The sequence below is a fragment of the Oryzias latipes genome, chromosome 24 (assembly GCF_002234675.1).
Source record: "Oryzias latipes chromosome 24, ASM223467v1".
NCBI lineage: Eukaryota > Metazoa > Chordata > Actinopteri > Beloniformes > Adrianichthyidae > Oryzias > Oryzias latipes.
In genome coordinates, this window is record NC_019882.2 from 4,797,714 (window position 1) to 5,086,071 (window position 288,358).

The window sequence follows — 288,358 nt, forward strand, 5'->3', positions numbered from 1 at the left end:
TTGTTTTAATGATTGACCCATATCACCCTCAGACAGCCTTTCACCATGGAAGTCAAATGATCCATACGTTGCTGCAGGACTCCAAGGATTAAACCAAAACACCTGCTATTACAAGATATAGGTGTGTGTGTTTGTGTTCATGTATTCAAATCGTTTGCACGGTGAGGCAGTGTTCACAGCCCTTAATCTTTAAGGCGTTCCACACTCACCCTGGTCAGCGCAGGAGTTCTCCAGCAGAGGAAGCTTTTTTTGTAACGTCAGGCTGAGATAAGTGAATACAAAACTTTCCATCCAACTGTTTTTACCGGCTGAGCCAAACTAAACATGTCACTTTTATTTTTTATATCTTCATTTATATATTAGTTATCGTTATTATTGATTGGTTACTCAGCTTTTTGGTAATAATTGAGTTTGAGTGCTAAACATAAAAAAATGTTTCTCACTCTGCAATAATGCCCAGCACTTTCTCTAAATAATAATAAAAAAAAAACTGCCGACATCAACATCAATTCATGTGAACAGAAAATGTTGGGGGGAAAAAAGCTGCAAACCCACTGAAAAGCTGCAGTAAATGTGTGTTTGGCAGCTCCAAATGCAGAACTAACGAACACAGCCAGATGTGGAAAATGAAATGAATACATATATTTACAGACACAACCAAAAAAGCCCCTGACAGGCAGGATTTTGTTTAGAACAAAAGAAGAATTTTGAGTCACCAATACATAAACAACAAACATGCCGGAGCATGAAATAAAGTCGACCCTTGTGCGGTCCTGTTTACTGCCCTTGTCCTGCAGGTCAAAAATTGCCCACCTTACTAAAGCCCCAAAATAAATCAGATTAATTGAATTTTTATTCTAAAATATTTAGTACTTAGTGGGAAAAAAACCTGTTACTTTTGCATTCCTATCAGTGTAGCTAATTTTTCTGTCATATTTTTTGTCAAACAAGGCCAAAAGATAATCACCAGTGAACATTATTTCACTGTTTTTTAAACAAAAATCAACTGTCATACAATTTCCTTTTATACTGCAACATAAATATGTTATTACTTCTGAATTAATTATTGCAATGGGAAAAAAGAAAAAATGTTTTGTCAACAGTTTATTCTTATGAGTTTGATCCTTTGTGTAACAGTTTGATAGTACTTGTGTAAGAGTATAGTAGAGTTCATGTGATAAAGTGTGCTTTTTTTTGTGTGTATTTCTCAATTAGACAGCTTGTGTGGCCTTTGAACTTTTTTTCTAATGTTCTAATGCTTTTATAATTTGTGGGTCAAAATGACCCATAAGACAATCTCTGTACCCTAGTAGTGTATAGCCCACGTGGAAACATAAACATCAAGTATTACTTTTTCTGATGATGGAGTCCTTTTAGTCATAGTTGGAAAAGGATCGTTTCAGGAAGCTTTTCCACAAATAAACATGGTAGTGGGTCACTTTCTACCCACAAGGGTTGAAAAAGAATAGAAGATCAGCAAAATACAAGGAACAACAGCAGCATTATCCAGATGAAAGTGGAGATTAATAAAACAAAAAAAAACATTTTTAATGAATTTTTGTAATTGTCATAAATAAAACTACATTTTTTGCACTTTTGTTACTCATTTATTGTCTTTTTTAATTGAAATGAGCTTGAACAGAATGATCTCCTAAAACGTAGCATTGTGTTACAAAGGGAATGATTACACAAACAAACACGCAGGACCTGCATTCATTTGAAGCTACACAAAAGTGTGTTGCTGTTTTAAAAAAAACAAATTTCACAAGGCAGTTTATTTTATAGTTCTGGTGTCCATCAAGGTCGGAGCTTCAATCAAGGTCACGGCAGCAATGTTTAAATCTACCATGAAATATATCACTTCCCCATAAAGGTCAAATAAATTAGATTGGATTCCAAAATTTCCGTAATGCCGCAGCTTTTAATCAATTTTTAGGGATGCTCTGAGAGACTTATGAGTAACATCATCCATCCGTGCAGCTTTATCAGCACAAAGCCTTTACAGCCAGAGGCATGGCGAGCTTTTCCAAGACATCTTTACCTGCTCTCAGATGCAGCATGAGTGCTGGGTCTGAAAGCAGCAAAGGGGAAAGGAGCAGAACAAAAGGGTTAGGAAGAGATGTAGACAGATATGAAAGAAAAGATCAAAAATGAAAGAGAGAGCAGGAGAATGGGCAGAGAAGGGGGATCACAGGGTGAAGATGGAGCCGCAGATTGTCGTGGACAAAAGGCAATGAAGCAAGCGATGGTGCAGGAAAGTGAATTAGCTCCAGTGGATAAGAGCCTCTATGCTGTCTGCCAGTTTGGCTAATCCAACTCTCATCTGTTTAGGAAAGGCGGTGTGAGTATGTGCATGTGGGAGTGCCATTGTGGGGCAGCATACACACACGTATCGGTTCTGCTCTGCTCACATGTCAGTGCAGGAGCAGGAGTGCATGTGTGCGTTGATATGTTGTGCGTTCGCCTGCAGCACAGAGCTGCTTTCACAGCGATAAAATTGTTACATTACAAACAAGCCAACCCACAGCTTCTCTGGCTTTATTGGATTAGTTTGGGGAATTGTCTGTGTGGGATAATGACCTCCTATACTCTTTAGGATTTCATTTCTACCAGCTGCAAGAAAAAATAAAAATGTCTTTGTTTTTGGGAAGAAAAAAAAAAGATTTTTGTTTTTTTCTCACAGTTATTGAAGCAAATGCAAACAGGCCAGAATGGGGATAAAAATATTTTTTCTCTGTTTAAATGCTTTTATTTCATAAATTGTCACTGACAAAACCATCACTTCTCATTGTCCAAACTTAGGATCAGACTATTTACTGTATATGAGAACTAGACTGACATCTTGTTGCTAATCCGATGATTAGCAAGAGCAATAATGATTTTCTTCCTTTATTGCAAGTTATTCAGATCATTAAGTCATCATTCGGATGCCTCAATAAAAGTAGCCAATGTTCAGAACATTTGATTGACAGATTCTCCAGAGCCAACTTTCAAGTGGCAGAGGTGTTGACTTCCAACAAGCTCTGTCCTGATTGGCTATGAATCATATTCGGCCCCATCACTGCTTACTGATGTTGTCCGGCTCCAACATTGCAAAAACATGGCGCCTAATGTGTCTTAATTTCAGTGTAGCTGAAAGTAAGCCATTAAGACCATTTTTAAATCCAGAAAGAGTTTAAATTGAAATAATTTGTTTCTCTGGACTCAAATTACTTTTAGATGAACGTGAGACAAAGCTATCAAACTGCAGATACTTTTTTTAAGACTGCCTTTTTTATGTTGATTGAGTGTGAGTGTAAATGAGAAATATGTGTTTTTGTTGTGCTGCTGCCTCTTGGCCAGGACACTCTTGCAAAATAGATTTTTAATCTCAATGAGTTTTTTTTTCCTGGTTAAATAAAGGTTAAATAAAAAAAATTAAAAAGGAATGCCTCTTGTCATTCCTGTCCTTTCCAGGTCGTAAACGTATGCAGTATGGTCATCCCCGGGGGGTAAATTTCCAGCTTGTAAAATTCTTATCCTACATTTTTCTCACAATTATGGAAAACCTGCTGATTTGGAAGGAAGCTATTAAACGATCCGGTTGCAGTGGAGCATGTGAGGTGGGTCTGTGAGCACCCAACTTGGCCTGTACATTTTTAATGCAATAAGTTAAGCCAGCTGGCACTGTCATAAATATTCTGGAGTTATGGGCAGTCCTGCAAGTCTATCAGCGCTGTACTCATTCATTCATCACAACAACTCATCTGTAAATCCATCCCTGGCAAGACTCTGCTTTATCTGAGCTCACCAGTCCAAGTCTCCCCCAGCTCTTCTCCCTCGCTCCTCTCCATGAAGCACGTACCTCCTTTAGCTGTTAGTAACTCCACCATGCAGCTGCCAGAAACTTCAGTCAAAAATCTTAGAACTTCCTGGTTCCTCCAGAAGTCGTTCATTTGATCCAAATCTGAAACATCTTTGTTGTTTTTCTCTATGTTTGATCTTTGCAGCTCTTCACTTGAATCAACAAAACTTTTAGAATGCATTTTATAAAGATTTAAAAAAAATTAAGAATGTGAAATGACTGGTTGCAGCATAATGAGAGCATTAAAAGGATTAAACTCCTAACAAGCCTGGCTCATTTTTAATCTCCATGAATTTGGGGTCAGCAGATGTGGAAGATGCTTCATTATATAAATGGAACCAGTCAAAACGGTTTGGCTTTTTTAGGCATTTTTCATCCTGCTCAAAACAACGCATTAGAAGTCATTTTTCTTTTTTTAATAAAGCAGGATAATGCGTCATTTTTTATTCATGTTTACTTCCGATTCTGATTTTCCTCGTATGGTTTTCAGCTGTGATTGAATGTTATCTTAATTGAACGTCGTCAATCAAGGTTGCAATTTCCTGCATTGTCTTATTTTCCCCTAAATGTTGGCAATAAGATAAAACTTTGCTTTAATAATGTGTCTTTTTAGACAAAGTCAGAGATTTGTTTGAGAATCAGGGCTGCAGAAAATGCAGATGCAAGAAAGAATTCTAAATGATAAATTCATAAACTAATGATGCTCATTTAAGTATATTAATGAGCTTTATCCATTCTTAATTGTTAAAAAAATTAAAGTAATAACACATTTTAAGGGGGAAAGATAAAAGAACACACTAAAAAAAGAAAAGAGAAACAAAAAAACAGAAATTCTATTGTAAATATGAATTAAAGCTGAAAGCGGCGTTGTATGGTCCACAGGCACTACCCGCCGCCGCCCCTGCCCCAGCCCCTGCCCCTGTCCTTGCCCCTGCCCCTGCCCTTGGTACCCCACTTTGACTCGCCCTCACTGGCTAATCAGCTGCTACACGCCCGTCTCTCTCCTCTTCTGCACCTGTCACCCAGATCAGAGTTGCATGTGATAAAGTCATTAAAGTCTCCATAGAAACCATTTTATGCTTTAGTCGCCTGGTGGTGACGAACAGAACAATGTAAATTTTACATGTACATTTTTGGATTGACATGGCAATGGAACTTTTTCAATAACCACACCCACATGCCTAATATGGAGATCAAAGCCAAAATGTCAAAACCAAACCTAAAAAAAACACAAAAGAACACTAACTGACCATTGAAGGTTAAGAAAAATTAAACAAACCTGGGAATTGACATGAAATTTCATCTTTTAGTTCACACATTCAAAAAAATTAATCTCATTGGTCACTAAATATAAAAAATTGGATGTAGCACATTTCTTTGGATTGCTTTACCTCTTAACATTAGACAAGCGTCTTCATTAAAATGAGCTCCTTAATGACTATTTTTATTTTATTTTATAATGTATATTTGATTAAGTTAATGAGCTTTTTTTCACTGTGTGGCAGCTGCAGTGTTGACAGACAGATGATGATTAAAATAAATATAATCTGACACAGATCATACACACTCCATGACCCACATCTGACACATGTACTGCGTAATACATGTCCTAATACACATGTTTCATCCTCTGCTAGCACAGTCTGCCTCGTCAGAATTGTTGGTTTACTTTGGGGTCAGTCATTAGTGATATTGGTTCCCAGCAGCTGTTAATATGCATTTTTTTTAACAAGAGATGAATAGATGGATGTGTTTGTACATCTGGTTTATAAAATCATGAAAAAATTTAACACATTTAGGGTGTGATGCTTTTATGTACCATTACTTCTACACTTGATTTTTTTTCTAGGTTTTAGTACAGACAATTGGCTTTAGTAACCAAATTTTTTATTTTTTAATAACATCAGGTCTTTATAAATCCCTCGTGATGCCAGCTTTGTGGTTAGACAATAAAAAAACCCAAAACAGGTTTGCCTCTCCCGCTGGGCACAAACACATCTATTAGAGATCTGAATCATGGCTACTTCGGCATTTACAGCTTTAGATATACATTATGCATCAGATAGACATCGATTCATGGAGGCCTATTGCACATATGGATTTCTAGAAGATGGCTTTGCCACAGCTAACAGTCCCATCATGCCTTGCGCGTTGTAAACAAGCCACCATTTCTCCTGAGGAGGGTTAGGGTTAACTAAATAGAGTAACTAAAGAACATAAAGAGTAATTAAGAAGGTGCATTGATGATTGTTTTTTGTGCTTTCGAGGTCACCTTCCAAACTTTCGGTAATCCAGCAGAGGACGGAATTATTAGACCTACACAACAAGATCTGCAGTACTGAAGAATAATCTGATGGCATCGGGATCACTTTGGTGAAAGTGAATGCTCAAAAACACTTGTTTGAGTATATATACATTATATATTAAGCAGAGGTTACTGCACCCTGTTTGTTTTTCTATCTGCACGGTTATTTTAGTGGATTTGTATGTTTTGAAAGTTGGGTTTTGATTGTTAAAAAGTTAAGATGCTGGATTGTTGTTTTGATGCACGTTTCTCAGACCTTTAGCTCCAGGTAGACTACAGTAGAAATGTTTTCTACTTTTTGAAATTATAATTTTGTGATTGGTATTTGTCTATGAACAATAACACAAATAAAATTGCAGGCTCCATGGTTGTGTACTGGTTAGCGCTCTCGCCTCCCAACAAGAAGGGCCTGGTTCAAATCCTGACGAGGATGTATGGAGTTTGCATGTTCTCCTTGTGCAATTCTTTGGTTTTCCAGTTTCCTCCCACAGTGCAAAAATACAATTCATAGGTCCATTGGTGACTCTAAATTGCACCTGTGTGTGACCCCACAACAGACTGGTGACTTGTTCAGGGTGTACCCTGCCTTTGCCCAACAGTAGCTGGGATAGGCTCCAGCAAACCCATGACCCTGAAAGGGATTCAGTGAATTCTGAAGATGGATGGGTGTACAATTGCAGTATTTATCTTTTTAACAGGTAAATAAAAAAGCTCTAATAAACATCTAAAAATATCCCAAGGTTAGATGGCTACAAGTAAATGTGCAGACGACCTCCAGAGATCCTTAAGACCACTGTAGGTAGACCTTTAACCCTTGTGCTATCCTAGGGACTTTAACATTGGGAGATGGGTCATCTAGACCCACTAGACAGTTCTCTAAACCTTTTTTCTTCAATGATTTGTGATCTTCACTGGTGTCCATGGATTACGTGAAATCCTCTTCACCTTTTTCCACCTTTGTCATGGTAGGGAGAACACGTCAATGTAAGGATGGGGTCATCTGGACCCCATAGGATAGCACAAGGGATAATGGAGTGGCAACATAGAGGTGTCCAGTAGAAATATCCAATTGACATTTATCTAATGGACATCAGTGTCCGGTGGCCCGTGTTACATTTTTGCCAAAACATGTTTTCCCCGGTTAGAAGGTAACCGATTCCATAATTAGATGGTAAATGTCTAACGTAATCATCACATAAAGGCAATAAAAATTTAATTTTCCAGAAATGAAATGGCACAATGGAAATAGAAAGTCTACATCTGACTTGATGATTGGAAATACTTCCACATATTGTCATTTTTCTACTGGAGGTAAGGCTAATGTGGTCATTCTCCGGGGAAGTTAGAGCTCTATGGTAATTTCCTGTAGAAAAGCAGTTTCCACAGGCTGCAGCAGTTAGCAAGATAGATGGTCCAGAAGAGAGATGGTAAAACTACAATTCAGCATTTCTCCTTTTATCTATGCGAGCGGTAATATGGCATGATCAAGTGTGAAAGACATTCACTCGCACTCATTAACTCTCTGTGTGTGTGTCCTCTTCCCCTTCTCTCTGTCTGGCCATTATCTTGAGTAATGAGTGCGGTGTTTCCAGTCTGATCTAAAGGGACAAACCCAGCTGACAGAAATGACTGCCACAAAAGCCTCTAAAGTGCAGCAATGGCTGCACTTCCATCACTTTCTTGGAGCACGTTTACACTGGTGGGTTGGATTCTCACCAGGGTTTGTTTCTTGTTAGTAGGAAAAGTCACCTGAACTCTGGTGTGAAACTGAGTGGTAATCACATAAAAGTTTCAAGGAGAGAGGTGAAGCTTTGACACAATTTCAATAAGACAGACCTACTTCATTTCCAGGTTCGCTGGGTTGTTACATCACTCCATACATCATTATCAATCAGCCTTTCACTTTGAACCAATAGTTAAATAGCCCATCTTCTTCTCAGCCAATTAAAATCCCATCTTCCCGTTCACATTTATGAATGGTTCTCTCTGCATTCTAGACATTTCATTGGCCCTCTTCCACCCCGTTATGATGGAGTCTAGCTCATAGTTTGTCATGGTCTGGCCTCCAGCGTCTAGACAAAAGTTTGTTTCAAAGGAGCCAGCGCAGTGATATAGAAATTTGGGCTATGTCACTGGAACTTCTTTTTTAGGTGTGCTTTATCTCTGTCCATTATAATTGTTTAATCCACACCCAGCAGTCAATCAGAATCGAGTATTCACCCAGACCATGATATAATTTCTAATAATGAACACCTCATCGGTCATTAACTCTTACATACAAGTCAGAATGATTCCATCTGTGGTTCTTTTCTGGTCTAACTTTATGTTACACTACTTTATTATTATATAAACTTTATATAAACTTATTCATTTTCAATTACATAGTACTGACAAATGTTAAATAAAATCCATTAGTTTGAACCCAGTGTATTTTGCTGAATATTTTATCATTTGGATTGGTATTTTTGTGTGTTTGAACTTCTCAGTTTCTCTTTATTTGTTGGACTACCAGTATTTGGTTTTGCCAGGTTTTTTGTGCTTTTCTTGTCCACATATCTGCTTTGTTAAGTCCTGTTGATTCTAAAAAGCATTTCCTCTTTAATGAGCTCTTTGTGTTTCATGAGCTGGAGTTCCTGTTTGTGTCTCACACCTGAAGTACGACTGTCCTTTCAGTCACTGATTAGCAGTGACGTGCGGTGAGGTTAATGGCTGGTGAGGCACTGACGTCATCAGTCAGATTTACAAACATATGAACCATGAGTATAAATAACTGAGTAACTTATTCACCATTTGATTGACAACAGTTAACGTTTTGTTTAAAATATAATTTCAACATGTTTTTTTTCATATACAAACTGCAGCATAGAAAAAAGCACAAACGTTATTATCGTCTTACCTTTAGTTGTAAATAAAGTCCATACGCCGCTCCTTCTGAAGAAAATGACTTGCCGCTTGCTATCACTTCTTCTAGTATTTTTAGCGTCATAATCTCAGGGCTCACCGGCGCCCCCTAACATGAGGCACGAGAACTGCAACATGAGGCACGAGAATGTCTGGCCTCACCCAGCGGCTTTTTCGCCGTCGTTTAGCGCTCAGCACAAGAAACACGTCCCTCACATACAGTTATTTATAAAAACAAGCACTGTGCATCATATACATCTGCTAAATTATTTAAACTCAGCTCATATAGTACAAGTGATTGAACCGACATACAGAGAGACAGCAGTACCGTCTGACTGCATAGGTATTGCGCAATCCAAGGTGAGGCTCAGCGGGCTGGTGCCTCATCGCAGGTCACTTAGTATCTGAACGGCAAATGCGGGAATTCAGCGATTTTGAAAAGAAAAAACACCCAAAAATGGTACATTTAAATGGAAAATGACCGCAAAGCACAACTTACTGATTAAATATAATAATTGAATTTATTTTTTCTCTTTTCTTCCCATAATGACAGGTGAGGCTGTGCCTCACCTGCCTCTCCTGACTGCACGTCACTGCTGATTAGCTATCCTCCCTGAAGCCAGATTCTTGAAGTCTTTGTATCATCCAGTTTGTTTTCTGTTTAAAGGCCTGTTCACACCGGGACGAATTTCGCCGGCGATTTTCGCCGACGTTTAACGCCTCGTGACTAAACAAAGGGCACCAACGAGAGTGTGCACACCGACACGAAAAAACGCCAGGCGTTAAAGCGTCAAAAAAAAAAAAACGCCTCGGGTTCGTTTTTTTTTTTCGACGCGTCGCGTCGAAATCTACTCGACCAATGAGAACGGCGCTTTTGCTCACGTGTCTGGAGCTTCTGAAGTTACAGTAAAACACAACTTGGGGGCGCTCAAACACAAAACTGCCTTGCTGAGCACACATACCAGCGAAGAAGATAGACGCCAAGTAGCGTCTACACACAGCCGCGAAGCAATAATGACGGACATTCTAAAATATCCCCGAACCAAGCACCAGTTGGATCTACTGGTGCTTGAAATATTCATGTTTTCTTTGTTTGATTCTGACAAGCGTGTAAATACTTGCTCTCTTCTTCTGAGTGAAAAGCGACTTTCAGAAGCGTAAAGTTGCGCAGCGCCACCTTGTGTACAGGAGTATTTCTGTTTTACATTAAGCGCCATCTAATGTCAGGGAATGAAATTGCATGTTCACTCCACTCATCGTCAGCGAAAATCGCCTGGGTGTGAACACAAAAAACGTGGCGAAAAACGCTGGCGAATAACGCCTGGCGAATATTCGTCCCGGTGTGTACGGGCCTTTAGAGGTAAATTTAAAAGCACACCAGAAAGATCCAACAGAAATGTCCGAAACCTGATGATCAGTCAGGTGTTGTAAATGGCATTTGTGGTAAGAACAACTTTCTCTGAACATTGAAAACAGCCTGTGCTTCTTCTTTCTCCCACATTTGTCGTCATGTTTTTCTTCATATCTTGTCCATGTGGAGTCTTCTGCTTTGTCAACCTTTGTCCACCCAGTATTATGATCCAAAACCATTACAATCATCCCGACTCAATCAGGTTTTTTTTAAAACTGGTTTGACCAAGGACCAAGGAAAAAGGGGAGACATTTGGTACATAATTCATAACTTTAATGGGTTGGGGTCTAAATGTATTGTTTGTTTGTTTGTTTGTCCTCATCTTTTTGATTAATATTATTAAGAGTTTGTTGATGTTACATAACTCATTTTTAATCAAAGTGGAACTATAAAATAGATGGCCTGCCTTTTGAGTCAATGATAATGATCGGCCTGGTTGTTATTGTTAAAGAAGAACCCGACAAATTTGGGTGTAGGTCGATACTACATTACCTGAAAGAAACTGTTAGTCTGTTTGTTGCTACCACTTTATCCTGTAGTATACATACAGTGCGTGTTGGAATTATTATCTGGATATGAGACCTGGATTGAGTTTCTCTCACATTCCAAACGGGAGGTACCGGCCCCAAAAAGGCCAAAATGCCTTAGACTTCTATAGAGAAATAAACAGCTTTTATTCAGTCATTCCATGCATCAGAATGACCATTCTTGCTCTGATACCTTGTTTTTAAAGTGTTGTTGCTCATCCTTTTTTCCTTTTTGGTAGTTCAAGTTAGTCAGTTATAAACTGACCAATCGGATGCCTCAATAAAAGTGTTCTTGCGTTAAACATTCAAAACGTTTGATTGACTTTTGAGCGGGTTTGTTGGGAATGTGGACTTCCATAAAGCTGATTAGTGAGAGTGGTTGCCATAGAAATGTTGACTCAGACCGACTTGACCAAATTACAGACGATTTCGGCTTCCAACATGTCTGTACCACGAAATAATGGCGACTGAGCTGACTCAATTTGGCTGGAATGGATTCACATCATTTTCTATGGGCGACATCACACTTGCCCGCTCCAGTTCTCTTGTGCAGTCCATGGTTGGAATTTTCTCTAAAAAGGAGTCTTCACTTCATCTTGAAGTTGGAACACTTTGGTTTTGCTTTCTTTGTGCTTAACTCTGTGCTTTTTTTACGTAAAACATCCATTCTTGCTTAGGTGACGATAGAGGCCAGACTCTTTAAAGGAAGTTTGTGCCTCCATGTGTGTATTTGTGATCATTGTACCATTACCCTTCTATGTTGGTGTGTCCAACCCAACTCTCTTGGTTCTTCTCTGACTTCTGTTGAGCAACCTCCACTCCTTTATAACTTATTTTCTTCCCAGATCTGGCAGAAAGTGCTTATGTAGTATGAGAAAGTGGCACAGGGCGCAGTCCAGTGGTTATTAATCAGTAATTAGTGCTCTGCGATGTGTTGAGGATTAATTTGCTGATTTTTTTACTGCCCATCTGTTGTCCACACACACAGACACATGCACAGACACACAAGCCATATAAATGGTGAGAAAAGGAAAGCACACAAACGCACACACATCCCATCTATCTTTTGGTAATAGTCTTGTCTGATTCCACGGTGTGTTTTGCTGATCTGTGATCAGTCTAATCCAGCTGGACTCAGCATCCCCACGGCCGCGTAACAGAATCAGCCTAAACTCTTTTGCAGATGATAAGCGGTGTGTTGCCTGCAGACCCACGCCGCCTGGCTCTGACATCCTTGTTTCTCTGTGGGAGAAAAGGAGGAAGCAGGAGTTTCTGCCATGTCTCCACTTATGGCTGCTATCAGGAAATTGCCAGACAGAAATGTTCTAGACACAGCCCTCATCAGAGAACACATTAAATAAACATAGAAAGTCAGGAAATAATAAATGGAACATTTATTTTACATTTTATTTTTAATCAATCTAATATAAAGCATAATAAAGTTTCTTGTTAATTAAACTATGAAAGTCAAAACATGTTCATTGCGATTAGTGTCGTCAAAACAGTAGCAACTATAAATTTAAGGCTCTCTGGTGGAACAACAAAAACCTATTTTGATCAAATCCTTACCTTGCAAAGACAAAAATTACAACAAAGCAGCAATGATCATTTAAGCATTTAATTTGAGGAATTAAAAGATATTTTTTTAAAAAGTAAACAGCTACTTTAAAAGCAAAAATCAAACCTTGTTCCAAACTTTCATTTTAAAAACATTGGATCTTTAATCTTTTTTTCTTTTTGTTTTGTTTTACTTTGGATTGTTGGCTGTTCCAGCTCTCACACAACAATCTCGTACCATTGTGAATTTTTTATGAGCCAAACACAGAACAAAAAAAAATCTCCAAACTTCTCAGTTATCAAAGTTTTGGTTTTATTATTTATTTTGTTCAAACAAATTCAAGCTTGCATGTTGTCTAAAGTCATGTTAGATGTAAGGTTGTTTCCTCTTCAGGAGAAGTTGAATCATGACATTCGGTTCCTCAAGTGGCTAACACAGCTCAATCTTTCAGCACTCAAGATTCAGACACTTCTGGCAGCGTACTGACAGACTAAAGCAGTGCACTGCAGGAGCTACCTTTTCTTTCTCGACAGAGGAATAAAGCCTGTCATGTCACTGGTCAAGCACAGTGTTGAGCACCGATTGGCCAAAGACCTCAACACAATTCACCTGCAGATTCACAGCAGTTTCCCATAGAAGAACCCTCTTTCTTCCTCTGCCTGCCAGGCTACCTGCAGCTCTGTGTTCAACTTTCACTGAAAATGTCTGATTTAGCAGTAATAGCCTCAAAGATGACGAAGGTCTGATGTGGGACAAAACGGTGTCAAGAAATCACGTTTTTTGAAATTAGAGACATCCTATGAAAACGTTAGTTCATTAAAACATTTGGTGTTGTGGGCTGAGCTGCTCTCATGTCAACTCAAATAATGGTTACCATGGTTACCACTAAAGCTTCAGTCACAGCCATCCTTATGGGTGGATGCAGGGTGACGGCAGGTAAAGAAACAAGCAAACCTGAAGCAAACTTGCACAAACAAGGTTGTACACTACTAGGTGAGCCTGTAGAGCGGAGATTTTCATGCACATTTTTATCTACAGGCACGCAGCAAACGACAGGTTGTAACAAACACTTAACCCTTGTGTTATCACTTTAATGTTGGGAGTTGGGTCATCTAGACCCACTAGTCAGTGCGCTTTATCCACCTTTGTCCTGGTAAGGAGAACACGTCAAAGTAAGTGTGGGGTCATCTAAGACGGCACAAGGGTTAAACAACAGGTGAGACACAAATGTGTTGTCCAGTTTTTCCTTTTTCAACCCTACAAACCCTATACACAGTGCAAGGAGCACATTCGTGCCGCTCAAAGCAATGAATGCTCCTTAACAGTGTATCCTGACTGTTCAAAAATTAGGAAATTACACAATCAGAGTACAGTTTGTGTTGGCATCCTACAGGTACAATGGTACATTCCGTCTTTATGAAGTCACTTAAGGTGGTTGCGCCAACCTCAAGGGAACTACAAAACACATCTGCGCTCCCCTTAAGATGCCGCCGCTCGGACCGGGACAGCCCGATGACCAGCACCACCTCAACAGGTCATGTGACTGAGGCTTCATGTATCGTCCACTTGGTTCAAAACCAAAACAAGCATTGCTCTCCCAAATACCATCAATTGTTCAACTGCAAGCAGGAGAGATCTGTAGTTCAGAATCCAGTTTTTTTTAAGTAGTTTACTAAATAAAATCAACAAACAATCCTTTTGTTTATTTAGGTACTATATTCCTTTAAAATAAATTATTTCCTTCTTTGTCTTTTTCTAGTAGCACTGCTCTGCAGAAACAGAAGCTAAGATGGTTTGGGGATCTATACAAACACAGCATCAAGCAGCCAGAAGGCTTAGCTTGTATTTCTTGTTTTCCCCAAAAAAATCAGCAATATTTGAGCTAAAAATGTACTTTAGTGATTTTTTTTTTTATGTTTGACATACATGGGAAAAATCTGGAAAAAAATCAGCGATGAGCTCTTCCAACCATAAAAAAATGTCTCATTTTTTTGCTTTCAGGTAGAAGCTAAGTCTAGAAGTGGTTTGATGCATCAATGCATGTCAAGAAGTTAAATTATTTACATATTGCCAAACATTTCAATTTTCTAAAAAAATCTTTTCAACACACTTTCTTTAGCGTATATGCCAGAAATAGCCTGCAAAAAAGCTTATTATTTGAGAGATATGGGCTGCATTGAAAGGGTTTAGAATTCAGTGCTTCAGCAGTTAAAAGTTCAATTTAATAACCTAATTGATAAGTTAATACGTAGAATAATATAGACACATTTTTTCCAGAACAAGAAAATGCAGTCATAGATAATTGTCTCACTCAAAAACATCTAAACAGCGTCTTTACAGTTTTATTTTCATTCAAATCATGTATGATCCCCCCAACAAAGGGAGGCTACGTGAGGGCTTCTGCAGAGTTATGAAAGATGTGGGACAAAAAAAAGCAGTTTTAATGTTTAACTGGGTTCTATTATCATAATAACTGTCACTTTATCGGTGCTGGGGAGGAACTTGTCCTCACCTGAAGCTAAATCCTTCATCTATTGTCCTGCTGTCTGCCGAGCAGCACAAGCTGAAGTAATGTGGTGCAAACAAAGGGGGAAACTAGGAGCAGGGAATGTGGTGTCGAGTGGTGGAGGACATGCCTGGAAAAAGGAAAAAGTAAAAAAATCCAAGTAACAAGAAGAAAGTGGTGCTGTAAGGGAGGGAAAAAAAGATAGACTGGATAGTGAGGAGGAGGAAGAAAAATGTCAGGATTTAAGGAAAAGGCAGAAACGAGGAATGGAGGGAGGGAAGTGTGGAGATGTTTCAACAAAAGGTTTCATGTTGAGAAACACTCACTTTCTCCCATTCCCCCTCATTATCCCTCCACAGGACCCAGGGACGGGTGGCAGAAACGGGCAAGGAAAGAAATGACATTTTCATTTGTTCTCTTAAGAACTCCTTATTATCACCTTTCAGGAGAAACCTCCTCGTCCTCCATCCGTCTCTTCTGCTCTTTCTTTTTTTTTCTCGCACTCAACCACAATGGACTCGCTCACAAGTTTTTCTCTTTCCGTGTCTGCCGTACCTCTCTTCCTCGCCGTTTTCTTTCTTTTCAGTCTTTCTCCCACCCTCCCTGCTCTGCAGGATAATTACACGGCTGATTAATTATAAGGGAATCAGTAAGAGTGAAGACAGGTGTTGACATTTCAGCTTACATGGGAAAAAAATCAGCGCTGCTCTTACATGTACATGCGCAAACTAACAACAGACTTCCACTCCTGCATTCTCTTGTGAGATGGCTTTTGTCTCCCAATCAAGCTACCACCCCTCCTTTTGAAAGGCCAGTCCAAAGAGAAAGTACTAAAGTACAAATCCTCATGTCAGTCAGTTTCTACTGACTTCCACAGAATCGTCTATGCAGCTCATGTAAACATACTTAGCCCACTTCCACTGGCGGTTTTAGTGTTATTGACTGGAACAGGGTTTTTTTTTTTGTTGTAAACCTCAGTCATTACATAAGAAGTATTATTGTGGGTTTAATTTTGAGTGACAGCTGCATTACGGTCAACCAGCTATTTTGTCGTGGACCACATCCCACTTTGAAGCTGTGAATCAGCTCAATCGGATTTTTTCCACAGATATTGTGAATGCTGCTAAAGACCCACTCTGTTGGTGTTTCAACATGTTTATGTTGCCCTTTTCTGATGTTGGAGGACATATTTATAGAAAATTAAACATAAAATTGCATTTCTGTGTATTCCTTTATTCAAAACATTGTGAATCAGGAGCAGACGGGAAAAGAAATCCTGCTGAGTGGGCCACAAGCTCCCTGCTCTGCTCCACTTTTAGACGACTAGATCCATGAACGTCTTCATCTTCCTCTTCTGGCATCTGGATAACTGTTTGCCATTTTTGTTGCACCAGTAATGTTTGGTTTGGGGTGTTAGAGGCTGTAAGCTAGTGGAAGAAACCAGAGTTCTCAGTGACAGTTATGGGAAAGGGGGCAGAGTTTTTTAATGAACTATTGATACTCTGCAGACACAGATTTATTTATTTCAGCTAAAAAGAGTGTAGTAGTAATTGAAAGACCACTGAGAATGCTTTTAAAAATATGATTGGAGCAGGACTTTAACTCATTTTACGTGGAAAATTATCATTTTCCATCAGAATGTGGTGCTCTGTGCTTGTATAATGTTATATTATCCTTGGGATAGTCGTTAGCATGTGATAGATTTGTTTCTTGGGGAAGCAAATCACCTGAAAAAGGTAAAACAGCCACTTTTTTAGAGGCCATATTGCCAAAAAGAAAAAAGAATAAAACCAGGAAACAAAAAACAGAAACATAAAAAGGAAACCTAACCTTTACAATGAGACATTATCCGACCATTAAATCAATCATTCTGATTTGAGTTTTTTCCCCCATAAATCCCCTCACTCTCATTGGTTTATTTTCCTCCTTAAATACTGAGGGCTTTCAGTACAAAACAGTAAAGTGCCAAATAGTGACTCTTCATCAAATGTCAGTTTTAAAGCTGTATTTAACACAAAAACATGTTTTTGTGACATTCACTTTTTAGCTGACACTGCTTCTTTTTATTTTAATCTTTATTTGTGAGTTGGGTTTAGGGTTGAAAACCCCCTGAGACAGAATAAAACTTAAGTAAAAATAAAAAGATGCAGGAAGGAAGGAAGCAGTTCTCTTTTTTGCAAAGAAACAAATTTTCATGTTTGCAAACATGCAAATGAAAGATTTAGAGAATCTGTCTCACATGCCAATAAAAAAGAAGCAAACCGTGCATTAATTCAAGCTTTTCCTTGTTTACCGTTTTGCATATTTGCTGGTATTTTGCAGGTTAACAGTGGACCAGAAGCCAAAACAGACTGAAGATTTTCTAAGGCGAAGTTTAGCCGGTTCCTTTCTCTGAACATTAAGTCTGACTCCATGCAGTTCACTGCTCTTTTCATGAATATCCATTTATCAGATCTTAGCCAGTTGGCTGGGTTGTGATGAGCTCTGCTCCATTTGCCAAGGCAGTCATCAAAACCGGTGCTTAATGATCATACAGCAGGACCGCTCTAGGAGAATCAGTCTGTATAATAAATAGAAATTTGTCAAAATGTTGGAAAATGTCTCTATTTTTATATTCTGTCATTTATTGAATACAAGAATGACTGTGTTTTTATTGTGCTTTACTTTGCTTTTTATTGATTGGCAATTTACATTTTACAGAAAGTTTTCAGTCTGAATCATACCTTTTTGACATTAAAGTCTGTTTACAAAGTTTTAAAGTAAATGTTGAAGCAACATAAAATGAGTCAGACAATATTTTTGGCACATCTTATGTTTATTGGTGGCAGCACATGTTTTAGTGTGTATGTCCAGCTGTTTTAAGTGTATGTATTTGTGTGCGCACACACATCTCTGATGTGATTTGATCAGACACCAATATGAGCAAATCTCATCATCATCAAAATGCTTTACCTCTAATCAGGTTACCAAGCAACCAGGCAGCCAATCGCGGCTCCTAATGGCATTAAGTGCAGCTGGGATTGGATTGGGATCTTATTTCAACTTCCTAAAGGCTGCCAGCGTTTTAATCAATAAACACAACAGCAGTGATGTCACAGTCCGTTAAAACAGTGAGGCGGGGATGTCACAGATCGTTAGGACTGTAAAAGTGGGGTGTTTGGATGTACACCGTGTTGTCCGGGAAACTTCATTTAATTCTTCGGTAAAACCTATGATCCAATGGAAATAAAACATAAAAATATATTTGTACATAATCTTTATAAAAGGCAGAAAAGTGCATTTTTGTTGGAGTGGTATGAAATAACCAACCTTTATCTTTTTGATTTTGTCACTATGCTGCCATTTAGTTTCTCAAAAAAGTCAATTTTACTTTTGTTGCTTAAAAAACCCCAATCAAATACATATTTATGTCCTATTTTTGCCTTAACTTTGTTTGAGCTGTTGGTATGTTTTTTTTATCCAATCATATTTGAGCTAATTCGTGTCGTCAGGGTCTGTGGAATGCAAGGTTAACAGCAGGCCCGGTGCATGATGGGAGTTTAGGATGTGTTGCATTCTTGAGCATGTGTCAAGATTTTACTGCTGGTGCTTTTGTTAGTTTGATTTGTTCAGCTTTTAGAGTTGTGTTACAGAATTGTTGTTATTGTATTGTGAGGAAGGACTTTACATAGAAGAAATGGGGTTTTGTGAGAAATCTGTAGGCATAGTTATATGTTTATGATAAGGATTTTAAATTATAAGGATGTAAAGACCCTTTACTTGTTTCGCCAAAATAAAGAAAAACAAAATCTTTTCCTTTTCAATTTTTACAACAATGCAAACTTAGACTAGGCCCAAACATCTGAATCTTAAGCAATATCTCAGAAACAGTTTATAGAAATCTGCACAGTATTATAAACGATTGTGGATTGAATATCCTCTGTATAATCTGAATTCCTCCAGAATTTTGTGAAATCTTTCTGTTTAGTAATGTATAAGTTTACTTCCTGTTTTATTTTCCATGCCTCTTGTGCAATTCATCCTTTTTTACTTTTTGTCTGTGATGTCAGTTTCTGCTAATTGCCCCAGCTGCTGCTACCACTTAGCAAACGTGCCCCTCCGCAGGTTCACCTGGGTTCATATTTGGTCTTGCCCTCCCTTAGGGTTATTTTTCAATCACTTATAGTTCAGAGTAAGATTTTTCCATCTAAAAGGCTGTTTTGTTTGGGTTTTCTTCTACTTCCTTTAGGTGAAGCCAAAGCTTCAGCTCAACACCATCCATACAACTGGACGCTCCAGGTAACAGAATTGTTTTTAATGTGGAAAACCCTCAAATATGAGTCCCAATCTGTGCAAAAACCTGAAGAAAGAAGATGCATGGAGACATTTCTGCAGAATCATATTCAACTCTGTAAGTTGTGCTTTTTTTAAATTAAAAGTCAACATTATAAATTACAGATTTAACCCAGGCCTAAATTTGTGTGTAAAAAGGCATAACTGATTGCCTGACTGTCTTAAATTACGACTTAAGGGTTAAAAAAAAGTTTTTGACTCTCTGCACTTTTAAACAACCCCTGGTGAAAAGAGGCTGCCTTATCACCTCCACTTACTTAACCTGTGATATAAAGTTAAAACAAAGCATTGTGGACATTTTAATCCATTTATCCTGACCAATGCTGTTGCAGTCACTCCATTCCGTGTTTCATTCTCTCCAATTGTCTCAATTTAAAGGCCCGGCCACGCTCCTGTCTCTCTCCTGCTCTGTCTATCGCCTGCTTTATCCCCGGTCTCTTCTGCCTCCGATCGATGGCAGGGGCGAAAAAGCTAATGACCCTTCTCAACAACCAATTCACTCAGCTCTGCCACACTCAGTACCTGTCGAAAACCATGAGGAAGGGAGACGAGAGAAGAGGAGGCTGGTTTATTTATCTAAAAAGCTTTTATCTTTGGTGCATGGGTAGAAAAATTGGAGAAATAAAAGGAACACACATGAAACTCTGGTTCAAGACAAATCTATAGAAGTGCAGAGCAACAAGCTCCCATTACATCATTATACTTGACAAAAAATGGGCTTTCGCAGCATTTAGTGGGAGGGATATCATTTTTTTATCGTACACCATATTGCAGGCCTTAGGTCTTAGTTGGTACAGGTCATAAAGAGTGGAGGCCGCATCTTAAGGGGAGCGCAGATGTGTCCAGTAGCTTCTGTGAGGCTCGAGGGACCACCTTTAGGAGTGTTTCATTAAGATGGAATGTGCCATTGTCATGTGTGTGGTAAGTGTATAATAGACTATTTGTAAGGATGATGCGAGTTGCACACACTTATGACCTACAGGTGATGCTGCCTGGCGTTGCAAGTTGTTTGTAAGACTGCCGCATGCATGGGGTGTGCATGTGATGCGTAAGTGACTTTTGGACGCACATCACTCTGTCTAATTTCCTCCTTTCTCACAGCGAGGCTGCGCATAAGGAGGCTGTTTTTATCAGATGAAGAGCACTAACGGCCTTGAAGGGGCTGGAAAAATTGAAAAATGTGTGCAACACGCTTAAATCTCACCTACTTCATCCTTACTTACCCATGTGTGTTTGCTACGACCTGTCCCCTGCAGCATGACTGAAGAAAAATATAAAACTAATGTGCATGAACATTTTCACTGTACGGGCTAAAAGAGCGGTCTACGATCTTGATGGACAACCTGCGTACAGGTTTGCCCATTTTTCAGTCACAGACACCCACATCCACTCGTTAGGGCAGATGTGATTAGGACTAATTGGCACTGATAATGCCATATTATAACAGTTTTATGAAAAAACAAATGGCCGTCATTTTCAAAAACATTTGCCGTTCTCTCCATGCGTCCTGGATTTATTCTGTCATTGTTGCAAAAGAAATCTAGTTTTTATTCATCTATTTGTATTATTTTGGCATTAAAAAAGTGATCCATCATGACTTTTAAGGTTTTTGTCAACCTGATCAGTTCGGCAGATACAATTTCCTTCTAATTTTATCAGGCAGGACTAAAAGAATGAATAAAAGATACAAATGTGCATAAAAAACACTTTTGGGGTTGCATTTCAAAAATGATTTTGGACATCTCTGGCAAGCTGATTCGCTGTCAAAAGCGAAACAATAAGGTGCTTTTGCAATCTGCGCTTGATTTATGACATTTGATCTCTTTTTCAGTTGATTGCCAATCTTTGCACTCCTGATTGAAATTAGTTCTGCTTTGAGAAAAATGAAATTGGAATCTGAAGGTCAATTTGGGATGTTTTTTTTAATTTTCTGATTGTTAAATGATTCTATTTAAGTCACAACAGCGCTGAAGACTGTTTAGTTTTTGAGTTTTGGTTAAAGACATGTGGTTTCTGGCTGTTCTGTAAACCAAATTTCCTTCATTCATCTCTTCCTCCTTTTCCTCTTCCTTCTTCTCATTCCTGAAGTTCAGCTTCAGGGACCATCACATCTAGATTCATTTTTGCCTCGAGAGGATTTTATTTTTTTGCATTGTTGTGTGTGTGTTTTCCCATTTGTTTGCATGCTGTGCTAAATTATTATAAATCACTGTTATTAAAAATTGTCATAAACACAATCCCCGTGGCAAAAACACTCTGACATGCATTTACCTCTTCTGTTCTTCAGGCAAAGACACCAAGACCACAGAGATACTTAAATCTCTGGTGTCAGCACACACAGATATGGCGACACACTGAGAGGCGCACGGGCTTCAGGAGAAGTAATGGGACAAGCATGCATCTCCTCTGGCAAGAACAAACTCCCTGACTGCTTTCATTTGCTTTATTTTCAAGCTCCTTTCTGAAATGCTGAAAGAATTTTTTGTAAATCAAATCATGCTACAAGGGTTGGCCTGTTACATTCTTTGTTTCTCCTTTAATCCAACATTAAATGCAACAACTTCATAAATGTCTGTTCTAGGGTCCCATTTCAATGGCTAATAAATGCATTTATTAACCAAAAAATATGTCATTTTAGAATGCACTATCATGCCGCTTCAAAGCTATCATACATCTTGTGAACTTTTGCATCAGCGTAAAGTCCAACAATCATATTTATTGATGACCTGTCCTTTTGGGATCCTCCCAATGCCTCCTTACTGACCATGTTAACCAGTTTCACCTGCTGACACTGGCCATATGGTTGCTGTAGTAGTAGTAGTCTTTTTTATTTTGGACAAGTGAAAACAAGTGTAAAATAATAAAATAAGACAAAAATGAGACAAAACTTATAAAAAACAACAACAACAACAAAAAAGGCAAATAAATTATATAAAACAAAACAAGACAAAATTATATAAACACAAGTTCAAAAGGGAGTGAGAAGAAGAAAAATCTTTTAAACTCTTACCCCTTTACCTCAAATCCTTACTTTCCCAACTAAACCCAGTACTCCCACCATCAAAGTCCAGTGCCCTACCCAAGTGTATATCTAAATATTTACATGCAATTTCATTTCCAAACATGCAAATGAATAACAAAACGTATTGTCAAAGTATGCAGATTTATAAATGCTGACATTCTGTATTTTTTTGTATTTGTACATATTTATGCATGATCATATTTCTGTATCTATATTTAAATTCTTTTATGTTTGGACATTGTTTCAAGCATTTACTGGTTCTGTTCCACAACTTCACTCCACAAATTTTATTTGTACGTGCTTTATGTATGACAAATTTATCTTTTTCCCTAAAATTGTATTGTTCTTCTTTTTTAATAAATAACCTTTGGATATTTGTCTGTAATAAATTGTTTTCGGCTTTGAATATTATTTGAGCGGTACAATACTCTACTAGATCGTAAAATTTGAGTTATGGTTGCTGTCTGTTGATTGGTACACTGTTGAGAGGTTGAACAGTCATTGTCAGTAATTAATCCAAAAAGTCTTGATTTAATATTGATTTAATTCTATATGCCAGTCCAACATAGTCTGATTTAAGTGTGCTGGGCAGAACTTTACGATTATTATTAACGGGTACGTCACCAGAATCCAGGGCACTGATTGGCCGGAAAGCCACATCAGAAGATGGACCTTATTTGGAAACAGAAGCTGCAGATATTTCCCCTTCTGTGGTTCCTGTTGACTCTAAGAACACTGGACCCCTCATCCCTGGCATTCCAAACAGGAAGTACTAGCAGAGTCCACAAAGCCAAAATCCCATAGTCTTCTACAGAGAAATACCATCTTTTTTTAGAATTTTCCTGGCCAATCCTATTTTTTGTCTTTAGTATTTTCTTTGGTGCATGTTATTCAAGTAATAAACTGACTAATCAGATGGCTCCATATGTCTGCTAGCCTCCATGTCAAACATTCAAAACATTTGACAGATTTTTTGTTGCCCACATTCAAGTGGAAGAGGTGTAGACTTCTGACTTCTAACGAGCTCATTCCTGCTTGGTGAGAGTGGTAACCATATGGTAACCATAGAAACATTGACTCAGACCAACAAAAAAGGCGACTGAAGTGACTTTATTTTGGGAATAAGTCATTTTTCATGGGTGGCGTCACTCACTCGTTCCAGTTCTGGTATACAGTCATTGCCGGTTCCCCCTTTTTAAAATTAGTCTATAGATGAAGCAGAAGAACTTCTTTTGCATTGGTGCTCTCCATTGTGGGGACAAAAACATCCAGGAGTAAGAAAACATCCTGAGTTTTGGGCACTCACTCACTAAAACCAAGCCTGCCCACTATGAGGCTGGATTCTAGGGTAAACGAAATTCAACTCAAATCCAGGTGGACTGCGGCGTGATGAGCGAAACTTTCTAATGAAAATGTGGCTTTAGAGATCAGATTAAGGAAATCAACCTGGCTGCATGCTGTTTCACCAGCTTAAGGCTAAGATAATCAAACCTGTTGGTTTGGAAGGCTGGAGCAGCTGCTGGAAAATAATTGAAAACTAATTTATATATTTTGTAACAATTGTATATCACATCACACAGCTGAAATGAAAAGATAAAATGGATCTTTACAAATTGTGCCATGAAAGGGATAAAAACGCTGCAAAACATTAAATTACTGCAAAAGTTTGCATGCTAGTTTTCTAATTCCAAACCAAATCATCAAGAGAGGATATCATAAGTCTTTTTTTGAAAACTCCTTGGTGTTGCCATTCATAAAAAGCAAGTCTACTTTCTACAAACCCTGTGGGCAAGGTCTTGTGAAATCCAGGATTAACACCTGGAGGAAGTCTTTCTAGTGAAACCACATAAGCTTATGACTCCTGCATATTTAACAAGTAAAAGCTTGTTTCTCTTTACCGGAATGACATCATTGCTGAACTCCAATCCACACCTTACAGTTCCTGTTTCACCCCCAAGCAAAGCTGGTTAAACATTTAGCTTGAGCCACAAATTACATAGAAATACTTCAGCAATGCAGATGTGTTTCATTCTGTTGACCCTGGCAGCAGAGACTTTGGACTGCATGTGCTGATCCAGCCCCCATTAAAATCTTGGTGCAGAATTTGCTGCCAGCCTGTGATGCAAACACAGAGTGTTTACCAAGTAATGGTGGCCTCTGGAATTTCTGTTCAGCCGGCAGGAGAGGGATCCAACAGTCACTGTTGCTCATGGTGATGCAGTTCCATATAGTGTCATGTTTTGCCATGCACAACATATTAAGCCTGTTATTCTCTAAGAGAATTAACAGTCAGATATAAGTGGGTGAGGCAGAACTAAAAGGATGACTAAGATGTGTTGCAAGAAGCCGATGGACTGCTCCTTCTTTTACCAAACTTAGAGCCCCACTCCAATGAAAATGGTGACATTTGGCGAAAGTTTTCTGATGATGGAGGACGTATGTAAAGAAAATTAAGCTCAAAATTGCATTTCTGAGTTTTTCTTACAATTGTTGTGAATCAGAAAAACTGTGTTTTTGACACTGAAAACACGCTGGGCAGTTCCCCCGCCCTTCCCAACGATGATGGGAAGGGCGGGTGGGGTTGTTCAGCACCAGTGGTCCCACTCACAAAAAAGACAAAGATTTCTAACGAATCACTGCCACTCTGCAGAAACTACGTCTGAGGAAACAACAGTTTTTGTTTTTAATTGTGGCTAAAAACAGTATGATCTTAACTAAGAAACCAACTAAAAATGGCTTGAAAAGGGCTTGAAAGATGATTGGAGTGGATTTTTAAGCATCTTTATTTTTCTCATTTGGTTCTGTTGATGGATGAGAAGTGGTAGGTAACTTGCCAGAACCTCATGGCTTTACCAAAAAAGCAATGAGAATAATTTTGACAGGAACAAAAGGTCTAACAAAACCAAAATATTCTTGGTGTGAGACATTTTCGTGTTTCAGTCTCATATTCATGTAGAAAATGTACGAGGCGGAAGCTGTGCAGAGGTACAGTGGTCAACCTTGGAAAAAAGCCAGTTTGGTTCTTCCTCCACATGCCTATGTGTTCTGTTGGGAAAGACACTGAACCCCACTTTGGTCCTGAGGGTCTGGGTACTGGTGGTGCACGGCAACTCTGCCACCACCAGTGTTTGGATGTGTGTAAATGGGACTGTGACTGCAAAGCGCTTTAGGCCTTGAAGAAGGTAAAAAAAACTGCTATGTAAATGTAAATTTATGCCATTTATCTTCTTTTTGTTCATGGGGAGAGGAAATACTTCACTGCCAGGCAACACTGTGTTGAAGCGAGTTATTTGGCATGATACTGAAAAAAGTGATAGATATCTTTAAATGCATCTACATGACATGAAAATGTGCTGTTTTGTAATTATTATATTATTATTATGTTTGTTTTTTACTGATGAAATTTCACAGCAAATTGACGACAATGTGGTTGTGTCTTGTAATTTTTCTGACTGTATAGTTGCCAACTACACCAAAAATGGCTCGTCTGGGTATGTTTTTAGAAACATACCCTGTAGTACCAGAGATGTCGCTGATGACACCGAAATAACATGCTCATTGAAATACCGTAACTCTTTGACCTTTGACGTGAACAATGGGAATCCGCTGACTCTGACACAGAGAAAAGCGGCAATTCATATCAACTTGGCACTTATCTGCAACACTTTACATTACCGATGTTTAAGTTAGTTGCATAACGGCACAAGGCTGGAGTTGTGTTAATTGTGTAAAAGGTTGAAGAGTTATGGTAGTCGAAAGAATGACAGAAGCTCCAGTGTTGAAGGGTTAAACCACAGGCATAGAGTCAATAGTCTAGTATTCTGTGGTTTTAACAGAAATGTCTATTGTAAATGGTATTGGATTCATTTCTGAAGCAGCAGTGAACCCTTTTTGGATTTGAGTCCCCTTGTTTTCTCATTTTTGTGGAGTTGTAGCCCGATGAAGTGAGTGAAGACACAAATGATACAGTCAACAAGACAGGCGCTGAAGTCTTTTGTTTATGGGATTCGAGCACACAGATCGGATCAGGACAGTTTAGCTAAATTTAATTAAATAGAATCAGAGATGTTTCTCCTTCTGTTGTTTTACCTCCTGTGTGTTATTCAAAATCCATCGTCTGCAACATAACACGGACTACAGCTGAATAGAAAACATTAAAGCATGAAGAAAAGGAGGGCTTACTGGTCAATTGTACAGTAAGTACCTATAATTTAGTTAATATTTGCAGACACACTTTTATTCCCATTTTGTGGGGTTTGCTAAGTTCACACAATGCTTGCATTACTTTGTTTCTTCAAATGACGTAATGTAGTGTTTGTTAGACGGTCGGTTTGTGTTTATAGTTACTGGAGTTCATTTACAAGTGTATCAAACCTTGTTCTCAGGTGGACCAAGGTTTTCTTTAGTTCACACATCATGAACTTTCATATCTACCAAAAGAAACACGGGTAACAGAGGTTTGAATGTGCCCATGCAGCAGTGACGTGCGGTGAGGTTAATGGCTGGTGAGGCACTGACGACATCAGTCAGATTTACAAACATATGAACCATACTGAGTAACTTATTCACCATTTGATTGACAACAGTTAACGTGTTTTGTTTAAAATATCATTTCAACATGTTTTTTTCCCTATACAAACTGCAGCATAGAAAAAAGCACAAACCTTATTATCGTCTTACCTTTACTTGTAAATAAAGTCCATACGCCGCTCCTTCTGAAGAAAATGACTTGCCGCTTGCTATCACTTCTTCTATTATTTTTTAGCGTCATAATCTCAGGGCTCACCGGCGCCCCCTGACATGAGGCACAAGAACTACTGGCCTCACCCAGCGGCTTTTTTGCAGGCGTTTAGCGCTCAGCACAAGAAACACGTCCCTCACATACAGTTATTTATAAAAACAAACACTGTACATCATATACATCTGCTAAATCATGTAAACTCAGCTCATACAGTACAAGTGATTGAACCGACATGCAGAGAGACAGCAGTACCGTCTGACTGCATAGGTATTGCGCAATCCAAGGTGAGGCTCAGTGGTCTGGTGCCTCAACGCACGTCACTTCTTAGGATCTGAACGGTAAATGCGGAAATTCAGCGATTTTGAAAAGAAAAAACATCCAAAAATGGTACATTTAAATGGAAAATGACTGCAAAGCACAAATTACTGATTAAAAATAATAATTGAATTTATTTTTTCTCTTTTCATCCCATAATGACAGGTGAGGCTGTGCCTCACCTGCCTCTCCTGACTGCACGTCACTGCCATGCAGGCTCATTTGATAGGTAATAAAGTAAATGTGATTAAATGGGAGATATGTTGAAAATGGTACTTTAAATAGTCCTATTTTTTCCCCTCCAACATCAGCTTTTGGAAGAACAAATGTAGCACTGTTTTAGGTCCCTGTTAGCTTTATCTGCTTTATTCAGTCTCCTGGAGGATGTGTCTTTGTAGGTTTGTCTACTCTATAGCAGAAACTCACATTCACACACTCCCACACCCTCCACCTGTCATTACCAGCTGGCGGATACACCTGGCTTACCAGCGTTAGCCAAAAGACAAAATAAAGAAACGTTACCATAGCAACCATATGGTGTTGTCCTGGCATAGTTGGAACTGTCATGGCAACCATAGAGGCCACACAAAAATACTGTTTGATGCAGCAACACTTCTAAATAACAGGTGTTAGTCACTCTAAGCGTAGCTTTTTATTCTAATGATTCCAAAATACAAAGAAAGTGCACTAAACACATGTTTATGCAGATTGTTGTTTTATACTTTACTAATATTCTTCATAGCCGCATATTTATAGAGGGCTGTGGCAGATTAAAACGTTATATCTTATCTCGTCTTTTATCAAAGCAGGGAATCAAACGGCAGCCTACTATCCTTACCAAAGCTCGACTTGTTAGACCCAAGAGGGCCAAAACGGGTTTAGAAAATGGATGATTTTTAAAACTTTGGAGGCCATGGCTGACGGAATCAATTTTGAATCTCAGGTTGACATAAACAGCTGATACAAGTTATTTCCTTTGTTAGTGTACTGCGTCATCTGCTCTCAAGGAGAAACAATGCAAAGTATAATGCTTTGCTGAAAGATGAGCAGAAAAACTGGTTTGACCTGCATAACATTTCTGGCTTTTATGGTTTATTATTTTTATGTTTTTACCTTGTCTATCTTTTAATCTGTGTGGTCGCTTCTCAAATTCTAGTCAGTGTTTCCTTTATTTTCTATTTTTATGTCTGTTATGCTGTTGTTGCATTTACCTGATGTGTCTCATAATGATTGATAATTTTTATGTAAGTGTTAGTGCGTGTGGGAAGTATGCAAAATATGTAGCTCTGCTTATTTCTGCATTCTTCCACAACAGGTTACGTAAATACCTGTGATTTAAGTATTCATGAGAAAACTCAACTATGCACCTTTCCCCCCTAAATTCGTATACACAGTTGCAAACACAAACACAGAACTAAGAAATGCACATAGGCAAGAAACTTCATAATAAATGCAGCATACCAGTTCTGTTTTTGCATTTAATGTCTGTTTCATCAGAAGTTCTCGTGAGGACTGAATCGGCTCAATTGCTAATGTTGTTTACGTTTTCTTGCATTTATGTTAATTCCACCAAATATTTCAAACTCAATACCAACGAGTTTCTGTTTGGAAGAGAACTTGCAGGCCCACACATGCATTTGGGTGGTGAGCATTGTTGGACCTCCTGACTCGTGTTGATGTGTCTCCTTTGCAATGGTGAAAATATAAAAATGAAGAAGCTGGTCAGATCCTAGCCCCTAAGGGCAAAACAAACACAAATGGGTGTAAAACAGTGACTCGAGGTTCACGGCTGGTGAGGCACTGACGTCATCAGTCAGATTTAAAAACATACAGTATTAACCCAACAGAGTAGCTTCATCACCGTTTGATTGGCAACAGTTAAAAGTTTGTTGTTTACATTTTAATTTTAACCTTTTTTCTCAAATATACAAATTGTAGTATAAAGCACCAAAAAAAAGCACCAAAATTATTACTACTGACTTATTTTACTTATTATTAAAGTCTGTGTGCTGCTCCTTCTGAGTCACGTCTCCCTAAATCCTGAGTTTTGACACGTAATCCTCCATTTAGAAAATTATGCTAAACAATATTAAAAGATAACTGGACAGCTCCACTTGACATGCTACCACTAATGCTATTGTTCTGTAACTTCCGTGTCACATTCTCTGGGATCACCAGTGCGCTCTGCCTCTAGGCACATGTACTGCGTGCCTCATCTAGTGTATTTCTGATGCCTATTTTCAGCGGATAAAAAAGACTGAATGGGTCACAAACTTGCACCAGTGTCATGAGACTGTTGGTGAGAAATAGACAAATGAATTAATTAAAAAACATGTTTTATGACAATAGAAAGACCAAAACAGTAAACGTCATTCAGGCAGGTGAGGCAAGGGCAGTAGTAGTGGCACTAGTGGAAGTAGTGCCTCACTTGCAGCTTTCTTGTGTATTTGAACATGAAATTGGTAAATTCACTACTTTTTAATACCAAAGGGACATTGAAAACCCACACCGAAAAAAGTTGTCATAAAGTAGACATGGGTAAAAATATTTTTTTTATTTTAAGTTATTTTTAACTAAAACAATTGTAAACATTTTATTTTATTTTATTCATATATTTTTAAAATTTTATTTTGCCTCCCATGACTGCACATCACTTGTGTAAAATAATGCGTTCATTGTATTTTTAAAACTCATTTAAGAGGATTTAAGAGGCAATGGGTTTAAAGGGCCTCTATCATGCTTTATAAAGTCTTTCAGAGTAAATTTATATCCATAAATATCATAGTATATTACCTTTGCCACACAAAATATTTTATTAAATATTAGTTAATTTCCTGAGTTCTATTTCCACCCGGAGGTAAGAAGACTCGATCTCTGAGGCCCTTTGTCAACCTAGAGCCAGCCTCTGGAGTGTGTCTGCGTCACCCACGGAAACAAATAACATCCAAACTTTTGCAAAGATGGATGTGCATATTGTGTGTATAAACTAAAAGCATTTTGCTGATCTCTGCTAGCTCTGTGGAGAAAGTTGGTGTGTGTGTCTGTGCTAGCCTGGGGGCGATGCTGGCAGCGCATCCTCTTCCTGGAAGGGGCTGGTCCTCACTTTGTGACATCACAATGTGCCGCCTTGTGCTTTTTTTCTGTAAGGAATTGCATTATAATGCACTTGAACCCTCAAAAAGTTTATGTTGCATGACATAGGCCCTTTAAATCTCTAGGAAGAGTTTGCATTTGTAGCTGGTACTAAATGGTTTTTGTTTTGTTTTTTTAGTCAAGATAGTGGTCTCTTCCTGAGGTCGAAGGTCAACCACACTTCGGCTTTGTTGAGATTTTGGCCCCATTCATTTTTCTGACATTTTTTTCCTCGTTGTCATGTCATCATTTTTCTTTTTTGAGGGGGAGGGATGTCATTACTAGGTGTGTTCAAATTGTGGTGAGTTTTTGAGTGTGTGGCGGGTGGGAAATTTTCCCCCAAACGCGCAGTAAGAAACAATTTGGTTTATTCAGTGCAGGACTGCTGCTGGAGATAAAAAAAAACGAAATGGACTTAAATAACTAAAGAATATCTGGGCTCACCTTTCCTAACAGGAGTATCTTTATAGCCTCCTGCTCTATATGAGGGAGTGGATGCTGTTCAAGGATCTGGTCATTGTGCCTTTAAACACATTCCAGTTGAGGTATTTCAGACATGTCTCACAGGAAAAAGATGAGCTTTAGAGAATAAGTGGATGGATGGAACATTTCATAGCTATATAGCTGTAGGCATATCCTATTTATCTCTGACAAAAAGCCAGTTGACATTGAATGAATGAACTCCCCATTATTTCATCTTTTTTTATTATTCTAAACTCGTTTTTAAAATGTAAAAAGGACTTGACACTGAAAGGACTTTTGTGTTCATCAACACAAACTGAAGGTTGCAAAACTGTTTTTAAAAATGAATTAAAATGTTCTCTGAATGAATAAAAGCAAAAAATCAAATGATCTGACCTCCATTCCAGCGAGCCTTTTACTAATTATTGCAGCACTTTCATGGATCTTTGTCAAAATCAAATCTGTACTGTTTTCCATGTATTTCGGCTTTTGTCTCAATCACAGAAAATATTTGAAATTTGCACATCACTTTAATTTGCAAAACATAAATTCAAAAGGGATAATTGAGTGACGATTATGAAGATGATAAAAAGAAATAACCTCCTTTCAGAGGTGAGTTCCTTAAAAATTCTAAACTCTTAAATTAGTAATACTAAGACAGACAGATGTGTTTCTTAAACGTGTCTAAGTGGTAAAAAAAAATCCAAAACCCCTTTTGTAATCGAGACCAAACTTTATTTATTTTAATCGTATTTGAAAATACTTTGTGTTGGACTGGATGGAAAAGAAAAGGAGGGAAGAAGAGAGAGGGATATTAGAGAGGGGGGTTAGGAAGGTGATTGGGGGGGGTAAACCTTGAAGTTGCTGGGTGTCGATCATTAAGGTCAGGTTCAGATGTAATACCAATCTAGAAGGGGCGGGGCCTGTCCACACACACACTCAAATGTTATAAACATACCTGTTGGCTCCAAAAATGTCCACAGAGAGCATGGGGGGAAAGAGAGTGCTGCTCCAGCTCAACCAGGAGAGCAGTCCCCCCGCCGTGCAGGGGGGGCCCAATGCAGGGCCCCGCCCCAGAAGAGTGCCCACAGCCCCAGACGAGCACCTCATTACCACCCAGGAGTTCTGGTCATCCCTCCACCCCAACCTCAGGTACGAGCCAGGAACCCCCCAAGGGAGACCCACCCCCGTGCTCCAGGCAGCCATACATCCGGCCCACGGTTGGTCCAGGAGAGAGCATGGCAGGGGCCAGGTTTAGTTCATTTATGGCAGTACACAATATTAAAAATATTATTTTTTATTATACTTAAGATAGAAGTTATTTCTAAATTGTTGGGTTCATAAAAAAAATCAATTTAAATAGTTTTATGCTCATTTATTTATAGTAGAACTGACCATAGTTCACATTGTTAAATGTAAAACACAAACAATTAAAAATTAATATCTAATAACATTTTGGAATGTCAGCACCATTTTCAAAAACATTCCTGATTTAATTTGAATTTTGTTTAACATAACTGAGATTTCTGTTCAAAAAAAACTTCCTTGAAACAAACTTTGAGAACAAGGCTTCTGATATTAGAACGATGAGTAAATGCTGTTTTTCCCCCCAAAGCTTGATATAACATTCAGCAAGCCAGCATCTTTTATGTGAGGCGTAAAAAGACAACGATGGGAGAGGCGCTAATGTCTTAAAAACATCAAATCAGTATTGATGCTCTAAATGTTTTGCACAAAAGCCTTCTGAAAAACACAGTTTCATCCAATTACTGAGCCTTTACGCAGGCTCTTGGAACACAAGTGTCAGTATTTTACATGGCAGTGAGTACAAATGTTTTACAGGTTTTAAAATAAACATGTGGTGTCACTTCTGTGGATTTTGTGTGAAAAATGAGCTTACATTGCATGTGTAGATGAGTTCAGCTTAATGTAAAAAAAGAAAAAAACATGCATTGGCAGAGCTGCTTGCATCAGGATATACAAAAGTGTGTCATGATAGCTCTGTTTACTTGAGATTGTCTGCAAATGACAGGCTGCAACCTGCAACTTCAGCACACAAAACAGCAAGGATGCGCCGCAATCTGCCTCCGCTGTGCATCTCTGCTCGAACAAAAAATAAAAAACTCCCTTTCTGGTGCATCAGTTATGCTTCATGATAAGCAAAATTGGTTTAAAGCACACAAAGATAGACTTAATTAAAGTTGGGAAACCCTGTAATTATTAAAACAACAACCAGCAGCAAACTCTTGCTAGGGTATATATTTGCATGTTCTTTTCTCCCATCAACAGGCTTGGAGGAGGAGATTCTTCACACTTTGTATTTTTTTGTTTTTTGTTGGACAGGTGGCACTAAGAAACAAAACACATTGCAAGCACACAGGCTTGTTTCTTGCTTGTATATTTCCATCCACACCACATATTTTTAGCACAGCTGTATCCTAAATCAAAACATCTATTTTGTCTATTTGGCAGGCTTGTCAAATGTTATCCCGCCGCTCTCTGACATGCTGTCACCAATGTTGGCAGATGGTGAAATGTGTGCAAATGATTTGTTTTTAAGTCAAACTGTTGCTCACAGAAACTGGTTTGCAAGTCTGCTCTGCGACTTTAATGCGAACATTAAACTTGTAGCCAGTTTGAATGTGCTGATTTAAATGTTCATCTGGTGGATTTATATGGTAGTGATTAGCAATTGAAGGTAATGTATACCTGTGAATTTCTTTTCTTTTCTTCCCTACATTTTTACCTTTTAGAGATGCAGACAGAAGAATTTTAGCATGTCTGCTACCTTCGATCTGACCTCTAATCTAAATAAATATCATAGACTCATTTTTGTGTAAAGTGTACTCACAGAAATTGGATTTCATGCACCAAATACTTTCAATTGTAGATAGCTGTTGGAAGAAAGTTCAGATTTAATGTCTCACTTTAGTGTTTTGTAAGTAAACCAAGAACATTTCTAATCTAAACCAATAAATTCTTGGTTGGTTAAGGATCAAGGTCGACTAAAGAAATGGCAACAGAAAAAATGTGTCGTAGTTCTAATTAGTTCTTTATCGGGGGTAATTTTATGGTTTCCTTTGTAATGACTCATCTACAAATAAAGTTGTGTATGTTTCATTTTCTGCTAATCTATTTAAACCAACAGGAATACCAGGAGAAATTAAAAGTTGATTGGTTATCCCCTTATAATTACATTTAACAGGCTGCACACATAACTGCACTAAAAGATACATCCATCATGGTGACATCATCAATTTATGTTAAGGCACCTATTGGTTTCATTAAAAAATAGGTTAACGTGTCAAAAAGTTTCTCAAGACTTCTAGAGGCTGCAGTCACTAGTTCCCTTTGACTCCCAAGTCAAAATGTCTGATTTAGGATGGAAATGAATTGTACATCTTGATGTATAAAGCTTGATTAAGTCTTTTAGTTTATTTTTTACTCATAAAAAAAACTGTCAGAAGGCTAGTAATATAGGCGATGTCCTATCCCAAGCTTGATTTGAACCTTTAGACACCTATAGATTACATCATTGGTTATTTAATGTGGTCTCTCTGACCTGAACAATCAAATCCACCAAAGAGAGTCAACGGCAGAGTTGGATTAGTGACAGAAATGACCAGGAAAAGATTTTATGCTGATCATCCAACAAATGCAGAAATGTGGCACCACCAAAAAGATAAGAAAGTTCAATAGTTTGGCTTTTTTATAAGGATCACATATATTTTCAGTTTTTGAATTCTGTGTCCAAGTTTGTATCACTATTGTACATAAATTTATGTATTTTTATAACTCATTCATTCTTTTACTGTGTTTATTTTGCAATAAGAGACACAAAAAGTCATGATTAAATATTTAACTTAAAATAAATGTTTTCTTAGCCATATTTGTTACTTATGTTGTGTTTTAATTTCAGCGTCTGGGCTGTGACGTCACGACTTTCTCTTCGCCGCTCTCTCTCCCTCTCTCGCTCGCTCTCGTGCTCCCTGGCTCGCGCTCACTCCGTGCGAAACAAAGTGTAGTGTCCGCGAGCGCCTGTAGGAAGCGAAAACCGGGGAAAGGTGAGAATGGGGCGAATGAATACTGACCGAGAGCAGGATTAACAACCCCCAAAAATCCAGATTCCGTGGAGAGGAAGCGGCGGAAAAGTCGATCAAAGAAAACTTCACGGGTTGAACAGAACTCGCGGGACCATGGATTCACTTTGCTCGCTTTTCCTGGGACTTCTGTTTCTCTTCTCGTCGGCTGGGCATGTCTCCGGGCAGTTACCGACAGGTAAGGGCGAACAAACAAAACCTAGAGACTCATTTATGTGACAAAAAGAAAAGTTGAGATTACGCATTCCTCGTTGTTATCGGGCGGCTTTCAAATTTCTGACAGGTGTGGGAAAAGTTCAGGTCCGCTTTGTTTGAACAGGCGCCTGTTCGGTGGTTCACAGGATCTTTTTTAGATCATGGATTTCACACATGCACCTACTTTACATGGAGGTGGACACGGCGTTTTTTCCACTTTTGGAGTGCGCTCTGGCTTGGAGAAGGAGAGCTGTTCGGCACTTGTTTGAATGCAGCCTTTTTTCTGTCGGAGGGCTGGAAATCACGTGAAGTGAGCAACACTGAGTCACAGGTTGAATAATTATGACTCGTCTTTTTGTTTTCAAATCTGGCCAGAGTTGCTGCTTTGATTCAGTCTTGAATTATTGGCATCAAAGAAGTTCGGAGTCGCGGGTTTCTTCGCAAATGTCGGAACCGGTCCAGTCCCGGGATAAAGGTCGAAAGATATAACCCAAGCAGGAGAAAAACGGAACTACTTTTGCAGGTCAACCACCAGGTGACCTGTTATTATTATGATAGACGGTGAAGCTGGACACGGTTTATGAGACAGCAGAGAGCGCAGCCGCAGCCGCGCAGCGAACCAGGCTGTGCGTAAAATGGAGAAAAAGTTACTGTGTGCTTGTCGTTATCACTACCCCTAATGTCATTTGTAGTAATAGCTTCTGACAATAGGGTAGAGCCTCAATTCTATTACTACACTTTATTTGTTCTCTTCTTTAATGCATTTTATATTTTTGTCTCCCACGTTTCGCAGCATTTTACGCACCGGAGTTTTCGGGAATTCGTCTGTTCACGCGTTTTACTTGTAAATTTGTGTTGGCATTTTTTTAAACATTTATTTTATTTTATTTTTTTGCACAAAGCAATGATTTCCGGAGACCTGTGAGTTTCCAAAGCCTCAAAGATCTAGGTTGATGCGCGCATCGGAGGAGAATTCTGATTGCTTATTTACGAAAATAAAAAGATAAAAAGACAAACTTCACTTTGAAATGATCTGGGTTTTGTTTAGTTTAAGAACGGATGGGAAATGGTGGCATGTTCTGCTTCTAAAGATGAAGGCATCTCGGAAAAAAAGTGTTAAAATATCGATTTAATAGAGAATCTGCAAATAAGAAGTTGGAGCAGTTTTCCTCTATGATGATAGTCACGCGAAGCTGCAGAAAAACGTCTTTTCTGTCCTTTACGCAGCGAAGTTTCTTCCTCTCTGAGTCTCGCCTGAGTGCTCGAAAAACCTCCAGAGCGCACAGCCGAGGCTCCGTGAAGGACAGTTTTGCGTCCAGTTGCGCACGCAGCTTCCAGATTACAGAAGAGAAATAAAAGACAGGCTCTCAGCAGAGTGAAAGCTGACCTCCATGAATCTCACCGAAACCATGCAAGGCTATGCTAAATGACACGTCACGCTCCATTTAGGCGCTGGAAGTGACCACACGTTGTGCAAAAACTCATTTTCTGCTCCGGTATTCACTTGGCTCACTAATGGTTTGCATGGAAATTACAAATTAATCCCCAACTTCATCTGTGAATCTTGTATTGCCACCCCCTCCTCTTTCCCATCCTGTAAGTACCCTCCTCACCCCTCCTCCCTTAAGTCCATCTGGCCTCCTGGGTAACAAATGTGTGGAATTTCTTTGAGGCCTCTGTGGAAACGTGAGTGCTGTTAATTTGCAAGTAAATGCTAGAGACTGGACGTGGCTTTTGCAGAAACTGGGGCTGTTCCTGCAGAAGAGTCTGAATTGGTTTGAGATCCACGCACAAACACAGTTTGTTTCCACGCACAAACATTTATGTTGAAGTCACTGAACCTTTCAAACTATGCAGAGTTTACAAACTCCAGCAGGTACAGTCAACTCGTCCACATGGGTGAGTTCTTTCATTCGGAAAGATGTTTAACAGATGAGGCTGATAACATTTACAAGGAGACGATTCATACAGACAGTCTGCTCTCAGGATAAAACATTCACACATCAAAGTCACCCTGCATTAGTACCTTTTGTGCTCAGTTGACGCAACGGCAAGAAATTCCAGTTGCAAGAATTTATCAAATAAAAAAAGGTCCTTTTGAAAATGTAAAATTTTGAGTTAATGATACTTTAAAATAAACGTAATAGGATATTTGTGTAAAACTGCATCTGTTGTGACTGTTTGTGCCGTGTCCTCGCAGGGCTGACGGATTAAATTATCCTGGGTTGTGTGTCTGACTTTAACAAAGTTTTGTATTGAGTTTAGGTTAATTTGTCAACTTTTCTAAATCCGTCTCCTCTGTGATCAAGTTGTGGCTCAGACTCCAGACGTCTTTAATCTTCCTCAAGTGAAATAATTGTTTTCCATCAGCGACTCCAGATGAATTAGATGGCTGCTTCTCCCACTGAATGAATGCGACATCGGAGCTGCTTTAATTATAATTGTAAATTATTTTAGTATTTCAAACATTACAACCAAGTTGGTTTAATTATAATTACTTTTCCACTTCATTTAGAAGATGAAATAAAATTGGGAGTTTTAATGGAAAGGGGAGAGAAACAGTGTAATGGCGGGGGACGGGGGGAGAGTAGAAGGCGACGCCGTTTTGGCCGTGGGCATCTTCTTCACTCTAGAGACTGTGAAAGCTGCAGGAGGGGAGGAGTGTGTGCGGTGCAGATGAGTGTGTCAGCTTATGTGCATTTTTGTCAAGTGGGAAGGAGGATGCGTTCAAGCCCTCCAGAGAACAATGGCACAAAGACGAGCATCTGATAGACTCGCGTGAAAATCCCTTCATTCTAGTCGTGCCATGAAAAACGCCTCAAAATCAGAGACCTTTCTTTTTTTGTTTTCTCATTTTCTCTGCAAATCAAGTACCTATTTGCTCAGAGCCAGCCTTATTTCTATGGATCTCAGTTTACCGACATATTTAAAAGAAAAACTCATCTCTTTGGAGGTTTGTTTCTTCATCTGATTAGAGATGAAGTCTGTAAAATGGAGTTAATCTGTTGAGAGAATTCATTAACTAATCCCTCATTAAGCTGTGTGCATATGTGCGCTGTGGTATGAATGAATTTGAGGATTTGTGCTGTAAAATGGATTAACAGTAATGCAACCTTGCCTCCTGGGAGAACGGTGGGAACGGCAAAAGATTGACGGGTTTGGAATGAGCCGAACGGGCCAAAAAAGAACCAAAAGTGGGATCATCGGGATCTTCAGATACGTCGGATGTGATCAACCCAGATGAAGACCCCCCCCCCCCCAATAAATAAAAAAAATTGAGGAGTATTTGGGTCCAAAATTAGGTAAAACTGCAGTTTTCCATTTTAAAGCAAAACAAAAGTTTATTAGAGCGTCTTTTAATACTCAAAGTAGTTGAGCTTTGTTTTCATGTTATACAAATTTTTTAACTCAAGATCTTTGGAAGAATTCTGCATCATGAAACGATGACGATGAGAAAATCCTTTCAGCTAATTTGAGGTCATTTATGTTTGCATGAAGAGACTGAAATCCAGTTCCAGAAAAGACGATTGGCTTGTGCTTTGATGCAGTAATCCCAAACCCACGGCCACTGACCGCTGCTGGTCCGTGAGACAGAAAAACTGCCCCTTCATTTTCTCTGGTTTGTTTATAATCGGATTCTAAAGGAAGTTTGATTTTGAAAAACTACTGGATTCTCCACCACATCCGACTCAATGCTGATGCAAGTCGCGGGGTCACATGTCAAAAAACCATCCCATACTTACTTAAAGTGGCTGCAAACCGCTCAATTGAAACCCTCCAAGCTAGCAAAGTTGACCAAAAGGAAGTTTCTTTTTCGCAGAAAGCAGCCAATGAGGACAAAGAAGAAGAGCTTTCCACTTTAAAGTCAAAGAAATCTGCATTGAACAGACAAAGTCCAAAGTCTTTACACCAAATAGGGATTTATTACGACAGCTGTTCCTACCCAGCATAATAAAAATGCATGATATTCAGCATCCGGCTGTCTCATGTCACAAAGATGCTGCCAATAAAGTTGGATTCACATTTACGATTAGAAAATACCAGCTGCAGTGACCATTTTCTCTCAAGTCAGCTGATGCTGACGTTGGCGTCCAAGTTTTTAGCTTCCACTTTGCAAGTTGTGGGTTAAAGGAAAGCCTGTATCACAATTTAATGGTTTCTACACAAAATCAAGAGTACGAATAAAGTTTAAAGCAGCTGAAGATGTCTTACAGAGCGAAACCTTCAGAAGTTATGGGAGACTGGAGGCAAAAAAAAGGATGCTCATTTATTTATTTGTGACATTTTGTAGAGAATCAGTAACAGTTTCTAAGAAAAAAAAATGTAGAATCGAGACTTAAAACTCCAATATTTATAACTGATTTTAAGTTTTTTTACGATTACTGAAGCCCGTTGAGACAACTGTGTTGTAATTTTGGGCTATATAAACAAAACTGAATGAAATGAATGCTAAAGCAGTTTTTTAATGAGCTCAGACTCTGATCATCGGAGCAGTTAAAGACTGGAACATCTGGTTAGATTGTGCTGCACAATTCCTCCAAATCATCTGTCTGCGTGAAGTGAACTCAGGACGTGATGGAGTTCTTTGAAAATGAAGAAAAGCCGAGCTTCCCAAACAAATCCCCAATCCCCAAAACATCCCACCCACTGAAAAATGATGAAACCACTTCAGTGTCATCAATCTCTGCTCTGCCCTGTTAGGTTTTGGTCACAGCTGTCTGTCTGAGGCGGCTTCACGCTCACACACACACAGACACACACACACCCTCACACACACATGGTAACTAATGACGGATTAAGTAATCAACACTCATAGCTGATTGATTAATTTCAGAGCACGCACATTTTTTGCCTTTGCACAGAAAGATTTGAGGTGTGTGGTTGGTGCTGGTAATGACGTGTGGAGGAAATGTGTGAGTCTGTGGGGGTAACTGGAAGAAAAAAGGCCAGAGTTCGTTGAAACAGAGGTCACTGGATAAAGGTTAGTGACCCACTTTGATTAAAATCCTGTTGTTGGTGTTCTTAACATGTTTTTGTGGCATTTGACTGACAATGGAGGAAATTTATGAAGAAAATGAAGAATTAGTAGTTTCTTTTGTCAAATGGTTATGAATCAGGACCAGACGAAAACATGCCGTTTGCAAAACAGCCTATCGGTGACGAAGATTATGATGGGAAAGGTGGCGGTGTTGTTCCATGCTAACGGTCCCGCCATCAACTCAGAGGTGAATTTCTAATAAACTCCTGCAGGAACTATGTCCTAGTAAGCAATATGTTTTTTGGATTTTGGCTAAAAATGGCTAAATCATAATCAAAAGTCAGCTGGGAAGGCTTTTACAATAGATCAAGAGACGATCAGAGTGGGAAGGTTTGTGTTTTCATGGCGCAGTTGCCTTCTCTAACGTTCTTGCTTTGATATATATTTTTCAAAAATACGAATAGGTCTTTATAAATCCCTTAAGAGCAGACATGTCCAAAGTATGGCCTGTGGGCCAAATGTGGCCCATGTTTAAGTTTCCATTGACTCTTTTCCTAAAAAAAATCAATAATATCCAGCCTCCAGCACTTTTTAAAACTGTTTTTGACTTCTCAATTGTGATTGGCTAAATTGGGTTGTGAGCCATTGTAAACCTGGGGCAGCACTGTCTTGCGACCCTTCTGTGACACCTTTTAGCTCATTCCCAAAATGTCAACTGTGAATGAAAAAGGGAACGTCAACAGCGCAGACCACCGCTTCCAGGATCAGTGGAAATGTACAGAATTTTTTCAGTGAAGTACGAAACAACTGTCTGTCAAATATGCCAAGAGACTCCTCCAGACGAGCTGCATGTAAATGGGAATGAACGCTGGGAAAAATGGAGACATTTCTAATCATCTTGGTAGAAATATATTTGGAGACCCCTGCTTTAGAGACACAGTACCTGTGTGTAAATGTTGCATGTAAAGGAGGGACGGTCTTTGTTGCATTTGAGAACTTTTGCCTTCTCTCTTTCTTTCCAATCTAATTCTGTTTTGTTATTCTGTGCTCTGCTTCTATTGGATGCAGCTCACTTGGGCCGAGCCGAAAAGGGTGAGTTCTGAAGGGCTGACAGCTCCGTGTGTCACCCCCATCGTCATGAGAACATCCTCCCCCATCATCCCATCTTTTAGTTTCCAAACCATCCATGTAGAGATCATTAGCTCTGCTTGCAAACGTCTGCAGAAACACGTCATTTCCATCTTAAATCACAACTTTCACTGTTAGATTAGATCCAAAACGAAACTTGATGTTTTTTGCAAATTTGAGTTTGGCCCATGAAGAGGATTCACACAAGGACAAACTTGAATCGAACTGAATAAATATTTGAGGGACCCAGTCAGCAGTTTGCTGTTACTTCTCTTTGTGGCTCTTCCAGTCGGACTCTCGGTTAATCTGTGTGTTGTTTGTCTTCCTGTGTTGGCGCGTCTGCGTAGTCAGGCAGCTGTCGGCAGGTTTGAAGTTTCCAGGTGCTGTTTGTGGAGCTGAGCCCTTCCTGCATCAAAGCAGCTCGGGAAACTTTGTTCTTCTAGAAGATCTTTTTCATTTTTATTCTTTGCAATTAAAACCCTGGATTCATTTGACTAATGGTCCCATCCTGTGAGAAATAAAAAAAACTGCCCTGCAGTATGGAATCATCATCTCTGACACCTTCATGTTGCGGAAAAACTGAAAATGTTTGATTTGAAGATTAGGCCTCTGGTGACAAACTGAGTTCATACTTTGCTTTATGCAAAACCAATGAAACTCCAGGAAGTTGAAACGAAATAAATGCCACTGCTTGGAATTCTTTTTTTTTTTTTTTTTTTGGTCAGAGCTTAATGAGGCACCAAAGAAAGAGCTAAAAATGTTTTATCCCTAAACGAAATGATCACAAATGACCTTAAATTAACCGTAACAAACCAGCAGCAGAAGATTTTTAAAGCTGGTGAGACATTTGGGCTTTTTGAACAACAACAGGGTTTCGTTTTGTTTCGGTTTGGTTTCCTTGTTCATGAGAAGCTGAAAGTTAGAATTCCAGAAAAGACTTCAAATTCTTTGATCCGAATAAACATCCCAAAAATAAAACAATGCGACAGAAGAAGGATGACCCACAAAAAAGAACCATTCTGACGTTTTTGAGCTGATTGAAAAAGAGAAGTGCATTCAAAGGAGAGGAGGGACATTTCTTCCGAAAGCTCTACTTTCAAATTAAAGCACTTTTCTGGTAAAGAGTAGTGCAAAGTGCTAGAAAACAATTAAAAATGACATAATAAAATACACCAAATGCACTCCTGATCCCCAAATGTAATGAAACATGACTAAAACAAAAACTAAGAATAGAAACTGAAGTAGAAACTTGTAAAAACCTTCAGTGATTTATTTAAATACAAAGATTGGATGCAGGTTGGATCATGTCATTAAGTCCCTGTATTACATTTAACCTAATTTTTTTTTTCTTCTGAATTCCATTTTCATTTTTTCCCCAAAAAGTTGGAAATGTAAAGAAAAATGAGAAGGACTAAAAAAATGTGACTGTGATTAAGAAGAGCATAGCTGCCCACATTTACTGCCTGATTCTCTTCTAGAGTCCCATATAAACCCTTACAGGAAAACTTGCTGCTATAATAATCCAATACATGATATTAGTCCCCTGGGGACAATTTAAAAAGGTACAAGATCAGCATGCTAGTGCAGAGAACTAAACAAAAATGAGTCTAGTCAAAGAACTGTAAACAAAGTGAAAGTAAAATGTGTTCAAATGTGGCATCATACGTTTAACAGTAACATGGGCCAACATCCAACTGGGAGGTTTTGGACATTTAAACTACAGTAAGTCGTTCTGATTGGTTCTCATGAGTTTGACATCAGCTCTCAGACTCAGTAGCACAAATAATATTAAGGAAAATGAAAAAAAAAAACTAAGTGGAACAACATGAGTTATATTAACAAAATGTCCCACATAAGATATTTCCAGAGAAAAAGGTACTGAAGTGCGTCAGGTGATGGGTGCTTTAGAGGTGCATTGATTTTTATTTTTTCTGAAACCAGACGGGAACCATCAGGGTTCTAAAACCCTCAGCGGCCCTCCAGAAAAGGTTTGCCTCACAGTTTTGTGCTGTTTTCATGAATAGACAGAGCAGCGACGGCACATGAACGATGCATGAACATTTGTTAAAAACCATAAACATTGTGTCATGTATAAAAAAAAAACATGCATAAGTACTAGTCTGCCAGCAGAATAGAAGTATTTTATGTAAAAATGACACAAGTTAGTTTGTCTTTTCATGGCACTCATCATTTAGTTTGGGTTTTGTGATCAGGTCTAATAACACTGGCTGTGTTCACTGAATGTACATAATTGATTTACGTGTTCTTTGGGTGGTTTATTCCTACTTCTTCTGTGGTTTTAACGTGGTTCATTCGTGATACATCTGTGTAAATTTCACCCAAAGACCTCAAGTTTTCTCACTTTTCCCCTGTATGTTCATGGATGACCAATTTTTTTATCTGTGCGAAATGTACGTAGTGGCTGAGTGACACGGCCTTTAGTTACAACTGGCCTTGCAGGTGGGATGCGAGCTGTCTGCAGGAGAAAAACGGACAAATCTTAGCATCAAGGTGGTAGACCACTTGGGGAGTCCGTAGAGAGAAATAAGTCCATGCACATTCTTTCTATAGGCATTTTGCGAGCGACAGGAAAGAGGAGAAGTAGGTGAGATGCAAATGTGTTGAATGGATTTTTCATTTTTTCCACTGAGAAGAATTCTTGCTTTTACAGCATTTGCAGTTCCATCTCTACGCTGTTAGCACATTATAACAGCACAAAAATACACTAAGTTGTTTCAAAAAATGTGAAAAAAGTGATTTTCTTTGACTTTTCGTCATCTCTCTCTAAACTAAACCATGACTGAGGCAGAATAGTTTCATTTTTATATCAAAGTTACGACTCCTGCTTTTATTTTTTTTGTTAAATCTTAATTGCACTTGCACACTAAACCCACTAAAACAGTTTTTTAGGTACTTTTTTCACGAGTGTTGGCTCCATCAGTATGTAACCCCTGTATCAGCTGAGGACACTGGCTGAAGTATTTTCCATTAGTCTTGTTTTAAAGATATTTATCTCCAGACACGCATTACAGGGAAGCCCTAAACAACACATGCATACTCTATGAGGGAGAACTTTTTCCTGAGTGTTGTTTCACAATAAACTCCAGAAGAACCTTTCATTTTAGTCATAAAGCTGCTGTGTGGATATCTTCCCATTAAAAGAAACACTTTTTTTTCACAGTTCTTGAGTTCCTTTCCAATAACTCTCCCCATGCTTTGTAAGCTGATTTCAGATCAGAAAGCTGGCGAGATATTTATACACTCTGTTCTGCTTGTGTGTTTGTGCGTGTGGCGGGCATCTCTGCGCGAATCAGCAGCTTACAGATAGATGACCAGTCCATTAAGATTATCATCTCCATCCCCGACCATGTATCTCCAAATCGCCACACCGCTGGGTCTCCGCCTCTGTGTGAGCAGAGGTTTAAATCTTAGAGCAGATATTACTATGCTATCTTTTTGCTCTAAATGATGTTGCACCGAGGTATTTTACTTTTTTTCTTTTTTGTGTGAAAGCTGTCTGTCTGCCACCCTAATCTGTGGTTTAGTCGGCCTGCCAGCTTGTGCGAGTCCCTCCTTACTGCCAGTGACTGCAAACACATGGCTTGCCTGACAGTGATCGCACACATGCACCTACACTCACTCACCCTAATAGACAGGTGGTGTGTGGGTGTCTGCAGACAGACATTTACATGTTGTCTGTCTCTCTGTCAGTTTTCTGGCAGGTCCTGCTCAACCTTGAAGTCTGAAGTGTTCTCTGTAATAAAGTCATATCCTTGGATTTCTGATTCATCTGCTGCTTGTTCCCGGTGCTCTCTGGCTTCACCTGGGAATACTGGCATCTCACTTTTTGGGCCCCTTAAATTCCACCCACAATGTCACACCATGTGTGGAGGAAGTTAAGAGAGTGCTGCCCAATCCCACCATCCCAGATGGTTAATCATTTTAATAGGGCTTTTAATGTAGCTCTGTAAGAACTGCCTGCACATTTCCCTAATAAAGTAATTTTGCTTTTCAAACTATTTATTTTTATTTTTTTGGCTAAATCCAAATTCTTCCCCCACCTCTAAATTAAGCCCCCCCCAGAGAGTTATGGAAAAAACTAGTGTCTTCAAATGCAGATGACACTACCCCTCGATGATGTCATGAATAGTCGCCGGTGAGCTGCGTTAGCCAGCGCTCAGAAAATACATGACAACATCAAAAGTCATGGTAAAACAAAAATCCAGTACTTACATTTAAATGACAACTTCTGTGCGTCAGAGCACACCTACGTGAAGAAATGCATTTCTCCACCCTCGTGGCGGAGGGATACTAAGGCCCAAGTCACTATGGCTATCCCTTAAAAAAAAAAAACAAGTTCAGACTCTGCTACATTTCCAAATGCCCCTACAATTGGAGGGGTAGGAAGAAGCCAGAAGGGTAAGGGGTGAATTTGGATTCGGCCTTTGAGTCTAAAAGTCACCCCCCAAAAAATGGGGGGTGGGGGGCATGTCGAAGGTTTTTATCCTCCTAAACTATATTCATGTTTACTCCATACAACGAACAGTAAATATTAACAATCCGGATTAATAAATGCTAAACTGTTAAGAGAAGCAGGAAATGTTGTACTTTGTGAATATCTATTAAATCACATGTATTATTTAAGTAGTTTATGATGTAAGATTAAGGCAATAAGCTCTTAGGCGGGAATGGAAATGAAGTAATTAACCAAAAAATACCACAAAGAAGCCTTCTTCAATTTACCATTTTTAAATTGACTTTCAATTTTTGAAGTACAGTAATCTATAAACAATTGAAATTATTATAACAGTAATTGTAATTGTATTTTAGCAACTAATAAATATTAATAGGAAAAAAAGCAACCCCTAAAAGTGGAACTTGATTTATCTTGAAATGTGAATTTAAATGTTGCTAAAGAGGATGTTTTTTTATTGAGATTATATATTCTTCTAGTCTGTAGTTTTTAACAATAGATAAATAAATATAAGTCATTTACAGATGAAAGAGACGTATTTGTTTCTTGTTAGACGGCCATGTACATTTAAATATATTTACAGAAGTTTCCAGAAATTTCCGTCTGGTTCGGAAAGTCTGCCAACCCTGTGATGTGCTGACGAAAAGTAGCCACAAACGGCTGAGATTTGAGTCTTTCTCATCAAGTGGGCCTCTTAAAGAGTTAGTCTTTTAGCTTTCAAGTCTTCCGCTGTGATCCCTTCATTCCACAATAACAGATCTTGAAGGATGTTTTTCATCTTCAGCTAAACTCTCGATGGCAGAAAATTTTCTGTCCTTGGACTTTTCGCACTGTAGAGGATTTTCATGGCGTCTTATAAAGAGCGAAGCAGCCAAAAACTATTATTTGCTCAGGCTTGGCTTCGGAGTGTTATATCAAAGGTTTTTTTTTTCTTAAGTACTCCGCAAATGGAGTCAGTGTTTTAGTGGTTTAAGTCCAAATTGAACCAAAGTTTACCACTAACAGCTAAAGCTGAGAAGAACCTCATTCCCACCCTCATATATTTCTCCAGAGAGACGGCTAGGAAGATTTAAATCATTCCATTCATGAAGCTAAACAGTAGTTTTTCCATGGCCTCCATAGATGGTAGTGGTAGAACACCTACTGAGAGATGATGTCCTGGAGACACTCTCCTCAGGAGCACTAAATCTAGTCTTGAGAAACCCAGAACCTTTGTTTGACTGCTTGGGTAAAAGATGTTTGAGTTCTCTTTCCAGTAGAGCTGCACACACACATTGGAAATGTATTGTAATTGTGATTTCAGTCTGTGCAATACGTGTATCACAAAAGACGTAAACTATGATGTTGCCATAAATGTTTACACACTCAAAAAAAAAAGGTTCACACTTCCTACATTGTTCTTGTATATAGTCATGTTGCCTGTACAGTAGTGCTGCATGATATGAAGAAAACTCGCGATATGCGATATCAGTGATTAATATTGCGATAACGATATAATTTTTGCGGTATATAAAAAATTAGCAAAACAACCAAAAATATTATTCCCATTCCATTACAACAGCTTAAAAATTATACTACAAATGACCCTTGTTGACGCAGGAGGCAAACATACAACATAATAGGGCGCCATCCGAGTAGTTAACAACGTGAAGGGGTCCATCTGATTGGTCAAATGCAGAAAGGGATTCTTTCAATCCATTAAACACTTCAAGCTGCCATAAGATTGTTTGGCCTCATCTAAGGTAACCATTTATTGCAAATTTGCTGTCTTTTGCGATATGCATATTGCACAGCTTGATATTGCGATAACGATAAATTTGCGGTATATTGTGCAGGCCTACTGTACAGTGATTCCTTTGCTATAAAATGGTTCACCTTTTGCTGTTTTGCAGATTTTTTTCAGTGAAGTTTTGCATGCTTTTTTTTGTACGCCGCACCACATTCTGGGTCCGGATTGGCTCCTGACCTTGTCAGTCATTCTTGTCTGTGCCATGTCTCCTGTTCAGAATGTGTTTAGTTTTGCGATATTTACATAAATGTTCGATTGCTAGTAGATTTTTGTGTTCATTCTATAATACTGGACTTATTTTACTATCAGGGTTTGAACTTTGAAGCTACAGACACACACTGGCCAAGTTTAGCATGTTTAAGAACGATCTAAACGCAGGTTCTCGAACTCTCATTTAGACCATGGTGTTCACACAGGACAATCTTCTTTTTTCTCCACTGTACTGTAGGTCTGCCACCTACAGTAGAGAGAGGCTTGGTGCAGAATGACGTAGTGGTGCAAATCCCGTCAAATGGACAAACCTTGTGGTGTGTCCTCGAGAAAAATGTGAAAATGTTTGCGGATTCCACCTATCGTGGGTCATTTTTAGAACATTACCCCTGCAATAAACGAGGGAACACAGTACTACCAGAAATGTAGATAATTTGGTGTATTTCCCCTACAAACAAGTTCTTACATGTCTCCTATTTAAAATAACTTCCATATAATTGAAGTCGTGTTGACTTTTATTTAAATAAAGCTGTTGAAGTGACATGGAAATGACGCATTAGTTGGTTTTTGTTTTGCCATTTGTTCGATGTATCGCAAGTCATTTTGACAATATTAGTCACTAATATCGCACAAGACAAGTATTCCTTATTGCGCCACCCTACAGTCAGATAATGGTGACTGTCCGTCCTTACAGACACACAAGCATTGAACACCTAAAACAAGAACAATAGCAAAGGAGAACAGGCACAGTTTTAACTGACAAAGCCGCCAGATGGAATAGTACTTTTGTGTGAAGGTATGCACACTTGGAGACCGACATCTCACTCCTCTGTGATATTGACACTAAGTAAACTCCACATTGTCTACTGGAGCCGAGCACATTTAGCTAATTAAGATGAATTCCGAGTCCAAATAAAAAACCCTAACTCTCCTAACAGTTGGTTAGTTTACCCCCTCCACTTCAAATCGGTCCCTCTCTTGGAATTTATGACCCACTAACCTAAACACAGTAACACAACCCCTCCCCCCTTCCCATCTACCCCTCTGCTCCTGTCTTGTCCTCCTCCTGCCCCTCTGTGTTTAACTCTAAAGCCCCTTTTCCTCGGATCTCCCTTCCCCCCTTTTTCCCAACCCCGCAACAACAAAAGCTGGCATAGGATTTCTCCGTCCAGACTGGAAGTTTCCTATTACAGAGTAAAAGTGTGTAAAACGCAGATATTAAAAGTTGGAGTGACACAAAAGTGCAGCTCAAACAATAAAAACTGTTGAGTGTAACACGCCACTGTCAGACGTAAAGGCTAAAGATGCGATAAATTCAAGCCATCTGCTGCTTGTAAAAAGAAAAAAATCAGCAGGTTTCAGCACAAAACCTCTGTACAGATGTGTCTGTTCAGTAAATTGTTTGCCTGCTGCCTCAACCCCTCCACTCATCTGAAAGTCCCATTCGTTCTCGTTCCCTCTGTCTCACCATCCCTCCTTAACTTTCTAGAAAGCTTTTTTGTTGGCGTTCTGCGCCCCGCTCAGCCTGCATTCATTCATTTAGGTGCTGATGGGAGCGTCCTCGTCCACTTTCAGGCCAGGTTAGCCCTCGCTGCGTCCGTGTAGAGCCAAAGGTAAATGGAAAAAAGAGGTTTGGTGTGTTCCGAGTGTGCGAGCAAAGCGAGCTGTCTGCTTGGAGGACGCAGATACAGCGATACCTCCTCGTGACATAAACTGTCTCTTACACTCACAGTCAAGGACAGACTCGCACACATGCACACAATACCACCTTAACACACAGCAACACTTTGTCTAGTAGTGTTATTTCATATTTCAGAACAAACTGTGTGCTGTTAAATACAGGTTGGAAATCTTTTGAGCCAAGACTGTTTAGGTTAAAAAGTACACAACCTCTCAGAAGCTATTGTTTCTGTTTGCCAAATGCTTGTGCATCACAAATGATATATTATTTTTCATCTGCTCCTGATTCAGAACAATTTGATTAAAGAAATGCATATTTAAGCTAAGCTTAATTTTCTTTATGTATGTCCTCTATGGTCAAAAAAGAATGGCACAAGAACATGTTAAAAGCATCTAAAATGTGATTTTAAATAAAATAATAATTTTGAGTATTTAAGAGAAAACTATACAGTTCTCTTTCTCAGCAGCTAGATTTGCTGTTGGTGGTGATTTCCTGGTCAAACATTTGAACTTGTGCTGCGTGCCGTTAGCCTGCAAATGCAGGTCTGCTCTTGCAGCGACTTGTTGCGGCGGCGCTGTGATCGTCGGTAAGACCATAATCTCAGCGGGGGCCGCTCATGCATGTCTGCTCAACACAACTGCTCCCTGGATGAATCAGTGTTGCACTCCAGCCATGAGCTCGCCCTGCCTCTTCGTCTAAACTTTGCGATCTGTCACACCTCCCCCCCTTACACACACTCATTTACCCGCACTTAAGAGACCCGCATACCTCTGGATGGAGAGTGTGCGAGGCAGCCACATGTGGTTTCAGTTAGTCACACTTTCCCCTCACTTTGGCCTCACACTAACCACCTCCACTTTACCACGCTCGACTAGGTGCATATATCTTCCACTCGGTGTTCTGTTGTGTGTTTGCTTGCAAATCTACATCGGTGTACATGTGTGTACATGTGTGTGTGTGTGTGTTACAGCCTGAGGCACAGTCAAGTAACACCCTGAACAAACGTTAGCGGTCCAAAAAGTAGATAAAGAGGCTTAAGGGAAGACAAGAGATTAGGAGGAAGGTATTCTGATGTGGAAGGTTTAAAAAAACACAAGAAGGCTGCAAGTGTGCCTCTATTTAGGATTCTTTTCTTTGTCTACTCCATGAGAGGAATCTCTTTATGTCCTTGATCATTCTAGATTATTAAAGAGAAAAGTGAAGACAGTCAAAGCTGCAGGTGAGCAGAACCAAGCGTAAAGACAAGAACCTGAGCTTGTTCTGAGGAGAAAAACTTTACCATGTTGTAAAATCACAAAAACGGTAAATTTGATCAACTTCAACATGGTTTGGATAGATGTCAATCTATTCATTTCTAATGTGAAACTATTTTTGTTAAGTTATAAGAAACTTTTTTTTACCATAATAGGTGATTTAAAGTAAACAAAGGTCAAATTTATTTAGGAACTATAAATTCTTACATCAAAAACAAATACAAAATCTACTTTTTGCCCATAATGTCCCACTCTGATCCTCTTTTGTGCTAATTTAAAAGCGTTCTCAGTGTTTTTTTAATTACTGTTAAAACCAAAATTAATAAAAATTTAAAAACCCTCTAGGACTTAGTTTCTGCAGAGCGGCAAGACTTCATTAGAAATTCACCTCTGAGTTGTGGGTGAAACTGTTGGTGTGGAGCAACTCCGCCCCCTCTTCCCCTCCCAGTTGCAGGGAGCTTGTGATCCCTGCATATTTTTTACGTCACAAATAATTTTTCAAACGGCATTTTTTAAAATCTTCTCCTGATTCCAAAAATGTATAAAGAAATGCTGAGAAATGCAATTTTGAGCGTTATTTCTTTTGATTCATGTCGCCCATCATCAGAAAAATGCCATAAGAACACAATTTTCATCAGAGTGGGTCTGTAAGAAAACAATGATTAATAAATATGATAAATTTATACTGCATTTCTTTCAAATTCTTTTGTTTTGTTTGAAAGAAAATCTCTGCTTTAGTTCAGGATAGACTGGCGTTTTAATATTTTATTCAATTGTGCTGAAGTCTATTTCAGGTCCTGGCAGATAATCCGTCTGAGTTTTTGTTTAATTTGCCTAAAATAAAACATCTAAAGCTTTTTTTTTTTTTTTTAGAGGTACGTGGGACTGAATTTTCTGTGAGTTTAAACAAAAACTTGGAACCAGCAAATCTCCTGGGTTAACCTGATTTTTAATTATGCCCATCTCAATAAATAGATTCTCTATATTTAATATTTGTGGGTCAAGCTTACACAACACACGCTGCGCCGCGCAGAGCTTCTCCTGGAATTTCCCATAAGATGAGTCACGATGTTCATATTGCCTCGTTTGTCAGGGAAAAAAGAAAAAAAAATCCGCCTAATGCTGCTTTCAACCAACACATCTCAGAGGAGCGGAGAGCCTCCGCCCACTCGCAGTATCAACTTAGACGGCCAAATTCTGACAGAAAAGCGTGAAGAGTGGGCTTTAGCTTTTGGCTGACTTTGTCATTTAGTTAAACTGGCTTTTCTGATGAGGCTTTGCTTTGTTTTTACAACTTCTATAATTAAAAATCTGTTTTGCTTTGCCATTTGCAGTTTAGTTCCTCAATAGAGTAAGCATTTTAGATCTATTTTATACTTATTTAGGTCTCTTAAACCTTGTAAAAGTTACATTTGCTCTTTCTTTGAAGTTTATAGCAGAAAAAAGGAAAGGGTCATAAATAAATTTATATGATTAGTTAATCTGATTTAGTTGCCATGCACTGCAGAAAATGAATCACAAAATCACAGGGTTTTTCCATTTGACTAGAGTCCTGGCGTATACCAACTGTGAGACTGCTTTCTTTTAAGGCCCACAGAGCAGCTCATTGGTACAAAAATGATTATTGTGGGAACAATTGGTTGATTTTCAGTTGGGTTTTTGCTGTACATCAGTAATTATTCAAGCTTTTTAAATGCTCTCTATGTTAAAGGGAAGCTGTTCTTTGTTCTTTTTTTTAAAACCACCCTTTTCTCTGCAGCTTCTGATTGGCTGTATACACCTGACAAAGTTGTTGTTCCCTTTTGGCATCTCATTTTGGACGAAAAAGTCAATTCCATTCATTTTAATTCAATTTTATTTGTATAACCCAAAATCCCATTGAATCCGCTGGAATTATGTCAATTGCATTAATAGTTGAAGAGTTACAGTAGCGGAAAGAATGCAAACACTCCAGTATTAAAAGGTTAACCAGTGTTAAGTAATGAACTGATCTTTGTGACTCAATGTAAAGATGCTGGCTGGGACTAAATGATGTCATTAGGCGGTAAATGGAACCAAGTTTCTTCTGCAGACAGCTGTGTGTCCGTCAAAGTATAATCCTTCATGAAATGGAGCAGAACTGAACGGGAGTAAGCGATACGGAGCGGGGTGTGTGAGAAAAAGGCAAGAGCTGTTTGAAGTGTGATAAGAAACTGGAGAGCAGACTGACCCAACAAACTGTTGCAGCTGGAAAAGTTCATTCCCAACGTCTCCCATGTCTGCTGATAACAGGAGGAGACAGAGGAGGTGGGGGGCGGAGGCAGTGAAAGTTTGATACCATGCAGGTCTTGTGTCATTTTTTGTTTTAACTCCATAACCTGCTCTGCGTTGTTGTGTTTAATGAAGCTACTTCAACTTTAAAATGATGTCCATAAATGAAGCCATCCACTTTTGATCTAATAGTTGGGACATGAAACGATCACCTCCCCCAAACTGGACCTTTTGTTTTCCTTGTGCGTTTTTGTGCAGTTGCGCGTGTTTACATAGCTAAGTGGCTAGAACGTTGTGCACAGATTGTTGGGTTTCTTCTCTGAAATCAGCCTGTTTGTCTTTGGCATTCCTCGTCTTCAGGCCGAATCTGTTTCCCTTTAACCAAGACGATTAAATGGAGCATTCAGCTGCATCAAATCACACAGTTAGTCCACTTTGGAAAGCCCACATCTCTACTTTATAATTCATTTGGCCACTTATTTTAGAAAAAAACATTATTTTTATCATGCAGAACCAAAATTGAAATAATTAATTTAAAATATAAATATGTCTCTGGACTGCACTCTAAATCTTTAGACGAAAGGAATGTTTCTATGCTAGTTTTTCCCAAATATCTGAATTTTAACAGAAAATGGAGCTTGAGATTTCGAATACTAACTTATACTACGGTACTTGAAAAAGTTAAAGTCCTATTATCTGTCACACAGTTTTAGAGCCTTTGGTATGACTCGGCCTGGATTTGAACTCACGACCTTCCAGTCACAGGGCAGACACTCCACCACAAGGCCACTGAGCTGGTTACTTACATTATTAATAAAAAATGCTGCATTTTTAAGTGAATTTAGCTGCTACGAAAATAAAAAGTGGCTGCTCTCCTTATTTTTTACACTTCTCTTTAAAGTCTTTTTGGTTCTATATCCCGCTGCTCGTTACTCTGATTAGTCAACATTCACAAACAAAGTAGTCACACCTTATTACTGATTGTATAACCCCCCCCCCCCCCCCCCCCCCCTCACACACACACACACAGACTCTAGTTTTTACTTAGTGAACCTGCGGCACAGCCTAATGTGGTGACATAGAATGCAGAGACTCGTTGTTTCTGATGTGTGTGGAGAAAATAAACCACTACAATTGGATTTGATGGTGTTTAGGTTGTGTAAACTTATGACAAAGTAGGATGAATTTGATCAATTATAGTAATTAATAGGCGGTGATTATAAAAGATTGAGTGATTTTAGAAATTAATATGATCAATGTGATGGTTTTTAAACATTAAAGGGCACACGGCTTCATAATAAGCCGAAAAAAAACGTATTTAACCCTTTAACTCTGGAGCTTTAGGTAGTAATGTGTAGCTTATCAGGGAAAAGCTGATATGAAAACATGCTGTCAGAATCAGCTGATTCATGTTGATCGTGATTGAATAGTTACGATACGTCAAAGAGTTTATAATTCTAGGTGATGCTAGAAGGGTTGCTGGGACATGTAGTGTGTTAGAAGTCTTTAGATAGTTTCCGCCGACGACCAAAGGGGGAGACGGAGCTCTAACTTATGACATTAAAAATGGTCGTTACTATGTTCACTTGGAGGTTAATCGATAAAACTAAAACAAAACTGCAGAGAGAATTCATTTTAAAATCGACCTTTCAGCATTTTTTTTTCACTTTCAGTTATTTTATTCGTCAAAAATATTATTAATCTATGAAACACATTTTAAACAAAACCCCCTTTAATAATTTCCAGTTGAGACACTGATTGCGTTTACAAATTGATGTTACTTGACGCGCCGGCCTGGCCGTCGGTGAACCGCATTTCAATGTCAGAATAACCGAAGCCTTTCTTCAGAGAAAGCCTCAGCAGCAGCTGAATGATGGCTGTCCTTCAAACTGGATCAAGATGCATTCAATTACATTTTTAATTCCAGCGCTTCAATTGCCAGGCAGATAAATGCATTCTTTCAGTTCCAGCACTATATTGGGCTTTTGTCACTTAAGTTGTGCTGCTTTATAAGTTGTCTGGCATGCTTTTAAACATGTGCTTACCAGGAAATTAGTATTTTGTTTAAATGTTTTTGCACTTACAATGTTCTTTGTGACAGTGTTGGTTGAATCACAGCTATGGACTCTTTGTGGACGTTTTATATAATCACACTATTAAGGAAAGATCATGAAAATGTTCTAAAGAAGCATCAACTGAAGTGAGTAATTCTCTGACGGGATTCAACTTTGCGTGTGACTAATGACTGGTGAGTCCTCGTGAGTAACGCGCCGCACGCTGAAGCCTTCTGGCAGATACAGTAGCATTGATTTGGTGTGTTTGTGCTAGACTGTATTTATGACAGGTAGTTAATTACAGGAATGTGTTTGTCCGTTCGTATGTGTTTCCACGCCGTCCACAGGCCTGACAGGCAGGACTTAATTAGTTGCCACGGCCACTGATGATGCGTGCTGACATTTGCTGTGCTGCTGACAGAATCCCCTGCCTAGTAGCACCGATGCATGCTGGTACGCAGGGTCCACTCAGCCCCCCTGCGGTGTGTTTATTCTGTGTGTGTAAAGTTAGGATGGGAAAAAAATAATAATCCCGTCAGTTTGTTTCAGGCTTGTGAGTCTGTGAGAAAAGGCAATTAAAACACTTATCAACTAGCTTTGTGTTGTAAACATGGTCAGGTTTATTCTATATTTATCCTCCTGGCTTCTTCTCTGGATGGAATGCTGCAGAGATGCGGCCATCGTCGTCACTAAAGTAATAAAAGTAGTTCCTCCGCTAAAGGATTTTAATCTCCGCGTTCATTTAATATGCCGAGTGTTTCGATTGGTGTAATTGCTCCAGCAGAGCATCACACTCCCATGATTTTGTACATTTGTGCTTCAATTAAGGGATGAATTGAGTCGGCTTTAACCGTAGACTGTTGCCCGCAGACCTTCACTCAGTGAGTGATTTCACTAGATAACAGGGATGAGGGATGGATAAGGAGTTTGATCTGTTTGCTGTGTGATCTTAAGAGTGTGTGTCTACTTTTTTCTTTTTTTCTTGTAAGTGTTTCTGTGTGTTGAGAGGTTGGGTTCAACAGACACAATTTTCCCAGTCTAACAGGTCTGGGTTAACCCTGCTATGAAGCAGAGCTCCCCGCTGTTCTAAAGGCCAGTTGAATGTCTTCATCAATAATAAACTATGGAAGACGGATGAGCCACTGTTCGTTTATTTATCTTTCACTCCCAAGCAGATCCAGATCTGTCTTTAGTCTGCAGCGTTTTCATCCTAAGATGGTCACGCTCCACCACTGCAGATCAGCTCCAGTTTAAACAGAAAATTTTGACTTGCTCAAGAGCACTTAGAGAAGGCAGAAATGTCAGTGTTCTTATTAGCAAAGTGTCATTTAGAGGTATACCAGCATGACTCTGATTAGACTCTTGCTTTCAGCTCTAAAATGACATTTTGTTAGACAGGAAACAAAGAAAACTAACTTTTTTTTTTATTCCAACGTCATCAACTTGAAGACTGGAGTTAAATCTCCAGTCTTCACTTTTTTGAACAACCGTAACTTGTTTACGCAATTAATGTAATTCCAGCAGAATTATGAAGCGTTGCACCAAAACATGATACTTAACAGCAAAAAAAAGTGTTTCTGGAATCAACAAAAATTGATGTGAAGAAAAGTAACTTTGCACTGATATGCGACACTTTACAATAGTGAGTTGTTTGTGCGATCCATGTAAATCAATGCAAAAATAACATTTCTTTGCGCTGATAAGCAATACTTTACAGTAGTAAAGGGTTTACACAATTAACTTAAACTGACTTATTGTGACATGAACAAATGCAGGTTTTTTTTATTTATTTTATTTTATTTATTTATTTTTTATTTTTTCTCAGCTTTGCACTGAGATGCAGCACGATTGTGTCAGAATCTGTGGGAATTACATTAATTGCATAAATGGTCAGATCTGGTGTTAAAGGGTTAAAAAAATCATCTTTAAAATTCGAGATTAGTCTTTTTTTTTTCAGTTGAAAAACTACTTTTATGAAGAAAAAATACATTCTTCCTATGGTGAAGTCAAAAATTTTAGAACAAAAATGTTTTTTTTTTTTTTTTTGCTTTAGAAAAGTAATATTATATGAATATGAATTATATGAATGCAGGCAGGACAACTGCTGAACTCTGGTTACACCATGCTAGTGGGCGGAATCTGTCATTTGTGTGTGTCCATCTGGTATGACCCCCCCCCGCTCATCTCCTCCAGCATTAATGCGCATATGTAGCACGCACACACACACACACACACACACACACACACACGCCCATATGGCGGAACAGCTGAGAGAAAGTGCCCACCCTCGTACCCATCCACCCTCCTTGATTTCTCCGTCCTTCCTGCAGAGCCTCAGGACTCATCCAGGTGTCCACTTTTCTCTACAAGCTCCCTCACTTTCCCCGGTCGCCCCGGCCTGCTTCATGTTTGAAAATCAGCGGACCACTATGTGATTCCTCAAATTTCAAAGCACATTTCTGCGGTAAAGCACAGACCAGGTGATAAGCAGGATGTAAATATTGAAAACATATTTTTGTCAATCTAATTGGAGCACAATATTTAAGCTGAAATGATGTTCCTCTTCCCGGTTCTACCTGACTAATGAAGAGCAGCAATCTTTAAAAAGTGACATCAATTGTTTTTATTGATTTGCTGTTGATGGAACTTATTTAAAAATGTTTTGATTTTGCTCAGGTGTTGTTACCTCTCCTATTTATGCATCAGTAGACATAAGGTCGTTTTCATCCTGAGGTGAAGTCACCTTTGGGTTTACGGACTGGTTCAGTCCATTAAAGCAGTGGTCCCCAACGTGGGCCGTGGACCACTTTAATGTCCAAATATTTTCACAGACAAAGCCAAAATGAGCATCTGATGCATTTCTTTATTGCCTTCAGTTTCCCTTAACTTTTAAGGGGGAAGTTTATATCATAATCTGTAAAATATCTTCACCTGCTTTAAACTTTATTTGTACGCTAGATTTTGTGGTGGAACCAATAAAATGTCATCTAGATTTTCCTTTAAGTGGAAGCGAAAAAAGTCACATTTTAAGGTGCAACAATAAAAAAAAGTCCCTAAAACTTAATTTTTTAAATTTAATATTAAACATGAATCCACAATCTAAGCAACTTTAAAAGCTGCATCCTTGTAACACTAGACAGCTGTTGGTGTTTGGCAACAACTGACACATTGACTCCAGATTTAGAGTAAAGACGCCTGGTTTTTGACTGTTAAATGCAAATTTATTTTATTTTGAAGTGATTCTTCTGTTTCCTCAATTGGTCTTTTTAAATATGTTTTTTTTTTTTTTTGTCAACTTTGCTAGTTTTAGTGTTTCAATCGGCAGCCACTTTAAGAAAGTCAGGGGATGCATTTCTGACATGTTACTGCCCAACGTGACATACGTTGAGAATAAGTCGGATGTGGTGGAGAGAATCCAGTAGCTTTTCAAAATAAAACTTTCTTCAGAATAAGATTATAAATGAAATAGGCACCGGTCTGCGGCCTGGGGGCTGGTTACTGCTGCATTACACTCTTCATCTTCCTGAAGCCACTTCTGAGCAGCTTTAGCTGCAAATCAATACTGAAGGACACTTCCTCTGTCAGGTTCCCATGTGTGGGCGTGCTCACTTTCTGACCCTGTTTGGGTAAGAAATGGTTAAAATCCACAAGAAGGGCTGGACTTTGAAGATAAGATAAGTCTGTTGATTTTTTCTTTATAGCAGTTTAAGTTAGCAGCTAAATTGTAATTAATTTTTAGCTGAATAACACTCACCACTTCGAAAACACACACAATAGCAGAGAGAAAAGAAAAAGCTGAAAGGGGAGGAGAATAAAAAGAAGCGAGGAAGGGCAGAAGAAAAGTTGGAGAGGCTGGGGTTTTTGTGCAGGAGTGCAGTTTCAGCTTCTGTAAACCCAGGAGCTCTGAATAGCGCTTATTAAGCAGGGACGGTTTCTGTGTGCATGCGTGTGCATGTGACAGGGTGATATATTGAAACACACCTCTGCGGAACAGCTGCAATGATGAGACAGAGAGTAGGGAGTAAGAGGTGTCGTCTAGCCTCCAAACACACACACACACACATTCATGCATGCCGAGCTGAGCCAACTTCTTTATTGTATTACTGAGGCCGGCTTGTATCAAAGTGAGAGCTAGAGAGGAAAAAGAGAGAATGGAACCAACCAGAGATGAATTTGTTGTGACTGCTCGGGTAGACTCATCTTTTAAACAAAGCTTCTGTTTTTATTTTTTTGTTCGTACTCTCCCCTTTTGGCCTCCTGGTTTCTCTTCAGTACCTTCTCCTCCTTTCTTCCTTTCCCTCCTCCTCCTCCTCATCTGTGTGCATATTTATTATATTACACAGATGGCAAAGCTGATACAGGAAAAGATCGAAATGGAGAAAGTCAGAGTTTTTAAAAAAAAAAAAAAAGGAATTGGAAAGCTCCAAAAAAAAGTGGGGAAGAGAGATGGAAGAGTACAGACGGACAGAAAAAAGTGAGATTGAATAGATAAATCGGATTTATCTATAATGAAATCAGCCCCACTATTTATAGAGGAACGTACTCAATTCTGCCTTTCTGCTGTTAGTGACAGATTTACCCATTTAATATTCCAAAAATCAGTGTGAGAAGAAACACACCAACCATCTGGGTTGCAATGAAAGAGCAGCTAAATGCAAAGTGGACGTTTTTTGAGCATTCAAAAACTCTGCTGACGGTGGAAAGATAATTGATGAAACACTGCAAGGACCGGTTTATTTTAGCACGTGATGGTAAAATCACGCTCTGCAAAGCCAGGTAAAGAGAACGCTTTCTCATAGATCCACTCCGATCATCTTTTGTTTTATTTTGAAAACGTTCCCAGTGGTCTCTTAATTATGGTTATGATGTTTTTACCCAAACCGAAGAAAACGGGTCATTTCCTAGGCCATAGTTCTGGAGAGCAGCTGTAGTTTACTAGAAATTTAGCTCCAAGTTGTGGGTGGGACAATTGGCTCAGACCACCCCGACCAACCCTGACCCCCCTTCCCTTCCCCGTTGCAAACCTGAGCAGGGAGCTTGAGATACATTACAAATACGCTCTTTTTCAAACAGGATTTTTTTCCTCTCCTCTTGATTCACAACAATTTGAATAAAGAAATAGTCCAAAATGTCATTTTAAGCTTAATTTTCTTTATTTATGACCTTCATGATCTGAAGTATGGCACAAGACCATGTTCAAAACACCAAAACCATTATTTATAGGGCACTGGGTCTTTAAATTAATTATTGATAATAATAATTATTATTATTATTATGCAAATATTTGCATTGTACTATGGTTGCAATTTGTGTACATAGTGTTAACTAAATATTTAATATTTGTTTTAGTATTTAAACAAAACAAAAAACTAATAGCCCACAAAGATGGTTAAAAATCAATAATCTCTCTTTGCTATCTTTAAAATGATTGAACTCCCTGCTTCCACTTAATAAAATGCTGCCTTTGTGCATCTAAATCAGGTGAATTCAGGGAAGGATGATAAAGGTGCATTTTGTGGTATGCCTGTTTAGATATTTACAAGACTTTTCTTGCATTTTGTGTGTGTTTGTGGGCTGAGTGGTGGGGTCTCGTTCTCTTTCCCACTTTCATGTCCGTCCAGTAATGAAGCAATCCACTCTTGACACACACAGAAATGCACAGAAAGTCTAACAAAGTCCCCTCAGGGCAACACACAGAAACAATACAACGACGCTCGTAGCTACATCTTCAGTCCAATAACGCAGTTTTTTCCCCCTTCAAGTTGTTTTTTTGAGTGGATTTTACACAGTGCCGTTGGCATAGCACACATGAAAACACACACACACATTTAGGCCCAACTGTGTTGAACTCTGTCCCTGTCAAGAAGGCACAACTACACACTAAAACGTGTTTTCTAAGAGGCGGTCTGCCGTGGTCATGTGATCAAACTAGGGATATACTAATTGGGATTGGGAGACCCATCCCACACTTTTGTTACTTTGAAAAAAAAACAAATTGAATGTACAGATTCAGGTTTTCCCCCTATCTTTTATTTTAGGAGCCTTTTATCTTTTAACACAGAGCACGTCTGTAAAGTGTCTTGAACAGTCAAACTAGTAAAAATAGGTGATGAATATTTATGAGAAAGTTCAGAAATGCCTTAGTATCTTCAGAATTATTTAATAGTTATATTTTCATTAAAAATTCTTAAAAATGAATGCTATTTTTTAAATTATTGTTTTTGCATAAATTTGATGTAATTTATTAGTTTTATTATTTTGGAGAGAATATGGCTTTCTTCAATCACTTTTTCCCAGAGCTTGCATTTTGTAGACGGTCCCTTGGCAGCCACCTTTCAGTGGGCGGCATGGAGACCGCAATTCTTATTGAAAAGAAAAACATTTTCTTTCTATTGAAATGCCTTTATAGGTCGTTATATAAATTCAGACAAAACGCAAGAGACACCTGCTGTCAGTTAAAAACGTTTCTTAAGAGTTATTTAGCCTGCAGGTTTTGCTGACTTTACCGAACTGTTTTTGAGCCCCTTTTGCTTAAATTAGTGCCGTATTCTGCTACGTTTTACGTCAATAAAACATCGGAATCCGTTCATGATATGCACACTTCCAGAAGAGTATTTATCGCTAATCATAAGCTTGAAATATGTAGAGCTAATCATAAATATTAGATAATTGATCGAGATACAACATCTGATTCCGATCGAGTCGGAAACTACATGATCAAGCCTGATTTCCTGATCATGTTATCGGATCCAAACACACTTAGTTCAAACACCAGTTGATGCGTTTTCTGTCTCTATTACTTCTCTTATATCATTTCTAAATGACATGCCTGTGCTGAACTTTGTTCTTGGCTGCACTTATCCTGAATACATGCAAATTACATCAGCCCCACGTGGCTCAATGTAGCCACACTTAAAATATTTGCTGTGCCACTTGGTAACAATCCTATTTATTTCATTACTTTGCCTTGGTCGCACCTAAAACACATCTTGGCTGCCCGTATTACGTGTGGACAACATGAATTTCCAAACACCTTTGTGCTTGGTCACACTTAAAACCTGTGTGAATAACATCAGCCTTTACTTAACCAGGCCGTATTTTATGAGGATACAGTGATTTTTGGAACATTAATTCAATCTCATGAAGGACTGAAGAATTTGCTTACAGTGAGAGCAAACAAGGTCAGGGTGGGCTGTCCGTGCAGCAGAGATGTGTTCCTTTTTCTTTCCCCTCCGTGTCACCATCGGTCTCCCCAGCCAGTCCCTTTCTGTTTTTTCCCTCCCCCCTCGTCTGCAGGAATGGTCGTCAGAGATGAGTGGACAGTGAAAGGAGATGACCCAGTCGCTCGCCCACTGTCTCTTTCAGCATTACAAAGCCTCCTGTCCACTTCAATTACTTACATTAACATGAGCAAGAAAAAGACTGCACTCTGAGGCTGCCTGCATATTCGCTGAGGAGACAGAGTGATTGTCCGGGCATGTTTATGTTTGCCGGCTGCAATTGCGTCGTCTAACAACCAATGATTTCCTTGTGCGACAAACCAGAGAAAAACTAGCAATTTCTGCCTGGATGCTCCAAAGGGTGGCACTGACTTTGGGGGACTGTGAAATGAAATGTGACGTTTATTTGAGCATTTAGTGGTGGTTTTTAAGAGAGGACCTGTGATCAGAAGACAGGAAATGGATAGCTAGAAATGAAAGAGCGGCCAGTTTGCACTTGTTTTTCATTATCGAGCTTCCAGCTTGCCCATAGAACAAATACAAACAGTGCTAATTACTTGGCGCTCATGTTGGTTTATGTGTGAGAACGGGAGTGAGTGTGTGAATATATTAAAAGAGGAAGAAAAATCTGTATTTTTCAATTGGACAAGGGTTTGTCCTGGAAAGTTAAAAAGATCACTGGCAAATGCATGATCACAGTTAACCACCATCTAACAAGTTAGGTTTTCTCACTTATTAGTTCATATAATGAAGTTATCCGTCTTGGAAAAATAGTTTTAATAACAAGAAGGGTGGAATTACTTATGAGATGCTTTTTTTCAGCTTAACTGGTTCCAGTATTTCTGCATTGACTAATCAGTGAGGAGGTTACACCGAAAATGTCAGGTCAACTGAAGACTCAAAGCGTATAAAAAGACGGGCAAATATGAGTTAGGGGCCAAAATCCAGTTTTCACAAATGACGGACCGCCCGAGTAAATCCATTATAAAGGATGGAGCTAATGATGTGAGGGATTTGTTTTCCAAAACTTTGACTAGAAAAAATAAATACCTCCATTAATTAGGGAAATTTGATCCATTTGCACCAAATCTACTGGGGTCTTCTTCCTGAAAAGGCTAAAATGATGGTGAGTCTAATGGAGGCAGATTTTGTGACATTTTTGCAAACGAAAACAAAACTGTAATATTTATCCATAGAAGGTTAAAGTTCAGACAATTTTACTCACACATGAGTTTTAATTAAAGGTAATTTGGCACCATATTTCTAATGTTTTTTTGTTTTTTTTTAACGTGTTGGTTTTAGTGTTAAAGAGAAAATCTTTTAAATCAGACCTTGAAGATTCGTATGAAATAAATGAATAATTGTGGATCAGATTGTGGCACCAAGTTCTAACATCTTATCTCACCCAAAATGCTAAATGAAATTAGACCTTTAGGGCTGCTAAAATAAAATAATGTTTGATTGAAATGTTGCCCTCCTGTATGAAAAACTTCACAATTAAAGCTCAGATTTACAAGAAGAAATATACCGGGGGAGTTGCTTTTCTTTCAGTTCATTTCCACAAGGACTGAGCAGAACAGGAATCTGGTCTTTGCACAGACGTACTTTGATGTACAAATGTTTTGCATATTATTCCTCTAAAAAGGAAAAATAAAAAATCCTCACTTGTACCTTATATTTTCTGTGCTTATTTAAATAACAGTTTGGGATGTAGTTGTTTCTAGTGGTGCCCTTGTTTGTGTCTCGTCTATGACGGACACAAAGGAATTCTTAGAACGAGGCCATGCTTGATAACATGCCGTCTGATGCCCTCAAGCAATGGGCCTTTAAAACATATAAACAGATGCACATAATATGGACCTTTATTAGTGACATCCTTGCAAAATTCTTTTAAAATTTTTCATTTTTTCAAGATAAAAGCTAAAAATGTCTATTTTATCTTTCTTTGTATTGACAGCTAGACCTTTTGTATTTTAGGTAGATTTTATTCTAAATGTATTCTTTTCACAAATAATAAAAAAATATCTGTTTAAACATTTTTAAAAATGACCTTTGTATACTGAAAATGTTTTATTTATTCGCAAAAGAAAACAGAGGTATTGAGCAGTCAAGGTCAGGAAAGATTTTTCTGCTTACAAAGGACAGCGTCGCCTGTCAGATGCAGTAAAAGTGAAGTTGATTTCTATGCAACACTGACAGGAATCATGTGTGTCCACTAACTGTAGAAGTTGTCATTTTTTTGCTGGTTTAAGCTGGTTGTAGTACAGTCTGTTTCATTCATGTGGCTGAATACTGGAAGAATAGAATTTTCCTTAAAGGTCTTTAGCACCGCCCAAACACATGCATAACAAAGGTTAATTGGCAACTCTAAATTGTCCATAGGTGTGAGTGTTATTGGGTGTGTTGATTGTGCCCCTGCGACAGACTGGCGACCTGTCCAGGGTGTCCCCTGCCTTCGCCCATAAGTGGCCAGGATAGGCTCCAGCAGCCCCGTGCCCCCGAAAGGGAACAAACAGAAGAAGATGAATGTATTACTTTAGCAAAAATACTGCTTTTATTGGGCTAAAGGCTTCCAAAGGGATCACAAGAGGTCTCAGCATTCCCTTTAGGTACTCCCTGATATGGTGTGTTTGTTTATACTGGTATTCAAACTAGCAAACCACCAAGGATTTCTGACACAAACCACCCCATGTTTTTGTCTTTTGACCTCAAAAAAAGCAGAAAAACACAGTGAAACACAAGAAGGGACATATTTAACAATGGTTTCTGGTGTCTACCAATCTGCAAACAGGACTGTGTGCTTTTAAATGGGTTTGTTAGCCTAAAAAACCCCCAGGGAGGAGCGCCTTAACCTGAACGTGAGTCAGAAACCGGTCGGACTCATTTCCTGCTCTGAGCTTTGTCATTTAACTATGGACACACACAAACATGCACACACACACACCTGTTAAAGTAGGTAACTGGCTTGTTGTCCCATGAGCCACTCCTCAGCTCCAAGACACAGAAAATCACAAATACACTCAATCAGAGGACGTGTTTAACTTCACTTAGATGACATTCATTTTGCTAAACACCTTCCAATTTTGGCCATTTATTACACCAATGCAAGGACACAAGAACATAACGGTAAAGTACTTTTCTATAAACACACACTGGCTCATAGAGTGTTTCCGTGTCCCCGCTGTAAAGTGTAATAACAGCTGTCCTCAGGCCAGTTACAGCTATCATAAAGAGACGACAACTCCCCAAACTCATTTACCACACACATGCTGTGAACCTGGAGGAGGAGTTGAGGTGTGTGAGTCCAGTCTTTCTCTCTGTCATTGTTTTGTCCTTATTCATTCCGGCTTTCTCAACAGGGGAGTAGTCTTGTTTTTTTGTACTGATGTACAATTAGACCCCGTTTATACCTTTAATGGAACCCAAGCCTCCTCACCCACACTCTATATTTTGTTACTACCCTTTTGCACTTGATAAGATCTGATGCAGCATTCAGAGAAATGGGGCACATGCAATCCTTGCGTTTAAAGAAACAGATCTAGAAAATAAAGCCTTAAGGCCCGTACACACCGGGACGAATATTCGCCAGGCGTTATTCGCCAGCGTTTTTCGCCACGTTTTTTGTGTTCACACCCAGGCGATTTTCGCTGACGATGAGCCGAGCGAACATGCAATTTCATTCCCTGACATTAGATGGCGCTTAATGTAAACAGAAATACTCCTGTACACAAGGTGGCGCTGCGCAACTTTACGCTTCTTAAACTCGCTTTTCCCTCAGAAGAAGAGAGCAAGTATTTACGCGCTTGTCAGAATAATACAAAGAAAACATGAATATTTCAAGCACCAGTAGCTCCAACTGGTGCTTGGTTCGGGGATATTTTAGAATGTCCATCATTATTTCTTCGCGGCTGTGTAGATGCAACTCGGCGTCTATCTTCTTCGCTGGTATGTGTGCTCAGCAAGGCAGTTTTGTGTTTGAGCGCCCCCAAGTTGTGTTTTACTGTAACTTCAGAGGCTCCAGACACGTGTGCAAAAGCGCCATTCTCATTGGTCGAATAGATTTCGACGCGAGGCGTCAAAAAAAACAACGAACCCGAGGAGTTTTTTTTTTTTTTTGCCGCTTTGACGCGTGGCGTTTTTTCGCGTCGGTGTGCACACTCTCATTGGTGCCCTTTGTTTAGTCACGAGGCGTTAAACGTCGGCGAAAATCGCGCGCGAAATTCGTCCCGGTGTGTACGGGCCTTTAAGCCTCGTTTCCACCAAGCGGTATGGTATGATTCAGAATGGTCCAGGCAATTCAGGTGAGTGTTTCCACTCAGAGTTGGACTGCCATAGCACATTACTTTACCATAGTAGTGTGACAACAGCAAAAATGAATCTATCGACAGCAACAATGGAGGTCATCCAGCAGCTCATTTACTGGTACAAGTCATTTAATGTTGTTTGAGAGATGATTGGCGGTGGTGAAGGGGAATACAGCCGAAAAGAAGAGAAGAATTTTGGCTTGGAGTTTGCCAAGAGGCATCATTTCCTAACACATGACTGAAAGATAATTAAAAAAAATGAATGTTTGGAAATTTGGCGCTGGTTCGGCGCTTTCTTTTGTCATACTGACCTTCCGCCAATCAACGGGTTTCATTGTGTGATGACAGCAGCACCGCCTTAACCATTCTACACAACTACAACTAATGGGGGCTCAAAAATAGTACAGTTCAGTTACAATGGAAATGCTCCAAAAAATGTTCGGTACCACCCTGGACCGTACCGCTCAACGGAAACGAGGCTTTACTTACCCTTGCTTGTTGTAAAAATGTTCGTTTCAACTTGTCCCCTGCAGTTTGCCCACAAAAAATAATGTGCATGATCAATTTCGCTCCACGACCTTGATATTTCCTGCAGGCCACTTGCATGCCCTGGACAGGTTTGCCCATTTTTTTTGTCTGCAGACCGCCCGTATCCCCTCAAGAGGGCGATTTATATAAAGGCTTTAAGAACAAATTACAGAATAAAATAGCAGAGCTTTACCTTTTTTTTTTAACACACTTTATATTTCACCAAAAAGAAAGTGAATTAAGAGAACTGTACTGAACCATACTTAGCTGGTCCTCTAGTTCCTGGATAGATCTGTCATCTACTGGTTACAGATATTTACCCCCACACAATACCTGGAACATCACATACACACTTTGTATTAGTGCATGTGCCCCTATACCTGTAGGGGTGTGATGACATCTTTAAACAGGCAAGTCAAGAGGTTGAACAACAAGCAGAGTAATAGTATGCTGGATCACCTTTAAAAACAGAGGAAACAATGGAATGAGTCGAGTCTCTGGCCTGATTGTCAAGCATGAAGAAATGCTGATACAAATCAAAACTGGTTTTAGTTCAACTTGGGTAAACAAAACTGTGGTATAAGCTGTGTGGAGCACATGTTTTAAAATTTGATTAACGTTATTTTCTACATTTGAATAATGGCCTAATTGTTGAGTGGCTTTAAGTATTACAATTTTTGCATTCCGGAAGCCCCCATGCAACTGCCCTGCATCCAGCTGTGCTCTTTATTTATGTCTGCACACATACCAGCTCTTAGCCTTAGACAACTGACACACTAACAGAAATGTGTAATATGCTGGTGCCTCTGCTGAGTCTCAGAACTCTGTCCTTTGGTAGTTGTCTGGCTTGCACATTTGTTATTCCCACTTGCATGTAATTCTCTTTGTTTGTGTCTCTGTGGTTTTTTAGTGATGTGTTTGTGCTCTTTTTCGGCTCAGGCAGCGAACTGTAAATTTCCTTCAGGACTGTAAATGCGATCGTTAGGTATCTTTTGTTGTTCGACAGAACTGTGTCACAACTGCAGATAAAAGAGCTTCTTTGACACATTATCTTTTCCATTCGAGGTTTTTTTCTTTTTCTTATTTGATTTGTATTGGTTGCAGAAGTCCCAGAAACATTTTTCAATTGTTAGTTTAGGCATTTTTCCCTTTGAAGTAAGACATTTTTGACTTTTTTTTTAATTTAACATGTTTATTTGTGTCTTATTTCTCCTGCAGTAGTGCTGTTTCAGGTTGTTCTTTGTGTGTCAATAGGGGAAACTGCCTTTTTGTCCAACAGGCTGAACAACAGAACTGCTTTTGCTGCACAAACACAGGATAGACTTAATCCGGCTTGCTTGTCAGTCGGTTAGTAAATCAGTCAGCCAGCCTTTGAACCTGCTTTCTGGACAATTGGCGGAGTCCACCAGCCATTTCAGTTTGTCACCAGCGTCTTGCTGAACTAGCTGCTTCAGATTTAACCTGCATATATCTCCTGCTAGGGATTCTTTTAAAGGCGTCACAGTCGGGTTCCTTCTTTTTTCCCCCTTTTCAGTCTCTCCCTTGTCCTTCCTTTGCTTGTCATGGGCTTTACGTTTCTTGCTGGCCTTGCCGTGTACATCTGTTTTAGTGTGTACATGTGTTGATGCATGTCTGTGTGAGCTGTTGCTCAATGTGTGTTTGTTCAGCTCTTATCACATCCACACCAGACCTATTCTCCTGTCCAAAAACCTCAGCTGTGTCCTGATTGGCTCAGAAACAAACTGCCTCCTGACTGCTCTGTGGTTGGTCCATTCAAATCAAATACAATAGACAAAGCATTATTTGACTGTATGTGCGGCAGTTTGTTTCATTTAGCCATAGGGGACGGGGATAAATGGGCTTGTGTTTCAGTGTAGGGAAGCTTGTCTGGGTTTGTTGGCGTGTGACTTCGTCCAGGTGAGGAGCAGCTTGTTCTCCACCTAAATACAACTCCTTCACTGCCCGCCTGAAATCATTCTGAACTCATTTTGTCCAACATTGTTCCCTTTTCAAACCATGTTTCTTTTAAAGAGCTCTGTGGAAAACATCCATGTGGAGAACAAGGCGATATAACCGAAAAGCAATGTTGCCTACATATCAAGAAATACAGATCTGTTTAGATGCCCGGTGAGCAAAGCTACAATAAAATATTAATCGCCTGCTGGATTTTTTTCCTCATTCAGTCATAATGTGGTTTAAGTTTATGCAGGCTGAATGTCTGCGTTGAGTAAAGCAGTCAGCATTCTTGAGGTCAAGTGTGCAGTGAGGGGTGGGGGGAAGCAGCCAGTTCAGACTTGATGTTTGAGGAATTTTGTTAAAAAGAGAGATCTCCAACAGCACTCCTGGGTTTGAGATCAGTGCTGACTGAAACTCCAAAAATGACTCCCCATTGACTCATTCTCAGTGACACATCCTGATGTGGGATCTAATTGCAAAGGTGGTTTATGGGTAAGGTATATGACATTATGGGCCTCTGAACTCCAGAGTCATTTTGACACTTAATTACGAATCATAAACCTTTTTTTCTTCCTTTTTTCATTTTTTATTGCTGCAGAAAATGAAGGAACAGTTGACTAAAAGCTAAAGTGTGTCGGAGATCCTAAAGGATCACCTTATTTCACACCTTGTTTCACAATGGAGGGTTAAAAGTGCAACTTTGATGGTAAAACCTGTTTACCTGAAACATTGTAATAGACAAAAACATCTTGGCTGAATAGGGGGTCAGAGAGCAGAACGGTGGGCGTGTGTGTGTGAGTGTGTGTGTGGGGGGGTGGGGGGGGGATAATTGGGTGAATAGAAATGCAAAAAAGAGGTGGTTCAGCTTTCCTGGGAGCTGAAATCCAACTCCGTTGAAGGCTCATGGGTGAACTCATTCACAGATGGAGAGGTGTGAGGAGGGAGGGGGGCCTAAGAAGAAGTGAGGATTTCATAATATTCCTCATGAATTACAAGCCACCCTTTCCATCTATCATCTCCCTCCAAACCTTCCCACTCTTCTAGTGCCTTATCTGCCAGCCAGCCAGTTCGCCTGTGAAGTTGCTTTAAATGTCAGCATTTGAATAGTAATAGAGATTAATGATGGAGAGATAGACACAGAGCGTAAGGCCAAGAAAGCACAGGAGGGAGATGAATATCATAAAGATAGGGTCTATGAAAGGTTTCGACCTCTAACACTCTTCCCACTGAGATAGAGGGAAGAGGATTTTCCCATAGAGGACTCTTGGTGTCGCAGTGACTGTTAACAAATGATGGTGGGAGCTCAATGCATTGATGACATGAAAGGCTGACTTTTGGCGAGACAAGTGTGCCTTTAGTTGGGAACTGCAACAGCTATTTTCCGACCAGCTGTGATTAGGCAAACTCCCCTCTGGAGTGTGGTCATGTTTGTTCCTAAACAGCAGTCTTAAGGGCAGAAGGCTAAGATCCAAAGCCTCCCTTCCCCTTTATGCACTCAGACTCTTGGAATGAGCACCAACCTTAAGCCTTGGACACACTTACAAATAACGTTCACACCCTGTTTAGTAAGGGGCTAGTAGTCGCACCTTAATAATGACTAGAGTGTGAAATAAGGGCACCGTAAGACAGCTTCACCCATACGTCATTAGCCTCAAAAACACTTCGAGATAGACTTACCACATGCACAACAGTGGTAGGTTCCATTGTCGTGACGTCCCTTGAGGGGGCATGTGAGTTCCAGGCACACCTGTTGTCCCCTTAAGGCGGCCACTCTTCCCTGCGACCCTCCATGGACCAGAATCACCCAAAAACAGGCATGTGACTAAGGCTCAACATTTTCAGAGAGCTGTTGTTGGCCAAAATGGTGTTAGAAGAATTTTATCACAATGAGGGTTGTACCATTGTAGAACTGTTGTATTAAAGTGATGGACAGCAAAGGGAGTAGAGAAACATGATCGCTGCTGGTTGTACCAACAGCTGCATTGTAGGACCAGCGCTGAGGTTTTTTCGGTAATATTTTGAGCCCTGGGTAAAGTGATATAGCAATAATCCTGTGGTTTTAATGCATTTTGGTCTCTGTCTCACTTTGGTGCTCAATATTATATTCCACGTTTCTGATGTGCAAGTATCATCTAGGGAGTTGTTTGTCATGTAATCAAAACATAAATCTTGATCTAAAATGACACAATGGTCCTTCAAAGTAAGCCTGGAGTTAATTGAGTGAAAATAAGTTTTACCTGAATTGGGAAGTAGATATTTGCAGGTAATCTGTCTCAATATGAACACTTTGACTGTGGTTTAAGTGGAGAACGTGATAGAAAACTGACGGATAAATGAGATATGAATCAATCCTGGTTACACTTTGAGCTCTTTGCCATGAGATTCTGTGGATTTGTGTCAAGTGTCACATAAGGTGTAATGAAATTTGCACGGAAAGATAATAAACATAAAAAATCTCCATCAGCGCCACCAAGAAAAAAGTAAGATTAATCCCCAGATGAAAGGATTTACTTTGCTCCAGGTGCGAACATGTGATCATTCCTTTAAAATGTACTTTTAGGTCCTTGATTCATATTTTTTTGTGAATGACACCATAGCAAAAGCTACAAACATAAAGAATGTTCTACTTTGAACTGAAAATTTGAACTGACAAGCATGGTTTGTTAGTCTATATACCAGGGACGTAAGTCCAGTTTGCTCTTAAAAAAACAAAAAAACAAAAATCCAGACAATGTCAAATTTCTAAAGGAAATATTTGGACAATCATAAAGTACCGGTGTTTCAATTAATTAACCCCCAAGAAAGGACAACAGAGAGTGGAGATGGTCACTCAGGGATGGAAGGACAGCAGCCCGTCACAGAAAGAAGAGAGAGGAAAAAAAAACACATTTATGTTTTACTCAAACCCCTGATTCAGCCGAACATACACACATGCACACACACGTCTCAGATTCAATTACAGCATTGTGAGATGAAGGAGAAATTCTTCAGCCTTCAGCACTTCCAATTAAAGTACCTTTCTGAGTGTGCATGAATCCGTGCACGTGCCCGTGTGTTACCCTGCGTTTGGGTGTGTGATCACAGGCACAATCCTGTATGTTTAACAGGCGAGGTGTGTGTGTGTGTGTGTGTGTGTGTGTGTGGGTCTTGGCTTTGATGGCATTGCGCTGCGCTGCAAGCGACTGCTAAAGCGTGAAAGAAGAGTTCACGTGTGTGTGTGTGTGTGTGTGTGTGTGTGTGTGTGTGTGTGTGTGTGTGTGTGTGTGTGTGCGCGCGTACAAGGTGACTATTTGATGTCACCTATTGCACCTATTCTCATAGCTGCAGAGAGAAAACATGGTGCAGTAACAGAGTACAAAAAAGAGGGGATGACACACAGAGAGTCCATGATGAGGAACAACTTCATTAGTGTCCTTGAAACAAATTGAAGAAAGAATTTCTTAGAACAAAAAGAAGAAAAATGAAACGTAAAGCACCACAATGCACTGCCAAAAAGCAACGATAAGAGATTGGAAGTTTCTAAATGGCATAATTGAACTGTTAAAGCATTTGCAGTATATATTTTCTGGGTTTGCTGCTTTAATTTGGGCTGAATATTTGAAACGAGAGGGATTTACTGGTTTAAAATGTTTAATTCCAGGTCATCTAACTCAATTAATTAACATATGGAGAGACAAAAAATTCAATAACCGTTTAATTACTAATCCTTGAAAATAATTAAGTTCTAGAAACATTTGCAGTCTTCTTTTCTTTCAGGAACTTTGCTGGAATAAAACTAAAAACCAATGACACAAAAAAAAAAAAGAAAAAAAATGAAGTTTCTATCGTATAAGCTTGTTATGCTTTGTGTAAATTCCTCAATACGCATTTTTCAATTCATTTTCCATTTTCCTTATCTGCGCCTTTTTACGTTTTCTCTCAGTTTACATCTTCTCCACGCTCTGTGTCGTCTTATCTGCTCTCAGCTGATACCATCTCTGGCTTCAGTCTGAAACAGAGCTCTTCTGATAAATTCTAGACAGATATAGTGATGAGAGGGAGACTCAGATTTTTACTTAACATAGATTATAGGCAGAATTTGCTTGGGAATCAGATAGTGTCTCTGCTGCTTGGGCTTTAGGAATCCTGAACACATTCATCTCTTTTCACCTCAGCTCCCAATCAGGGCCAGAACGTGAAAATGTTCTTTACCCGCTCAACTCCTAACACAATGGAATAGTGTTGGAGAGGCTGAAAGATGGACAGATAGGAGGCCGTGTTGAATAAATGTCTTGAAATCGAAGGGAGTCCGACCAAAAGGTTATCCTGACAAGGTTATGATTTAGTGAACTTGCATATCTCTTATTCTGCACAATATGCACTTGAACATCTTTCATACTGAGCCGCATGACCTCATAGATATGCTGATATAAATCATATGTGCGTGTTACGCATACTGTAGAGGAGTTTTTTTCAGCTAAAGTCAAACTTGTAAAAGTTTAAAAAGTTTGTTCCTTTGGACAAAACTAAAGTTCCACTCCAAATATTTTATCCATTTTTAAAGTGTTCCTAGTGGTTTTTTGATTATGATTTAAGCCACACACAAAAACAGTGTTGATTCTTTTCCAATGGCAGTTTTTCATCTGCTCCTGATTCACAACAATTTTAATAAAGAAAGTTAAATTTCCTTAAAAAATGTCCTCCATCGTCAGAAAAAACACAATGTTCCTCTCCTCTGCTGCCACCTTTCAGGAGATTTGAATAGACAGTTCTTTGATTCTAACAATGAACTAACAAATGTTGATCACCACCATTTTGCTGCATATTTAACCGTCTCTTCACCTTTGGTAAATCTCTTAGAAAGGCAGCAGTAGGCAAAAACAAATTGTGTGAACAGCTGCTGTCGCTCAGCTGATCTGCTGTATATAAACAAAGCTGCGTAGCTTTTGTTTAGCAAGTTTGACGCTAATATGCTTTAGCCCCTGTAGTAAACCAGTACTTATGTTTTAGAGACAGTCTAAAATACTATGCCCCTGGCCCAGTCGGCTGGGGAAGACCGCCCTGAACAGGAGGAAGCAGCTGTAAAACTGGCATGCATGGACATGCAAGACTCTGAAGGAACTGCTATTTTGTATAATCTGTTGGAGTGTTTAACAGCCTCAAAGAAGAAGAAAGAATCCTCTTAATCTTGAAGCAATATTGTGTCTTGTTAAAGACTACACAGTTTAGAATTTGTATTGTGATGGTTAATCGGTTTCAATCTAAAACCCAGTTCCGGGTCAACAACACAACACCAGGGTTGCAACGAACTGCTGCCTTTCACAACTCACCATATTGGTGTAAAGCTAAACTATGGATGCAGTTGATGACATCAAGATATCCTTTGATTTTCTGGAGGAGGAAGGGAGAGCTATGAAGATCTATGGAGTCATATTTCTGCCACCACGATGCGCACAAAACCTTCCAAGTTGCAAATTAAAGTACTAAATATTTGCTTTTCAATTATTTTTTTATTTTGCTTTCAAATATTTTACTTGCTTTCCAAAACTTTTTTTTGCGTTCGGAAAACAAGTTTTCCCATGCCTTGTTATCAAATCTCGCTTTTTTCCTGTCTTTGATTTTGCTGACATTAGTTTCAGTTTAGCGTGACGAAGCCGCCATCAAACAGCTGCTGATTTGTCCAGATTTGCAAACGCAAAAAAAGTTTTTGAAACCAAAAAAAAATGTTTTGAAAGCAAAAATGAAATGAAAGCAAAATAAAAAATAATTGAAAAGCAAATATTTTATATTTTCATTTGCAACTTAGAAAGTTTTGTGTGCAACGTGGTGGCAGAAATATCACTCCATGAAGATCCAGCACAGGTTGGAAAAAGTGAGACAGCAGCAGGCTCTCAACGATCAGAATGTCAACAGAATGCTGCTCCTTCAAATACGACTGGATGACCAGGAGCAGAACTCCAGGATCAACGACGAATCCAAACAATCAAACACTGTCATACGCACACAGTGACTGCCGGGAGCGGAGATGAATCCAACAAGCAGGAGCCGAGCTCCTCAAATCCAAAGGGGGTTTCTCTGGATATAATTGAGTCCTGCAGCCTCCTCCCCAGGAGAAGTGAGTCTGATAAACCAAATCATCATAACCTCTGTGAATCAAAAACACAAAGTAGCTTTATTGAAGCGAGGAAGAAAACAGAAGGAAAAGGACGTTTTTTTGAGCAATAATCTCACAAAATGGATTGCCAGAAGTGGTAAAGGGCGTAAACTTATATGGTGCTTTACTACCTTCTTAGAAGAAGAAAAAAGCCCTTCACAGTCCCATTCATCCATAAACACACACATTTACACACTGATGGCGGCTTCACTGCCAAACTCTCACCAGAGGCGATGTGGGGTTCGAAGTCTTGCCCAAGGATACTTTGACACATGGCCAGGCAGGGCAGGAACCGAACCTTCTGATCATTCTACCTCTTCACCACTGCTGCCCCCAAAGAAACTTAAGACACAACAAAAAGCAGAGAGAAATTAAAAGCACTTTGAGAAGAAGCTGTTACATATCTGTTAGGCTAAATGGTCACCCTAGCAAGCCAAAAGTTGTGATTATCAGAAGCATTAGGAGCTGGAGGACTAAAAACATAAAAAGTACTAAAACGCAAGTCAAATTCACTGCAAATGTAATAAATATTGGCCCAGCATTAGTGTGCCTGACACAGAGAAATTATTTTTGGTTTATTTTCTTAGAAAAACCTTCAATAAAAATATTTAGCTTGACAGAAAAATTCTGTTCACCTTTTTCCAGATCACCTGGATTACTCTTTGGAATTCAAACTAATCTCAGCTAATGTGAATCTAACTGGTCCCTTCTTTGCGGGGAACCCAAGAGGCCTGTTTGGATCCACGCTCTTGTACAGTGTAGGTCAAAGCCCACATATTCCTCACATACATGGAGGTCAATGCAAATCACCACAAAATGATTGTGAATGCTGGTGGCAGATGTTGTGTCTGATGCCATTCAGCAACCTATTCAAAAACGGCTACAAGTCCTGTGTGATTGTGTGATGTTGTCTATGTGTGCGCGTGTGCCCTTGAGCCTTTTATCAAGCCATTCTAATTATTTTATTATGCAAATGATTAGCCATTATTTCATTAGAGAGGCAACCAATCACAGTAGCTGATTAGAAAGTGATTAGCATGCAGTTAGTTTCTCCCTCTCTGTGTGCCCTTGTGAATGGAGTGGAAGGTGGTGATAATCATCCATCTGGACACACACTCACGCATGTAGTTCACAGGACAAAGCTCAGAGCTTTTTGCATGACTAGGAAGTTTTGGTTTAAGAAAAGGGGGAAAAATAAAAACTAATAGATCTAAAAATGCTTTTTCCTATGCTTTAGCTGGAAGAACTCTATTTTCTTACTACAAAGGTTTTTTTTCTATCATGTGAAAACAGACTCACCAAACTGGAGAGACATTCATTTAAGGCCTTAGTCACAACTGTCTTTAAGGGTGGATACAGGCTGTCTGCAAGTGAAAAATGGCCAAACCTGTACGGGGGACGTGGGAAATGTCAAGGTCGTGGACCGCTTGGTGAACCCATAGAGCAAAAAAGTTCACACACATTTCTCTTTACGAGCATGGTGCGAGCGGACTTAAAGCGGACATGGTCGTAGCGGACTTAAACAAGGTAAGGGGGAAGTAGGGCAAATACAGGCACGGCGTACGCCTTTTTCATTTTTTAATACCCACCAAACCCTACGGAGTCTGCGAGTATGCTCTCTTTGTGCACCCTGACTCTTAGAAATGAAAAAATTAGCGTAGTTTGTGTGGACATCCTCCAGGCGCTTGCGTATCTTGTGCACACTCTGTGTGTGCAGCATTTGTCTACGGTCAGTTAGGAGCCGATACGCGCACCTTACTAACCAGGACACCATAAAGGCCCGTACACACCGGAAAGAATATTCGCCAGGCGTTATTCGCCAGCGTTTTTCGCCACGTTTTTTGTGTTCACACCCAGGCGATTTTCGCTGACGATGAGCCGAGCGAACATGCAATTTCATTCCCTGACATTAGATGGCGCTTAATGTAAACAGAAATACTCCTGTACACAAGGTGGCGCTGCGCAACTTTACGCTTCTTAAAGTCGCTTTTCACTCAGAAGAAGAGAGCAAGTATTTACGCGCTTGTCAGAATAATACAAAGAAAACATGAATATTTCAAGCACCAGTAGCTCCAACTGGTGCTTGGTTCGGGGATATTTTAAAATGTCCGTCATTATTTCTTCGCAGCAGTGTAGACGCTACTTGACGTCTATCTTCTTCGCTGGTATGTGTGCTCAGCAAGGCAGTTTTGTGTTTGAGCGCCCCCAAGTGGTGTTTTACTGTAACTTTAGAAGCTCCAGACACGTGTGCAAAAGCGCCATTCTCATTGGTCGAATAGATTTCGACGCGAGGCGTCAAAAAAAACAACGAACCCGAGGCGGGTTTTTTTTTTTTGACGCTTTGACGCGTGGCGTTTTTTCGCGTCGGTGTGCACACTCTCATTGGTGCCCTTTGTTTAGTCACGAGGCGTTAAACGTCGGCGAAAATCGCGCGCGAAATTCGTCCCGGTGTGAACGGGCCTTAAGACAGGATCACCTGTATGCCATAAGTGGGTGAAATTTACATTATTCCGATACATTTACCAGACGCTAGGGCTGCACGATATAAGGAAAACTCGCGATATGCGATATTGGTGATTAATATTGCGATAACGATATAATTTGCTGTATATAAACAAAGAGCAAAACAACCAAAACAATCATTCCCATTTCATTGCAACTGTTAAAAAATTATACTCCAAATGACCCTTGTCGACATAGGAGACAAACATCTAACATAATAGGGTTCCATCTGATTGGTCAACAACGTGAAGGGGTCTATCCGATTGGTCAAATGGATAAAGGGATTTATTTGATTCGTTAAATGCGTCTGCAAATGGGGTACGGAAAAGGGTTTTACCAAGAACTCCTTTTTTACAAAAATAATAGTCACATATTTCTCGAAATATAATTATTTGTTATTGAAAAACTTGAAAAACAAGCCAGAAAATAAGACAGTCTTTCTTGACATGAGGTTAATTTTACTTTAATATTAAGTTTTTGTGAGCTTTGAGACTGTAGAAGCAGTTCTTTGACTGATTTACGTTTTAAAACTTTCATCACAAAACCTTAAAAGAAACGATTTACAGCAGCTTCCAAATGAGTTTAATGCTTTAAATTCTGAGAATCTTGCTTTAAACTGTTAAGGAATAAAAGATGGCCTGATCTGCCGTCAAAGACGAACCACGCCTTTTCGGTCTGCAAAGCCTCCAAACAAGCTACATTGTGCTTTGAACCAAAGCTCCTTCTAACACCCACCATCAAGTGTGTTTAGACTCTAAACAGACTACAAACGGCACACATGCAAAAGTCTCGCCTGCAAATCTCCGATTACAGAGATAAACGTTAACCACAGCATGAAGTTTGTTGTTTTCTCACTGATGTTTTTTGTAGACTCCTGTGAACCGCTTTAACATCGCGCCGCTTTGAATCACGTCCTCTTGTTCCGTTTTTTTATTATTATTATGACATGCCGTGACAAAGGCTTAATTGAAGTGAATGGGAGTGAAGTGAAGTGCTCAAGAAGAGGCTAGTTGAAAGAAAAATGCTGCAAGGAATGTGATCCAGTCCCCCTCCGAGGCTGTAAGTCACAGCCAGCCGTGCAGCCGGCAGCCTAAGACAGTCGCTTAGTTTGATGTTAACTTGTTTCTCCTCTGGCGGCGTCTGTCACCTCTTGGTATGCCTTTGTAGTGGGAGCTCAGCAGGGTATCTGAGAGCCTGTCGTTCTGCTCTCCATCACAGCCACCACTATTTGCTCCAGGACACAGGTAGCAAAGCTGTACCACTAACTGAATGTCAGGAGATTTATATTGATGGCTCTGCTGGTTGATGATAGTGCTCGAAGGTGGTCTTCTTACTCACACCTTCTTTTATTTTTTTTGAACATCGCATTTGCATTTTGGCATTTATGGTTATTGCACGTCCGGCTCTGTCACTCAACGGAAGGTTTTCTTTGATCAACGTCATTTCATTCCTAAATGTCTGCACTTTAATGTGGTTTTGTCTACAAAAACAGATTTGGGATCCTTTCTTTTTCTAAAAATATATCACTGAAAAAGCAGTAAAATGGTCTGTCCATGCAGCAAGTCCTTTTTACTTAACAAGACACCTTATAACACGATATCGAAGGAGTTCCAAGCATTTAAAAAGGGAAAATAAGCTAAAAGAAGCTAACTGTTGGATAAAATTAATACAAATTGAAAGTTATACAGCCATTTCTTTGCTAGTTCTAAACAAATGGTTTGAATTTTTTTCATTTTTAGGTACCTAAATGTGTAAATTTTGATTACAGTGATAGGAAAACTAGTGCAATAAGTAGAAATGACTCATTTTTTTCATATTCTTTGTTTTATTTGAAAGTTTCTCTTCTTTCTAAAACTTAAACTTTAGGTAATGTCTCTAAGAACGACCTCTAAAAACACTGATGTCATTGTTGCTTCTCTTAGCAATTTTTTTACATCAACCATGCAGCACCGTGACTCAAATAGCTCAGAGTGGCCGACGTGTTTTTGCTATCAGCAACATTCCCAATATGAGCTACATTTCACTGCAGGTTAGTTGGATCAGCTTGCTGTCAGTGACAAATGACAGAGCGACTTCCTGCTAAGGCGGAGCCAGCGGCCGACAGTCGCACGTGCTTGTCCTGAGGTTGTGGCGATGGGCACAGATGATCCGCTGAAGGATCTGTTGGCGTGCTGGTTGAGTCAGAGGTGAAGCTCTCTGGCTGTGAGTGATGGATGGTTGCCATCAAACGTCACCTCTTTTTTTGTAGCCAGTAGGAATAAACAGTGCAAAGGGGGGGAAAAATCAAAAAGGGTTTGGAAAAATATGTGTTGTGCTTCAATAATTGTGTTTACACACACGTTTGGGTGGAATTCTATAAGTACATGAATGTTTTTTTTTTCCATTTTGCAGGAAGCTGTACCTTTGACGAAGGCTTCTCTCAGTGCGATTACCAACAAGATTCTTACGATGACTTTGACTGGACGCACATCAACACACAGGAAGTGCCATATATCTCACCAGACCTGCCGAAAGGTGAGGCGTCTTATCTTTGATGTCTACTTGTTGTTTCAGTTCTTTAAATTACAAATTAGTTTCTCAATAAAAAGTGTCTTTTTGGTCCATGTATGACTTACCTCATATTTGGAAGAATCCATTTTTGGAGCCTTCACACCCTAACCCTTCAGTCACACAGGTCTTGCTGTATTTGACAGCCTTTGTTTCTTAGGAATGCAATTAAAAATAAATAACTTTGAGAATGAAGTAGCTGTGGATCTTCACGCACAGAGAGCACCAAATGTGCTAAATATATTGTGAGCTGTATTCATAAAAACAGGCTACTTTCTTCTAAAAGTCCAGGTTTCCTTTTTCAATAGAAAGATATAATTGATTTTGTTTTTAAATTTTTCTCTTTGAAACTCCTCTACTATTGGGGCAATTAATGTAATTCCAACAGATTCTAAAACCAGAGAAAAGCAGCTAATATGCAACACTTTATAGTAGTAACGTTTAAAGCATAATAAAGCAAAGCTGCTTTTCTCAGCTTCAGAATCCATTGAAATTATGTTAATTGAGCAAATTGTCTGTAATTCAAGGAGCTTATAGAGTTAATTGCACACCTCCTGTTTATATTTCTTTCACTTGATTTGAACTTTATTAATCTTGCAGAGAAACTCACCCTTCATAGTAGCTCTCAAGGGAAAAACAAGTAACAATATACGTCATAAATCACCAAATTAGCCAAGCAAACAAATAAGTAGATTAAAAATATGGAGGAAAATTTTTGTAATTATTAATTATTGTACAGGGGGGGGGGTACTTTAAAAACACCCAAATGTAGACTAGATCAGTACATAATTGATAAACAAATAAAATGCTGATTTTTAGTGAGAAAAGTTCTACCTCCATACTGGCAGCGTTCCCTTGTTTATCGCAGGACTTAACGTTTGTAAAAATGAACCTAGATGGACAAAATCTGCAAATGAGTTTAATTTTTTAAGGCTGTAAAACCCTTTCACTACACACTTTATCTATTTTTTCCAGACAGACATGAACGTTTTCACACTTTCTCTCTTTTTTAAACTCTCAAAGTGAAACCTTAAAACAATGAAGACAAAGTTCTGCTGCCAACCAAAGATTAATGTAGATTTGACAAAGATGACGTCACAGAGGAGAATGACTGACAGTAGTCGACAGCCAATCAGGATTCAGAAAACAATGTGTTGTGAAGATGAACGAATAAAAGTAAAAAAATGCAAAATTGCACAACAAGTATCGGCAAAATAGACAGAACTGTGTTATAGTTGTATTTTAAATTTCAAAAATTAAGATATTTAGTCTGAAATGTACTATCAACAACATTTTTTTGTCTGGGAAATCACAAAGTTTATTATTTACAATTGTATATTCCAAAAGTACCCCTCTTCCCCTAATCTTAACCAATGTGGAAACTTCCTTCTACCTGGTTAAGAATCAGATTTAGAAATATGAAGGTTTTATTTGTAAACTCAATGTGTATTTTTCTGATAACTCTAAAAGGAAAAGTTGATCATTGGAGTCTTAACAATCCTCCTCTCCCTTCTTTTTTCCTTTTTAATCAGTTGGGCTTTTTTTGTCCTCACTGATGATGATGAAGGGGAAATTAAATCTTTCTGCCTTAGGGCTGAAGGTCTAATTAACAGAATATGAGGTCATTAATCAACAGCGGCGAACAGGGAAGGTTGCCTGCTTCAGTGTTAAAAGCAAAATGTTATAACAGCAACTGAAAGTGAATAACTTTTCTCCATCTTAAACCAGCTTTAGAGGGAAGATTGTACATCAGTACAAAGGATTTTACTCCTCGTCCTCCTCTCTTCCTCTCAGATTGTGGTATAAATAATGTTTTTATCGCATGCCTATTGTCAAGACGACCCTTCTTGTGTGACATTTCCAGAAAGGTTAATGTTAGCACCAGCATTCTACAGGTTCGACATAAGCACACTTCCATTTATTGGGTTATTTCTCTGTTGACGAACGTGCATGTGGCTTTGCGTATGTTTGAACGCTGAGTTGTAAAAAACCAACGTCTTCCATAAATACCAGATCTGCTGGGCAGAGCTGGCACTTTAGAGAGGTTAAATACCTTTGTCCAGGGGGGGTAGAGGTAATGCCTGGAATGAGAGTAGCGTTAATGTCTGTGGAAGCTAATGGGAAGAGGAGGCCTTAGTGGTGGCAAAGCAGGTTAACGGTTGGGCAAAGCCTGTTTGCTGAAGGGCAGGTTCACAGCCTTGCCTGAAGGTAGCGGAGCATAAACTGACATTTGATGTGTTCATAGCAGCAGCGGAGGGAGAAATAAAGTGGCTGGAGGGGATTAAAAGGGCTCCTTACATGTTAGGAAGGTTGTAGAGTGGGGTGCCTAGATATTTTGCCCAGGGACACCTTTGAAAATTTTGTATGAGTTGTTTGTCTCCCTGTTGGCAGGTTTTAATGTAACAGACCCAGCCGTTTAGTAACACTAATGCATTTTTTTTGGGAAAGGCATTTGAGAAACTTTACTAATCTGGCAGGTTTGTTGAGTCTTAGCCACATACACTCGAACGGGGGGGTTGACCCGAAGGGGTGCTGCAGGTTTTTTGGTTGTCGAGGCCCGTCGAGGCATTGTAGAAAGTAGCGGCCACATTTTAAAGGCCCACTCTGGTCATGTTTTGGGCTATTTTATAGGGGTATTTCAATTATCATTATGCCATCTTTAGCCAAAAACCTGTGTTGGACATAGTTTCTGCAGGGCGGCAGTAGTTCACTAGAAATTCATCTCGGAGTTGTAGCCAAGACTGTTAGCACGAAGTCCGCCCCTACTTCCCGTTATCCATCTGTTTACCCGCTCTTCCACTAGTTTACAGACTCACACCCCCAACCCAAAATTACCAGCCAGCTCATAGTATTTCCTTACTTTCATGGTACTTTTACTGGTGATTTTATTATATATGACTGTATTTTATGTTTCACCATATGGTTGCGATGTTTATAATTGGACCTCGAGTCTGTAAAAAAAAAAATATTACCAGTGAAACGAAAATGGCGAGCAATGTTGGAGCTATCTAGCTATACAGTTTTGATCCTAACAAGGAAAACTGCGTGAGTTGAGCAAAGCAGGGATCTTGTGGTTTGCTGTTTTAGCTTTGTCACAGCCACAAGCTTTTTTAACAACTTTATTTTTCGTCTGCTCCTTATTTACAACAATTTGAATAAAGAAACATGCAGAAATGCAATTTTGAGCTTTCTTTATATATGTTCTCCATCATATGAAAAATGCCACAAAAACACAATTTTCATCAGAGTGGGTGTTTTAAGGGGCGTCATTCAAACCATACGTACGATTATCGTGTGAGTGGTGAGTGTATCGTTAGGTATTTGTATGGATAATGGAAGTTGCACTCATGACGTTCGGGTGATGTAGCATGGTGTCCTTTCGCCACACTCTGGTCTTTGGTTAGCTGCAAGTACTGGCTGGTTTCTGATCACCCGCAAATGCTGCACGCACAGGTTTTGCAGGTGATGCACAAGTGTCGTAGGATGCCCACACAAACTACGCTCTGATTGTGTAATTTCTATATTTCTAACAGCAAGAGCACACATGTCACATGGACGGTTCTTTGCACACTGCACAAGATTTGGAGGGAGTCAAGGAGAATGAAAAACCAGTATGACACACCTACATCTCACCTAATTCAGTCTTACTTATAGTACCTTTGCATGTTTTATAAGCGCTCGCTATGACCTATTGCCCACAGCACGGCTGTATATAAAAAATACCTAGCGGTCTAAAGGCCCGTACACACCGGGACGAATATTCGCCAGGCGTTATTCGCCAGCGTTTTTCGCCACGTTTTTTGTGTTCACACCCAGGCGATTTTCGCTGACGATGAGTGGAGTGAACATGCAATTTCATTCCCTGACATTAGATGGCGCTTAATGTAAAACAGAAATACTCCTGTACACAAGGTGGCGCTGCGCAACTTTACGCTTCTTAAAGTCGCCTTTCACTCAGAAGAAGAGAGCAAGTATTTACGCGCTTGTCAGAATCATACAAAGAAAACATGAATATTTCAAGCACCAGTAGCTCCAACTGGTGCTTGGTTCGGGGATGTTTTAGAATGTCCGTCATTATTGCTTCGCGGCTGTGTAGACGCTACTTGGCGTCTATCTTCTTCGCTGGTATGTGTGCTCAGCAAGGCAGTTGTGTGTTTGAGCGCCCCCAAGTTGTGTTTTACTGTAACTTCAGAAACTCCAGACACGTGAGCAAAAGCGCCATTCTCATTGGTCGAGTAGATTTCGACGCGACGCGTCGAAAAAAAAAACGAACCCGAGGCGTTTTTTTTTTTTGACGCTTTAACGCATGGCGTTTTTTCGCGTCGGTGTGCACACTCTCGTTGGTGCCCTTTGTTTAGTCACGAGGCGTTAAACGTCGGCGAAAATCGCCGGCGAAATTCGTCCCGGTGTGAACAGGCCTTAAAACCTTGATATTTTGTGTAGGTCCTTTTCATACCCCATACAGGTCTGCCCACTTTTCAACCGCAGACAGCCTGTAGTCAGCTGTAAGGCTTTAAATTCAGCACCACTTATTGAGTCACTTCATTGTCAACAATTATATTTGAACCCTCATAACCCCGTGTTTAGCTTCAGATGGCATGGCATGAACGGTTTGGCAGTATTTGTAGTATTTGTTGCAGAGGGAAACCAAAAGTCATCTGTAATCTCACTGGTCCTCTGCGTTGGCTGTTCACCATGGCGGGGCATATAGTGTATCGTTGTTCCAGATGAACATTCATGGGCTGGGGCTCAGTGGCTCAGTGGACTAAAGCAGATACTCTTGACTCATAATGTTGTCAGCCAATAACACTCTAAAGCCATTTGGCATGCCATTCCCTGCACGTCTCCACTCTTGCTTGTTTTCAGCTGCGCTCTGTCTAATAAGGAAAAAGAAAGAAGACATTAAAGCTGCAACAGATCCACTGGCTGTTTTAATAATGGCAAACTAGTAATGAGCTTATAAACAAGTCAGAAAAAATGTTATTAGAGCAAAGCTCTAGAATCCAGCATGATGGATTCCATCACCTTCATGTTTGAGGTTAAAAACGACCATATTTTCCGCACTATTGGACACAACGAATTATAAGGTGCATCATCAATGATGGTTAATTTCTAACCTTTTTCATACACAAGCAACACAAACTATATGGCGAATTAATAAGGGTCAGAGACAAGTCTGTCGGTCAGACAGACTTTATTAACTGCACTCACAATACCTAGAACTCGTCTTTTGCTCGCTACATGTTAGCCATGGTCGTGTATTTGCAATACATGTTCCCCCAACCTTTGCAACAATTACAAAACCAGACTAATTCAGCCAAATAAAACGTTGCTGTCACTACGCTAACTCCCAATGTCATTATTAACATGTCAGAAAAAACACAGTCCAAAACCGCTACATGTTAGCCATGTTAGACACGTTAGTGTATCTACAAAACACCCAACCAAGTTTGCAACTTGTGAAGAAAACAGACTGTGTCAGGGTCCGCTCGGCAGAGATTGAGCCACAGGACAAAAAGATCTTCAAATCAGGGGTTTTTATTTTACCCAACACAACACGACAGGGGCTCAAATTAAAATGGGGTCAACTTAACAAAAATGTAACTGAGCGAATCAATAACAAAAGCTCAAACCAACTGAACTCAAACTGACCCCCCAACAGGAAACATTAGGGAGATTTTATACTGGCTGATCAGACCAATGACACAATAGGGAGGGGAGCACAAATACAAAATATTCAAAACCTAAATATTAATTAAAGTAGTAAATTACTAGTAATTTAACGCTTCAACAGAAACTGAACTTTTACCTCAAAGCAAGCTTAACATATTCCAAAAAATACAAACAATAGTCCAACATAAGAATACACTTCGTCTTTCCCCTCCATCTTCTCCAGATGGAAGTTGTCCATGCTCCTCCCTTTCCAAGTCATCAGGAGCTTCTTCAGCTCCTCCCACTGCCACATCATCAGGAAGTTTCCTGCTCCAGCCTCTGCCCCAGCATCAGGCCTCAAACAGAACTCAAAGAATAGAATTTCTCAAAACAATACAAAATTAACTTAATGTGTGCACAAGTCATTAAGTCAATTTTGTTATGAAATGTGTGAAATAAAATGAAATGGTTTATTCAAGAGAAAAATATAACAAATGAACTTAACTTAACTGTGGGGCAGTGGGTTCTGCCCTCACAGACTGATACAAGTAAAACAAATGTTATTTTGAATACACGAACTCCTAACGTCATTAGTAACACAATCCGACTCCACTACATGTTAGCCACGTTAGACATGTTAGCGTATTTACAAAATACCCAACTTTATTTAAAAAAAACACACTGGTATTTTGACAGTGTACCTCTCAAAACCACTTCGACATCAATAAACTCACAATAAATACAATTTTATTTTTTTACACAGAAGATAATAAGGCACTCTGTCATTTTTTGGAAAAAAGTTCAGGTTTTAAGTGCGCCTTATAGTTTGGACATTTTTATTACACTAAATTTCTTCTTTCGATGATCATTTTTCTTTGTTTGCTTCAATCAATCACAGAATTGATGAAGTTTTACTCAAAGGTTGTGATCATTTTCTACATCTGATTGTAGACACCATCATACCAGTGAAAGCGCGTATTAAAAGCACGTCTAATGTTCTCCCTGCTGGATGCATTGCATGTGTAACATCAGTGGCACCTTTTTAGATGCTTCAAATGAAACGACTCTGTCAGCTGTTATTCCACCTGCAAGCTGTTGTTATTGTGCCAAAGAAAATGCTGCTGCGCCGCTGCAGATGTTGTGACATATCTGGGTCTTAAGGCTGTCACAGCTTTATTTTTAGCCTTATCATTATCCTGCGACTTTGTAATAATCACAGCCATTTTAGACTTTGGCAGTTCAAAGACATCAGCCATTTTAGAAAGCGGCAGACTTAAGGTGTCAGATGTGTTTGGGATGATGAAGTTTGCATGAGTGCTGTGTCAGTTTCGTGGTCCGTCAAGACTCCGGCTGCTCATTTCTAGCAGTATTTTTCCGCTCGAATTGGGTGCTATGAACTCGGTCCCACAGGTAAACACTAGGACGACTGGACAATACCAAGAGCAGTGTTGTGTTAAATCATATTTAGGATCTTTACTTCTTATTAATCTGCTGGTATTAGTTTCATAATAGGCATACTTTCATAATAGCATACTTATTTTTGTCTTATCTTGTGTTGTTCGTTGACACATTTGGGTCTCAGGCTGATGGAAGTATTTTTAGCTGGTGCAGCACCTTGGCAGCCATCTTTAAGTCACTTTTTTCTCATTATCAATGCCAAAAATAAAGAAACGGCACTGATGTCCATCCCCTTTACATGTCAGATGGAAATAGATTACAGATCATTTACTGCCAGGATGTGAGGTTTTCCTGCAAACCTGTGAATTCTTTTTATGTTGAGAAATCAAAGTAATATTGTTGGCCATAAAGGAGATAACAGATGAATGGCAGAGCTAAAGCCTCCCTGAAAGGCTGACGTCTCTTTATCGTGGTCCTAATCCTGTTATGTTCTGCTCCGTCCCACAGAGGGATGGATTTTCTCACAGTAGATTAGCTAAACAATAACAGATAATCGCTATTGTTTCACATCTTATTGTGCAGCACACATTCTGAATGGTACAGTTTGCAAATAGAATTATCCATCTCCTGCACTTTCTTTATATGACATTTTATCATTAAGTAATACACTGAAATATAGTTGTCTCTGATTACCAACCGCCATGTTCTCTTTATCCTGTCAGCATTGTCTGCATTCCTCTGTTATTTCACTTTTAGGCAATCTGGAATTAAATGTCAAACGTGAAATCAACAGCGCCTGTAAACTTGTTTAAAATGTCAGAAAAGAGTCAAACAGTGAGCGCACACCGTTGAATTTAGCAGATTTACTGTTTGTTCAAAGAAATGATGACCTTTACATTTTAGCAGCCACTTTAATCACACAGGGACAAAACAAAATAGTTGGTACCCCTTTGGGGAGGAAAGAACAAGCTCACAATGACCAATAAAGTCACAAAAGTAATGGGAAAAAAAACACATGTTCTGAATATATCTTTGCTTTAAAATTGTTCAGGGAAAGGGGGGGGGCACAAATTCTGTAGGAATATCAATACACACCTGGAGAAGCTATCATTTGTACATTTTCTAACATTTTTTTGTTATTAATTCACAAAATAAATTAAGAAGCAATAAAACTATTTTTACATTTTTTTATGAACTTCAACACTAAAATAATGATAATTAGTTTTAATACTATGTATGTATTGTGCTATAGTACGGCCCTAATTATAATAATAATAATAATAATAATAATAATACATTTTATGTAGAATGCACTTTACATTTTAGATCAAATCTCAAAGCACTAAACCCTAAACTTTAGTGTTGAGGTTTGGACAACCACCTACAAAACCCACTAAAACTATGGAGATTTCAAAAACAAGCCAAAAGAATCATCTATAAAGTGGTATATTGAGAACACACCAGCATTTTCCCGTATAAATCAAAATGACTGAAGGTTACAGATGTAATATTATATTATACATATATTAAATGCAAAAAACTATTTCCACAGAGCATCCAAAAATGTAAAATAATAAGGAGAAAAGTATGAAAATTTGTAAAAAATGTTCCACAATATTACAAAAAGAATAAACTGAAATTTTTGGAGGCTTTATGACTTTCTGGTAGTTTAACTGTTTGTTTTTTCATTTTTCTTTAATTCTTTTAGATCTATCTGAATAATTATTGTATGTTTATTATGTAAAAATGTACAAAATATCTTAAGATTTGAGCCTTTTATCATCATATTTATCTTGATATTTAACTGTTTGAAGATAAAAGGGAACCTATGGAAGTTTATGACAAAATGGACACATTTAACATTTTTCTTAAACATTATTTTAAACTTAAATCAAACCAACTATTCCTACCTGAATTGCTTTAAGTTGTCTATTTGGTTCTAATTTTAATGAGCTAAAGGGAAATTTAAAAAAAGACGTCAAGATGAAAGGATCTTGTTTCATCATTTCAGTGCAGCAACATCTGGTTGGGGTCGGTGCTGATTACTGCAACATCTGGATGGGCAGCCTGTTAGTACATCCAGATTAAGTGTTATTTCAAGCACTATTTTTCACAGTCATTCAGTGCAGGAACAGGTCACTGCATCAGTCACAAGTGGCAGATGGTCAAAAAAAGCTTCCTAAAAATAACAGTGATTTTTGACAGAACTCATTATTATTCTTAAGTTTATCAATACTGAACGTGTTTAAAGGAGAAATGGAAGCAGAAAATAATCGGTGTGAAGGTGTGAAAGCCTTTGCAGAGCAGGAATTGTGTGCATTTAGGTTCATGTAACACCAGCTGTGTGCATAAAGTTTTGGCAAAGTAGTCCTATTACTCTATTACATCCTCAAAAGCATGACAGTTTAGCTTTCAAACTGGGCTAACTTTTTTCATTTTTCCAGGTTCCTACATGTACGTGGATGTCTCTCAGCATGACGTCGGGGAGAAGGCTAGGTTCCAGCTGCCAGTCATGAAGGAGAATGACACTCACTGCATCGACTTCAACTACCTCCTCACCAGCACTGACGGCTCCAGCCCCGGCACCCTCAACGTTCTGGTGAAGGTACGAAGCACCAGATAAGAAATGCAGCACTTCGTTCTTCTTTGGGTAGAAATGTTTAGGAAGTTTTTGCTATTTGAGCCCAGAATTATTTCTGCTGCTTTTCTAATGTGGATGTACCGTTTTGAGTCACGGTTTATGGTGTATTGTGTGCTTTTTATAGGTGAACAAGGGTCCATTGGCAAATCCCATTTGGAATGTGACCACATATACTGGTAAATTAGATTTTTCATTCACTTCTTCTGTATGGTGGCCCAGAAGTGCAAACAACACCTGCAATCACTCGACGCAAAAACATATGAGATATCACAAAGACAATAAAAAAAGCCAAACAAAATTTAGAAAAATCAGAATTATATTATAACAATTAAAACAGAATTGCAGAAACAAAAACACGATTCCCAAACAATTAAAGTAAAATGTATTTATTAAATATTTATTAAATAGGGACAAATACAAAAAATAGATCACTACAATGAAACAATGTGATGCCTGGTTATTTAGCCGTGGCTAATTCGCAAACACCCGTCCCTCGATTAGCTTTGACAGAAATTGTAAAAGAACAGTAGAAAGAGAATATTAACAATAAATAGAAAAAATGACTATACAATGCACTCAACTGTACTCATTTAGATGCGTCACCTGAACACAGGATATTTTATGCCATGTGGGTTCATTGTTGATGCTCTATAAAGCAAAGTTTTATTTATCTTTCCAATAAAAATGAAACATTTCAGAAAACAAATGCAACTTTAGGCAATCAAAAGCGCTTTACAGTCCCATTCACACACTCACACACTGATGGCGGCTCCACGGCTGAACACTGGCGCCAACCTTCCACCAGAGGCAAGGTGGAGTTCAGTGTCTTGCCCAAGGACACTTTAACACATGGGCGGACAAGGGAGGAATCGAACCTGGAGTGTTCCAATCAGGGGTCGGCCGCCCTACCTCCAACTGCACCACGGCCGCCCGAAATGAAACAGAAGAAGAACCTAGAAAAGGTACTTTGTGACATTACTGATTGGAAGATGATATCCAGTAGTGCTTCATACCAGAAATGATGGACAAACGTGATCACCTGATTAGCATGTCACATGGTATCTTCCTTTTCCGGAAAATTCACAAATCAAAAGTCCATCATTTAAACTGAAACTAATTTGATATAAAGAGATGCTGAATGTGCTTTGTACTGATCATAAAACTTTTTTTAGGACCTTGAAGACGCATTTGAAAACTCAAACATCAAAATTAAATATCATTATCCAATCAGCGATGTTCCATAATACCTGCCATTTCCTGTTTCTTACTTTCTTTTGTTTTTTAACAATTCTCCCACCTTTTTGCTATAGTGATAGGAGTCGCCACAGCCAATCAGCTTTGACGGATTTGCACAGGTGGTGGAAAGTTTTGACGGCGGATGCGCTTCCTGACACAACCCTGTGTTTTTTTTAAGGCACAGGTTGCTGCACAGCCGCTGTTTTGACTTATGTCTTTGTTTTCCGAAATGTTTCATTTTATTTTGTTGTCTTTTTCTTGGAATTGTGTTTTGGTTTCTGAACTGTCATTTTGATTTTTAACTATTTGTTTTGCTTTTTAATTGTCGTGATTTGTTGATGTGATTTGCACTTCAGGGCCACCGTAGTTCTCGTCTACCTGAATGTTTTTTTTGTTGTTTTTATGTTGAGTACGTTTTGCTTTTCAGGTAAAGACTGGCTCAAAGCTGAACTGGCTGTGTCCACCTTCTGGCCTAATGAATACCAGGTAAATAACCTGTACGCCACATGAAGTGTTCACTTACAGCTGTGGTGATCTGAGAACAGCAATGCAGACATGAGCGCATGCTGTGAGGCAAGCTGCTGATTTATTTGTGTTGACTGAGGCTCAGGAGGTGACGCTCGGGCTAGTGTGTATGTGAGTGTGTCCCCACTTGAGGCATTTCCGACAAATCTTTTAGAAATTAGGATTTTCCTTTTGTCTTTGGCATCGGATCTTTACAACATTTCCGATCAGAAATGACTGCCTTCTTTTTGTTGAGTTTATTCGTCAGTGTTCATCAGTAGTGTTGCTGTGGACGGATGTCTTTGTCCCAGCGTAGCTTGTCTGCGAGTGATGGAGCAGACGCACACACTGATTGTGTTAGCACACACTGCCTGGGGAGCATGTAAGACCTCTGGAAGGCTAAGTGTGAAAGCATCCTCCAAAAGGCCCATCTGCAAGCTCCGTCCACCACGGCGACTGTGGGCGGAGCCCACCGGCTTGGAGTGCGTGTGTCAACATGTTTTAATTGAACATAATCATCTTGGTTAGCAGAGGCGCATGTAGCTTTTTCAGGCTGGAGACAAGGTTATTGGATTTGAGGTTATGAAGCTATTTTGTCATGTTTGAACATGTTTCTGCGTTAGCACTTTAGGCTGAGACATAATGAGGCTTATTTCTCAAAGGGAACATCTTCCACATGTAGACATTTACACAGACAACAGCAAATGAACACAAAGTGCACACAAACATACACTAAAACTGTTTTGATGAAGACTTTTCTTTGACATTCTTTGCTTTTTTCCCCCTTTTTAAGTTGAAACTTTCACTGAAGATCATCACATTGCAAAGCTTTTTCTAGCTAAAGAAGTCAAAGAGATGGTTTGACTTTAAAGATGAGGAGGAAACCTTTTGGACAATCTTTGGACAAACATAACTTTAGTTTTCTACTCTTTTTTTTTGTTTTTGTTTTTCACTTGTTCTTCAAGAAGCCATGTTTAGTATGTTCTTGAATGTATCTCAAATGCCTGGAGTGTATGTAGCTTAAGTCTACAGTGGAGGAAATACGTATTTTAATGCTTGGCTCATTTGGACAATAAAAGAAAAATCAAGACATTACATTCATATAAATGTATTTGCATTTTACTGAGGGAAATAAATATTTGAACCCTGTTGCCGGAAAGACTTTGTTGAAAACCATTAATAGCAGGACAGAGGTCAGAAGTTTCTTGTAGTAGATAAGCAGGTTTCTGCTCATATCAGAAGGAATTTTGGTCCTCTCTTCTTAACAAATGATGTCTAAATCATTCAGAATTGGTGGCTGTTGCTTAGCAACTCTGAGCTTCAGTTTTCTCCATAGGTTTACTCTAGGATGGAGGTCTGGAGAATGGCTGGACCACTCCATGACCTCGATCTGCTTCATCTTCAGCCATTCCTTGGTTGCCTTGGTTGTTTGTTTCGGGTGATTATCCTTTCAGAAGACCCACCCACCACCCATTTTAAGCTTCCTGGTGGAGGGAAGGAGATTTTCCCAGGATTTAATGGTGCATGGCTCCGCCCATCCTCCCAAACACACATTGAAGTAATCTTTTGCAGCATAACACCTCCATAATGTTTCCACCTCCGTGCTTGACATTGGGGATGGTGTTCTTGGGGGGTTGGATGCCAAAGAGCTCCATGTTGGTCTGATCTGACCACAGCACCTTCTCCAGATCCCTCTCTAAATCATTAAGGTGTTCATTGACAAACCTCAGGCAGGTCTCCACATGTCCCTTCCTAAGCAGGGGGACTTTGCAAGGACTGCGAAATGTAAGCCATTGTGGTGAAAAGTATTTCCAATGGTGACTCTGATTTGAGATCATCAACTTATCCTGCTGTCTTGTTTTTGGCCAATTTCTCACTGTTCTCATGATCATGGAAACCCAACCAGGTGAGATCTGGTTTGGAGTCGCATACCTATAGGTGGATTGATGGTCATGCAATTGTATTTTGGCAAAATTGCACCAACAGTTGTCCCCTTAACCCTTCGCTTCTTGCTGATGGTTTTGTAATTCAGTACGGTCTTGTGGAGGTCTACCTTAAGTCCACTAGAAGCTCTTGAGTCTTTCTTATTTTGGAGATTTTGGAGTCTGATTGATGGACTGATTCTGTGGACAGGTGGCTTCTATACAGGTGATTAGTTCAAACAGTTGTCAAATGCATTTTTCTCTCAATGAAATAAATTTGTATTCTTTAAAGTGGATTTCTTGACGTTCTTTGTGATTTTCTATCTTATCACTGTTCAAATTAATCAACATTAAATACCATTAAGATGACAAACTGTCGATTTCTTTTTTTTTTTAAATCGCCAAAGGATTAAGTACTTATTTTCTCCACTGTAGGTTCCTGGTTTCAATCGGTGCATATGTGTCACCTGGTTTAATCTACATATATATTTATTTTTCCTGTTTTTTCTGCTGAAACACGTGTAGCATCACCTCCAGCTTTAGTTCATATTTGTGTATGTAAACAGGCAGCTGGTGCCTCAAAGAAAATTCCCATTTATCAGGGTTCAGACCATAATGTGAGATGAAAAATATCTTCTCCCTGCAGCTTTAAACATTTTGAGAGTCGGTGCATGCATACATCAAAATGATATATATGCAACTAGATGATAAAAGGATGTATGCTATTGCCCAGCTCTGCTCTGAAGTGGTGATACGTCACTGCTCTGCCTTCAGCGATCCAGACCAACTTTGCCTGAACAAACTTGTAAACATGCATGTCATCAATAATCCTGCTTTGCAGGGAAGCCATCAGGGTTTGACACCTGTGTGATCAGAGGTGTCCACCATCTGATCCATAAAAAACTGTCTCACAGCGATGATTAAAGCCATCATTCATCTTTATGATGAAAGGTGGTAAAATAATACATGACTTTTAATCCACGCTACAGGCGTTTGTGGAATTCATTTGAGCTCCGCACTGGAAAAGGATCAGATACCGACTAGACATTAAATTTGATTTTTCAGCAGCAATAAATTAAAACCATGGAGTCACTCTGATTGTACGTTGTCTTTTGTGCTAAAAAAGCTAGTTTGGTGGGTGTGAACGATCTAAACCGCCTTTTTTTTAGCCAACAGGAAAATGGGTCACAAAAACTATCTGCTGCTTGATTCGCTCCATATTTTTCTTTAATCGTCTTCATTGATATGAGTCCTTCAGCATTGATCATTTTTCAAGTTCTGTGAATCATCTGGAAGCTTTTATGGTGACTTAATTTATGCCACACTATGGAAATTAGACCAGGGGTGTCCCGATCGGGTTTTTATCCTAGAGTTATCTGAGTACCTGTACCAAGTCCAGATCTGATACTTTAGTGACACAAAAACAAAACATTTTTTAAATCAAGGTCGGGTCTGGTTTTTCATAGAAGACGTCGCACCTTTTATCCAAGAGGCCTTTTCAAACAGGTTTAATGAAACTGAACAAATTAAATGAACAGATCCAGGTTTTTCCCCTTTTCCTTTATTAACCTTCTTGCATCATTTAACATTTCTGTGATTCAGCTTGAACAATCAACTAAAAATATAAGGTGGAACATTCAGGTACAATCATCAACACACAACACCACAATTATAACATTTCAGATTATAATTAGTCTTGTTAGAAAGTTTGGTTAAAGTTTGGATCTTCAGAACTTTTCAACATTTTTGATCATTTGCGATTCATATCTCCATTAAAAACTTAAAAATGAATGATTGCTTTCTTTAAAATTTGTAGCTTAGTATTCATGACTACCTTAACTGTTTAAACATTTATTAGTTTTGGTTGTTTTTCCTTTAAAAGATTGTAAAAAAAAAAATGTAAATCATTTTTCCTAAAGCGTGCACTTTGCAGACGGTCCCTTGGCAGCCATCAAGGTTGTGATCCGTTTATAACATGCAGACTGCTAGACAGTAGATTGTTTATCTGTAATAATACGCTTCAAATACATTTTGGTTGCTTAAATATTTATAATAGGATTAACACACAGATCCATTCCCTGATGGGGAAGCAACGTCCCTTTTGGGGTCACGAGGTGGCTGGAGCCAGCCCAGCTACAGTTGGGCGAAGGCGGGGTACACCCTGGGCAGGTTACCAGTCTGATGCAGGGCCACACACACTTACAGGCACACCTAGGGGCAATTTAGAGACAAAAATCAACCTAGGAAGCATGTTTTTGGAAAACCGGAGTGTCAGGAACAAACCCACACATACACGGGGAGAACACTCAAACTCCACGCAGAAAGGTCCCAGCCGGGATTTGAACCGGGAACTTTTTTGCCGTCAGGCTAACCGCTACACCACTTTACAGCCCAGACATTTATACATTTGCTATTATTTTTTGTTTTTTTTTTATTAATATTCATACTTGAACAAAGACGTGGTTATATTTTAAAATGAAAATAACGTGTACAAAATGAAAGAAGGAGGTGTTAAAAGTCAGCTGATGTGTTTGTGCTGCTCCCGGCAGTAAAGCTATGAGTGAAGGATGATGGGACAGGGAGGAAGACCGAAAAGAGGAGTGTGACAAGCGGGAAATGATGAGCTATGGGTAAACAGCTCACAGAAGATTTTCTTTTGCTGGTGATGAATGACAACAACTGCTCACCCCTTGCTCTTTTTCTGGCTCTCTCTGACAGCCACCTTCTCTCCTCTCCATCGTCTCTTTATTACTGCGCTTCTTTGTGAGTAAACAGCGCAGGAGCTCAAGTGGAAAAAAAAAAACATTCAAGGAAGGAAGGAAATGGCTAAACGGGGATGTCGATGGAGCCCAGTGACAATAAGATGTTGATTTCTACCCTCAGATAATGAATTGAAGCACCTGATGCCTATTTGTCTGTAAATTTGCTAAAACTGTAAGATGTAAGTCATTTAGATTCTCAGCTGGTTGTTTCCTTCATGTCAGCTGACGGCCGCCATCATATTAGCTCATAATATGCTTTCATATATTGTTTTTCTGGAGTCCTACTCACAAAGACCATCCATCAGAGTGAGAGGCAGCCTAACAGGAGGATCAGAGCAGGAAGCCTTTGGGCGATTTAATCAGCTTAACATCATGGTGCTCTTGTAGAAAACACTGCATTTTCATGCCCCGATGGAACCAAAACAAGTATGACTCGAAGTCTGACTCCCAACAGGTCGCTTCTGATTTTTTTTTTTTTTCTGGGTGATTTTTGAGTCACATTAAGCAGCAGCAGGTTGATTTTCAATTACTGCCTTCAGGAGAAGGCTTGTTCATACAGACACATACCACGCTGCCATTTAAGGCAGCCAAGGCACATTCCTAAAAGAAAATCCAAACATGCCATTTAAAAAACTCATGTTGGAATTCTCCTCCGTACCACAATCTGTTATTCAAGCGTTTCATGTCATCCATTGAGAGTTTTGACATAAAGTACATTATTTTGGACTTAAATCTGCAAAGACCAAGTTTGATTCACATCAACAGAAGTTTTATATTCAGAACTAAATCCTTAAAGACTCACTCTGATAAAATCATTCTCCTATTTGTTTTTAAATGTCTCCATGGACTCGCCCCAAAATATTTGTCTGACCTGATTCAGGTGTACAATCCCCCCCGCTCCCTTAGGTCAACAAATCAGACACAGCTGGTCGTCTCGAAGACCAGGAGAAAACTGAGAGGTGACCGAGCCTTCTCAGTCTTCGGACCAAAAATCTGGAACGAATTGCCCCTGTACCTCAGACAGATAAACTCACTCAGTATTTTTAAATCTGCTCTTAAAACATATTTTTTCACTTTGGCTTTTAACTGAGTTGGGATCCGGACCTATTTTATGTGTTTTATGCTTTATATTTTTATGTGCTTTTATTAATTTTTGTATTGTTCAGCACTTTGGTGAACCTTGTTCTGTTTAAAGTGCTTTATAAATAAAGTTGAGTTGAGTTGAGTTGAGTTGATGATGGAGGACATATATTAAGAAAACTATGCTTAAAAATGCATTTCTGAGTATTTCTTTATTCAAACTTGTGAATCGGTAGCAGACAAATGAGCTCCTGCTGCTCTGCAGAAACTATATCCTGGAAAACAAAACAAAGTTTTGGCTAAAACCGCCACGATTAATGATTGAAGGTCCACAGGGAATGAAAACAGATGAAAAGATGATCAGAGTGACTCTTTAACATGTGTTGAGGTGTCTGAACAGTAACATCACCTCTCAAGGATTTTGCTCCACTCCACTGTGTTACTTTGAACTAAAATATTCTAGAAAGTTCCCCTAACATCATTCCTTTACAGCTTTCCGATGTGCTGGAGTGTTTGAATAAACAGATTATACATTTAGTTTTCCTCACATGGAAGAAAAAACTCCAAACTAAAGGGCACCCACTGCTCCAAAAGCATGAGAAGGCTGCAGAGCTGAGGTCATTTTTGCTTTAAAGTAAAGAAACAAAACGGAAACAGCAGCTTCTGCAGGAAAACTGGAAGGAACACCAAAGTAAAGGATTATTCCACCTTCCACCTAGTGACAACCCCAAAACGGTCTCTAAATCAGCAAGACATTGGCTTTAAAACCTCCTGAAAAGTCCCAACAGATGCCCCCAGTCACCCCAAGTACACACATCCATAAATTCAAGGAAATGTACAAAGAAACTGTTGTTTCACAATATATAGAGATGAAGGGACTTAATGAAGTAAGACACACTCTGATGATAATCAATATGCAATTCATTTTTTGTCACAAGTAACATATGGACATCGCGATATCAGCTTTTTATATCGCGAAAGACGGTGTACATAAATGATTACCTGATATGTTTAGACGTGCATAGACAGAAAAATCATCATGTTCTCCAAAAAAGCCAGAGGGCACACTATCTGTATTGTTCCTAATTGTTTTTTATTTTCGTTTTTCCAAGTTCTGACCTGCCTCCTGTTGAGATAGCTTTCAGTTTAATTATATTTAAATAAAACTGTTGCAGTATAATAGAAATAATGATTTTTACTTTAATAATTGTATCATTTTTCATTATTAATTTGATTTTATTTATTATATATTTTTGATAATGATTTGTACATTAGTTTGATATGTTTGTTTATATTTGTTCATGTATAGCCCGTCATAATATTGATCACTAATATTTTGTTTTCCTCGTATTGTGCAACTTTAATTTCTGTACCGTAATACTTTGAAAAATATTTTTTGAAAACCATTCCATTTTATAAAAATAATATATTTTTTAATCAATAAGCATTCCAACTTTGTCACATGATGTGATATAATGATTTCTGGCACTTGGAATGAAAAAGTATTCCCAGCTTTAAATAGAGAACCAGATTATGCGAAAAAAATGTCAAGTAAATCATTTTAGGGGTGGGATTATATAATATATTTGCATCCTCCCACTCTCTTTCAAGCAAATAATTATTATAATATCAATAACATGGCTTCACTCAATGTTCTAATAAGTTTATGAATTAATATCTCAAATGGATGTGATATATCTATGGATTTGTATTTTTAATGGGTTTTTTTTATACAAATTTGTTTTTAATTGCTTGAAATAAACCAACCAATCCATCAATCAATACCAGAAGAAACTGGAGGTCTTTAACCTTCAACACGAGAGCTAAAGCTCACCCAGAGTGCTGCTCCATAAAGTGTTTTCTTCTAAGATGTTTATCATAGAAATCCTGGAGAAATAACTGAAGTCACTTGTTTATTTGCCGAGGCCTTGGAATTTTCTCGTCAAATATTTGTGAGCACGTTTGATGTGAGGTCATGTGTCGGCATATTTTAAAATGAATGTAAATAATGATTGACTCATGTGGTATCATTTCAGGTCATATTTGAAGCAGAGGTCTCGGACAGCAAAACGGGCTTCATTGCCATTGATGACATTCAAGTCCTGAGCTACCCGTGTGGTGAGTCATTTTCATGCCAGCAATTAGTCCTAGCCCGCTGAACAAAGGCTGATGGCTTTGGCCACTAATTAGACTGTACCTGGGATGGTTTTTCTTGCAGCTGAGTGGGTAGATAAGCAGGAAGGTGACACAGGAGAGGACATAGACGAGACGTGAAGAAAGACTGGAAAATGGAGAGAGTGTGAGGAGGGAAAACAGAGGAGGAAGGAGCAGGAGTGAAGCGGGAAATGAGACAGTATTAGGGCAATCATGGGGAGAGGAGATTCTGACCACTCAGCGTTTTCTCTCTCCCCTTAACCCTCCAGCGCGCACAGTTGCTCAGACACACACCGAGTGAACAGTAGCTGTCTTGTCTCCTCACTCACAGGAAGAAAAAAAGAGGAGGGCCGCAATCCATTTTAAATTCCTGCTACATCTCATGTCTTCTTCTCTCTGTAACTCAAATCTTCCCCCCGTTGCTGGAGGCGAAAAAGATTTGTAACAAACTTTGTGTTCTTAACAGCAGGGTCTGCTAATCTAAAGCCACAGTCGTGCTGCTGGAGGCTCCTCGTGACTGCAAGGAAGCTGTCACAGATTTGTTGTAACAGTTTGGTCGCTGCGGCACCGAAATCCTTACAGATAATTCCGTTTTCTTAATGGACTCTATTGATTAAAAGTGTGAAAAATAAACCGTCTGATATGATTCTAACCCCTGCGGTGCGAGTTCTCCCTGTAGATGTTTTTCTGTCAAAGGTTATTAAAGGGGGAAGCACATTCCAAGACCGAAAATCTGAGAAAACATGTTTAAAAAGGATTCCCAGGGCCTTTAAAGAAGCAACCGTGTATTTGAAAAAGAATTGCTCTCCACAGTGGAAGCATTCATTCTCACAGCTGCCTTTCTGGACATGCTTGTGTGTGCGAGCGTGCAGAACCCAATGAACACCTACGGGAGTTTTCATTTATAACACAAGTGCTATTTATTATTTATAATTGCAATTACACAACCAACAAATAAAAAGGTAAATGCAGATATTCATCTTTTGGGTCTGACTGACCTAAGGATAGTTATAAAAATGTTAGAGAGACAACATTTAGGCTTGTGCTGCATTCCTCAGGATCATGTCTTTAATAATGTCTTTGCAATCATCACATATTGTGTCTCAAAACATTTGATTAATTCCAATTATTTTCTTCAGATAAATCCCCTCATTTCTTGCGCCTTGGAGACGTGGAGGTGAATGCTGGACAGAACGCCACATTTCAGTGCATCGCCACCGGGCGAGACACTTCAAGCAACAAACTCTGGCTTCAGGTACAATCATCAACACACAACACCACACAAACTGTTGTGTTGAGAGTCAGAATGTTTAAAAGGGTCTACAAAATAAAACAAAAGTTGAGGAAGTAAAAGACTCATTAATAGACACAAGATGCAAAATACCCATGCAAATGTTTTTGAAGGTTGCTAAAAGGGCAACGTGCACGTGAAGTTCTGCTGCTCTTTTGTCTGCAACCTGATGTTCTGGAGCCCCATGCAGGTCTTCTAACTCTCCATTGTGGCTGCTTGGCATTCAGAAATAACGATGTTAAGCAGATTATCTTGCCCAAAAAAGAAATAATTGTTTTCTTAAATTTTGTCATTGATTTCTTGATTTTTAAACTCGGCTGATATTACATAAGAAAAAAATAATTTATACATTTCTTACCACAGCTGACATCACATTAACCCTAGAGCACTATCGGTGGGTGATTCTTACCCAAGCAAAACTATTTACATGAATGTCAAAATGTCGTGTGTCAAGGAATATGTGCCTTCACCAGGAATGGGTGAACTAAAGACCAGGTTTCTAGTATCGTTTTCATATTTTTTAGGAATATTTTGTTCTCAAATTCCTAATTTTTGAGCATGTTTTTAGGAACTTCCTGTTTTTCTTTTTCTTTTTTTTTTCTATGGGGTAAATCAAGAGGCATTAAGGACTTTGCTGTTCTTCTGAAATTTCACATGACACAAAACCAAACAAAATAATGGTAAAAGGTTTGATCCATTGTAAGAGTGTTTTAGAATTAGAACAAGTTTTATTTCATATTCTTATCTTATGTCTAGTTGCTGTTCAGAGATTAAGTTCTTAAAATATGATTGCAAGACAAATGTCATTTGACATGCTTAGTATTTTATTTTGAAAGGAACTTGTATGTGCTGCTGTCAAAAGGGATATAATAGAAATTTAACACTGTTTTAATTCAGTTATTGTAAATATTTACGAGCTCTATTTTATCAAAGAATGCCACAAAAACATAAATAAAGTGGGATTTTCTAAACAGGGAGGTGTGACTTTGTGGTTATCGCTGGGTTCTGGCCTGTAAGAAACCGAACCAAATGGCTCATTCAAGACTCTTATACCTTCTTAAAATGCCCCAAAAGGCCATTTATATGTCTGCTATGATTTGTTGAGTCATGTGCGCAGTCACTGACCAAATATTTCAAATGTATAGTATGTAGATGTACAACAGGAGTATGTGACACACCAAGATGAAGCATTGTGCGATTTAAACGGCTGGAAAAAGCAATTATAAAGTGTAACATGTGCAATCATAGAGCCACTCCAGGCTGTACATCTTGCAGTTAACATGATTAAGGTTTTAATAGCTGTTGATTTCATTACTGCCCTATTGTAGTCATGACCTTCAAACCTTCTGACAGGAATGCAAATGGGGATTAAAGTTTACGACTTTGCGTTAACACTTGGGATGCTGAGGTCCAATTCTGCGTTCTGACCTTGAATAAAAGACAGTTAGCCATCTGCGGCCACCGCAGCAAATGATTAACCTGTGCCGCTTTTCTGCTCAGAGGAGAAACGGAGAAGACATCCCAGTGGCTCAGACCAAAACCATCAACCACAGACGGTTCGCTGCCAGCTTCCACCTGAAGGAAGTCACCGGTCAGGACCAGGATCTGTATCGTTGTGTTACCCAGTCGGAGCGCGGATCCGGGGTGTCAAACTTTGCAGGTCTTATCGTCAGAGGTACGATTTTGCTTTCCCCAATAATTGGCTACCATGGTTTACCAACTAAAGTCTTAGTCAAGGGGTGTCAGAATCCAGGCCTCAAGTCTCCATTTTCCAACCATCCTGCCAGTGAAGCTCCTTATTGACTAAACACACCTGATCCAGGTAATCAGCAGCAGATGAGGCAAGATTTCCGGAAAAAGAGCAGGAGGCCGACCCTCGTAGTCTGCAGTTTGGCACTGATGATCTAAAGAGTTTGAAGCCTCTTTGTGATCTATTAAGTCAGCGATCAACGTAATTCAAAAGTGTTTCTTGCGTTTGTCATTCGTCGATGTGCGCAGATGTCCGTCGAGGGTTTCGGGTCTTTACATGAATTCAGTTTTGAGATGTTCGAAATGTTTGATCGGTTGAGAATTACGCAGTCAGCGCATATTTTACGTAGTCTATACGCAATCATCACATAAATCTTATGCAATTGTGCGTGATTTTTTCGAGATATGCACATTTGTGGCTTTCCATGATTGTTCCACGTATGTCTAACTTTCATATTGCGTATACGGCGCACATATCACGCTAAAATTAGGCAATTGACACACAAATTATTAATGACTTGCATATAAACAATGCAATAATCAGGCACGGTTCATGCTCTCTGTTGATTGACGTGTTCTTAGCGTGGTTTAATCATACTTCTTCTGTGGTTTTAATGTGGTTCATTCATGATTTATCTGTGAAAATTCTACATAAAGACCACAACTTTTCTCAGCTTTTACCGTATATTCACCTATGACCAGTGTGCGTAGTGGCTGTGTGACAAGGCGTTTGTGGGTGGATACAGGCTGTCTGGGGGTGGAAAATGGGCAAACCTATCCGTCTATCAAACTTTAAGTTCATAGACAGTTTGGTAGAGTGAAAGTATTCACGCATATCTTTTTTCTACGGGCATGCAGCAGGCGATGTGTCCCCTGAACACCCTCTGTTCAGTATTTGCATATGCACGGTAAGGAGCCAGCACCTTACTAACGACTAGAGTGTGCGTAAGGGAACCGTATGACAGCATCACCTGTAAACTTACTTTATCCTTACAAATACTTCATGACAACGGTATGTTCCATGAAAACGTCAGCATACCATTGTAATGAAGCCCCCTGAGGTGGCCAACTGCAAGACACAGTCGCTCCTGTCCTGGGGTTGACCTGTACAGGTGTATGTGACTGAGGTGTAATTTCCAAACTCAGTTTTGTTTGTCAGATGACCTTGCTGCCCTTGTACCTAAAGTTTGAGTTATTACTTCCTCCTAGGGTTTCATATAACATCAATATTAAGCAGGGATTCTAATGTAGCGGACAGCTGGAAGGTCATCTAGATAATGATCAGCTGATCTTACTAGTTTTGGGCCCAGGCTATTTTCAGAGAAAAGGCAGGGAGGAGTCGAACCTGAACGCTTCCATTAAAAAAAAGCAGAATAAAGGCTCATCATTTGTATGGAAATGACATCCGATGTTTAATAAAGAACACTCAGAAGTTGGCATTTTGGATGCAGCCAAAAGAAAAAGTCAGACTAATGATTCAATTAAAGCTTTAATGAAAAAATTGGTCATTCCGAATTATTCAGGCTCTGTTGTCGTTTAGCACCCTTTTTAAAAATATTACTGGATTTACTTTCGGAGTAAAAGTCAAATCTGGGCAAGCTGAAGCACAAATGACTAAAGGTTTTATTAGAAATGTTTCCCTTTCAATAACAAAAGCTGGTAATGGCATTATGTCCCCATTGAGCAGCGTGTGTTTAAAAATGTAGCCTTCAAATTTCTGAATACATTTTGAAACCTTTTATTGTGCTCAATAAAGCTTTGTTTTGGAAAATCCTTTCATTTTTGCTGATAAATGGTTAGAAACCTTTACTTTTTTCTCCAATTTTGAGATCTTTTTTGCAACATTTGGTTTGTCAGCTTCAGTTTCCAATCAAATGCCCTTCCATTGTGCCTCACTGATTAAATGTACCCCCCCCCCCCATATAGAATAATGAGGAGAGCTCATGTGTGAATTTCTGCAGACGAGTGTGTGGCATTCTTCAGTTTAAATGTGTTTCTGCTTACGTGAGCCCACAGCATTGTTGTCTGCGCTGCATGCAGCTGAGAGCGAATGGAAACTGTGTGCTCCAGCTGTCATGTGCATCTGACATGTGGTTAATAAGGTGTCACCAATGTGTGTTTGAGATGGGGACGCTTTATTCATTCATATCCAATAGCTTACATATTCAATTCATCTCCCCGGGAGAGACAGAGCTTAGAGGGGGGGGGGGGGGGGGGGGTGAAGGAGAGGGAGATTTGGAGAGAATGTTATGGGAGTGACGGAAAGAAAAAGATGAGCAGAGATAGGAAAAAAAAACTTGAATGTAAATAGTCTGCTCATTATCTCAAAAAGTATCCGTATCAAAATTTAAGAATATGTCTGAATATGTAAACAGCACAGCAGAGTCATGTTTGTTATTCTGCGTAGAGATGACAGAAGAGAAGGGAATCAAAACAGAAGCAAGAGCCGTGAATATGAATATTAAAGGATTCGTATCTCTGATAATGGGGCTCTTACTCCGTCTGGTGACGGCGCTCAGTTGTCTGTCGCTTGACCTCAGCGCCGTTTGTGTCAAAAATACCTCCACAAGTAAATCAATTTGTTCTTTCTCTGGTCAAAAACATCCGTGCGTTTTGGAAAAACAAGCATTCTGCAGGAACTTGCTGATGTAGTAGGAATTAATAAGTAGCTAATGTTTATTTATCAGAAACATCTTTTTTGGGAAAAGGATGAGGAATCAGTATGTGGAAGCATGGACGGATGACCAATATTCAAACGTGAAATTAGATTTAAGAACAAACACCTTTTTGCATCCATAAATTGAAATTACAAATTTCAATAAAAAATATTTTAGAGCAATGAAAGAAATGTATGATTATTAAATGTGGAATTCTGTCATAAAAGAATGATTTGCATGCTAAATAAGAGCAGTCTCATCTTTATTTATTAGAAATGTCTGATGGGAGGCAGAAAAAAAATCAAAGAAGCAGGAAATATATTTATTTTTTGAAAAGTAAGCATGTCCGGCAGGACACGGATGTTTTACCCAGAATATGTTCACTTTTTTATATCAAGCAGGCATCAGAACAACAGCAAAATAGATGTAACACAGGCTGCAAAAACAAAGGAATGAAACAAAAAGTATGTGATGTGTACTTTAAAAACCAGGTTTCATCTTCAAAGCTGGAAAGTGGTCCTCTGGGAGGTGTGAGTGCATCTTGGTGCACATATACTATTGATATTTATAACATGCGGATGACAAAGATGTGCCATGGTGTTCTGAAGCTGCCAAGATCAGAGGACAGAGAAGTGGTCGTAAGGAGGAGAGTGCCAGATTTCCAGATCCTTCCCACAGGAAGACACTATGAAAATCTTATTACACATTTTTCTGGGCCATTTCTTATTATTTTGGGGCAACAAAATGTCTCAAAACTGCAAAAAATTAAACTGTTGTTCAGTTAACAAATTGATAGAACTTCAGAATAACTGTTTACCCTTTCATAGTTTTTTATTATTTGCTAAGGACTAATTCGTTTAAAAACCTGGAAGGCAGTTTGAGCTCCAAGTAGTTCCGTTTTGACTAAAGCGGTTCTGAGGTTCAGTTGCCCCAAGCTCTGAGTTTCCAGCCTGGATGGATGAAGGATGGCAAGCGGCGGCCCTGCCATTACAAGTTTTACCAAAGATAAGCAGCATGAGAGGTACAAGAGAGCCGGACTGAGCATGTGAGTGTGCGTCTGCAAGTGTGTCACTTTGAGTTTGGTCAGAGGACAGCTCCGATAAATCCGTGCCCTCTGGTTCCTATGGTGACAGAGTGCATCATCACGTCAGCTCTTATTTTACGTGCATGCGTGCATTACGCACAAACGATGGCCTAAAAATCTCACGCAATATTACCGTCACACACACAAAAAAGCGCAATGTCAGAGCTAGGAAGGTACAAGCTGGCTGGAATTTGTGTGTTTGTCTTTAACCAGCACAAATCCACTTCAGTCAGGGTGTGTGCAGACAAATGCAAATGTGAGTAATAGTGGCAGTTGGATCTTCAAAAACTTCTTCCTCACAGTTGCTTCCAGTGGGTCACATGTCCTGCAGCAGGTCTCCCGCTCGGGTAGCTTGGAAAGCTAAACCTTATTGACAAGGCTGCTTATGATGGTCAGCTAAGAAGAACATGCCTGGTGGCTTCAAACCGCACAATAACATTTCAGCACGGCCTCCTTTCCCCTCATTTTAACAGGCACCACATGATTGAAATCAGCAGAGATGTTGATTTTCTGCACGATAAAAAATAATGAGAATATTTACCAAAAGCGAGAAAAAAATCGAATTAATCATTCAGACGGGTTAGGTCAGAGTAGGAAAGCGTATTTCAAGTTTTCTCAATGTTGATTTGCTTTGTTATTATCATTAACATTTGACCCAAAAAATAAAACGAGAAGCCAAACACATCTTATTGATAAAAAGCAGAAAATTAATGACAAGAAGCCCACCACAAATGTGCAATAACGCCACTAATGATTTGTTTGTGCGTTCCCCTTTTTTTAGGCCATCTGTACATGACAAGTGACAAATGAAGGAAATCTAAACCGAACTCATTACAGCTCTTGTTTTTTCTCTGGAGTCCTATGATGACCCAGTTATAAACTCCACTGTTCTTTCCATTTTTGCTTTTTATCAGAGTTTGTAGTCATGTTTGGAGAACTGTAGTCAGTTTAAAACAAACTAGAAAGAGACAATAGTCTGGTTGCCTCTTTGTAAACGGAGTTGTTTACTTTGTTTGATAGATTAGTTAGATGACATGTTGTGCAGTTTTTCTGAAATAATTTGAGCAGTGAGGCCTTACACTGGACTTACACGGATCCGTCTGCGGTGCATCTTCGTTAAGTTGCGGAGTCCGTCTTACAACCATCAGCTATTTACATAGTCTCCGCTGCGTTTCCGGTCCGTTCCCCCTCCCTCATGGCTCCTGGAGGAGTGGTTTGTCCTGCCACCCCCGTGTTGAGTGTTTGTCCTGTTTTCTTAGCTCTTTCCAAACTTAAGCAATCAGGCCCCATGGCCTTTCCTTCCTCACTTGTAAAATGTTTTGTGTCATAAAGGATGTTGTTTTTGTACTGCCAAAATTAACTCAAAAGTACCTTAAAAGTTTTATTTTATAAGTAGAAAGAGTTTTTATTTTGAAACCCGTACCTGTTTCCATGTGTCAAAGGACTGGAAACAGAACTCCTGCGTAATCAAAGCAAATCAATTTTTATTCATATAGCACTTTTCATATAAAGCATGACACAAAGTGCTTGCATTGCAGGGTGCACAGAAACGGATGTCAGATGCAGACACGTAAACATTCAGATGGATTAACGGACGTTCAAATTTTTTATGTCCGCATTGGACCGCAGACGGACCAATGGAAATCAGCCTTGAGTCACAACTGCACTTACGGGTGGGTACAGGCTTTCTGCGGGCAAAAAAGGGTCAAACGTGTACAGTACATGCAGGAAGTATCAAGGTTTTAGACTCCTCAGCAATACCATAGAGTAAAAATTTTTGTTTACCTTGTTTCTAAGGGCAGAATGCGAGTGAAAGGTCTCAGGAAACACTAGAAAAACGAGTAGTAAGGGTGAGTATGGGTGAAGTAGGTGAGACGTAAGTGTGTTGCGCAGATTTTATAATTTTTTTCATATTTGTTTCCATAAAAAATTAGGAAATTAGACAATCAGTTTATGTGGGTATCTTTCCACTGGCCTACGGGTCCTAAGGGGCCAGTAGACGCATCTTACCAACGACTAGAGTATGGTGTAAGGGCACCGTATGACAACATCACCCATACGTCAAAAATGCAGGTAACTTCCATTAGCTTACAAATACTTTACGATACATTTACCACACGCTCAACAATTGTACATTTTATTTTCATGATGTTTCTTAAAGTGGCTGTTAAAGCTTTAAGGGAAGTGCAAACCACACCTGTGCTCCTCTCTATGACCCTCCCCAAACCCAGACTACCTTAAAACCCTTAGCACCCATATGGGGTAACCCCAATTTGGGTTTATGCGACTAAAGCTTTGGATCTTATTGAAGCCCCATTTGTGTTTTTTTGTGTTGTTTTCTTTGAACTATGACTTTTGTCGCATGACCTTTGACATGCTAGCTAGCGTTAGGGTTGGGCGATGTCCCCTAATTTGGCCGTTGACGATGTTTGCTGTCAACCATCGGGATGGACGATGACATCGTGGGGGGGGGGGTATTTTTACATTTTTCGTTCTTATATAACTGCTATTCGTTATTTTGCTTTTTTCATTTTATTTCCCAACTAATGGTTAATCTGCGATGATCCAGTATAAACTGAGGGAAGTGACTTTAACAGAAAAAGTAACAAGCAAAATAGAAAAGAAGTGGTCCGCTCCCGCACTTAGCGGAGTGGACCGGCGGAGGGCGGATTTACAGCTTTATGTTTGATGGGAAGGGGGCGGTACATGAGCGGTATGTGTGGGAGATTTAAGACTGCGATCCGTCCCGCAGCTCTAGGGGTACGAGCTATCAAACTCAGAACCGGGTCTAAACGTGTGTCTGAGCACAGTTCGGATTGTCAGCAGACACACAGCGGTTTGAGCTTCAAAGCAGAAATTTCACTCAGTCCTTAGAAAACATTCAAACAATCACGTGGATTTGTGTTTCCAGTCGTGTCCCGACTAAATAAAGGCTGATGTTATTCTTACACGTTTACGTGCAGCGCCACCCAAAGCTAATGTTGTTAGCCCGTGTTAGCATACTGCTAATCCTGGCTACGTTCAGAAAAAGCACTGACCACACGGATTAAAATTCAAATGATGAGCGAACAGGTGTTTGATAATAACCGTAACATTATTAAAAGCACGTTTAGAAGATCGTCTCGTATTTTACCGAGCTGACATGTCAATGTATATAGCTGCTCGCCGCTGTTATCGTTTTGTATTGAATTGTTACCTTCAATAAAGTTTGGAAAAAAAGCCGCTCGGCGGAAGTTGTATCCTCTTCCGGTTTTCAAACTGCGCATGTGCGAATACTGCGCGTGTGCGAATGATTTATTCCGACCGAAATTGTGACCTTAGTGAACGTTTTTATATTCTGAAAACATTTTTCTGGGCCCATGTACACGGTTGGATTCTAATCCGACCATTGATCCCATCAAGATATTTTGTACATCTAACCGCGGCTTATAATGTGGACGCGCAACGTGGCGGGGGCGTGGCATCACGATGGTGGTCTCTCCATCGGGATGTCAGTCACCCATCACGATGGACGATGATATCGTCCATCGGCACAACCCTAGCTAGCGTAAACTGCTTTTGGCTAACTTGGGGGTTAGTCCGGGACAAAATGGGTCCTTGCGAGGATAGCTGTGCAAATGTAGGTGTTTGTGCAGTGAATGGGGACCGTCAGAAGGGTTCATGCTGAGGAGATGCTTTTTGGTAACAGATGAAACAGGGAAGTCTGACAGCTCGTGCACCTGTCTCTGACAAACGCAACCCCACACTCACAAACACACTTGAATGGGGGCGTGGGGGGTGGGGGGTGATGGGAATGCAGATTCTCACTGTAATTGGGGTCCATGAATATCATTTCACAGGCGCATTAGATTGGGTTTGTACAGTACATCCCTTTGATATACAGTATGTGGTTTATATGATGGCAAAATAAGCTTGAAAAAGCACTTCTTTTATTTTTCTACAGAATGTAACGTTCCCTTGTGGCGTGTTGGAGTATCTGTCTAAGGGATGAGTGTAGTTTCCAGAGCAGATCAGAGTCCAGGCGTGTGCGCAGTGATTAATTCATGAGTTGATCTGTTTTTGCATGTGTCAAGTTTATGAATCTTTGATGCACAGGGGTTGAAGGGTCTGTCAGTCACAGGTGGGTCTCGGTTTGCCTTGGTCCAACTGGGCCTGAAGGATCAGACATCCATCACGCGCCTTTGTATTAACTGAGGGCTTGATTGGTGTAAAGCCCAGAGAAAAACATCATTGAATCGCTCATGACACACTGGCCTAGCATGAAAACCAATAAATCGTGCTTAGATAAAGTTTACTCTTAACCCCTCACACAAACCAAACTGCTGTGTTTCTTCATTTGAATAATCGTTGCTTGCTGTTTTGAAGTTGGAAGCTTTTGATCTGCTGCTTTGAAAGTTTCGATAAACGTACACATTAATGTGTGTCATCCGTCTTCCGAGGCACGTTTTAACTCATGTTTGCTGTCTTGCTTATTTTGTCTCTTTCTTCAGAACCTCCACACCCCATCGCTCCACCCCAGCTGCTGGGCGTCGGCCCGACGTACCTGCTGATCCAGCTCAATGCTAACTCAATATTTGGAGATGGACCAATTATACTTAAAGAGGTCTGTTTGGAATAAAAAAACAACGGACAAAAGCAATTTTTTTTAACCCTTGTGCTATCCTAGGCACTTTAACATTGGGAGTTGGGTCATCTAGACCCACTAGACAGTGCGCTGAACCTTTTGTCTTCAATGATTTGTGATCTTCACTGGTGTCCATGGATTACATGAAATCTTTCCACCTTTATCCACCTTTGTCATGGTAGGGAGAACACGTCAATGTAAGGGTGGGGTCATCTAAGATAGCACAAGGGTTAACAACGTTGCATCATCAGAAGAAAGGCTTTAAGGGATGTTTATAAAGCCCCAATAACTGTTAACCCGGGATTTTAGTCTTCATCCAGCGAGTTGCAAAACCCCGTTTGAAAAATGCATATTTTAAATTCCACGTTTATTTAAGTTGACGGCTAGCCAGAAGAGGATGGAGGGTGAAACAGGGAGCAGCATGGGGCAAACAGAACAGGAAAAAATCAAATTAATTGTGCTCAAATGATCATGATAGATTAATTGAATATCAAAAATTAACAATAGATCAAAAGAAAACCAAAATAATCCCTCATTGCATTTTTAATCACCACTGAAATGCTTTCTAAACTACAAGACTAAAAAACTGTGCTAAAAAACAGTTTTTGCTCTGTTCTTCTGCAGGTTGAGTACCGGATGACATCAGGCAGCTGGACGGAGACCCACGCTGTGAATTCTCCCAACTATAAGCTGTGGCACCTGGACCCAGACACAGAGTATGAAATCAGGGTGTTACTGACAAGACCGGGAGAGGGGGGGACCGGAAAGCCCGGACCGCCGCTTATCACTCGAACCAAATGTGCAGGTACTTGAAAAAAAAACAGCCCCATTCATTGGTTTTAAAGACCTACCCCGAGCATGTCATGTTCTATTTTCAAACCGTTCTCAGTGGTCTTTTAGCCCCGCCCCCTATTCCCTTTCCCGTTGCTGAGAGCTTGTAGCCCACCCATGTATTTTCTACATCACAAATATGCTCTTTTTCAAACAGGAAGTTCACAACAATTTGATTAAAGAAATACTCCAAAAGGCATTATTGAGCATCATTTTTCTTAAAATATCCTGGATCATCAGAAAAATGCCAAAGAACGTGTTTAAAACCCAATTTTGATCAGAGTGGGTTTTTAAAGCTGTGGTTGTTGATTAGCTGTTTGATCCCTTTACTGACTTGAATTGGTTTTGAACATTAATATTTATGTTTTCATACTGAAAAAGTCTGCAAAAGATGAAGCCAGGTTGATTCTTTTGCTACTTTTTGAATTCTTATCAGTCTTTATTTGATTTTTTTTTTACTTCTTTCACCTCTTCTCTTTTCTCTCATACCTTCTACTCCTCTCTCTGTATATATTTCTCTTAGCTTTACTCCCAGACGCTGGCTTTCCCCCCTTTTCCTCACCTCCCTCTCCCAGTCTCTTTGGTTCTCTGTGGATCAATAGATGGAGGGCAGGAACACTGTCTGACATTTGTAGAAATAAACGACTGAAATATAAACACTGATAGCCTCAGGGAGAGAGACGGTGCTCAGAAAAAAGAGAGAAGAAAAAGAAGCTTGACATGAAAGAAAAAGACAGAAATAAAAGCAATGAGCTTGAATGAAAAAGAGGAGAGAGCGATGGAGAAATGATGGAAAACAATAAGGCTGCAGCAGAAAAAGAGAAAAGGAGGGTTGGGAGCAGAGCAAGAGAGTGCAAGAGAATGATGAAACTGGAGAATGAAAATGAAAGAGATGAAAACTCATATCCAGCAGGTCTGAGTGATGTCTGCCAGGCTGCGCGCATGTATGTGTGCATGCGCGTGTGTTTGGGTGTTTATTGACAGGGAGGAAGTCATCGACTGGTTCAGGTGACTCATGCACTGAACAGTTTCCTGTTTGACAGGAAGAGGGAATTAATCTTCTTCTCGTCGTTTTGAGCTGGAAGGCACCGCTGCTCAGACGTCAAGCTGCTGTGATCCAAATGATGGAAGGAAGCGGGAAGAACGACTAGAATAAAAACCAATATTTACACCTCAGTTTGATGTTATTTCAAACCAAAACATTGATGAACAGACCTAAAAATAGATGCATGAAAATAATGCAACAGGTCAGGCTGTTAGTTTTATGTTTTGTTTTTAAATGAAGAAGGATTGCATCATTCTCTTTTGTTTTCTGCCTTTAAGCTCTTCTCACTGGAAATGTGAGCATATTTTACTAACCGTATTTGCTGCTCAGTCAACTTGCGTCTTACTTTAAAAGCCTGATCTCATTTCTTGTCAGCAGGACTTTAGTTGTTTTTCCTATAGAAACAAAGACATGCACAGATTTGTAAAGTTTTACATGTATGTCACAAGAATTACACAAGTTAGTTCTTCGTGTTGCATTTTTATCTCCAATATTATAGGTAAACATTGAAAAATTGCATTATCTTGTTCAGCGGACATCGCTCTGCCAAGGCACTCGTGCTCCTTCGCAGGTGGATGGGGGCGTGTTTGTTATAAGAGTGAGATGCACACAGGCGCGAGCAGAGATGTTATTTAAATGGTAATGATTTTTCTGTTTGGGTTGGTCTGGTCTGATCCCACCACCTGCAGTTTACCGAGCATTTGCTTTAATGTAACCTAATGGAGATGTGGACGTGTGCACAGACACTAGGCGGGAACTGAGCACGTCACCACATGAAACACAGTTTAATTAGAAACCAATAAAGTTAATGAAACCCTGGGTGGATATTCTTCTGAGCAGTTATGGCAACAGAACAGGCTTTTCTCTCCGTCTTGCTCTTGTCCTGATATTCATTTTTACCATCTTCTTTTCAATTTTTTGTGCTCTTCTCTCCAGCTCGTCTCGATTTTTCTCTCTGCGGTGATGTATTGCTCTTGTCTGAAGGGTGGAAAATAATCAACTTGAAGTGAAGAGTATTGTACTGTCTGTGTGTGTGTGTGTGTGTGTGTGTGTGTGTGTGTGTGTGTGTGTGTGTGTGTGGGTGGGTGTGTGTGCGTGTGTGTGCATGTGTGTGTGTAAGCGGAGAAAGTGATGAAGTAGCTTTTAATCCAAATCCTGAATTTTCTGCTGAAACGTCCCGGTCACGGCACCAAATAGTAAAACCGTGGTAAGACGGGATTGGACACACATGCACGTACACATACACACACACACACACACACAACTGCAGGAATGTGCCGGCTCACTACCACAGTTCAATAGAGGCACTGAATTTTCTTGTATGCTACACAAACTCAGCATCACCCAGATTTATGGGAGAATTGTGTCAGAAAACCACAAAAACAAACGTTGGAATTTCACACACAAACACTCGTCAGCACAACACATATAAAGAAACAGACACATGAAAAACATGTATTAAAAATAGTTTTCTTTTGTCTTTCTTAATAAGAAATCTGTTATAATAGGAATGTTTGTTAAGTAATCCTAAAAGAAAAACGCTCTTAATAAACTGTTCCAAGGCAGTTAAAGTTGAGTTAACACAATAAAAGTGTCATGGACCCCTCAATAAACAACTTTTTTTTTAAAATTAAACTCCAAATCCAATCAAAAGACATCATTAATTCCTTACATCGACATGATGTGACCTTGGTTCCTTTCAATCTGAGCTCTCACTTCATTTCTGGGCCACATTTGCTGATAATTATAGACAAAAACTTTGCTTTGAATTCACCTTTGGAATCAGTCCCTTATGTTTGCCTTAAAAAAACCTCCTCCTTTATGGACTATTTTTACCCAAAGAGATCAAGGGAGGAGTTCTGGTGTTAACTGTATGTTGGATCTTTTTTTTAAATAAATAATACAAACACACAGCAGTACACTACTGACTCTAAATGATCAAACTCTTTTATTTTCAGGCACCCCATTTGCATATATGTTTCAAAATTGACTATGGCATCTGTTTTAATTCTTAGCCTCCTTTGTACACACAGCAAAAGGAAGTAGCCTAAAATAGGAAAATAACACCAATCTTTCAATGAAAATCACTAGAAAGTGGAACAATTACTGGTCATGCAGCAAAGAATTTCACTGAAAGAAAGATATCAAAATCTAGAAGCAAGGAGTTTCACAGAAGCGTTTAAAAAAGGGAAAAAGTATTAAAAAGCTAAATGTTAAATAGAATTAATTAACGCTGAATGTTAAAGAGCCCAATAGTAGTTTTTTTCCAGTTTTAAGTAAATACCGGTAGTTTGAATTTTTTTTTGTTTTTTTTGAAACCAAGTGTAGTTGATAAAAGTGATTAAAAAAATAGTGTAATATTTGGAAATGACTCATGTTAGAACAAAATGTGAACAAAATCTTATTGCAATTTGGCCTAACTTAATAAATCTTCATAAAATCTAAAACTAGCACTTATTCTTAGAACATAAATCCAAATTTTGAAATCTAGAAATGATAATGTCTGAGATTTTATGTGCATGTTATGAAGTAGTTCTGTTTAATAATTTGATCATTTCCCTGATTCTACATCCGAGCTCTTAATGAGGCGAAAAACTCTCAAATGTGTACATTTAGAGAGAAAAGCTTGGAAAAGTGTAGAGCAAAGAGAAGTTAAGACAACATAGAATGTCATTTTTAGCCAAAGTCAAGAAATCTGTGTTGTTTTCTTGGACACATTTTCTGCAGAGTGGCAGCAGTTTGTTAGAAATTTTTCTACGTCACAATTACAATCTTTTTTAAACTGTATTTGAATAAAATACGTTTCTTTATATTTGTCCTCCATTACCAGAAATATGACTAAAGTTCACCCTGAACTGACTCAAAAGTCATTAGCATTGCTATTAATGTTAAAAATAAATGTGTGATGCCTGGAACCACAAAGAGAATAAAGACAACAGAACTTTTTTTCTTTCTTTATTTTTTGAAACACATGCAGAGAATAGAAGGATAATGGAAGGATAACCAGAACCTAATTGAACAGATTAACTTGGATTTCCCTAAAATCCCTGTAAACTTTCTTGTGTCACTGTCTTCTGTTCTCCTTCCTTTGCCGCCCTTTAATCTGCATTTCCCTAAGCGCTCTCTTCTCTCTTTGACTTTCCAGTCCAGCTGTATATGTGCCTGCTTCTTTTTGGGAAACACAGTTGTGTCGCTTTAAGCTTCTATTTCATTTATTTTCATTTCCTTTCCCTTTTGTTTTCGTCTTTTTAATTCCAACCTCTGGATTCTGCTGATATGGAGCTTTCCATCCTTGCAGTTATTGTTGGTGTTTATTGGTATTGTTGTTATTTTCAAAGCTCCATCTGTGAAGAACAAAGCCTTTTAGTTTCGACATGAATCCAGCTGTTCGTCAGTCTACCGGAGGAGGGGAAAGGGACAAGGCCAGCTCTGTGGTTTGTCTTTGGACTCGGTCCCATTTGACTCTGGCCATATTCCAAACTAGTTAGCGTGTCTCCCAGTTCCACCTCTCATTCACTCTGTTCCTCTCTTCTCGTGTTTTCTCTTTGGGTTCCCTTTATCTGTCCCCCGCTCCCTCCAGACCCACTTTCATTTTTTTCTCTGCACATTGCTCTGTTTTCACACTTTTATTGGATTTCTGTGCTGCTCTTTTTGCCCCTGTCTTTCTTCTTCTTATTCTTGCTTGGTTGCTTTACATATTCTATCCTTGTTTCCCCGCTCGGCTCTGCCGTTGCTTTCACTCTCTATAGTAAATGGAGATAAGCAGCAGTACATTATGGGTTAGGACCAGTTTGAAATAGCCGCTGGGTGCCTCAACTGATGCTATGTTCACACCAAACATACAAACATGCGTACTTGCGTGTTTCAGGCTTCTGCAATCAAAACAGAAGTTTTATTTTCAGGCTCTACGTACAAATCGCCATTGAATGCGCGTCAAACACTGAAATTGTTGAGATGCATTCACATTGGCCATGTGTTGGGAATTCAACAACACGCTACACAGTTTCATGAACATGCATGCAGCTAGGGGTGTTCACACCAGGCAAGCGGGGAGCGGCAGGAAGGGGCTTCTTCTTCTTTTGTTTATTTATCGTTTACTAGCGCTTGTCCACCACCTTCGATGTTAAAGCGGCGTAAATCCCGCAAATTTTGCTCCAGTCTTTTTCTTTCACAGCTCTATTCCGATACACAAACGACTTACTGCCATATAACTCGGACTGAACACAGACCGCAATTAATAATTTCTCCTTCGTGTTATTATTTACAACGGTTGGCACTTCTGGAAAAGGGCGGTACTCACACGTCACCAGATCCAAGCTCCTGATTGGTCAAAGTTTAGAGTTTTCATGATTTGGCAGTCAAAAGTTCAATTGTTTGAACTCCCAGCCGCGCGATCTATGCACGCCCTAAGTAGAGCCCGCCACCAGACTTAAAAACCTTCGTAGCAACGCGTGAACACGAGTGTTCTGAACGTGGAATTCAGGTTGACGTGCATTCACATAGACTTTTTATTGAAAGTGGCCGCCTAAACACAAGTCGACGCAGCCGGTGTGAGGGTTCTCATAGTGTTTCCTGGATGCGTAATTCTTTATAGACGGCCATGAGGTGCTGACCCACCTATTGTAAATTTAACTGCTACAGGTTAGGTCCGTGTGATCATAACGACGCTTTGAAATGTGTGCGTGTGACAGGCGCCAGGCCATATATTTACTTTTAATTTTGTGTTGAAGAGCATCTCTCCGTGGAGCAGTGTTGTCATCGAGAGGGCCCAAAATCAATACTTTTTATTACGTTGTCCGGTGTTTGTGTGTCTGCGTGTGTGTAGGTTGTAGTGGTGAGGGTTTATGAGGAGGATCACAGGTATCGATCTGAATAGGGAAAGTGATAGAAAGGTAAGGCTGAGACAAATGAGCAGAATGCAGAAATAGAGGGAGAAGCAGCAGAGGAAGCAGTAGGTCTCCCTCCTGCTCTATTTAAATGTCACCCATCCAATAATTGAAGCCAAAATGAAATGTTCTGACCCTTCAGCTATTAGCCCACAAATTCGCACAGCACACAGTACAGCAGTAATATTTGCTCAGCAGATAATTACCCAACAGCACCTTCATTACCTTTAGTCTTTCTTCTCTCTAGATGTCATTTTATTAGTCAGGTATTTGTCTATTTGCATAAGGCATATATTCAGATTAATGCTCAGTGAGTGTCTGTGTGTGGGTTTTTCCTAAAGTCGTTGTGAATATATATATATATATATATATATATATATATATATATATATATATATATATATATATATATATATATATATATATAAGTTTGATTAGATGAGGAAGCACACTCATGGTCCCCCCTGATTAAATTGATTAAATCTTTATTTTGTCACAACCTCAGGCGTATGTGTGCGCACTGTGGGGGTAATAATTGTGTGTGTGTGGGAGGTTTGGCACCCGCAAGATTCAGTGCAAGTGTGTCTGAGTGACAGGTAGATAATGGGTTGTCAGAGGAAGCGACCAGTTTGTGTGTCCTTGTGTTGTCTCCTGTGAGAGCAGAGGCCCAGGGAAAGAGACAAGCCAAAATAAGACGGGGTGGGTGTGAGACCTGTCTTTTTAAGGTGAGCTGTTTTTATTTTAAAACCCCGCAAACCGTTGAGGAAGATGGAGATACAGGAAATAGTGATGAAGGGAATTGATTTCCTCGCCTCACGAGGAACAACTTTTCATATCTTCAAATTCTTACATGCTAGTTTATGATAAGATGTTTTTTTGTAATCTCTAGTTGTGTCTTATCGGTATAAGAGTTGCAAATTTTGCCCTGAGGAAACTTTATTTATAAGATTATGGCATTGTACTGCAGTATAACCAAAACTTTGGTTTATTAGAATTGTTTTTCTCAAGCGATCAAAACAAAAGCAATATAGATCTATATCAAATTTAGGATGATAAATCATTATTTGATAAGAAAATTAAAAAATGAAAAAATTAAGCACTTCCAAATGTAAATGATACAATTATAATGGCTGTCAATTATAAATAGACATGTTTGCACTCATACACACAGTAAATAACACATAGATGCCATTATTTGTTAAGTTTGTCAGAAATTGCTTGAAAATAGTGTCAGAAGCTACGTTCACACCACCAAAGCATTCAAGCTGCCACTTCCAGTGGAAAGTCAATTTAAATGTGATTACATGTGTGTTTCACATTCATGCATAACTACGGACATTTTTAGGACCGTTTTAAGGCTCCACTTACAAATCGCAGCCACTGAACCTGTGTTGCACTTTCAAGCATGTTAAACTGTAATCGATCAGGCCCTCAGATTTGGTAGTTGCATATGGATGGCGTCTCTTTTAATTCATGGAAGTGCCAACCGTTTGAAAATTATCATGGAGAGGAATTTAAGGTTTGTACCCGGCTGGAATTATACAACACCACGTCTTTCATATATGGGAATCGAGTTGTGAAAAAAAAAAACTTGAAGCAAGATTCACTATATTCACACCGCTTTCACTTTTCTCCCCAAGCCTCTTCCAACTGTATAGGGCCGACATGCGTTACAACTTTTCTCTTTTATTCGTCTTTTGGGTCAGGTGTTAGGTTTTACACATATTGCAGACAAAAATATATTTTAGAATATTTTATATATACTAATTTTATGTATATATTTTTGGTATAGTGTAACACTAGGGCATGTGTGTCAAACTCCAGGCCTCGAGGGCCAGTGTCCAAGACGTTTTCCAACTAACCTGCCACTGTAGATTCTTATTGGCTAAACAGATCTAGGTGTAATAAGTAGCAGGTAGGGCAGGTTTCCTGAAAAAACCTGCAGGATGGTAGCCATCGAGGCTTGGTGTCCGACACCTCTGCACTAAGGAGAACAAACAGCGGCGTTAGCTTTTCTGGTTTAGAAACAGAAAAGTACGAATAAAAGAAGACCGTAAACGTTTTAAGCAGTTTAATTCATGACTTACTACTTAAGAACCAGCACATCTGGTGAAACTGGCAGAATGGTCAGTTCATGTCAAAAAAATTGGTCAAAAAGTGTCCTTAATTTGATTAAATTGCAAAATCAAATATTGCAAATATTGCACCAAAAAAAATGTCCAGTTTAATTCTTTCTTCATTTGGCAGGTATGGTAGAAAATGAACAGCATTCTAATAAATAGGTAATAATAAATTACTCTGGCACAAATAATTTACAAAAGATCTAGATTTGCGTGGATTAATCACTGTAGCTGCTACTGTAGCTACAGCTACAGTAAAAATATTGCCATCTAGTGTTAAGCAGTGTTTTTAGAGATTATCAGAATAACACAACAGTTCTAAACACTATTTTCAGCTAAACGGCACACTTAGCATTTGGCAAATCAATATAATGCAGCAACTTTATATAAAATAAAAATAACTGTGTATCTGACTGATAACAGTAGCTTTCTATGCACCTAAACGCAGGGAGTATACAGCGTCCGTTGTTAAGCTGTGTGGTGAAAAACACATTATTGTAATCTTTCTCTGCTGCTATCTCAATTAAGAATTACATTTTAAAAAAAGGGCAGTTTTTACGTTTCCCCATTCAGTAGAAGTCAGCTAAGAGAAAAAATAACTTCCCATTTCCCTGAAACATGCCCTCATGTGGAAACATTCATCGGGCCTGGTAGCACGGCTGTTTGCTGAGTAGCAGACGCTTTTCCAATAGGGTTATGCCCTCAGGACAAACAACATGCTTTTTAATGAATTATATGTTCTTTAGTTAGAGAAGTAGTTCCCGGACTTGGAGTCATACATCTTTGGGGGTGGTTAGTAGCTCTTAAAGATAATAGCTTTTGGAAAATGGTCAGACGATGTCTTGAAAGAGGATTTCTTCTGTGAGGTGATTTTTATGGCTGAATGACATGTGAAACAGAGGCTCCCAAACACTTATGGCCATAATCAGCATGTCATAACGAGAACTCGTATGAAGAGTCATAAAGAAGATGAGGGGCAGGTGGGATTTGTTGTTTTTTTTTATTGGGTTTGTGTGTATTAGAACTCGGGGGGTGATTGATCCAGTTAAATCAGCCAGTTAAGGTAATTAAAGCCCCGAGCGTCAGGAATGGAAAGTAGATTGTATTGGCAATAACAGCCTGGATCCACATAAAAGATGGAAACCAAAGCTTTCCTTTGGAGGTGTTATTGCATTTGAGAGACGGCTCAATGGCAGCACGGAGAAATGATTGTTTGTAAAACTCACTTGCTGGAACAAAATGTTGGTTCAGCACTCTGAGCTGTTTTGAATGCGTGACTCAGACTTGGAAAGTATTGAAGTTGAACTTCTCTCTGCATGTAAACAACATGATGACGATGATGGACCCACTGACGACAACTGACTTTTTCCTTCTTACTGCAAGTCGCTGGCACCTGTTCAAAAAGTGCTTGATCTAAAAATGGCGTGCAGCTACCAACTGTTCATTTTAGGTCCATTTGGAACATCTGCTACCATTCGAGCCTAGTTAGGAGTGTTTCATGTGCCTACTCTCAAATTTATATTAGAAATGAACCTAAACTGTATTGTATCAACCATCCATATGGAAAAAATGATGACAATTTGGACTTGTTTCTCTTTGCTTCTATTGTAGAACCCATGCGGACCCCTAAGAGGCTTAAGATCGCCGAGACCCGTTCTCGTTTGATCGCTGTAGACTGGGAGTCCTTGGGTTACAACATCACTCGCTGTCACACGTTTAACGTCACCATCTGTTACCACTACATGACTGCCAACAACCGCAGCAAAGCCGACTGCTTGGACATGGATCCTAAAGGTAATAAATCAATATTACTATTGCTCAGACTTCATTACGGTGGTACCATTGACAGCTGTTGGTTAGAACTCATAAATTAGCAGAAAAAAATAGTTTCAGGCTGTTTTAAAATACTATTTAAAAAGTTGATTGAGGTGCAGTGAAGGTAAACTTTTGATTGGGATTGATTGATACTTTTTACCTTAATTTTGTAGACTTTAAGTGTTTAGGTCTACTTTTACAGCCAGAAAAAATGTAATTTTGAGAATACAGCAGAATGTTAAAGCCTTTTTTTCACCATAAACATGAAAAAACATTTGCATGAAAAAATTCTGTATGTTCAACCTGCCCTTCAAAATCTTATTGGAAATCTTGTCCATGTTTACTCTAAATTACCCGGGACAGATTATTGATCTCTAGGTCAATTAATTTGCTTTCTTGCTGCGCAGGAATATCTCGGCCAAACGTGCTGATTAATCTGTCATTAAAGTTTATGTTTGATGCAAATGTCTGTTTAGTCACTAAAATAAATCTGTTGTTCGTTGGGCCTGCATTTTATAAGCAATTGTCCAACAAATTTAGGTTTATGTTTCCAATATATCATACATTGATAGATTGATGAAATCTTATTTTTTATATTTATACATATTTTTTTCACTTTTAGCACCACGTCACCTAGTGGGAAACCTACCACCCTACACTAACGTTAGTCTGAAAATGATCCTGACCAACCCTGAAGGACGCAAAGAGAGCGATGAGACCGTTATACAAACGGATGAAGACGGTAACGTTTTCCAAAGACTCTATTATTAAAATGCATTTTAGAAGAATTTGATTTGAAATCGTCTTAATTTAAGTTAGTCGTATCAGTTTCCTCAAGTCTCGTCTAATTGTTCCTCTGTTTGTGTTAACAGTTCCAGGTCCCGTTCCCGCTCAGTCGCTGAAAGCCACTCCATCAGAAGAGACAATAAACCTTCACTGGAAGGAGCCAGTGGAGCCCAATGGTGTCATCATTCAATATGAGGTGCTTTCAGCTGCAGGATTGTTTACAGAAGTCGAAGTAAAATGCTCCCTTGAATGAATATTAATCTCATTTGCGTCTCTCGTATTCTGAACAGATCAGTTACAGTGCCATTCGCTCCTTTGACCCGTCGGTGCCCCTGCAGAGGCCGGGGTTGACTGTGTCTCTTCCTTCAAACATCACCCACCACACCTTTTCTCAACTCCACCCAGGGGTCATGTACCTGTTCTCCATTCGAGCATCGACCTCCAAAGGATTTGGTCCAGCTGCTACACTTAATGTGACTACCAATATTTCAGGTAAAAAACGGAAATCTTTTTTTTTATTATTATAAGTTTTACCAAAATGAATGCTAATTATTTTATTTCTCCTTTAAGCTCCAACCATAGATGAATATGACATGACTGAAGCCTTTCTCAATGAAACTGCAACAACCATCACTGTCCTGCTCAAGCCTGCTCAAGCTAAAGGAGCACCTATCAGGTAGACCTTCGCTTATATCCAATATTTTTATCAGTTACGTAGCTTTTTTTGGTAGATAGTTGTGTATTTTTGTCTACAGTGCCTACCAGATTGTAGTGGAAGAAATAAATCATCAGCGGGAACGTCGCCATGCCTCCTCTGACTGTTATAAGGTGATTTTTATTCACATTTCACACTCAAATCAGCCAATATTAGAGGTTTCTGTCAAAGACAGAAAACATTAAGTTTGTATTTCAGGGATTTTAAACCACCCACTGCGCTTTTTTTCATATGTCAAATAATTGGATGACACATGTACAGAGAGATATTCCGATTCATAAATATATTATCTGATGTCCGCAGGTTCCAGTCTCTTACCACAGCGCATCCAGCAGCGGATCACCATATTATTATGCTGCACAGCTGTCCCCAAGCAACCTGCCCGAACCCATCCCCTTCACCGTGGGAGACAACAGAACGTATCAGGCAAGCTTTTTTTTAACTTCTGCTGACACCTTTCAATGAAAAGTCTTTTCAAATGAAAACGATGATTTAATGGAAATTATCCAAACCTTATAAATGAACTTAATAGGAAAAATAGAAAATGTTATTCTTTTTTTTTTAAACTGGATATTAAATTGTTCCTATACATTATATTTTCACAAGCAGTGTTAGTTGGACAAACATTGGGTTTCTCTAATGTAAAACAGTAATAAAGGCACAGATTTATATTTAGAAATAAGTTCAATATGTTTTCATTTGATTAAATAAAGAAAACTTAGATTTTATATCGAATCAATAACTTAAAATATTTTCAGCCTCATAATTTATTTTAATGATAAATGGCCTATAGGTAATAAAAAGCCAAAAATTACAGTTTAAAAAAATAAAATATGGTGGGTATAAATGTCACATCATAATCGATGCATAAAATTAAAATAGCCAAAGTTTACGGAGTTTTTAAAATGACTGTCAGTCTCTAGGCCTTGCTGCACAGCTTCTACTTACATTTTACGTATTTTCCACTTGTAAAATTTCGCTCTTTCATTATATATGCGTGATGTAATTCATAAGTGTCGATGTGCGCCGATATCCGTCGAAGGTTTCAGCCGATATACGTGTTCTTTGCGGTTTTTATTCGTACCTCTTCCGTGGTTTTAATGTGGTTCATTCATGATACTTCCATGAAAATTTCACTTAAAGACCACAAAATTTCTCACTTTTTCCACGTATATATCCACGTATGGCCAATTTTCACCTATGTAAAATGCCCAAAATGTACGTGGTGGCTGTGTGACACGGCCTTTAGTTGGAAGGTTCCACAATCACGAGGAAAAACTGCTGATGACATGAATCCAAAAGACATTCATCAACGCCTTTTCCAAGAAGGGAAAGCTACAAAAGGTCATTGTTAAACCAGCTGGTTGTTCAGAGTGCTGTATCTGAGAATCCTAAGAGAAAATGGAGGAGTGAAAGAATAAAGTGTGGTAGATAATGATGCACCAGCAACCAGGATAACAGCAGTTTTGAGAAGATTGCCAAGAGAAATCCAATCAAGAATTAAAGGAGCATCACAAGAACTAAATTTTGATGTGTTAATTATCTATAATGGCCATGATCATATCAAGACACAAGAAATTAGGCTTATTCTGTTGCTGTGTGATGATTCTGTTTAAAATGTGCTTTTAATTTTGTGATAAATATACCTTTTTCTGCTATTCAAATGTTCGAGATGAGCCTTATGTGATATTGATGAAAACACTACAGCCTGAAAATCCAAAGCTTCAGGTTTAGCAAATAACCATTTCATAGAGGGGGGTGGGGGTGGGGGTGGGGGTGTCAGGCAGGTTTGAGTCCATGGCGAGAAGCAGAGCTGAGCTGGAGAAACCGCGCTGGCTTGTTTTGATGGGATTTGAGATCCAGATCGCGGTCCAGACCTTGAGCAGAGACATCCAGCAAACAGTCAATACGGCAGCAGAATGATGGGGAGGAGGGCCGACTTAAATATGTATAGATCTTGAGTTGGCAGCTGTTTGCAGGAGCCGAGTTTCTGCCTGAATTCTCATCAGACCTGTTATTGTAAGCTGCAGAACACACAAATAAAGAAGGGATGGGTGCTTCTAGATGGAAGGTGCTCCGGTTTGTTTCTTTAGTACTTCAATAATCGTATAACTAATAAAGTTCCCACACATACAATCCTTACTTGCAGTGTGAACAGAATCTGTGTAATATTCTGGATGAGCGCAAATTAGCCCCTTTTAACAGAAATCTGTAGGTTTATTGCGATTTTCAACATAAAAATCATGTTTTTGTTTATTTTAACATATTTTTCTGATGATAGAGGACATATACCAGGAAAATTAAGCTTCAAACTGCATATCTGAGGTTTTTTTTTTTATTCAAATTGATGTGAATTGGAAGCAAATGAAAAAATGCAGTTTTGAAAAAGATTGTATTCGTTACATAGAAAACACTGGGCGGGGCATAAGATCCCTCTCAGCAACAGGGAGGGGAAGGGGGGGTTTGGGTTGCTCCACGCCAACAATCCCGCACACATCTAAGAGGCAAATTATTTAATAAACTACTGCCACACTGCTGAAACTGTCTCAGACAACGACAGTTTTTTTAAAATATTATTTTGGCCCAAAAAAAAAAGTATAATCATAATTAAAAGACCACTGGGAATGCTTTGAAAACAGATCAAAGGATGACCGCAGTGGGTTTTTAAATGACCAAACTTGCCTTGTTTTGAACTCTGATGGTAATTTTTTAAACTTTTTCAAATGATTTTAAAAACTCCTGCGAGTAATTGGCTCTCCTCAACCCCCTTCAAATATGTCCCTGAAAAACAAAGTATGGAATCAGAAGCTGAAAGTTTTCTCAAAGTGATTTTTCTCTGTGCCTTCCTCAGGGTTTTTGGAATCCCCCGCTGGCTCCAAGGAAAAACTACAACATCTACCTTCAAGCTGTTAGCAGCACAGAGAGGGTAATGTTATTTTCTTTAATGTAAAGTCATGCTAATTACACTATTAGCCCTTAAAACACTTTTTTCCCCTAAATTAAGAAAGGAAATTCATATTAACGCATGTTTATTCAAATCCTGTATAACTCTTGTTTCAATCACTGTATTTTTATGCATATATATAGATATATTTTATGGTTATTGATATTAAAATATTGCCACACTTTCTGTATTTCTTTGCAGGAAACTAAAACACAGTGTCTGAGATTGGCGGCAAAATGTAAGAAAATTCTTACTTTTTTAGATGATTTGCACTAAATGTTTTTGTATCTGCTCTACTGTGATCAGTTGTTCAGTTGATTGATGTGCAGAGGGTTTTATCTGGGTGCAATTCTTTTGGTGTTTTTCCAGATCACAATATGATATTAGTGCCCATCCGAACAACAAAAGCACATTCATGATGTGTGTGTGTGTTTGTGTGCACCTTTGACACATATGTAAGCACACACTCTCAATGTCAGGTTTTAACCAGCTGCCATATGCTGTTGGATTATCAGCCGGGTTTGAAATGGTTGGGAGATAATCGGAGAACAATCACGCACATGAAAGGCGTGTTTGTGCCCCTCGCTTTTCAAGGAACGCTGTGGCGGTGTGGAGTCCGAAAAAATAAGCGGAAAAGAAATTATTGGTGGTGAAATAAAGATGTTTACTCTGCTGTGTTGAAAGGTGGGATTTCAGAGGGTTCATTGACATTCTTTAGGTATCAGAGCAGAGAAAAATTTACGAGAAGCATGATTCCATAAATAAATAAAAAGAGGCCTGCATTTTTGATTTATTTGAAAAAGCGTTTCTTGTTAACAATTGTTGAATATTTTGGGTGTTAGCTAAGCTGCTTTGACCTTTCTGGGGACAGGGCTTATAAAACTTCACAATAAAAGTTACATCATTTAGAGCACAATCAGCTAAAACCATTATTACAGAATAGGTTATGATGATTAAATGTTTGCGTGGAGTTCAACGAAATTCCTCAGTAGACTCATAATATCCGTGCTGTGAAGTTTTCACTTTAAGGATTGCATTAGTCGTATTAAGTCGGATGCACAAACTTCATAAAAAGCAGACGAAGCCCCCCCTCCCTGAACAGGAAATGTAGAGTTGGATGAGGAGCTGATCCCTTTGATGTATCAAAGGTGGAGTGCAGTCCCTCCTATGCCTTTGAGGTGTCACATTTCCACGCTGTGATAACAGCAAATGTGGGACTTTCCGGGGTCATCGTATTTCTACTGTAGCTTATGGCTGTAGGTCCTGGTCAGGTGGCGGCTGATGCTCGTTCCTTTAAATGTAAGGAGGTCTGAGTGCAAACCTTAAACAGGAGTTTGAGGTTTTATTTTTTTATTAAAAAAGGAGACTGAAAGGTCAGACAGCCCTCTCCGTCTTTCAGCGTTCGCCTTTCTCCATGTGTGCTCTGAAGCGTGCGTATGAGAGAGATGATTAAGTGATGGTGGTCCTATTAGGTCGTCTGGAGTATTGTATATTGTCATTGCCGCCTCAGGGCTTTGTGCGTGTGTGGCGTGAGTGTGAGTGTTTGTGTAGTGACCTGGATCAGTTTTTACAGACATTAAGAGCTGCTGCAGACAGAAAGAGGTCAGCCAGAAAGCCTTAAAGACTTTTTTGGGATTTCATTTTTGCTATTTACCTTGAAAGTTTTATTAGAACTCTCACAAGATTCTTACACTGTAAAACAGGAACCCTAGATAGAAACAGGTCAGAAATTAATCACATTTTCTTTAAATAAGCAAATAACCCCTCCTATAGGGTAATAAAAATGACCTTACCAAGACAGAAAATAAATACATTTTCTTTTTTTTTACATGGTTGTTTTACTTTACTTACTTTTTGCAGTGTATAAGAAAACAGTCACTTTTTTCTTAACATTTTAACAACCATTGATTACATAAAATTTTTCTATATAAGATGGACATTTTTTGAGCCATTTGTATGATTCTGGAGAATTTATTCAGGTAGAAAGTATTTAAATGGACAAAATTGGGGTTATTTCTTGGAACTTCTTTCAGAAAGTGTCCTTTTTTTATGCAACAATAATGCTTATTTTGTAAAAATAACTTCATCAGGATTTGATTCAGCAGATTCTTTAGACAATAGTAAAGAAACAAAAGCATAAATTGATCATTTTACTTCACATCAAACAAACGCAATTCGATTTTCTATAAAATTTCTAAGCTTTATGGAATGTCACAAAGTGAAGAGGGGATTTTTGTTGTTATCTTGTTGACGTTCAGCGTTTAAAGTGGATTATTGTTTGATAGATGCATTGCATTCTCTTGGTTTTTTTTTGCCGTATGTCTTTGTGTGGGATTATTTGGATTATCGTAATCCATGATAATGTTCTTACATTGCAGCATGATGAATGTTGGCTTAATGAAATCAGATCGCAGAGTGGAGCCGTGGAGCTTGAAAACTGCTCTCTGACTTACTTTGTGTGTCTGATGAATGGGGTTTAAACTCCTGTAGAGCATGCACTCTACTCCAAGCATCATTGATGAACGACGTTCTTAGCGGTCCAAGCGAATGCACAAAAAATGACAGGACAGAAACACTAGACAATTACTGCCAAGCCTTTTTATCAAAAAACGAAAAGTATAATGTTGTTGTTTTTTTTAATTTATGCATTCATTTGCTTTAAATGTTTGTTTTGAGTGTTTTTCTTGTAAAGCCTTTTCTCACTGGAGTGTTTAATAGCTTTTTTTTGTCAGTAGTCCACAGACATTTCTCAGAAGAATCTTTACATTTTTTAGCAAATAGACTTGTTTTATCCTAACAAACATTCCGCAAAGTTGACAAACTAATAGATTATAAAAATGTCAATGTTTTTTCTTTGTAAATTATCGGTATTTTGTTAGAAACTACAGCTAGTATGTTGCAAAAATGTTTTAAAAAAGGAAAAAAAAGCATTAATGAGGGGATAATGGAGCATTGAGGGTTATATATCATTATTTGCAATGCTTGCAGGTATTCTTTGTTATAAAACTTTTTTAATTGTTTTTTTTTAAAACATTTTTCCAGTAATTAGATTGAAAATAACTCAGCTTTGCTTTTAAAAGCATTTACTATGGTTTTTAAAGCTGAGAGGATTAACCCTTTGAGACTAATCCATATGTTTACATTAAAGTAAAAAACTAGAATAAAAGTGTGAGATGATGTACAGCTGACATAAGGAGTCGTCTGAATTTTTGCAGATGCTTCAGAGGAGCCTGAGGTCATCCCTGACCCGAGCAAACAGACCGACCGCGTGGTGAAAATCGCCGGAATCAGTGCTGGTGTCCTTGTTTTTATTCTTCTGGTGCTGGTGGCCATCCTGTTGGTGAAGAAGAGGTGAGTGGCGACTCCCAACCACCGTCAGTCCAGCAGCTCTGACGTGAAATGAGCCGAAACGGCGACTCGTGCTGGGTGTTCCGCCCAGTAACAAACACAGACGCACATCTGCTCTGAAATCCATCCTGTCGTTTTGTGTCGGTCAAGTTCTCTGCTGTAGTTGCACCATTTTCCATCCATCCACCATTAATATTGATCTCCCCTCAGAACCAGTTCAATAATCATCCAGGACATTTAACGTCTGTCTTACCTACAGTTTATGTTAAATCACAAATTCTGGTCATTAATTTAATCATAGAAACAGAAAAACACTCAAGTGAGTGGGCGATCTTTTCAGTTATTTTGTCAGTTTTGGGTAATTTTTAATACTCTAAAAGTTTCTGATTCAAATGAGCACATTTAGTGAATTTTTACAATTTTTTTAATTGACCAGTCAAAAACGTGAAAATTAAAAGCAATCAAATTCTGATTAGCTTAGTGTAGGGAGAGAAAAACAGGAACAAAACTAATAACTTAATGAATTTTTAAACAATTAATATTAACTTTTTTGAGAGAAAGAATCAAATTCTTGTTTCTGTTTTTCTGTCTGATCTCATTTTCTTTTGCAGTAGGATGAGCTGTTTCTCAGCGGAAGCTCGGCTGCTGATTATTTAACGCACAGCTCCACCGTGTGGTGGCAAAACCACATGAGAAAAGACAGTAGTAATCATCCTAAATCGTCTTATGTTGCACTTCTGCAAGACCAACATTTCTAGGAGCGTCTCTGCATCTTCATTTAACCATAAAAGTCAAAAGTTTTAGGAGTAAAAACTGAATTTCTTGTTATTGGATATCATTCCTGCTGCAACATTGATCAAAATGTAGTGAAATGTAAAAAAGCGTTTACTTTTTTTTGTTAAATATAATTACAGTTTGGTCTTTTTGTAGAATTTGACACAGGACCTATTTAAAGCATGATTAGGAAAGAACAACATCAATTGGATTTTTGTTTATTTCTGCTATTTGATGAATTGACCTGTACTTGTTGCTTAAAGGTTTCTGGGGAGATCAAATGTCATTGCCATGAAACGTTCTCTTCTCAACAATACTGCATCTTTAAAATGGTGGGACATGATGCCACTGCAAAGGCATCATGCTTTCTTCACAGGAAGTGACCCTGGTGTTGCACTTTGGCTAGATTTTTGCATCACTTTTGACCTTAGAGAGATAGAGATAAATAGCGTATTGGCTGTTTAGGGTTCAATCTGTTGCATGCACAAACGTAAGAAGAAGAAGAAGAAGGATGCATTGGTCAATCCGGAGAATCCCTGCTGAAGTTAGTCGTGGCTTTTAGTGGTGAAGTAGCCTTAAATGTGAGGCGTTTCCTTTTTTTGTGACAGCGCCCCCCTTTGCATGAAACTGCGGTTTAGGGTGTTTTCTTCTGTTTTTGTTGTTACTGGTTGAGACAGGACAGTATTGTCCTAATTTGCATATTCCCTTGTGTCTTTTTTTTATTTTTTTTTTATTTTTTTGCTTTCTGATTGGCTCACAACCCCAGGAGGAGCTACTATTCATACTCTTATTACCTGTAAGTAAACAAACAACCAACGACCAGCTCAACCAGCTGCTGAAACCTTATTGGGTGAATTGTTAGTGGCTAGTTTTTTTTTTTTAATCTTTATTTTTAAAGATGCAGTATACTTTTTTCAAGACGAAACACATTTTCAGCTCTGACCAACCAGCCAAAGCCATCCTCATTGACGCCTTGCCAGGGTGGGGGTCAGTTTGCTTTCACGTCAGGACTTTATTTTGAAAATGACTTTTGCAACAGAATGTTGATGCTTATCTTCAGAAATTTTTTTTAAAAAAGGATTAGGAAACAAGTGAATGTTGAATTTTAAAGGACTGAACTGTTAGCGAATTGACCTTGGGCCCCCGTGTCTTCTACATGCTCCAAAGTTGCTCTGAAACCAGAACAAAGCAGGCCTTAGTGGGGCGACACTGGCCTGAGCGTGTTATTTGAAAAAAGAATGCTGCACTTGTGACTTGTAGCTCTTTGTATGCATGTAGTCATGTGATCATCCATCCGCTCATCAAGTCACAGGTACCGTGGTTTGCGATCTGAGGCTTTCTGTCAGTGGGTCTGAGCGAGTTGTTTGGGGCTGTTTGGGGCACACAGACTTTTATTTTGATGGTGCTGCTTCTTCCTTCCTGTGTTTTCATTTTCTTACTTGCTGCAACCTCAATGGACCCTGAATTCTATTTTTACTGTCTGTGAGGAATTGTTAATGCTGCAAAATCATCCCAACCAAACATAACCATATAGTTCTTCACATTTCTTAATTTTAATCATCCCTTTCAAAAGTTCTGTGAACATGTAGCCAGTTTTGTACTATTTCACAGATTTTCTAACCTTAACAAATTATTAATTATATATCTTTGTTCCTTAAGCTGCTTAAACTTCATGCATTGGAAAATATTTTTAACTAAGGGGTTTAAGGATGTTTTGAGGTGAAATAAATATGATAATAAAGAAATGGTATTTCTCTATCCTATAAAGCGATTAAACAATAACTCTTAACATTTTTATATCTCAAATCAGCTCATATCAGCTTTGTATTTATTTTGTAAAGTGTTCCCAGTGGTCCTTTAATTACGATAATGCAGTTTTTTTTAGCTCAAAACAACGGTGTCGTTTTCTAGGACTTAGTTTCTGTAGAGCGGCAGGAGTCCCTTAAAAATTCACCTCTGAGTCGTAAGCAGGACTGCTGGAGCGGAGCAACTCTGCTCCCTCTTCCTGTCCATGCTGCTGAGAGCTCTCTGTTTACACACTTTCCCGCTAGCTTACAGCCTCTCACACCTCCAACCTAACATTAACAGTGCAACTAAAACAGCCAGCAATCTCTGAGCCATGCCCCCGTACAGTTCCGATGTACATGAATCAAGTTGTCTGCAGCTTGTGGCCCACCCAGAGTATTTTCTATGTGATAAATTCAATCTTTTTCAAATGATAGTTTTTTAAAGGAATATTCAGAAATAGACTGTAAAGCTAAGTGTTTCTTTATACATCAGAAAAATGCCACAAGAATGGGTTAAAACAGCAAAAACACAATTTATAAGCCCAACTCTAATTTTTACTATGGTTCCATATGAAACAAGCAAGACTTTAACTGAATGCTATGAAATAAGGACAGTTAAGTCAAATCGAAATCCAGCTTTATTCCAATGTTTTCATAAAAACTATTCCATTCCAGGTTCTAGCAGCTCTTTCTCTGTTCTTCCCATGGATTCTTGTGTGTGCTCTTAATCCACCACAAATATACATCGTCTAATGTTTTTCTAAAACATAAACATCCTTCTTTCCTGTCTTGTTATCTCCGTAACAGAAAGTCAGTACAGAGTTGCACAAACTGGTGTTTCTGTAGAGCTTGTGTGTGTTTGGTCTCAGAGGTGGACTTGGTGTATTTTTGGGAGTCAGAAGGTAAACTGTTAACAAACAGCATGCTTTCTGTTTTCTGGGACCAGGTCAGAGCTGCAGTTTGGATCAGTTTAAAAACAATAACACTAATGAAATGGGATATTTTTTGGCAAGCTGCAGCCTTTTTTCCCTGCAGTAATAAAAAAGAATGGATTAACTGATGCACATCTGCAGCTCTGGGTCCAAAGCATTCCCGCATGCTCGGTCATGCTCATGTTAAGTCCTCTGATTTGGTTTTCCCTTAACGTTTAAGTTAACCTGTAACGGTTGAACGATATAAATAATTGAAGTTTAAGTGGTCATTTTAGTTCAGCAGACACCGATTTTCTAACAAATAAGGTACGTTTTTGTTTGCTCGGGCAATTCTAGTTATTTCTACTTTTAACAGCCTATAAAAAAATACCAGAATGAGAGAAAACAAGCAGAGATTTTTGAAAATATGCTTTTAGAAATGAAAAAAACTGTACCTTTTTTTAAAGAGACTTCTAAACACGGATAATCACCTGACCTTTACCCCAATCTCAACATATTTTTTTTTTCTATTTTTTATGTTTTATGCTATATACAGTTTAAATCAAATAAAGCTTTATTGCTCTCTGAGGTTAATGTTTTTCTTATGCCACAATCATTTTGCTTGGTTTTCCTTGTGCTCCTCTGTCTAAGCCTGCTTCTTGCTGCCAGTCTTGCCTGCTCACCTTTTCCTCTATCCTTCCTTCTTTAATATTTGACTCTTCGGTGCTCCTCCACTTCAAAATCTTGGGTCAGTAGCTAGTAGCCCCCAGCCTAAGGAGAATCTTTTTCTTTTTGTAAAATCGTAATCCTTAGAAGGCTGAGGTCTGCCGGCTCATTTGGGGCTTCTGCACATGGAGTGCTGTGCCACCTGAATGCATCTACTTCTACTCTTTGCAGAAAACTGGCTAAAAAACGTAAGGATGTCATTGGAACCACGCGGCAGGAAATGACGCACATGGTGAACGCCATGGACCGCAGTTACGCCGACCAGAGCACTTTGCATGGAGAGGACCCCATGGCTGTAACGTTCATGGATTCCCACAACTACGGCAACAGATGTAAGTTCAGAAGCTCTTTATCTTCCCACACAAAAAGCAAGAATTTTTTTAAATATTTTCCAGTGTAACACATTTGTTTCCTTTCTCTGCACCATTAATATGTTTTTTACTCAATAACAGATGGTAAACTAACAGCTATTTCCTCCTTTCACATATATTCCGATTTATTTTTTAAATTTTATTCACTTTTTTTATTTTTTATTGACCAGACAAATAAATTAATCTGCTGTTTCATTCATTTTTCAATAACCAAACACTTTAAAGACCCACTTACACTTAAAACTGTGTTTTATGTGTTTTTAACATGTTCTTTTGGCGTGATGGTGGACATGTATAGAGAGAGTTCAGTTAGAAAATTGCATTTCTGAGTATTGTTTGATTCAAATTGTAGTGACTCAGGAGGAGACGAAAAAATGCCATTGGAAAAAGCTTATTTGTGATGTAGGCGGGCCACAAGCCCCCTGCTCCGAGCTCTCAGCAACGGGGGAGGGGAAGGGGGGCGGGGTCATCAGTGCCACACCTTCATCCGTTCTGCAGAAACTACGTCCTAGAAAACCACACAGGTTTTTTGATTTTGTCAAATCATCATAATTTAAAAAAGACACTGGGAACGCTTTGAAAGTAGATCAAAAGATGAGCCGAGTGGGTTTGTACGTCTATAGATTTTGAAGACCAAACTCAAGAGTAACGGAAGAGTGAAATATAGAAACCCAGACTGTAGATTGATTGTTTGGAAAGACGTTCAAACATGTCCTCACCATGTTTCCTCCCACAGTGCCCAATGATCCTCTGGTTCCCACTGCTGTGTTAGGTGAGACGTCTGCTGTTGTCAGATGTATATTTATAACCCATCTCCATCATCATCCTCATCATCACCACAGCCAATGTGCTGTTGCCCTGCGTCTGTCCCCTGAGTCTTCAGAGTAAAAGCATTACTGCAGGAGAAGCACATCAACATCCTCATTGTTGTTGCTGATAAATGAGTGTGCTAGTTATGTTTGTCCCATAACGTTGTCCTTAAAACGGTAAAACCTCAAAGCAGAGATTACATTTGAAAGCGTGTCAGGATGACAGAACTGTGGAGTTATCATCTTTTGTGTTTGGACTTTTCTCACCTCCGTCTGGTAATAAAAACGACTTCGGCCGAGCTCTTCATCTGTCATCCTTTTGTACTGTTCGCTCACTCCCACTCCCAGCCTCGGCGCCCGCTTTCCCTGTTGGATGTTATTGATATTCACAGTGATTACAATCCCGCTCCCCTGAAAATTTCATTATTCCCGCAGTTTTGATCTGTTGCAAGTCATTCGCTTTTGCGTCCCAAAAATGACAGAAAATTGAGGCTTGGATGAGGAGGAACATTCGTCACGCTGACATCCCATAATGACTGGAGATTAAATCAGTGACAACACAGCGTTTCAGCTCTGAAAGTTTCCCCTTCAGAGCATCCAAGTCCGCATGGCTGTCAACCAGGCTGCGTTTTGGGGTGTAAACTAACTTTGTGTTATCATGAAAGCAGGAATTTTTCTCCAAATGACACGTCCCCCCAGCTTCTCGGAGTTCCAAGTTCCCCTCAGGGCTCAACAACACCACCAAACTGTGTTCATGGACAGTCCCGTGGCCTCTAATGCAGACTGAAGGCGGCAGTTACAAAGTGTCTCAGCCAATCATTTCATAGAGGAGGAAGGAGCAGCAAATTAAGAGGCACTGTCAGGTCAAGTTTGCTGTTAATTAGCCTGACCAGCACTAACAAACCTGCAACAGTCAGTAATGAGCTAACATGTCCTCAGAGCAGGAGGAGCTGGCTGAACCAGTGGAGATGAAGTGTCAATGAAAGGAGGTGACAAGAGAATTAAGGAAACTAAGCAAAGCTTTGGTGACAAAAGCATTCTATCTCATTTAGTTTTTTGATCTGAAAAGCATAGACCTGTCAGCAATCATATTTATTTTTGAAAATCATTTTTAGATTGACATTAAAGGTTTGAAGATATGATAAAACTGTTGGCTCATTGCAAACGTTGCCACTAGATGGCACTGTGCTGTGTTTTAGGTAGATGTTCGTTGGATTTTAAATAATTTGTGTTCCCCTCGTTCATCCCAGGTTTACGTTTAAAAAATAACACGCAAAAACAAGAGTTTTGTACAAAGAAGCCTGAAACACGCAGTTTCTATCGATTTTTTTATTAAAAGAGGCCGCTTGAACGCGCGTTGCCAAGGGTGATGTGAACGTAGCTTTCAAACCTTCAATGAAAGGTTCAGTGTTACGGAATGTAAACGAAGATCTGCTTGTGATGTTAGATTTATGTAAATTTGACAAACTGAGCACATTTCTGTCCAGGAAACGGGAGATATTGATTGATAAGGTCAACAGCCAATCAGGATGCAGAGCACAGCAAGCTGCCAAACATAAATAAATAAATAAATAAATAGTTATATAGAAGCAATTGCATAGGGAAAAAAAACTGCGAAAACAGCATGGCTGCAAAAGGTGAAACCACAAAATTGTGAGGGAACGTTTTAGTTTTACAACCATCCCATCATTTTTCTCATTCCGTGTTCTCACTGAAATATTGTGCGTTATGCTTTTATCTTTGACTCACTCAACTAACTGAAGTTTCACCAAACTGTGCTTCTGTTTCTCTTTATGCTGCATTAACATGTAGTACCGATCACAGGTGAGCACAAACGTAGAAAAATGAGATGTTCAGGGTTCTATTGTTGTAATTAAAGTTTGGCGTTGTTGCTTTGTGCTGCAGATGAGAACCACAGTGGCTCGGCAGCAGAGAACAGCAGGCTTCTGGACGTTCCTCGCTATCACTGCGAGGGAACAGAGTCCCCGTATCAGACTGGACAGCTGCACCCCGCCATCCGAGTGGCTGACCTCCTGCAGCACATAAACCTCATGAAAACGTCCGACAGCTACGGCTTTAAGGAGGAATATGAAGTGAGATTTTTGATATTGCTTCTTTGGTGAAACAAAGAACTGTTTTTGAGGATTGCAGATGTAAATAATGACAACTATTATGGTTTGCAGGAATGATTAAATGGTCCACGAACCAACACCTCTTTTAGGGTTCCTGGTTATATACTTTAAAATCTGCAAAGCAACCTCTTTGTTTTTTTAAATTTTCAGATATTTAACTCAGTAGTCCTAATGTCCCGGATCTATTTCATGTGGTTTTACTTTTCTTGTGATTTTCCCCTGCTGCTGGTGATGCAGAGCTTCTTCGAGGGCCAGTCAGCCTCCTGGGATGTGGCGAAGAAAGAGCAGAACCGAACCAAAAACCGCTACGGAAACATAATAGCATGTAAGCAAAAGCAAGGTGTACTTTTGAGACCCCTGTTCTGATATTCACGAGTTTAAAGACCCACTCTGATGAAATAGTTTTTTTTTGGGTGTTTTTAACATACTCTTGTAACATTTTTCTGATGATGGAGGACATTGATAAAGAAAATTAAGTTTAAAATTGCAATTTTGAGTATTTCCTTATTATTTGTTAATCAGCCGCGAACAACAAATGCTGTTTGAAAAAGAGCTCATTTGTGACTGAGACATTGCGCAATGTGGGTCATAAGCTCAAGCGAGGGCGTGGTTGCTCCACATTAGTGGTCCTGCCCACAACTCGGATGAATTTCTAATGAACTTCTGCCGCTCTACAGAAACTATGTCCTACAAAAAACGACACAGATTTTTTAAAGTTTACCTAAAACTGGCATAATTTGAATTAAAAGAACACTTTGAATGTTTTGAAAATAAATCAAAAGATAATCAGAGTGGATCTTTAACCATAAAAACAGACTTAGTTGGAAAAAAGTATTTAGGATTTATATATCATATTTTTTTAAAACTTTTTATTAGACTATTTATGTTTTAAATCATCTGCTTCTTCCTAAATGTCATTTTGTCTCTCTTCAGATGATCATTCAAGGGTTATTCTGCAGCCCACAGAAGACGACCCTTCCTCCGACTACATCAATGCTAACTACATCGATGTAAGTGGAAACGCATCGAATGCTACTATTGGCTCCCAACGAAACCAACGAAACCACACTCCCTCGCTCGTATGTCAGGCCTCTCTACCTTTATTGCGTCTACTAGTCATCCATGCAACTGTTTTATCCATCCAGCCACTCCACCAACACATCACACAAACGTCTCATGTGTCGCTCTCAGACAACGCATTTCCCTCCATCAATTCATCTGTCCGCCTTAAGTCAATTAGCCTAAAGGAATTACATTTCCCAGAGAGCAATTTGCTATCATCATTGCAGTTTGTGGTGTTAAGTTTAAAGGATAGAAAGAGTCCAAACAGTAAAAACTGAGAGTTTGAAGACATTTCTCTTCACACGTAAATTTCCGGCAGTGAATCCACAAAGAAAATCTTTCATCCAAAAAAAAAAAATGGACATTCTTTGTGCTGATTTGTAAACATTAGCTGTGTTGATTCTTTCGTTTATCTTTTTTTGATGAAATCTCCAGTTTAAGTCTAAGCAAAATATTTTTCACATGATCAATTCATCCATTCAAAGCTCATCACTTCATGTCATTCACTCGTTCTTTCTTTTACCGTATTTTTCAGACTATAAGTCGATCCGGAGGAGATTTCGCAACAGCTAATAAATGCATAAAAAAGAAATCTATGCAAGCCGCGCTTTTAGGAGAATTCTTTTTAAGCAAAATACTGTAACAAGAACAGACATTTCATCTTATAAGGCAAATTTCAATGAGGAAATAGATCATAAAAGACAGAATATATGCACACATTGATGCTTATTTAGCTTCATGAAACATCTTAGGACTCTGGTAAATTACCGCAACATAATAACTATTATTATAGTATAAAGATCATGCTAACAAGTCAACAAAACTCTTTATTTCACTTCAAATCACTAAATTCTTTATCATCTGTGTGGCTGTGGAACCACTCGGCCTAGATTGGTGTAAGACTGAGCGGCGCTCCTTCTTCTTCTGCGCTGCTGACGGTAGAGAAAACGGATACACACATCTGCAGCGCCCTCTAGCGGTTGTTGCTATTTATTATTTTACAAATCACATATTAGTCGCACCCCTGGCCAAACTTATATGCCGAAAAATACGGTACTTGCACCTGGTCTCTTGCTTCCAATCACCTGCCTGTCTCACTGCTTTGGTAATGTTTGTAATCTGTACTCATTCTAATCTATATCATCATTAGCCGTCACCATCTGCATGTCTCCACTCACAAAGAAAGCGAATAAACAGAACGGACTCTCCACCAGTAAAGCTGTGATTCTGTCAAGCACAGAAACTGGAAACAGCTGTTCGTTCCCCTTCTGTTTAGTCTAAGTTTGTCATTTCTTTTTTTCTGCATGTTTTTCATCACCCATTATTGTCTTTTTTTCTTTTCTTTTTTTCTGATTGACCCTCACTGACATTGTTGTGCTTTCTTTCCTCCTTCCGCTGGTTCTTTCTGCCTGTGACTTGCGCTGTAGATTTGGCTGTACAGGGATGTAAGTATCGCCGTAGAATCGACCAGTCATGCCCGTCACCTCTTACGTCCATTCATGTGCCTGTCCTCATGCATCAAGTAAAGATGCGCATCATTGAGTCGTGCATGAACGAGTTTCATGCATCATCCCCACCACCAGTGTTTATAACAATGTGTTACTTTTTGTCCCTTGTTAAAAAAATAAAAATAAAGATCTAACTTAAACAAGAACATTAAAAAAACAGCTACGGTACTTAAATGTTTGCCTTTTTAGGCTAAAGTTGAAGATAAAAATATTTTTCCTAATCTGTGTAGTCTGAATGAAAAAAAGTTAAAAACAAATCAAACTCTTTCTCCAACACAGAACCAAACGTGTTATTTTTTAAAGAAAATTGTGTAGCCGTCACCAAGATGAAAGATTCTGGATTTATTTAAAAAATAATTGTAAATCGGAACAGGTAGGGATACTAATATTAGTTTTACTCATGCATATTTATATGGAAAAATGACCATAATATAAAAAAATGATGAAAAATAGCACAAGAAATATAACCGCTATAGCAAGAAAAAGTGCATTACTATGGGAAAGCAATATATTATTGTGCTACCAAAAAAGGAGGCTTCTTTTAGGAGTAATCTGCAGACTAGAGAAGACATTTTTAGTCATACTATTTTTTTTAATTGATTTTAATAGAAGTTTAAAAACATTTCATTTTCTTTGCATTTTTATACTGAACTCATTTTTTCCTTGTTGCCAGGGTTACCAGAGACCAAGTCACTATATTGCCACTCAGGGTAAGAAAAAACAACACTGCTATTTACAGGCTAGCGTGCAGAATAATCTGCAGATGGTTTCAGAACCTCTCATGCATGATGTGTTCGAGTTTAGGTCCTGTTCACGAGACCGTCTATGACTTCTGGAGGATGGTTTGGCAGGAACAGTCAGCTTGCATCGTCATGGTTACCAATCTGGTAGAAGTCGGAAGGGTGAGTGGCTTTTTTCTCTTTATTTATTTATTTTTGTTGTCTTATGGTACATCAAAAGATATTTTCCAAACGTGTTTTTACTTTGAATTATGGGCTTAATGTATAGTTGTTTTTTTTCTAGGTTAAGTGTTACAAGTATTGGCCTGATGATGCTGAGCTGTATGGAGACTTTAAGGTGACTTTTGTGGAGGTTGAACCTCTGGCTGAATACGTGGTTCGTACATTTACTCTTGAGCGGGTGAGTGATTTTTAGTTTTCAATGGTTGATATTTTGATAATATTCTCAATGATTCCTTTTGTTCAAACTTTCACAAGCTATGATTCGATGTCAACGTCTCTTGCTATGTTTGTGTTAACTCAGCGTGGCTTCAATGAGGTTCGGGAGGTCAAACAGTTCCACTTCACTGGCTGGCCTGATCACGGAGTTCCATATCATGCCACCGGACTACTTTCCTTCATCCGCAGAGTAAAAATGTCCAACCCACCCACTGCTGGACCGATTGTGGTCCACTGCAGGTACTAACAGACGCTCATATTCAATGCAAATAGTAAAGCAGAATATTACATTTAGAAATTGTCGATCAAAAGGTGTTACATGAATTTATAATATCCTGCATAATTTTGGAGCAAACACAAGATTTAAATAAAAGCAGGAAAAGCGTTTGAAAATTGTAACTTTTACTGGTGGCTTTTTGTGAGCATGAATGAACTTTTTCTGTCCGTGCATCTTTTTAAACGTTGCCTCACCCCTCCTCAGTGCTGGGGCAGGTCGCACAGGCTGCTTCATCGTCATCGACATCATGCTGGACATGGCAGAGAGAGAAGGAGTGGTGGACATCTACAACTGCGTGAAAGCTCTTCGCTCCAGGAGGATCAACATGGTACAGACTGAGGTGACTGCATTACCCATCCTTCATCTGCATCTCAGCGTTAGATTAGACAGAGTTCACCCTCACTTTCTGCCTCAGGGGTTAGCATGCTGTCGGCAGAGGTGACCAGATCAAAAGGACTAAACCATCTATGCCTATTTATTTAGATTTCGTTTAAATTTCCACTCCAATCATCTTTTTCAAATCAATTTTCAAAGCCTTCCCGGTGGTCTTTTAATTATGATTTTACCAGACATAGCTTCCGCAGAGCGGCAGTATTTCATCGGAAATTCCCCTCTGAGTTCTGGGCAGGACTGTCGGGAAAATAAACTCTTTGTTAACGTAATTTTTTGTCTGATCTTGACTCACAACAGTTTGGATAAAGAAATATTTTTTTTCTAATTACTTAATTTTATTGATACATTTATGAAACCCAATTTTCACTGGAGTGGATCTTTAAGGCTTGAATCCAACTTATGCAACAAAAAAAGAATAAGTCTAAGCTTCCATTGCATGTTCCCTCCATAATTCAAGCTTCAAAGAAAAGCGTAGAAGCCATCGCTCATAGACTTATCATTGCCAGAACAAAATCACCACATTCAAGACCAAGTTTTCCATTTTTGTCATTCGTTAAATAATCAATCCCATTCATAATCATTCACAAAACCAGCCAATGCTCTTTGTGCTGCTTTTGTGCAAATCTTGCTGTTTATATTTAAAACGAAACTCTGTTGAGAACTTATGAACTAGTAAGATAAAGCTAATTATTCCATCTTATCCATGTTCCTATCTCCCATCAGTCCTTGCTCTGTCACAGTGTCTACACATCATTTCAGCTGTTTAAGTGGATGACTTGTTTTGGAGTGTTGTTTTTTTTCTTTTTTTTCCAAAATCCTAAAATAGAAGTGAACTTTGTGGGTAGGTTTGTGCATCAAATGCGTGTGTTACACCAAATACAGGAGCAGTATATTTTCATCCACGATGCCATCCTGGAGGCTTGTCTCTGCGGAGAAACGGCCATCCCCGTGTGCGAGTTCAAAGCCGCTTTTTACGAGCTGATCCGCATCGATTCCCAGACCAACTCCTCCCATCTGAAGGACGAGTTTCAGGTAAATCTCATGCCTTGCAGCTCAAATTAAGTTCCTTAACGTTTTTCCTCTTGACCTTTTACAAAAACAAACCCATAATTTATCAATTTTAATCCTATTAAAGACACATTTCTCATGGGCTTAATTCGATTCCACCAAAGTTTTGCCTGACTGTTATAGATAATTAAGTTAACTATACGTTCCACTGTTTTCTCTGTGCCCAGACGTTAAACTCAGTGACTCCTCAGCCACAGCCAGAAGACTGCAGCATCGCAATGTTGCCCCGAAACCAGGATAAGAACCGCTTTATGGATGGCCTTCCTCCTGATAGGTGCTTGCCTTTCCTCATCACCATAGATGGGGAAAGCAGCAACTACATTAATGCTGCGTTGATGGATGTAAGTCTACAGCACATTAAATGCACCAACAGCAAAGTTGTGTTATTTTCAACACATCAAACAGGAGCGGTTGGGGACAATTTACACAATGTGTGAGTTTTTTGGTTAAGAGTTTTATAAATGATCAGTTTTACACCATGCACATTAATATAGGTTCATGTCTTTGATGGAATTGGCATGTAAACTTACCAAATGAACTCCTTTAGAGATAGTATTTTTTTATGTTTTTGAATGAATTACCACAAACAATATAAAAAATGTTTGTCCCAAACTGCCTCTTTGTTGAAAATGATAAAGACTTTCAAGGGATTTAACTGATGAAAGAATAGAAATTGTTATTTAATAAGGGCTTTATGGTAGAGTGACAGTTAGCCCTGTTGTCTTACAGCAAGATAGCCCATGTTAGAATCATTGACTGTAAATGAAAACTGGACTGAGTGACCCCTACCCCCTCACATTCCAAACAGGAAGTGCCTGCTGGTTCCAAAAAGTCCATAGACTTCTACAGAGAAATGGCTATTAGAGCTATAGATTCCAAAGTAAACCATTTTCTATGGATGACTTCACACTCACTTAGTCCAGTTCTCATCTACAGTCAATGGTTCGAATCCTTGCTGGGCCCCACGCATTAGAACGACAGGGGTGTTGTCTGGGCACTCTGGCTTCCTCCCCAAGTCAAAAACATGCATCATAGGATGATTGGTGACTCAAAATTGTCCTTTGAGAGTGTGTCGCCCTGCAGTGACCCAGTGAACTGTACCCCACCTTTGCTCTGAAGTAGCTAGGATAGGCTCCAGCATCCCATGTGACCCTTCACAGGACAAAGCAGGAAAAGAAAATAAATGGATTGAGGGCTATATTTCATGCAGAAAACTTGTGTAAATACACCCGGACTCCTGTCTCTGTTTATGTGATGCTGTGTTTGTGGTTTTAGCTGCAAAAGGCTCGAGACAAATCCAGGTTATGAAACGAACACTCGCCTCTCTGGCCGCCTAAACACTGCTTCCAGCTGATACAGCAGAAAACAGAAGAAATGATCATAAGTTTCAGCCTTAAACAGAAAAACGCTGACGGTTCATCTTCAACAAAGTTTTGTGAAGACGAATTGATGTAGTTACTACATAGGAGTCTGCAGTTCTAGTTTAGTTACTTACCTCTGGCCTTTCTCTAACCAAGCTGTCAGAAGAGTTTCAGGTAATCTTACTTCCGATCTCTGATACTGGATTTGTTTCATGGCTTCAGTGTTTTTCATGTTTTAAAAGCCATTTTGAATTCTGAGCTTTACCCTGACTCCCATCAAACGTCTCCCCTTCACAGTCATTACACCTCCGTCAATGATTTCTACGCACATTTTCACCAAATAAGGCCTCAGCTTGTACTCAGTTCAGTCTTCATTTTTAAATTATTTATAGAAACATAAATCCTGAACTAACCAAACATAAAACCAACATCTCCGGTTTAGTTTAGATAAACATTGTCATTAGTGTATGCATGCTCATGCCCCTGGAAAAAAGAAACTCTGCATGATCCCCAGCTCTCATGTCTTACTAACCGCTCCACTCAGCTGCTTGTGTTTCAGTCTGTGAGCTCTAGAAACAAGAATTACAGCAGAACCAAAATCCTCACTCTGGATTGTTTTATTTTTTTCTGCAGAACTACAGGCAGCCAGCAGCATTCATCGTTACCCAGCATCCTTTGCCCAACACTGTCAAAGACTTTTGGCGTCTGGTTTATGACTATGGATGTACCAGTCTGGTGATGCTGAATGAGATTGACTTGACTCAGGTAATCTATCTAAACTGTTTAGTAATATTTTTGGGGTTTGGTACCCAGACTGACGAGATGTTGAAGTCAGAATTCAGAATTTTTTGTGTGGAAATCAAAGCACAAATATATGATAAAAACCTAAATACGAATGTTCTGCTCAGGGCTGCTCTCAGTACTGGTCAGAGGAAGGGGTGTTCCGCTATGGTCCAGTTCAGGTGGAGTGTATGTCATCTTTGAAGGACTGTGATGTCATCAGTAGACTCTTCAGAGTCTGCAACCTCACCCGGGTGAGTTCTCACCTCGCCGTGCTAAGTATTTCCTGCTTTTCCTGTCTCCTCGCTGACTTCCTGACTCTGTCTCTCAGCCTCAGGAAGGCTACCTAATGGTCCGTCAGTTCCAGTACCTGGGGTGGGCGGGGCATAGGGAGGTTCCCACCTCCAAACGCTCGTTCCTTAAACTGATCCTTCAGGTTGACCAATGGCAGCGCGAAGGAGAGGAGGGGGAGGGAAGAACTATTGTCCACTGTCTGTAAGTGCACGTTATTGCAGAATAAATGTATCACATCTGTTTTAAAAATACAGGCTTCCCAAATTATATCGCAGTTCATCTTTCACAGTCTCACTGTTTCACTTGGTGTTTTTATGCAATTTTTACATCCTATTTTTTAGTGTACTTTGATCTGAATCTTGATTGGCATGTCAATCAATCTCCTCTTGTCCTGTACAGATTGCAGTTTGTCACATTTACATAATACAAAGATTTGAATTTTAAGAGTTTAAACGAGAGAAAAGTGTCTGTTAAAAAAATGTCTATAAATGTGTAGTGAGGAGTTTCACAGTTTTAAAATGCCTGTTATTCTACTTTGTGGATTTATCCTGGAATTTGGGATTATTTTTAGAGGGTAACTTCCCAGGATAAACGAGGGACCATCATAGCATAATCAAATCATTTCAAGAAAACGTGATAAAATGTGCATTTGATGATTTTCTAATCCTTTCTTGTTTGTGTAGGAATGGAGGTGGTCGTAGTGGAGTTTTCTGTGCCTGCAGCATCGTTTGTGAAATGGCGAAGAGACAAAGTGTGGTCGATGTGTTTCATGCTGTGAAGACCTTGAGGAACAGCAAACCCAACATGGTGGACACTCCAGTGAGTAGTGAACGGAAGTTAATTCATGTGTCTGTTAAAGTCCTGAATGTGAGACGAAGGCTGACTTTTGTGTTTGTGTTTGCAGGAACAGTACCGGTTCTGCTACGATCTGGCCCTGGAGTTCATCGAATCATCCTAAACAACAAACAGAAATTTGTTTTTCCTCAGCTCAGACAGACCTGTCTGTGGCTTTCATTTTGCGTCCCCCTGCCCACTCTAAAAAAAGGGGGCAGACTCTGAGCTTATCGTCCAGTGTTGTTAAGCACAGACAAATGTGCAGACTATTTTTGTGATGGAGAGGACTGCAGCAGCAGAGAAGACTCCCTACACCGCCCATGATGCTTATTGTACAGCTTTTTGAGTGCCAGCGGGCCCCTGTAGGTCCAGATTAGATGTGACCACCCTCATGGCAGCCCCCCGCCGTGCTATTTCAGCTGCAGTACTCAGTGCGCACTCTAGATGTCGCCCTTGCCTTGCAGGCTGCACCCACAGCTTTGAATGCAAGCTGAGTTGCCAGTGGCCCCATGTTATCCCCCTCCATGCTAGTGTCTGTGTATTCTGTCTGTGTTGGATATGTCATCATGTTGATGTTTGAATATTTGTTTGTATTCACAGCTTTTATACTCAAAGAAGAAACCTAAAGTTCCAGCCAAAAACTTCTGTTTTGACTCCATTTTGTGTCATTTTTCTCAAGTGAACGCTCGTGTTAAGAATTATCGTTTTTAAAAGAGTTTTACTCTGTTTTAAATTAGTGATGCATAAAAAATCCGTCAGATAACTGCGGAGCAATGAAGAAAAGTGTGCAAAAACGTGTTTTTTATTTTTTTATTACACCAGTTCACTGGATTATTTGTCTGCTTTTGGCGTTTCATGTATCGATCTGCTGGAGAAATCTTTCTCTCTGTACCCTATTCAGTCAAAATCATGTTTTTTTTCCAGGGCTGGGCCCAACGCACTTTCACATCAGCCAACACTTTTACTTACATTAAAAAAAGAAAAACAATATATCAGCCTTATTCTGTTACAAAAGACTGACATTTTTCAGCAAAAAAAAAATGCAACAAAAAAAGTTTTATCAGTGACTGTAATGGAATTGGAAGTGAGCTGACCCCTGGCTTCATTTGTTCTGTGCACTGGTGGCCAACTCTTTTTCATTAAAATGATGTTACTTTGTAGCTGATGTTTAACCATAAGCCAAAGACTTTGTGTACATATGTCTATACAGATAAAGCACATTGTTTGTATTTATTGTTTGTTTACTTGCATTGCTTGTTAAGAACAATCCTGTTTGGTTCCATGTTTACTGCAGGCATTGCTTTAAACCGTGTTTTTAGGGAAATGGCTCATTTCCCCTCCGCCCCCCCCCCCCCCCCCCCTGCTCTAGAGTATTGTTGTGATTTAACGAACCCAAACTGGTTCTGGACTTTTGAGGTTTCACCTGCTCAATTTAGGTCCATGAAGAAGAGTTTAGTAACTCCTGACTGAAGCTGTATATTAAAGCTTTTGAAGTAGTTTTCAGTATTTAGGTGGAATCCAGTAGTATGTGTGTTTGCACCATTCATCTGATGTTTTTTTGTTGTGTAAAAACTCCATCATTGCGAATCCCGTTTCCCATTATCCCTGAATACACACTGTGTATTCAAACACATTAGTGAGAGATGCAGGCAGAGCAGGGATACAGTTATTGTGCCTAAAGGTTTGATTAAACAGAACCGGCGTTTTGACAGAACCTTTGCATTAGCTGTTCTGATGGACGATCCATGTTTTCAGCGTTTAATACCATTATTCATTGTGTTTCATTCATCTGAAGGCCTCTTTAGGAGGCTTTGTCAAATATCAGATGTTTGGAAGGAAAAAAAAACTTTATCAAAAAATGTTTTACGTTGTCGGAGCAGCTACAGATGTTGATGTAAGTAGACTATCATGAGGACACAAAAGGGCTCTATTGTTGGATGAACAGTAGAGGTGTAAATGATCAAATGTTAGTTACGCTGTAGATAAAGTCCCAGATTGTACTTCTGGAGAAAGAAAACAAATGTATAGTTTTTTGGGGGGAGTTTTTCTGTTGGTGGAACATCAGCTTTTTTTTTTTTACTTTCAGACTTTTGATGAGGAAGAGAGCTGAACTTAAGAAATCAGTTTTATTGCAGTCTATTTTGCAGCATGTCAAGTCTCTGTTGTCCCTCTCTGGAGAGAATTATGAACAGATTTTGCTCTTAATTCGTCCACCGGAAAGGTAGAATCCCTGAAATGCAGTGAATGGTGCTGATGTTGAAATGAGAGGCCAGTAAAGATTTATTATCTGTGGTTCATAAAATCTCTTGTCTGTAATGTTTGGCTTCTTTGCTGTAATAAACCACTTCTTTAAATAAAAGCTTTGCGCTTCATCATTTTCAGCATCCATGCAATGTGTTGTTTCACCTTCAGTCTATTAAAATATGCAAAAAAAATATTTACTATTCCTATTTCTATTGTATTTGTAGGAGAAACATATCCATAGAGAAAATAAAATCGGCAGCTTTAAAACTTCATATTTTTACATTTCAAAAAGTTTCAGAAAAAAAAATATTTTTTTGTTACCAACAGAAATACCAATGTTTGATTTAATTTACTTTAAAAAATGTAAGTTTAAAAATTTTTTATAGTATGTCAGTTGCATAAAATCTATTTTTTAACATCATTAAAGATATTTAAAGAAACAGCATGTTTTGTCTGGCAGCTTCACTAAAACATGCTCTGGAAAAACTGAATCTTAAGAAAGTAAAAAGTGGTCTAATGTATTTTATTTACAAAGTTTTTCAACAGCAAAATAATATTGGTTTAAGAAAATAATTCTTGGTAACTAGAGTTATTTTTTCTTAAAATGAGAATTTTTGGTAACCATTGACCCCCCCCCTTACATTGACGTGTTCTCCCTACCATGACAAAGGTGGATAAAAGTGGACAGATTTCATGTAATCCATGGACACCAGTGAAGATCACAAATCATTGAAGAAAAAGGTTCAGAGCACTGTCTAGTGGGTCTAGATGACCCAACTCCCAATGTTAAAGTGCCTAGGAGGATAGCACAAGGGTTACAGACAAATGGGTAAGAATATTTTACCTTTTCTACAAGGCCTGTTTTTGCAGTGGGAAAACCGGAAAGATTTGTTTCGACAACAAGACTGTTTTCATGAAAAAAGTTTAATTTGCATAAATATTTACAACAGATGCTTGATAACATTAGTGGCGGCAAAAATATTCATAGATTTTGGAACAAAAAGTAAAGTGATCAAAAACTGTCAAACTAATTGATTCGAAAGAAGAAGAAAAAACTTTATTTATAGATAAACAAATTGAAAACTGAAGTATTCTGTTAAAAAACAAAAACCCAAATTGATTGTAGACTTTTGTTCTAATGGTCAGCAATGAAAATACAAAAGAATACATTCATGTCCACTATCTTGCATGCTATCTGAGGATCTTACATAACAATGCTGACAAAAAAACATGAAACAATAGAAACATGAGCTAAAAATAGTTCCAATTAAATTAGGCATCTATATATTTGTGTATATACTTATATATGTATATTTCTGTACAAATGCTGGATATTTGGCATTATGTTCATCATCAGTATTGATATATTTGACAAATTTCAAATAGCTTTAAGGTAACTTCAAATGTTTCTTCACCTCTCGGGGCGCACGTTTGGCCCTTTAAGGTTTCATACCCACAACCATGACAGAAGACTTTTTTTTTCCTCCACCAAAGGAAAACAAAGCTGCACTTTTTTTCTCCTCATGAAAAACTAGTGATCCTGACAGTTTTACACAAGCAGGACATAAAAAAAACTGGTGGAAAAATGTCTGGAATCTATTTTGGAGGCAAAACGGCTTTCCAAGTGAAAGTACATTATGAAACTATTTTTATAACATGACAGAAAAAAGCTTCAATCTAACATTTTCTCTTTTGATAGTTTAACATTACTGCTGAGTTTTAATCATGTCAAGTTTGTTTATGTTGGTGAAGATTGCAATGAGGTGGAAATTTCAAAATAAAATTGCCATTAAAGCTTGTTATAATCTGAGCTCACAATGACAAGTTACGAGCGAAACAAATCAGGTTATCCGACACAAGCTTGGATACTCAAAGGTTTAAAATTCCCAGAATAAAAGAGATCATTTTAAAACTTAAAACGGGTGAGAAATCTTCAACACCATCCTCAAAGTCTAAGAATTTAAAGGAGTGTTTTACCTTTAAAGGGGAACTATGCAATGCGAAAACAAATATTTAGGAGTCTGAAGTTACAATTCCTTGGAAATCTTTTTGGCACAGCACGCATGAAAAATACGGTTACAAAACTGCAATAATCTGTGACATCAGAGACCCAGATCAGAGTTTTTTAGCCTGGTTTTCCATGTGCCAAACACTTCACCTAGATGAAGAGACCCTAAAGCAAGACTTCCAAAAAACAAATAGAAAATGGGAGTTTTGTGGAAATAAAGCTGAAAGTTTTTCCAAAACATGTCAGAGAGGTTTCATAAAAACGTCCAGAAACTGTGTCAACCAAAAACAAGACAGTGGATTTATTGCTTGAATCAGACACTCACTCAGAGCTTGTGTGAGGCTTGTAAAAACAGACTCCTAAAGGCATTTACAGACACATAATTCATGAAAAAGGACAGCAACAGGAATATAACTTTGCAACCAGAAAAAAAAGAATTACCAACACTAGTCCATGAAGTGAGCAGTAGCAAATATGACAATGAACATTTGTGTGTATGTGATTGTGCTGATTGTCAGAATTAAAATCAGTAAAGCTAAACAAAATAAAAAGTCTGGACATATTATTTTTTTCAGCACCAATACTCTTGTGAGTCTTGCTCTTTAGTGCAGCAGTTAAATTATATAAATAAACATTGTGAGCGATCAGCGTAGAATATGAGATGAAAGTTGTTCCCTCTTTACCCTGTTTTACAAGAAGCTAGCTGACACATTTTCTTGATGATGGCACTCTCAGGACTGCCCTGAACAGAAGCTGATCAGCAACCTAAAATACTGCTGCATAGTACACAGACATGACAATGAAATCTCCAAATCCAGAAAACAGCTGAACCGTATCTACGTAAACATTCAACCACGAGGTAAAAAGCTGTACATGACCCATTTCTCTTCCTTTTAAAACTATTGCAAGTCTTTTTTTTTTTTTTTTGCTGATCAAGTTTTTTTCCACAATATACACATTTCTGCAATTCACATCTTACCTTTATTCTGATCTTTTGAAAATGATGTAAGCACGCCATTAAAATACATGGAAGAATAAAGGTGTTGCCAAATATTTGTTTGATTTCAAGACTTTTAGATCATGTTGTGCTAAAGTTTCTTACAGTATAATGTTTTTGCCTGTAAAATGATGTAAATTCATTCAGCTCAATCTAACTTGTCCCCAGTTTCCAGCCCTTTGTGACGGTACAAACTTGCACTCTGAAAGGGGGTTGCAGCACTTCAGCACACCTCAACCCAGAAAGATATTCACACAGTTCTTTGACAATCAAACTGTAAGGCACCTGAGTATTTATAATGAACAAAGTTGCCCAACTTCAAGCCCCTTATAGCATGGAGACTCAAAAGAACTGTTTTCAACTATGATTATATGAAAAAAAAAGGTCTTGGTAAAGCAGCCCCGCATGATGCCACAGCAACATAATTCTACTGTACATCTGATGTCACCAGTTAGTTTTACATGCACAGTAATCTCCAAATAAAGATCATATTCCAAATAAATTGATATTCAGAATTTTTTTAATTTTTATGCTTTAAAACTAAAAACAAAAACAAAGCACCCTTTTGCTAAATCCTTAACGTGAATGTATTTGAAACATGCCTTAGTATTTTTATAAGGCATTATGTAAATTATTTGATTTAAATATTAGAAAGTTAAAAGAAAAATCGTCAGAATTGTGTGAATTCTCTTTGATACTCAAAGCATCAGACATCGTAACATTATTTTGGTAACTAGATTCCGGAAGTAGCCTAGGAAAATAGCTTTTCTTTGCTCTTTTATAAAGATTTTTCCCTAATAATAAACAATAATATGCTCCGAATTTTTAACGCTCTCTTTCACACTTATTTATTTAGTTTTCGCACAGTAGTTTGGTTTAAAAATAAATAAATAAAGCAATCAAGCGGGAGGATGTGACGTCATTACTATGCAATTTTTTTTTGTCACCGGCGGGAACATTCTCCAGATGACGAAGTTGTCTCCGTCCAGTTCGCCAAAAAACTACATTTTAGATAATAGGGATAAGTTAGGTTACGTTTTTAGTTAAAAGAGGTGTGTTTTTTGTTCTAAAAATCAAAGAGTTCGGGTTTGGTTTAAAAAAAAAAACAGACTGGAGATTAAGAAAAGCAAACGTGACTCACAATCTCCATCTTCGAGTGAGGAAGAAGATGATTTGCTTTACTAGCGACCCCTAAGGAGGCAGCTAAAAGACATAGCAGAAGGTAAGCTAACAGAAATGAACAGTAAGTATTCCAAGTGTTTATATTGTAAAATTCTGTTTAAATTCAACTTTTATTTCATACATTCTGAATATATATTTTCCTGAATATGATCTTTTTTTGGCTAAGCTATCTAGAAAATTGTGTTTTTCGTAGTGTAACCATAGCCACATATACATGTGTGTATGTATGTAAAATAATCAGTTTATCAGGATTATATAAAACACAACATCTGTGATGATGGACCTTCCCCTCAGACCAATGACAGTGAGCTTGTGAATCTGGTCTCTGATCATCCTTGCCACCCCCACTATTGACTGAATTTGAGGACTGATTCAGATTGACAGGATTGAATCACAGTTATTGGTCTGTGGAAAGTGTTCTTGTTCTGACTTTCAGTCAAGTGGAAGAGCAGTTGGTGATCAGATCATGTGTTGTCATTCATCCAACGCACTGAAAGCCCTGCTATGAGTAAAGAGGAATACATCCGAAACCTTTTAACATGACATAAAACGTAGTTTCTTCCTCTAAATACCATACGAGTTAAAAATGTGAATAAAAGGCTAAAGCTATAGGAAAACACCCAACCAAATTCAAGCCATTAAAGTATTCATCATCTGTTTGAGAGGAAAGAAAACTGGTTTTAGGTACTAAATTCCATGCAACAATTGCAAAATATTTAAATAGTTGAAATACGATTTCTTAACCTAGACAACAATATGAAGACCAACTTGTAATTGCACCAGGTAGAGCAGACATCTCCTTTACGCTTTTCTTACATCAACTTTCAAATTAAAAGTAGAGACACTTTTCTTGATGGAAAAGACATCTACAGCTTTCACAGTTTGCCATTTAAATCAAACCTCTCACCACATGTTGGGTTTTTTAATCTGTGTAAAATATGGTAAAATATTGTGGCAATACTGGAAATAATGCTATACAGCCTTAAGCCCTTAAGCTTTTTTTGTTTTTCTCTTTTGAAAAAATGGGAAAACTGGCAGTCCAAAAAGATCAAATGGAAAAAAAATGTGGAATTGACTTTTATACTTAAAACAAAGAAAAACACAAAAGATGTCAGGCTACACTGTTATCAGTATAGTTCAAAAAAATAGTTTGGAATCTTAACTTTTTATACATGTTTTATGCTGCCATATTGGGTGCAGTTTGTCATGCTCTTAAAGAAATATTTTAACAGCACAGTAATGAGGTATAAGCAGCAGGAGTTTTTTTGTACTATTAAATAAAAAAAGCTGTAACCTGTTCCTACTTAAAAAAAAAGAACTTTTCTGATTACAATTTTACGTTAAAAGAAAAACAAATCAATGTCAACTAGCATAAAAATTAAATTTTTACATTTCCTACCTTTGTTTTATTCAATAGCAGTTGTTCCTGTAATTTTTTCTGCATTCATCCCTAAATCCTCCTTTCCATCTGAAAAGAAAATAAATTGTTTTTTTTCATCATTATGCTGTACACATTTATAAATAAAAATATTTTAAGATATTTGCAATGTAATCCGTAATAGACAAAGCTAATTTGTTTTTAAATGTATAGTTTTAAATCAATATTTTGACTCTTAAAAATCTGCAGGTTACTAGAAATATAAATAAATTTATATTTTGTATGGTAAAATTCATTAAAAATGTTAGGAGAATTTTAGATTCAGAATTTAAGATTATAGTTTGGATTTCAGGGGAAAAGCATATATTTGACATAGAAAACTAATATTACTTTTATCGTTTATTTTATTTTTAAATGGATTAAATCAATAAAAAACTGATTGGATTCTTGCTAATTCAAAATAAAGAGCCTACTTTCAACATTTCAAAGCAGACTCTTGTCTAAATGAACAGAATCGTAGATTTAGTTTAGTTGAACCTTTTTCCTCTCTACATTCATGAGTGTTTGAGTAAGGCCATCAGGTAAGGTGAGTCTTTTACACCTGTCCCGAAGTAAAAAAGTCCTCCAGGTGAGCTGCTCTGTAACAAATCAAATCTCACTGAATATCCTCACAAAACAGGCCAAAGAGACAAGCTCTACATTGGGTTTCAGATTAACTATGTTGTCTTTATGTTTAGGTTAAGAAATGAGAAAAATTGAGCAAGTTTTGCACCAAACTGTAAAACGTGAGCAGGCACTATAATGTATTTTCAGCTAGCTGTAGCAATAAGCCTTTGGCCGAGGATGACATTTTAGATTTTCCTTTAAGGTGGATGGAATCTCACATCCTGTAATCTTTCCCATCTGATAAGCAAACGTCCTGGAACCCATTTTGTTCAAGAGAGGAAGCTGAACCATAAAACTCTTCTCGTTGGCAAGTCAATCGCTTGTAAAATCACCGTCTATCGTGAGTCGCTGGGGAACCGCGTGCACCATATAATTAGAACTCTGCTTAAAAAAGTCCTTGAGTGTCTGCGTGTGTGTTTGTGTGTGTGTGCGTGCGCGTAAGACTGGGTACAGGACAACAGTTTTAGAGTAAAAAGCAGCACCATTTACTATCATAAATGAACATTGTTAAAGTGTCAGTTGCACCTGTCTTTCCTATGTGAGCAGATCAAAACGAAGGTTGTAAAGGATGTTTGCAGAGAAACATCATCTTCATCACCAGAGCCGATGCACTTCAAAATAAACTTTTTTTTAAAAGTTATTTATTTATTTTTACTATAAATACTAAATAGTTTACTGCAGATTGTGATTTTGGTCACATGATAGATTATCTAAATAGAATTGAAGTTTTAGAATCACAATATAATTTACACAACGGAAAGCAACAAGGTGCAGTTTCTATGATCCATAAAGCAATATGAAATTCTGTAGTTGTTATTTTTTCCCCCATATCTGTTCTTGCATTTCAACTGCAACATCATCACATGAGCTTCATAAACTACATTTCCCTTGGAAATACAAACATGAATATTGTAAGGTGCAAAAATGCATTGTTCCACACAACCAGCCCTTGAAGGCTGTGCAAAACTCTATTCTGTTAATAATTCATATTTGTTCTGCAATTGAAATGCATCCAACTGTAAATAAATGATAGATTTTAATACATAAACAAAGTCCCAAAACCTTATAATTTGAAAATGACTAAAAATGATAGTCTGGGACCTTAAGCTGAACTTTGAAACCAGCAGCATTGGTCAACAGCACTATTTTCAAAGTGCTAAATCTACAAGGATCCATCTCTTTTGACCTTAAAAAAATCCTTCTATTATAATTTTTAAACATCTAGCAAAATCCAGTCTTTTCTTTTTTTCTTCATACAGTGTTTTTGGAGCTTTAGTACTTGATCCACGACTGTTGTTGCTGCTAAAAGAAAAGTTGCACTTTGTGTTTCAATTTGAATGTAACAACTGTCGTCAACTGCCTGAACAGCAAGACAGCCTCTGTGGAAATAGCAAATGCAAAGCGAAGATTCTGACCTCACTTCATTTGTATGAGTTGATGCTTGTTTGGGGTTGATTACTTTATCTTTTTCAGTGTAAAAAGTCCCCGGTGTTCTTTAGGATGGACATTTCAGTGTTCCGGGACGCAAAAGAGTATAATTAAAATCCCACTAATCATCTCTGTATAAAAAGGAGTGGGTTTACTAATGCACCCTGAAGCCGCTTTGTGACTGTAAAGCATCTCAGACTTCCTCAGCGTTTCTTTTGAAGCTGACAAAAACAGAGACTCTTTAGCATTCTGACTCTGAGAATGGCAGCAGTGGACAGGTGACGACAAGGAGCGCACACAGGCTGGATTTGGTGGTATGGGCTGGTGTCGGTTGGAGATGAGCATGAAAATGGGACCTCAAAGACGAGTCTGAGCTTCGGGGATGTAGATCTCGATACTGTCCGCTCTTTCTGTGGCTGAGTTCTGTCTGAAAGAAGCAGCTCGTTTGGCAGCCATGAGGCGTCTGCGGGCTTCCTGTCGCTGCCGGTCCTGCAGGTCCAGAGAGCGCTCGCGCATCACGCTGCCACGCCCCTTGGCTGATCTCTTTGGGAGAGGGGGTGGCCACTTTCGTTCCTATGGACACAAAAAAGGACTGACTAAATATTTGTTAGAATGAATAAATGTGAGTCTCTGTTTGCTTTTACTACATTTGATGAGCCTGGTCCAAAGAGGTGAATATTTTAGGACTTAGCAGTTTAGCTTACAGTCACAGAAAATAATAAAGAATATTTTTAAAATGCCTAAAAATATTTTCAAATAGCTTAAGATCTGTGACCCACAATATAATTTAAATACTTAAAAAAATATATATTTTGTTTATTGGGAAAATAAATTGTTTTTTTGCTTTATTTGAAAACTCTTAAAATAACCACCAGCTGACCTCTTGTAATATAAAATGAAATCCTTAAGGTTAATTCAACCCACCAATTAGCTTGATCTATTACTACATTTTTTTAAGAATAAAATGCTATCCTGACTTCTAAAATTATAATATAGTTATAGTTATAATAAAGTACAAAGCAGAAAATTCATGTTTAGCTTTATACTTTTCTACAAGACCAGATACCATAGCGTGTGCAACCCTATAGCCTACGTGCACGATGGAACTTCCGGTTAACTTCCGTGTTTCGAGTGTGAGGCCGACAACTTCCTGTTGGTCGTGTTATTGTTGTGGGGAGTTTTGTTGAGTTGCTAGTTTTGAGTAAATAGGAGCGGATTTCGGGTAAAAGAAAGGCGTTTGTTGTTTCAACGCGTGACAAAGACATCACAACATTGTTTTGTACCCGTGTGCGAATTTGTCAAAGTACAACAGTACTAATATAAGCTTTCATAGCTTTCCAGTATATGTGTCGGTGAGAGCCGAATGGATGGTGAACACGGCGGGAGGACTTCACCCCAAGCAAGACGAGTCGTGTTTCGTATTTGCAGCAATCGGAAAGAAAATGCGTCATGTAAACACGCCGTTCGTAATACTTTGCCCCGGTCAGATTCGTTCAGATCAAAATTTCTTTCCAATCGAGATAGCTGGGTATACCGATCGTTGTTCATGTAAACGGTCATTCCGATCGTGTGTCACTGCTGCTCTGGGTTACGTCATACATAGACGGTGTTTCGCTGAGAGAAAGCTAGTGAGCTCATACGGGACCGATCAGCTGCTCTGCGGACGCCCCGCGTAAAGCCCTGCTCCGCTCTCGCCCCGCTGGGTCTCCCCTCTCTTTCAACCCTCTCGAGGGAGATGCGGGGGGGATGCGTGTCCACTGAGGTCTGGACCCGGCATCCGAGCTCTGCGTTCGGGCTCCGGTGCCAGTGGACCGAGTGAACCTCTCTGAGCAGAGCAACCGGATTTATTAATGTGTTTGAGGGGAGGGTGCTTTGTTACGTGTGCGTTTGTTATGTGTGAGAATTCGGACTGCGAGCCGAACCGCCGCTCTGGGTTAGCGGCTGCCGGACTCGCGAGGACAGAGCAGAGCACACAGTGTGTGTGAGCTTTTCAGAGCAGAAATGCCGCTCAGTCCTTAGAAACTGTTCAAAAAAATCACGACACATGGAATTGTGTTTCTAATTGTGCCCCGACAAATAAAGGCTGATCATTTATGTGCAGCCAGGATGCAGATTGCAGCGTTTCCCACATGGTTTGTCCTGGATTTTGTCTCCATCAAAAGGCTAATGTTGTTAGCCTATCCTAACACTGGGTTGTTCTTCACTTCTGTTCTTCTTCCACAAAAAAAGCACTGACCACAAGGATTAAATATAAAATGATGAGAGAACAGGCAGTTCATAATATTCATAAAATTAATAAAAGCACGTTTGGAAGATCGCCTCGTATATTACCGAGCTGCTGCATAAATATGTGACAGCACAGGTTTGTTTACAACGGGACACATTTCCTTTCGGTATTTTCGACACTATATATTTTAGACACGATATTTTGCCCATGTAACCACGCTCTGGTCGACAATCCTGTAGATGTCGTTCACGTCGATTTTCGGGAGACCTTGTAGAAAACGGGTGAAATATGCCATCTTTCGCAATCAAAATCTGCCGTGTCGCTGCTATAGAAGTCGCAAACCGGAAATGGTCGGCCTCACACTCAAGGCGGCGGAAGTAGAACTCCTTACTTTCGTGCACGGAGCCTATTGTAACTCAACTGTTCATTCAGAACCAAATACCCACAGTCAGAGACGAGTCATCTTTTTTTTTTGCTCTGCAACTTCCTGCTGCTCCTCGGTCCAATAAAGGAACATTAATGTTCAGTTCCCTCAATGTAGAGAACGGTATAATAATACCTTCTCTGGGCTTTCTAACAGATTCCACTGGTTATTTTTGATCTCCTGCAGCTCGTCAAACTTGGCAGTAACATCATCGATGGTAAGCTGCAGAAGATCCCAGAATCCAGCCAAGTCCTGAGATGTGGGTCTGGGCATGGCGCTGGGGTCCTGAAAGATGGAGCAAATGTGTTTTTTTCATAGTACATGTTAAAAACAAAAATATTTTAATTTCAGACTTCGAAAAGAAAAAATCATTTTTTTTTAGTTTGGGGCGGGGGGTGAAATATGATTTTCGTCATTCAAACAAACAGGTCTGATTTCCCACTTTATGCTTTGGTGGGTATTACCGTTCTGACCACTGAGGGGCAGTACAGAGCTAAAATTAAGTCAAAGAAACTTTCAAAATGTCAGAGGCACCTTGACCTTGACAGTTACTTTATGTGTAATATTTTGAATACATTTGGATTTAAATCTGTGTTATTTAGTCATACTTGGTGATGGTAACTACTGATGTAGCCACAGCTCCCCTGGGGCAGACTGACAGGGGCGTGGGTGCCAGGACACGCCTACGGCCCCTCTGACCATCACATTCTTACACGTTCACACACTAGTGGAGCCACACTCGAGGGATGGTGAAGTGTCTTGCTCAAGGACACAACAACAGTTGACTGAGAGGAGTGGGGATTGAACCATCAACTTTTTGATCTTTGGCCTTTCTGCTCAAACTGAGCCACTGCTGCCCTGAATTTGCTCTTTTGTTTAAGATGGTCACCTTTTTGTAAGTGTGATAGCAAAAAAATTCTAAAATTTTTTTACAGTTACAAAGTGCAGTTCGTCCATCCACAAAGCAACACTCAACCCTTTAGTCTTTGAGAGATACCTAAGATCTTAAGACCAAGACTCTACTAATGGTCCTTCTATCTAATGAGGGGCAAAAAAACACACCGTGTTTCTATAAAGACTTAAAAAAATACAAACACACTCACAAAACCTAACAAACTTATCCTTGGTTTTTCTGTATATTATAATACTTTTTATGAACATCCTTCCATCCATCCTCTTCCGCTCATCCAGGGCCGGGTCGAGGGGGCAGCAGATTAAGCAAAGATGCCCAGACTTCCCTCTCCCCAGCCACTTCCTACAGCTCCTCGCAGGGGACCCCCAAATGTTCCCTGGACAGTTGGGAGATGTAGTCTCTCTAATGTGTTCTGGGTCTTCCCTGGAGCCTTCGCCCAGTGGGACACCGAAAACCTCCCCAGGGAGGCTTCCAGGAGGCATCAGGACCAGATGCAGGAACCACCTCAGCTGGTTCCTCTTGATATGGAGGAGCAGCGGCTCTACTCAGAGCTCTCTCCGGCTGACCGAGCTTCTACCCCTATGTCTAAGGGAGCACCCAGCCACCCTACGGAGAATGCTCATTTTAGCTGCTTGAATTTGGGACATCATTCTTTTGGTCATGGCCCAGAGCTCATGACCATAGGTGAATATTGGAACGGAGATCGACTGGTAAATTGAGAGCTTTGCTTTCTGGCTCAGCTCTCTCTTCACCACAACGGACCAGTACAGCGACCGCATAACTATGGATGCTGCACCAATCCGCCTATCGATCTCTCGCTCCGATCTTCCCTCACTCGTGAACAAGACCCCAAGATTTTACAACTCCTTCACCTGGGGAAGTAGCACTCCATCCACCCAGAGAGGGCAAACTACCTTTTTCCGGTCGAGAACCATAGCCGCAGACTTAGCTGTGCTGGCCCTCAGCTCAGCCGCTTCACACTTTGCCGCAAACTGCCCAATTCATGCTGGAGGTCCTGGCCTGATGAAGCCAACAGGATGACATTGTTTGCAAAGAGCAGAGAAGAAATCCTGCGGTCCCCAAACCAGGCCCCCTCCAGCCCCTGGCTGCGTCCAGAAATTCTACCGCCTGATATAAACTGACCATGTATAAGCGGGTTAATGACCTTCGTAGTCTTCGCGTCAGACGGCTCAGGCTTCCATGGAATGCGTTAAAAAGTGATAATGCACACTTCGTCGGCCATTAACCCTTACCTAGCTCTGTGGTTACTCTACAAAATAGTTTGCTGGAGACGTGACATGATGTTCAAACAGCCAGATAGTGAAGCAGTCTATTATTCAAAGTCTGACTTCTCTTTCAGTGTGCTGTCTCTGAGCATTAATGGATAGCTTCAACACAGGTACTGCTTCCTATTGGAATTCCCCTTTCGATTACAGCACGGTCAATAGCAGCAGAGAGAATGTTCCACTATTGATTCCTGTGGTTTATTTCTGGAAGGTGCACAAGTGCAGCATCAGGACAAGCACCTTCTCAAGCCTAAGAGCAGTGGGAGCTTATCAACAAGTTCACTCACAGGGAATCCTGTTTTCTGTGAAACACATTGGCCTGATGCAAATCTAAACAAGGATTTTTCTTAGAAGTCAAGCGTAACACCATATTCGTAACTTACCATATTCTGCTGGCACAGCCAGTAAAATTGCTGAAACTTTTGTGACATTAAAAGCTGGGCACTTCCAACAGCACTTCTGATTTTTCCTAAGACTGGAAACAAAGAAATTCTGAATAAACTGCAGTTTACTTATAGTTAATTTAAGATTACAGAGTGTTTGTGATAGCCAACATGGCATTAGCTCATAAAAAATATCAGATGTGATTGAAAAGGCACTCACTTTCCTCCGACAGGTCATTGTCCTCTGCTTCTTGCTCCATGTCCTTGCACCATCCCTCCAACCTTTTGGTTTCATTGTGAAGGAGCTGCATGAACCAGCTCCCATCCCTGCGAAGTGGCGACACTCTGCCTGTGTCCGTGCTCTCCAGGCTGGGCTCCACCAGCCAGGGTTCAGGTTGCGGGCTAGTAGGCCGACTAGAAGGTCGATGGTCTTCTCTGTAACTAAACAGGCCCTGTGTACGCACCGTTCGGATGGCTCCATACTGAGTTGGAGTGCTGGGCTCCGAGTGGCGACCAAAGCCACCACCAAACTGCAGACCTTTGTCTTCCATAGAAGGAAAGCCCTCTAGCTCCAAATCTGCCTGTACTGCAGTTGTCACACTGTTGGAGCGCTTGAACCTTCCACGTCTAAGTGGGAAAACGCACAATGTAAAAGTATGTAACTTAAAACAAAATGCACAACTGTTCCAAAAACTCACCGCTTCTTGTCTTCCACTTGGATCCCTATAGAGTGGAACTGAGGAAGACCTGTTTTATCAGCCTCTGTGTCTGTAGCAGGTTCCACCTGAGAAATATCAAGAGAACAGTTATACTTTTTTTTACTAGAAGCAAGACATTTGTTAAATAAATAAACTCTTATGTGTATTTATTAACTGAAAATCTTTAATAAAAAGCTAATCAAAAAATAAATCCATCATAGAAGATGAGGAACAAATTGTTGGAACAGGTTAGTTTACCAATCATAACTTAAAAACATATGTATTGTGACTTAAAAAAAAGCAGAACAGTTGTTTTGAAAATCTCTTGCTTAAACCAATACATCCTGTTTTGATTGACAGCCAAAATAATTGTTTGCTTTGAAGTATCCTTATTTTCATAGATGTCTTTCACATAATACTAATTTCATTGGTAAAATCTTTGACGTATTTTAGAATATAAAAGATCATTTCATAAAAAGGAAAGTATGCAGTATAACAAATATGCTGCCAACACTGTTTCATAAATTCAAGTTTGTGTCAAGTGTTTATAGTGTGGTACTACTGGATTAAAAACAACCTGAGTGTTGTTGTTTGGTCTTGAGTTATTGTCTTACTTGTATACCAATAGAAGAACGTGGTGTTTTGAGGTACTCCTCAGCCTTGGACACCAGCACCGCTTTGTCGCATGTCTGCACAGACGTGTGGCTGCCTAAAGATGCATGCCTCTTGCTTGCTCCTGTCTCCATGACCATGGTGACTGCCTTGGCGCTGTCGAGGCTGTCCATGGAGCTGTAGATGGGGCGGCCGAGGCTGTCTGTTGTCCACAGACCACCTCGTGGATGCCTGCCCCCCTGGTAGGCATCTTGGGTGGACTCTGTGCTGCTCTGGGCTGTCACAGAGATAAGAGGCTTGGTGGTGGTGCGTGGGGGCACAGGAGGTGGAGTCTTCTTGTAACTTGGTGGATATGACACCACTTGATAGCATAAGCAGGATGAGAAGCCAAGGACAAAGCAAAACAAAGGCAGAATAAATAAAATCATAATAAAATCATGATTATGGAAAATGGTGCCAGGCTGGAAGGATTAGTACTGCAGTTCTTTGTCTCATACAAGAATCTTATTGCACGAAGGAAGAAAAAGCATCATGACATGACAGAAGCATTTATTCAGCAAGGGGAGAGTTAGAAATGTGTAAAGCAACAGCAATTTTTTTTTCCAAATAGCAAAATGAAAAATTATAGAAATATTTGTGTTTTTAAAAGCAGCACACAGCTTTGATGATTGCAGATCCAGGAGGGCCTTATAGCAGAAATGGTAGTGTTCACATTTCAATTGCTTTGGAAAAGCAAAAGGAAATGCTTAACGTTAAACCAAAAGAAGTTGAAATTCAATGGGAAAAGTTGGATTTCAAAAGTTAAAAAATATATATATTTCGATGAGTGTCACTGATCCAGGTTGATTCCATCATAGTAGTAGGTTTAGGGGCTCTCATCTGGACTTAGTTTTTAAAGTTGGAAGACGTTTCACCTCTTATCCAAAAGGCTTTGTCAAATCTGGATAAGAGGTGAAACGTCACTTTAAAAACTAAGTCCAGAACTTGAACTACTGCATACATCTATTGGATTGATAGGTATGGTTTCATTACTTTTCAACCAACTTTCTTATTTCAGCAGGGAGATTAACTGCAATTAATCCCATTAATGATAATTCTGTTCAGTTTTCCTTTTCAAGTTAATGTTAAATGTGAATGAATCAAAGCAAAAGAATAGAGAGTGAGTCCATCAAGTACACACCCTGACAGGGCTCTTAATCAATAGCTTCCGTCATTTTCTTATGAAGTCTCCCATTCATTAAACTAAATTTATTTAGAAAAATGCCAAAAAAGTTATATCTAGCAGAGGTTGTACATCACAATGACAGGATTGGCTGTTTTGTCAGCTCAAGTGATCCCTCTAGTAGACATTGCACACACAATTGTGCACAATTCTGGATACCAGGCTGAAAATATTTTTGTCCTGGTTAACATTATTTAATGTCCAAGTCTAAATAAAACTTTAAATAAAACGTCCTCAAACACATCTCAAATGAGAATGTCAAAAAAATTGTTGAAGTTATCCAAATCTTTTTTGAGTCACTAGCTCTTTTGGAATGACGCATTAGATACTCTTGACACTAATCAAAGGGGTCAAATTAAATGGCAGTTAAAACGCACTTGGCTTTTGGAGAAAAAAGGGATAAATTAAAAAACTGAGAACTAATTTATTACATATTGATTAAAATCCCAGCTTTGCCCAAAATTTTTTATATGCATTGGTGGTGTTATGTTAAAATTGCAGCTTTAGTAAAGACATCACTTCTAACCGTTTAACATTAGAGCTTTAGCTCCTGTGTTGACCTTCTTTTAACTACCATAACTCTTCAACTGTTGACGCCATTAACCCAATTACAGAAGATTCTAAAGTGAAGAAAAGCAGCCTTGCACTGATGTGCAACATTTGAGGTGCTTAGACCAGGGGTCGGCAACCTTTTTTACTCAGAGCCATTTGGGACCGCCCCTAATAAATGGCGTATAAATGGCGTATACTTGTATAGCGCCTTTCTTCCTACAAGGACAAAGCGCTTTACAGTCACAAACCCATTCACCCAGTTACACACACATTCACTCACACATTCACACACTGATGGCGGCTCCGCTGCCAAACACAGGCGCCTGCCTACCACCAGAGGCAAGGTGGGGTTCAGTGTCTTAATAAAAAAGAAAGCTCCCGGAGCCACAACCTGTTTTGACATCATTATATATATTATGCATGTATATATTATTCAAAGGTGCTCATTACGTCGATCGCGATCTACCGGTCGATCTTCAATGACATGAGTGTAGATCGCGGGCCAGAAAAGAACTTCTTTAAAATCCACCAGCCAATCAAATCCTCACTGAGAAGTACGGGACTTGATTGACATGGAGATTGGCCAATCGGAGATCGTCTGAAGCATACACCGCTGCAAATGCACATTATGTTCTTTAAAGGATGATACAGCTGCCGCGTGTGGGAGGAGTTACTGGTTCTGGTCTGATCGCTGCGTGGAGCGATGTGTTTATCAATGCATGGTAGACACTGAGAATGTGGAGAGATCAGGATTATTATTTTGAAGAGCTCTACTTGGTAATCATGTTTCCATGTGTGAGTTCATAAAATCATCCCAGAGAAAGTCTCTGCTTCAACTCCTGCAGGGAAAGCTGCATCTGAATCTGACGCCCGTGTTTCCATCTCTCTGACAGAGTTTGAAGCCAAAGCCCCTCCTCCGCCTCTCCACCTGCTTTTCCTCTCTACCTGTTCACCTGTTCATATCCTCTGCAGCTGAGAGTTGGTTTCCCCCGCGCTCCTCAGTGTGTCCTACACAGAGAGCGCTAAATACGATAGTCTGGTCGCTCCAGCGCAGCACAAGGATGAAAGAGCCGGACGCAGGTTATAGCGGGGATAGAGCGGGTTAAGAAAATGAATGGAAGAAGGCGGCCTGCTGAAGAAATATTCAATATTGTACACATTTTATTTTTAGTCTGAACTATCTTTTATTTAGAAAAATCTTTTATTTTATCAGTCCAGTATGAAAAAAAACATCATCAAAAGCTGTGTTGGGCGGTTTTTGGCTGGGTCTGGCGGTTTTCAGATGACTTTTCGGCTGGAAACCAGTGACTCTATCTGGCAACGCTGGCGCAAACTCTCAGTCTGTCATCAGTCTCTGCCCCGCGGTACGTCAAGTTCCCGGCAGAAGATCGGAGTGTTTATTGAAGCCGCCCCGCGTGTCTCTCCCTGCTATCAGCTCTGCAGGTCTCGCCCGATAAATACGAGCTCATTACGAAGCTGTTTTTTTACGTGGCTCGTGCTTCGTGCGGAGCTAGCAGCGCCTTTGAAATGCCATGAAAATTGAAAAAACTAAAATAAAATTTAATTATTATAAAATACTCATTATTTTCCAAAGTCACAGGGAGCCACAACAGATGGATGAACGAGCCACATGTGGCTCCGGAGCCATGGGTTGCCGACCCCTGGCTTAGACAATCCAGGTAAATCAACTCATTCAGTTACAGAGAAAAGTGGCTTGGCGCTGTTACGCAACACTCTACGTTGATTCACGTTGATCATGTAAATAGTCGAAGAGTTACGGTAAAACAGAGAGTGTGTTATTTAGGCATCGCCGGCGACATCTCCGGTTTTAAAGGGTTAAACAAAAATATCAAGTCAAGAAATGTATACCTTATATCTTCCAATTGAGGCCAGTCTCTAATTGATGCCAGTCTCCAACAAACGCCGGGTTCAACATGTGCTCGTTACTTTAGCCTCTAATATTGGCCGGGCTCCCTTACAACACCACCACCACCAAGACACCTCCCCCCACACACACACAGTCGTGCAGATGCCGGGTGTTTTGTTGTGTGAGCCAATTTAGCCATGGCTAATAAACACTCATTCGATTTAAACCTTGTGCGGTGGCATACGCCACAGGTCATTCTGGTGAAGAATCTGCACAACATTTTGGGATGCATCCTAAATGAATTCAAGAATGACGCAGATTGGTGATATTGAGAGGACGGCTACAGATAAAGGAGCTAAAAGGAAACAATTCCCTGGTGAAGGTGAAAAGAAAGCGAGTGATAAATTAGAAGAGCTGGTTTTAACATGAATACTTGAGCAAAGGTGGGCGTGTCTCCAGGAAAATGAGAGCCTTCTGGATTTTTGATATGGCGATTGAAAATGCTTCAAAGAAAAGGAAGCAGCCAGTGTTAATCATAACATAATACAATATTCTTATTTCAATAAATCCTGAAATGTTCATCTGGTGGTGGTGTCTCCATTTTGTGAGCGAATATTACAGCAAAATAAACATCACCATTCTGTCTGTGATGGAAAAAACACTGGTCTCCAATGCATGTCTCTTGCAAACGACAGGCTGCCAAATTTTTGGAATAAACGCAGGGGCTACTACTGAAGGATATACGGTACATTAAGATGCATCCATAATTAAAATCAACATTTTTAGACTGAGCAGACAGCTTTTATTTTTATTGTTCAGCTGACCTCTTCAGGTTTGTTTTTACCTCTGCTGTGGGAGAGGTTTGGTAATTAGTAATTCCTCTGCTCCACATACCGACAACGTTTCTACAGTAACAACACAATACAATGGGAATATTTAACCTGTTGCAGACTTGACTTCCTCAAAGATATAAATACCAATAGTTCTGTAAGACACAATGGGTGTCCAGTAAAACACAAGGATCAACTCTATGACTCATAGAGTTTAAACTCAGCAGTTTCTATTACCACTCAGCGGAGTTGTTTGACTTACTTCCAAAATAAAAATATATTAAAATGTTTCGAGACTACTGATTCATTAACTGCTTATGTATTAACATTCATTTGTACGCTTCTAAGTTTATTTGCCAATTAACTTATTTCATTAATATTTTGCTAAAAGATATTGGTAAGATTGAAAACATTTTCATTTTTAGTCATTGAAAATTCTTCATTCTTTTACAATGTTTAATCTCCATTTCTCAAAACTCCTTGTCTGTTTTAAAAGTGGATATTCTGATCTGCAAAGGGAACAATAAAAAAAATGATATGCAACAGGAAACACAACACTACAAATGGGACCAATCACAGTTATTAATGTCTGAGGAAACTTAAATGTTTGCACAGTGATGCAAGCAGTAATTGATTCCTCAAGTTGTCCCACTTTGAAAAATAATCTGTAATGTTCATCATAGAAACACTTTAATTGTAAGAGAACTGATGTAAAAGAAAAATCGAGGAAATCATAAGTCGAAAATCTTAAAGGAACATATTTTCTACTGTATGCCCATCCAAGCTAAAAGTAGAAATGCAAATAATGAAAAATATTCTGGGGTTCAAATTGAAGTTAAATCATTTTTACAATCTTCTACATAAAAAAACACATATTTTAATCCAAAAAAGTATGGACACATTTAAAACAATTCCTCTTTATAAAAATGTTCCTCCTCTGGATGTGTAGAATAAATCAATAACATTTATTTTTGAGTACTTGAGAATCTCCTGGAGGCATCCAGCATTTTCACATGACACTGAAAAAACCTATTGGGTATTATTTCTCATCCTTTTTTTTTACGTCTCCTATTTATCTACTCGTAAAATATTTTGACAATTTAGCCTTTTGATTTCAACATTTTTTCCAAAACAAACTCAATAATGCTCCTTTGCAATGTCCAAAGATTTTTTATTTGACTGGAAAAATTTACAAGCATAAAGGCAGTAATGGAGGGGTTAGTGGATGTGAACTTGGTACCTGGAGGTGGCTGAGCACGGTCCACGCTGCATGCAGTCGGGAGACGAAACTGAATCCCTGCAAGGAACAAGTGTTGTCAATTAGAGCATTTATGTTGTAGGGAAAAGGGAAGTGAAAAAAATTCCTTCTTATTTTTTAGTATAAAAACTAAAATATTGATTTTAGTTCTTGCATTTCATTGACTCACTTAGAAATTATGTTTGGTTTGTCATGAATCTTTATTTATATTTAATTTTTTCTATAAACAAGATCCAAAAAAGACTGAAAGAAAACTCTCTGATAAATATATATGTTTTTAATAGTTGTTTTAAGCTCCTAACAGTTAAAAACAAAACCTACATTCTTAGTATTATCAGATTAGAAATATTGTGTCTGTTTCTTTTTTGCCCCTTGTGGCATTGGCATAACTCAGAACTTTGCTGACAGTGCTCATGGGCAACATTCCTATTAAGGATTATTGAATTGATTTTTGACCCATAAATCTAAGATGACCTACATGTGGACTTTTTCTTTAATTGGTACAGCTGCCAATAGAGTTCACAAACATTCCTTTTATATTTAAGAAACAAAGGCACAGTAAAGATTATGGCAATTGGTGATTAAAAATATTTTGTTCTAGAAATTTGCCAATAAACTCAATTGCTTTTTGAGAAAAAAAAGATCAAAGCTTTAATAGAAAATCTGTTTAGAGAAGCTGTATATATAATGGAACTTTGCCCATCTGCACTGCATTAATACTGTCGCATACTTTGGTTAATGAGTTAAGACAGTATATATTTATACATAATCAAAAAGGAAGTGAAGCATAACATGTCGTTTTAAATATACTTACATTAAATGTGTAATTCCTGCCCTGTCTTGTTTCAGGTACATGACCTGGGTCATGGCACTGCATATTTGTCTGCTGAATTTCTTAATACATTAATAACCTGAAAAAAACTTCATAGTCAACCTTGTATTACCATATCTGGCCTTAGAATAATTGCGCCCGTCAAAGTAAATTACATTAATAACAATTATATGGTAATATTGGGTTTTAGACCAGTATTCATCTGTTCTGTGTCAACATCGCTTAGAATTTATGAGCATATTTAAGTTAAATCTTGGTATAATATGATTTGGAATGTCTGCTGTTATAGGAAATATATACCAATCTCTTTGTTTAATCATCTCATAAAGGAGATGGGAAACTATAAACTGAATGAATAGTTTCAGACGCATTTGGCAGCTACTAAAAACCATCAAAACATGCAGATCATGCCCTACAGATTATTCAAACAGGGCTCATAATGTAATGATAAAAAGCTATGAATTTATAAAACTAATTTAGCTGTTAAAATACTGATATATATTTTAAAAGATAGCTATTATTTTCTATCTTTTATTTACTATATTGGTCGTTTCTTTAGAAATGCTTTCCTGCCAAGAAATGTTTGTCTTTTTTAAGCAATATTTCTTGTTTAAATTTATTTCTATAACAAATGAAGAGTAAGTGTGGAAACAAGTAAATACAAAAATTGAACTTCTGAACACAGTTCTGAAACAAAATGCAAGAAAGTTTGTTTTCATTTTCACGTTTTTACCTCTGGATCCATGAGATTCACTTTATATGAAGTGCAGTTACACTGCTACGCTCAAAACAGTTACTTTTTTTCGTCACGCTGAATATGTTTTCATTTATTTTTGAGAATTTAAATGAATCATTTGCGCGCACAGCAAAAATAGGATAATGGCAGCACTTCATGTAAAGTTTGAAAAACATTTCATTTCATAGTAATTCTATTACAGAAAACATGTAACAGACCTTTACTTGAACCTTTTTTGTCCGCAAGACCCTTAAATCTTTTGCTCCATTGTGCGTTCGACTTATTTAAGTGAGTGCTGAAAACAGTCTGGTAGTTGCTTCATTCCATCCAGTATCTCCATTTGTGCCAGACTGATTCTTGAACAAGGTAGTGGACTGACGTTAGCGGAGAGGCTTGTAAGATGCTGTCCAGGTTACTCAGGTCTGGGTTGGTTGTGGCTAAATGATGACCAATGAGTGATGAGCAGCATACATGAGCATGGGGGCTGGAAATGTAACAAAATGAACATGGACTCTGGGAGGCCAAAAACATGTTTTCCTTCTTATTTTAAACCAAAATATAACCAACAAGCTTATGATTGTCTTGCCTATAGGCGAAATAGTATTTTCAAATGAATTTACTCTAAAGATTAGTTCTCTGCCTTGCTTAAAAAATATAGTTTATTTTCCAATATAATAAGCAAAGAATTAAAGTTCTTGAGATTTTTTTTGCGTGCACCATATTCAAATAAGTTTTAACATTCAAACGATTTATATTTTCTCACAAAGTTGTGCAGTTACCTTATTTTAACACAGAAATGACAAATTCATTGAAAAACTAACCCATACCTAAAATTCTAACTTGAGGAGAGTATATTATAGAGTCTATTTACTCTCATATAACCCGCTTCTTCCGTATGTGTTCAGATTAATTTCTGTCTCTGATCAAATAAATTGACTTTTGAACAATAAAGTTTCTGCACTACAAAACAGGAACTAGAGGTAGAAGTAGAGGTTCAGAAGGCCAAAAGATTCTTTCACCTCTACCAACAATCCCCGTTGAAAAAGTGCATAGATTAATGAATGAATGCACGACATAATGAATGAATGAATGAATGAATGAATGAGTGATGTAACGAATGAATAAGACTAATATGACGAATAGGACAAGTTGGCCCTATGGCAGCATATTGGGTTTCAAATTGGGCTAATAAATGGGTACACTGAATTGAGAAGATTGTTTTGTGAAGTATTTCCTCTGCTTAAAAGAACAACCATGTTCTCAGCCACATACATATATACATACAGTGGTGATGCCCCCATGGATGCGAGGTGAGTTAACTTTTTTTATGTATGATCACAAAAATTTTGGATAATTCCACTTCTTTTTAAATAAGATCATTTTCTTGTGTTTGACATTGTAATGAAAAAAGGGCAATTAAGGTATTCTAAGTAAGTGTATCTCTTTTTACATCACAACACTAACTTTTAAATAAATTTGATCAAAAATATGTAAGAAATAAAAAGTGATTCAAATAATCAGAGGTTAGATAAAGTTTGGTAAATGTAGTTCTTGAAAAAGTTCAAGGAAAACAACTAGTTCTGGTAGAAAATAAGAACTTAATCAAATAAGTAAGGGATAACAACAGATGAAGTGTGCACTATCAGAAATAAACACATGCCATGGAAGCCTGAACTGTCTGATGCGAAGCATTAATATCTGATATTGCACACTTCGAAAGCCATTATCCCGCTTATACCATGGTCACTTACAAAAGAAAAAGCGGCTGGGTAGCTCGGTTGGTGGGAAGCTACCATGCAGGAAACCAGGGTTCGATTCCCGGAGGGGAATGAGCAATGGTACTGGGGGCAATTACCATATCAATGGCGAGCAGTTAACATCACCCAGTGAGGGTCCTTAGGCAAGACCCTTAACGCTACTGCCTCCGGAGCGCGGTTTCGGCTGCAGCTCACCGCTCTCCAAGGGGATGGGTCAAATGCGGTGAAAGAATTTCCCTTCGTGGGATAAAATACAGTGTATAAAAAAAAAAAAAAAAAAAAAATAATAAATATTCAACCAGTTTTTAGTACTTTATTCTTATTTGTTCAGTTTAGATAACTTTTTCACAAAAAGCAGACTGTTTTCTACGTGGTGCGGGGTGCTGCCACTGTAACATGACCATTTAGCCGCCTGAGCCAGCATCGACCGCGACTGCAGCGGCAAAGGCAAGCGATATGTATGCTGATCGTAACGATAGGTTAAATAAAGAATCAGTTCACGGAGAAAGTTCACCTCTTACCACTTGTTTTTGTTCAGATGATGAAGCTAAAGCTTGTTTTAACGAAGCCAGCCCAGTGATACAGAACATTTCAGATGTGTGACCAGAACCTTTTTTTTAAGGCAGGCATTATCCCTGTGGATTATAATTTTTTGATCCACACCCAGCAGCCAGTCAGAATCCGGACCATGGTATAAATGATAATAAAAAACAAACAAAATCAATAGTTTCTTGGTAAATTGGCTTAATAAATGTGTATGGATTAACATATGAAAGCTGTTCTTTCTCTGTGTTGTATTTTATTTAGCTTTGATGACTTGCAACTGGTTGGAAAGACAAAATTGTGAGAAAATACCACAACTTGTGATTTTTTTATTATTTTTTTTTACCAAAGTTTAGACTAAGGTTGCCCTACATACAAAATGTCAGGTTCTCTTTCACTTCTTAATTTTATCTTTCCCACCTGCAGATTTAAAAAAGGCTTTACTTAGATCTTAGCTGGTGAAGATGGCAATGACCACAATATCAAAACACAGGCTTCAAATCCGCCCAAAGGATCACAAACTTCAAGTGTCCTTGTTACAACTACCAATATTTTCTCATATCAACAGAAGAAAGTTTTCAAATTGTCTCAAAGCATTTGTGATATTTTCTTAATTTTGAGAGGCTGGGCCTTGCTCACATGGGGTTTCAAACATGATCAAAAAGAGCCAGATAAATCCTATCACAGGCACAGAGTTGACCCTGGCAGAGCAATTCATTCTTAATTTATTTTGGGAATATAAAAACATTTTAAAGTTGTTTGTGGTCTTACTAAATTGTAACTGGTTGGGGAAAAATGAGAATTTGACATTCCAAGTACAGAAATGTCATGAAACACAAATAGTTGTGAAAAAATGGCTAAGTAGGATTTCTGGTGAAAAATTTACATTTTCTCGCAATATTTTTGTCTCCAACTAGTGTAAAGTCATACAAACTGTGTCTGGTAACACTTTGCTGAAGAGATTGATAAGTGTCAATACTGGAGGATGCTTCATAATATTGGATTGTTTTCTGTCTAAGTTGGTTTTCTTGCTTGAAGTTGTAATAAAAAATCTAAGATTTTAGAGTTATTTTTGCTCAGATACAAAATACCCTTTAAATACATCAGAAAAGCGGTTCAGTCCTACAAAATCTTGACAAAAAAGTCATGTCAATTTTTTTTCGTTGTGTGCTTGGATCAAAGAAGGACAGTTAGGAAAAACATAAAAGTGCCGAATAGAGAAAAAACAAATGTTATAGACATGTAATGGAAGAAAAAATGAAAATAAAATAAATAATCACACCACAGGATCTAATCAAAAAGCTTATTTTTTTACAAAGTAAAATGTGGATGGATAGGACAAAACAAATGAAACGCTAGAACAACAAACAGAAAAGAAGGTAATAAAGCAGTTCTCTACCAGACCTACCGTACTCTCTACGCCCCCCAGCTAAGCTACGGGTCCCTAAAATAAGGGGGGGGAGGGGAAAAAAGAAAACAAACCAAGAAAAATGAAAGGGTGACATTAAAGAAGAAAGAAAGGCATACTGAAGGAATAGAAGACAAATACAATTTGTGGCTCATGCTCTGTTGAAACTTGTGTAGATGCATAAGAGACAAACCTATTTTCTCTCATGTTTAAATGCATTGTAAAGCTATGACCCCCATTTTCACATATATGACTGCCAAGGCATTTTAGTGCATCATTTGAAGGATTTTGGGAAAATACATTAAAGCCAAAGGAAACTACACATCACCAAATTAGTTTTTAGAAAGAGTTTTAAATTCTTTTTTTTATTTTTTTTAGCATTAACAGTCAGGACCATAAATATTTGGACAGAGACACATTCTTTCTAATTTAGTTTCTGTACATTACCACATTGAATTTGAAATAAAACAACTCGGATGCCATTGAAGTGCAGACTTCCAGCTTTTATTCCATGGGTTGAACAAAAAGATTGCATAAAAATGTGAAAAACTAAAGCATTTTTTAAATACAATCCCTTCATTTCATGGGCTCGCAAGTAATTAGACAAATGAGATAAATGTAAACAAAATGGTTATTACTAATATTTGTTTGAAAACCCTTTGTTGGCAATGACAGCCTGAAGTCTTGAACTCATGGACATCACCAGATGCTGGGTTTTCTCCTTCTTTCAGTTGCTGTTTGTTTGTGGGCCTTTCGGTCAGAAGTTTAGTCTTCAACAAGTCAAATGCTGCTCAATTGGGTTAAGATCAGGTGACTGACTTGGCCATTCAAGAATATTCCACTTCTTTGCTTTAATAAACTCCTGAGTTGCTTTGGCTGTATGTTTTGGGTTGTTGTCCATCTGTATCATGAAACGCCGCCCAATCAGTTTGGCTGCATTCACCTGCATCTGTGCAGACAGTATGTCTCTGAACACCTCAGAATTCATTGTGCTGCTTCTGTCCTGTGTCAAGTCATCAATAAACACTAGTGTCCCAGTGCCACTAGCAGCCATGCATGCCCAGACCATCATCCTATTCTTGAGGCTTATGAGTGGCTTGCATCTTGCAGTGTACCCTCTGTATCTACTTTCATGCAGTCTTCTTTTTATGGTAGACTTGGATATTGATACGCCTACCTCCTGGAGAGTGTTGTTCACTTGGTTGGCTGTTGTGAATGGTTCCTCTTCACCAGGGGAATGATTCTGCGATCAATCATCCACCACTGTTGTCTTCCGTGGACGTCCAGGTCTTTTTGCGTTGCTGAGTTCACCAGTGCTTTCTTTCTTTCTCAGGATGTACCACACTGTTGATTTTGCCACTCCTAATACTGTAGCCATTTCTGGCATGTTATTTTTTCTGTTTTCTCAGCTCAATGATGGCTCCTTTCACCTGCATGGAGAGCTCCTTTGACCGCATGTTGTCTGATCACAGCAAAATCTTCAAAATGCAAGCACAAGTCCTCTAATCAACTCCAGGCCTTTTATCTGCTTCACTCATAATGACATAATAAGGCACATGCCCACACCTGCCCATGCAATAGGATGGAAGTAAAATGGTCCAATTACTTACGAGTCCATGAAATTAAGGGATTGTGTTTAAAAAATGCTTTAGTTTTTGCAATCTTTTTGTTCAAGCATTGGAAAAAAAGCTGAAAGTCTGCACTTCAATGGCATCTGAGTTGTTTTATTTCAAATTCACTGTGGTAATATTTAGAAACTAAATTAGAAAGAATGTCTCTCTGTCCAAATATTTATGACCCTGACTGTAGCAGAGCAGTCCCAGATCTTTTTAACCCTTGTGCTATCCTAGGCACTTTGACATTGGGAGTTGGGTCATCTAGACCCACTAGACAGTACTCTGAACCTTTTTTCTTCAATGATTTGTGATCTTCACTGGTGTCCATGGATTACATGAAATCTTTCCACTTTTATCCACCTTTGTCATGGTAGGGAGAACACGTCAATGTAAGGGTGGGGTCATCTAAGATAGCACAAGGGTTAAAACTGCAACATGAATAAACCTTTTTTTTAAGCATTAAAAGAACAGGGACATTACTGGGGTAGAAAAAAGGTTTATATTCAAGCAGTGTTACAGGTTTAGAGGACATCCTTTTCCATCCAAAAAAAAAAATTTGTCCCAAAAACTGGACTTCACAGAGTTGGTACAATGTTGCATCAAATATGTGAAAACAAACAAACAAAACAAAAAAAAAAAACAATACAAAATATGGCGCATTAATGCACAAAATATGGTTCCTTTGTTGAATACCTTTAAATACCTTTTGTCTATTCTTTTTTCACAGTTTGCAAAGTGTGTTCCTCTTAAATATATATAATTTTGTATAGTATTACTACTATATATAAAGAATTTAATTTTGCTACATTGCAACTTCTTTGGGCTAAATTATGATATGCTAATATAAGACTACAATAAACTGTATTTTTATACAAGTATAAATGTATCGAAAGTTTTTTCTATAGATGTTTTATAATCCTAAAATGTATTTTCCTGAAAAGGTTATCTTAAAGTCTGACTTTTTTACTTCAATATTTTAGGATTTTTGTCAAACTTTAATTTAGTCTGATATAACTATTGGTTCCATTTATTTCATTCTATATTGATTCATATTGTAAAGATTTTTCACCATTTGTTTCTGTACAGTTCTTTTGAGAGGTCTGGACAATATTTCTGGCCATTTTTTGCCTTGGTGGTTTTGCTGATTTGTTAGGGATCATAGTTTCTTTTTTGGTAAATAATATCAGAAATGTAAACTTTCACACAAATGGCATAATAATTAATTTAGTTAAAAGTTTGGTATACACAGCAAGTTGTCATTATTTCAATTAAAATTCCCAATGTCCTGTAGCCATAACATTCCTTTTTACAGCTTTACTAGACAACTGGTTTGTGCTGATACAGTGTGTGTGTCTAAATGTTTCCTTGTGCATTCAAATAAACATTTTTCACTGATTTACCTGGTTTAACTTCTTCCAGTAGTCTTGTAGATTGTTTAGATGTTACGTTACAAACCTTAAGAGCCACTTATATGTGTACTGCACTGTTTGATTAAATGCTATAGCAATTTACATTTTAAAAACAAGCATAGAAATTTAAAATTGTTTTGAGATATTCACCCTTTTTATGATCAATTAAGCAAGTGCTTTGCAAGTCCACCATACATTTTGTAAAGCATTGACAAATGTCATTTCTGATATTTATCTAAAGTGTATACTATATTTTATGCTTTTTGTTGTTTCTAAACATAAAAATATACATCTGGAGAAAAGAATTATGAAAATCATCTTGTTCCAATCTTTGAAAAATTGCATGAAAGATGAGAGTTACACTTATTTCAATGATAGTCATGAAGGAACAAAGACTTGCATAGAATGAATGAATACTTATGGGAGACATTGTGACTGGTCAGTTCACAGCACCTTTGAATTGGTTACCATCCAACAAACAATGAGAAAATGCACATTTTATTAATGAATAAAAATAGGGTAAAAATAGAGAAAGAGCCCCCCTCTGATTGTGCAGAGTTAGGTTTCAAAACAACAGCCAAAACATGAGCATTTGTCAACAAATATATTTGTGTCATGAGGAATATTTTCATTTTTTAAACGGTGTAGGTTTTAAACTATACCCTCCACTAGATCTTCTTAGAATTTCACAAATCAACTGCAAGAAATTAACCTCAAAAGAGCCAAGTTAGGCAGTTGGGAGCCAGGACTCAGCAGAAAAGTTAAAGTTATGAGAATGTCTATCAAACAGATTATTGTCAACAAGCCCAAATACAATGAAAACAGGAGAGTTCCATTTTAATAGTGATGGTTATTCTCCATAGAGTCACAGAGTCATGTGACCAATGCTCAGTCTCTATTTTTAACTCTATATAATAATGGCTTAATATTTCACAGTCATCTGCCTTCCTTGGTTTTTTGTAGGAAAAGAACCTATTGTTAACCTCAAGCTAAATTTGTCAGAAATCTGTTTTTTGTCATAATATACAGGTTTAAAAAATATATTGCAACCAGTGGAGGTGGACAGCCATTGAGCTTTTGTCATCATATTATTCTTTGTACCAAAACTTCCCGAACTAAACCAGACCTTCTTGTTATGCATGCAATGACAAAACGACACTTCCTGTCTCTAAATTTTAGTAAGTCATTTAAGTTTTTTGGCCAAAATCTAAAAAAGTTCCACATTTTATCCCACGTTCTGATAAAAAGAGGCTTTTAATTTTTTTTTCCAGTTTTTATTTTTTGACGATTATTTTATAAAAAAAATGCTGTCAAACTTTGCAAGTTTTGTTGTTGGCAATCCATGTGCCCCAGTCTAAGCTTTGGTTTTGTTAGACTAGATGTGAAATGAATGACAACAGCTAATGCACATCTCTTACTTTATTACTGGGATAAAATGAGTATTTTTCAAATGTAGCAAATGATTAAGGGCTACAAACAAGCAAGGCCTGACAGAAGCCCAACCAAGCCACTCACTAGTGAGGCGGTGTTAGTACATTCAGTGGTACTATACTGCACCTCTGGGGATATTTCTAAGAGGTAGAGGCCCTTGGCGGCTCTGATTGTCTATGAATAGGGATCAGTGTTTACTGTTATCTTGTGATAAACTGCCCTAGCCACCTTTTTAGAAAAGAGTGAACAATGGTAACCATGGTAAAATGTACTTTGAAACTCAAAAGAAAATTTGCAAACTATATCAAGTACAATATGATTTCTATTAAAGCATTTTCTCTAAAATAAAAAAGCGTGAATGGTAAGATGCTGTATAAAACTATTGAGAAACTACAGTCATCGGTGCACAAAAAGGAAAATAAAACACATGAATAACACTACAACAATCTTTCACAAGATACTGGAAAGCAAAGCCCTGAAAAAACCTTCATAAAAAATTGGGAATCTTTTAGTAACCAGTGAACAGGAAAATATAATGACTGGGTAAACTATTTCACCACATTAACCTTTTACCTCACATGAAAAATTAAAGACTCAAAATAATAAATAAAAAAGAAATAACATCATACTAAGTGTCCTCCCAAAGTATCATCGAGTTGAGAACCATGATTGCAAGTTTAATGCCTTTCACTTGTATCAGAACACAGTATTCTTTTGTAACTGCAAACAGTACAAGTATTGAATATAGGTTTCTCTATTTACATAATGTTACATTTTATACTTTTCAATATATACAGATTTAGAAAATGAATATAACTTTGAGCAAAAGTAAATAAAACCCAATAATGACATTTTCATGACAACTGAAATTGCCGAAATTGCCCCTGTGTTTTAGTCTCTGCAAACTGTTAAAATTGTTTTTTAAAGGTTTTGATTTTTTCTTCTTTTTAATCATTTATTTATTTTATTATACTTTATTTATCCCACAATGGGAAATTCTTTGCCGCATTTGACCCATCCCCTGGGGGAGCGGTGAGCTGCAGCTGAACCGCACTCGGGAGGCAGTAGCGCTAAAGGCCCATTCACACCGGGACGAATCTCGCCAGCGATTTTCACCGACGTTTAACGCCTCGTGACTAAACAAAGGGCACCAATGTGAGTGTGCACACCGACGCGAAAAAATGCCACGCGTCAAAAAAAACAAAACTCCTCGGGTTCGTTTTTTTTTTCCGACGCGTCGCGTCGAAATCTATTCGACCAATGAGAATGCCGCTTTTGCACACGTGTCTGGAGCTTCTGAAGTTACAGTAAAACACAACTTGGGGGCGCTCAAACACAAAACTGCCTTGCTGAGCACACATACCAGCGAAGAAGATAGACGTCAAGTAGCGTCTACACTGCCGCGAAGAAATAATGACGGACATTCTAAAATATCCCCGAACGAAGCACCAGTTGGAGCTACTGGTGCTTGAAATATTCATGTTTTCTTTTTATTATTCTGACTAGCGCGTAAATACTTGCTCTCTTCTTCTGAGTGAAAAGCGAGTTTAAGAAGCCTAAAGTTGCGCAGCGCCACCTTGTGTACAGGAGTATTTCTGTTTACATTAAGCGCCATCTAATGTCAGGGAATGAAATTGCATGTTCGCTCGGCTCATCGTCAGCGAAAATCGCCTGGGTGTGAACACAAAAAAGGTGGCGAAAAACGCTGGCGAATAACGCCTGGCGAATATTCGTCCCGGTGTGTACGGGCCTTGAGGGTCTCGCCCAAGGACCCCTACTGGGTGATGTTAATTGCTCGCCATTGATATGATAAACAGTACCATTGTTTATCCCCCTCCGGGAATCGAACCCTGGATTCATGCGTTTCTACCTTACCAAACGAGCTACCCAGCCGCTTAATTGGAGGCATAGGCTCAATCCCACTTTTGTCCCCTAGCCTTATCCCTCTGTTGTGCATGTTGATGTGAGGAGTTCCTTGAACTTAGCCAAAGGGTTGTAATAGATGCAACCTCTCAAATTGTGACTGTCCGTCATGTATAGAGAAATACCTTTAAGGTGAGACTTTGCAGGTTTTTATTAAAAGTAAACACTAATTATGTTAGTGGTGTGAATGTGACAAATAAGTACTTTTTAGCTAAAAGAGACATACTTACATAAAGGTAGAAAAATAGCTTGGTGGATAAAGGACATTAAACAAATCGCTTTGATTTTTTTTTTTTTTTTTTTTGTAGTTGACAAATACCAATAAATTTCTGCAAGTAATGTAACGGAAGTTGATTTTGAACTTGTATACACAGTCATCTTATGTATTTTGAAGTAGATAATGGTAGCATGCCATATGATGGTGACAGTTGTGTCTTTCTCTTTCTTAGAATATATTTAGCCTCCCACATTAACCTTTGAAACAGAGGGACAATGGATAGGGAAGAGGGTTGATTATTAGTAAAATTGGGATTGGGCTTAAAACAAGGGTTTAGGGACAATTTGAAAAAACTTCCCTAAGAAGGTGACTAGGTGACAGTCCTGCTAGCTGTCCAAAGCTCATTGCCATAGGTGAGAATAGAAACACAGGCCAGTGAGTCGAGAGATTTGTCCTCTATATCAGCTTTACCTTAACCACAACAGACCTATACATAGTTCAAATAACTCCAGGTGCCTCACCAGTTTGTTGGTCAATTACCCGCTTTATTTTTCCCTCACTTGAGTGCCCAGATACTTAAGCTACCCCAGCAGGAGAACTCACTCCTTCTTAACCTGAATGGGCTGTCCTCTTTTTTTTTTTTTGACAAAAAAATCTGGCCCTACAGTTGGAGGTGTTGATTATTATCGCCTCTGCTTCACACTTAACAACAAACTAGTGTAAACTGGAGGCTATGACTTGCGGAAAGAAAAGATTAATTTAAAAAAATCTGTAAAACTAATATCAGACTTTAATGACAAAGGGCAACCCTGCCAGTGTCCAATTTTCATCAGAAACGAGTCAAAATTACAGCTTTGTGAATCAAGGGCTCTGTTTGAAAACAAATCAAATGCCCCCCAACAACTAGCCATATATCCCACATTCTCAGAGGATCTCCCACGGGATATCCAGAGGGATATGGTTAAATGCTTTCTTTAATACCACAAGAACACATCTGGGATGGAGAAGCAAACTCTCAAAATCTCTCAAAGATTCTAATTCTAGCATGGGAGCTGCTCCAGAGTTCAACATCCACAATGGAACCCACATTGTTCCTCCTGAACCAGCAGTCCAACCATTAACTAGATTGCCTTCTGCAGTACTGTGGCATCTATTTGATCAGGGGGACTGGGGAAGTCTCTTTCCCTGTTACTAAAGGGCACACTCCATTTCCATTTTTAGAATAAGGGAAATCACCACCCCACTCAGTTAATCCCGAGGCAGTGCCCCTTATATCCCTGCAAAGTTGCATAGACATGTCTGCCAAGACAGTAATGCAACATTCAGTGGCCTGGGAAAATCAGAGAGGTTATTGTCCACCAACGAGGTCTTGCTCCAGAAGAGTATTTTTTAAGAACTTCTGTGACCTCAGCCTGGATGATGGGTTAGTTTTCTAATGATAAAATTTGTGTGGGTAATCTTTATTTTTTAATCTAGTACCATACTTGCTACAAAAATCAAAGAAGGCTGTGGTAAAGGAATGCTTTGAGTAAGATAACAAAAATCAATAATAATATATTCTTGAATAATATATTCATTTAATACCTTTACTACAAAACTAGGGTTTATAAAGTTATTCACAGTATTTTTTCAGTGTATGTAGGTGCTTCTTTTGTTTCTACATAATGAGAAACTGGAATGAACATTAGCTATTCATATTTGTGTGCAGTAACAAATAATGTACCTCCCTGCACTGTGGCTGATTTACATTTTCCAATCGTGCTTACTTTTCATGGATTTGTGTCCCCTTTAAGGTGAATATTTAAAACTTTTGGATGGATGATGGCACACATTTGGCACTTAAGGATCTGAAAACCAGACACATTCTCTCTCACATTCTTTCGTCTCATTTTTTATGTAAACCTAAATGACTGCTTCATTCCACAGAAAAAAAGAACAATTGTTAAAAAAAAAGTAAATGAACAATATTGTTATGTGTTCAAGAGATGACAAGTCTTGTTTTCAGAAACTAAACAGACATAAAGCAACATCATTGCCAGCTCTTCTGAATGAAACTCACGTTTTTACTCTGGCCTCTCATTTTACAGTGTCTAAAAATGCTAATGATTAGAATGACATAGACAAATAAGACATGGGCCCACTGGTGTACTTTCTACTCCACAGTTCTAAACTTGCACTTCGATGACCACTTGTGTCTGGTTGCTTTTGAACCTTTTGCTTTTTGTTGATGTCCCATGGGAAGTCTTCTATTGGTAGTGGGCTGGCAGGACTGCCTGAACCCTCTGGGGTGCTCTCAGGAGTTCCTTCTATTATTTCAATTCGCGGTGGTTCCATGAGATCGATGATGCTAAAGGATGCTGGCTCTGGTTGGCACATGACGGACTTGTCTTCTGTATGGTGTCGAATAGACCAACTTGAGCCTGCTTGAATTCCTATGGAAACTCTGTCATCTGTTTGTGTGGTGCTGTCACTACAAGGCTCTCGGCACAAAGTCCACATGTTGTAGCACTGAGTGAAGTTGAAAAAGTTGCTGTTGAAAGTTTTTAGTTCCCCACAGACATCTCTGCGCAACTCTGCAAGCTCATAGCGCATTGCTGAGATTTCATCCTTCCATTGCAGGTTAAAGGCAGCCACCATATTTGCAGACTCTTTGAAGGCCTGAATGGCCTGAGGAACTGGTGGTTCAGATGTAGCAATCGGGCTCCTAAAGGACGGTGGGGTTGCCGGTGGGACGGAAATGGCTGTTACAGTGGAGCCTGTACTATGATGGCTACGTGCAGCAGCTGTTTCTCTTTCCAGCCTCTCAAGCTCCACATAGGCAGAGGAGCTAGCACCATCATCGTCCTCAATCATGTCGTCATTTAGTAAAGACGTCGCATCCACAACATCATATCCCTCTGGAAAAAATATGAGTGTGCAAACAGAAGGACAATCATGGTGAAAGAAACAGCTGGAGAGTGATTTTGTTTGAACTATACAACACACAGATTTTTCAACAAACATACAAGATGTACTGTGGGCTGTCCACCATGTTTTTACACTGCCTTCTCAAACTCCTCAAGGCTTCTTTTCATCTCTTCACTGCACAGCACAAGATAGCCATAACTACAAATTATATGAATGATTTATAATTAAACTAAAATTATTCTCAAGTCAAAATTACTAAAGAATAAATTCTTATGGAACCTTCTCCTGAAGACATCTTAAATATCTTGATTTTAAACTTGTGCCGTTTTAAACTTGTGCCGTTTCGTGCCAATGGAAAGATGTAAAGGTTGGGGGAGGGGTACCCACAGGGCTAAGAACCAGATATGAACCCTATTGAACATATTAAGTCGTGAGCGGTTGATAAGACGATGTGAAGTAGTATGTAACCCGGGCAAGGGGAGAGCTAGCCCCTCCACCTTGGGGCTTCATCAGAAAGAGGCTGCAATCCCACAGTCAAAGAAAGCTGACAAACTCAAAGTCAATGGGTAGACTTTGCCACATTTGGCATTTAAAAGGAAGCCAAATTTCCACGGAAAAAAGAAAAAAAGTCACACATGTACAGCGAGCATTTGCTGCTTTGACAAATGGTTGGAGACAGTGGCAGTACCATGACATTCAGTGCTATTTTATGGTTTCGACATAAAAACATTCTCCAAAGGTTTTAAAATACATTTCTCATACATTTAAACTTACAATATGGTCTAAGAACACTTAAAAGAGAGACACGGTAAACAACTCACAAAATCACGCATCACATTAATCACTTTAATCAGTATTTGGTAATTCCATGTTCGAAAACTAGTCAATTCAATCATCTGAGGTTTTATGAGTTGTTTGAAACCATTTTTGCTACTTTGGATAAAATAGGGAAATGCTTCTACAGTTTCTATGTTTAAACTGTAACTATTGTTCTTACTGAGAAGGCAGTGCAAAAACACACATATACATAGATATGTATGCGTGTCAACATTAAAGTACCTGGAACAATCATCACTGTTGCCTCCAGCTGTTCTTTCCCCCTGGTTATTCTTCAAGAGGCGGTTGGTCAAATGGAGAGGGGTTTGCTGTTCGTCTGCCCTACGGAGCATCATGGGATCCCTTCCCCACTCAAGGGGCTCACTAACCTCAGGGTTTGGATTTCTAGACTACTTTCATTTTAACTTTAAACTAGTTCTAAAGACTAGTTTCATTCTTATGTAATTTTTGTAGATGGCCTCATTGGTTTATTGGACTTAACTTTTACATTTACTGTTTCCTGAGGACAGTGTGAGAGTATAATGTCAAATGCTACATTGCATGAAACTACCATCAAATAACTAATTTCGGAACTACTCTAATCTTGTTTGAAAACATTTTTTGATTAGTCTAAACAAAACTTTAGAAAACGTAGTTTACCCAAATATTTCCGATAACCCCTTAACCCAATTTCTGTATATCAAAGATGATAGATTTGGAGCCGATGGCAAAGTGAATTATAGTTCAGCCAATAAGACGGTGGGATTGGAGAGCACTCCTTTCTCCTCAGTAATTTTTCTGCATAAATGTTGTCAATAAAGGACCCAAATGAAGGTAAAATGATTCAAAAGATAAAATTCTTTAATTTCATCAAAAAATAAGTAGAAAAGCAAGTGTTTTCAATATAAAGTTGAAGGAAATTTTACAAAAGTAATAAGTTGGAAAAATCAGGTAATAATATACACATAAAGGAAGCATTTGTTCCATGAAAATAGTTTCAATAGGGTTCATAGCTTTACTCTTGCAGGCAAACACTGAATATACACTTTATTTAAAGTTGATGCAAAAACTGTTTGCACAAAGCATGAAGTTGTGAATTGAAATCGTATTGCTTGCACTGTGTCACACAAAACCCACGTGCAAAAAAGAGATTTTTGATTAACATGTAAGTGTAGTTTAGTACTGTAATAGTACTACAGTAATAGTGAATAAAATAAGAGGTGGGAACCTGAATTTAAAATTTGACTACCATTGCAACTAGCTAATTTCTGTTTCATGTAACACAATACATCAATACTGTAAAAGTTGGAAGTCACATAGACTTTCAGATAAACAAATAGTGGCATGTTCTTTTGTGCAACCAGTATTTGTGTAAATGTGTTTTAGTCTCTAGAGCTTGTTGACTTACCTTACATCACAACTAATTAACCAATGTATGTTTTACATTTAAATTAATTACAAGGTCAGTTACCAGGTGTGTGCTGACATGCTGGTAAAACAAAGCAGGGTTTGAACAGGTAAAGTCTCTGGAAACAGACAGCAGTTGGTCTCTGCCTACCCCTGACCAAGATGTCACCTCTCCCTACTTAATTCACTTTTTTTGCAACACACATAAAACACCACAGTTTAACATGCTTAGTGCAGTACTTGTACTTCTTCGGCATGCCTTATAAGGAGGCTACATTTTTTTTGCAATTATGTGTTCTGTAATTATGAGTTGCCATTATACTTCTTTGATAATATCCACCCTAACCTTGGTTAACTTCAACAACAAAAGTAATTGCCCCAAAGCTTGGCTAATTAACAAACCATGCAAAGTCACAGACAAGCATCTAAATGTTTGTTTCTGGTATGCAGAAGCAAAGGATGAACACACAAAAGACTCCAACTGCAAAAGATAAGAAACTGAAAAATGGTATCCCTGAATCTCAAGGCTTCCCCACTGTACATATGTAGGCATGTTAGGGTTGTTAATATGTACAAGATGTATGAGGATATGTAGTCTATTCCCTCTATTTTTTGGAGAGGGGGGGGGTTGTTGTTTTACCTGTTGTGGATCTGAGAGTTGAAGTGACAGTGGAGGATGTCATTGAAGGCAAGCAGTCATCATCCTGGGAATAACCAGCCTGAATTGCACGGAGGTAACTGTGGCTTCGTGTGCGGAACGAACCAGGCAGGTCCAAGGCCTCCATTGCCTGGGATTCTACTTCACTAAAAACGGACTCGCAAACTGACTCAAACTGGCCATTGATCTCAGTCTCACTCACCTGAGAGACAAAAACAGGAATAGCAGTCCTTAATTTTTCCTCTTCCTTTCTCTTTCTCACTTTGATTCTTCCCCTTTGTACAGCAAATATGAAGGAGTGTTAGCATAAGGAAACGGCAGCATCAAATGTGACTTTAAACTGAATGTCAGATCAAATTAGGAAAATGCAGATGACATTGACAAAAAAGAATTAAAAAAAAGAATGGTGCCTTCTTATAGGTAATTCATTCTACTATCCCGCCCCTCTCACCACCACCAATCCAAAAAAAATCCCATGCAGAAGAATTTACTCTCTTGTAGGTCTAGCAAATGCTACATAAAATACTATAAACCATTTAAGCTGACATAAAATTGAGCCTTTTTGATTTCTGATTATTGTTTCTGATTATTGTTTAAAAAATGAAAATGATCACCAAAGGATTAGGCTGATTGTACAGCCACTTCCTTGACCAACAGCTTTGCTTCTGGCAGTCATAGATCTTCACACTGCAGAAGTCACCTCTTTAGTCACCACCAAGGTCCAAAACAGACTTTCATATGTCACCCAGCTGCACAGATGCACAGCAGGGTAATAAAAAGCAACATACCTGAAAAGGCTGAAGTTTATTACTTAGACACTGAACAGTTGCTTATCCTGGCCAAGTCTTTACATTGGTGCACTGGTGATTTGGGTACAAATATGAGGGGAAAAAGAGCCTGTTAACTGCTTATTTTGGCAGTGTATACTTTTTTCAATAGCATGTAATAGAAATTTTCACCAACAAATAGATTATAAAACTAAAGCAATCAATTGTGTACCATACCCTGAATTCTGTCTGACTTCCAGCTGACTTCAGGGTGCAAAATGGTGTAAGCAAAACAACTGCAGAAAACTGTAAATGCTTCTCTTCAATTCATTGCTAAACACCCTACAGGCAGTCATCCCGTTCACCTATTGCTGGTCAAAAACAACATCAAGAAATACTTATAATTATGTTAAGGTAGTCAATTTTGGTAAAAAAAAATTTTTTTTTTACTACATTTCTTTGTTCACAATCTTCTCAGTTTTGTTAAATGTAAAAGCTACTCGTTAGTCTGCCTGATACCTTTCCATGCATTGTTCTAGCTATCCCACAAAGCCGTAGGGTAGAGTTGCCTCATTCTACCAAACTTCTGCCTCCTTGACTCCCTTCTCCAACTCATTTGTATTTAGCTCTTCACGCTGCTGGCTACATGACAAGGGGAGTTATCCTAACATCAAGGGGGAGGGGGGAAGGAAGCAACGTCTAACCTGCATAACTAATAATAATTGCCCACTAAAACTGCTTTTATGAAATCACTGCACAAAATCAGATGCATGTTAACTAGCATTCCCTCCAGGTGATGCTTTCAGAGACTCACCTGGCTTACGCAGCTAGCCTGGCTGAGGGTGCTGACCGCACGCATGTAGCTTTGATTGCGTGATCGAAAAGGCGGAGGATGAAAGGAGGGGGCAGGATTCAGTGTGACACTTGGGTGAGATCGCATATCTCTCGTCTGCAGGTGATAACCCTGGCTAAACAAGAACAACAAGAGCAAAGCACAATTTCACTGATCAAGGTAGCAAATAGAACTTCACAGATTTTGACATTGCTACTTCTGATTCATGACAGACTGCTACGCACAGATATCATCCACCTTGTGACTTGTGTTTAGTCGTTAGTTGGCAGGTTGCAGTTGCACATAGGGCAAATAGGTATTTATTAGTGGCCAGTCCCTTAAGTGTTAAAGTGAAGGACCACTTAAACCTGTAAACGTCCTCTCTGGTTTCCCCACAAATTATCTTTTTTTATTGTGTTTCTCACTTTTCTGTAATGTATAAAGTTATTACCAGCTTACAACTTTAAAACTGTTTTAGAAGTTAATGTTTTTATATTGGGAAAAAGGTGCCAACTTGAAGAAATTGTTATTATTATTTTTGCTTTTAAGACCCAATTAACATAAAGGAATACATATTCTGTGGCTAAAATATTTTTCATATTTTATGAGGAATATCCTCTTAACACTCTTTGAGGGAACTCCTTTGTTTGCACAGTCACAGCCAAATAAAGATCCAAACGCTCCACAAATTTACGTGTCTTTTTACTTCATAATACAATTTCTGGTTTTCTTATTGATTCTTATGTTATACATGTCACTCCCTGGGTTCTTGATTCTCCCTTCCGGAACACTTGTAGCTTCTTTATGCTGGGTGAACCTGTGCGTTGCTGCTACCTTATTATTTTCCATGAGAACTTTTGGATCCTCTCCAAAAGCTGCGTGGATTGGTTTAGAACTTTCCCTCTCATGCCCCTTCTTGCAATATCAGCAGTGTTTCCTCTACTGTGCCACAAGTTTTTGTATGCTTTTTTGTATCTAAGAAAAACTTTCACGATGTTCCATTTTCAATGTATTAAACAGATTCTGATTGGATTGATGTGAAATGCTTACACAACACATTGAGTATTTAAATCTGCAAAAAGTAGTAACCGATTATAATTTACTTTAAAACATAAAGAAGAAAAAACAGTTTGAACATATCCTGTTGAGTTTGTATTTATGTTTTTACCTTTAGCATCCCATGAACAAGCAACTTTGTGAAGCCCACCTACCTCTGAGATTCTAAATGGGGTCTCTGCATTGCTGATTTGAGGACAAGGGCATCAGGGCGAACAGTTTTTGAGACGGGAGACATCTTTGGACTGGTGTCAGACTCCCCACTTTCATCATCCACCTCTCCCATAGCTTTGACGTAGCTACTACTCCGCATGCGCCTACATGGAATCTCCTCATCTTTTTCACCAGGATATCCTCCCCAGTCATCCTGGGGCACCTGTTGGTAGTGAAATCCAATCAGTAAATATTTTATATCAAGTTAAATAAAGTTTTATTTATTAAATATGTGGTCTATTTACTCTGAAAACCAAGGCTGTCAGTAAAATTCTGCTATGCAGTGCACCCTTGTTCATTGATTACGTTATAGAAATAACTCAAGATAGTTGAAATCCGTGAAGTAGGATAATAGATGTTTTAAGGCTGTAAAACCCTGCAATAAACATTTCATGAACTTTTTTCAGACAGACATGAACAATTTCACACTTTTTTTTTGTTTTCATGCCCACAAGTGTAGCAATGTTGCAGTTCAGCCATGGCACCTCTTTATTGCTGCATATAAACGTGTTGTAAGTTTCAAATAATAATAATATTTGCCTTTTGTCCTAAATTCACCCCAATACAATGACTGTTACATTTTGTAAGAAGAGGAGCCATCAGCACAGCTCCTGAAGCTCATGTGCAGAAAGCAAGATTCTTGACTGCTTTAGTTGTCCACTCACGAGCAATTTAATGACAATTAAAGGTATTTTCTGACATTAACAAAGGGCAACTAACAATTTTGACCAAGTCTGCATACATTTTTTTTTTACATATTTCCATATTTTCACCTACTGCACCTTTATTCAAACTCCTGAAAACCCTTTTTTTGGAAAATCCTAAAGTATAAGTGAGATCAAATACACAGTAACAGCTGCATCATTAATCACATTCTGTGTGTTTTTATTTGCATTCTTGACAGCCTGATTGTACTTGAACATAATACATAGGCTTCCTATAAATACCTAGACATAGAGAAACAAAGTGATTATAGTGCATGCACCCACATGTATTACTGTGCACAAATATATTAATGTCTGGTGTGAGTTTGCTGATTGAATGGCATTACACCCCTGGCCACATAGGCATAACATGTAAGCAGCCATGAATAGGACTTATTCTACTCGGTGATGTAGTTTACTTGCAGTTTACTACACCAGACAGAAGACACATCACTGCTTCTTATTGGCTTCCTAAATAAATTAATAAAGAAGATTCCAATCATATTCAGCACAACATATTAACCCAATCTAAATCAGCACAAGCTAATTGGAGCACCCATACAAATAACATCAGTTCAGTTCATAAAATGGTCTGTATTGTATTGTCTCAAGGCTAGTGTGCAAACATGAGAAAATTAGCACATTCATTCCCCTTCCGTGGACCGCTAACATGTATAAAGGATGCACACTGACACAACTGATGTAAAGAATGATTGAAAATAAAGTCATGATTAAAGCACTCTTACTTATTGGAAAGTATGTTCCTGTCATCATTGTTTAGTAGATAATGTTTAGTTGAATAAAAGATTGATTGGGGGATAGAAAATTAGCTAATTTCTTAAAAAATAGCACTCCTGTAGGATCAATATTTTATTGAATTGAAAGGTTGAACTGCTTTCAAAATATTGTGATAAAAAGTGCAAATTAGGATGTAGTTTTTGGGACTTGAAAAGTAATACTGGCATGTGAAAAAATTGCAATTCTGAAACTTAAGCTGCTATAATGACTGTCCAGGATTTAATTATATGAGCAACAAGGCTAACGGAAAATACGCAGGTCAAAAAAGTTAAAAAATTACAATAATGAGTTTTGTACATTACATTTTGTTTTTTATTTGTCTCTCATTCAGACTATTCAGGATGCTTTTCCCAATAGCAGCAGTACTTTCAACATGAATTTGTGGTGATGGCAATAAGTCAAAGAAGGCACTTTGAGATGAGAAATGGAGGTTCTCAACATTTTTATAAATCAAGATGTAACAACTTATGGAAAGTACAGAAGTTTAAAACATGTAAGATTTTATAAAAAGGATCTTACCTGAAGGTAGTGAGGCGTTCTCGATGAAATTTTGAGGTCTGTGTGCATTATGGGTTTGTCTAAGTTGAGGGATGACTTCCTATATGCTTCCTTGGCCTGGCTCACTGTTAATGTGGACCATGAGCTTCTCTTCATATATTTGCCCTCTGGTGCCATGGCCATGCTCTCACAGGCTGAACACTTGACATCATTGTTACTCTTAGAACCTTTGAGTGACATCTCTCCAAAGTGATGGCTGTGCATGGAATCTGGATAACAGTGATCGACGTGTTCTCCATGGTGTCGTGACATGACACTAGATGGGCGGTAGGTGCTGTCACTATCTAAATTATCATCCGAGCTCCACCAACCACCTGACCGATGCTTCCGTTCTTTACTTTTGCTTCTCTTGCTGCCATGTTTGGTGGAGTGGTGACTATGATGGTAATAACCTCCTGTTCCCCCTCCACCTCCAATTATATCCCCTTTTGTGCCATTCATCTTGGATGACCCCTCTAAGGAGTGAGACTTGGTGAAAAGCTTTTGCACAGAATGAACCAGGTGTCTGATGCGGCCAGGACTCTCACTTCGTTGCTCTGCAGCTGTGGAGGCACGCTGGTACTGTAGCGTGTGGAAGCCGTCACGTTGTAATGGCAGTTGCTTCTCAAATTGGTCTAACAGATTTGCAGGAAGGCGGTTGCTCTTGGTGCTTGAATGGTGCGAGGAAGCAGCTGCTGCAGCTGCAGCCGCAGCAACAGCTGGGGAGGTGGCAGAGGCTGTGATGGCAGCGCAGTCATCGCGTGTGACTGAGTCATAGTATTGAGAGCTATAGTGCATTCTTGGGAAGGTGCTGCTTGAGATGTGGTCCGACACAGCCGGTGGGGGCATGGTGACGGGGGCCATCATCATCCGGTCTGAATGGACAGAGCTGCGAGGCGAGTAGCGGTGGTGGAAATCAATGGGGCAGCTCTCTGTGGGGCTGAGTAGGTATGAGAGGTAACGTGTATCCGAGCCATGGTGAGCGTGAAGGTCATGGACGTGAGGGTCATAGTCCAACCCATGGGATAAAGGAATATGGTGCTGTGAACGGCTGCCCGATAAGCCCTTCATGTTCCTGGAAGGAGGGAGATGTCTGCCTTCATTGAATTTTCGAGGTGGGGACCAAGTAGATGACTGCTGGTCTGTTAATAGAAAAAGAAGCAAAAATAGAATAAAGTAATGTCAACCAATATGGAGATAAGATTGCTGTGCATGGCATTGATTTATATCCATAACCCTATCTATCCATTGAAATCAGTGTTTTCAACCCCGGTCCCCAGGAGACACTATTAGGAATGTTTTCTATTCCGCCCAACACACCTGGATTTTATGACTATCATTACACGGTTTCCATTACCTATGAAATTGCGCAACTTGGATTTGCAATAATAAATTTACTTAATGGAAACATCACAATTTTGTAAAAAACTTGCTTTTATTAGAAAATAAAAAGATTTTGCGCTTGGAGGAGGTGGTTTTTGGGGCGTATTAAAATTGACATATTTCGCAAAACTAAAATGAAAACAATTTTTCAAATTAGATGTGCTTCTTGGTAGGAACTGGCTGCCCTGAGCCCCACACAGCAGGCGCCACAAGAACTTCCACAGCGTCACGCAGCTCATTAAAAACTGTGTGTAAGGCGGAATTGTTGGATCGACAGGTCCTCTTTAAAATCACCAACCAAGATTCCCCAAAATCACGTCATGATGAGCACTAGTGCCGTGCCAGAAATTTGTATATATATCTTGTAGTTTTTATCAAAAAGGAAAATTGGTCCAACTGCTTACTTGTCGTAACATTTATTTTTTAATACAGCTGAACTGGCTTCTAACATGCATCTCTGTCTCTGTCTGCTGTGATTTTATCCAAATGCTCCCTTTTTGTGAATCAACTTAAAACAATACTTGTTCTCATCCATCGCCATGGTTTTGAATGACTGATCGCGTGAGTTGGTTTGTGTTTTTTGCATTAATCATTTAATGGAAATAGTCTAATTGCAAAATTGTGTTTTGTCAACATTTCTAGAATGTCAATAAAGTTTTGTGCATATCCATAATGGAAACACAGCTATTGTAAGGTTTGTACAACGGTTGATAAAAACTGAATCCGATGTATGGCGTTTCAAGGCTGCCATAAATTGAAAGGGCGTAAAGACAACTAAGCGGGCGTATTCAGAAACTGAGTGAGGAACCTTACAACCCGCAGGCACAATTCTACCAGAGCGACCCCGAATTTTACAACTGCACGGCTGCAATCCTAACTGAGCGGGGATCCCGCGCGGTCAGTTCCTCTTTGCGCCTTCACAAGGCTTTACGCTCAGTGAGGGGGCATTTTTGTCACTTGGGGGGGCGGTATTCAGGGGTATACAGTTCTTTCACAACCATACGGTGAAAGTCTGACATTTTCTCGAAAATGTACGGAGCAACTCTAATGTGTTGTTGTGTGACCTAGAGGACCTAGGAGAGAACAGCATGAGAACGGTACAAAACCCCTTCATAGTACAAAGGTGCAGATATGTGCATAATGCAGAACGAAATCGTTATGGAAACCCTGGAAATGCAAAGAGACACGATTATGAAGCACAGTTTAAACTGCAAGCTGTCAGCTACACGGAGGAACACGGGAATAGATCAGCTGCAGTTCGTTTAAATTAGAAAGATCTTCACAGATTCGGACTTCCGGCCTTAATAACTCTTCTGATAGACGTTCAAATGTGTCAGCAAGTATCTCAATCCTTTTGTATGAACACAGCGAGTAAACTACAAATGCATTTCTAAAGAAAAAAAGATGTTTTTTTGCCAGAATTGTTTGCTTCAAGCTGTGAATGCAGAAAGAGCAATGAGCCGGCTGCCAAGGGACCGTCAACAAAGTGCTATATTTATATGAACTGGTAATAAAGACTCGTCAGCATGGTCATGCTACATGATTATTATTATGCTAAATTTTGTGAGAAAGTCAATCTCTATTTTATTTTATTGCATATAGTTTTTAAAATTTAATAGAGATATGAATCATAACAGATGTGCACAATAGCTCTGAAGATCCTAAAGCTTCTGTCACCAAACCTCCTGTACTGACTAATCATGACCTTATTGTCCTACTGCAGCAAAGATTATGTCATAAATTCACTTTGTTTATTTTTAGGAATTTTTCATATTAAAAAATTGATAAGATTATGTGAAAAGAATTCTAGTATCTTCAGAGCTATTGAAGATTTTTGACCAAATCTGATCCATGTGTAAATGTGAACAATTCCTAAAAAAAAACACAGTGAAAAATTGACATATTCTTTATTTTAGTATGACAATAAGGTCATGATAAGTCCGTACAGAAGGTTTGGTGACAGCAGCTTCAGTATCTTTATGACCACTGATAACTTTAGCCATGATTCATATCTATTAAAATTTGAAAAACTTAAGTATATGCAACAAGATAAAATAAAGATATACTTTCCTACAAAATATTTATTGTAACACGAATATCCTGACTAGTTGTGACGGTGTGGCACCGTCAGATGACGAGGGGGGGGCCACACCGTGTTTTATTGTTTGTGCATTTATGTATTTTATGTTTAAAATTATTACCTGTGGTGCCACCTGGGTGAGGATTAAGAGCCACGCCCCATGGGAGGGGCTCCTCATTTAAAAGGAGCATCACAGGTTAGAGAGAAGAGGAGTGACAGAGTGTGCTGTGTGCTGCATGGCCCTGCGTGCAGCAACTTGTGTCCTGAATAAAGACCAGTCCTCCTCACCTTGGCTCCTCTGCATCTTTTCTCGGCGGGACCCCGCCACATATGGTGTCAGAAGTGGGATCGCAGAGGGGCCACAAAAAGGTGAGGACGCAGCGGCGTGGGGGGGACGACGATTCCCCGGCAGCTCAGCGCCTCCTCCAAGCAGTCCATCCTCTAAGGAAGAGGGGGTGGATCCGGGTGGCCTTGGCGGTGCTTCAGGCCTGGCCAGGGGCCCGGAAAGCACTACGGCGTCCAACTCGGCGCCCATGGCGAGCGGCGGACCACGCGGACAGCAGGGGCGGACCGCCGGAGCGCGAAGACGGCCGGAGGCGGGACGGGCATACCGCCTGGTTCCACTGCCGCGGATGCGGGCGTTGGAGGCCTGCACGGAGCGGGACAAGGGGCGGACCGACGTCTACCGGGCCGTCAGGGGAGTGCTCCGGGAGAGGCGCATCATCTCGCCTGTAACCTGCTGTCGGCGGCTCCGATCGGCGGAGGTGCCATCCAGAAGGGGACCAGCGGGGGCGTGTTGCCGTTTGAAGGGCCTTTGCCGGGGCTGGGACCGACCGGAGCGGCACCGAGGAGCAGATCGGAGGGGTCGCCGTCGTGGAGCAGCAGTCCATGCAACCAACCGACGCGACGCGAGGACGTGTTTCTGGCGGATCGGCGTGGGGAATGCACGGCGGCGGACTGCTGAGGGGATTGCCGCACATCGTCAATCCCTCAGAGGAGGGGGATGGTGTGACGGTGTGGCACCGTCAGATGACGAGGGGGGGCCACACCGTGTTTTATTGTTTGTGCATTTATGTATTTTATGTTTAAAATTATTACCTGTGGTGCCACCTGGGTGAGAATTAAGAGCCACGCCCCATGGGAGGGGCTCCTCATTTAAAAGGAGCATCACAGGTTAGAGAGAAGAGGAGTGACAGAGTGTGCTGTGTGCTGCATGGCCCTGCGTGCAGCAACTTGTGTCCTGAATAAAGACCAGTCCTCCTCACCTTGGCTCCTCTGCATCTTTTCTTGGCGGGACCCCGCCACACTAGTCTTCATTACCAGTTCATATAAATATAGACATTTATTTTTTTTTGTGAGATTATTGATTTTTACAAAACGGTGTTTCACAGAGTTTTCACTTTGTTGGCAGTCCCTTGGCAGCCGGCTCGCTGCATGTCTGCATTCACAGCTTGAAGCGAACAATTCTGATTAAAGGGCAAAAAATCGATCTTTTTTCTTTAGAAATGCATTTGTAGTTTACACTCTGTGTTAATACAAAATGATTGAGATACTTGCTGTCACATTTGAACGTTTATCTGAAGAGTTAAGGCCGGAAGTCCGAATCTGTGAAGATCTTTCTAGCTTTATCGAACCTCAGCTGCCAGAGAATTTAAAATAATGAATCCATGGTTCGCAAGTGAGGACGCTGGAAAACCAACTCCGACATGACAAGAAGACGCAGCAGCTGAGTTTCCGCCGAAAAGGAGGTTGCCTGTGTTGGAAGATTGACTCGAGGCTGAGCGCAGCAACTTCCAGCAGATGACAATGAAAAGCTGTCCATCCTCCGCTCCTTTTACTGGTAGCCAGCGCCGGGCGAGTTACGCCACACTTTTGGACTGTAGGACTAAAGCTTGGGCTGACGCGTCTGCTTGCACTGTTCTTTGGAGCCGCACGGCAACGAGACGGAATCTGACGAAGACGATAGGGAAGCTGGCGTGTTTGATAGAAATGTAGCCCAGCTGTTCATTTCAGATGCAGAAGATGAGAACTTTGATGGATTTTTGGAATGCTGATTGATGACTAAAAAAATAAAAATAAATCACAACCAACTCAGTTTTGCGTTCGATGCCTTTTTTAAACACACACCAGCATGCATGTTTTACCTGTATGTTTTAACCTACCGGTACCGTAAATACAGAAAAAAACACTCAAAACTGAAACGGCGCCGTTCAATCCAGTGCTGTTGTATTGTAAGTAAAGAAGTGTGTTATGGGAAATAACATGGCTTTAATTGCATGTGTGTGTGTATGTGTCTGGCAGGGCAGTGCGTGGTGTGGCTCTTTGACTATCACAGTTAAAAATTTCAGCTCTGAGTCAAACTTGTTCACCACCCCTGTTAGTGTTAGAGGCTTTAGAACATAACGTTAGAATGTAACGTTGATTAAAACCTTAACCAACGACCCAAAACCAAGGTAAGAAAGTGAAGCGGGTTTTTTTGTACTGTAAGTTTTTCTCATGTGAAAATCACTGCATTGTTACCATTTTGATCCTTTTAATCCATGTTAAAGCCACCGTTTCTTTTCTATTAAAGCCCCAAGAAGAAAGTCCTGCCCCGCTGCCTCGCCAGATTAAACATGCAAATTTTAGCCAATCAGATCAACCAGAAAGGTTCTTGCCCCCAAGTTACAAACACACCCCTGAATACCGCCCCCCTAAGTGACAATGACGCCCCCTTAACACTGAGCGTAAATCCTGGTGAGGGCGCAAAGAGGAACTGACCGCGCGGGATCACGGCTCAGTTAGTATTGCAGGCGTGCAGTTGAAAAATGCGGGGTCGTTCGGGTAGAATTGCGCCTGCGGTGTTGTAAGGTTCCTCACTCAGTTCCTGAATATGCCCGCTCAGTTGTCTTTACGCCCTTTCATTTTATGGCAGCGATGAAACGCCATACCGATGTGTTTGAGTAGGGCGGCATTGAAAATATGTAGTTAGGCCTGAGACCCAGGATTGGGAAACAATCAACTATTAAGTAAACTCTTTGTCTTTAGTAGTTATGCATACCTCATACAGGTCATCTTATATCCATATAAAATACATGTACATGCAAGTAAAAATAAATAATTACATAGTTTAAAATCTCATTAAATTTGTATTGAACAAATGCTGCACAGACTCCAAGTGATACTTTAAACTCATATTCATCCAGTGTTAACATACACGACAATGAATTTGGTTTGAAAAATAGATTAAGGCATTTTATATTAATTTTTAAAACCATAACTCAATCTTCACACTTGGACGAACCTGGACGTACTATGGTGAACCAAATAATAATAATTATTATTATTAATAAAATTAAAAATGCATTAAATAAAGAACATTTTGTTAATTGCTTTATGATGTATAGAGTAGAATAGAATAGAACTTTTTTGATTCTGTAGGAATTGTTTTCAGTACAACCAAGAAGGCTGACTGAGGTGCAGCCCAACTTCTTTAGGTGCTCCTTCTGTTTTTCAGCAATGGGAATATTTACATTTACATTTTGTTGAGCAAACTGTAAATTAATAACTAGATTTTCATTTATAAAAATAACAAGAAAACATTTAATTAGGGTAAATGCTTTATCAATTCCTTTTTCTATTATCAAAATAATGATTTTACCATTTAAAACAGATTAGGTGTGCTAACAAAATGTATCCAACTAGTTATTAAATGCACCTGGATGGCATTTATTTTCTGCTTTATAATTATGACCCACATTCTAAAGTGGAGATTTGGTTGGGGGGGGGGGGGGGGGGGGGGGGGGTAAACACATGCACACACAATTAATTTCCCAAATTTTCTGCAGCAGGTTACCCCAGTCTGGAGCGATGCACATTGTCTTACATAACATTTTGGATCTCTGATCTTACAAACCATTTCAAAGCGGCCAGAAATAAAATGTTCTGTTGCCATGGCAACTGTGGCTGAAAACCCGGAACAGGATTTTTCAAGGTTGCGTGGGGTTGTTCTGTCTCACGTTGTAGAACAAGAGCTTCTCATCCTTGACTCAAAAGATGTACTTATCTCTATCTTAAAGAAGCATGTTTTCATGTGAATTCACGTAAAGTAGGATTTGAAGCATCAGCAAAGAGAAATGTACCCAGACTGACTTAAAAATCAAAATTTCATGCATTAAAATACATGGAATTGTGTATTTTAGTTACCAAATTTTTAGGACCCTCCTGTGCAATTATGTCACATTGAAGTGTCTCTCGTCTTTCAAAAATTTACTCCACCACTTAGAAGGTTGCTACGGCAACAAAACATGTCAAAGGAAAAATAATATGAGCAAATGAAGGAACACTGTCCCAGTGTTTATTCGTCTGCATTTGACAAATGATGATCTGCAATACACAACATACTGTAGTCTACAAAGTGGTTTTGTCAACACACACAAATATGTTTTTGGAAACATGGAAAACAGCCAAAGTGTAGTTGAGCCACTGATCAGACATTAACACAACATTGTCATTTTGCTTTTTTCTGGTACTAAAATCAAAATAGTCAAAATAGTCAATTCTTTACAATCATGTTTTTATTTAAATGTCTTATATTGCTTGTAGATTCAAGTATGGGGATCATTTTCTGAAAACAGAAACTCTGACATGGAGCATGCTACTGTTGTGATATTTGACAACTATGATGTTGCATATGGTCTTGAACGCAATGTCACAAGCCACTTTATACATTTTGTGCATATTGCACAGATGAAAATTGGTCATGCATGAATTTAAGTGGAAACAGTGAGAAAAGTTGTGGTCTTTAAGTGAAATTTTAACAGATGTATCACGAATGAACCATGTTAAACCCCCAGAAGAAGTCTGAATGAATTACGCAAAGAACACATGAAATCAACATATAACATGCATGAGTATTGCGCTGTTTATATGCAATTCACTAACGATTTGTGCGTCAATGATGTCATTTAACGTGTGCTGTATATGGAATATAAAAATTATACATCGGTGGTACATGCTAGAAGGGTCCATTAAACATACAGAGACATATGTGGAACGGTCTTGGAAAGCCACAAATTTGCGTATGTATCTCGCAAAAATCCTGCACAATTACGCAACATTTGCGTAATAATTGCTTGTAAACTAACTGCGTGATTCTCAACTGACCATAAATTGTGACCAGTTCAAAACCGAATTCACGTAAAGACTCGTCCGCCGAAACTCTCAACAAACATCTGCGCACATCGATTAATGACGATCATCATCAAGATCATTTTTAGAACTACTTATGAATTACTATGAATTACGTATATCACACATGTATAAAGAAATACCACAATTTTATAGGTGCAGAATGTACGTAGTGGCTGTGTATCATAGCCTTAAGACCAATCACAAAGCTAACTAACCTGATATGTATGTACATTTTACTGAAATAACCCTTGGCCATAGAAATGACACAAAAAATATGTCATGCTTTAACACAAACTTGCATGTTAACATAGATCATATTGTTATTCATTGATAAAAAAAAGACCTTAGTATTAAGGCCAGGTAAGTGTAATGTTGAGCACAACACTAAATAGGTTATGCAGTTTCAGTCAAACAGTTCAGTATTATAATATTTAATAGGAAAATTGCCTATTTATAAAAAGCCACTTTGAGCTGCAAAAATGCTGAAAGTGTTTCTTATACTTGGATCTACTTTATTAGCCTAGAGGAAACAATTCCTAACAGCAGATAAAATAGTCTAAACCAGTCTCTAGGATATTGCATCATAGCAGGTATTCTTAAAGTTGGTTATCAGAAAAAAAATGTGTATTACTTTAGAATGAAGTGACTTAAGTCATCTAAAATTTGCATCATCTTGTTCTCTACGTATAGTGGCAGAGGTATACATGAAAGGAAGGTGGTACTAATGCAAAAGTTGCTGGCAGGCTAAACAAACAGCAAAAAAAAAATTAACCAAGCTTTGCTATCATGCACAGTGTGTATAGCCTGCAGGGAAAATCAAGAAAGAGTATGTCCTACTCAGCTCTGTCTTGGACAGCACCTCCTACTCTTCCTGAAATGACCTGGTTTAGCTTAGAGGCACCTTCAGCTCATCCGCCTAAAGGAAAGTTCAGTGTTTCAGGTGGTAACTCGAAATGATGTCCTGTCCCACACAATTCAGCAGTTTCCGTCAGTGGGGAGTTCATAAAAAGTATGCTAGACAGAAATCCTACTCTGTCTGGCAATATTTTAATGCAGTTTCTATTCACCACGTTATTCCCGCTCTATAACAAATGGAAAAAGGCAAACGCTAGAACTTGCTGATAGTTGCTTTTAAGGTGGGAAACTTACAAACAAGAATAGGGTGATTGTGATTCAAGCTATCTGAGATTATCTTTCTGTTTGCAGAGGACAAGTTTTCGTATTAACATAAAATATATTTTTCTATAGGATTAAGATGTTAGTTAAAATTCTAGGCTGCCACAGATTTTCCTCCTCAAGTTCATGAATAGTTAATGAGGTCTTTCCTGTTTCACAGCTTAGACAACGTGTATCATAGAGCATAATCAACAATCAATTTCCCTAATTAGTTCCTGCTTTACTTGATGTAGGTTATAAAACATATTTTACCACTTGACACTGATGAGAAATACTTAGAGGAAAGAGATTGCTACAGATGAAAAAGATGTTTAGGGGAAAGCCTCCCTTTTTTGCACAGATTTGTGGAAATGCATAAGACAGCTGGCTGCTTGAAATAAAGCTCCAACTTCTTGCTGTAGTCAGCGCCTGGCCAGAACTTTTCCCAAGATGGTTTCATAACAGAATAAATGCAGCCTTCCTCCTCCACGCCAATGCACAGCATGCCAATGCCACAGGGAAAAACTGAGCAACAGGCAGACAAACTGTTGAGACAGTACTACTAACCCTGAAAAAAACAACCCCAGCCTTCATCAGCTAAGTCTACATCATTAAAAAAGGAGTGTGTCAACTTAATTCATCAAAAATTTGCTCTGCCCTAAGGCATTAAAATCAGCAGGAACACCATCAGGACATATCCAGAAAATACCATTGTGGTATTAAGAACGGGGGAAAAAAGTTAATGGCTCTTTTTATTTCTTAACTCTTATTCTTTTCATCAGATTTGATGTCTGCCACAGATATTTAGCAGAATAGAAAAGCCTCAGTCAATAAAATCAGTAACACTTGTCTTGAAGTCATGCTGAGATTTGAACTTAAATAGTTTTTGATACTGACATTTAAAAGGCCAGAAGGCTAAACTGCATGTGTGCTCAGTGTTTTAGACAAAAAATAAAGTGAAAATAAATTATGAATGATTCAATGTTAGAGTAAGAATACTTTTATTATTGAGACATGAAACAAATTGGCGAGAACATAGAAATTTATCATTTCTAGACCAAATACCTTTTATTCAATGTAGCCGTTTATATTTTTTATAGACTTGGGTTTTTTTTTCCTTCCCATCATTTTCAATGGATCTTTTACAATATATTTCATGTATTAGTTTGCCTTCTACTCTCTGCCAATAGGTGTGTTCTCTGACTCATTTATAAAAGGCAATTATTTTTGTTCATTTGTGCAAAAGGCTCGGGCTTGCCAATGGTTTCACCCACATCTAAGATGTGAAATTCTAATGAAATACTGGCGCTATGCTTGAACTATGTTCTAGAAAACAATAGTTTTTTTTTGCCTAATAATAGCATAATCATGATAAAAAGACCACTAGGAATGCTTTACTAAAAATAGCTCAAAATTGTAAAACTTTTACATTTTTTTTACAAACTTCAACTGAAAATAATTATTGAGTGAAGGTTTTAACAGTGATCAGTGGAATAAAAATTCAAGTTACCAATCCCAGAATCTATTGTACTGGAATGAAACAGACTTATATGTGTATATGCTGTATATATACATGTATAGCTTCTTAGTGTTGAGAAAAGTTCTCTAATGACATTATCTCTGTATGTGGAAATAGAGACAATGGTGAGAATTACATAAGTGAAGAGTTTTGGACTGTGCAACTAAAACAAAATCCTACTCCACTGTATTTAGCTTGGCAGCAGATTCTGCATTCCACCTTTTGATATCCACCCACTCCCTCCTACTACTGCTGCTCTCTTTTCAGCAGCAGACATGGCAGATGTGGCGGATGTGGTGATGCACCCTGGACACTAGCTCAGTCACTTCTCCATGTCCTTACACAAGGGTTCAAAATATCAAGATATAAAATGTTATTGAGCTGATTAACCTAAAGAAAAGAAAATATAGTTTTGAGCCTGAAAGTATAACCATTATGAGTATTTTTGGCAGTAAAATTAATTCTAAATCATATAGAAATGTATTTTTATATATATATATATATATACAAAGACAATTAAGATACTATGTAGAATTTTAAAAAACACAAACCTACAAGGTAAGGTGTTTTAGTTGTAAAAGCCAAGTCTCTTGACCAAAAAGGCAGACAATGCAAATTGAAAAAGGTACTGCCAACATGCTCTTAAAAAAAAACTTCTGTGAGTAGGAATTCAGTCAGAGGTGCTACACACTTAATTTAGCCTCTTTGTCATGCTCTGCACCATCTGTCCTGCACTGACTGTAGCCGAACGGGAAAAAAGACAGGAGAGGAAGACTATTTTTCCCAGCCACTAGGTTGTCGAGCAGTTAGCGTGGTACTTGAGGGCTTTTGTCATGGTAACCACATGTAGAGTGAATGAACTGGAAACAAAAAGAGACTCACATCACCTGAACTAGTAAGCAAATCTCCTTGTGATTATACAAATTAATCATTCACTCAGTCTTTGCTGAATTCAAGAGAAATGATAATAATTTCTTCTTTTAGTTGTTGTGACATAAATTTTGGCTTGATTATTAATTTGTAGTTTGATTTATACATTTTCCCTAGATTTGGCCTTTTTCCTCATTCTACTCAAGGCTGAATAAAATAAATCACAAACTAAAATCTTCAAAAATATAAAACAGCTTTTATTCCGTTTTTATGATAGTACTATAACTCCCATTAACACAGCCGGGCAGTATGAGTTGCACCATTATGGAACAGTTTGACTTTATTTTCACATCTGTTACACAGTGCAATGAGATAGTAATAGAGGCAAAACAAGTGGTATGTGTGACTCAACAGAATGTGGCTTGTGGTGCCATCTTGCTGTGTGTAAGTGTGCACTGATGTGCTGTAAAATTGTGGCTTTGTGGAATTAAAAAGGGATGTACCGGTAATGTAGTTTACCAAGAATCTCAGTTTTTTTATTTCATTTATTAAGCTACGCCACAAGTTGAACAGTTATATTTACTCAATTGAACAATTAGTGAGAATATAGATGTCAATATTTGGGAATCACAACAAAAAACGTCTACAATGTTCATATCACACTCCAAAACAACGCTTTTTTTTTTTACATTCCTTCCCATGTTTTATCCCATGTTAAGAGTAAACACAAAAATTCAATCATATACAATCAACAAATCAAATCACACATAAGAATCAACATATTCAACTATCTCAACTGCAGTGAAAAGTTCAAACCAAACAATGTCTTGGTTTTTTTTTTAGAAACTCTGTTTAGGATAAATTATACTTCATGTACAGATTGATAAGCTACAATTTCAAAACCCTGCTCACATCTGTTTGGTTATGTAACTGATAAGTTCCACTTATGTATTAATCTTCCATTGTCAAGAGGCTCGTACCAAATTACATCAGACCCCCTCTAGGCTATGATTGAGCTTCAAAATGTACCTGCATGACCGTCAGTTTAGTTCTCATCCTTGTCCATTCCACCTGAAGGAGCAAACAATCATTAAAATCTCTAAATGATTCCTCATTAAAGACCCTGCATTAAACAGCTATCAAAAACCGTGCCTGGAGATACTGGAAAAGTGGATTTACTTCATGGTGAACTTTACCTTGCAGATTTCAGTCACAGCAAATAATGAAATGGATGTCATGATTTGAATATCTCTTTATCAACTCTGGTAAATTACTTTTATTCCCTTTTAATTTTAAGAAGGACTCAGACAAGAGAATATTTATTATTTTTAAATGCAGTTTCAGCTTGAATGATATTTGAATCTATAAAGAAAAAGATCAACTGGGTCTTTTAGTCTAAATTTCTAGTCACACTCTTTTTATATTGGAGCACAAATAAAATACAACATTTTTTTTAAATCAGAGTTGATTTTTCTGTCATTTATAAATATTAGGGAGTATGAGAACAGTACACCAGGACCTTTTTGAGTTTGTCACCAGTCACGTGAAAAAACAACCAGATGGCATCTTAATTTTAGCTCGTGACTTTTGAAGAGTGGAGCTCAGAAGCATTGCAACCAGCTTATTAAAATTCTCATCAGCAGAATATAAACTAGTCACATTTGTCACAGGTACAAAGGTCTTTCAAGTCAAGCACCAAAATAGAAGTAGTATTTGGTGTCATGAGCAAACTATAACACCCCCGATATTTTTTTTTTTTATGTTAACACATGATTTGACTAAAATGAACATTTGGGCATTACTAAATTAAGCCGTTGCTAATTCCCATTGATTCAAAAGGGTAAGTTGCAGCCAGATGGGAATTATCATCAATCCTTGATGTAGGTGTGCAGATCGGTCTCCCATACATTTCCTCCCACACCCCACCAATCATCTGTTTCCATCATTACCTCCCCTGCTGTTCCCCTTTCCACAACTATTAACCTCAACATTTCCTCTTCAGCTCACCCCATTCAGGCCATTATGACAAGGAAACAAGCTGCCCATATGAAAACACCACGGTATCAAAATCATTGCTTGCTTAATGCAGTCAATAACTCCAGCAACAGTTCCTTCATCCATAAACACAACATCTTTCTTTGACACAGCTCTATTGGAACCCTGTCCAATAAAATAATTATTAATCATTATATGATTTTAGATCATAACATTAAATATTTTTAAAAGAAAATATACAAGCGCAACTACAGTTCTATTTGTGGCCCTAAATCTATATTGCATTTTTATATTTTTGTTCTACGTCTTTTACCATAATTTTATATTTTATTTTCTTATTCTGTATTATAATCTGTAGCAGTAAGGCTTGCTCCTATTCATGCATAGCTTTTAATCAAAGTATCATTCAGCCACCCAAAAACGCACTCTTGAACTTGTCATGAGTCATGACCTGTTAACAAATGTGTTACCTGTCATTGACCTGGCTCTAATTGATGACTTTTATGTGTTTTAAAATCACTGATTTTATAAAACTACAAATCTCTGTGAGAATTTAGGAAACTAAACTTGAAACCTGAAGTCAACAAATTGATCACAATGTCACATTAATGTCACCCACTTAGCTCACTAGCACTCTGTGACTCAATCTTGAAAACATTTTAATGAAGAGCAAGCCTTGACTCAATTGTGCCTCTAAAAACTGTTTTAACAATCTTCTCTTTCGTGGAGAACTTAGGAAATCAAACAAAATCCTTCCTATTCAAGTTTTAAAATTCTAAGGTAAGTTTGGAAACTTGACTTTTTATGGTGTCTATTAAATTACCAGTAGGGTGCTTCAGGTCTCTTTAATAGGCCTCCTTCTTTTTACTATTTCAAAGGCTACTTTTCCATGATTCTGCTGGGAAAGTGATCAGGAGACATCAGGTCAATTTCCACATCTATGCTAACAGCACACATTTCCATGTCTCCTGATGACGCAAGGCCTTTTGATAACTCTTTTAGATGTGAGATTACAAATGGCAAATTTTTTTCACTCATCCAGGACAAGACTGAGATTTTTGTTGTCAGTCCTAAATCCAAGAAAGGTATACAGCTTTTAAAATACCAAGAACTATCTTTAAGCCACTTGGAAAATGTAAGAAATTTGGCTGTCATTTCTGACTCTAAGAACCCATCCAATTCTCTCTCTTGCAAACATGGAGACTCTGGATAATTCATGCTTTTATCTTTAGCAGAATTGACTATTGTTAACTCTATGCTGTCTGGACCTCCAAAAGATTTTTCATCAAGAATTCTGCTAAACTAGTACTAATTGGGACCAAAATGAGGACTCGTGCAACGCCAGTTTTAAAAACACTACATTGTTTCCCCATCTGCTTCTTGATATACTGTGTGTTTATGGTCCTTTACATAGTTTTTAAATGTCTAAAGGGTGTCCTACCTCTCCAACTGACCAACTGTGCCTATGAAAGATGTTTTACAAAAAATAAAACAGTTTTATTGTTGGTCAGTTCAACATTGAAGCCCGTTAGATGCTTTCAGTATTATGCAACAATATTTTAAGAACATTTTGCCGCAGTGGAATCTGCAACAGCAGATCCCTGAGGAGCACACACTAAAGGGGATTCCTTTTTTTTCTTTCTTTTACACACATTTGACATGCCTGAAATTTCACACTCTAACACTCATTTGGGTTACTTGACATCATTTGCTGTGCTCTTGTAAATCTCGTGGCACTTGATCAGTGTGACAATTTTAAATTAAAAGCATTTACGCATATCTGATTATTGGTTAGAGAATAAGTTAGCACGTAATTCTTTATACATTCAAGATAATCAGTGTCAAATTACACACGGATGCTGATAATATGAACTCCTTACAACTCTCTAAATGATGTTGTTGGAGAACATGGTTTTTCCTACATTAATATGTAAATACATGCAAAGATGTGCATCACGGTCACTAATCAGGGCTCAGGGAGCGAAGCACAAAAATCTCAGAACAAACAGGGCGTGGCAACAGGGATTTGGCATGTCTAATAAGTGCCCTGATTATAAATCAGTTCTTTTTTTAGGTTCTAATGCTTTCTCCTGGCACCCATTCTTCATTATAAAGAGTTTAATTTTGCTAACAAAAAAGACTAGTGGAAGTGTTTATACAGGTTTCTTAAAGTGCTTTCAGACAAGTTGCATAACATTCGTGTATTTTTCAGTTTGCTGAAAATGATCTAGTTGTTGCAAAATAGGGCTGACAGGATAAAGTATACTTAAAATAGTCCAATATAAAAAGCTGTAAAAAGATTATCTCTACTTTGTATGTTTGATTATATTTTTTAAATAAAAATTGGCCAAAGTCTTATTTGTTGGCATTTAGTTAACATTTCAGAAGATCTGTTATAAGCCTGTACACCTTAAATATTACTAAATCTTTTTTGGCAAAACCATACAACAGAGGTTAGACCTTCAAGGATGGATTCATTCAGAGACAGTCCAGTGGACCCAGGCAGATATACTAAAAAGGTTCACTACTTAGGTTTATTCACACTGCCGTGTTGAGTGTTAATGGGAGCAGACCAAAAAGGTTAAAGATGTGTTGCATACAGAACAGCTGCTTATTTGGAGGGGTGTTGCCAGCAACAAACACAGACAAGAAAAATAAAGCCTTTTTCCAATTTTTATTTATGCTTTTCACTGTGGGCTTTTTTCTTGCTTTACATGCCTACATATTTTGCTTTCGTAAATTCACTTTAAGGCTACTGGATAGTTTTTCTGCATTCACACTATTAGTAATTGCGCCTAAGTTTACTTGCAATAGATCCAAGATTCGCACTTTCAGGTAAAATAAATTTTGGTTATTTGACTTACAACAAAGTAAATATTAGTACCAGCAGAATTCATCTCCACACAATGTACCGGTAATTATGATGACTATTGACAGATAGATAGATAGATAGATAGATAGATAGATAGATAGATAGATAGATAGATAGATAGATAGATAGATAGATAGATAGATAGATAGATAGATAGATAGATAGATAGATAGATAGATAGATAGATAGATAGATAGATAGATAGATAGATAGATAGATAGATAGTAGGGGTGTAACGATACACTATAATCTCAATTCGGTTTAATTCAGAATTGCATAGGGCTCGGTTCGGTACATTTCGGTTCAGTACTGCTGTTTAACAAATCTGCCTGATATGAACTGCTATTTTATTAACTATTATTTTAGTGTTATTTATTGTGTCTTTGTGTGTGTTTTGCTGCCGGACACCTGAATTTCTCCCTTGGGAGATAATGTTTTTATTACTTTATCTTTTTTTTAACTTGCACATTTTTTTTCTTGTAGCCTCGATTGTTACAGTCCGGTGATGCAGATTTAAGTTCGTTAACAAATTAGATGTGTTACTGTGGCATACGCTATCTTTGTGTAACAATGTAGACACACAGCATTTGACTTATCCAATTGTCTTTTCCCTTCATGGATGCTGACATTAGCCAAAATGTTGACATGCTTACTGTCCATCACCTAATAACGTCTCGGAGGAATGTTACGGCTAACATTACTTTCGCCTCAGCACAAAGTTAATACTGTGGCGACCTGGGGGTTAGCCCCGCCTATAGCCACTAAGATTTATGGGAATTGTGAAATCTTGTGTCTTGAATCCTTCACCATCCCTGAGAGAGCTATGAAGTGAAGTGAGGTTCATGTTGTTACGCTGTTCCTGTGTGTTCATAATAAATGGGTTTTAATGCCGGAAAGGTGATGGGGCAATCTATTTCTCTGTCTACTTTCTCTCTCTGAGACTGTTTGAGTGTGTGTGGACTGGAGTATGGGGCAAAGACGGTCAACGCAGCTAATTAAGTAGCAGCTCGGCTGTCGTTTCCCCGGTACGAGTGACCAAGCAGCTGGGTAGTTACAATGCACGTGCAGGGAAAAAAAGAAAAAACGTACCGAAACGGTACAAAGGTGAACTGAACCGAAACTCCCCTACCAAACAGTTCGGTTCAACTAGGTGTATTCTTACACCCCTAATGGATGGATGGATGGATGGTCAGTGCAACATTCATACCAAAATAAAACTTACTACTAAAAATAATAATATATAAAACTACATAAAAAGTGTTTCAATATGTGTTAAAATTGTTAAAAACAAGAGAAATAATAATAATTAAAATAATGTATATGAAGATAATAATAATGTTAATACAACAAAATAAAATTAAATTATCTCAATAAAACCTGGTCTTTTTTATAAATATAAGAATAAATAATAAACTTGAAACCATTATGTATTCTACTTTTTTTAGCAGTGTTCTAATAACATAATCAAGGCTTTTACTGCATAATATGCAGAGTCGGCTTGGTATGCATGTAGGAACAACCTGTCATTTACTCCATATTTCCAGTGGAGCTCCTGATTCTCCTGTTAAATGCAGCTTGTTTTCCTCTCTCTCTGAAATTGTGGGCTATTTTTTTGTCTCCTCACTGGCATTTTATCCTACACAAAGAAACCTTCCAAAGATGTTTTCATTTGAACTTTTCTGGCCAGGTGCTTTTAATTTAGCAGTAATGTATTGTGTCTGCAGCTGGAGCAGCCCCTTTTAGAAGGTAGCAAATGTAGGAAAAACAAGTGGCCGGAACAAGAATCTTTACATGAGTGAGTAATAGTCAGATGTAGTGTAAAGAATCCAGCAGTCTTGCCGAATAAAACATCATTCAGAATCGGATAAAGTTACTGTAAGTATTCTCTCAGTGCTTGATCTACTGTTTTTTTCATCAGTTTTTATTTAATTTGTTCTACTGGTGTCCCCCCCCCCCCCTTTTCATTTGCACCGCTTGCCCATGTAATCTCTTCTAATACCAAACACTTCTCCATCACTAAATGGCTTTATGGCATTTTCTGATTTCACTAAGCCTAAAATTTGTTTTTAAGCCCTTGTAAATGATCGAAAGACCTGCGGCTACTTCTTTCACACATGTTGGTCACCTCAAACTTCACATACTGCTTAATGGTTTATTACATGACTGTTGCAGGTTAAAACTAGCGTAGACACAGAAATAAACAGCCGCTAACCACATGCATCATTGATATTATGAGTATCTGAAAGGAGAATCATAGATTTTGTATGTGGGAATTCATTTGAGTAGGTTTAAGGGTAAAAGGTCATCTGTTTTGCATTGACTTATCCTCAAGTAAAGTGACTCAGTTTGTTAAGAACACCATGAGAATAAACCACACATAAAAACCTTTCTCACATTAATGTTTTTTAACCTTTAATTTATTTTCAATGACGCTGCCACTCGAGCAACATCTCCAGGCAACTTCTATTCTTTTAGGTGAATTTTTAGTGATTTCTGTGTCTTTATTCAACAGTCGATTATTCCATTTTATCCCATTACATAAATAATTGGACAGGCTTCATAGGCAAGAAAAAATAGACATTCATTTGTATTTCAATATATTAATTTATTGAGTGGATTCCAAGGGTTTCTGGGTCAGTGTTTGCTCAAAATGACAGCAGTGACTCGTCATGTAGTAAATACTCCAACTCTACAGAATAAATTGTCTTTTTTTTTATTTATTTGAGTTATGAAACTATTTTTGACCTTTTTAGGGTAAAAAGAACACCTTGTCCCCAGAGATGGCTGCTATATGATCAATATCTGATAAATTCAATTGCATTCAACGTCCTCAAAAGAAGAGCTGCTAATGAAAGTTTTGCAGTGCTACCTTTACACGTAGCCATTTGGAATCTTTTATCGTTTCATTTGGCTGAGATTGCGACTTCTTCTTTTATGACAAATAATGAAGTCATCGTGACCTCAACCATCTGAAAGGCTCCGTCAAGCGATCAATGGCAGATGCTTCACCACACCGCCCTAATACTGACTGAACATACAAGGCATAGAAGATGCATGGTTGATCGGCATTCAAATACACGATTACTCCAACTCAAATTAAATGAAAAACACTTTAGAAGTGCAACAACCATGAATGGATTTCCAAACTAAGTATATTACAGTTGATTAAATAAGACTTAAAAAGCTAAAAAAGTTAAAGGTAGACACTCTCCTGTTTTCTCTTGTTAGGAGAAAAGTACATTTTTTCTATGTGCTGTTATATAGAATAATAAAAGCAGCTGCACAGCATCTATTCAGTCCATACAAGGATACATGCGACCTTCACTTGACCTCCATGGCATTATAGTTTATTGATCTTTCACAGTTTATCTGTGACTAATACAGCTGTGTTTAAACTCAGCACACTAGAGCTTGTCCCTGCAGCCACAGATAAAAACAAGCACTTCTCGGAACAGATAAGGCAGAGATGTTTGCTGAAGAACAGGTCTGTGGTGTTCAGCATTGTGTGGTAAGAAAAATAATGCACCCAGTACTCTCAAACACCCACACCAGGAGTTCATGGAACTTAGCCTTTACCACTTTTTCTTTATCTTTTTTTTTATTTTTTACATGGCTATAAGGGTATCCTTAACAAAAATGCTGAGTGGTTGCCAGGCAACACCAGATATGTCAGTGGGAGATGGTCTGTGAGGTTCGACTTGCAACATTATCCTTAGAGGACAACATAGCATCTATAAATCATTCAAAAATAGATAATGAGATGAGTATTAACCCAAGTTTAAGAGCAACGTGTAAAGAGAGGATTTTACAGCACACACATACCAGAAGTATTTAGCGAAAGAAGCAAAGATATTTAGCAAAAAGGAGCAAATGTCCAAGTTAGAATTATTCATTGAGTATTTTGGTCAACCTGATAATTACACTACATGATGCTCAAGCATTCACTGAGGTGTTTGGGATATTAATGAGAAAGAAAGGCATGCTGACGAGCAGATAGATGGATGGCTTTCATTGTCTCATATGGAAATTTTGTTTTAACAATCTGTAACAACGTGAAATACACCGTTTGTGACACTGTAAAGCAAAAGTAAAGAAGGTTCCTTGGCTCAAAGCTTATTCAGTGCAACAAACACCTTAATGTTCTGAAACTGCAGTCTGATGGTAGCAGTGTCAGCTAACAGGCCTTCATCTCCAAAACAGAAAAACATGAAGAGAGTATCAATGAACACCAGGAGTAAGATGAATTCTCCAGTGTCACCTTTTGTTTTTTATAATTCTTGTTTTCAAAAGCAAAGCAACAATGAGCAGTGGTGACGAATGGAAGGTGACAACACCATGTGGGCCTGAAATAAATACAACTACCTTGTGTATCTGACTTCTGAAAAGGCTATGTCATTTTCTGCAGGGCACAGTGTGCTTTGAGGCAGTGTTGTATCAGGCTTTCACTCCAGACAGCATATAAATCAAAATAAACACAGTATGGAATTGTACATACAACCACTGACCTGTGCACATTTGCAGAAGTGCCAGAATAAACTATCGATCACATGCAACATCTTGCTCACAAAACAAAAGCCAAGCACACGTCACATTTTGAAGTGATAATCAGCCATCTTGGCATCTGGAAACAGGGTTTAGGGGAGAAACTGCACTGGTGCTGTTGCAATTCCCTATGGTCTAATGAAAGTAGCTAGATTAGCTCACGAAAACCCTAAACTTCCTGCCTTTGAATAACATTCAAAATTTAATTGTGCTTCCAGTGAGTCAAGGCAGAATGGATCATTGCGTGAACCATCAGCTCAAGCTCTACAGCGGTAATGTGATGAGAATCAATCACTTCAATGCTGCGTGGCATTTTCAGAACAATGCTGGCAGTAGGAAGGAAACTTCATAATTTATAAAAATAACAATTGTATTACCTCGCACCACCCATCTGCTCTTAGCAAGGTATCAGCTTATAATGGAAGTTCTCAGCTTTGGTTTGTAGCAGGTTTTACAAAACCAGCACTTTTTCTCTCAGACTGAGAAGTGCAACTACTTTTTACAACACATTTTAACTGAATCTTTAAAGCATATTATCAAATCCTATTTTGTTTCAGTTCTGCACATTACTAACATACTAATTCTGCAGTAATTGCATTTTAATCACAAGAACAATAGTCCATCAAGCTGTCAAATGCAGAGCAAACAAGGCATCACCGTCTCATCACAGCTTCTTTGGAATTAATGGAGTGCTGGCAGGAGTTCATGTCATGCAGGCATGCCCAGAGAGCCCAGCTTTCTTCCCCAAGGTCACAGGCAACCCATCTTTGAGCACCAGAAGAGCAGATGGTGGATAAATGATGTCCATCAATACTCATCCGGTAGATCAAATTGGTGTCCTCTGTTGAAGAAGACATTCTGGGATTCTTCGACAGGCTGTTTTGTGTAAAGCGATGACTTCATTTTTTTGGGAAGCAGTGATGTTTTATGGTTATAATGTCAATTTATAATAAATGTACTGTGCCATAAGTGAATAAAAATGTGCACTAAAAGAGTAACACTATATGGATGCTAATGGTTACTGCTGTCTATTTAGAGAAACATATTCACTGAAACATTTACAAGAAATATACAAAAAAAGTCATTGGTGAAGTTATGGTTGTTTATTAGATTTTCTGTCATCAGACGGTCAGCATATTTTACCAAGTCCAACAATAAAAACAAACTTTGTTTCTTAGAAATTTGCTAAAAAATGTGCCAAGCTGGGACTCAAACATCTTTGCAGTGAAGCTGCAGACCACCCCGTTCTAAGGTTTTAAATACAAAAATGTACATAAGGTTAAGATTGAGTTTCTCCAAAGGACTGCAACCCCAGTCTTTGAGGGCCGGTGGTTAGCTTGTTTATTCATCAAATGTGGTCCACCAACAAGAAGTAGCAAGGACAAGAAGCAGGACATGTAACAACTTTGTACATATTGAAAATCATTTGTAATTGTTGAGATCAAATTGCTTAAATCATGGTGTGTGCACAATATTTAGGTTGTGTTTTGCATGTCAATTATAAATTTATAATGTGTTTACAATATCCTATAATCTTTTCCATGATACATTTTATTCACCTTCCTTTGAACCAATATCTTCTCTTAAACGCTTCCAATGCAGGTGAGCGTTTGGGAGGCAAAGTTTAACATTGTCTGTAAAATGCAGGTATTTCAGATCATTTTTATGCAGTTAAAGGGCACAAAAACTTTCAGCTTTGAAAGACTTTGCTGCTATAGCAACTAGTAGAGAGGTACTTAATGCAGCACCTCTACAGAAGCAAAAGCCTTAGACGGCCTTCATAGTGCACACACTCGTCACTCATGACGTGAATCTCTGCAGGCTGCTGGAGTTCCCTCTCTGGCTGAGATGTCTGAGCCACAGAAGAATTGATGCAGAATGGGAGAAATACAGAACAAGGTGGGCTGTAAGTTTACTGAGGTTGTTAACTGGGTACATTTGTGCTTCTGATAGCAAAGCATAAGTAGAGGGATAGAGGGTGTGAGGGTTACCGGTGGAGCTGTGGTTGAATCGTGATCTTTTGGCTGCCTGGGTCACATGCCTAAGCCTGCTCTGGCCTGTGGTGACAAGATTCCGGCTCGGTGTTGGTCAGCTCCTCTGGGTCCTGGCTTCCCCTTTGACCCGCGTCTCTGTGTCTAGCACCCAGTGGCACCAATGGCTGCCATCCGGTACGGCTGAGTGTGTATTTCCTATGGCCTTGGGGCCCCGACATCGGGGTTACCCGTGCTCCACTGTGCCGGCCTCTGCACCTGGCCGGGTGGGTGGGCCGTCTTCCTCGCTCGGGCTGTGTGGGTCCTTTCGCTGAGGGTGCTCCGAGAGGTCTATTGCGCCCTCTCTCCTAGTCTGGCCGTTTGGGGTGGCAAGGCCCCAGCGTGCTTGCATCTCCACCCCTACTTGCAGATTCAGACTGTCACACTGCTCCCTGTCTGCTATATCCCTCGCTCTTAACCCACAGTGTATTGATAGATGCATCAGATATCTTTCAGTATGACCCATGGTCAGTTACAAAAGCTCATCTTATCAGAATTTCATTCTTGGATGCAACATTTTTCTTTCTAGCTGATGTAGCTTAAATGTTGTGAAGCTTAAAATTAGAACCTACTCAAATAAGCAGCTTGAACCTCGTATCCCCTTACTTTGTCCCCCTTTTTTTCTTTTTCACACTTTTTCCTAACCAAACCGTTTCAGGTTTCTTTAGAGATTTTTACTGTTAATATGTTTTGTGTGGCCTACTATAATAACTAGATGTTCTTAATTCCCTTCACTAGTCAATAAGTCTTAACTCAAAAGTCCAAGGCGTATTGAGTTGTGACAGAGATTGCATTCTATTGCTCGCAGGCAATAAAACTGATACTAATCAAGATGTCTTTGTTTCCAGCAGCTCATAAAACAGTTCCAGATCTTATTACCATGTCCTGCTCAATTTTCATTTCTGCTCTACAAGTAAACAACCCCATAGAACCTGAACTGACAATGTTTACCAGAAAAGTTATTACCAAGTCTTTGACCAAAAAGCCACTGACTTGCCACCAATATATTTTGTCTGGAAAGGATTTCCTTATCTGTCAAGAACTTAGAAAAAACAATGACATTTCCTTCAACATCCACATTCGTTTATGAGTTTGAGGTCTTGTGGATCTGCCGGAGACTGACCGTAGTCCATTGCAGGACTATACAAACAAAACCCAGGAACCTACAGCTAAATCTGCTTTGAAGATTAGAAAACCTCATTCTTCTATTCTTTAACACCTAGAGCAAAAATGTATATTTATAAAAAGGGGGAGGGCAGCAATAATGAGTTAGGGCCTTAAAATCATGTAACATCTGTGTTTTAAAAAATGTTTTGATGTCAATCACATTGCTCAAAGTTAAATGCGTACTAGTAGACCCTTCATCTTAGAAATCAGGAGTTGACTCTTAACCATTCAAACTAATAAACTAGAAATGAGTGTTGGGACTAATTTCTATGTAAGAAAATAAAGTATATTCCAACACTCAAACACAGTTTTTCTAAAGTAAATATGCGATTTCCCATTGAGCTGATAGTTGGATGACATGCCCAAAAACACGCCCTTGCTTACAAAAACCATTAAAGGTATTTTATCTTTTGTGATGTTGGACAGATCATGATTTTACTCAGAACAGACTTGCACTACGACTAATATTTGACTAGGCTGTAGCAAAGTTGTGGCAACATGGGAATTTGTGGCCATTTTCATCAAAATTCCTTTTTGCCATGATGCAACTCAAATGTTAAATGAACTCTCAGACATTTGTGCTTAAATCTACCTTGAGTCAACATTCATGTTGCATAAGGCACCCACCAGTGGCAGACTAAGCTGTTTGGGGGCCCCAGGCGAACAATGACATGTGACCCTCTGCAGCAGTTGTATTGATGATTTTCTTTTTAGAATCCTCACCTTTAGGGTAAAGCATTTGTTGAATTACTTCTTCACTGCTCCACTTTTAAACAGCATCAATGTCAAGAATCCAAATGCTTTGAAAAGCATTAAAAAAACAAAATCACATTTGAATGTAAAGGAAATTAAATTTTTTATACATTATTTTTACTTGGAAAAAAACATTTAATTTATTCAATGCGTTAATTCGTTACCCACTCACTTACAAATGATGGTATTCTGTTTTTTCTGTAATTTGTCTGGTTTTCCTAAAGAAGGAAAAGAAAAAAAATACTTACAGGATGGAAAAAAAACTGTGTGCTATTAAGTGGGAGTAATAATTTAAAAAATAAGAAATATTCTCAAATATTACTATTTCAGGCCCTCTTTTTGCCTTTCCTTCCATTCCTTTTCTCATTCTTGACTTTTTATCTTCTTTTTTATATGTTTTTCTATGATATTTGCATAGCCGAACTGTCAGATTCTTGTTTTTGTTTTCAGTCAGTCAAAAGTCACCAGTCCTTCTCTTAGATTTGTCAATTATCAAATTCAAAAAATCTGTAACAACCATCTTGAGGAACTGTTTGTTTAACAAATTCTGTTTTTTCTTCAACTTATACTATAATTTACAATAAAAAGCAATCTTCATTGCATTTTAACTCCGGAAAGGCATTAGCCAAAACTGTCCTTTCCTGTGTGGGCTGAGGATCCCCAAAAAGCTTCAAACTGTCCATAATTAGTTTTGAGTTGAACTGTCACCAGCAGCAGGGTGCCAGACTCTGTTGTGAGTGTTCTGACTTAAGTGTGTCATGAATCTTTAAGCTTCTTTAGTGTGACTGCTGACAAGCAAATCCGTCTTGTCCCATGCACTTCAAATTATCAGCACATGCTGAAGTTGCAATAAAAAAGGCCTTTAACTAAAAGATCACATCACCATTAAGGAAAAAGGGTCTACCATTAATTTAAATTTTTTATGAAACGGGATATCCATTTTAATGAAATCATTTTTAGAGCAACAGCAGTGATAATGCCATTCACACGTGAATATTTTAACAGCTTCTTTTTTGCCCGTCAGTTGCTCCATTTAGGGGTCGCCACAGCAAATCTTCCGCCTACATCTGAGCCTATCCCCAGTATCTTATTCACACCAACCACTCTCATGTCCTCCTTCATCTCCACTTTGGTCTTCCTCTAGCCTTCCTCACTGGCAGCTCCAACTTCAGAAATCTTCTTCAGATGAAGAAGAACATGATGTGTCCCTCTGATCCTAATTTGCCTCCCCGTAGCTAGGGGGGGCATTACTCGGTTCGGGGGTACACAGTTATTACTCATTTGCTTTTGATAGTTTTAAACGCATTTATTAAAACTCCTAGAACAAAATCTCAACTTTGATCAAACCTTAGATGTGAATAAAAAAATAAAAACGGAGAGCTCACAAAACATTACACAACAACTCTAAAGCTCTTTTTAAGTTCTTCCTCCATCTTTCCATCAAACTAGAGAAACCTGTCAACATATTTCCATCTTTGTCCTTGATCACCCTAACCTGCTGCACATCCCTCCGTCTCTATTTCGTTACTTTGCCAGGATGTCAATGTCCAACCCTTCCTCCTTTCTTGTCCAACTTATCATACAACTCTTCATCCGCCCTTTGGCCTTTGCCACTTGCACCTTCACCTTGTTCTGCATCTCCCTGTACTTCTGCCTCCTCAGTGTTCGCATTTTCCTTAGATAAGTGCTGCATATGTTTAAAATTTGTCTAAATGTTTAAAAGTAAAAAAGGTTTTGCCATTGTTTGTCAACGAGTTGCACAAATTTGGATGTTTTCTCATGGGGGGGGGGGGGCACTGAGATGTACAGGTATAATAAGGCTCCATTTTCTCCCCTTAATTTTGAGGAAAAAATACATTTTCTAAAAGAAAGCAAATGTCAATCAAAGCTTTTTTCTTTAATGCATGGGTGCTTCAACAGAACAAGAGCAAGGCTCCAGAGTATTGCTGCGCTAACATGTTTTCACATTGGAGTTGCAGAGAATGACAGGCAGCATGCAGGCTTCCAGCTGAGTACACAAGTTAAGCTGTGCACCGCAGCGAGACCCTGTCGCTGTTTTATCGTGTCCATGGCACTCAGGTTTCCCCTTTAGCCTGACTTGAAGGTAGTTTAGCATATTAGTATTAGCATTTAGAAGTTCCTGGGTGGACAAGTACCACCTGGCAGGCATTGCTGCCTTGTGTTAGTCAGAACACTCAGGCCATTAGCCCACAGCAGGTACTATGGCACTCTCAAAGAATCGTACACACATCCACATGCACGAATGAATACAATCCCTCTCGTCCTTTGACTGTTACAGATCCTATAAGCCTGCTGAAAGACCAAGATTATAGCTGCCACACATCCTGAATAATTACATGCATGACAGTAAACCAATTAAAAAGTAGATCAAGCTGACCCTGTGTCTTTGTCAAACTTTAAAAAAAAAAAAAAACAATAATTAACATTTTGCTTTGGGCTTCCCCTAAAAACTACAAATAGTACTTTAATAGAAGCTCTGGTATTACTTTAATATTATTCAGTCATTTCTACAATTAGCTTTTTTTTACTTGTGTATTTGAAAACCAAAATTGTGCTGACAACTAACTGACATGTCTGTGCAGTTCAGGTTTGCCCACCTATCAACCTTGCTGTTCCCAACTTTGCTTTAAAGTCTTTCAATCATCTTTTGCCGGTTTTAGCCAAAATCAAGAAAGAAGGGTTGTTTTCTAGGACTTTTTTCCTGAAGAGTGGCAGTAGTTCTTTGGAAAATCACCTCTGAGGTGTGGGCGGGACTGTTGGTGCAGAGTAAGCCCGCCCCCTTCCCATCATCTGTGTTTACACTCTCTCCCACTAGCTTACAGCCTCCCACAACCTCAACCTAACATTACAGGTGAAACAAAAAATGGTGAGCGATATTGGGCCCAACCAGCAGTACAGTTTTGAGCCAGATGCCAGCTCTGGCGAGGAAGACAAAAATGTATATAGATCTGGTCTGATGCATCAAAATGGAGCGGAGCAAAGAGCTTGTGGCTTGCCGTAGTAGCTTCTGCGTCACAACTACAGGCTTTTTCCAATGGCCCACTTGCATGTGCTCAGAAATACTAAGAAATGCAATTTTAGACTAAATTTTCTTTGTCAATGTCCACCATCATGAGAAAAAATTCCACAAGAACATGTTAAAAACACCAAAGACGCGATGTTTGTGGAGTGGGTCTTTAAATACAAACAAATATCCAGCCTTGTTGTTTGAAAAGAACAATGTTTTTCCACCTCACAACTAACTCCCCTCATCTTTCAGCTACAATGTATTTCACTTGTAACGCCCCTTTTGGCATTGCTGGTGTGACACTGTATGAATTGTCACACAAGGAAGGGCTTTTTGTCCCCGAATAGGTCTACCTTAATTAGCAACCAGGAAGTGGAGACAGAAAAAAGTTTGACCTCAGTTGAGCAACGGTTGCACAAAAAGGCTACAGACTCAAAGAGCGGATTTATCCTTCAAAGAGAAACAGGCTGTGTATCGACTGCTCAGGATTAGAAATGCTGCTGCAGCGGGGATTGCCCTGGCCACCATACAGCAGGGACCTTTTGTTCATTCAAGCAAAAAAGATCCCTTTCACAACTATTTTAGAAACACTCCGTCCCTGTGGTGGCCTCTTTGTCTGCCCCGGAATCACTTGTCACCTTTATCATCCTGTAAGCAAAAGCTGCAGGAGTCTGCTTCAGACCTTTCTTGGGCCATGGAGACACCAACATTATAAAAAAACAAAAGTTCTTTTTTTGTTTCATCAGTTGAAAAATAACATTTGAAGTATAAGATGAAACAAAAAAAAATAAGCATTATGAGCCAAAACCTGGAGCAAAATGTATAGACTTTGAGTTAGGTGTGTTCTTATTGCTTTTGCAGAAAAATACAGCTAGTTAACCATTTAGGTGTTAAGTAAACACCTTCAATTTCATTTTCACAATTATCAGAAATTATAAACGCTCTTTTCAAACATATGCCATGGCTATTTATTGTTCCTGTGGAGTCACGTGCGTTAATTCAAAGTAAAACGGCAATCGTTATCTCAGGCTATGTACACAGTATTCTAAAAAATACATTTAATCATTTAATACATGTATACATTCATTTTGACCCAGATGGTTTTGTCAGAAATCTCAAGAAATGCCTTATTGTATAATAAAATATTGACATCTTTTTACAAATATACAATTTTTTTTGTGTGGAAAGGACTACATACTTTTATTTTTGCAACTATTCAATAAGAAAACATAAAAAACTGACAAACCGTGCCTTCATTTTTGCATGACAGTAGCGCTTGGAAATATAAAGGACTTTTTTTTTCTCCCCACAGTTTACAGTTACTCATCATGCTCCATATTCAATAGACCATCTTGTCTTTTCACCTTCTGTTTCCCAGTCTCTCCCTTTCTGAGCCCCATCACTCCTTCAGTCACTGATCCCACTCTTCTCACTGACTCGATCCGTCACTCTGACTCACTACAGTATCTCGAGTGCGCAGTCTCACACACTCTACAGTGGCTTTCGAAGTCTGATCATTCTGTCTCCATAACTCAATGAGCTCATATACATGCACATTTGGGCTTGGAGGGAAGCAGCTGCTATTAGAAAGACACCAAGAAAATGTACAACACAGCTACACATTCCTGCCACACACATTTAATACCACAAGAGTATCCCTCAATGAAACCATAGGTATCTATAAATCTGTGAATGCAGTGTTAAATCCCAAACAAACACACACTGGCCCAGATTTTTTTTTAACAGAAAACACTGTTTGGAGGAATGTACAGCAGTAAAGGGGGGAAAAGCAGCTACAGCTCCTGAGTATCTCCATGGAAACAGGCTGGAGAGCAGCATATCCTGCTCAGCATACTGTCAGAGACTGAGGATGAATCCAGTCCTCATTAGGGAGGCCAAACCACACCGCACACCAGGCGGCTGATTCCATTATTAATTGCAACAGCTTTTTCACCTGCCCAAATTTGCACACAAACATAGCTGGATAAGGGGTTCCCTCACGCTCAAAATGAGATACACTCATTACGTATGAATTTTCTGGGGACAGGGTTGATTCGTCGTCTTCCTATGATTTGTACAGACATAAGATACATTGAAAGAGAAATTTTGGAGCAATATGTAATAGTCATCAACACAAACTCATTGAACTTCTAAAAATGTCTCGGTCAGCCCCACAGACCAGAAAGCCTCAGAGAAGTTAAAGTTGCTCTTACAGTTGGTCATGTGGAACCAAATATTCTGGCTCAAAGGAGGCAATCTCACTGTTTTTATGACTATAAGGCAGCTAAAATCATATTCACCTATCCATGTTTAAGCAGCCATTAAATATTCTATGATCCATATTTCTTCCAGCAGGAGAGGAGAATAAATCATAAACAGAATAAATATAAAAAAGTCAGTCTTTGTTGTGATGTCCATATCTGACATGTCCTATGAACGTTGTGTATAGTCACTCACACCCACAATGCTTTAGACACCACCTGACATGGTATGTAGTTAGGTAAAATGAAAGCTCTAGATGAGAAGATTTCTCCATCTATCTTCGTCACCTTTTACCATCAGATTATCTAATCCAATTTAAGGGATTGTTATATTTACAGTTTGTCAAGCAAAAAAGTGTCATCAAGATCAAGTATATCATTTAAAAGTGGTAATTTATGACTTAATATTGGCTAACATCAGACTACATTGTATTCTTTGACCAAACAAATAAAATGTCTGCCATTAGCATGGTAAATGCTAACTAAAAGTGGATAAAAAACAAAACAACCACCACGATAGAGGACAAGCATAGGATGTAAAGTTGTAATAGTTTAAGATCGTAATAGGTTAACTGCTAAAAAAAAATCTAATCTGGGAACATGAAGAATGAAATTAATTGCAGGATACCCGGGGAAGTGTCACTGTCTGACAGGCTTGTTGTCAACACCCTCTCATTTCACTGCTGCAGAAAACCTGAGCTATTTAAGTTTCCTGTGATTCAATCAAAATAGGTCTGTGGCAAATGTTTGGCTTCAAGCAGGATTGCTCTTTTTAAATGTGCAGTTTGGAATTTAAAGCTGCCAGTTTAGCTGCAGTGCAGGTGCATCTCAGCATCTGCACCAAATAAAGGTCCGATTTGAAATGACTGCATTGCTTTACCCCTCTTAAACGTTAGAGAATGTGTTGATTTTGGAATGATGCGATCCGCCGTTCTGCTAATGAGATGATAACCCTCACTTTCTGACCTCAACCGAAACACTAAGGATTCCATCAGCAAACAGATAGTGGGGCTTAATCCTAATGAAGACAACTATGAAATAAACAAATTTGGCATTTTATGAAATTCTACATGTGTGTTTTTTGGCTAATTAAAAAGACTAAATCTCTAAACAATAATAGAACTCATATTGAGGTAAAATGTGTATACTTTTCTTTTTTTCTTAAATGTAAATCTATTTTTCTCTCTAAATTATAGGTAAAATTTTGGGAAAAACTGTGTCAAACAAATTCTCATTTTTGTTTTTTTTTTACTTTCCAAAATGTGATAAACAAGTAAGAAAGCCAAGAACAAACATAAAAAAAACACTGTTTATAAAGGCAAAGTAAAATACCCCAAAACAAATGATCTGCAGCATTGTTTAACTTACACAAAAAGAACTACCCAAGAAACCTGAGGTGCTCATAGAAAAACATTTTAAAGACGCAAGGCATCATTTTTGGAAACGAGCAGAAATTAGATTTAGTGATTTTGTTCTTTTCAGTCCATAGCAAGTATGAAAAATACAAGAGGCAACTCAGAATAAGAGCTTTTAGATCCATGGTGTTAACACCATAAATCAGTCAAGATAATTATGCTAAAAACAATATGCATCAAAGTGGGAGAAGCATCAAAGTGGGAGGAAGCAGAAGCGTTGAACAGGGCACCGTTCTCTGACCTCAGCATCACAGCAAATGTAAGGTTAAACAGCATTTGTCAGAGGTCTTTTCACCAACGAGAAGCTAAACTTTTGTTAGCTGTCAACTTTCAAACAATAACCAACTGAGAAATGATAGTTAGACCATTGGCTATGTGAATTGTTGGTCTAATAGTTCAAGTCACTATGCTCTTCAAAGTAAAAATGTATTTAGGTTTTGGGGGATTTTCTCCTCTGTTCCCCTTACATGTTTACCTTACAGACACCATAAATTAATTGAAACTAAAATATGCTAACCAAAAAATACATGCTACCCCTTTAGCCGCTTCACAACATGATGTATGTCACTAATCCGCAATTCAACCCAGGACTTCATTTAGTTGAACAGAAAAATTCACGGGTGAAAATGTTTTTCTGTAAATGGAAATAAAGTCATGCAAGGGTTCAATGTGAAACTTAATAACAAAGAGGAAAGTAGTTTGTCTTGACTAATAAATGATGTTGTGCTTTTTTTACTTAAGTCATTTTTTTTAAATCTGGTCCAAGCAACTACAGAAAGGACAATTATTCCACTGGTTTGCCCCAAAGTTTTTCCTCAAACTTAAAGAAGACCAAACCAACTTGAACAATGTCACTGAGCCGATAACGATGGCTATTCTGCCCAGCACATCCTCCTTTAATATTGCACGCTGTAACCTCTAGGGGCTGCTGGTGGAGTTTCCACTGTTGCTCGGGCTAAATTAAGCGTTTCAAAGTGCCAATGTATCTGCCGGAGAATCAAAGAGAAGAAAAGCCGCCTGGGAGCTGTGAGGAACCCACTGCTCTTAAATCCTCCTCTGCACGCAAACTCCACGCGTGACCAAGGAAAGCAGCCCGGTTCTGTCCACAGAGCTGTCTGCATTTTACAGAACTGTGGAGGAACAAACGCTTCCTATGAAACAGAATATTCTCAACATCAGTACCCAGTTTTAAAACAACTGTTTTTAAAAAGAGATTTCACATGACGAGTCAAGGTGGTTTCAACAAAAATTGACACATTAGTTTTGCCACTGTTGTCTACTCACATATAAGGTTTAGGTGATGCTTCAGCACCAGCTATGTCTTGTTACAGCATGATAAAGAGTGGCATTTGCAGGATGAGGGTGATGAACTCTCATCAGGGTCGCTTACAGGTTCACGCTTTCTACAGGGAAACCCGGCGTGTGACTGAGACACTAAAAGACCTGCAGCAACGGTTTTAAAATGCTGCACAGCAGGTTTTCCAAAGCACAGAAAGATAAAGTTCTGATGCACCTCCTCACCACCACCTGTCCACTTAGTTAGCACTAATATCTCTTCATGCTTTATTTCCCTTTATATTATTTAAAAAAAACACAAATTTCCCCAAAAATGTCTTTCCTGTCCATTTAGAGCTAAACTAGAATACATGAAACTCATTACACTATTATCATTTTCATGAGAAACAGAGCAATTTGTTTGATCCCACAGAATTGTTTGCTGTTTGTGACCATGCAAAGATAGAAATCTCCTCATTGCCCATAGAAGAAGCCTGGATGAACACCAATCCCTCCCACCCATCTGGATTCGGTTGCACACATGTACTCACGAACGCACAAGTACATATATCTGCATTGAGGAGGGCACTTTCTGTTCCCCCTCGAGATGTAATTGCCTTAAAAAGCTTTGCTTAATTCATCCTCTAGCTGCAAACCAAACCGGTTTACCTAATCCAATGTGGCAACTTGTCTTCAACCTGTTAAATTCACAAACACGGTTCCACAGCAAACATCTTGAGAACGAGCAAAAGAGAAGCATGGCAACAATTTGATCCCTTCAGGAGTCTGAGTCCTCTTACCCTGTAGAGAGCCTATGTTCCAGAGACATTGGGGCACATATGCGGCGCGTTTTCACACGAAGACGAGGAAGCGGCTGACAGTCAAGTAGAGGTGTGTCACATCTGAGAACGGAGGGGGAGACAAGGATTTTTGCTTCTTATTTCTCCTTTTCTTATGTTTCATCCAAAGCCCTCTAAGGAATGAAGCACCGGCAGGAGGCTGATGGGGAGGAGAAGGGAGTGGAGGTGGAAAAGGAGGAAGAGGTGCAGAAGGAGGAAGTGGAGGAGAGGGGAGGCTGAAGAGGGAGCAGTCTGCTGGGGTGCTGTGGATCACCTGGAGCAGCACTAGGCTCCGCATTTACTCCTCCACTGCAGCAGTGTGAGGCAGTGGTGCGAACTGCATGTTGCTCCCACGGATCACCACAAAACAAGGACATGGACTCTCCTTTGCTGGATTCAGGATTCTGCAGCTCTGTTGTTTTACCCACTCTTGTATGGAACACCATGTATGCCATTATTTCCTGCCATTTTTTTAGGCAAAAAAATACCAAATTAAAATATTGTTTTCTTTGTGCTCCAAAGTCTTCTAAATAAAAAATAATTTAATGTGTAGTAAATTTGAAATAACTACAGTTTTTTTTGTATAAAAATCCTTCAAAACTGCATCATAAGAAGCAACCTTGTTTAGTCTTATGGGGGTGTAAAGACATAATTTGAAAATAATTTTTCAATTAACATGACACATATGTTTTTTATAATTATTTAAACTAGGTATTTCATCTGCAAAGTAAGGCTGAAGTGAAAAAAAAAATTCTGCAATATTTTTATGCAATTCCTTCATTTCATTTCTATCATAATTTGCTACATTTTTCTGTAGATACCCATAAATAATTACTTTCGTGAAATAGAGGAAATGTGGTACTGCATGTTATTTTATAAGGAGACACTAACTGTAAACTGAAGGCCAAAGCTTCATCTAACCTACCATCTAACCATTTGACAGATTACTGTTCCAGCCATACACCACAGTCCTCCTACATGGTTATTATACTTGGCACAAATGGTGTTCCATATTTTTTCTTTCATCAGCATGCATCCTCATGCTGTCCCTCTTTCCCTTTGCATTTCTGTCTGCATCCCCTGGATTTTCTGACTGATTCACCCTCTCGCATTCTCCTCTGCATCCTCTATCAGTGGTGCATGTTGTCATGTAACCGTTTGGCTGCAAACCTCCTCCTCAGCGATGACGTAACTCCTCCAACCATAAAAAGAAAGCGGTCGTTTCCTGCTCTTGTCAGATCCGGCTCACACCACAGCGACATGCTGCCTGTGCTACGGGCAGGTAACTACATGACGTGCAGTCCATTGAGAAAATGAAACCGATGGTTCTGCTTTGATGAGACACTCCTGGCTACACAATTTTTCTGAAGACATTATCTAAACTTGATTCAAATATTTAGTCCCCAAGTTCCACCTTTTTCATACTCCCCTCACGTTCTGTCAGCCTAACTGTCCTAGGGATGTCCTAGACGGCTGTATGAAGAAGAAAATGTAACTCTTTTCTGAATGAGCATATCAAAAGCAACAGTTGGTGCAGATAAAAAGGCATAGAAAAAATAACGTTCATTATAGATACACTTAAGAGAAGAAAAAAGAAGTCCAGGAAATTTCATTGTGATTTTTTTAGAGAATTTCCTTGTATAATGGTACAGAAAATAAGTAAATCTGTTCCTTACATGGATGTTTCTTATTTAAGAAGCGCTTCTATCCACCACTTGATACCAAAAATAATGTCGCCTGTTTGAACTTGTTATCCATATAACCCTTGTGCTATCCTATGGGGTCAAGATGACCAATGACGTGTTCTCCCTACCATGACAAAGGTTGATAAAGGTGGAGATGATTTCATGTAATCCATGGACACCACTGAAGATCACAAATCATTGAACAAAAACGTTCAGAGCACTATCTAGTGGGTCTAGATGACCTCACTCCCAATGTCAAAATGCCTAGGATAGCACAAGGGTTAAATGCACCTGTATACACCCTTAAACAGTCAGTCTGCAACTTCTCCTCCATGACTAGGACCCAAGAGCTGTCAAAGGACTCTAGGGACAAGATTGTTCCACTCAACAAGACTGGAATTAACCAACTTGCAGGCAGCTTGGAGAGAAAAGATCAACTGTTGGAGCAAATATTAGAGAATGGGAAAAGATCCCTGACAATATCCCTCCACCTATAGGTCTTCATGCAACATCTCACCTGATGGGGTACCAAAAATCTAGAGAATGGTGAGGAAACAGCCCATAACTATTTGGGTAGACTGAAGACATCTGGGACTATAGTAACACACAACATATTCATGAATTTTTCATGATGTTGTGACATAATCATGAAGACATTGACTTCATGATAATGTCAATGACTGAAGATGTCACTGAAGACATTGACCGTATACATGATCTGGACTGAGTGACCCATCCCCTGTTGCATTCCAAATGGGAAGTAGCTACTGGCTCTTAGAAGGTGAAATTCCATAGACTTCTATCGAGAAATAAACAGCTGTTACTCAGTCCTTCTATTTTTCAGAATAACTGTTCTTGCTTTGCTACGCCTTTTTCAAGATGTACTTGCATACATACTATTTTTTTCCTTATTCTATTCAGGTTATTCTAGTTATAAACTAACCAATCAGATGCCTCGTCAAAAGCATGTGGTGCCTGCTGGCCCCCACCTCGAATGTTTGATTGACAAATTCTCCCGAGCAGCAATCAGTGGAAGGGGTGTGGATTTCCAACAAGCTCCCTCCTGATTGGTGACAGTAGTTGCCTTAGAAACGTGACCAAAGACTGACTCAGACCCATTACTTCGAAGTGGCTCCAAATGGCGACGCCCATATCGCAGAAAAATAGCGAGTGAATTGCCTTCATTTTGCTTGAGCCGGAGGTAAGGCATTTCTATATCTGCCCTGTCCAGTTCCTACATACAGTCAATGGCTAAAGACGGTACATTTCTAAACCCGTCTAATGTTTATCAGAGATTATCATTTCACAGCTCACTTGAAGACAGAGAAATTGGGAGAAACATAAAAACTTAAAAGTGGTTTAAAAACTAAAACATATAATTGAGTCAGTTGCCCCAAAGTTTAAGTTTTCTCTTCTTTTGTGGCTATTTATGAAAACTTTAGCTGCTTTTTAAAGATCCAATAGAACATTTCTATACATTTTTTGTTTGTTTTTATGATAATCTATTAAAGCTTTCATAGTATATATCTGATACTGATCAATGTGCCTTTACAGTTACTGAGGTATGTGACTTTTTACGTATTAGCAAAAGCTAAAGGCAATGTTAAAATATCTTATCTTTGTTTTTAATCTCTTGTTTTATAGTACTTACATCTATTATTTTAAGAAGTTTCCACATTTATATGTAATAACTAAATTTAATTTGCAGTTCTGAACTCTTTATAGTAATTGTTTAACATTGTTTGCAAGAAAGTGATTTTATCACTTCTTTAAATTATCAATATTAATCATATGTACTTGATTAATTAGGTCTGGTGTAATGCCTAGAAAATTTAAAGTAATTTCTCTGCACAACAGTTTAGACAAACACAACATGTTGCAGCTTTATGTTCTTTTTTTTAAATAAACAGTCCCACCTAGTGGTTCAACTTTATTCTCATTTAAAGCTCAGAGATAAGATGCTGAAATCTAAATTAAAAACAAATAAATACATAAAATCCAGTAGAAACAGTGCTCTTGATACACGGCATGTTTTTCTTTAAAACGTTTCTGTCCTTATTGTCAATAACTTTTCTGTCTCAACCTTGAGAAAATGATGATTACAGTTGTGCTGGCGGCTGATAAAACTGCAAATTCTTTAGGTTCAACACATCAGACGAGTGAAGATGTAGGTTTATCTGTACTCACTTTATCACCAGCGTTTGTGCTGACAAAGCCTGTAAAATCACAGCAGGACCACACACATGATTAACTTTCAGATAATCTATGCATAGCTGGAAACTCCACTGTCAGCTCATTTGTAACGTGAGAGGACATTTTCAGAATATGAGGACATTTGTCAAGCACTATAAACTCTGTCAAAACCAGTACTCAAGTTTTTGTTTTGGTGAGGATGGAAATGTATTTTAAAGCTTCAAGAAGGTAGAAATAAAGAGAAACCAGTGGAATGTTTGCTGGAAACTGCAGCAAAATGGTTTGCTTTGAAATCAAATATGCAACTATCCTTTTTTGTTTCTATCTGTATAAAAAATTCACAATTTTTTGGTCTATTACGGAGAATCTAACCTTTTAGGGGAGTATTTTAGTAATGATTACTTCAGATTAACAAACGTAAGATCACTCTTTCATGTTTTGATTTGGCCTTTGGCTTCAAATGCATCACAGTGATGGAGACGGCATTTAAAGTTTGAGCTGATGAGGGCCCACATTTGATCATTAGCAATACCCAAAAATGTCATGAGAAAGGCAGCAGACCCCTGCGGTCTTTTTTTTTTCCTTGACCTCTCAGATAAACTCAAGCAGAATTTGATCATTTAATGACTGTCTCCTTTTGGCAATCTGGCCAAATCTTCACACACCAACCTTTGACAATCTACACAGGGAAAAAGCGGTCTTACAATTTACTGACTTTTTATCTGTTTGATGGTTTAAACAGTTCTATAAGATTTCAAAAAGCAATATAATCCCTCTGTTGCTGGTGTCTATTTTCACACTGCTTTTTGTTTCATTGCTCCATTTCAGTTTTTTTTTTTTTGTTCTGCAGTTTTGCATGGATAATGCTTTCATACTTTGATTTGACCAAAAGGTTAATTTGAAATACAGAATCACAACCTGCTGATCTTCAATCCAATTTTACTCAAGAACTCCTGAGTAGATTTTATATTTGTCTTAATTAGTGTCTTTTGACAGTTTTTGACTGGATGGAGAAGCTGGAGTCCTGGCAGTTTAACCAGACATGTTTTTTTTTAAAATCACAGATAGTTATACACAACAGTCTTTTGATGTATTATTCTTTTGAAAGACCCACGTCGATCATCTTTTGATCTATTTTTAAAGTGTTCCCAGTGGCCTTTATATTTTCATAATGCCGTTTTTATCCAAAATCAAAAAGCCTGTTTTGTTTTCTTGGACAAAGAATCTTCCCTCACTTCCAATCATCCATTTGTTTACACCCTCTCCTACTAGCTTACAGCCCCAACATACCATTAAGGGTGAAACAAAAATGGCGAGCAATATTGGAGCTATCCAGCTGTACAGTTTTGAGCCAGCTCGGACAAGGATAATGAATGTGTTTGTCTATAGTGGATGCATCAGAATGGAGCGGAACAGGGAACTTATGGTTTGAAGTTGTAGGTTTTCCGTCACACCTACAAGCTTCTTCCAACCGCAATTTTTTGTCTGCTCCAGATTCACAACGATTGGACCAAAGAAATACTTTAAGCTTAATGTGTGTCATCCATCATGAGAAAAATGCCACAAGAACATGTTTTTTAGACATGAATGTTCCAGTGTTTTCACTGCAGATGATTGATTTATTCTGTTTTCCCTCCAAATGAAGTCACTTGTCATTTAGCCTAGATGACACAGCATGTTCAATGCACATCTATCAAATGTGGAGTTGGTAAAAATGAGCAAACCCCTTGATAATGGAAGCAGCTGTCACTCAGCTGATCCGGGACACCAGCTTGCAGAGTTTAAAAAGAAACATTTTTGTACCAATGTGGCACAGAACAATTGGGTTTGTCAAAAAAAAAACTGTTATTCAAAAATATTCATTCAAAAATATGATATACATGTTCCTGTTTGATGTTCACCTTTCAACAGATCCTGACAGAGGTCGTCACGGGTGGTTTGCCAGAGATTTTTATGCTGGATGCTATTCCTGACACAACCCTGTATTTTATCCAGGCCGGGGACCGGCCCAGGGAGACCCAAACTTGGTCCCCCTTGTGACAAGTTCCTGTTGGACCTTGGGTTGAAAATGAAAGTTACTGGTTTGGTTTTAACTGGCTTTGTAACACAAGTATAGGTCAGTTTTTTGTTTGTTTCTTAAATTCGAGGTTAAAATTAGCTGAACACTGGTGCAGCTAAATCCTCAAGTCTAAAATGGTTTCACTTGGTGTGGTTAGTAATCTATCTGGCATATTAGTTCCCTCTTTCATCTATTTCAACAAAAGGCAGGGTTTGGTGACACTTTATTTGACCAAAATGGTGGCATTTCTTTTGTAAAAAGTCCAGATCAACCTAAAACAAACTGAGTATTGCAAAACACCAATCCCTCGATGAGAAACAGTCTGTCAATTTTTTCCATTTTTTTACATCCAGATTCAGATCAAAGTTTGAGACCAATTTTTCTTTTTTCCCCACCCCCTTTATCCATGAGGCTACGGTCACTAGTGCCACCGCGCGATGGGGAGGCATCGGCAGAATCATCAAGATTAGCTGCCGCACGATTTTTTGAAAAGATATCAGCAAGGATGACGTCATTAAAAAAAACGGGCGGCCACAAGCAGCCAGATCGTTGGCGGGTAAATGTCTCTGGATGGCGGGCATCCATATCAAGTGCTACCGGCAGCCTGGTAGCTCCGGGTTATTTAAAAAGCAGCACACATTATAATTTTTAGATAAAATGCCTCCCAAGAAACCCAGCAAGGGCAAAACCGCAGCACCCAAAACAAAAAGTCCAAGCAGGATTCATATGCAGGACCCACGGTGGGAGGAGCCGCCAGGTTGATGATGCCAGGTTGATGTCCGGTCATTGCCAAACCCTTGACCCGTGTCATCAGCCCTCGTTGAGTGCCAGCACTGTGGCAGTGGGATGCGAGAACTGGGGCAGGGAGATAGCTGGGGGGAGGCAGTCCGAAACCATGCAAACTTGAAATATGCCAGAGCGCCCACTGAAACTCGTCCGGTCGCCGTAACATTTGAACTTTTTCCTAAAACCTCAGCAGCCACCACTGTCAGCTTAAAATACAACTGCGGCCTTCTGATTTCAAATAGGCCAACCTGCCAAATTTGCTAAAGAAAACGTGAATTTAGGTCGCTGTGTGGTGGCATTTGGGAACGTGACTAAAAGCAAGTCATCAAACACCAACAGAAATGCAAAGATAGAAAGTTCGTGATCCAACATTTACAATAAGAATTCCCTGATAGCATCCTCCCTAAAACAGGAATGGTGTCCCTTCCCACTTCTTACCTGAGTCCTTTTCAAAGAACAGACAGCAGGGAGTCTGTAGTAGCCATGGTAACACCTGTGACAGATGAAAAGATGGATGACAGATATAGTACAATACAGCTGAGTCACTCCACGTACATTGACTGAACAAAGGGAACACAATGGAAGAATGTGACACACATAGACAGAAGAAACTTGAGGGAACAAGTGTAGGAATTGAACCCCCCACTTCCAAACACACGTGCTTCTAACAACACCTCTCCCACGCAGCGTGCATCATCGGGTTAGACTGATTGACGGCAAAAACAGGAGGAGACTAAGAAGTGACAATCTCACTGAGTGAATCATCCTCGCTCTGCAGAACTTCTACCTCCCTCCGGGAAAAAAAAACGTCTTGCGCGTGCGTGTCCAGGTGTGAGATGCGCACCTTCAGATGTTCAACCTGCAGTAAATGAGCGCAAATGCGCACTCCCAATAAAACAGACGCTCGTACCTTTTTCAGAGCTGACATCTTCAGGCTCACAGGCTTCCTCCTCGATAGTAAAGGGCAGATAAACAAACGAGCGTCGGCTCTGTCCCCGGGAGTCCCGGAAAACACTCATGGCAGCGTCTTTCAGAAAAAGCCGCAGCAGAGACGCCGCCGCGTCCCATCATCATGAAGGCGGAATGCGTGAGCTGTCCTCTCTGCCGCGCGTCCCGCACCGGCCGCAGACTTCATTCTGTGGGGATTACTCACAGCAGCCTGGTGTGGTCTCCGAGAGCCCCGCTGCTGCTGTGGAGGCAGCCTCCAGCAGACGCCATGTTTGCCAAATGGGCGCCTTTAATGACAAAATACTGATCCCACCTAACGGACACAGCGTTACACCAAACTTTAAAAAAAAATCACAAAATGTATGCAGTTGAATGAAAACCTTTATTATTGTTATTATTTAGAGAATAATAACATTTATGAACTAAAAACACAAAATATTAATATTTTGTACTATTAATATTTTCTAGGAAGTATCACCAAGCTTTCCCATATCCTATACCTGTAGCAGACTCAGCAGTTTGGGGGCCACAGGCGAACAATAACATGGGGCCCTCTGCAGTGGTTGTATTCATCTTTTTTTAACCCTTCCATCCACCCGTTTTCTTGTCTTGAAGGCACATTAACGTTGGGAGTGTGATCATCTGGACCCCACAAGATAGCACAAGGGTTAACCCGTTTTATCCATTTTCGGGTCAAAGGGTTGCCAGTGCCTAACCTGGCAACTAAGGTGGAATACATCCTGGAAAGGTTGTCAGTCTGTCACAAAGCCACACTCACCCCTAATCACACCTCGGGACAATTTGGAGTACCCCATCAGCCATATGAAGCATGTTTTTGACTGTGGAAGGAAGCTGGAGAAAACCAGCCCATGCACAGGTAAAGCAGAAAATGCAAACTCCACAAAGAAAAGGTCCCAGTTGGGATTGGAACCGGGGCCGTCTTCTATGGAGGCGGAGGCATTAACCATGCAGCCTTCTAAAAAAAGAGTCAAACAGTACTTCTTCACGGATCTATTTTTCTATCCACAGCCTGTCAGGTTGCTGAACCCCTTAACAGCTTTCTCCGTCATCACTGAGAAATCTGCATATTTGCACATCTGTTTATAATCTTTCTGCTCCTGTACATTGTCCCTGTACTTACTCATCTCTAATGTAGCGTTTTTGCCTTTTTCCTTAATCTTTGTTGGCTATTTCCTATTTTTTTAAGTTGGCTTTTGTAACTTGCAGGTAAGAATTTCTATGTACATAACAATAAACTTATTGAATCTTAAGAACCTAAAGAGTCCATTTTCTATCAGCCATTCCGGCTTGTGATCATTACTTATTCTATTATATAAATGTTAGCTGTAAATAAAAGAAACTCCTTTAATAACACCTTGTTTGTCACCTCATTTAAAAGAAATGTCAGATTTGTTCTGCCTTGTCCAAACCTACAAAACTGTAATGTTTTAAAGCTTCAGAATCCTGTTTATGGAAAACGAGTGGGTTCAGTGTGAGTAGCCATATTGTGACTGATTACAAAGAGACTGGTTTTACAGGTCAGAAGGCAATGGCGTGATTTAACCAATTTCAGTCTCTGGCATATTGTTGGAAACTGAGAGTTTCGACAAAAACAACCCATGACGTGGTTTTTTATTATTCTTTTCCAATTAGCTTTTCAGGATAAATTTTGATTAAACAAACTGAAGTACTCCTGAAAGCTTTTCCTCGGTTGCTGAGCTGACATTGATGTATCCAGTGTGCATCTCAATGCAAGAGGTGGTTTGCTGGAGGTGCAGCACTCCTACAAACACTTACACTCTCTTGACTTTCCGTTACAGACTCCCCTGTGCATCTGGCAGTATCATCGTTCCACCTGAGCTTCAATAAACTGCATTTATTTAACCCTCGGTGTGCTCCTCCTTGGGTTTTCTGACCCCCCCCCCCCCCCCTGACAATTCTGTACGTTGAAAACATTTGCTAAAGATTGCAGCGTGACAACGGCTTGTTGGTAATGTAATTCCAGTATATACATAACACCACAGAATCATACCACAGTTATTCCTCAGTTGATTTTTTGTTTTTTGTTTTTTAGCTATATTTTTTTCAAACATTTTTTGGAGGTCTTCAGCAGGTTTGTACCCATTTTAGCTGATGTTTTGGACCTTTCTTCCATGTGGATCTTCTCCAGCTGTGATGTTTAAGGGCTGTTGCTGGGCAACACAAACTTTTAAATTTTGTCAAAAGATTCTCAGTTGAAGTATTCATCATCCCATTCATCTTTTTCTTCATACGGATCAGTCATCCTGTCCCCTTTTAAAAACATTTAGCCCCAAAGCATGATGTTTCCACCCCCATGCTTTACATTGTATATGGTGTTCTTAGGATAAAACTCAACATTCTTCCCCTCTAAACACTGCAACTGGCATTTATACCAATGAGTTCAATTTTGGTCTCAATGCTCCTCTGCAGTGTTTAGCCAAAATCTAAAAGGCTGTGTCGTTTTCTAGGACAGTTTCCGCAGAACCACTGTAGTTCATAAAGAAATTGTGGGTGGGACTGAGTTGACTAAGCGTGCCCTGGATCATCCATCTGTAGATACACTTTAACGCTACCTTACAGCCCTTCACACCTCCAACTTAACATTATCAGTGCAACAAAAATGGCAAGCAATATTAGCGATATCCAGCCGTACAGTTTTGAGCCAGATGCCAGCTCAGAAAACAAAGACGTACATGGATCTAGTCATAAGTGGATGCATCAGAATGGAGTGGAGCAGGAAGCTTGTGGATTGTAGCTTCTACATCTCAACTATTAGCCTTTTCTAATGGCATTTTTCGTTCTACTCCTTATTTACTACGATTTGAGTAAAGAAATAACCAGAAACACAATTTTAAGCTTTCAATTTTTTTATTTGCCACAAATCATCATAAAAAAAACCAACAACTTTCATTGGAGACATAATGACTGTGAAGGACAGAATTCTTGCTTGTTTGTAGGAGATGAAACATTTTCCTGCACCGAAAAACAAATTCTTTAAAGAACATGTAATGTGATTTCCTGGAATATTTTTATGTATTTTGTCTCTCTCGGTTAAAATGTCTCTGCGATGAAAATAACAGGCCTATTTTATCTTTTTTACGTAGGGCAACGTGCAAAAGCTGCGACTGGCAAATCTTTTTTTATTTATTTATTTGCCTTTTATATAATCTCTGACATTGTTTTGTTGACCAGTGTGACCAGCAGGAGACGCCAGAGACAGTGATTTTTACAATTCTCTGTCCATGGTGCTGAAACAGGTAACGTCTAGTTTTGCATTCCCGTGAGTTTCAGATGAGTCCTGTTTTTGATTATTCAAACTATCACTCTTGGATAAATGCAATTTTCTGTCTAGACTAAAACAATATGATATAAATTTGTGAATCTAAACGATTTTTAAAAAATAATTGTTTCCCCCTGTTTTTCACAGGATAACTCTTTCACTGGTTTAGATCATTTTGAACAGATGCGTCTCTCATCATTCTTTTTATGTCTAAATAATAAACAATACATAACCCTAACTGTATTTATTTATTTTTAACAATCATATTTGTCACAAAATAAAACCATGACCCCTTTCGAGCAAATATTTTCCCTATTTTAATCTTGCTAAGTTTTTTTTTGTTTTTTTCGGCAGAGAAAAGTCATTTGTTTTTAGCAGAGCCGGATTCCATTTCCGGACAGGCTCTTCCCCATCTTATGCTCAGTCAGTGAGAGCAGGTTTTTAATGGAAGTGTGAGCTCTGACAGATGTTTTGGATCAGGAGATAACAAGCCATCCTGCCAACACACCTGCGTTAAACACAGGATGATTGGCTTCCAGAATGCACCTCACCTCCCGGTTGGCTGACCACAGCCTTCCAGTATGTCTGTTTGAAGTCTTTATCGTGAGTTATTTAAAACCATTGAACCATAAACTGCAACAAAACATCTTTATTGTCGGTTATTGAACATCTGGCTGCAGCGGAATCCGCTTCTTTCTGCTTCTGTCGCTTTTTTGCCGCATTGGATTTAAAGGCGAAGCAGAAAGAGGCTATTATCGGACACCGGATTGAAATCCCGAATGCTCCCGGATTTTTCTTTCCCTCCGTAGAAGATTTCATGCTGACATGCAGATCTTTAAATCAGCCCGGGTCTGTCGGTAATATTCTGGATTCGGGACTCTGAAAGGGACCCGACAGACTACGCCTTCCAGCAGGTAAGGGTCTGATTTAATTCAGAAAAGCCTGCCATGCTGTGTCATTGATGAACATTGAAATGATCCGTGTTTGCTAAAGCTGCAGTTTACCTGACATAGATTCTTAACTGATTGGACTCCTCTTAATTGTTTTGTACTGTCTGGATGATTTACTGGGATTCTTTTTGAACCCAAACGTATAAACTGCAATTTTCTTCAGATGAATGTGCAAAACAAATGTTCTTTTAACACCCCAGCAGTGAAAAATCCTCATTTACATTTGATTTTCTGTCCAGAAAAAAGCATCAACATACAAGAGGAGCCTTGCAGAACCTCATCACTGCTGCATTATGGGTAACCACAACAGCAATGGTCCTCATGATCCTGCAGGTACACTGCACCCCTCACACACCAGATACACTTTTTTTTAAAGTAAATTTACATAATCAGGAGATTATTTGGAAAAATTCACCCAAGTCCCTCCTGGTTTTGATAAAAGAAGCAAACGTGTGGATTTTGTCTTTTGTTGTTTTAAAATGAGTTGGTAAAGTAAAGCAAATACATGCTTTGAGGTTTTGTAATGCAGCAAAAAAGTCTTCATGAAAGCAAATATTTTTTTTGTACTTTTGCATATGGGGAGGCTTCTGAAAAACATGATCAAAATGCATAAACTAATCTTTTTTTTCGGATTAGTGGCGGTTTGGAAACCCAATTGATGACTGTGTGTTCCTGCAGCATTTATGATGGATTATTTAAATTAGGCTTGGGTCTATTTTTATTTTTTGAGTTTCCCTGATGCAACATGGTGCTCTCCAAATGTTTGAACCAAAATTCTTCGAATTAAATTTTTAATTCATCAAAAGTCTTTAATGCTAAAATATTATTGCACTGGATTTTCCTCATTTTTACCAATTCTTTGAAAATGTATACAGTTAATTAAAAAAATAAATTGTGAAATTATTCTGGTGTCAGTCCTTATTTAAATGAAAAAAACTACTTTTTACTAATCCATTTTATACTATGTTTAGGTGTTATGTGGATTTATGGGCGATATTAGACACACTTTTACTGCCTCATTTTCTTCCTGCTTTAACTGAATTGTGTGTGACAGGTAACAATTTTTAAGGTGCAAAAATCAATGAAAACACTATACATTTATTCAATTGCAATACATAGTTATTTCCAGTTGGTACAACTGGCAAAAAGTTTCCTTTCTAAGTCCTGTGTTCTACCAACTTTGCGAGATAAAATCTCATTTAAATTCTTGCTAAGCTGTTTGAGATGCGACTCCTGCCTTTTGTCTCACAGCTTTCATTATGCCGAGAAATAAATTTATGCCTTAGGGTGAGAGCAGCTCCTCTGCTGCAGCCAAGCAGCTGCTTGGGTAATGATGTGTTAGCAAAATCGTGTGCTAAAACTAAAAAGGGAGGGAAAGAACAGAGTAGAAGATCCTTATGGCATTCCATAGGGAATTTTTTTAACAATCTGAAAGGAAATGTCCCTTGACATCACTTTTTATCAGGCCAAAAATACCCACAACATGTAGAGAATCCCCTTAGGGAACCTCTTTTCTTGCCAAGATGGAGGCAGGAGAGGTTTCTGCTGCATCAGTCTGTTGGTCCTGTAAATAAGGGAGTGAACTGTGATTACATAGGTTTTCAAAAATCGACTTTTCAATAGATATCAAATGTTCAGCTTAGGATTCATGCACTGTCTGCTTCTTTTAGTCTCCTGTCATTGTCTTCCTCCAGGTTCCCCTTCAGATTTCTTCCACACTCCTCCGAACTCTCCCTCGGAGGCTTTCCTGGCTGCCATGGCCTTGCCCTCTGCAGCCTCTACTGATAAACCACAGACTGAGAAACCCTCTCCAAACGCCGAACGGACACAGAGAATGATGGCTTCCTCGGACTGGTCAATCATCAGCACCGGCAGCGTGTCCTCCACAGACACCAAAGTGAGCGACGCTGTGGCAGCAGAGGAGACCCCCGTGGTCAGTCTGGAGAGCTCCACAGCTCTGTGTGAAGGATTCCCCTCGGAGCTGAGCTGGCAGGAGAGGGATAGCGGCATGGAGCCGCAGGGTGCAGCTGAACGAGCCAGAGAAGATTTGACCTTGGCTTTGCTTGGGGTCATGGAGCACTACAAAGCTAATCTAAGAGTGGCCCCCAACATGGATATTGCCGTACGAGCTGAAGGTAGGCCCCGCTTTTTTCCTTTTTTCCAAAATAAAGCTTCTGGAAAAATAATCTGAATCAAAATGCTGATAAATGGTAGAAATTAAGCCATAAGAAGCAGCTTAAATAAACATAGTATCAGAGAATATAATATATGTAATATATCTTAAAGAGATATAGAGGACTTAACTTTACCCAAATATTACTAAAATAATGTTCAGACATGAAAGGATAAAATTAACGACGGTCTTTCAATTATAATTATGCCAGTTTAAGCAACTCCGCCCCCCCCTTCCCCTCTCTGTCTCTGAGAACTTGGGGGGAAGAAGCTGTTGGCCCGCCGAGTGAATTTATTTATTTATTTTTTTACATCACAAATGAGCTCTTTTACAAACTATTTAAATAAATAAATACTCAGAAATGCAGTTTTTTAGGGGCCTCGCGGCGGTCCTGCTGGCCCTGGCCTGGGTGGCGGATACGATCGCCCGGGGGGGCGGTTGTCCTCTACCTGCTGCCGTGTGGCGTTGGGGGCTTCTGGCTGCCGCAGCTGCTGCGGCGGGGGTCTGGGTGTGGGGGTGGCTGGGCGCTCCTCCTCCTTCTTTCCACATTCCACCATCCATTTTGGAAGAACATAAACACTCACTTGAGCACAGGTGTTAGCTCACCTTTGCACTAATAGTTTGCGTGATTGAATTAAATATTTCACACTAGTTGGTTTGAAGACATAAGTGTGCGTGTGTGAACACTATCTGTATTGTGTACATGTTGACATGTGGACATTTTTGCAGATAACAGGTGTGTTTATAACATTTGAGTGTGTGTGTGGACAGGCCCCGCTCCTTTGAGATTTGCATTACATCTGAACCGTAATGATAAACACCAAGCAGCTTGTTGCTCTATGCCGCTTCATGGTTTTACCCCCCCTCCCCTCCTTTGATCACCCTCCTATCCCCCCCTCTCTAACATCCCTCTCTCTTCTCCCCTCCTTTCCTTTTCCGTCCGGTCCAACACAAAAGATTTTCAAAAACAATTAAAATGAATAAAGTTTGGCCTCGATTACAAAAGGGGTTTATTCAGACATACCTCTGGTTTGCATCAAGAGTGATAACCCCTGTTGTTAAAGTAAAATAAGTCCAACAAAGAGGCCTTCAGCTCTCATCTGTCTGCCCAGCTGTTGGAGAGGACAAGTTAAAAAAACAAAAAAAAATGCCGTTTTTAGCTTAATTTTCTTTATATATGTCCTCCATTAGAAAAATGCCTTAAACGTCATTTTAATGAAAGTGGTTCTTTCATAAGTAGCTCTAACCCACACAAAATTTAGGAGAGATGTATTTATTTCATTTATTAAGTATCCCAATTCTCTGAGAAATCAGAAACTCTTAATTGGTTAGCTTTTCGTGAATTGGTAAGCAGCTGTTCTGATTCCTGCTGTCAATTTCTGTGTCATTTATTTCTTTTGACTTGTCAGAGCTGATAAGACGCTTGATTACAGAGAAGGAGGAGCTGGTGGAGGAGGTGGACACTCTCAGGGAGACCCTCAAGGTGACACATGACCCACAGTCAAATCCTTCATTCAACGCATGTTTTGTTACTCTTTGAACAGTTTATTTGTATTATCCTGAATGTCCTCTAACACTTGTTTCCTATCAGACAGAGAGGTCGGAGTGGCATCAGTTCCAGTGTGACCTACAGATTGCCGTGTCAGTGGCTGACCGCCTGCGGCTGGAGATGGAGGAGGAGCTGAGTTTTCTGAAGAGGAGCCACAGAGCCGTGGAGCAGCAGCTGGCTCAGGCCCTCAGCAGACAGCAGGAGACGGAGCGAGAGCTGGAGAGCCTGAGAGCGGAGAACAAAGAAATCTGCCGCAGACTGAGTGAATTCATGGCACAACAGCAGCAGGAGCGAGCCGAGTTGGAGGTTCTTAGAAACATTTGTAGGAGAAATGAAGAAAAACAAGATCACCAGGAAGATGAAAAAAAGAAAGTTACAGAAGACTTCGAAGATAAAGTGGAAGATGAGGAAGAAAAAAACCAGGAGGATGGTGATGAAGGCGGTTGTGATGCTCAAAAGACAAATGGATCAGAAAATCTGGAGCTGACTGGCAAAGGAGTGGCGGAAGGATACATTCGTAGTTTGGCTGCTCTAGAAAAGAAAAAGGAGGAGCAGAGAGTTCCAAGGAGAATTGTAATGTCTGAAAGATCGTGGTAAGAATTGAGGAAAAGTCCATCTGTTGATGGAAAAAAACTGATATTAAACTTTTTTTCTTCCTTTAGGAGTCTCACTCGTCTTCCTCTGCAAAGCAACTCTCAGGAAAATGGGGCCTCAAAGAACCTGAGCTCAACGTTGCCACTATGCAAGGTTGTTCAGGCATTCCTCAAACGTCCCTATCCTGGGATTAAAATGAACCCTAAAGAATTTTATATCCTCCAGAAAGAAGAACCAACCAAAGAGAGAAGAGGGGACCGTTTACTGCAGAGGCAGGATAGCTGGTCCAGCTTCTCCACAGGTGAGTACTGCCAGATTGTCGTTATGGTAACAGGTAAAGTGAGCCTCTGTCAGAGTTTGTTTTATCTGCTTTGCAGGACAGCGAGTGAACAATCACAGCTCTGACTCTATCAAGTGAGGAGCTGTTCATATTTTCCTTGTTGATATTTCAGTTTTTGCTAAAAAGAGGAATTGCAGGGATTGCAGAATTATTAGGTAAGTTGTATTTTTGAGGATTAATTTTATTGAACACCAACCATGTTCTCAATGAATCCAAAAACTCATTAATAAAGCTGAATATTGTTGGAAGTAGTTATTAGTTTGTTTTTAGTTTTAGCTATTTTAGCAGGATATGTGTGTGCAGTTGACTATTACTGTGCATAATTATTAGGCAACTTAACAAAAAAATACCAATTTCAATTATTTTCACCAGTGAAACCAAGATAACATCTCAACATTCACAATAAAATATAAATTTCTGACATTCAAACAAAAACATCAGTGACCAATATAGCCACCTTTCTTTGCAAGGACACTGAAAAGCCTGCCATCCATGGATTCTGTCAGTGTTTTGATCTGTTCTCCATCAACCTTTGTATGCAGCAGCAACCACAGCCTCCCAGACACTGTTCAGAGAAGTACTGTTTTCCCTCCTTGTAAATCTCACATTTCATGATGGACCACAGGTTCTCTATGGGGTTCAGATCAGGTGAACAAGGAGGCCAAGTCATTAGTTTTTCTTCTTTTAGACCCTTTCTTGCCAGCCATGCTGTGAAGTACTTAGACGCGTGTGATTGAGCATCGTCCTGCATGAAAATCATGTTTTTCTTGAAGGAGGCAGACTGTACCACTGCTTGAAGGTGTCTTCCAGAAACCGGCAGTAGGACTGGGAGTTGAGCTTGACTCCATCCTCAACCCGAAAAGGCCCCACAGCTCATCTTTGATACCAGCCCAAACCAGTACTCCAGCTCCACCTTGCTGGCGTCTGAGTCGGACTGGAGCTCTCTGCCCTTTACTGATCCAGCCACGGGCCCATCCATCTTGCCCATCAAGACTCACTCATTACATCAGTCCATAAAACCTTAGAAAAAAAAAATCAGTCTTGAGAGATTTCTTTGCCCAGTCCTGACGTTTCAGCTTGTGTGTCTTGTTCAGTGGTGGTCGTTTTTCCAGCCTTTCTTACCTTGGCCATGTCTCTGAGTATTCCACACCCTGTGCTTTTGGGCACTCCAGTGATGTTACAGCTGCGAAATTTGGCAAAACTGGTGGCATCTTGGCAGCTGTACGCTTGACTTTTCTCAGTTCACAGGCAGTTATATTGCACCTTGGTTTTGCCACACGCTTCTTGCAACCCTGTTGACTATTTTGAATGAAACGCTTGTTTTTTCGATGATCACGCTTCAGATGCTTGGCAATTTTAAGAGTGCTGGATCCCTCTGCAAGATATCTCACTATTTTTGACTTTTTGGAGCCTGTCAAGTCCTTTTGACCCATTTTGCCAAAGGAAAGGAAGTTGCCTAATAACTATGCACACCTGATATAGGGTGTCGATGACATTAAACCACACCCCTTCTCATTACTGAGATGCACATCACCTAATATGCTTAATTGGTAGTAGGTTTTCGAGCCTATACAGCTTGGAGTTAGACATCATGCATGAAGAGGATGTGGTCAAAATACTCATTTGCCTAATAATTCTGCACTCCCTGTAGATTACTTAAGTCTTGAATCAAAGACAGCATGCCAAAGCTTTGAGTCCTCTCAGTCCAGGTCTTCTGGATTTGAAAGGAGTCCTAAACAGTTTCTTGTCCTCAAAAGGCCTCAGGATAATTTCAGTGCTTTGCTGAGACGCCACGGCGGCTCCAGAAGAAATTCTCTGCTGCGTTGGAGCCAAAGTCAGACGCAAGGTTACAAGGTCAGCTTTCGCGACTTGAATATATTTTATGAACTTTAAACATGAAAGTACTAACAATTGTTATTGCTTTTGGACAGAATATTGAGATTACAAATTTCAGCAGCAGTTGGGAGGATGGTTTGGCTTTCTGTGCCCTTTATCACACCTATTTACCTGCTGACATCCCCTATGACAGCCTCAACCCAGCTGAGAAGGTATAACTACTGTAGTGTATTCATTTTATGTTGAAGGTGGATTTCTCTGTAACTGCACTCAGATTTTTAGACAAAATATTTGTATTTATATATTTGTATTTTATATATTTATATATTATATTAAAAATAATATTTTGCACTTAATATCATCTATCCACTAGTGTAATCCAAAATAAAGTACAGGTATCATAATTTATGGTCACTTTAGCTTTTAATTATTAATTTAAGAATCTAAATTCTGAAAATATATTTTGCTAAATATCTGCAATGAAGGGAAGAAAAACCATTTTACTCTAAAAGTGAAGAATTCTGCTTTTACAGTTATCATTTTGTCACAAATTGTTACAGCAGAAAAAAAAAGAAAAATCAAACTCCCAAATTATTTGCTTAAAAAAAAGATTTGTCATAAAATGTTGTGAAACTTTGTTTTTGACAGAAGGAAAACTTGGAACTTGCATTTAGAACAGGAGCAAATGCAGGAATCTCAGCCACACTGGTAAGAAAATGTCCCATGAAGCAACAAACAAGTGGATTCATTGAAGTGTTTGGACACCAGAAGACTGTTTACATTATTTTTGATGGATAAACAAAGTATAATATATTTAAAAAATTATTTTTTTTAGCTCATTTTTATATCCAGGCCTTTAACAAAGCATGATAATCTGCTCTGCTTGTTTTTTTTTTAAACTATTTTTCTGTTTTCTATATATGACTTTTATATTCTTTTATCTTAACTGTTTTACTAGAGTTTCAATGTACAGCACCTTGTTTGATTACGATAAAGGTTAAGGTGCCATATAAGTGAAGTGATTTAGATAAATTTTTTTCTGCATGAATCTTTTAATTTTTGATATTCCCTATTTTATGTCTCTGTTATTTGGGCTTTGATTGCAGACTACTGCCAGATCTTAGGAGGTTAAAGAAGCTTTGTACCAAAAACAAAATGCTCTTACAGCTTCTTGGACAGTAATTTACCTTTTTCGTCACAGACGGCAGAGGAGATGCTGAAGGAAGGCGGGCCAGACTGGCAGAAAGTTCTGGGATACGTGGAAAGAATTTTCCGTCACTTTGAGATGTGAATCAGAGATAAGTGGTAGAAAGTTTGACCCATTCTGTGACTTCTGGCATATTTTAGTCACATTATTGGGAGTTTGGGGGTCTTGTTCTGCACAAAATACATTTGAACTGTTGGTGAAGCAGCACCTTTAACAAAAACAGTGTAGACATTTGACGTGGATTACTATAAAAACTGGAGACACTTTATTTATATGGACTAATACTTTTCTATGTAGCACTTTCCAAAACAGACTTCTCCTGAGTGCATGCAGCCCAAATGAAAAAAAAAAACATGTACTTAGAGATACTCTGTGTAATCAGAGGAAAGTTTTCTCTGAAAATGGCTTTATTTTTTAAAAATCTGAATGTATAGTGACATGAAAACTAATAAAGTATGTATATAGAAATTGTTCTCGTGACATTTTTGCCCACAGATTTTGACAAAACATTAAATACACTTACTGGCACTGATTATAAAATGATTTTAAAAAGGCATAATGACAAACAAGTTTCAGTGAAATAAAAATTACAGAATGTAACAGAAGCAGGTAAAAACAAAGACTTGCAAGAATCGTGTTTTGAAAATAAATAGTAAAAAAACAGACAATTGAAAATAAAGATCATGAAACGTCAGTTATGGATTGTTTCAAAGACATCCTTGAATTTGACCTCTGAATTCCTAAGACGCAGTGACGCTGCCTCCTATAGGTGGTGTTGATAGCGGAGGCAGGAGAAGAGACTTCAGTTTTGCAGACATGGCTGCAATTTCTGGGTCCTGGTTTTCATACATCTTCACTAATCTGGCAAATTTAAGGACGCCTACGAGGGAAACAAACGGGAGAGTAACAAGCATTTTTATTTATTTATAGCTGAATCAATGGAGTACAATGAATGCATTTTTTTTTTATTAATGTGATCAACAGAAAATCTCAGTTTGAGTGATTTCAGACTGCAATAAAATCTTCGGAAATGTTATCACTAAGTGAAAGTGAAGTGGATGATGTGATTTGCTTCCTCTCACCCTCCCCCTCATTGTTGAACCCGTAGGCTTTGATGACCTCCTGTTGAATCTGGGTTGCCACGGGGAGCACGAGCTGCAGCATTTTGCCCATGTCGTTGCACGCGCTCTCTTTGGCCTCCTCCATCCTCGCTGCATTCTCTGGCACGGCGAAGGCTTGGATCACCTCGCTCAGCACCACTGTAAATGGGGGAGAAAAAAGCTAAAACTGCCTCTGTGCATGGAAAAAACTTTTCCACCAACCTTCACCTGTCTGTAGGTAAATTAGATATAAGAAATAAAAGGAATGCTCACCTCTGGTTTGCTCAATCGTCAGAGTAGGCTGTTGTGGTGGAGCTGAAGCCATGATGCTGGGAAAAGAGATGACAGCTGATTATTCTGAGATGTTCAAACTGTGATCTTTTGTTGTTTACATCTAAAAAAAAATAAAACACAGAATCGAGCACGACCATCTCATTTAGGCTCATAAAATCCAAGGTTTGTACAGCAAACATACAAGCAAACATCAAATGATGTTTTAAAACGACAAACTGAAGACGTGATGTTTACATTTTCTCCCACTATCATGACTTCATTTAGAGTGACCACACCGATCGCTTCAACCCACAAAGAGCCACATAGTAAGTAATGATCCTTAAAATTCCCATTCTGCTCAAAAACTGCCAGGGTAAACAAACATTAAATGTATTAAAACCAAACTCACCGCTAAGAAAAACTAGCGATGCTGAAGTGGGAGTCGGTATGCCGCAAACTGTTTTTTTACGACACCCAGAGGCTTTTTGCGACAGAACTGATCGGTGAACCGTAAATGTAAACAAACGCGTCGGTAATTGTTCTTAATAGCTTTCGACCTGTAATATATACTTTTTAAAACGTAAATTAAGTTGATGTTAATGTGACAGAGCCGTATTGTATTCCATAATTTGATATTTTTCATGGCTTTACGACTTTGATGACGTTTTGAGGGAAGTCTGTTGCTGTTTTTCCGTTTAGCATCGATGGAGAAGAAGCTAGCAGAGTTCAGAGCCAGACGGCGAGCAGAGAAGAGTAAAATGAGCGAAGCTGATCTTCAGAGCAGACAGCAGTCTGCTGACGTTCACGACGAACAACCACAGAAAACAGACGACACCAGCGCATATCACAGCCAAGAAGACGTCACGGGAGTTGAGGTAAGAAAACTGTCTGTCTGTGAAGAATCTCACTCCTGTTGTTTCAGGATTCTGTTCAGACCATCTGGACTTTATATTTATTTGGTTTTGCCACGAAAACAAACAAACAAATATGTTTTTTTGTAATATTCCAGATTTCAGAAGTAATTTCTTATTAGTCGAAAAATCATAAACTTGATTAGATTGGAAATGGTTTATTTCAAACAATGCAAATAAAAAAAAAAAAACAAAAAAAAAACAACACAAATACACCTAATCATAGATATATTCTACTTAGGGTAATAATAAGTCATAAATTGATGAAAAAAGTATGCATATGTCCACATACACGTTTAAATAATAGTAGTGGGAGGAGCCTATATGATCCCACTCCTATTGTGCTTTACTTACATTTTTATGTTTGCATGATTCAAATCAAATTAAGCTTTATTTGTAAAAAAATAATAATAAAAAAACGTTTTTAGTGCCACACAGCTCAAAGGTTAAAAACAAGAAGACAGACAGACAAAATAAAAATTTAAAATGAAAAACAACCCTCTCCTCCTCCTACATTATCTGATAATTAACTTCTGATTAGTTATTTTTACTTAAACATCACAAGTGAACATCATTTAAAATATACATAGATATTAATTAAAGAAATCATTAGGACATCAAAGATCAAGTATCAAATCCTATTGTCTGAAATTAGAAAAAAATATTCCAATACTCAAGAAAGTATTACAAATCACAAAACAGGTAATTATCAGGAATGACAAACCACAAAAAATAACAACTTAATATAAAATTAATATATAATTGTTTTCATTCTTTAACATATTTGTTATATTTGAAGTTTCCTAGTCAACAAAACTGTTGGCCTCTTTTGAGTGTAAATGCTCTGAAAACAGTGTCTCCCTGTGTCGTCTTCTCTGCAGCGCCGCAGAGACTGGCTGCTTGAAAGCCGTCTGGGAAGATGGTTGGCCTCCAGACAACTTGTGCTCTCAAACGTCACGTTGCTCAAAGTGCTGCTGTGGCTGGTTCTGTTGGGTCTTTTTGCTGAACTGGAGTTCGGCTTGCCCTTCTTTGTCATCTCCCTTTTCTACTGGATCTATGAAGGACTTCGCAGCCCAGATCAGCGAAAGCCTGGAGAACTTAGTGCTTATTCTGTGTTTAACCCAGACTGTCAGCCTCTCCTGGGCTCCCTCACTGCAGAACAGTTGGAAGGAGAAATGGGTTACAGACCTCTGGCAAATAGATAGTATCTATCAACTTGATGTCTAAAGCAGAAAAAAAACCTTTGTTTGTGTCACATATTTCTAAAGGTGGTGGAAAAGGTGTACTTAATTTATCTAATAAAAAAAATCACAGTCATTATTTTTTATTGAGAATAAAACAAGATTCTGATTTATTGTTCTAATTATTGAAAACATGTGGAAAATGAAGGAAGAAATAACCGTCACTCCTTTGCATAAGCTGTAAAGTAAATATGTTTTGGGGGATTTGAAGGTGGACAAGATGTAATGTTTTGAAGATAGAAAAAGTGTTTAACATTTCTGATCATCTAAAAGAAAGTCAATAGAATCTACAATGCTATTTCTCCTGTTTGCTTGTTGTTCAACAAACACTAACTTTTCTTGTTCATGCTGTAAATTTGAGTATCAGTAATTCAATTTTTAAATGATATAATCCTTCTTATCATAAATGAACTGTATTTATAAAGCATTTTACAATGCCATCAGGATACCAATATGCGCTAATAAAAACCTAATTTAGATTAATGCTTTTATGATGCCTTGACTCCACATAGCTACTAAAGACCTAATGAAGACTGATATTAAAATAGTCTGTACTTTTTTTTTTTATCTTTGAGTCTCCTTTAACTTTAGACTTTCTAAACATTTAAAGTCAGATATTTGGCTTGTGATCTTAATGACAAACGCCTTTGTGTTATTCAAATTCACATAAGTTTATGTATGGTGTCAAACTACATATAGTGTTTTTTTTAGGTGCAAGATGAACACAATGGACAAAATCCCCAAGGAAATTCTTGAAATTAAAAATGTACTTGATTACTAAAGTATCCAAAAAATACAAATAAAGCTTAAAAAATTAAATATGTATTTCATTTTGTAATATAATTGTAGTTGGCAAAATGGGCAAGAAATGATGCTCCTCCATCCTGCAGGTGGCGCCCTTGCGTACAATGTCGCATTAAATCTCAAGATGAAGAAGTGGTTCAACAAGTTTACTTCCTGTATTTTTAATTGAATGTAGTGTTTGCGTTTAATATTTGTTTTAATTAGCGAAACAGCTTGACGTTTCCCTCATAAATGAACTTTAGTCCAAGCCAAGTTAATACTAAACGTGTTCTCATAAAGGGAAGTCATCGAACAGAGAAAAGCTAATCTATCTACCGGCTAACAGCGTCTGTCTTCTTCAGCTCAAAGGTCTCAGCCGCTCAGGAAAGTTTTTGAAAAGGTTTGCTTCTCTGTACTTTTCATTTTTCATCGAGCTTGTAATTTATTAACCCTTGTGCTATCTTAGATGACCCCACCCTTACTTTGACGTGTTATTCCTCCCATGACAAAGGTGGAAAGATTTAATGTAATCCATGAACATCACAGTGAGTGAAGATCACAAATCACTGAAGAAAAATTGTCTAGTGGGTCTAGATGACCCAACTCCCAATGTTAAAGTGCCTAGGTTAGCACAAGGGTTACTCGATTCTTCTTCACTTTAATTCTGTTTGCTGTCACTGATGTTTATTAGTAAATGACGAGTCCTAATGAGAAGCTAAGGAGATATGCAAGAATGTATGTAAACAAATGGTTTACACAAGGTTTATCGTCAACAACGGTCGTTTTCTCTAAGGATCGACCTCCAAACATGTCTGGAAGTCCAGCTGTGGTCATGCGCCTCGTGGCGTCCGCCTACAAAGTGGCTGAGAAGGCTGGATCCATCGTGAGGAAGGTGCTTCACAGTGGAGAACTGGGTGTTGTGGAAAAGGTGTGACTCTGTTTTGGGGTGAGCCAAACATGCATGTATTTAGGATTCAGTGTGAGCTGAAACTGACTCTGTGTCTCTGTTCAGACAGGAGCTAATGATCTGCAGACGCTGGCAGACAGACTTGCACAGAAAAGCATTTGTGCTTCACTGTCTAGACATTTCCCCAACATCACCATCATTGGGGAGGAGGTCAGGGATTCTTTTTATCAATCCAAAGACTTCTTACAGAGAAACTACATTGCTGTTTTTTTTCCTCTCATTGCAGGACCTTCCAGCTGAAAAAGTAGAAGAGGATCTTATTGAGAAAGGGCAGGAGGAGGAAATCCTTCAGAAGAGCTGTCCAGAAGAGTTTCAAGATCTGAAGGAAGAAGAGGTGCTCACTCGTAGATTGAGACACTCGCTGGACAAAAGCGAGTGTTTGTTTTACCCCTTCATGGTGGCTCTCTGGTTAAAGAAAAATATTTGTTCTTTTATTTTTTTTTAAGATAAGAAGAAACCAGTAAAGTAAAAATAAAAAGACTAGAAGAGTAACTCAAACTTTATTCTATTTATTTTCAAGCAGCAGACAGAATTTATCACAAGTCAAACTAAAGGTCAACAGAATTAAGCCGCACCAGATTATAAAGCTGATTTTTTTTATTTTTGAGGGAAATCAATGATTTTCCGTGCTCCTCATGGTTCGAAGAACAGAGTTAGCTCTGATTGAATTTTGCCCTGTTGGATTTACAATTTTTGACTGCGATGCACCACAAACAATAAAATAAACTGTTTTTTTTAAATCAAGGACACAACACTACCTTTTAGATGATCCTATGTGACACAGGGTGTCTTTTATTTTGAAAGGAAGTTATGTGAACCTTTGTCAAAAGTTATAAACACTTTCATATTTTGAAAAAAATCTATGTTTGTTTTAAAGCTTTGAGTTTCTTTTCTGCCAAATTAAACAAAAAAAACAACCAATAATTTGTTTTAGATTTAACATAATAGTAGGGTGAAGTAAGACTTTGTGGCTCCTACTGGGTTGTTCCCAGTGAGAAATTGGCTTGAATAACTGGCAAAGGTTGCAGACCCCTGGTTTAGTATTTAACCTGTCAGAAGTCAGTCAGTGTGTAACAGCCTGCATGTGTTTGTGTGAATCACAGCTTGTTGTGTGGGTCGACCCTCTGGATGGCACAAAGGAATACACCGAAGGTAAGGTCCTCTATAAGCTTGATTTCATGTTATGATTTGGTGTCATTGGAGATGAGCTGAAACGCGTCTCCATAGCAACAGCCTGGCTCCTGTTTGTAATTAGTTACAAAACGCTGCATGATCCAGATGAGTGGGTTTGTTGCTGCTGGTGTCTATTTCTTTCTCTTTCTCTGTTTGCTGACCCCAGCATCGAGGTTTCTCCATCTTGGAGCTGTAACTCCCATCCCACACAAAGGGTTGAACACGTCTCAGTTTCACAGCCCAATTCTCTGTAAGAGAAGGACAATTAAAGGCATACAGCATGGAATGTTTCTTTGTTTCCTCACGTCTTGTGCATTTTTATTGAGTGAAATGGTCGTAAAACAGCTCAGTATTTTGAAAATAGACGTTCTTTTCTTCATTTCAGGGCTCCTCGATAATGTGACGGTGCTCATTGGTATTGCATATGGAGGCAGGGCCATTGCAGGAGTCATCAACCAGCCCTTTTACAACTATCAGGTAAACTGAACGGTCTGTTGTTGTGCTTTGAAAGCTGTCATTTACCCCGGTGGGAACTTTTCCTGTTCAGCTCGGGCCAGGAGCGACGTTGGGAAGAACGCTGTGGGCGGTGTTGGGATTGGGCGCCTTTGGTTTTCAGCTACAGGAACTGCCAGGAGACCGACGAATTGTCACCACAACCCGTTCCCATAGTAACAAGGTGGTGATAGAGTGCGTTCATGCCATGGAGCCTCATAAAGTCATACGAGTGGGCGGTGCTGGAAACAAGGTGAGATGGATTTAGGTTCACATTTGTTTTACAGTTGAATCAAATCAAACTTTATTAATTTAAATAAAGCGATTTTCAATCTTTGAGAAGCTTAAAGCAAACAAACTTACCGGTTATGCTAAAAAAAAGGCAGTCTTATTCACCCCATGACCCCACACACAATGACTACTGGCATGAAAACATGGCTGTAATCATAAAGAAACTATAGTAATACTTCATTAATATATTATTTCTACTTTTGCTGCAAATTGAACAGATGTCATTGAAACAAATATATTAAATTCTGTTGTCGAAAAAGGCAAAAATGATTTTTTTTTACATAATTAATATAGAATAAAAATTATTAATTTAATAATAGAATGTTTAAAACATTAAAACTTTCAGATTGTTGAACAAAAAACAAATTTATTGTTTGACTAAAACATCTATCTGTGGAAAAACAACAGAGCCTAAGAAGTCAGTTATCAATACAGACACTGTCAACTCTATTGAACTAATACAAAATCTATCTTTTCTATTATTTATGTCCTCCAAACTGACCTGTCTTTCTGCAGATAATCCAGCTTATTGAGGGAAGAGCCTCAGCATATGTTTTTGCCAGCGCAGGGTGCAAAAAGTGGGATACTTGCGCTCCTGAGGCCATTCTTCACGCAGTTGGAGGTATTTAAACACACACATGAACTCCGTTTCAGGGTTAGGAACGTTTGCAGCTTGAATTTTTATTTATTTATTTGTTCTTTTATTTAATTGCAGGTAAGCTGACGGACATGTATGGGAATGCCTACTGCTACCACGCTGATGTGAAGCACATGAACTCAGCCGGAGTTCTTGCCACACTCCGAAACCACGAGTACTACGTCAGCAGAGTTCCACCGAGCGTACTGCAAGCTCTCAAGTCTGACTGAAGTTCTTCATCCTTTTCCCTCTGTGGCGCTCTGGGATGTTCGGATTCGAATCCCCTCACTTCCTCCTATAAATCCAAATGTTCTCAATTTTTTATCTGATTTTGGTCACATAAAAAATATTTGATTTTATGGTCTCGTTTAAAACTACAGAAATCAACATTTTTGGGACATAATTATATATGTGCCTGGATTTTCTGATGATCTATAGTAGAACATCAAATGTTTTCACTCTAGAATTACTTTTAACTGGTTTAGAAACACTACAAAAATGTATGAAAATGCACTTTTCTTGAATAATTTTTGTTTTTTATATATGTTTTCTTACATTCTGGTCTGTCTTTGTTGATTAAAGGGCATTATTTCAGTATAAAAGTGGTTATTTCCATCCTGCAGTCCAGGACTTATGAAAAAACAAAGGGGAAGCCATTTACACAGCTTTTTTTGTAAATGTATTTCTCCTATGTCATTAAAATCAATTTAGTATATCTAGATAAATCCTTTGAGATTTGAGAAAATGCCAAAATGAGTCCTGATTTTTGCAATAAAAATGAACTTTGGAGAAATGTTTTTACAAGAAAAACAATCTAATCAAACATTTTTGGTATTTCTTCTTTTTGTTCAGGGAAAAATAAGCTTCACACAACTGAAAAGATCTTTTATTACTGAAATTAAAGCAATAAATCAAAGTAACATTTTGTATTAACTAAAAGAGGTGTATTTAAAACTGGTGGTCAGTTGGTGTTTGTGTACAAAGTTCAATTTGTCTTGTTTCTTTACTAAGTTCAGAGCATTATGCATGTCAGCTTTGTGGAAAATAAAAGCTTTGGAGAACATCAGTTATGCAAACACAAAAAGCAGTGAAATAATTATGACCTGGTTGCCTAGCAGTATTGAGATGCTCCATTTGTCAGAGTTCTTCAAAGAAAAGATGACATTTTTATTTTTTTTGGTTAAAATTAAAAATTGATGACAAACTTCTAATGGGCTCAAAAATAAATAAATAGAGGAGCTGAGACAGTCTCACCAAGTCTTCTGGCTCCATGTTATTTTCTTCTATAAAACTCAAAAAACAACTATCTCTTTGACCCGATTACAAATGGAAAACATTCATGAAGTCTATTGGAGAGACAACATGATAGATTGCAACAAAACCAAGTGCTTTCATCTTTTGAAAATTTTAGGGTGGACTTGCTTATCAGCTAATTAACCCCTGTGCTATCCTAGGCACTTTAACATTGGGAGTTGGGTCATCTAGACCCACTAGACAGTGCGCTGAACCTTTTTTCTTCAGTGATTTGTGATCTTCACTGGTGTCCATGGATTTCATGAAATCTTTCCACCTTTATCCACCTTTGTCATGGTAGGGAGAACACGTCAAAATGAGGGTGGGGTCATCTAAGGAGAGATGAGTGGGAGTTTGAACCCTTTGGAAGCTCACTTGGACATGATTGGTGAAAGAAACCACAATGGGATTTCTACGTATTATCATTTAGACCAAAGTGATCTGCATTCATAATGGAAGACCTTTAAAAAAACTAAAGTTATATCTGATCTATCATTGTAACCTGGTCAGAATAATATTAGAGTTTGAATGTTGATCTTTGCAACAAATCATCATTATTACTGTGGTCAAATTTCATTTTCATGACATTATTACAAGTGTTAACCTTGACATACCTTTTTACAAATGAAAGAAGTTACATTTTTTCCATAAATGTGTTTCTTGTCTCACCTAAAAAGTAGGTGAGTTTTATGAGAAACAGGAGTGCAAGCCAGGTAATTAGTTGACTGATCTAATTCAATATTTAAAAAAAAAATAAAGCAAAACATTTTTAACAAACACAAAGGATCATAAATACGCTTTTTTTAGCATTCAAAAACCTAAACATATCGACTTAAATTTAAATGTTGTGTTTTAAAAGCACAAAATGAATGCACTTTTACTTTGCACTGTGTTAAACTGAGTAATAATTTCAACCTTGAATGTGTGCTAAAGAAATATTTGCATAAAGAGGACCTGACAACCTTTTTGTTAAAACATTAAACAGTCTCACCAAGTCTTCTGGCTCCTTGTTATTTTCTTCTATAAAACTAAAAAAACAAAAACACAAAACTGGAAATAAGTCAATATAAAATTAAATAATGATCCCACTTTTTTGGTCTTAGGTCAATGCAAGTAATTTTATAATGTGTTGTCATTTTAATTTATTTTTTTTCATTCTCCTGCAAAGTATCAATGTTTTGTGTGGGCGCACAACAACAGGATTTGTTTGATAATATTATTTAAGGAAATAATTCGACAAAATATTTTATGTCTTTTTTATTAGGTTTTTTTTTTTTTGGTCATCAAAAAAGTCAAGCGATCAATTAATTACACGAAGTGGTGATCTGTAGATACTCGTTTTACCAGTAGGGGGCGATCCTTTTTAAAAAGATATAATCTTCCGGAAAACTCCAAAGAAAAAGTATCAACTTCCGGCCTGTGTTTTCTGTTTTGATGCCAACTCCGATTGCAGACTCGACAATAATTTGTCACGCAGGTAAAATAAAGACACGTTGGGGACTCGGAAAACTTAAATAAACAGTTTGAAGTATCTTTTTCTGTTACAACGTAAGATGTTGATCGTTTATTTATCGAGTTCATGGCCGTAACGTTGTTATGTTAGCGAATGTTTGTCTAGCATTGATTGACCAAACAGAACGTGACATTGAATGTTTACCAATAATTATAATGTTTTACTTGAATTGTGATACAAAAGAACACAAAATTAGTAATAAATGTTGGAGCAGTTGAACTTGAGTGTAATGCAACGTTGTTAATAAAGCAGGCCGTGTTCAGGGGTTTCCAGAAACAGTGGGATTACAGCATTTAGGAGATTTTTACTTTTCAACAACAACAGTGTTGGCTAGAATAGTCTGCAGGGTAATCTAGAAAGCAGGTTATGCTAGTTACCACGGTGAATTTGAGGCTGAGGACGCGGATAACCTCAGATTTAGGTTCCAGAAATTAAGGTATGTTTCAGGGTATGTCATGTTGCCATAGCAACTCATGCTCTGAACATAACCTGGTCTGGCGCAGGTTTAGTTGAAGGTTAGTTTGTTTTCAGAGAGGCGAAGCAGCATGGCGTGTCCATTTGAAGATGATTTAGTGGATGAAGAAGCTCAGATAATACTTTTTCCACCGTGAGAGGGTGATAAGACCACGTATGGATGTTGGAAAGATAAACTTTTTTTACATCTAACTTAATTATTTGCTTCAGTTGAGATAAATAATATTTTTGAGTTCAGTCAACTTAAAAATAACACATGGTTATCAGTCATAGTTATTGAACTTTCATTCAAATTAATTCATATAAGTAGGTGTAACTTTGGTGCTGCTGTTAGAGCGGCAGTGCAGGGAATTGTGGGATACCATTCCCTTTACCTGTCTGGACTGATTTGTTTAATTCTTTCTACACTATGCGTGAGAGGAAAGGAGAGGGTGGTGATTTAATTTGGCACCTCTAGTGCTATATGACATTGCAAGAACTGAAGTTAGAATCAATGTCATGATAATTGTATGAACGTTATATTGCAAATCCACACTGCATCATTTATTTTAACGTTATGAAAATGAGAGTATCTGCGGCCTCAAACTTAGACAAATGAAAGTTCAAGAAGTACAATAAATTAATTTGGAAAAACATTTAATTGAATTGGAGTAAAATGACATTTAGTTAAATAAATATGTAATTTTGAGTTGTATAAACAATTATTAAGTTGGATAGACGTAAGAAATTAGGTTGAATAAATTTAATTCAATTACTTGTTACCGATTGAATCAATTCATTTAAGTTTTATAAGTTGTATATATAAACATCACAATATAATCGGAAGTAAGATCAGAAACTCCTGCGTTTACTTTGTCTGTTCTTTTTCTCCAAGCAGAAACTGTTTCTTTTGATGCAGCCGTGTTACTTTTTTGATGGACGTATAATTTTCATACGCCGTCATTAAAATCTCTGACTCCGTCTTACTAAAGTATAGCGCTCTCTCTTTTTCTCCATGCGTTTCCATGGTGAATCCGGTATTCGGCACCTGAAGAGACCCATGATTGGGAAATAGCTCTTTAAAATGAGACAGAATAGAAATGAAACTGCAAATCTCCCCTTTTTATTTCATTTTTTGCCGACTTTGCTGCATTCTGAGGATTTCCTTTATTACTTTCATGAAATGTTCCCTTTTATTATTTGTTGTTGTTTTTTTTTACATTTATTTGTAGTTTTAAGATAAAATGGGACGCATCTTTCTGGATCACATTGGTGGAAGTCGCCTCTTCTCCTGCGGCACTTGTGACACCGTCCTGACCAACCGGGCTGAACTCATCTCAACGCGCTTCACTGGAGCCACTGGCAGAGCGTTTCTATTTAACAAGGTAATGGAACTTCACAGAATCAAGAACAGATGTGCTATTCTTGCGTTATTTGAATAGATATTTAATATTATACAACCTACGTCTTAAAGTCCCGCTCTGATCACCTTTTGGAGGTATCAAATCAAAAAACCTGCATCACTTTCTATAGGACAGTTTCTGCGGAGCGGCATTTGTTCACTAGAAATTTGCCTTTTAGTTGTGGGACTGTTGGCATGGAGGAACCCCGTCCCCCCTTCCCGTCACCCATAGCTGAGCTATATGTTTAAAAGCTCACAGCCCTTCCCACCCACAAAAATGGCGAGCAATATTGGAGCTATCCAGACTTACAGTTTGGAGCTGAATGCAGCTCAGACGAGGAAGACGTGCATGGATCTAGTCTTCTACAAGTGTCATTTCTGCTCCTGATTCGCACCAATTTAAAGAAAGAAATGGTCCGAAATTCATTTTTGAGCTCAGCTTTCCTAATAAACGTCTCACATCATCAGTAGAATTTTCCAAAACACCAAAAACATTGGCCTTTAAAAACATCAGATAGAGGTTTTCCTTGACTGTGACATAAAAGAGACGAATCTCTTGCAGGTTGTGAATCTGCAACACAGCGAAATCCAAGACCGAGTCATGCTTACAGGGAGGCACATGGTCCGGGATGTCAGCTGCAAGAACTGCAACAGCAAGCTGGGCTGGATGTACGAGTTTGCCACGGAGGAAAGTCAGCGCTACAAAGAGGGCCGCGTCATTCTGGAGCGGGCGTTGGTGAAGGAGAGCGAAGGCTTCGAACACGTTCACTCCGACAGCTCCTGAGCTCCTGTCTGCGTTCATTTCTGCCGCGTTCCTTTCATGAGTGCAGACGCACCAGAGATGCGTTTCTGGCTGGGTTTTAAGTGCAGCTCGAACAGAAAGCTGACTACTGATGCTTTTCTATTGATTTGAAACCACCTGCAGTTTCAGTATGTGTCCAACAGGTTGTGCTGTCGTTCAGGTCTGCTGTTTCTCAGAAAGTGTCTGGAGTGCTGAACAGATTCAGGTGTTTTTGTCTGGTTTGGCACAGTAACATCTGATTGCCTGAAGATGAATATCGTAGTATTACACTACAAAAAAGGTATCTTTGTTGAAATGCTTCATTGGAATCTTTCCTTGAATGCTGCGCCGCTTTTTATTTTAAGGTGTGCCAAATACTTTCAACATGACAGAATTATATGTTAAAATATTTTCTATTTAGTTTCCCGAGTAATACTTTGGGGCATTAAAGAATTTTCTTAACGTTATCTTTATTTATAATAATGGTTCATAAAACAAATAAAAGCATGTTTGGTTTTATGAAGGGTTAACTTTATTTTTCAGTTGATTGAATTCTGGTTCCTGAAGTTTTTTTTTCCAGTTTTTTTTATCTTTTAAAAGCAGACTGGAAGGAAAGTACAATATCATTTTAGATGTTTAAAATGTAGGTTTCATTATAAGCATGTTTTCTTTTTGTTTACCTTCTGAACAATAAAGATAACTAAACGTCATCCTCTAAATGTGTTGAGTGCTTAAGTGCGGTCCAAAGTCCGGCTAAATGCGGGGATTATCAGTCGGACGTAAACATGAACCAAACATGTCTTTGATATAGTTTCTAAGTCTGTCATTTCTTTTTCAAAATAAAAAAATATACAAACGTAGAACCCTTCCTTATTCTTTTGTAGGCTTTTTTTTAAAGCAATTTTAAAATCCTCACGATAAGGCTTTGTGCCTTTTTTTCTCTTGGTAAGCGGGCATCTGTTTACAAAAAAAAACCTCGTTCCTAGCCGGAGCGTAAATCAAGCGCACCCCTGCGTTAGAGGCGCTGCTGACGTGCCGCAGAGTTAACGGCGATTTCTCAGTGAACTGGATGTTTTCAAGTCATGTAACCAGAGAAAGACCATCCGACTCTTCAGCTCCCGACGGAGACACGGAACAGAGCAAAGATGGCAAACGGTGAGTTTGCGGGGGGTTTTTTATGGGGGGAAACATTGTTGTAGCATCTAAAGCTAATGTTAGCAACCCACGACAAATGGAAAAATAAAACATTTTTTCTGCTCCAGCATCATCACGCCGCTCCTTCCTTCTTCACTAGTATCAACTGATAAGCGTAGATAAAGTCATGGTTTTTGCTAATGTTCCTCCCTTAAACACATTTAGTGTTTTAAAAACAAAAACCTTAAAAAAAAACGACCTAATTTGACTAAATGGACTTTGACTGTCACTGTTTGGACCTCCCGGTTGTTTTTACACGTTTGCTTATAATTATTTTATTAAATTATATTCAGTGCTACAATTTTAAACAGATACAAAATATTTATTTGAATATACAAGGTTATGAATATGACATTTTAAACCAGTGAAATAAAAATGTGTAAATGCTTAAAACAACCTTCAGAATAAAATCCTCGTCGTCTTTTTCTTTTTAGGCTTCAGATGTTTTTACCATTCTGGTTCATTTATTTATCCCCACAAGAAATTCCTGTTCATACTTTCGCTTTTGCAATTTTTGCTTAATTAAATCTAAAGTTTTCCTGTTGAAAAAGACGTTTCCCCCAGACGTTTGTTCTTATTTTGAAAGCTGAGAACATCCGCGAACTTTTAGCAAAATATATCATCAAAAATAAATAAATAATGAAAGCGTTGAAGGATTATTATTTATGAGTTCTTTAAATAATAAAACTTTCCTATGGACTTTACTATTTGAACTCTTTTACTAAATAAAAAGCTGTTTTTTCTTTTCACATTACTTTTTTGGTGACATTTGCAGCCTCCTTAATATTTTCCAACATTTTTTTTTTTACTTCAGACAATAATTCATTTTGATTTCTAGTGCTTTTGTTTTTTTTTGCCAATTTATCTTATTTTCTGCTTAACTTGACGTTTGGAATTCATGTTTGCCTTTAGCTAATTTTAGAATCAGGCAAATTACACACATTTGAGTTATTTTATAGCTGATCTTGATTCTCATAACCAGGTTTGTAGATCATGTGGCATTGACGACATTTAACTGTTTCTGTTCCCAGAAAACGTGAGCGTCGTCTTCAAGCTCTACTGCCTGACTGTGATGACTCTGGTGGCAGCTGCCTACACCGTGGCGTTACGCTACACCAGAACCATTTCATCTGGAGATTTGTACTTTTCCACAACTGCAGTTTGCATCACAGAGGTCTTTAAACTCATACTAAGTTTGGGGATGCTGACAAAGTAAGTCTTGCTATTTTTTTTTTTCTTGACCACTGTTTGCAGCGTTTAATAAGTTTTAAACTTTCAATATTTTATTTAAAGCTTTATTCCTTGATTCTATTAGCTTTTAAGGCAGTATTTTGTGTCTATTTGCTGTTAAAACTTGCTGTCACGTTGTGATGTCACCAGGGAAACAGGAAGTTTGGTCAAACTCAAGAGCACCATAGAAGAACACATTATTTTCAGTCCGAAGGAGCTGCTGAAGCTCAGCGTTCCCTCCGTCGTCTACGCAATTCAGAACAACATGGCGTTTGTGGCGCTGAGTAACCTCGACGCAGCCGTTTATCAGGTATGATTACCGTCCACCGCTGCTTTGGGTGATGCTGGTTACCTGGATCAGGTGTGTTTACAGTTTGGAAGGTGGGAAATATTCCCTAAATACACTCACCAAGCAAAATGTCCTTTAGAGAAATGTCTCGTTGGGTTGCGTAGGTGACGTACCAGCTGAAGATCCCGTGCACGGCGCTGTGCACGGTCCTTATGCTGAACCGCTCCCTCAGCCGCCTGCAGTGGTTCTCTGTCTTCATGCTTTGCGGAGGCGTCACGCTCGTCCAGTGGCGGCCGGCCGAAGCCACCAAAGTTCAGGTTGGAGTCGGGACTTTTAACCTCACTGCGGGTTGGACTGCAGAAGCTTTCAGGGTTTCCTCTCCTTCAATCACAGATCGAGCAGAATCCCTTCATGGGGTTTGTTGCCATTGCAGTTGCTGTCCTTTGTTCTGGATTTGCAGGTAAAAACTTGTGTGCATTTCACTTAAAAAGAACTTTAAAGTAACTTCATTCCCGTTTTCGTCAGGCGTCTACTTCGAGAAGGTGCTGAAGAGCTCGGACACATCTCTGTGGGTGAGAAACATCCAGATGTACCTGTCCGGCATCGTGGTCACCCTGATTGGTGTTTACGTGACTGACGGAGACAAAGTCCTGGAGAAAGGCTTCTTCTTCGGTTACACTCCCTGGGTGTGCTTCGTCGTTTGTGAGTACGCCCAACGCCGAGAACACGTTTCGTGGTTACCGTCACTATTCCGGCTCATTTGGCTCTTCTGTTCTGCCAGTTCTGTCCAGCGTCGGCGGCCTCTACACCTCTGTGGTGGTGAAATACACGGACAACATCATGAAGGGCTTCTCTGCCGCTGCAGCCATCGTTCTCTCGACCATCGCGTCTGTTCTGCTGTTCGGGCTGCAGATAAGTGAGTGTTCTGATTTGAGGAACATGTTAAAAAAAACATACACACACCGACACATCGGTCAATGCGACAAAAAGGAAGATTGAATATTAGAAACATCTGCATTTTTTAACCCAAACTGAGATGGGTGGAGGCTGTGTCCCCGTCACCCCAACTGTAATTAACAGCATTCCTAACCAGATTCATAGAGAGGGAAGGGAAACAGCAAAATGACTAGAAAAGCTGCTCAGAGAAGGACTGATCGGCCTGCAGTGTTACTTTTTAAGAAGTCATCGATTACTTTACTTTCTCGTAATTAAATTTCTTTACTCATTACTAATTTAAAAAAGTAATTCGCTACTCGCTACTTTACCTTTATTCCCCTCTAATATGCAAATCCCAGCCAAACAAATCCCTCTTGTCTTTCATTTAACTTTTTTTTTTTTACTCGTGCAAAGTATGAACCCAGTTCCACACGTAACTTTATCAGAATTCAGTCAACAGTGTGAAAAATGACACAGAAATGAGCGATAACACGCGTGGTTTATGCCGCCGCTCAACGTGGGGAGAAAAAAAAGGTTCACATCAAATGTGAAACTGAAGCATTTTGAAACCACAAAGAACAATTTAATGCCTCCAGCAGTTTTTTTTCGCCTCCTCTGCAAAACATCCTTTTCAACGAGGGGGGCGGGGCCAGAAAACCGGCTTTCGGCTCCCAATTCGGGTTGTTTTATTGCTTAGATTCATTATGCACAAAACGAACGACTAAATGTGTTTTTGTTTATGAATTTTTATTACATGGATATAACTTTATTTATTCACTTCAAATAAAAATGTAAAAAATAAATATTCATGATGAACATAAATAAGTAAACTTCTGATTTAAAAAATATAAATGTTTAAGGTTTGTACTCTGCTGTTTTTCTTTTCTTTTGCAGCTTTTGCATTTGCAAGCGGAGCGATCCTCGTGTGCATTTCCATTTACCTGTACGGCCTCCCGAAGCAGGACACGTCCAGAGTGAGCCGGCTGGACGCGAGTGCAGAGTCCAAGCAGAAACTGATCTCCGTGTGACCTCGTGCTCCTGGAGGAGGAGGAGGAGGAGGAGGAGGAGGAGCTCTGCTGTGCCTCAGAGCTTCTGGAGATCATGAAGGACCACCGAAGCTAAAGGGTTAAGGACAGTTTTCTAAATTAACTACGAATCAAGATTTCTTTCTTGTTTGTCTGTCAGCCAAAGGTGAGAACGGTGCGTGTAAAGTTTGTAAATATTCTGCACCATTCTGCTACTTGATGGAATCCACCTTTATCTTGAAAGGAGTAAAGAAACTCTTATTTTGAAACTTTCAAGCAATGTATTTGGAGGTACTGTACCATTTTTTTCCCCTTACACTTTCCCCCTAACCATTTTAGGTCCAAGTCACATAATTTTCAGTTCCAGACTACATCAGGAAACTTTCATTACATTAAAAATATGAAAAAAGAAGTTACAGAGTAGACCGTTTCAGTCTGGAGGCTCATGTTTGCTTTATTAAACTGGCTTTAGCTTCACTTGAAAGATGTTTAAGATTTTCAAACTGACATGCAGAAACTTAAATACGTGTCATAACCGGACAACACGGGAGCCTGGAGGAACATGAAGAATCTGCCATGTCACCATGTGAAACAACCTGCAGAGCCGCTTCAGCTGAAGGAACCTGATGTACCTGTCGGCTGAGAGACATCCATGTGTGCTCCGTACAGGTTTTATCATGTTTAGAACATTTCCTGTCAGTTTATGCTGCTTTAGAAAACTGTCCAGTCGGCTTCAGCTGTCGGACGCACGGCGGAGAATTTGCAGATTTGTATGTAAAGCAAATCTCCGTCGTGAGTTGTCTAACAGTTTCGTCAAGTATTTGACCTTCGGGTGTCAGAACTGGGTGACATATTTAACCCTTGTGCTATCTTAGATGACCCCACCCTTACTTTGACGTGTTCTCCCTACCATGACAAAGGTGGATAAAGGTGGAAAGATTTCATGTAATCCATGGACACCAGTGAAGATCACAAATCATTGAAGAAAAAAGGTTCAGAGCACTGTCTAGTGGGTCTAGATGACCCCACTCCCAATGTTAAAGTGCCTAGGATAGCGCAAGGGTCAAACCTTTCCTCCTGAAATCCTTTCATAAATCTGCTGCAAGCTGTTTTCTGGACTCACTGTGGCTCCAGAACAACTGGGTTAAAAGAGAAAGTTCCCACTTTAAACCAGTAGTTTACTTTATTTTAGAAATATTTACAGAAATGACACCGTTTTACTTCAACTGTCACATTTTTTGTACGGGCGTGACGCCAAGGATCCGCATCCCAGTGGCCAGGACGGAGCAGGCCCCCCTGAAGAGGCGTAACCTCGCCTGATGAGGGTGAAAAACAAATCCAAGTGCATTTTTATTTGTTGTGTGCAGGTTTTCCAACGGGGATACATCAAAGTTTTGAAAATCTGCATTAAAAAATGTGTTTTTGTTCCACTGAAGCCCTTTTTGTTGGGTTTTTCTGTGCTAAATTTCTCTACCTGAGCGACATCCGGCGGGCTTCCTTTCACGGGCAGATCTCTGTGTGCTGAAGCAATGAAGTGGCTATAAAAAATGAAAACAGACAGACATTGACCTCCTGCATTCACTCAATCACAAGACAAACCTGTTTCTCACCTCAGCTTCAGTAAAAAGTTCACCAGATGTTTGGGCTGCAGATCCTGAGATGCCTGCAGCAGCACCTCATCGTAGCTAAAGACAACCAAAAAGAAATGTAGGTGGACATGTTGACACAGCATCATACAAGTGATGCTTACCGAAGGAGGTGCTGCAGGACGTTGGTGCTCGTCACCTCCCGTAAAAGGGAGGGGTTGAATTCACCTTCATCCACACCTTTATTTGTCCTCAATAAACTGGAGAAATAAAACAAGCTCTGTTGGTTATGAGGAGTTAATATTTTATGCCACTAACGAGGACTAAAACCATGAGTTTGTTGTCGGACCTGCAGAGTCGGGCGTGCGTGTACTGGAGGAAGACGCCGGTGTCGCCCTGAGCCTGTAACATCCGCACCCAATCGAACTTATAATCGCTCAGCAGCGGACCTTTGAAATCCTGGAACACACATTCTAGGCTGAAGGTTTGAAGATTTACAGACCGAATCCAACAAAAAGGGTGTTTTGCTGATGATGGAGGACATATGCTGAGAAAACTAAGCTCAGAATTGCATTTGCAGATGAAGAAATCCAGTTTTATAACCCTTGTGCTATCCTAGGCACTTTAACATTGGGAGTTGGGTCATCTAGACCCACTAGACAGTGCTCTGAACCTTTTTTCTTCAATGATTTTTGATCTTCACTGGTTTAAATGAATTACATGAGATCTTTCCACCTTTATCCACCTTTGTCATGGTAGGGAGAACACGTCAATGTAAGGGTGGGGTCATCTTAGATAGCACAAGGGTTAAAAGAGCTCAATTGTGACGTAAAAAATACCCTGAGTGGGTGATAACAGCAACAGGGAGGGGAAAAGGGGGCGGGGTTGCTTTAAGCCACAACTCAGAGGTGAATTTCTAATGTGCTGCAGAAACTATGTCCTAGAAAACAACACAGGTTTTTTGATTTTGGCAAAAAACTTGGGATCGGACTGAGTCTTTAAACTCCTCACCTGGACTATCAGAGCACAGATTCCCACTTTTTCCGCCGTGTCTTCTGGATCCTCCAGCTCCTTTGTCGCTACGGAGCAAAACATCCCAGTCTCTTTAAGTGTCAACATCCTGCATGACTGTGTTGGACCTGCGGCCGCGGAGCTTTACTGTGTGACTGGCTCATGTTGTGGAGCATCCTGGCCCGAGCCTCATCCAGCACGTCCTCCAGGAACACCACGTCGCCAGTCCTGGTCTTCATGCCCTGAACCAGGCCAAAGGGCAAGTGCCGACACCTGCAGCAAGTGATTTACCCTTCACTAGACGTAAACACAGCAGGTAATCACTAATGATGTGAAAGGCTGATCTAACTGTGTTTTTAGGAGATTTTTTGTCTTGTTTAGAGATGTAGAAGACCTAGATGTGGTGCATAAATGTTTTTGGTTTAACCTGTCGGCCCAAGGATGACCCATAGCACCCAGAATCTGGAACAGCTGGCTGAAGTGATTCGCCTGGCTTTTGTCAGTCTGAAAGGAAAACACACGAGCTGGAAAAGGATTGATGCTAAAAGACATTTAAATGATGAAAAAGAAATAAATTACAATTTGAAGCTTCCATTAAAGACCCACTTCGATCATCTATTGATCTATTTTCAAAGTGTTCCAAGTGGTCTTTTAATTATGATGGTGCCATTTTTAGGCAAAATTAAAACATAAAAACCCAGGATATAGTTTCTGCAGAGCGGCAGGAGTTTGTTGTGGCACAGAGTAAGTCCGCCCCATTTCCCATCACCTATCTGTTTACACTTTCTCACACCTCCAACCTAAGTTTACCGGTTCAACAAAGATGGTGGGACGTGTTGGACTGAACTAAGACGCACACGGAACTATTCGCTATACGCCACAAATAAGCTCTTTTGCTTTTTGCTCCTGATTCACAACAGTTTGAATAAAGAAATACTCAAAATGCAATTTTTTGTTTAATTTTCTATATATATGTCCACCATCGTCAAAAAAAAAGCCACAAGATGTTAAAAACACCATTTTCATCGGAGTGGGTCTTTAAATGCGTTAACACAATTTTAGGGTGAGATCTTCAGCATAACTAACAGCAAAAAAAAAAACCACACACACAGTTAACACAAATATTTAAGAACCATAGTAAACTGATAAAAATCAAATAACTTTTTCTATGATTCAAAATGAAAAAGACCTACCACATAAATCATTTCATCAAAGGAATACTTTTCTTTTCGGTTTATGGCAGCAGCGACGTCTCTGGGGAAAACCAGTAATATTCTTGGTTTAATGAATGACACACAGCCTGGATAAGAAACTTTAATGCTAAAAAATGTTTCTTAAATCCGTTTGGTCCAGAATGGAGTCCAGTTTGGTACCAACCTGGTGATGTAGAGGGTCGTCCCGTCACTGCGGAGAACAGTGCAGACGTTACTCGGGTCTCCTTCAGGAGAGAGGTCCAGTATCCCCGTCCCTTTTCTGTCAGAGCCAACAGAGAAAAGGGATTCTTTTATTCTTATTCTAGAAAAAGCTCGAAAAATTATGAGGAAAAGGGTTTTTTTAAAGAGAAAAAAGTCATTAAAATATGAGAAAAAAGTAGAAAAAAAGACAAAATAGTCAAAATTATAAGAAAAACTTGGTATAATTATAAAATTAAAAAATGATTTAGAAAAATCATAAAAAAAGGTTAAAATAAATATGAGGAAAAAGCAGTAAAATTATGAGAAAAAACTGGTATAATGAGGAAAAAGTTAAAATTATGAGAATAGAGAAAAATAGTCATAAAATTATGAGAAAAAAGTTGTAACATTACGAGTAACAAGCGGCAAAATGAGTAAAAAGTGGTAACATTATAAGAAAAGAAAAAAATGAGGAAATAGTCATAAAATTATGAGAAAAAGTAAAAGAAATTAGGAGGAAAAAAGTAAAATTTGTATGAGAATAAAGCTGTAAAAATACTGGAAATGTTACAACAGAAGAACAAGAACATTAAAAAGAAAAGAAGCTTTTGTTGATAACAATTGGAGAGAATCTTCTGACTCTTAAGGTTTGCTTTATATTAAAGAGATTGTGTCGTCAATGTCAAAGTTAAAAAACAAAATGTTTTAACCACAATCCTGCCAAATCCTGTTTTCTTACTCTGTCAAAGTTTATTTCTGCTTGAAAGCATGAGCACAGAGAAGAAACCCAATCATCAGACGTGACCTGCTTGTTCATTTATCGCAGGGGTAGCTACTCAGACGCCGTCACGTACTCGGAGGTTTTCAGCAGCCCTCGGTTCTGCAGCTGCCGCACCACCTCCTGGGCCTGGTCTCGGTGAAAAGACTCCCCGCTGTAGACGTCAAAGTGGACCCCTAACCGCTGGGAAGGTTTGCAAAAAACAATCTCACTGTCAAAATCTGCTGCTGCCTGTTTCCGGCGGTTGATTCAGAGGGTTTTTAAACCTGCACCTTGTAAATGTCCCGATACTCCTGGACAGAGATCTCTCTGAACTGTCGCCACAGCGACACCGCCTCGTCGTCATGCTGCTCCAGCTGTCTAAAGAAGTCCCTGGCGGCGTGCTTCAAAGCTTCATCTTGCTCCGCTTCCTTGTTCACTCGGACATAAACCTGATCGGCAAAAACAGGGAAATCTCTCAACTCAACACAGTTATTTGCTGAAGAAAAGAAACCGTGATTACCTCAAACAAATGATGAAGAGGATTCTCTTTTAGTTTTTCAGCGGATCCAAACTTCTCAAAACCGGCTCCGAGTAACCCTGAAATTGAGGATCTGGTTTTGTCCAACACCGTTTTCACTGTCAGAGGACTTTTTAAACATTTGAGTAAAATCACTGACCAAACTGCATGCCCCAGTCTCCAAGGTAGTTCATCCGGACGACAGAGTTTCCAAGCGATTCTTTTAAGTTAGCCACAAAGTTTCCTGAGAACAGAGTTCACCCTTTATAATCATTCATATCAAATTTAGGTTTTTTTGGAAGCCCTTCCTTTAAAACCCATTGTAAATAACTCGGTCCATGTTTTCTGCCCTGCAATGGATTATCATTCCACTAGGGGCAGTAGAGGGGCTTTTCCTGGACATTTCTAAACGGCTGCTTTTAAGAAATCTCCACCGTAAGCGGGAAAAGTTTTGCTAATTTATAAAACTTTATGGCGACAATTACGACAGAGAATTAAGCCACCGCAAAAGAACAAAATAAATGTATTACATGAGAGTAAAAGTCATAAAATTACTAGAAGAAAGTTGTAAAATTATGAGGGAAATAACTAAACTTTACACAGATATAATTTTAAAATAGTAGAAAAAAAAGTCTACATCTTATGAATATAAAATTGAACATTTAAGATTTACAAAGTTGTAATTTTACAAGAAAAAAGTCCTGCCTTTTTAAAAAGTCGTAATTTGATGACAAATAAAATTGTACAAGTGAATCAGATTCAATGAGATCATGAATGGTGTGATTCGATTGTCTAAATATATCTTTTTATTTTCATTATTTTATTTTTTCATTGCAAAATTAAGACTTTTTGAAGCTTAAAGTTACAACAATATTCTAGTAAACTATAGCTTTATTTTCAGACTTTATTGATGTAAAGTTTTGATTTTTTTTCTCATAATTTCACAACTTTATTAACATTTCTTCTTCTTTTATGGTGGCCCTTAATGACTATTTGCTGTTTTGTCCAAAATTTGTTTCAATTAACTCTTTGAAATTCAGTTAAAACGTGTTAAAAATGTGTGGATCAAATTCCAGACAGTGGGTCAGTAAGGTGCATTTTCCCCCTATTTTTTGCATCTTTAATTGACAACATGAGCAAAAAACTTAGAACATTCAATGTTTCGTAATTGATACCATCTATATCACATTAGTTTAAAAAAAAATCGTATTTTATGCCAATTCTTTGATTTAGTGGGCTTTATAGGGTCAAAGCAAAAAGTCAGTTTACTGAAAAACAGAAAAGGTTTTCATTTTTTAAAAACAATATCCACTTCTAAATTCCAACAAGAAAAATAATTTGACCCGTAATTAATGGATTTGTGGCGAAACTTTTTGCAAACTTACCAATAATTGTGGAGCGCAAGTGTCCAGCGTGGAATTTCTTGGCGATATTTGGAGAGCTGTAAAATACAAAACACCTGCCGTTCAAAAGTGAAGACTGGCGTGATTAGAAAAAGACGAAAGAATCCAGCGACATCCACCTGTACTCCACTAATGTGGTTCCTCTTTTCAGGGAAGTCAAAAGGTCGCTGCTTAACCCGTACTTGTCATCCTCCCCTTTACCGAACGGCTCCAACACTTTCTGGAACAGGTGGACAGAAAGACGGCGAGGAAGCAGGCGGCGTTTCTCGGGTAGCACCGTTTGAAGGCGCACTCACCTCTGCAAGAAGCTCACGGTTTACTTGAAAGTTGATCACTCCTTTTCCAGCAGAGATGACTTCCACCACGCCGTCTCGCATCAGCTGAGAAGCGCAAATTAAACAACACACACACACACACACACACAAAAATGAATTTTACAGGAGATTTATTGTTAAACTGATGAACAGAGAAGAAACTGAAGACTTAATTCTGACAGACTGCTAATTAACATTCAGAAACACTTTAAAGACCCACTCCATTCATTTTTTGATTTATTTATCAAAGCCTTCCCAGCTGTCTTTTTTTTTTTTTAAGGTAAAATGAAAAAAATCAGAGCAGCAGTAGTTTATTAAAAATTTGCCTCAGAGTTCTGGTGTTGGCAGGGAGTAAGCCTACACTCATTTCCCATCATCCCTTTGTTTCTCCCTTACAGCCCCTCACACCCCCAACCTACAATTGCAGGTACAACAAAAATGGCGAGCAATATTGGAGCTATAGAGCCGTTCAGTTTTGAGCCATGTTCCAGCTCGTCTGCTCCTGATCCACCATGATTTGAATAAGAAATACTAAAAGATGCAACTTTAAGTTCAATTCTCTTAATAGATGTCCTTCTTCATGAGAAACATGACGGGGATTTGTGTCTCTTGGTTGTTTATTTCTATCCAGTGTTTAATTTTTTACTTCTATTTTTTTGCTGGTGGGTTATTTCTTTATTGTTCAGTCATTGTGCATAATTTCTGGCTCACTTTCCACTCGTTTCTGCCTCAGTCAGGTTATTTGACTGAGCAGTTGGGGATCTGCGCACATTTATCAGGGTTTTTTAACCTGCTTAGCCAGGCTTTCTGTTTGCAGCTGAATGTCTCCATTTGATGGCAGGATCCCGTTGGTCCGTAATGTGCTGACTGACAGCCGGAAGTCTGGAGACTGTCTGAGGGACAGGAGAGGAGGTTCATGATGAGTGGACACATGCAGCTCACTGGAGGGGAGATTTACTTTAGCAAACACGGACTTAACTGCTTCTTCAAAACTGGCATGGCGGTTATAGCTGGAATAAACACATCCTCGGGGTGCTGCAGCGTCCGCCCGAGCTACATATATTGAAAAACAAATTCAAAACAAAAGCATTTTTATGGGTGTGCAAAGAAAATGGTGCATACTTGAATACATTTTGGCGGTGAGACTTCGTTACCTTCGCTGCAATTGTTCTTCTAAAGAAACATGCCATGTTTATGAAAGCATGTAGAAAAAAGTATCGCTACAAAGCATTTGAAGTAGCGAAATCTCCACAACCTGGTCACATTGACAAAAATCCATTTACTTCCTGCATTTTGATGCCACTTCCTGTCCACTCGACCAATCATGAGCTTTCCTTTTCTACATCACGAAAGGTACGTTTGATTTACAACCCTGCTCCTCCCGAAATTATGTTTCTGCAAACTTTTTCACTTTTAGCCCAAAGATTTGAAATGTCTGTGTTTATACTACAGTTATCATGATTATCTTAGTATTTAAAGTATAAATCAATTTTTTAAAATGGAAAAGGCGTGATTTATCATATAGGTGCGCACTAATTTAACAGGTGCATGTACAGTACCGACAATTTCGTCCAATCCTGTAACTTCATTAACCAACTGACCAAAAAAAACAAAATACATTTAAATATTATTTCAAATTATTCAATTAAATTAAACTGAACATATAGATCTGGATTTTGCTTATCAAAAAAAGCAAAAAGGAAGAGAAAAAAAAGATCAATTCTAGATTTTTTTTAAATATTTTTGCAGTGAGGAATAAAAACTAATTTTCACAGGTTTAAATTTACAATTATTAGTTTCATTTTTAACCAGTTAAATTTACACCTAATATGAAAACTTCTTTGTACATGTTTGACTTCTTAAAGACAAAAGATAAGTAATCGTTTCTCTAAATAAATTCTTTAACTTTATAAAATCCATTCTGAAATGATGTAATTGAAATAAAAAAAATACTAGCAAAGCCAAAGAGGATTGTATACAAATTTTATTCATCTGCTGTATTTGCGTCAAAGCCCCTTTAAAACCAAACATTTTTACAGTGAACTAAATTCAAGCATTAAAAAATGTTATACAGTGTATACAAATGTAATGTGAGGATTCACCAGTAAGATTTATGCACTTAGAAAAAAAAATGCTGCAAGAAGCTGCACCATCCATCCCTAAAAAAAAAAAAAAACACATTACATTTGAAAAAGCTGCACTGCTAACAACTTCAGTGGAAAAAAATGAGATAAAAACAAAAAAGGCAAAGTGAACGATGGCAGTTTTGTAAAAGCATCAAAATGAAATCAACCAAAAACAACCAAGTGGCCACTGATGGTGCCTCTGAGAGCTCCCACATGTTTGCAGCAAGAAGCCGTCCCAACTCGGGAGAGTCAGCAAATGTTTGTGCCGCTAACTGAAGCCAGAGACGAGTTCAAACGCAGCCGCCCCTCGTGGACTATTTGCATATTCAAACAAACGGCAGGAGCGCTCAGGAAACATCTGCGAGAGAACACAATGAACCATCAGAGGCTATACAACTTCTGGTGAAAGCTACACAAACACTGGCATTCAGAACACAATCTCTCAATGAAATCTGAAAAAGATTGAAGCCGATCACAGAAATGAGAAGTGAAGATGCATTAAACCAGACTGCAACCAAAGACCATCAATACTTACAGCTGGCAGGCTGCTCTCCAAACCGTCGCATTAACTGGTCATGTGTAAATTTGACAAATGCGTCATACTGTTCTGCAAAGAAAACAAGAAAAATCCGTCACCACTATCCAGAAAGTCACATCATTGATCCTATAAAAGAAAATCTAACCAGCGAGCTTGGTGGTCAGAGTCTCGTCGTACTCCTCGCGGATCTTGTCTTCGCGCTCCTTCAGTAGTCGCTCACAAATCATCCCGACTTGTCTGAGAGAGAATAAGGGCTGTTCTTTCCTGCTGGGGGGCGAGGCAGCTGAGGACGAACCTGTCAAAAGAGGGCGTGTGACACGAATGACCACCGGTTAATGCAGTTACATCTCAGGAGGAGAGTCTTCTTAGTGTCCGTTTACAGGGGGGATGTGGGTTTGTAAGCTGAATCCAAGTTCACAAGGAGGAAGAAAGCCTTTTGTTATATTTAAATTTTAGACTGTAAATTCATAATAGCAGAAATCCTATGATTATATATGTGTGAACTTGATGATAACCTTCAGTTAAATTCCCCCAATAAAAACAGTTCATTTTGAGGGAATTTGACAAAAAAAATTAAAAAAACGTTTTTTTTAAACGGCATTTTTCAAACAATAAGTATTTTACTGTATTATGTATAAATGTGTGTGTACCTGGTGAGGGGGATCCACACTGACTGCTCTGCAGATCCACCGGACAGCAGCCATCAGACTGCAGGAAAGTGCTGTCCAGGTGTCGGCGTTTCTGCAGCCGTTTGTACTCTTGCTTTATATTATGCAGGATTTGCTCTGAAACACAAAACATTTTGTCCAAATTTGTACTTAAAAAACAAAAACAAACGAAAGCTTCATTTAAAAATCATGCTACACTTCTTGAAAAAAATTACTATTAACTAACTGTAGACGTAAATGTGTCTGCTGTGACACAACAAACTAAAGAAGTGTTTCCAAACCAGGAGTCAACAACCTGAGGCTCCACATGCAGCTCTTTTATTCCTCCACTTTGGCTCTTTGACTTGAAGAAAAATGCTAATAAATTTGAACATGGCGGATGTTATTTGCACGTATTTATATGCGACCAAAGTTAATTGAAGTTCATGGGGCTGGGCTGTTAAAATCGATCCATAAAAGTAGAGATCGATCTTTTATGCCTTTCCTTTTATTCTGGTGATTAAGCGCGCGGCCAACATGCACATTGCTGCATTGCCCGCACGTATGTTAAGTGCGTCCAAGGCTAAATGTTGTCGGTCGCACATTAACCTAACCTCTAACCCGGATCCAAGAAGAGTCCAGCAATTAGAAAATTACAAATAAATGTGTTTGTGGTTTTGGTTTATGATGATTAGATTTTTGACAACTGAACAAGATGATGGTAAAATGTTATGTTTAGAAAAAGAATGAATAATGGTAGAAAAAAAACATGTCTGACGTGGGCTTTTTGCACTTTTACTTTATTTTTTAATGCATCTGCTGCAGGAGGAGTATTTGACACAGGATGTGTTTTATTTTGAAAGAAACTTGTATGTGCAAAACGTAAAATAAATTAACATGGATATTTACAGAAAAACTACAACACTAATTCACAACTATTAAAAGCTACATTTTATAGTGGTCACACAAACAAAGTGTACAGACAGATAGACAGATTATTGTCACTATCCATTGGACAGGAAGTTGGACTTTTAAGAGGTTTTGGTCTGTAGGAAAACTGGACTAATTGGACTTTTTAAAGGTTGCAGACCCCTGTTCCAAACCCTGATCTTTAAGGACTCTTCACCTGCTTGGATTATGTTCTCCCGGTTCTGTGACTGGTTTAGTTAAGTGATCTAAAAACTAAATCAGGTTTTAGACCAGGTAAAGGGGTTAAACCTGCAGGGTAGGTGGTCCCTGACAAAAAAACAGTGACTTCCTGTTTCGAAGTTGGACCCCAAACAGCGAGATAAAAAATACATTTTAATAATCCTATATTATCTTTAGCAACTACTACACTAACCAACTATTCGGATTTGAAGACACTTCAGTCAAATAAAAACAAACCACTAGATACTAACGTAGTCACAGCTATAACAAATGTAACAATGCTGCCCATCTTCTGACATACCTGTGGTGAGCCTGGACGACACTTCCCCGAAAGGAGACGGATCCATGCGCAGATACTTCTGCGGCGAAGAAACCGGCGACATGACCGGGGTACACCTTCTTCTTTTGGGCGAAGCCTGGTTCATTAGGGGGTCAAAGTCCAGAGTTCTTTTCAGGGTGACTCCACAAGCCATCGCGTTTTAGTATTTCCGAAACTTGTTGACCAAGACACCTGAAATTCCCCTTTCATCCAAGGAAATCGCTAATGCTAACTAGCTAAGCTACTTAGGAAAGTAGCCGCAATTCCGGGGTCGTTAAAACGCTGCTCTTCCGCCTACGTTATTTTTTAAGAACAAATCTCACCAACGTGACATCAAATACAATAAAAGCTGCGTATGCCGGGAAAAGGATTAAATAAGATCTGAGTGTAAAATCGGATGATGGCAGATTTAACCGACAACATTTAAACCAACAACCGACTGCTTCCCTGCACAGTCCCGATATTTGGATGGAACTGAGCATGCGCAACTACAAGTGGGATGCAGTGGTACTTGTAGTTCAGTTCCAGCCTCATTTGGCTTGTTTTAAACGTTAAGTGACTACATTTCCCAAACAGCTAAAAAACGATGCCTTTTTCAAATTTGTTTTTGTTTGAGTTTTAATCGGTTTAATCGTAAAAGTTTCATTTTCGTTGTAAATATTTTTCATATTTAGTTTGTTTGGTTATTATTCAGCATTATTTTTTCTTATGTCACTGCTCAATTTATATTTATCTGACAGAAATGCATTAACTAAAAGTACCATACTAACTTTTTTTTATTCCTCTTATAGAACAATACAAAACAATAAAAAAAATTAGATACAATTCATTAAAATTGTGTCTTGAATTCCAGGAGTAAAATATATTTTTAAATTGTTTAAATAAACAGAAAATTAAAACTAAATTTAAATGCTCAAAAAGCTCACAATGGCAGACTTCCTGTTTGCACTCATTTTTACATGATTTGCCCAACATCCCCAAACATTCCCTGTTATGTGCAGTCACTTTCTGAGCAATCCCAAACATAGTTTGAGTAGATTTGACTTTAAGATCATTAAATTCGTTGAGAATTGCTTTAAAAAAACATGTCAAAGTTCATAAAGATATACGTCAGTGAAAAAACATTAGCAGATTATCATTCCTGACTTGTAGTGAATGACTACAATACTTTTAGTCTGTTTGTTTATCTATTATTTTCAACAAATAATTGTCATCTGCAACCAGAAGTGGTTAATTTTTTTAAACTAAATTTAATTATGCATCCCTAAAGTTAACCTGGGCTTATTGTAATTGTAATAAATACATACTTGATCATTTGATTTTTTTAGTCCACTGGCATCTTCAGTAAACAAAATTAGATACATATTTATTTTTGAGCAATGAATTGATTGAACATATGTCACAGATTTTTTGGTCTCAGAGCAGACATTTGCATGTTTGTGCATTTGGTTGGATCATAGCAATATAAAAGTTTTTAATACTTTGTAATGTTGCAGATTTTAGATGATCTACCTTGAATAACATTATAGTGGGTCGCAGGCATTCGTTTTGAAAAATCAAAAATCAAAAACCAACAAAACAAAAAACCTTGGTGTATATTTTAGTTTTTCCACAAGGGGGCAGTAAAACATCACCATTTCATGAGAGTTTTCTTTGTCTTGGGTTAGCTCCACCTGTGACTGCCTCTAGTGACAAGAATTATTGGAATGGATGAAGCCAGATCCTTTGAGATCTTCCTTTTTCCACCATCCACCGTCCGATCAAAAAACTCCAAGGATCATAACACCAGCTGTGACTTTATTTTGAAATTTTTGAAAACAGCAATACTGAAAGCACTTGACTAGTTGTGAGCTTTTAAGTCACATTTTCTTCATTAAGCCACCACTGTACAGAAGCCACTTAACAATTGACATTTTGATCTCCAATGCGGAAAATTACGAAGCTTACTGAGAAACAGCTGTCTGGATAAGTTCACATCAAGAGAAATTTCTACAGAACATTTGTGCCATGAATTCTTCTAGATTAAGTACTACATCGTCTATCAGAAAAAGTCACAACCTTGCAGCTTCTTCTGCAAAGTGCGTGATCCACTCCAAAGAATTCTTAAACACAAACCTTGATTCAGGTTCCTAGCTAATGAAAAGGCTTTTGCTTTATTGTTGTTTTGAGAAATAAATAAAAAAGAACACTAGACACATTCTCTTCTGGAAATATGTCAAGACAACTTCACTGGCCATGTGAAGCTAGCCCATGGGTTTGTTTTGTTTCCTGAAAGGATGGCTTAATGCGACAGCAGCACTAGAACAATTTACTGCAATGGTCAAAAAGGCTTAGGGGTTGGAAACAGATTACCAAGTCACAAGGTTTCACACAGAAATCACACATCTGATGAGAGCAGCTATAGTAAAAACAAAAAACAAAAAACACTTCAATCTCCCACAGCTGTGACCAGCACACTGTGCCTAAGTTCACTTTTGATCTGTTCAAGCTTTGACAAAAAGCCTGGGATTAGCGTCGTCCTGGCTGTGTAGCTGAATGATACCATTTTAACACTTTACTTGCAAGAAATCGCTGTACAGTTGTTAGTTATACAATTGAATAAGGAAAAGTCATGTAAGCGCTATATTTTTGTGCCAAGACATTGCAAACTGAAGAGCTTTTTGACTTGTACTATGGAGCAGAGTTTATGTTTTATTGTTTATTTTTTTTATTCCAACCTCCATTAAAAAATCTCTTCTTATTTTGCCACTATGACTTAAAAATAAGAAACAATCAAAAAAACTGCAGGCATTGATTTTGCTCATACTTATATAAATGTTTTAATGCATCATGAGGCCTTTAGAAAGTCAAGGCGCAGAGATTTTTTTTTTTGTTTTTTTAATTATGCTCCAAGACAGATGAGAAAATCCAAAATGGCGCTGTAAAACTTCTCTACTTAAAAATGTCAGTAGCCCCTTATCCCATAAATGAAGACGTATCGTCTCAAAAAAACCTGAATTCACAGTACAAAAATATAATATGCTTTTGCTAACTTGATTTCATGAAGTCTATGGTACACAGGTCTTCCATTTTCGGTTGAGTCCTTCCTACTTGGCACTTTGGCACATCGTGTGCACGTACACAAACATAAAACCATGGAGCCACTAATGCATCTATGTGATGATGTGGATCAGGAGAGGGTTTTCTCTGGAATACCTTATCTCTGTTTTTTCAGAGCATAGTTCAGGGAGGACAACATTTGCATGTTTGCCCTCCTGCAGGGCGATTAGACTGCTTCTGCAGAAGTTTCGGTTGACACAGATATTGTCACTTTGGCTATTTTCACAGTGGTCTTCACGCAGCTCTCTGCAGCCCTGTTGGCGGAAATCTTGATGTTTCTGTTCTGGCAGTCAGACTCCAGGCTGTTGTCCAGCTGCTGGCCGCTGCCTCTGCAGGCGTTGCAGGAGGTGACGAAGGCGTGCCGGAGGTCCTTGCTTCTCAAGGCGTAGATGATTGGGTTGACAGTGGAGTTGAACAGGCAGAGAACGCTGCAGAACGCAAACACTGTCTTGATGTCATCGTCCATCCTCCAGAAGAGGTCATAAACCATGATGGCAAGCACTGGACCCCAGCAGATGACCAGCACCACCAGGATCAGTACCAGGGTCTTGGCCAGTCGGATGTCCATGCGCGTCTGCTCGGGGCGTGTGGTCTGCACTTTAGTCCCATCTGCTGAGTACACAACAAGGCTCTTCTGGGAGGCTCGGCTCATCATGTGCACGGCGTGGTGGTGTGCCTTCCACAGGATGTATATGTAGGCGTAGATGATAAAAAGTACCAGCACGCTGGTGACACCAATCCAGAACATCAGGTAGTTCTCATCAATGAGGGGGAATATGTCTGAGCAAATGGAGTTCAGGCGCTTACAGTTCCAGCCCAGCAGAGGTAGCACTGCAATGATGATGGAGATCGTCCACATCATGCAGAAAGCTATGACAGCCTTGGTCCGGGTCACTATGCGCCGGTAGGCGAGAGGCCGGTGAATGGAGATGTAGCGATCGATAGCAGTGAGGAAAAGGCTCCCAACCGATGCGGTGAAGGACGCAGTGACTCCACCCAGCTTGAAGAGGAAAACATTGGGGCTGTCCTTCCTGTGGAAAACATGGAAGTCCAGAAAACTGTAGACGAAGATGACACTTCCCAGTAGGTCAGCCACGGCAAGACTGCCAATGAAGTGGTAGGACGGCCGGCAGCGGAGGGTGCGGGACTGCAGGATGACGCAGAGCACCACCAGGTTCTCCAGCACCGTGAAGGTACCCAGAGTCAGAGACAACACAGCCACAGCCAGCTGCTGGCTGGGAGTCAGGATCATGAAACACTCCATGTCCATAAAGTTCTCCCCACATTGTATGTTGTTCGTCTCATCTCTGAATGTGCTCCTGTTGTTGAAGAAATCTGAAGCATTGGTGGGGAAAATGGGGATACTCTTAAAGATGAGCTCCTCGTCTGCAGGTACTTTGTTCGGGAAGGGGTTGCTGCGGAAGGCAGACACGGTTTTCTGCACACCGAGGCTGCCCTTAAAGTCTACATCACTGATGGGGTTGTCATAGTTGGCGTCGTTGGAGCCCAGATACTGTAAACCAGATGTGATAGTCCGAAAGGTGGTGTCAGCCACACCATCTAGCACAGACTTCATGGCTTCGCCTGAGAGGTTTTACTGCAACCTAAGATGTCTGGATAACCTACAAACAGACAACAAATATTTACTTTGGTACAATTTTATGCCATCTTCACAAAAAAATGAAATTTTACTGGGAGACTGAAAGCTTCAAAAGATGAAATATGTATAAATGCATAAGAACGTAATTTTTTCTGCAACAAACATGCATTTTTACATCCTTGAGCTCTTGAGCTTCTGAGGACGGGAAATCACATTCAATTGTGTAAAGATCTAAAGTCCATTATGTTTTTTTTTCTTTTTTCTTTTGGGAAGATCTAAATCAAAATAGAAAAATCTTCAAGCAAAATAAAAATACTCTAGCTCAAAGCCAGGAAATTATCTTGATATTGAATTGGCTGTTGCACCAATATGATATCTAACATCTGGGTAATAATAACATCTTTAAAAAACAAATATTCAGCCATAAAACTATAAATAGTCCAACAATATATGTAAATGTTAATTGTTGCGCAAAACCTCAATGCATCAAAATGATTAGTTGTGCTTTTATTATTAAACAAAGTAGAAAAAGTATGAATTTGAATCTTTATACTAAGCTCAACGAATTAAAAGTGCTTTTCTTTACCTTACATAATTTTTCCATGTGCGCAGAATCACCTTTTATCTCCGCGCGTCAGTCCGAGTCAGGAGCGCATCATCCCAAAATATTAAAAAATAAAAACGCAGTTATTAAATTCAATAAGCAACAAGCGTGCATCTAACAGAATCACTTCTGTGGAGCTTAATTTTTCCAGCTCCTCCTGAAAGAGAAGTTTCTGTTTCCCCAGGACATCTCCAGAGTTGCCTGTGCGCTCCTCTGCCGCAGCTTCCGTCTCCAGTGTCTCTCCCGTCTCCTCTGCGCTTTCACTCTTATGAAGCATCGCTTCTCCAAGCCCTGTCACGTGTCTCCATATAGTCTGCCCAACCCATGAAGCCGTCATATGCGGCGCATAGGAACAAAGGAAGCCATGGCTGAGAGGGTCTTTGGTCTGGACTCTTGTCTGGTGCAGCTCGGACAGCGAAATTAGGAACGGGACAGCAGGAAAAATCCATGAAAGAAGAAAAAAGTTACTGTAGAAATAGGTGTTTGTTTGAAAAAAAATGCAAAAAAAAGCGAGTGTTAGTAAACTAAAACAGTAAGGATTCACATAAGTTCACCTTTAAAGGCTGAGAAGATTTGAGTGTTTTTATCCTTTTTCTGGACAAAGCAGACCCTAAATTTATCAACATATTCAGCAGATTTACAGGCCACTAAATGGAGAGTCACATCCTATTATGAAAATCAGAAAAAAACATTATTCAGTAGATCAAATTTCCATGTTTTACCCCCTTTTAGGTGTTTTTCCCCTTCACACTGTCTGCAGAGAGAAGAAAAGAATAAAGGAGCTGAAATTAGGGCATGACCCTCCACAGGTGCAAATTATATTACTGCTAACACCTGAGCACCATCCTACACTGTAACATTTAATCGAACCAAAAATATTCTATCGGAAACTGAAAAACATGAGCAATCCAAGCTGATTTCTACCAAATGAATGGGTCACAGAGAAAGAACTGTTTATCCCGGGGTCAGATTGAAAAAAAGCTGCTCTGCACACGGATTCAAACCTGAGCGTTTACCAAAATAAAAGTCTTATTCCTCAGCTGTTGAGCGAGTCTGTTCCAGCACGCTGACTGGCGGATAAATGCTTTTTTGCTGAGGGAATATTAAAGCAAAAAAGTCCCCCAGGCGAATGTAGTCTTGAGATAATTACCACATGAGCCAGAGGAACACGCATCTCTGGTGTCCTCTCAATGATAGTGTCTGTCAGGGATGTTGCAGTACATCATTTATGCATTAACTTTACGTCTCTTTAGAAGGCATTATCAATGCAATACTCTGCGACTCTCTCAAGTACGAGTTTCAAATCAAGTATTTGAATTTGTCCTTCGTGGAGATGAGATCCGAAAACATGCAGTTGATGTCCTAAAGGCTTATGCTAGTTAACAGAAATGATTTTTCAGCATATCTTTTTTAATGTCAACTCTTTTCTGCAGAAGCAGAAGAAGCATATGTTTACTATTCATTCCCAATTCACCCTAAAACTTGGTACCATCCTCCACGTAGAGCCGTTTACTGCGGGCAGCGAGCTGGTTTATTCGGTGTGACTGCTGAACTGTGGCGGTTTTCTCTGACTTGGTTGGCACGCTGACCTGTGATTTAGCAGTGAGTGATGGTGGAGCAAAGCCCTCGGCCATCTGTGTTTCAGTTGTACTACATAACTTTTTGTCCTCCACGGTGACTCATTCCGAGGCTCTGAATCAGAAAATTGAGCTCAAGGGGAAATAAACTGAAGTCGGTGGAAGGAAGTCTGATGCGATCTCTGGAAGAGTTGTAATTTAACTTACGGCTGCTGTGCAAAATCTATTAGCATTCTGGGTACAGCCCTTGAGCATATAAATATGCATGACCAGGATGGAACACTTGAAAAGCATAAAAATATTCAAATATGTTTAAAAACTATATCCTTTTCCTAAACCAACTTTAATCTTTTACATCTGAATCAGTTCGGTCAGACTGCTGTGCATTTGATTTGAAATGTCTTCAGTCAAGAATGAGACATTTCAAAAAGGTTTTCACAAACAGCCTTGGGAGACTTTGATGAGAAGGTGAGCTTCTATGAAATGACCTTAAAAGTCTAGTTTTGTGAATTTTGTTTACTTCCTTTAGTTTAAAAGGAAAAATACTGAGGTAGAATTGTTTGAAAAAAATCTGTAACTTTTCTAATTAATTTTCTATCATAATAGACTCGGTCTGATCATCTTTTGATGATCAAAGCATTCCCAGAGCTCTTTTAATTATGATTATGTTATTTTTAGCCAACATGCTAAAAACCTACTTTGTGCAGAACAGCAGTAACTTTGCCTCCGAGTTGTGGGCAGGACCTTTGGAGCAGACCAACCCCGCTTCCTCTTCACCTCCCCGTTGCTGAGAGCTCTCTGTTTACACACCCTCCTGCTAGCCTACGGCCCCTCACACCCCCCAATTTAACATTAGCGAAAAACAGCGAACAAGCAACAACAAAAAATGGCGAGCAATATTGGAGCAATCCAAACGTGCAGTTTTGAGCCAGATGCCAGCTCAGACGAGGAAAATGAAGACGCACATGGATTTATTTGTCTGCACTTGGAGGGGAGGAAGGAGCTTGTGACCCGCCCAGCGTATTTTCTACGTCACAAATACAAACTTTTTCAAATGGCATCTTTTCGTCTGCTCCTGATTCACAACAATTTGGGGGAAAAAGGCAAATTTAAGCGTATTTGCTTAATTCTTTATAAAAGTGAGTTTTTAAACTTCATTTTCCTCAATAAATAAATAAAAATGTGTAATTGCTCAGGATTTATTATACATTAATTTAAATATATTCTATTTCTCTTACTTTACTATACGTCTCATTATTTTGTATAAGAAAATCTCAGGATATAAATCACAACAAATAAAAACAGCATTTTCTAAACAACTATTCACTCATTTATGGGGCCAACTAAGGCTAGATGAGAAAATCTATGGTGGCTCTTTTAATTAATTCAATTTAAATCTTATTTCCTGCATTTCCGAACTATATCTGTAAATCCAGACTCTCCCCAAGAAGCATTAAAGCTCAGTTGCTTGCACTAAATAGGATAAAGTAGTGATTAAAGTTATCACATGGTCTATGCATGAGTCAAAAAGATCTGGAAATAGTCCTCATGTGTATAAGGTAGAAAGCTTTTGTCTTTTTACCAATAAGCTATTTTACTAGCTCAGAGCTCTATTTTTCCCCCATGTGCCTAATAATTCTGTGTGAAAATTATTGAGACAAACGAGCAGTTGTCTGCTTCCTCCACAAATAGATACAAACCAGTAATAAATTCTGTGTTGACGTCTGCAAGCTGCAGCTATGCTGTGAAAAATTACAGTTTGCTTAGTTAGATCATAACTGTAGCGAATTTCTGCTAAGCAGTGAGTACACACTTGGACTTATAGTAACAAAAGATATGTTTAAAAGCAAAAGAGGTTTATCTTTAATGACCAAAACACACATTTTGGGTAAAAGGTTGGCATTGTTACCATTAAGAGGGTGGCTGGTATGAGGGACATAAACACTACAGACACTAATATATCAGATAAAGCTTATTAAATGGAGCCAGGATGAAGACATGGCGGCAGCAGGGTGAACTACACAGAAAAAAAAACACAAAATGAGAAAAACCAGAAACCAGGACGCATGCAGACAGAGTGAGAAGAGATTTATTACAACCAGGTGTGTTTGAGCGAGACAAAACAGAAGTCAACAAAAAGGAAAGGATGGCAAAACAGTTTCAAAATAAAGCAGGATGTGAAAACAGGAGAAGTCAAGTAAACACAGAAACAACTTGCGAAAACTTCCGCTCAAATTAAAAACATCTGATCAAAAAATAAACGAGTTTTCAGGGATAGATTTGAAGAACAGCAACTTCTGACACTTTCAGATCTATTTAAATTCAAAAACTGAATGTAGGAGCTCACTCACGGCTCATTCATTTTGAATGGTGTTCCTCAGGGGTTACATTCAAGACCCTTTCTGTTTTGCTTTATCAACAATACAGACCAAAAAGGAAGAAATGACACTCAATCATTCGGTTACATCTCACTATCTTAACTTAAAACCAAAATCAGAGCTCAACATTGTGAATCCAGTATTCGGTTTGATAAAATTAAAATTGTACAGTGAGTTAAATAATAAGGAAACTCTTCATTGGATGGTGTATGATCAGGTTTGGAGGTCGAAATTAGGCTTTTTTTTATTAAAATAAAAAGGTAGTATAGAAAAAATAACAATGTAAGCCTTTACATTTCATAAATTAAAAAACAAAAACAAATGTAGAAATGCATAATTTATAGGATTAGTTTTGTGATTTTGTCCATTATGTTATGTTTGCATGATTGATTCTATTTTATTACATAGGATCCATTCTGCTTTACTGCAGAACTGAAAACCCTTTTCTACCTGGCAGTTTGACTTCAGACCAGAGTTTTGCTGCAGAAATGAAACGACCTTGCTTCGTACACACAAAGGAGTTCATTCCCTGCATAAAGGAATGCACTCTCTGTCTGAACAGCTTTTATTTTCTTTTATGAAAAGTATTTTCAAATGCAAAAAACCCTGAAATACAGAATGTTCACTAAAGTACAACCAAGGTCCATTCCAGGATGTTTGAAGAGAAAAGGAACTCAAGAATGCTGAGTTTGTCAGATTGTGTTGAAATGTGCAAAATGCACCACAAGCAAAAAAAAATTCCCCCACCAAAATCAGCTTTAATTTCTCTCTCTTATTTTTATTAAACTTTTTAACCATATTGAAGATGAGGCATCCGAACACGGCAGCACTCTGCAGCATGTGCAGCTGCGATACAGCCTCTTTCAGCAAACTCATGCACATTTTATGAGTTTAAAGTCGAAGCACATTTCAGGCCGTGCTGAAAATAAGTCACAATTCTGCAGATCTTTGATGCTGATTAGTGTGGCTGCACTCTGGATTCAGGCTACTATAAACAACCACAAAATAAAAAGGTTCATTCAAGCTTTGAGTACATTTTAATGGCTTCTGGAGTAAAACAAATGGGGAAAAACAAGTAAAATAAAAACAGCAAGCAGGGTAGTGGGCATATCGATCTGAGTATCGATAGTATCAATACCAAGGTCAAGTTTTGATACTACTACTTTCGTTGCAGTTTTTCTTTAATACGCACAGTTAAGTGCTTGAATTTACTTCTGGAGTTCATATGATGATAAATGATGAACTCCAGGAGCAGGGAGGACACGACAGGTCCTCAAATTTACAAAGGTTTAATAACCGCAGACCTAGCATGATCAGAACCAAAACTGAACGACAGAAAGCCACACCTCATATCGGAGCTTAATGAGATATCGATTGCACCTGTGACTCTCACAGGGAACCTCAGAGGAGGGGAGGGCGTCCAGGAGAGGTCACAACCTGCCAGACTAAACAAAACCACAACAAAGGGCATTTCTTAACAGTTCATGTAAGTTGTGTGTCTATGTGTCCTTGCCCCTCCCCTCCCCGCTTCATCGGACAGCAGAGAGAGTCATTAAAGAGACACGTATTTGCAAGCAATGGCAGAATTTTGGGTTGTGTTGTTTATAATTTCCCATTTATGGATCCCGCTCTGGCCCAGGGTAGGTACAGAAGGCGGCACAACCAGGTCTTCAGGAAACTAATGTGGAGAAACGGATTCCACACAATTAGGTGTGTGACAACAAATGGGACTTTAAATTGACTTTATTGCAGTGTTGTGTTTGTTATCTTTTTTACTGGTGACTTTGTTTTCTTTTATTATTACGGCCTTTATTTAAAAAATATATGTTTGTGGTGCTATTATTTGAGATATAGCAGCATTTTAAAAAACATTTTGCACTAGTTTTTTATTCTTATAGTTTTATGTCATTGCTAATATACATTTTCTATTATTAATGTATTTTCAGTTCAGTTTGGGTTCAGTTCACAACATTTCAAGTAAAAAGTATTTGTATTGATATTTGATATCAGCAATACTAGCATTTTAACTATTTGGTATTGGAACAATCCCCAAATTCCCAGCATCGCTCACCCCTACCCCATATGTGCTACCTGTCCTGCCCTCGCCGCTACCTTTTGACCCGCCCTCACTGTTTGAGCGGCTGCTCAATGCCCCTCGCCTTCTGCCCCTGCCACCCTGGTCAGAGCTGCAAGTGACAAATTCATGAATAAAAAAAAGCCTCTGTTTGTTTTACCTCTATAGCAACCACTTCATTTAGGTTAATCAAATTTTTTGAAGAATTGGCAAAAGCAAAGTTTTGGATTTCCTTGGCAACAGAGGCTTTTTGTTAACCACGCCCACACTCCTAATGTGGTCACATCGTTTCATTTAGCTTGTGCCAGGGATGCATGTATTCAAATTTAAGCACGTATATTAAATGTATATTAAACATGCTAACTGCCCAATGATGCTCCAGTATTTCGGAGGCGGTGGATCAAAATCCCAAGGAAGAGTTTCAATTGGAAAAGGAACTAAAGGTGACTTTTTGAAGGGGGGAGAATTCAAGATGGCAGCCTCTTCCTGAGGTCAAAGGTCAACAAAACTTCCTTTCACTGTTTATAGACTAAACCTTGTGGCGTGTGTGTGACAAATCATTAAAATCCCTCAAACTAAAATGTATCTCTCATTAGTGGGAAAATGTAAAAACCGCCAAATTTCACACTTTGCTGCAAAATTACCAGCAGGTCCCAGGTGGGAGTTTTGGATGTCCCTGATGCATGCGTTTTGATTTCATTACTTTATTTTTACATTTTTTTTAAACCTCTCCCAATGTCTCCCATCATTTTTTTGGGAAAGGTGGTGATGCTCATGGTGTCAAAACTTCATGCACACCGAGTACTAGATGCGTGCAAACCATGGTACATTTTTGAATATATGGCGGGTGCGAAACTGTCACTCAAAAAAAGAAGAATTGGGAAAACAGTCTGGTCCTTACCGTCCAGGACTGCTGCTGGACATAAATCCTTTTTGTCTTGTCAAAGTTAAATAAAAAATCCTAAAATGTTGATTTGATGATTTACCTTTAACTCAGAGCAAACGCCTGACTGGTTTAAAATAATTGCAATAAATAACTCCATACAAACAATTTTAACTGCACCCCCCTTAGTACACACACCCCTCCCCCTTCAATATATACATTCAAACATAAACACACACACATGCACACAAACACCCTCTCAAACACCCATACACGCACACACATTTTACAAGGAAGGTGGGACCTGGGTCCATCTGTCCCCTACCCCTTCCCTGGTGGGGGGTGCGGGCCCCTTGGCGATGGCGGCCGTGTCCCTTGGGTGCCGGCTCCCTGGGCCCGGCGGTGCTCTCTCCGCACGGTGGGGGGGTTCATATTACACCTGAGCCGGGGGTGTTCGTGTCCCTGGGGGGTGGGTCCTGGTCCTTGCCCCTGGGCGCTGGGCCCCGCCAAACTTCCAACATGGCCGAGCCTGGTCGGGCCATATTTATAACATCCCTTGTGGGCCGCCCTTTTTTCCCCGGGGTTCCCCCCTCCTGGGCGGGGGCGGCGGGCCCCTGCCTTGCTCCTACCTGGACCAACCGTGGGCCGGGTGGGTGGCTGCCTGGAGTGCGGAGCGGGTCTCCCTTGGGGGGTCCTGGCTCGTACCTGGGGTCGGGGCGGGGGGATGCCCGGAACTCCTGGGTGGTGGTGGGGTGCTCGTCTGGGGCTGTGGGCGTCCCTCTCCGGTGGGGCCCTGCGTTGGGCTCTTCCGGCGCGGCGGGGGGCTGCTTTCCTGGCTGGGCTGGGGCGGCGCTCTCTTTCCCTCTGCGCCTCCCTGCTCTCTGGCTCTGGGGGCCTCGCGGCGGTCCGGCTGGCCCTGGCCTGGGTGGCGGTCTTGGTCGCCCGGGGGGCGGTTGTTCCCTGCCTGTTCCCGTGTGGCGTTGGGGGAATTCCGGCTGCCGCTGCTGCTGCGGCGGGGGTATGGGTGTGGGGGTGGCTGGGCGCTCCTCCTCCTTCTTTTCACATTCCACCATCCATTTTAGAAGAACATAAACACTCACCTGAGCACAGGTGTTAGCTCACCTTTGCACTAATAGTTTGCATGATTGAATGAATGAAAGATTTCACACTAGTTGGTTCAAAGGCATAGGTATGCGTTCGTGAACACTATCTGTTTTGTGTGCGTGTTGACATGTGGACATTTTTGCGGCTAGCAGGTGTGTTGATAATATTTGAGTGTGTGTGAACAGGCCCCGCCCTTTTTGTACTACATTTGAACCGTACCGTAACGATAAACAACCAGTAAACCTGTCTGCTCTATGCTGCTTCATGGTCTTACCCCCCTTCCCCTCCTATTATCACCCTCCTACCCCCCCCCCCCCTTCTCTAACGTCCCTCTCTCTTCTTCCCCTCTTTCCTTTTCCGTCCGGTCCAACACCAAAGATTCTCAAACATGATTGAAATTAATAAATTTTGGCCTCAATTACAAAAGGGGTTTATTCAGACATACCTTTGGTTTGTCTGAAGATGAATAACCCCTCTTGTTAAAGTAAAATATGTCCAACACAAGAGGCCCTCAGCTCTCATCTGTTTGCCTAGCTGTTGGACAGGACAAGTTAAAAAAAATAAATAAATAAATAAATAAATAAATAAATAAATAAATAACTCCATACTCTTTTATAACAGATTTTATATGCATTCGATGCATGTTTTTATGAAACGTTTAATTGAAATCAACACATAAAAATGTTCTCTAAATTTCTGCAAGTG

At 38.9% G+C, this 288,358-nt stretch overlaps 11 protein-coding genes and 2 long non-coding RNA genes across 43 annotated transcripts in view; 8 read left to right on the plus strand and 5 right to left on the minus strand.

Annotated features, from left to right (window-relative positions):
* The window catches only part of LOC110017743, a 24,173-nt gene extending 1,617 nt beyond the window's left edge, over positions 1-22,556 (plus strand). The window contains exons 3-4 of the long non-coding RNA XR_002293240.2: positions 19,281-19,442; positions 21,672-22,556. This is a non-coding gene — a long non-coding RNA (uncharacterized LOC110017743). The remainder of the gene's footprint in view (positions 1-19,280; positions 19,443-21,671) is intronic.
* A 12,489-nt stretch (positions 22,557-35,045) lies between these two features.
* Positions 35,046-148,226, plus strand: ptprk (protein tyrosine phosphatase, receptor type K). Of its 19 annotated transcripts, none has more exons than XM_020714719.2 (42): positions 35,046-35,334; positions 41,398-41,421; positions 80,203-80,325; positions 89,853-90,013; positions 90,174-90,225; positions 91,713-91,771; positions 99,590-99,671; positions 100,847-100,962; positions 102,499-102,673; positions 110,979-111,091; positions 111,737-111,917; positions 121,606-121,788; positions 122,432-122,551; positions 122,682-122,791; positions 122,886-123,087; positions 123,166-123,271; positions 123,351-123,423; positions 123,614-123,736; positions 126,162-126,236; positions 126,456-126,492; positions 129,470-129,605; positions 131,143-131,172; positions 133,972-134,132; positions 134,908-134,943; positions 136,793-136,804; positions 136,886-137,073; positions 137,338-137,437; positions 138,046-138,191; positions 139,602-139,619; positions 140,356-140,392; positions 140,487-140,584; positions 140,706-140,822; positions 140,946-141,100; positions 141,342-141,465; positions 142,413-142,562; positions 142,766-142,939; positions 144,116-144,133; positions 144,593-144,724; positions 144,868-144,993; positions 145,071-145,234; positions 145,717-145,852; positions 145,938-148,226. In XM_020714719.2, the coding sequence occupies exons 1-42, from the start codon at positions 35,253-35,255 to the stop codon at positions 145,989-145,991; spliced, it is 4,509 nt and encodes a 1,502-aa protein (XP_020570378.1). In that variant the 5' UTR covers positions 35,046-35,252; the 3' UTR covers positions 145,992-148,226. The 19 variants fall into 19 exon arrangements, with proteins under 19 accessions (XP_020570378.1, XP_023809023.1, XP_020570382.1 ...); XM_023953255.1 differs by having other exon boundaries at positions 35,047-35,334; positions 141,342-141,477; XM_020714723.2 differs by having other exon boundaries at positions 35,047-35,334; positions 138,046-138,122; positions 141,342-141,477.
* Positions 148,227-149,017: 791 nt separating this feature from the next.
* On the minus strand, positions 149,018-226,597 carry LOC101172865 (disks large-associated protein 2). 5 transcript variants are annotated; one of them, XM_023952816.1, is made up of 13 exons: positions 224,927-226,596; positions 190,592-191,751; positions 188,513-188,733; positions 187,284-187,437; positions 185,685-185,904; positions 173,319-173,354; positions 168,025-168,081; positions 162,316-162,590; positions 161,702-161,787; positions 161,224-161,630; positions 161,004-161,095; positions 158,557-158,706; positions 149,018-156,343 (listed from the first exon to the last, which is right to left on the minus strand). In XM_023952816.1, exons 2-13 carry the CDS (start codon positions 191,678-191,680, stop codon positions 156,128-156,130), a joined length of 3,003 nt encoding a protein of 1,000 aa, XP_023808584.1. In that variant the 5' UTR covers positions 191,681-191,751; positions 224,927-226,596; the 3' UTR covers positions 149,018-156,127. The 5 variants fall into 5 exon arrangements, with proteins under 5 accessions (XP_023808584.1, XP_020570528.1, XP_023808586.1 ...); XM_020714869.2 differs by having other exon boundaries at positions 162,316-162,674; XM_023952818.1 differs by lacking the exons at positions 173,319-173,354; positions 185,685-185,904 and adding an exon at positions 185,905-185,977 and having other exon boundaries at positions 224,927-226,597.
* LOC111947060 lies at positions 194,405-195,336 on the plus strand. The gene is made up of 2 exons (XR_002872858.1): positions 194,405-194,441; positions 195,258-195,336. It is a non-coding gene; the product is annotated as an uncharacterized LOC111947060 (long non-coding RNA).
* Positions 226,598-236,082: 9,485 nt separating the features above from the next.
* On the plus strand, positions 236,083-245,054 carry LOC101173110 (cytospin-A). Of its 4 annotated transcripts, none has more exons than XM_023953275.1 (13): positions 236,083-236,540; positions 236,747-236,851; positions 237,127-237,220; positions 238,582-239,022; positions 240,470-240,543; positions 240,652-241,202; positions 241,272-241,356; positions 241,429-241,504; positions 241,581-241,617; positions 243,301-243,397; positions 243,475-243,591; positions 244,028-244,087; positions 244,581-245,054. In XM_023953275.1, exons 3-13 carry the CDS (start codon positions 237,181-237,183, stop codon positions 244,668-244,670), a joined length of 1,668 nt encoding a protein of 555 aa, XP_023809043.1. In that variant the 5' UTR covers positions 236,083-236,540; positions 236,747-236,851; positions 237,127-237,180; the 3' UTR covers positions 244,671-245,054. The 4 variants fall into 4 exon arrangements, with proteins under 4 accessions (XP_023809043.1, XP_023809044.1, XP_023809042.1 ...); XM_023953276.1 differs by having other exon boundaries at positions 236,083-236,516; XM_023953274.1 differs by having other exon boundaries at positions 236,083-236,851.
* On the minus strand, positions 244,956-246,678 carry c24h12orf57 (chromosome 24 C12orf57 homolog). Its single transcript, XM_004083411.4, has 4 exons — positions 246,369-246,678; positions 245,960-246,015; positions 245,669-245,845; positions 244,956-245,466 (listed from the first exon to the last, which is right to left on the minus strand). Exons 2-4 carry the CDS (start codon positions 246,009-246,011, stop codon positions 245,327-245,329), a joined length of 369 nt encoding a protein of 122 aa, XP_004083459.1. The 5' UTR covers positions 246,012-246,015; positions 246,369-246,678; the 3' UTR covers positions 244,956-245,326.
* Positions 246,395-248,678, plus strand: saysd1 (SAYSVFN motif domain containing 1). 2 transcript variants are annotated; one of them, XM_004083412.3, is made up of 3 exons: positions 246,395-246,491; positions 246,659-246,834; positions 247,752-248,670. In XM_004083412.3, the coding sequence occupies exons 2-3, from the start codon at positions 246,664-246,666 to the stop codon at positions 248,073-248,075; spliced, it is 495 nt and encodes a 164-aa protein (XP_004083460.1). In that variant the 5' UTR covers positions 246,395-246,491; positions 246,659-246,663; the 3' UTR covers positions 248,076-248,670. The 2 variants fall into 2 exon arrangements, with proteins under 2 accessions (XP_004083460.1, XP_020570534.1); XM_020714875.2 differs by having other exon boundaries at positions 246,457-246,475; positions 247,752-248,678.
* A 346-nt stretch (positions 248,679-249,024) lies between these two features.
* Positions 249,025-253,520, plus strand: bpnt1 (3'(2'), 5'-bisphosphate nucleotidase 1). Of its 2 annotated transcripts, XM_020714874.2 has the most exons (10): positions 249,025-249,294; positions 249,688-249,822; positions 249,907-250,011; positions 250,088-250,195; positions 250,965-251,013; positions 251,201-251,284; positions 251,420-251,511; positions 251,582-251,779; positions 252,334-252,439; positions 252,533-253,520. In XM_020714874.2, exons 2-10 carry the CDS (start codon positions 249,703-249,705, stop codon positions 252,682-252,684), a joined length of 1,014 nt encoding a protein of 337 aa, XP_020570533.1. In that variant the 5' UTR covers positions 249,025-249,294; positions 249,688-249,702; the 3' UTR covers positions 252,685-253,520. The 2 variants fall into 2 exon arrangements, with proteins under 2 accessions (XP_020570533.1, XP_004083462.1); XM_004083414.4 differs by lacking the exon at positions 251,201-251,284 and having other exon boundaries at positions 249,027-249,294.
* Positions 253,521-255,120: 1,600 nt separating this feature from the next.
* On the plus strand, positions 255,121-258,615 carry ypelb (yippee-like b). 2 transcript variants are annotated; one of them, XM_020714385.2, is made up of 3 exons: positions 255,121-255,224; positions 256,934-257,098; positions 257,678-258,615. In XM_020714385.2, the coding sequence occupies exons 2-3, from the start codon at positions 256,958-256,960 to the stop codon at positions 257,897-257,899; spliced, it is 363 nt and encodes a 120-aa protein (XP_020570044.1). In that variant the 5' UTR covers positions 255,121-255,224; positions 256,934-256,957; the 3' UTR covers positions 257,900-258,615.
* Positions 258,616-258,914: 299 nt separating this feature from the next.
* slc35a1 (solute carrier family 35 member A1) lies at positions 258,915-262,594 on the plus strand (the record flags this gene model as incomplete). Its single annotated transcript, NM_001104842.1, is given in 8 exon segments — positions 258,915-259,051; positions 260,122-260,302; positions 260,471-260,630; positions 260,774-260,926; positions 261,003-261,069; positions 261,135-261,311; positions 261,391-261,525; positions 262,440-262,594. Coding segments are annotated over 8 exon segments (1,017 nt in total). The 3' UTR covers positions 262,574-262,594.
* Positions 262,595-263,733: 1,139 nt separating this feature from the next.
* Positions 263,734-270,981, minus strand: rars2 (arginyl-tRNA synthetase 2, mitochondrial). The gene is made up of 20 exons (XM_004083415.4): positions 270,710-270,981; positions 270,535-270,608; positions 270,346-270,448; positions 269,538-269,621; positions 269,361-269,461; positions 269,224-269,279; positions 267,999-268,082; positions 267,842-267,918; positions 267,612-267,770; positions 267,416-267,522; positions 266,545-266,640; positions 266,361-266,421; positions 265,595-265,671; positions 265,316-265,440; positions 265,168-265,235; positions 264,506-264,615; positions 264,321-264,416; positions 264,181-264,255; positions 264,045-264,108; positions 263,734-263,886 (listed from the first exon to the last, which is right to left on the minus strand). Exons 1-20 carry the CDS (start codon positions 270,743-270,745, stop codon positions 263,800-263,802), a joined length of 1,740 nt encoding a protein of 579 aa, XP_004083463.1. The 5' UTR covers positions 270,746-270,981; the 3' UTR covers positions 263,734-263,799.
* A 540-nt stretch (positions 270,982-271,521) lies between these two features.
* Positions 271,522-275,135, minus strand: akirin2 (akirin 2). Its single transcript, XM_004083416.3, has 5 exons — positions 274,317-275,135; positions 272,870-273,004; positions 272,365-272,514; positions 272,217-272,288; positions 271,522-272,039 (listed from the first exon to the last, which is right to left on the minus strand). The coding sequence occupies exons 1-5, from the start codon at positions 274,486-274,488 to the stop codon at positions 272,029-272,031; spliced, it is 540 nt and encodes a 179-aa protein (XP_004083464.1). The 5' UTR covers positions 274,489-275,135; the 3' UTR covers positions 271,522-272,028.
* Positions 275,136-276,111: 976 nt separating this feature from the next.
* cnr1 (cannabinoid receptor 1) lies at positions 276,112-280,571 on the minus strand. 3 transcript variants are annotated; one of them, XM_011491528.3, is made up of 2 exons: positions 279,652-280,571; positions 276,112-279,055 (listed from the first exon to the last, which is right to left on the minus strand). In XM_011491528.3, the coding sequence occupies exon 2, from the start codon at positions 279,007-279,009 to the stop codon at positions 277,600-277,602; it is 1,410 nt and encodes a 469-aa protein (XP_011489830.1). In that variant the 5' UTR covers positions 279,010-279,055; positions 279,652-280,571; the 3' UTR covers positions 276,112-277,599. The 3 variants fall into 3 exon arrangements, with proteins under 3 accessions (XP_011489830.1, XP_011489829.1, XP_004083465.1); XM_011491527.3 differs by having other exon boundaries at positions 279,625-280,571; XM_004083417.4 differs by having other exon boundaries at positions 279,620-280,565.
* Positions 280,572-288,358: the final 7,787 nt, after the last annotated feature.

Excerpts from the sequence above, each read along its gene's own strand:
- rars2 (XM_004083415.4), bottom strand. The coding sequence starts at position 270,745 with ATGGCATGTTTCTTTAGAAGAACAATTGCAGCGAAG. Across the intron at positions 270,449-270,534 it reads ATGCCAGTTTTGAAGAAGCA|ACAGTCTCCAGACTTCCGGC; the intron begins GTTAAGTCCGTG and ends CCTGTCCCTCAG. Across the intron at positions 265,441-265,594 it reads GGTCATCCTTGGGCCGACAG|GTGTCGGCACTTGCCCTTTG; the intron begins GTTAAACCAAAA and ends CACTTGCTGCAG.
- LOC101173110 (XM_023953274.1), top strand. The coding sequence starts at position 237,181 with ATGGGTAACCACAACAGCAATGGTCCTCATGATCCTGCAG. Across the intron at positions 240,544-240,651 it reads CTCTCAGGGAGACCCTCAAG|ACAGAGAGGTCGGAGTGGCA; the intron begins GTGACACATGAC and ends GTTTCCTATCAG. Across the intron at positions 244,088-244,580 it reads CAGGAATCTCAGCCACACTG|ACGGCAGAGGAGATGCTGAA; the intron begins GTAAGAAAATGT and ends TTTTCGTCACAG.
- LOC101172865 (XM_020714869.2), bottom strand. The coding sequence starts at position 191,680 with ATGAAGGGCTTATCGGGCAGCCGTTCACAGCACCATATTCCTTTATCC. Across the intron at positions 187,438-188,512 it reads CCCCATTTAGAATCTCAGAG|CCAGGGTTATCACCTGCAGA; the intron begins GTAGGTGGGCTT and ends GTTCTTGTTTAG. Across the intron at positions 161,788-162,315 it reads GTTCTTCTATTGGTATACAA|GTGGAACCTGCTACAGACAC; the intron begins GTAAGACAATAA and ends GATATTTCTCAG.
- ypelb (XM_020714385.2), top strand. The coding sequence starts at position 256,958 with ATGGGACGCATCTTTCTGGATCACATTGGTGGAAGTCGCCTCTTCTCC. Across the intron at positions 257,099-257,677 it reads GAGCGTTTCTATTTAACAAG|GTTGTGAATCTGCAACACAG; the intron begins GTAATGGAACTT and ends AATCTCTTGCAG.
- akirin2 (XM_004083416.3), bottom strand. The coding sequence starts at position 274,488 with ATGGCTTGTGGAGTCACCCTGAAAAGAACTCTGGACTTTGACCCCCTA. Across the intron at positions 272,515-272,869 it reads GTGTGGATCCCCCTCACCAG|GTTCGTCCTCAGCTGCCTCG; the intron begins GTACACACACAT and ends CTCTTTTGACAG. Across the intron at positions 272,289-272,364 it reads TCTGACCACCAAGCTCGCTG|AACAGTATGACGCATTTGTC; the intron begins GTTAGATTTTCT and ends TTTTCTTTGCAG.
- bpnt1 (XM_020714874.2), top strand. The coding sequence starts at position 249,703 with ATGTCTGGAAGTCCAGCTGTGGTCATGCGCCTCGTGGCGTCCGCCTAC. Across the intron at positions 249,823-249,906 it reads AACTGGGTGTTGTGGAAAAG|ACAGGAGCTAATGATCTGCA; the intron begins GTGTGACTCTGT and ends GTCTCTGTTCAG. Across the intron at positions 251,014-251,200 it reads CACAAAGGAATACACCGAAG|CATCGAGGTTTCTCCATCTT; the intron begins GTAAGGTCCTCT and ends TGCTGACCCCAG.
- c24h12orf57 (XM_004083411.4), bottom strand. The coding sequence starts at position 246,011 with ATGGCTTCAGCTCCACCACAACAGCCTACTCTGACGATTGAGCAAACC. Across the intron at positions 245,846-245,959 it reads GACGATTGAGCAAACCAGAG|TGGTGCTGAGCGAGGTGATC; the intron begins GTGAGCATTCCT and ends CCCCATTTACAG. Across the intron at positions 245,467-245,668 it reads GTTCAACAATGAGGGGGAGG|GCGTCCTTAAATTTGCCAGA; the intron begins GTGAGAGGAAGC and ends TTTCCCTCGTAG.
- saysd1 (XM_004083412.3), top strand. The coding sequence starts at position 246,664 with ATGGAGAAGAAGCTAGCAGAGTTCAGAGCCAGACGGCGAGCAGAGAAG. Across the intron at positions 246,835-247,751 it reads AAGACGTCACGGGAGTTGAG|CGCCGCAGAGACTGGCTGCT; the intron begins GTAAGAAAACTG and ends TCTTCTCTGCAG.
- ptprk (XM_023953255.1), top strand. The coding sequence starts at position 35,253 with ATGGATTCACTTTGCTCGCTTTTCCTGGGACTTCTGTTTCTCTTCTCG. Across the intron at positions 140,823-140,945 it reads GTACATTTACTCTTGAGCGG|CGTGGCTTCAATGAGGTTCG; the intron begins GTGAGTGATTTT and ends GTGTTAACTCAG. Across the intron at positions 144,994-145,070 it reads GAGTCTGCAACCTCACCCGG|CCTCAGGAAGGCTACCTAAT; the intron begins GTGAGTTCTCAC and ends TCTGTCTCTCAG.
- cnr1 (XM_011491528.3), bottom strand. The coding sequence starts at position 279,009 with ATGAAGTCTGTGCTAGATGGTGTGGCTGACACCACCTTTCGGACTATC.